The 279,361-nt window shown below is 41.1% G+C and overlaps 7 protein-coding genes, 2 long non-coding RNA genes and 1 other non-coding gene across 16 annotated transcripts; 5 read left to right on the top strand and 5 right to left on the bottom strand.

Annotated features, from left to right (window-relative positions):
* Nucleotides 1–1,455: 1,455 nt before the first annotated feature.
* NIPAL2 (NIPA like domain containing 2) lies at nucleotides 1,456–45,425 on the top strand. The gene is made up of 11 exons (XM_061373205.1): nucleotides 1,456–1,616; nucleotides 17,576–17,644; nucleotides 20,740–20,911; nucleotides 27,337–27,396; nucleotides 29,349–29,470; nucleotides 34,187–34,283; nucleotides 38,690–38,825; nucleotides 41,261–41,349; nucleotides 43,072–43,135; nucleotides 44,485–44,579; nucleotides 44,893–45,425. The coding sequence occupies exons 1-11, from the start codon at nucleotides 1,512–1,514 to the stop codon at nucleotides 44,985–44,987; spliced, it is 1,104 nt and encodes a 367-aa protein (XP_061229189.1). The 5' UTR covers nucleotides 1,456–1,511; the 3' UTR covers nucleotides 44,988–45,425.
* Nucleotides 45,426–52,194: 6,769 nt separating this feature from the next.
* Nucleotides 52,195–65,731, bottom strand: LOC133222980 (uncharacterized). Of its 4 annotated transcripts, none has more exons than XR_009728428.1 (4): nucleotides 63,979–65,731; nucleotides 62,494–62,924; nucleotides 53,748–56,325; nucleotides 52,195–52,608 (listed from the first exon to the last, which is right to left on the bottom strand). It is a non-coding gene; the product is annotated as an uncharacterized LOC133222980 (long non-coding RNA). The 4 variants fall into 4 exon arrangements; XR_009728430.1 differs by lacking the exon at nucleotides 52,195–52,608 and having other exon boundaries at nucleotides 52,835–54,342; nucleotides 55,640–56,325; XR_009728427.1 differs by lacking the exon at nucleotides 52,195–52,608 and having other exon boundaries at nucleotides 52,835–56,325.
* A 71-nt stretch (nucleotides 65,732–65,802) lies between these two features.
* On the bottom strand, nucleotides 65,803–88,356 carry POP1 (POP1 homolog, ribonuclease P/MRP subunit). The gene is made up of 16 exons (XM_061373254.1): nucleotides 88,100–88,356; nucleotides 85,482–85,664; nucleotides 84,497–84,672; nucleotides 83,282–83,530; nucleotides 82,628–82,715; nucleotides 82,149–82,324; nucleotides 80,235–80,485; nucleotides 80,009–80,102; nucleotides 79,117–79,228; nucleotides 78,005–78,124; nucleotides 76,352–76,357; nucleotides 72,176–72,285; nucleotides 70,599–70,790; nucleotides 69,582–69,736; nucleotides 68,363–68,707; nucleotides 65,803–67,534 (listed from the first exon to the last, which is right to left on the bottom strand). Exons 1-16 carry the CDS (start codon nucleotides 88,218–88,220, stop codon nucleotides 66,874–66,876), a joined length of 3,039 nt encoding a protein of 1,012 aa, XP_061229238.1. The 5' UTR covers nucleotides 88,221–88,356; the 3' UTR covers nucleotides 65,803–66,873.
* Nucleotides 88,357–88,562: 206 nt separating this feature from the next.
* On the top strand, nucleotides 88,563–98,413 carry RIDA (reactive intermediate imine deaminase A homolog). Its single transcript, XM_061373247.1, has 6 exons — nucleotides 88,563–88,669; nucleotides 92,303–92,408; nucleotides 92,964–93,018; nucleotides 93,791–93,859; nucleotides 95,012–95,067; nucleotides 95,945–98,413. The coding sequence occupies exons 1-6, from the start codon at nucleotides 88,605–88,607 to the stop codon at nucleotides 96,005–96,007; spliced, it is 414 nt and encodes a 137-aa protein (XP_061229231.1). The 5' UTR covers nucleotides 88,563–88,604; the 3' UTR covers nucleotides 96,008–98,413.
* Nucleotides 98,414–100,401: 1,988 nt separating this feature from the next.
* Nucleotides 100,402–108,286, bottom strand: ERICH5 (glutamate rich 5). Of its 3 annotated transcripts, none has more exons than XM_061373202.1 (3): nucleotides 107,636–108,286; nucleotides 104,641–104,754; nucleotides 100,402–100,857 (listed from the first exon to the last, which is right to left on the bottom strand). In XM_061373202.1, exons 1-3 carry the CDS (start codon nucleotides 107,910–107,912, stop codon nucleotides 100,823–100,825), a joined length of 426 nt encoding a protein of 141 aa, XP_061229186.1. In that variant the 5' UTR covers nucleotides 107,913–108,286; the 3' UTR covers nucleotides 100,402–100,822. The 3 variants fall into 3 exon arrangements, with proteins under 3 accessions (XP_061229186.1, XP_061229187.1, XP_061229185.1); XM_061373203.1 differs by lacking the exon at nucleotides 100,402–100,857 and adding an exon at nucleotides 102,140–102,530; XM_061373201.1 differs by lacking the exon at nucleotides 100,402–100,857 and having other exon boundaries at nucleotides 104,252–104,754.
* A 10,968-nt stretch (nucleotides 108,287–119,254) lies between these two features.
* On the top strand, nucleotides 119,255–123,209 carry RPL30 (ribosomal protein L30). The gene is made up of 5 exons (XM_061373200.1): nucleotides 119,255–119,361; nucleotides 119,450–119,500; nucleotides 120,452–120,597; nucleotides 121,697–121,827; nucleotides 123,043–123,209. Exons 2-5 carry the CDS (start codon nucleotides 119,480–119,482, stop codon nucleotides 123,090–123,092), a joined length of 348 nt encoding a protein of 115 aa, XP_061229184.1. The 5' UTR covers nucleotides 119,255–119,361; nucleotides 119,450–119,479; the 3' UTR covers nucleotides 123,093–123,209.
* On the top strand, nucleotides 122,676–122,810 carry LOC133223117 (small nucleolar RNA SNORA72). The gene has a single exon (XR_009728470.1). It is a non-coding gene; the product is annotated as a small nucleolar RNA SNORA72 (small nucleolar RNA).
* A 983-nt stretch (nucleotides 123,210–124,192) lies between the features above and the next one.
* Nucleotides 124,193–194,297, bottom strand: MATN2 (matrilin 2). 2 transcript variants are annotated; one of them, XM_061373198.1, is made up of 27 exons: nucleotides 194,180–194,297; nucleotides 185,052–185,219; nucleotides 169,701–170,270; nucleotides 165,403–165,525; nucleotides 161,254–161,376; nucleotides 156,490–156,612; nucleotides 151,041–151,163; nucleotides 147,031–147,153; nucleotides 144,826–144,948; nucleotides 142,764–142,886; nucleotides 142,467–142,589; nucleotides 142,003–142,125; nucleotides 141,787–141,909; nucleotides 141,450–141,572; nucleotides 138,956–139,078; nucleotides 138,739–138,861; nucleotides 138,511–138,633; nucleotides 138,216–138,338; nucleotides 137,902–138,024; nucleotides 137,639–137,761; nucleotides 137,353–137,475; nucleotides 134,771–135,184; nucleotides 132,407–132,559; nucleotides 128,371–128,442; nucleotides 127,708–127,818; nucleotides 127,373–127,462; nucleotides 124,193–124,963 (listed from the first exon to the last, which is right to left on the bottom strand). In XM_061373198.1, the coding sequence occupies exons 2-27, from the start codon at nucleotides 185,182–185,184 to the stop codon at nucleotides 124,911–124,913; spliced, it is 3,810 nt and encodes a 1,269-aa protein (XP_061229182.1). In that variant the 5' UTR covers nucleotides 185,185–185,219; nucleotides 194,180–194,297; the 3' UTR covers nucleotides 124,193–124,910. The 2 variants fall into 2 exon arrangements, with proteins under 2 accessions (XP_061229182.1, XP_061229183.1); XM_061373199.1 differs by lacking the exon at nucleotides 138,956–139,078.
* Nucleotides 194,298–207,626: 13,329 nt separating this feature from the next.
* LAPTM4B (lysosomal protein transmembrane 4 beta) lies at nucleotides 207,627–271,226 on the bottom strand. The gene is made up of 7 exons (XM_061373197.1): nucleotides 271,012–271,226; nucleotides 254,367–254,478; nucleotides 247,356–247,429; nucleotides 246,633–246,755; nucleotides 236,671–236,769; nucleotides 228,993–229,088; nucleotides 207,627–209,906 (listed from the first exon to the last, which is right to left on the bottom strand). The coding sequence occupies exons 1-7, from the start codon at nucleotides 271,105–271,107 to the stop codon at nucleotides 209,832–209,834; spliced, it is 675 nt and encodes a 224-aa protein (XP_061229181.1). The 5' UTR covers nucleotides 271,108–271,226; the 3' UTR covers nucleotides 207,627–209,831.
* On the top strand, nucleotides 236,778–250,311 carry LOC133222976 (uncharacterized). Its single transcript, XR_009728426.1, has 3 exons — nucleotides 236,778–238,276; nucleotides 242,664–242,726; nucleotides 249,628–250,311. It is a non-coding gene; the product is annotated as an uncharacterized LOC133222976 (long non-coding RNA).
* Nucleotides 271,227–279,361: the final 8,135 nt, after the last annotated feature.

The following is a 279,361-nucleotide window of genomic DNA, read 5'->3' as shown; positions in this document are numbered from 1 at the left end:
AATAGCATAGAAACCTTATTTATTTATTTATTTATTATTTTTAATATAAGCTTAGACTCCGGGGAATAATTAGACAATGCTGAAAAAGTAGTCTTCAGCGATTTACATAGCTGTGAAATATTGGAGCTGTTTTTATCCAGTGTACCTATGTATACATGGCTGCAGCTAGCTCCACTACTTGCAGAGGACTCATTGGATCTGTGATCACAGAAACTGGTATTTCAAGTTAGGCCACACACAGGAACAAAACATTGTTTGTTATAAGGCAAGGTTTTGTATTTCAGTGTGTTATACCATCATCTAACTGAAGCACTACCTTGTCACTTCTGACTTTCCTATATCACCTTCTGGCTGGATTAAAATAACATCTTTGTGGCTAATGCAAACATTAGGTAGTCAAGAAGAAAAGTATTAACTGAACTTCAGTTTCTTTCCTGCAACTGCGTGTTCCTTCCATTTTTGAACAGGTTAATTGCACCAAGGGGCTGTATCCTCATTCTGCTCTCTGCAGTCAACTTGGCTGCTGTTCATTTCCATTATCACACCTATTTGCCAGCTGGAAACTCAGTCCCCAGCCTGCTCTTCTGCATGCTGACTTTTTCTCACTCGGGGCACCTTGCCAGTGGCAGGACCACCAGGCCCACTGGAATTAAGCAGTTGATGCCACTTCTTGAGAGTCGGAGAAAATTCTGTAGCAGGCGATAGAGCAACTGCCTGCTGACCCTTGTCTGCTACACTAATTGTCAGGAACCTGGATATTTTCAAACCCAATACTCCCAAGGTACAGTATGAGCTCTCTAGATTGCAAACAGTTATCTTGTCCAGAGCCTGAAGATGCAGAGGCTTAATTTTTCCTTTCTATAAGCCTATTTCTGTCTCCCATGTAATTCTGCTAAGCTCCTACGCTGCTAGATCCTACTCTCCCTTTTAATGTGCTTTTTCATTTGTTGTTTTCCCCAGGAGAGCTTAAGTGATAAAATGAAAACCAACAGAATGAAAGGATAAAGCCACAGTCTGGAAACAAACCCACTGCCTGGAATCTCTGCGAAGAAACCATTCAGGAAATACAGCCAAAGAATACATGACAGAAGTAAGAATTTAGGCAAGTGACTATATGCATATAGGAACAATAACTTCCAACGCTTGCAACCCAGCAATGAGGAACTAATAACTGACCATTAGATTTAGGCACTGATTTGAAGGAGTTAAATTCCCAGGCTACATTTCCAGAGCAGGGTGGGGCATTGGGGACATAAGAGAGTGAAAATAAAATGCACCTGAATAGCCTGGCAAGGAGCAGCAAAACCTGTCAGGCTTCCTTTCATTTTCTATACTACAAATACTCCCTAGCTGAGGGTCTCCTGGTCCCCACTGGTAGCTGCAGCCTTTGATTGCAGGTGCCTGTGTGTGGAGAGACGCACTGAACAGCCTTCCACGCACCAGGAAGTGCACAGCAACTCTGGTGTGGCAGCCCATGGAATGGCCAGTGGCTGGGACCTGAGGACAGGGACATGATCACCCTCCCTGTTTTGGAGCGGACATCCTGGAATGTGTCCTTTGGAGGGCCAGACACTGGAAGTGAGTCCCTCTCTGGACCCTGGTACCATACACACAAGGTAAGTGTCAGCCATGTGGCCTCATGCTGGGGCCCAGGAACAAATGGACACAGAGAGAGCAGGGTTATCATTTCAGTCTCTCCCCACTATCCTCTGAAGAGCCCCTTTTCAGTGCTTGTTTGCTGCTGACACCTGCTCCCCCTTCACCCTGTTGTTCAGCCTGCACAGCCCTGGCTTCCTGCTCCAAGCAGTCCTTTGTGAACAGGAACTAGGCAGAGAGCTGTGTTGCTCTGTGTAGAGCATTGCTGGTTTTTGTCATCAGTGTTTCTGTTGCTGTCAGTGATGACAATGTATTTGGGCAACTGCAAAAGACAGACTGAAGCTGCCCGAGATCTAGCAACTTGAAGCATCTGTTAACAATAAAAACGAATTGGAGGTTGATTAAGCCCTTTACTTTTTCCCTGTTTTTTGTTTCACAGACTAGGAGGTATGGGAGGTTACTCAACATTCTTGTTTTTCACTGCATCAGAAGCAAACCACTTTTTTATGATGCAAAGCATGGGTATAAATTGTGCATAAAATGACTTGCAAGTAACTGCTCTTCTTACTCTCTGAGCATCCCAGTAGCAGGTAGTAGTTTAAGGAAGGTCCCAAAAACTTTCCCCTCTCTATTCTTCATTTGCTACTGTGTGGATATCCTGATGGCAGGAGACATTTCTCAGCTCCATGTTTTCAGAGGGAAGGAAACCTGTGAATTCCTGTGCTTAGGTCCCTAGAGCAGGAGGACTCCTTACTGGTAGCGGGACTTCACAGGACCAGAGCTGAGATCCCTTGTGGGAGACAAGAGTGTAGAGCCAAGGGGTTTGTGAGTTAGGGCCCCAGAGTTGCCAGGGAAAGGCAGTAACAGGGAACCCCCTTGGCATGGGAACACCCACCTGCACGTCATGGTGTCATTATCAGTTTTCTTGCAAAACATCCCAGCCCTGTTCCAGTACTCCTTTGGGGGGAGTGTGTGTGTGTGTGTGTGAGTGTGAGGACTGCTGTGTTTTAAGTCTGGGTAGTTACCTGGGAACACATGAATCATTTTTCAGAGTTGCTTGGCTGCTTGTGGGTGAAACTGATTTTTCTGTGCTTTCGTTTACTTGAGGTGAAGCTTTGGAGCAAGTAATGAGCAACTCTGGGTCATGTGTTTTCACATTCTTTTGGGCACCCCCATTTTCACGTGTTAACGTTTGGAAATATCGGAAACAGTCTATTCTCCCTCCATTCCTGGCCGAGATTCAGTGGATCAATCCGGTTTCAGGTCTTCACACAAGGACTCTTTCATTTTCCCTTTTCTTGAGGCCTTTTCATCCTCTTGGTTTGGTTTAAAGAGGAGCTCTTTGTTTCTGTCTCTTACCAGAGATGACTGCTTCACCTCCCATCTGCCTGGAAACACCTCAGGAAGGCTGTGATGAATTGCTTTTGAGGGAGTGCTTTTCAGCCCTTCAGCCCCATGAGCCATCAGCAGGTGAAAGTGAGATCTATTTTCAAGAGTTTGTAGACATGAGGGGGCTTGGCATGGCTGCCAGTCACAGCTGCCTAGTGCCACATGGGCATCAGAGACATCCACATGGGATCAGCAGATCTGATACATGTATTGGGGAAATCTGTGGCACTAGAGTGAGTAGTGATGTCTATAAACATGCAGCTCCTGGGAAGAAGTTAAAGTGCCAGTGTCCATGTGGCTGTGCAGTTTAATACCTGCCTGTCGGCATTACATTTCTTCACTATTGTTTTGTTAATTGTGGTTATTCTCCTGTCAGGTCCCTGATCAGGATAGTTGGTGCTAGTTGTCAGCATAAGAGTAGAAGGCAGAATGTATGGTCATGAAAGAAGAGTGGAGGTAGGACTTCTCTCTGGCATCAGTGTGGATGTAGCTTGGTTGGTGCTGCTTGAGGAACTACACCTTTGAAGTCAGCAACACAGAATCCTGTGCTGCCACAGCCTTCCCTGTCCCGGCACTGTGGGGTGTGTCATGGGAGTGTTTAATGACGCAGTAAAATCTGATGAAATATGTACTTAGCTACCCGAAGTATTTCCTGGCAAACTAATATTATTGTAATATTTCTGGGTCTGCTGGGGTAGTGAATATAAGAAGTCACCACCTGTGGGCCTTTTGTGCTTGATGGACAGTGTATGTAATTGCCTCAGTTTAATCCTTTATTTCCCTCAGTCCTTCTAAAAGGTCGGTTATTTCTGATATTGCTGTTTATGGAGAAAACCATTTCTCAAGACTAGTTGATACTATCTACAATATTGATCTTGGTTTGACTTCATATCAGAGAAGGAGAAAACAGATGGGTAAGAATAGTCAACGAAAGCTCAGATGTAATACTTCTGTAACTTGGTATTTCACACGGCTGTTGTTTGCTGTCACAGTGTGTAGTTGTTCAAGTGCGGAAGCTGAGCTAGAGATGGAAGTTCATTTCATTCCTGCTTCTTTTTTCCTCCTTTGCCTGTCTCTTACTAAACTCAAGAGTTATTACTGGTTGCCCAGATGCTCACCTTGAGAGCTTGTTTTATTTCATGGGCCATGGTAATAAATCATTTCGGCTCTATATTTGAGGTTTAGAATGTGGACAGCTCCTTCAGATGGATCTGTGGCCTCTTGTCCCATGACAACATATCACAGCCTGTCACAGGCCATTGACGCAGGTGGTGAATACATGCAGCCAGGAAACCTGATCCTTTGTGTGGTCTAATTGGTGGGCAGGGTGGCTGCTATAAGGTGTGATAAGACATCCCACAAATAAAACACATCATTGTGGGTTCTGCCTACACTGCCTTCTATTGTAAATATGAAATGTAGATTTCCTGTAAAGTGTTAGGGCTTTTTAGCTCATTATGTTCAAGGAGAAAGTCCTCAGTACTTCAGTTCATCCCACCTTGCTAAAGGCTTGATGTCTACTTCCACTGAGCCTCAGCAAAGTGAGGGTATGATTTGGTCCCAATTTCTTCCAGTGGCTGCACAGTCCCTGATGGTACTCTTGCTGCTGTGAGGGCACTTGCCCCCATGCTGCCCCAGTGCAGGAGGACAAGGAGCTGCCACCATGGAGAGGAAGACTATTTCTCCATTCCTCTTGGCTGAGAAAGCACCCCAAAACCAGTGAGGGCCTCTTCATCTGGCACTGTCATCACAGAAAAGAGTTGGCATGGCACATCCTGCAAATATTCACCAGGGTATTTTAAGTGCTTAATGAAATTTCCAACCATGACTTTCAATAAGGGAAAGTTCTAGAGCATGTCAAGGTGTGTGGGAGCCAAGTTTCAAGTGGGGCAGCTTTCTTCTCCCAGAAACAAACTACCAGGTATTATTGGGCTATTAAAGGTTGTCGTGGTTTATGTGAATGAAGAAGTAACTGGAAATGATGAATGAGAACTTGTCATGGAGTGAAGAAGTCTCTCCTGGGCTCCTGGTTGCCTCAGCATTGCACCAGCTACTAAGAAGGAGAAAAAAATCACTGTTACAACCAAACCTGGGACAAAGGTGAAGGCAAATCCTCCTGACTTTTTCCACTTTAAGTGTTTTGTAGGTTTTTAATGCCGTTTTCTCAGCCTCAGTAGGGTACCTCATGCTGTAGTCTACTTCCTGATGGACTGCAGATGTTAACTGTTCCAGGCTACTCAGTAAGCCAGTCCTGGAGCATGGGGAGAGTAGAGACAAACTTGCCTTCACACAGCTCTCTGCTACTCTACTCATCTGTGAAGACTGGTAAAAAGTTTTTCCACTTCCCCCCATCTCCTTATTCTGAAACTGTTCACTGAAAGGAAACAAAGGTATTGAAACTCATAGTGTTCTTTAGCTGTCAGATTTCAGAGTGCAAAACTTTGGTTTCCTTTATTTTATGGGGGAATGTGTATGGGAGAAAATGCATACTGTTTTCTTAGGTGGAAAATGTGTGTTACTTTCAGCCTTTATAAATCAAAAGCTAGGAAGAGGACTTTGTTCAGTGTTTCAGATACACCTTCTAACCCGCTATTGCCAGGCCTTGACCACCCTGCATGGGTTTCTCCTACCAAGGCTGGAAGGAGTCAGTTTTGCTCCAAAGCCCAGGCTGGTTCTGGGCAGTAGATACAGCAAACCAGCTCAGCCCCACAGTTTGAGCTTTGGGGACACAGGGCCCAAAGCAGATGTTATTGATGGAAGAGCTCATCCTCCATTTGTCTGAACACTTCATCTCTTCAATATGGCTGGCAGAGCTGCTTAAATAAGTCCTAGTTTGACAGCCAACAGAAGCTGGTGAGCAAATCCCCTTTATTTAGGCTGAAAGCTCACAGGTGGTTTTGACTGAAGCAGTCTTGGTGGTTCCTCCTGGAGACCTCAGCCAGTATATTGGAAACAATCAGTGTCACAGGGCTAAGGCTGTGTTGAGCATCAGCTGTAACTGCTGAGTGCCTGTTCCCTGATTCTCATTGGGCTGTTCTTCCTTAATCTCAGACTCTTTTCAATGTTTCCCATCCCGAGAGCTGCTACAGTAAAATGAGTTTTCAGTTTCCCTGAGGATATTAAGGAACATGTGTCTTTCTTTCTTTCTTTATTTTTATTAAGGTGACAGTGAGTTAAACAGGAGCTTTGTAATTACACTAATCTGTTTTAAGAGGTTTGAGAATGTTAATTTGGGATTTGTAGGTGATAAGGAACATGACAATTCTCTTCATTTCTCAGAAAGTGCAGTGCAGAAGACAAATGCAAGGGAACTTGAGTCATAAGTTAATACATATCCTACCTAGTGCAGAAATTTTTTGTTTTGGACTACTTCAAAATGGTATTTCACAGGACGATTGTAGTCATCGGGCAGACTAATATCAAGCTCAGCCACTCACAACAAGGCTTAAATCATAAGCACTGCTCTTCAGAACAGTGATCTGGAACAGTCGAATTGGATTTACTCTGAAGCCAGGTTCTGTGCTCCTCTTCCCTTAGCACTGATTTGGGAAGACCAAGCATGGGATGAGTCTGAACCCTACCTTGATTTGGAAAGGTCTGGCTCAGTGCAGTGCTTTGTGCTCCCTGCCCCAAACTTCTATGCTACTTTGCAAATAACAGACTAAATTAGATTGGCTGTGGCTGCTGTGTTGATTTTAGTGTTCCAGCCTTACCTGGGAGTTGCAAGGTGATGCAGAGCGAAGGGGTCTGCCAGACCTATCTGCTCCTGGGATTTCATGCGGTTGCTGTGTGGAACTAGGACATTGCTGCCACCCAAAGTGGTGCTGTTGCTCTCATCTTGAATCTGTGCTTCTGCTACTTCATTTGCTGTAGCACTCATTTGACTACTTGATGGGGCACTTTGCCTGGCTACACTGACAGGAAAACACTCATTGATATAATCGTTTATATGAGAAGGACAACTTTTATCTAATGTCACCTGTGACATTGGCCCCTTACAATTTTGTGACCCAAAGAAGACTTCATTTCCCTTTGAAGCTGAAGCATGTTCTTTCTCTTCCTACGCTCTTGAAGTCTGTTTTGGGCATCAGAGGGGAAAAGAAAGATATTGGAATCTTATCCTTGCATGTCTCCAACAGTGTGATGGATCTGATTAACTCCTGTTTGAAGGAATAAAAGGAATCCAAATGACTTAAGTAGAAATTTGACCAAACACAAAACCCAAGGCTTTAGAAAGATGAGCAAACAACAGACTGTGCACTTCAGTCATAAGGGAGGTGAAGAACTTTTGCTAACCTAGTAACCAGAGGCTGCAATTATTCCTTTTGGAGTTTTGGTGACATGTATAAATTGTTATGCTCATGTTTATAATGCCACTACAGATTGTCCCTGAAGAATGGCATTTGTCAATGTGAACAGTTGGGAGATATGCTTTCCATTCTGTGACTAATCTGGACTTTGGAACATACTGCCAGCAGCTTCAAAAGACAGTTGGTGTGTGAAACCAATACCAGGCCTGGAGTAGAGATCTTAAATGTGGCAATAATATTTGCAGGGTGCACACAAAAGTAAATAGTCAGTATCAAACTAAGCAGATGTGTACTGCTTAAATTGAGGTTATACCAGTGTAACTCCATTGTCCTTCATGATGTCCATTGTTGATTCATACCATCTAGGCTGGAAGCTTTGGCCTTGTTTAGTGATATGAACTGTTCTGCCCATGATGAGTAGATGCATAGAGGTGATGGAACTGTCATAGAAATCATGGGATAAGACATACAGAGACTCTTTGGCTGTATTCCCCTTTGTATCCTGCTATGCTCTGTAGAATCAATGCTGTGATGCAGAGGCCTATGGTGAATGCAAAGTTCAGAGGAAAACACCTCCATGTGCGGAAGCAATGACTCACAGCAAAGCAAATGCTGGTTTCTTGGACATGGCTTCATGTTGACAGAGGTGAAGTAGTAACACGGACGTACGTAGTCTCTTGCTGACATGTAATCCTCTGGAATCAAACTGGTTTCATGGGAGATAAAATCTCCACCAGTCTTAGCTAACATATCTGATCACTTAGCTGTCATTCTGCTCAGAACAAGGTCATTTTGCCAGCTGATATGATTTACACTTGAAGCCTTTTTCTTCAACAGCCAAGGATATTGCCACTGAAAAGAGGCTCCTGTGAAGAACAATCAAACTGTTTTATGTACGTAAGAGACTTGTACTCAGATAGTTAAACCCCAGTTAAAACCTAGTTTAGTTTTTTGGGGGGCTCCAGCTTGGAAGTAAATAGATTGTAACTCCACTTACTTTGCTTTATGGCTCTAACTTACTATGTTTTAATGTTTGTCTTCTGCTTGTGTTTTGGTTTTGGCAGGGTTTTTTGATGTGCTTTTGCTTGTTTGTTGTTCTGCCTGCCTTGGAATTTCCACAAGGTTCATGTTTATTGATTTCTAATGACATTAATATCTTTCAGTGACCATCTTTTTCTCCCTAAAGTGACTAAAGCACTGTGAACATTCCCATTCACTGTCTGGGTTATCATGCAGCAATGACTCAGTTATCATGTCAGGATGAGGGAAAGAAAAGCTTGTAGTGTCTGCAGAAGCTTCAGTCAAACAAATAATAGTAGCTTTCATTTGATCAAGACTCTAGCTCCATCTTTTGACTATCATACTGGTTTTGACCACAGTTAATTTTTTTCATAGTAACTTGTATGGTGCTACATTTCAGATTTGTGATGAAAAAAACGTCAATAACATGGGTATGTTTTAGTTATTGGTGAGCAGGGCTTGTACAGCATCAAGGCATTTTTTGTTTCTTGCACTGCCCTGCAGGGGGTAGGCTGGGGGTGCACAAGAAGCTGGGAGGGGCCACAGTTGGTACAACTGACCCCAAATGACCAAAGCAATATACCATACCATACAAGATTGTCAGCAGCAATAAAAGTTGGGGGAAGAAGGAGGAACTTTGGGAGTGATGGCATTTGTTTTCCCAAGCGTTATGTGTGGTAGAGGCCTGCTTGCCTAGAAATGGCTGGACGCCTGCCTGTGGGAAATAGTGAGTACTGGATTTTGCTTTGCTTGTGCACACAGCTTTTGATTTTCCTGTTAACTCAAGGGGTGAGATAGAAACAGGTTTGGGTTTGTATTTTTTTTTTTTTCCCCACTCTTAGCCCTCTGATTCTCTCCCCCATCTTGCTGTGGCAGAGTGAACAAGAGGCTGACTGGGCTGAGCTGCTGACTGGAGTTAAACCACAACTATAGATTAGAGGCTGCCAGGACAAACTGAAGTGCAATGTGTGGTTTACAAAAGCATAGAGATTATAGCACTCGCATCATGAGCCAGATGCTCAGTTCTCCTTTTCTTTTTTTTCTTTTTCTTTTATTCCTGAGAGGGAGTAGAGAGAATTTCTCTTCATGGCCCCATCTCCGTAGTAATCCCTATCCAGAAGCAGCTTTCTGACCCTTATATCCTATAGTAATGCAAAAATACCAGAGAAAAGGACAAAGTTCTGTATGTGAGAACCCCCGTGAGGTACATTTGCTGAAAGATCAGATGTACTCAAAACTGAAGGGGGAAAAAAAACCTGAATTTGCCACCTTGTTATTTCTGTAGGTGCAACAGAATGTCATGAAATGTGATAAAGGTACCTAGAAGGGATCATTTGGCTAAACTGATCTGTTTTCTGCAGCAGAAGGAAGTTATGTAGTAGATATGTTTCTTTAAAGGTTTTACTTGTTATTCCCTAATTTGTGTCTTACATTTTTGACCAGAAGTATCTGCAAATTAAAAGCATCCGGTCGTGTTTGTGTGAGTATGCACCCATATGCATGTGTACGTGTTTTAGAGTGCAAGACTTCTTGTTTTGAAATCATCACTGGTAATCTAGCAGTTGTTTATATTTCAGTGAATAACATTGCTAACGAGAAGGTTCTGCCTTCTGCAGACCAGTCTGTTTTTTATTATTATTTATTATAATTTTTTTTTTGCATTAGGAACTATCTGTAGGTGATTAACATTCTGTGAAATGGAACTAGGAGAGCCAAATGTGCAGGTGCAGGAAAGAAAGCAAGGAACTATGGTACAGCACCCCTCCTCTGCAGGAACAGCAGATTGGAAGGGCCTTTGGGCTGCCCATTCTTCTACCATAAAAATCAAGTAGTAATTTAACAGAGGGATCAAACTTTGGTTTAAATGCAATCAGATCTCTTCTTTTCCCCCCTCCTCTGTTGTTACTTCTGTTAGAAGCTGCTCTGACACGCCACTGGTTTGGAAGCATCCTCATTTCCAGCCTTGTTTTACTGCTGGCCCACATGTGACACTGGGCTTTGGCAACAAGACATGTTCACTCGGGTTGTGATGTGGAGAAGCTTTTTCTGTGCACATCAAAGGAATGGTTAGTTATAGCTAACAGAGGATTAATTGAGACAGGATGGGAGACAAGCGTGCCTGGAAAATGATGCTGGATAGGTACATGCTGAAAGAGACATGTCATTCCCCTCATGAGCTCTTCTCAGCCAGTAAAGGGAGATATAAAAGCTCTTTTAAGAATTGATAAGTCTATTGGCTACGTTTCTGTCACGGTTTTGTGTGTCTCATTTAAGTGGAATCAGAAATAGCTCATTTGTACTCCAGCATGATTGTACTACAATAGCAAGAGGGAATGAGCTAGCTATGCTTGGTTTGGAGGCATGTTTGTATGTACATGCAGAGTGAGCCATGTCTGACAGTACTCTCTGTGCCTTGTTCTGCAACCTCATGAAACACTTAAAAGCACTGTTCACTCAGTTGTTGAGATGGCTCCCCTTTGAGCTTGCCTGTCTGAGTGAAGGCAGAGCTAGCTCCGTTTCACTGGGCGTGAACTGGTACACTCCAGCTCCCCATGAGCATTGCATCCCCTCCTTGGTCTATTTATGGGTCCAGGGAGCCACTTGAAGCAGGGAGAGGAGCATCACAGCCTCTCAATGTCAGCCAAACTGTGGTTACTTGATATTAATATACCTGGGCTTTGAGTGCTCTGGATTGAACCTTACCTTGTACACCAGGAATTAGACAGGATCAAACCCTGATCCAGGGCAGCAACAGAGGAGTATCTTTGAGCCAGCTGGCCATTTTGTGGGAGTAGCTGGTCAGGCAATGATGGCTTGTCTCCTTCTTTCTCCTGAGGGACCTGTAAAATGGCAAAAGTTTATAACTCTCTTCTTGCTTTTTCTGGTATGTTATTTCTATAGTTGCCATGGAGATGTTATGTGATGGTCCTTGAGAAAATGGTGTAAGATGTTATCAACTATGATTGAAATTCTCAGAGCTTCTGTTATACAGTTACTGGAGAAGATTTTAATTGTAATCTAAGAAGTAAAAATATGAAATAGTTTTTGGTTATGCAGCAACGTGTACCAGACTGTTTACTTGAGGAACAGTGCAAAAATCCATTCTGCTGCTTCTCCATTCTCTCATTTATTTCTGATTTTGAGATTTGCTTACTGATGATTAGAAATTGAAGTTTAGGTCTTGGGAAGTTTGGTTGTAACTCTTCAAAAGAAAAAAAAATTACTCGTAACACTTTTTACCATTATAGGGGTTGGATATGTTTATATATAACCTTACTGAGCATATAGGAAGTTGCCTTAGCATATTTCACAATATTTTTCCTCAGCTTGCTATCCATTATTGACATTAATAAATCACTGACAAATACAAATAAAATATCATGAAAATTATTAAAGCATGGAGATGAATAGAAAGTTCCCATTTCTGCAGTTGTTTTATTCTCTCAAATTCCCATACCTTTTCATAACTTACCAGGCTCTCCTTCTAACCTTTACAGTTTGTCTCCTTTCTGCAAAAAGATATGTATTAAATTTGTGATGTAATGAAAGGTAAAACCTAATAAAGGAGAGGATGCTGTAATATTCATGAGATAGGAACTGTATTTACTGTGGTCTGGAAACCAGCCTTGCTATCTGTGTAAAGCATGCAAACTGTCTTGTCTTCACTCAGATTTATCCTGACTGAGCTACCAATTCTTCTCTCTCCTCTTCCTAACAAAGATGGTGCCAAATGTTTTAATTGCTGCTGCTTGTAGATTTAACAATGTCCTCTTATGTCACAATAAAAATCAAATTCTTTTCATTACATGTTCCAGTACTGGTAATTGCCCTTTTATTTCAGCTGTCCTTCAGTACTTCACATGGCCCTGAACCCACATATGAATGTATGAATTGCAATATGAAAACCATTGAAACAAGGACCTTGTTTTCTTTATGCATCTGTAAAGCACTGAGTACATCCAGAGCTCCCTGAATAATAACAGCTAAATGATAAGCCTCTCCTAATTCCACATGGTGGATCTTTGGAAAATATGTTTTTTGTTAAGGGCTCTGAATTCCCCTTGCTTCAGAGTTACTTCAGAACTGGAAGTTTAGAAGGCTTCCCCCCCCCTCCCTTCCCTTTAATGAGATCCATTCAGACCTGTCAAAATCCTAATTAACAGAAACAATGTGTAGTTTTTGAAGCAGTATGTGTCATTTTGTTTGTGGGGAGCCCACTTAGAGCACAAATGAATGCAGCAATAAAGGCAAATAGGAGGAATGGTTTAACTAGCCTTGTTGAGTGAGCTGATAATACACATTTGAAGTGGATTTTTTTTTTCTGCTCATCAGTTTATAGCATAGCAAGTTTCCATAAATAATGGCCCTATACCTTTTAATCAATGCAAATCAAGTTAACCTTTCTAAGTTTTCATGTAACAGTCCTGGCAAGTACAGTTTAATGTCCATTAGGAAAACACACATGTAATATGGATAAATTGCATTTCACTGTGTAACAAAGTCTTTAATGCGGATCTTAGTCTGCAAGGGGTAAATTTATTATAATTAGTGCCAAAGGTTTAGATTTCAGCCTGACTTTAATGTGCCGTAACCTTCCTATTTGACTTGGACAATAAAAAGACCTTGTCCATAAAATGCCCTTTTACAATAGTGCCAGAATGCTATGAAAAGCTGCTAGGGTAAACAAGTATTAGATCCTGCATGAGTGCTTGAAGTGGGACCGTGTGGAACTATGCTATACTGCTCCATATCTATACTGCTGCTCATCTATTTTGAATAGCAATATGCTGCCACTTGGCAAATGGAAGCCCACTAACCCATCCAACCCTGCCAATTTTGATCTGCCTTTAGTGTTAAACATTGGCAGGTGGCTTATAAGGTACATAATGTTAAAAGGGTATAGTCTGAGAGGATTATTTCAAACCTGGAGCAGCTCCTTTCCAGCCCCACAAATGCAAAGGAGGCAGTGAGGGAACAGGGGACCAGAGGAAGGTATTTCTCAAGCCAGCTTTGCCACCAAGGAAAACAGCAGATCCACAGCCTCAGTCCATGGTCTGTGTGCTTGGGGACTATCCATAAAGGACTGCAAAGCCAGCAAGTGACTTTGGTGGCTGGTTCCAAAATGTATTAAGGTAAGGGAAATCAAATTTCTGTGGTGTTTGTAACTGAATTCTCCCGTAAAGGTTTGTCTCAAGACTTCTGTGTGGGAAGACCCACAGTGCTGTGGATGATATCACAACTGGATGATATCTTTGTCTTCAGAGAATATGTTTATTACTTACCAAACTGGCTGTTCCACCAGCCCTCTAGCCTCTAAAGGGTGTTGAATGGCAGACACAGTAGAAATAATGAGGCCTTTTATGTTACATGACAACAGAAAGGTTGCTGTGGCCTTCAGGAAAAAACAGCAACCATTTTGGTTTGATACGGTGATCCATCTTCTGTCACAGGTCATCTTTCATCCATGCATGGCTTTACTAGCCTGGGATATGGTATCCTGTTTTTTTCTTTCCTACTTTGAGCATTGCTGTGTGTGATAACTCTTGCGTGTTAGGAATTGCCGGCTGGTTTAAGATGTGCTCTGATTTGAGAAGTTTGCAGTTTTATTTTCCTCTTTACTGCATTTTTGTTCTCTGTTTTCTTTAATATTGGCAGGTCTGAGTATGAACGTGTACATGACAGTTTAGCTGTGCTATAGCTGCATGGAGTTACTATACTTTCATCTCATGTCCCTGAGCAGATCCCTGTGATATTTGATCTCCTTAGGGCATTGTACCCTGGTTTTAATCCTCAGGGGTCTACCCAGCCCTGAGTTTGGGAGTATGGTGATATCATATTATTAATCAGAGCTCATTAGCACATGTCAATCTGAAGCAGGCAGTGCAGTATACATGCCAAGAGCAGTGCTCAGGTGAAGCATGGTCATTACAATAAAACGACTTAAGCAATGAGGGTAAGTTTTGAGCCTAGGCCACTGATACGAATTTGCCTTGAACCCAGAAGGTTGGTTATGTTAGGCACAAGGGAGTGTCACCTCAGCAGCTTTGCATGTGGTTGTTGGGGCCCTAAAGGTACCCACAGTCCTGCCCTGCCTGTAGACAGGACCCATTTTCAGCCATGTAGGCCACCAACTTGTGCTCCAGTGATGCCACGGCAGGACTGGTCTTCTGCCCACAGCTCTGCCTAGCACTGAGTCCTACTGAGCTGGGCCCACTCACTAGCCCATGTTCCATCACAACCTCAGCTGAAGGAAATGCTGATCTCAGTATTTCACTGGGCAGTACTGAGACAGCGGTCATGCATGTCTCGGTATTTCCCAGAAATTAAGAAGACTCAAGTTTTTGTTCTGTTTTCTATTCCTGGCAATTTCTGGAACCTTAAGAAGAGAACTGACTTTTGGCATTATGGTTCCTGTTCAGACAACAGCATGGTCCAACAAGGATATCTGTGCCCACCTCAGAGAGGTACCTGACAAAGCAATCACCATGACACAAAAGTTCTTGCTGTAATGGAGAGGACAACAGTGCTGCAGGACATTGGAAAACTTCCTGTTGGAGTCCCTGCCCATGCAGTGTTTAAATCCATCAAAGTGGTATTTGATTCACAGTCTCTGGAGGCAGGTACTTGGGTTATCACCAGTGCCCATATGATTTTGCACATTTTTTAGACGACAGCTGAACACAGCCTCATCCTCTGCCCACCACCTGCATGCAAATTTTACTTCCAGAGCTGTATGGATGCCACCTTTTGGGCCGATTCGAGACCAACTGTGTTTCCTCCCTAATGTGCTGGTTGCCCCCCAAATCTGGCACAGTGACTATGACCCTGGCTGAAAGCTGGGAATAAGGAGCTATAAGGGGTAACCCAAAGATGCATCTGTAATGGTAGAATTGGCTGCTGAAATGAAAAGATCTGCAGAGATACTGGTTTCTCTTTTTGGGAGTAGTGTGGATGTATTACAGTTACTGATGCGAAAGCAACAAAATGATGGGGTAAATGAGGTGGCAATTTCTGTTTTCTGTTCCCTACTGTCTCCTTATTCTTCAACTCTTCATGACGGGGCTGACAAGGTCACTTCTCCACCCCCTCACAAGGGAGCATGTTGTCATTTAAAAAGAGCAAGTCCTTAGGAGCAAGAAAATAACTTTGATTTAACTGCAGTTGTATTGAAGCTGCTGTCTGTGCAGGATGATGAGAGGAGTGCAATAATCCATCTGTGAAGTGGCCAAGCTTTGAGTAAAGTCAATGCTCAGGATTTGATGCTGCAGCATCAAAGCCTCAGGAAGGAAAACCCATCCCCTCTGCTCCTCTGGAGCTTTAGGTGGGGACCATTTCACAGCATTTCCCTAGTCTAGAAGGAGGCTTCAGGGCTGCTTGTGTCCTTGTAACTGTTAGTGCCTGGTATCAGCAGAGGTGGTTGTGCTGAGGTGTGCTAAGACATCTTGTCACATACTCCCCACTGCTCCAAGTGAAGGTTGTTCCCTCAGCCTGGAAAATGCAGTCTGTGAGAGCCCTGGATACCAGGTTGTGGGGAGGGGCTGCAAGATGAGAAGGACCTCCAGTGTCCAGGTACCACAAGGTATGTGCAAAACTCTTGAGTAATGCTTCTTATTGAATTCTTTCTGTACACAGACTGTGGCATTGGTGCTGTGATACTTAGCAAAGAGTGTGTGAGCAAAGGGAGCTCTCTGACCTCCTGCATTCTGCTCTCTGCATCTCCTTGTACAAGTCAGTCATGTCTTGTTGACATGTGGCAGTCAGCCAAGTATTTCAACCAGAGCAATTTGATGTCTACTTCTCCTTCTGAATGTAAGCCACTGCAGAAATGCATGAGCATTTCCAACAGACAGTTGGATTCAGTTCTGTCTCTTAAATAAGCATTTTTGTCATCCATTTGTAACAAGGCTGTTTTTTCTTCATGCTTTTGGGGATGTGCTTTCCTAATCTGAGAATTATCTGGCCACAGCAATAATCATCCCTTTTAGGATTATAGAATTACAGAATCATTAGGGTTGGAAAGGACCTTAAGATCATCAAGTTCCAGCCCCCTGCTATGGGCATGGACACCTTGACACCTCACACTAAACCATGTCACCCAAGGCTCTGTCCAACCTGGCCTTGAGCACTGCCAGAGATGGAGCCCTTCTCCCCACCAAGAGCTTACTGGACCCTATATTGCTCTTTATAAATAAGTCTCTGTGGCTGGTTGGCACTGACTGTTCACAGGTGCCCATGGACCTTCTTGGAGAAGAGTCATGAAAGCTGAGGCAGTGAGCACTGGGTTGGATGCTGCTTTGTAGTAGTTGGGTTATGTTCCCATGACCTTATTTATGCAAGCTTGCTGATAGTATGTTTGTCTTCTGTACAAGCTAATGGGGCTCCTCACAGAACTATACCAGTGACCTTGAATGGGCCTTGATTACACTGATGACACAATATTTGAAAGTAGACAGGAAGTTCTACCATATACCTGCTATTTGAGCTTGCTGAAAAGATTTCTTTAAATGGCTGCTTTCCAGAATAACAAATCCTGCTTGAATGTTTTCAATTTCTCAGCTTCACAGGAAGTTTGCAAAATTAGGTGGTCTGATTAGAAAAGAATTTGATGAGATAGCGCAATGCATTAGAGAAACTGTCAGGAGACCTGTGTTCCTGGCGGCTGCTCTGTCAAATTGTGGGCATGTTAACACGTAACATAAGTGTGTTCCAATATGATTGCTGTCGATTTTCCTTCTGGATCATGTAACAAAACAGCTTTGTTGTTTGGTTGGTTGGTTTTGTGTGGTGTTTTTTTTTTTGTTTGGTTTGTTTTTTGTTTTGTTTTGGTTTTGTGTTTTGGTTAGTGTGTATTTTTTTTCACTTATTTGTTTATTTGCTTTTTTTTGGGGGGGTTTGTTTTGCTTTTTGAAAAAAAACCACCACAGTTAAATGTAGTGTTCAACTGCGACCTGTCTAGCTTGTTTGTTTGTTTGTGGTTTCTTTTTCTCCATGGGATTTAAGAAGATGCTCTACTGAAAGAGAGCAAAGCCACCTCCTGCACCAGGATGTCCTTTCTATTCTCAGTTATTTACTACTTAAGCCTTAGCCAACCTTGTAGAGGTATTATTTTAGGAGTTTACTCAGTGCAGCATGGACTCAGTGACTGAAAAATGCAACAATTAGCTTTTGATTGGATTACAATGTGATACCAGAAAACCACAATTGTTCTTCTTAAACTAATGATAAGCATTTTTGTGTTTCTTTATTTTGTGATCTTGCAGACTCAGCTCCTTGGAGTTTTACTTGCTGCTGCTTCCAATTTTCTGATTAGTGTCTCTTTGAACGTACAGGTATGAAATTGTTTCTCTTTATTCAGTTGTTTGCATTTAACGAGTAACTTATGTTACAATTTGTTTTTATGGTGAAGTTCAAAATACAAATTCTGTTGCATTTTCAAAATATTCCCTCTCCTTAATGGTAGTTCAAAAGTGCCCTGCTGCAGTTGTTGGCAGTGTGATAGCTCTCAATCTGTTCTGTGCTGTGATTCCTATATTGGAACAGGATAACAAATTAGAAATCCTCTTCCTTGTAACGTGTCATAAAGAAATACCAGCTTTGACCCAGTTGTGGTCTCCTTGGTCATCACATGAACCTGTCTCAGAGTTTCTAAGTCTAAAATGAAAACGACTGCAAAGACTTAGGCACCACTTAATGAAGCAATTAATGTAATTAAATGTATAATGACATAAAGCTTTTTTTGCAATACTGGGCCCCAAAACAACTTAGACCATTTTACTTTTTGTTCTGCAATTAAGATGAAATTATATGAGTAAATATAATTTTAAATTATAAAATCAATGGAGGTACTCACTTTACAACCATGGCAGAAGGCTTTAGGGTAAGACTTCTAAAATCCTTTCTGTATCAATAATTAGAATACATACTCAGTAGAAAGTTAAATAATACATTATAATCTTTGTCTTGTAGACTTCGTGGTATTTTTAGGTCTTCTAACTTTTAAGCACAGAAGACGTTGTTATGTAAGCTGTCCAGGAAAAGTGATTTTGCTAGCTTGTATTTTGAGTTGTATATGTCCCATATAAAGCTACTTCTTGCTTTTTCTGTAAAGGATGAAACAGAAAGCTGAAGAATATGAAATCTTTTATTAATAATTACCCATTTTATTAATGCTGGAGGATTCTTCAATGGTTCCTTTCTATTTTAAGTATCTTTAGTTGGAGAGTCCCATTGAAAGAAATCTGCCAGAGAAAGCAGGCAGATCGAGATGACTGCTGCCTCTTCAATACGAGTTCCAATCTGCTGACAGTGACACTACTAGGGCAGGCTCTGTTTCAATGGCAAAACTCTTTTTGGTGAAGTGAAAATTCAGTGTAGCCCATAAAAACAAGATTGTTGAGACTTCATATATTTTGTCTGTTGCAGGCACTGAGTGCCAAAGTGATGCTTTGCCAGGAGAGGTACTGAGGCATGCAGACAGTTATTGGCTTGTAATCTTGAAAGCATTTGCTGGATTTGAATTATCTTCTAGCTTTTTAAATGCTGTTTAAGAAAACCAATAGCTCTGCATTGCCATTTGGCAGTTTAAACAGTTGGGGTTTTTATCCTTTAAAAGAGATTTTTCTCCACTTAGTAACAATATCTTATAAATATGAACAATTATTTTCCTTAGATCTCAACATTTATTTTCACACTTATTAAATGGACAAACCAAATTTTATTGTTCCCTCCTTCCTTTCCCACTGTGTAGTCAGTTATCCTCCCTGTCTTCCCTCTAGCTAGTTATCAGCTAAGGAACAGCCCACTATTTGCAATGTTTTTCAGCTGGATTATATACAGCCTCCACCTAAATACCATCCACGCACATTACTATGCAAAGCAAGCAGGCATCTGGAGAAAGCAGGCTGTAGGAGAGCGCTGGGCTCACTCTCCCATGTTCCCTGCACATCTTTTCAATCATACTGTGCCCTCAAGAGTTATTTCTACAAGAATCCTGGGGAGAAGCCAGAGCGCAGGATAAAGTTAAGAACTTGTCCTATTGGTTTTCAGCAGAAACTTAGATTCTTGATTTTTTAATATCCATTTCAATATTTTTTAATATTCATTTCAATCAGATCTTTGTTGGGCTGGTTTTGATCAATTTTTTTGTTTATAAAAATGGAACATGCAAAATCCTGGATGTTAGTGAATTGCTAGCCTGTGCCTCAAGGAAGTTTGATTTCCTTGTGCTCCTTTTCTTCTTGGAGGGCTAAACTTCTTAGGATTTCATCTCCTGAACATGTTCTACGGCATGAAGCTGCAGTAATGTGCAGTGTCCTCTCAACAATAGGAATGACAGAGGTTGTAGTGTACCACAGATGTTACTGTTTGGCCCATATTCTGTAAAGCAGAGTAGAATTGGAGTATGAAGAAAATTGCTTGTAACTTCTGGGGGACTCTGCAAGGACACTTCAAAAGTCAGATATCAAGTATTGGAGAACAAAAATTATTTTACCACCATTTATTCTATAATAACTATCATTTGGTTTACAATGTTTTTGACCCATGTGCAGAGAGGCTGGTGAAAAATCTGAGGAAGGAAACACTGTTCTGCAGAAATAATGTGGTAAACATTGCATCCTTCCCAATCACGACACCCTCCTGATGGAGATCAGTGTGATCATAGTCAAGTCATCTTGTTATATACATGTTCTTGTTGTGAAGCCAGAGAGAAACCAATTACAACACGTGTCAATGATGCCTTCTCTGTGTAACAAGAAACACTGCCAAGGTATTACCTGAGTATATATAATACCTGTTGATATAGCTATAACTGGTTTTCCTTCTGAAAATGATGCTTCACCCAAGATCTCGTTGTAAGGTCAAACAGGAGACTGTAGCCAAATCCTAAAATCTATCTAATTAATTTAGAGTTCTCCCTACAGCAGATGTGATTAAGTGCTGCCTTTTTTATTTTGAAATCGTATTTCTGGCGAGCCGGTGTAACATGGAGCCGGATCACCATGTTACATGGTTCCCTTCTCCCAGTTTGTTGCCACAGTTCTAATTCTGCCCCATCTCTTTCTGCCTTTAATTGTTACCAGATTCCCAGCAGAACTGCCAAGCTTTGCTCTGGGAGAAGAACAGAGGTGTGCAGTGATAGCTTGGAAGCACTACCTAGTTAGTATTCACTTAATAATTTTCAGGTTTATTCAGAAGTCTAATTTTTTGGCTGTTTCCACCACAGCTAAGAAAGCACACATCTGAAGCAGCTCCGAGTTAAAAAAAAGCTCTGCCACAACAAGCTGAAAGTCATAATTAAAAAGGAAACCTTGACGCACCTGGAATTTGAATTTGACAGCCCCCTTAATTATTCCACTTTTGTCAAACATGAGAACACAATGGAAGTCTTTCTTTTCATGCCTGTTCCTAATAATTAATTTTCTAGAAATGCACTCATCTCCGACTGGCTTGCCAAACAGAGCCGAAGCCCTACTACATGAGCAAGCGATGGTGGTGTGCGACCACCCTCTTGGGGCTTGGAGAGGTGGGCAATTTCACAGCCTATGGATTTGCCCCCATTGCCCTGATCGCGCCACTGGGATGTGTATCTGTCATAGGTGAGATGGTTTGCTATTCCTTCCTTGGGTACATTAATTGGATGCTTGTGTGTAACTAGAGGAATAATACTTCAGGAACTGCAGCAGAAACAGAGGGGGGAAATGTTAATGTTGTGGTTTGACTGAGCTGACAGTTTAACACAAACCCTCTATTTAGAGATTCTTTTAATATCTTTCTTTTTCTGTAGTTCTGCCTTTTGTGTCACTCTGTGCCCTCTAGCTCTTAGCAGTTGGTCACCCGTTAGTGTACCAGCCTTGCTGGATCTGCAAACCCCTGAAGTGTGGGGCTGGCATCCTGCTGACTGCATAGAGCTGTGGTCTGATCTTGAGTACTTGCAGTGTATTTTCCATGTTATGATCACACCAAGTGGTTTCTGCTGCCCATCACCATAATTCATGTTGACATGAGCAAGCTTTCTTGACTCTCTGCAACATGTGAGAAAAAGGGCCTAGAAACTCCCTGAAATGCTTAGTTTATTTATGGACATTATCAAAATTAATTTGTTCTTTCATGTGTAAATTAGTTGGATGTTAGCAGAAGTCCTGTCCTTAGGTCTCATTTGTTATGGTCTTACTCTTTATGTGTTTTTTGTAATTAACATATTGACAGGTATGAGATAAAACGTTTGATAAAGAAACATACATTTTAAAGTATGTTATGTTATGCTAATGCAAAGTGGACAAGGCAATATTGTACAAAGGCTGTGAAAAAAAGGAATACAGGGTGCAGCTATATCCCTTAATCGAGTTATTTCATATCCACAGCTGAAACACTCAGGGCTGAGATACCACAACTGCTCTGCATACACTGGAGCTCATTTCCTTGCTGTTCGTAAATGATAACATCTCATGGTCTGTCTCTAGCTACCAGTTTCATGCTTGGAAGTGACATTGCAGTGAGAGATTCTCCATAAGAAGGTAGAAAAGATGAATTACCTTCCTGGTGGACTGCCCAGCTGTAGTGGAAGAAGGCAGCCAGCCATATGTGGGTACAATTTAGCAGAGATATTTGGGGAAGGAAACTGCAGGCAATTTACTTTAACCTTTCATGTTAAACCATTGCAGAACTTAGGAGAATGAGATATAAAGCTGTGGTAGCTCACCACTGTAGGAAAGATTTCTTAAAGGAAGGAATGAGATATTATCTGAGATGAAAATGTAAATTAATATGACATATCGCAGAGATTTTGGTGGCAGTAGTTGTATCTTTAACAGCTGTAGACTTTTCCAAGTGTATCTGAACATAAACGGACATTAACCTATTTAATGTGCTGCCCAAACTGAATAAAATGCAAATATATAAAACTAGAAAGAAGTGAAAAGCAGTAGGAAAGGAAAAAATGCCATTGGTTATTAAACTGCTACAGAGTAGATGTCATATTTAGGGTTGGTTTTTATCTGTGCAGATTCCTTCTTTACCTTTGCAATGTGTGAAAAATGTTGCATCTGTTTCCTCCATTCTCCATTTCCTCCTACTTATAACAAATACCAAGAAACCATTTTCTGAACTGTTATAGCTTGTTATATATTTTTCTCTCTTTTTTTGTTTTTTGGTTTTTTTTTTTTGTTTGTTTGTTTTTTGTTATTTGTTTAACTGACCCAAAATGCTTTTCCTGGAAGACCCCAGAAAGCACTTTAATATCTTATATTCCATTCCCATGTATCAGCTGACAGTATTCATTTCATAGCCCAAACAATAGAGCTATCTGAAATTTTATTTAGTCTAGCAAACATTCCCTTAAGGAAGAGAAAGTAAAAATGATGTAGACAGCCAACTACAGCAATAACTTCCCAGTAACACTTCCCACCACTAGATACTTCCTTGTCTTCTGAAATTAAAGCCAAAGAGAAGCAGAGCATCCTTTTAATTTTGGAAGAGTTCATTATTTAGGACAATGACAAACTGACCCAAGACACATGCGCATCATCTACTAAAAGCAGGCAAAGGATAATCCAGTCATCAGGTCTTCCAATTTAAAAGATCAAGTAGTATTTTTCTCCTTAAGCTATGACTTCTTTTAGGTGGTGGAGGGTGGACTTGGCACAGACTAGTTGACAGTTGTTCTGTGGTGCTGTTAAATGTGTGTCTTTCATAAGTTATTTTTTTAAATGAAGAAATTAAGCAGCTGATAACAAACTCCAAGTGTGTATCTGAACCCTGAGTCCACCCTTCTGATAAGCCTTTTTTCCAGATTTGGTGTCAGAGCATCCCAGATGGTAACAGCTGACTCTCACTGACACTGGGTACTCAGAACCTACTGTTTACTGAGGGACATGTGTTTTGCAGTATGCCTGATCATCTAGGGGATTCTTTGCAGATCTCTGTCACTCTTGGTCTGTGTGACAATTTTCCTTTGCTTGGAAACTAAGGTTTTGGTGGAGGATAAGGCAGACAGGAGTCTGTCCAGAACGGATTTGGGCTATACCCATCATATATCCCCAACCCTCTGAGACAGGAAGCATCCTGGGGCTTAAAATAGATGGAGCCACCATCAATTATGCTCTGCTACCACATTTGACTGCATCCAATTGGATTTAGCATTTAACCCGGTATCAATTAAATAGTGAAAAGTTTGTGCCTCATTCTACTGAGCTGGGTGTGCTAATGGCTGGTTTTAGAAAGAATCCAGCACCACAGACCATGGATTGGCATGACACCAGTAGATTTTAATTTGGGTTTTTTAGAATTAAGCTACAAAGACTATATTTTTCTTCTTACACAGTGGAAGTATTTCTGTGTGTGGTTGCAGTGATGCAAGCTCTACATCTGTTCAGGGTTTTAAATAGTTTGAGAAGACAGCAGTTGTTTTCTTCAAGAAGAGAAATTGGTAAATTTTTAATTTAAAAGCGGAGGAGTAATACATGTTTGATGTGATCATTAAAAAGCTTTTTATACTTAAAAATTAAAACTCATATTTTGCATGTAGCTCGGGTAATTTTAGGCTGTTGTGGGTTTTAGCTCATTGTCTTGGTTTTGATTGCAGAAATAACTTGGGAGTGGGGGGGAGGCGTTAGAGGTCAGTGGTATCAGAGATCATTTCTCCTGCAGTTTTCATCATTCTGTAGAACATTATTTTACACATAACTTGTTTAGACCTATATTGTTGAGATCCCTTTGCATTTTTATATGCTCCTTCTAAATAGCTGTAGGGCAAGAAATTGCTTTAGGTCTGAAAACTGATATCCCTGAGGGTGCTTTAGGAAAAGGTTTTTCAGATATTCTCACAGAAATGTGAATATTTCTGCCACTCACTGTAATGTAACATCTTTGTGGCCCAAGAATCTGGGATTTTGAGAACTGTTACTATTGAGAAGTGGGTTCACCAAACTATTCTTTAAAATACTTTATTTGTACTTGTCTAGAAGATGCAACGAAAGGATTTTCAGGGTTCTTCCTTCTCTGTGGTGTGTTTATAATGCAGTTTCCAGAATTAAGCTCACCTTAATGGTTTCTCTTTTGAGCAATTTCTCTGATATTTGGCTTGCCTTTTTTTTTTATAAGAATATTGGCATTAAGGCTAGGGAAAATGTTTCATGTTTTGCCCACCACTTGTGCAGTACTAATATTTAATCATGTTAGAAATGCTAGTGCAGGATAGCTGTCAAGGGCTTATGGACCAAGGGACTGAATTCTGTAATATCTTCCTCTGTATTCAGTGCACCAGTAGTACCTATCACATAAACTAGCTGCGATGAATTTGTTCCCAGATGTCTTGGGCAGAGCTAGCTCTCTCAGAGCTATCTCTGTTAAAGAATATCTGTATGGCTATGCATACAGGTATTCTGTAAGTTTCTTCAAATTTCTGTTAATCCTCTCTTACACAGAGCTCTGGCCCTGGAGGAGACCCAGGTCCTACCAGGTCTAAATGCATCCATCCTCTCACATCCAGATCCTCTCTCTTGTCTACCCTAAAATGACCCACAGAAGGTCAGCAGACTGGTTTTCCTGACCTCCTTCTGCCCTCCCCTTGGACAAGAGTATATCTGACAAGGCATGACAAGATGAAGGAGGTTGTAAGCTGATAGTGTCAGGACAGGGAGATGAATTGTCTATATGCGGACTCCACCATGGAGATGGTCATACAGGCACTCAAAATCAGCTGCGATTTATCCGCCAACACCCACAGAGTGCATGTGGACTTGCCTGTCCTTGTGCTTTGTGCACGGGCATTAGGAGCCATCTGTGTTTCCTGTCCTGTGCATGGGAGAGAGATGCTTTATTCTGCCCCAAGGCTGTGAACAGAGCTCCTTTCTCCAAAACAGCTAATTTCCTTCTGAATGTCCTTAATAAAAATGCTTGGGTACCATTTTTTAATATTCTTTTCATACTGTCCCTCAGCTAAACCACATTCCTCTCATGACTGGCATTCAGACTTTTTTTCTTGTCCCCCTCTTACTATGCAGCCTCTGGATCCCTTGTGGAAATAAGGCTGCTGCCCATTCTTCATCCTCTTAACATCCTGCTCATTTGAGCTGCAGTGATCAAATGTACTACCTTGCCTCATCATCTTCACAGATCTTGCTGACTGTGTGACAGACTACAAGATCTTGAGCTGGTGATGGATTAAAGTATCTCCAAGTGTTTCTGTACTGGGATGGTCCTGAATCTCATCTTGGAAGGTGGACTGAGGGTCTGTCTGTATAAAGCATGCTTTCAAGTCACATCTTAAAATGTGACTGGCAGCAACTGCATCCCCCATAGCTTCATCACTGCTCAACAGACTTCGTGCAGAAGCTGCATCATTAGGTGGAGGTAGACCCTTAAGTTGCATAAAACAGTGTAAATGCTTGGTCCCAGAGCAAAATGTTTTTCTTGTTGCACAGCCTGAGAGACGTGTAAACATTAGTCTGAATCATGGCTACTACTTCTCTTTTCTTATTTCAACCAGTGAAATAAGTACAAAAATATTCTTCAAAATGGGTGGGTAAACCTAGGTAGCTCTGCTAATACCGGTGTTGCCTGGATACCAGTGTCTTTTCTCCAGCAAAGTTGTCACTGAAACATCAAATAAAGAAAATTGTGTCAGGCGGCTTACTTTCAGTGAGACATTTTCTGGTGAAAATTCTTTTATTGCACTTAATCATTTGCATAGATCTCCATCACTCTTGATGCAGTTTAAATTTATGACTTCTGCTGTATCTGGTTTTCTACTGACTGGGTAACAAAGACATGTTGAATTCTAGTTCTCTGTTTACCTCTTGGTATGAGCCCCTCTAGATTTATCTAGAGTATATCTACTAGCTAACCACAAATTCAATTTTCCATCTGAACAATAGAGTTAATGAGCAAAGAACTGTTATTTCAAGAATAAACCTAGAATTTCATGGTGTAGACAGGAACAGAGCTCTTGTAACAGCATCCCGTGGTTTAGGTTCAATGTGTTCAATGTGTTTAGGTTCAATGGGCTTAAGTTCACTGTCCCTCCTGGGCAGAGTCTTTCTCTGAGGTTTCTAAATGAATCTAACATTACCGATGCATCTCTCCCAAAGGCCTTTCTTCATCTCTCTTTTATACAGGAGCTATTCAGCCTCTTTTGCTTCTCCTTAGAGGTAGATGCTCTAATGTTGTATGCTGGAATAGAGCCATCTCTCCCCAGTGGCCAACAGTCTCATCCATCTTAAGTCCAAATCCCTTCTTCCCTCTCTAGCACATGTCCACATTGAGCTGCTTACCAGAAACCCTGGCCTGACCACTACTGCTGCTCACCTACCCTCTTGCTGCTCATCCTAAAGAGGCCGGCCTAGGAGCTGGCAGAGAAGAGCTGAAAAAGAGAAAGTGTGGCCCAAGGAACAGGAAGTTATATTCAGGGTTCAGTTCCATTTTTCTCCTTCCTTGTTACAAGTTCCTCTAGACCACAGGCAGTGCTCCTATATGGTACATAGGTTGGTTCTTACACCTGCTTGTTTGCAGGCATCATGATCACTCTCTTGGTTCATAGTTCAGTATGGTTTTGCAGAGGTTTCTTCCTCTTGATTGTACTGCTGCTTCTTTACTTTAAAGCTTTTAATACAGTAAAGTCTAAAGAAGGAGAATGCTGTATCTGTATGAGGCAGTTTGTCTTGAGCAAGCCTATACACTGAGTTGGTAGCAAAATGGGGAGTGAAACAGTAAGGCTGATAGGGTGCCCAGCTTTCTTTGACGCTTCCACATATGACTGAATCAGAGCAGTTTAAGCAGTGTCTGCGTGGGAGATGGGAAGGCTATTGCATCTCTTCAACCACATAAAAGCCTGCTAGATACATTTAAAATCTTACAAAAACTGAGGATTCATTGGTTGTCAGAATGGACTCCTGGCTGGCTGTATCCTGGTATGGTGCAACCACAACAGCCGTGAGATATATATAAACTTGGCCTAGGGCAGCTTTTTGCTATAGCACTTGATATTCTAACAAATATAAAAACTAGTTTTATACTTGTGTTTTAGGTAGTGCATTTATTTCTGTCTTATTCCTAAAGAAGACCATGAGGACTGCTGATATATTGGGTAAGTAAGCGTTTGCTATTATGGACATGTGTGTCACCATATGGTTAGCAAGCTGTAACTCACGCAACCCCCACCTTCACACTCCCACTTTCCCAAGCAAGTGTTTCGAGGCAGATACTTTCAAAATTGGGAAGAAGTGACAAAAAGGGAGAGAATCTTCAATGCATATGGAAAAGACTGCATTCCCAAGTCCTCTGCTCTTAAACTCGTAACTCATTCCTTATGTGTTCTTTTTGCTCAAATTAATTTTCATTGTCTATTTTTGCCTCTGAGGTTGTATTTAGTATTATTTTTATGAGCTTAACACGATTTTAATAAAAACAATGAAGCTATTTACTTGTTCACTCAAATACAAGTTCTTTTTTTTTTCTTACTGCATAGACACTGCACAAAAATTCGAGCTCAATTAAAAGTGACAACTTCCCTTTTGGTATTAATTTTATCACTTCAAAGAACAAATAATCAAGTTGTCAAGTATTTTGTTGAGAAACATAGTCTTCACTGTAAACGCATGTCAAATTTGTCTGTGTACAAGGTTTTTTTGCATAACAGAACTGCCCAGTTTCAACACAGTAATAGTTAGAGACAAGCATATTTCAGGGTTTGGTCTTTACACCAAGCCATCTCAGCTGGGACAGTGCACCTGATGTTGCTACAGGGCACCTGATACTTCTGTGGTTTTCCTAGCATCTAAGGAGGACATCCCATTTGGAGAGATCTGTCCAGTATTGTTCCAGGAATACTATAAAACATTTATTTAAGTTTGGAATCCAAGTTTGCCAGCTCAGCTGCTACGTTCAAAATCCCCCCCCCTCTCTTGACTGATCATGTTTCCCTTATGGCCTTACACATTGTGTGTTGCTTTAACTAGTGTTCAGCACTGATTTATTTTATTTCTCTGTGTTTGACTTCGCAAGAAGGATTTAACAATGTTACTGCATTCCATAGGAATGAGCTGTATGATGGGAAATATGGTGATGTTTTTGCAAGCACATAAATATAGAACAGTTCTGCTTTTCCAAAGGAACTGTGTGTGATAGCAGTGCCAACAAAGCCCTCCGGATGTGCTTTGTTTTGTATTCTGGAGCCTTGTATTCCACACCGATTTATAGGTTTGCCAAGAATTTTAAAGATTACTTGAAAAAAAAATTGATTAGCTAACATCTTCCTTAATCCAATACAGTTTATGAGCTCAGGATCGGCTCACTTCAATCTTGATACCTCAATGAACATCTGTGTTTGTCAGCTGGCTGTCCACAAGGCAGAACTTCCAGATTTTTATTAAAAGCACAATAATGCAAGTTCGACCTTGAAAAGGGGCCCTGGCAACCTAACAGCTAAACAGTCTTCTGCAAATCAACCTTTTATAAAACAGTTCATAGGTCTGTAAATACAACAGGGAGCATCCAAAATGTTGGCTTTGTGACAACTTCACATAAGCACTGGACTGGAACATGTGTTGTGCCTAATGTTTCCAGGGCAGGTCCTTAGCTGCTGCAGATCTCAGTGGCTACACCGGCTTTGGAAGAGTTATGTTTATTTACACTGATTAATGATCTAGCTGTCTGCCTTAGTAAGCAATTTGTCCTTTCAGTTTAGGATAATTTTATGTGATCAGCTTTGTGCCTGTGAGAAACACAAAGAATGGATTCTCCTTTGTCATGGACTTGGTATTAGAATTGGGAAAATTTGAAAATGCATTATTGAGTAGGAATCCTAGTTCATGAGGCTTTATTGACAGTTTTTCATATTTCCAAATTCCTTTGAGTCTTTAGTAAAAATTACACTAGATAAGACCACAAATACAAGCCAACCCAATTACCTAAGCCCAGATCTGATTAGATGGACTTAAAATTTTCTTCTAGAAAATGTTTTGAAATCAGCTGGAGAGCAAGGATGACCATGATTACCAAATATTATATTACTGAAATAACATGTCCTTTTCTCTAAAGGAGGAACACTGTCAGTAACAGGTACATACTTGTTGGTGGCATTTGCTCCAAATGTACCCCAAGAAATCACAGCAAGACAAGTACAGAACTACTTCGTAAGTTGGCCTTTCTTGGTATATTCGGTGAGTATCTGGTTCATACCACCTCCGAAATCAGAAAAATTTGGTTTATTGGGTATTTTGCAGCATTACAAATTAGTGGCAGAAAAACTGCTCCTGAAGGTAAGTTGTGTGATTTTCATTGAAGAAATAGAGAGAGAGAATCTGGGTCACCACCCCAGTCCCCAGAATATGCTGATGTGCAGATGTCTTTTGAAGTACATGCCAGGGGAAAGTCACAGATATGCAGGATTGGCGAAAGATTTGGGGGTTTGGTAGACTTGAGGGAAAACCTAAATATGGTACTACTTATATTTCCTGTGTATGTGTTCATGCCACACTGTCTGTGTGTACATATAAGTTACAGGGATTTTCTGGAATGTGATGGACTTGTACTTTTACAAATCAGGCTATATATGTTCTTGGTCCTGCTATTTTCTTTCATATCACTCTGGTTTATCCCCATATTGTTATGCCTGGCTGAAAGGAGCCTTTTTTTATGGAGCTGAGATGTGGAGAGGAAGCCTGCTTCATTGTCACTCAGGTTAATCTGAACCTGAGTTTGAATTTTGAATACAGATATACAATTCTGATTAAAGCATCTGTATACAAACTTCAAATACCATACATCATCTTTGATGTTTTTAATTAGCATCAGGAACAAGACCAGAGTGAGTAGGAGGATTTTTTCTCTCTCTTTTCCTCTGGAATGCTAAAAATTTGTTCCTCTAGCTGAATGTAAAAATGCAATATAGGAAATTCAGAAGCAGTTACTTTTTCCCAGTAAAGTGACTCACTTGGGTTACGTTATTAGTGCCCAGGCTTTTCTTAGTAGGAAGCTCAGATAGAAAGCCACTGAATAGACAGTTTAAGCACCTTTCTTCCAGCCTGCAGACTTCACCTATATCTATCCATAGGACTGCTGATTAAGCAGAAAGTACATGATACCACAGCAAATGTTGATTCTCTTGATCAATTTTTTTGTGCATTTTAAGAGCTCCTGAAAGATGGTGACACAACTCAGTGGAAGAAATTAATAATCATACTGCATAAATCACAGCATAAACTTTCAGTCAGGCAGTAGAGAGGGCTTTGAAGGCAATGCCTTAGAGTTTTGGGGTATTCAGTGGGGTACTCAGTAGGGTACTCAGCCTCAGAAAGTGCTTCAGCAGATCCATGTAATCAGCAGAGGGAGAAGAACTTCTTTAAGTTCAGGAAAGGTGTGTCTGTGCCCAGTGGAAAGCCCTCTCTCTTTCCTATTGAGTATTCCCTTCTATCATGCAGTTCCACCCACAGGTGCTAAAACAGCCTGATACTTTAGGCACTGATTTTAAATTGCTGACTCAACCACTTGTGTAGGGGTGGTGGAGGGAGAAAACTCCACATCCACAGCCAGTGACAGCAGAAATTTCTGTGCCATATCCTGTTCATATTTTCTTAAAACCAACAGGATCAACAGCAAAAGGGCTTTTTCCCATCTGAGGCCTTTTTTGACTTTATTTCAGGAAAAGTTGGTAAGAACACAGTTGACTGCCTAGGAAGACTGTGCTGTGTTCTTCTTAGGAGACATTATGAGGAGGTGGTAGGTAAACCTTGGATTTCTTTTCCCTCTTCTCTCTTCTTGCCTCAGCCAGCATCCAATTCTACATGTACAACATGGGTTGTAGAAGGAGCAAGTACACAGCAAATCTTGTTGACTCTACAACATATTGAGCTGTATTTGTTAATTCTGTTTCCTGGATTCATCTGCTTTGAGCCTCTTCTGTCCAAAAAAGAGAGAGGAATGGCTCTACGAGAGACTCTGAGATACCAGCCTGGGTATCCTGGTACGCTGCTAGAGGTTCAAGCAAACCCTCCTGTAAACATTCTCTTTGGGCAAGGAATTAGCTCTTCATAGCTGTTTGTAAAATGCCTAGCACAGGTTGACTGCTGAGATATAAAAAAGCAAGGCAGAAGTTACAGAGCTTACAGTATAAATATAGAGCAAGGAGACTACAGCAGAATAATGCAGCCCAACAGTCTTTCTAAAAGTACCCCCAAAGTGTGGTTTGCTGAGAAATACAAAGCCCCAGTGGTACAAAATGTTCTGTGTGGGTGATAAACCATCCCCATGTGGCACTCTACTGGCATCAGAGGAGTTCTGCAGAAATAGCCTCTAGTTCCCACATAAGACAACTTTGAGTCACCTCCTGAGACTCTGCAGTAGCATAATGATGTCTGAGCAAGAATGACTATTCTAGCTTGTTTTTTTCTTTTGCTTACATGTACTTTGAGTCACTACAGAAGACATCAATTATATAGCTTCCTTAAACAGAAGCTTAGTGAGTATTGGGGCATTGATATTTAATCTCTGTAAAATCAGGTTCAAAGCGTTTCTGCTTTTCCTTCGAAGTGCGTAGAAGACCCTCCTCATTTGTTGGTCCTTATGGTGCTGTATAACCCAGAAAAAAACAATTGAGGCAGACAATGTGATATGTTGTTCTGGTGCCTTTTGGTAATGATTGGAAACATGGAAAACATCATGATTATAAAAAAAATGTTGATAAGATGTGGGCTTGTGGAGACTTCGGTAGAGATTGGATGTAATAGCAAAAATGATTCTAAGCAGGTCAAGTGCCTTCAGTTCTTTTAAACAGAATTATGTGAAGCTGATAAAATCTACATATTTCCCATTCCTGGACTTCGTATTTAACACTACCACAGCTATCAGCTATGAGGGTGAGCACTATTTTGGGTAGTTCTTAGGAGACAGCTGAGGCACTCCAGGAGGGTCCCTGTCTGTGTGAGGTCCTGTTAGAAGTCATGCACTTTGCTTGCAGTTTGACTCAATGTGATGGCCTCTCCTTTGTCTTGCGATTAAAGGTGACCAGTTAGTGGGTCACTGAGTGGCACAGAACCATGGAAGAACAGGTTGGGTGCTGGGCAGCACGAAGTAAGAACTAAACCAAGCCTGGTGCAGAGGGATGTCACTCTAGAGGAAGAGGAGACTAGCTCTTCATATGAGATTGCAAAGATTGTTAAACAAGGATTACTCCAGGAATGTTGTGGGGTTTTTTTAAACAACAGCAAAATATTATATTCATCACATTTTGCAAAAACAAAACACACCAAAATGTCGTGGGTTTTTGTTGTTGTTGATTTGTGTGTTTTTTTCTTATGATAAATATTTGATATTTTTTAAAGAAAGGTAATATAAAACCCAAATTTGTTGTTTTAATGTTCTGAAATTCAATTGTTTCTCAGTTGTCTTTGTGAACAAGGGATCAGGATGAAGGTAAACAAAAAATGAATTAAACATTACTATGTTCTGTTCATGTTTTTGAACATTACAAAACTGGGGGAGGTGTAAAGTGGTAGAGGATTTTAGTAACTGCATGTAGCTGATGACTGCTTCCCTGCTGTAGTCACTCCCCAAAATGAGAATTTGCTGTTATATTATTTGAGTAATCTGGTGTAGTGGAAGGTGTCCCTGCCCATGGCAAAGGGGTTGGAACTGGATGAACTTTAAGGCCCCTTCCAACCTAAGCCATTTTGCTATTCTATGATATAACTGCTTCTTTGAAAATTTTATCAGCACAAACCCCAGGTATTTTCGAGTCTAGTGTTGCCTTGTAGCAGCTGTTGATTAAAGAATAGAGTGATGTTATAAAATGTGAAATACTATGTTGGTGACAAACCCAAGGAGATAGACATGAGGTTTTTCTATGACATGTTACATTGGCAAAAAGATATAATAAGCAGATTCAGTAATGATGACAAATTCATTCTCTGTCTTCTTTCCCCCATTTGATTACTTTCCAACATGCACAAAAGAACTTCTCTTTCTCCACCATCTGTGTTTTCATAAGTCCTCTGAGCTTCCTGGAAGCTTTTTTGACTCTTGCACTTGGTGTTTTCTTTAGGCGTAGAGCAGTATTTGGGCAAGTTGGGTAAGAGGGAGAATACCCATGCGTTTGAGATGGCAAATGGCAACAATTAGTAAGGGAATCTGCAAAAAGATACCTTAACAGCAAGTCAGTAAATTTAATTGTCTACCGTTTACCTGCCAGTTACTGAAGGACCAAATTTGGAACATGTAGGCAAAACTGCTTTAGCAGCTACAGATATCCCATAGTGTGGTCTACTAGTGTGTCATTGAGCTTTCCAAGGTAACCTCTCGACAGGCACCTGTGATTTGAGAACCACCACGTGAAATAAACGTTTTCCTTCTTATGATGTATGGCAGAAAACAAGAAATACAGTGTTTGGGGGGATTTGTTTTTTTTAGTAGGACTGGAGAGAAGGGCTAAGTTGATAGCAAAAGTAAGCTTGCATGTCACAAACAGTGACACTAGGAATACCATAACTTAGAAGGAGAGACTGCTGTTCCCCAGGCAAGTGCTTCACTCTACAGGAGTTATAAACAGAGTTTCTGTAAGAATTATTACAAATAGATATGGGTATCTTTGCTGTCACATTAAAAAAGTCTTCTCAATGCTACCAGTGACAAGATATATCTAGAAGTGCAAAAAGAAAACTAAAGGAGTAAGAAATACTCAAAGTTTAACTTCTGCTATTATAGAAAAGATAAATGACAACAATTGTTGTCAACTGGCAATAAGGTTAGCTCTGAGAAGAAGATGCATTATAAAGTAATTCTTTGAACTGTTAGAGCAACAAAAGTGATTGTGACATCTCAAAGACTTTGAAGCATTTGTTACATAGGTTCAAAGCTCTAACTTTCTTCCTTTTCATTTTCAGATCTTGGAAATTATAATATTCTGCATTCTCCTCTATTTTTACAAAAGAAAAGCTGTGAAACACATCATGGTTTTGTTAATGATGGTAGCACTACTGGGTAAGAACATATTCATTTCAGTGTTGCTGTCTGCTACTTGATAATTGATTGTCACTCAGTCTCTCAAGCTAGTTTAGAGTAAGGCCACTTCAAAGCCGTGTGCTGAAGGAGAATCATTGAAATATTTCACATGATTCCTGCTGTGGTCTGTTTTTGAAGAAAAAAGCTGGTTTATGAAACAGTTTCTGTGCTTATGGCTGGGACTGTTTCTTTTTACAGATTTTTTGAAATTAATATGCTGTGTACAATAGTATTCTAAAGCTTTTTTTAAATAATACTTCAGCATTAGATCTTGGGAACGCAGACTGCTTTAAACTTTGTTTTGGAGAGCAGACTAGCTGTGAAAAACAGTTCATTAAAACAATACAGCTCAGGACCTTGTAAGCAGTCTGTAAACAAATGCAGTACAGGAACTTTTTGTTGAATTATCTATGCCTGTTTGCATACAGAATCATAGAACATCGGATTGGAAGGGACCTAAGGATCATCTGGTTCAACCTTTCTTGCCAAAAGCACCGTCTAGACAAGATGGCCCAGCACCAGTGCTGAACTTCAGGGAATCCACTAATTTCCTGGGGAAATTATTCCAGTGGCTGATTGCTCTCACTGTGAAAAATTTTCCTCTTGTGTCCAATCAGAATCCCCCCAGCAGTAACTTGTACCCATCACCCCTCCTGTTTTCCACGTGACTCCTCGTAAAAAGGGAGTTTCTATCTTCTTTGTAGCTGCCCTTTAAATACTGGAACATGGTGATAAGGTCTCCCCTGAGCTTTCTTTTTTCTAGGCTGAACAAACACCGTTCCCTCAGCCTTTCCTCATAGAACAGCCTTCCCAGTCCTTTGACCACCTTTGTGGCCCTTCTCTGGACCCTCTCCAGCCTGTTCACATTGTTTTTGTATAGTGGGGACCAAAACTGAACACAGTATTCCAGAGGTAGCCCAGCGAGTACTGAAAAGAGTGAGGCGATGACTTCTTTATCTCTGCCAGTGATGCCCTTGTTAATGCAATCCAGCATCCTGCTGGCTTTCTTTGCCACAGCAACATACTATTTGTTCATACTGAACTTGTCCACTGGGAACCCCAGGTCCCATCGCTGCTTCCCAGTTGGGCATATCCCAGCCTGTGCTGCACTCTGGGATTATAATGGCACTCTAAGGTGCAACACTTTACATCTGTCATTGTTGAACTTACCTAGATGAAAAGCTTAGACTTTCAGATCAAGTTTTGGGACAGTCTTCCCATTTAAGTTTCCCAGTGCTAGGGAGATTAGGATTTATAGTTCTGGAGAAGTCTTGAAGGCTTTCCATGATCCTTGCATGAGTCAGAGATGGAGGAACCTCGCACGTTGAGCTGTTTGACCACTCTTCATTTGAAGGAGTGAAGTGTGAGTACAGCCATCCCCCCACTTCTACTACAGAACCTAGGAGCTTTGGCAGAGCTCAACTTTCAAACCTGCCATGAGGAGTGCAAAGCACTGTGTGCTTCTGAGCTAAGTGCAGGTCCAGCCTCTTTGTCCCATAGCTGGAAGCCTGAAGATCCCCAGATAGGATTCTGCACTTGACTGCTGCAGTTCTGGGCAGACCCACCATAATAGCTGCCCTAAACAAAGTCAGCACATGGCTCTGGGAGACCTGGGCCATTGGACTGTATAGCCCTGTGTGCTTATTTTGCCGTGGAGCCTGCCAGCCCTGATGCCACCAGTGCCAAAGGGGCACATGGAACTGCCAAACAGCAGCAGACACTAACTGCAGCTTGGTGCTCAGGCCGTAATCAACCAAAAATACAGTTTCAGCTGGTGGCTGCTGAGGTTTTGGTGAGCATATGCAGCTTGAGAAAAAATGTGTCATTATTTCAGCTCTATTACAAAAGATACAAACAAACAAATCCTGATTCATGGGAACTTTTGAAATACTGACATTTCCCTTGAGCAGGAAACCCAGAACTGTGGCTGGCTGTGATTCTTGCAGCTGTCCTGGTGCCTGCCAGTCCCCACAAAACTACACTTAGAGCCTTCTGCTGGGTCTCTGACCTTTCAGCTGAGCAGAGTGATTGGGGTGCTGAGGGAGGGCCCAGCAGCTTTGCTCCAAGCTGTCTGATTTCATGCACTGCCCTTAGAGGGCCCTGGCTGCAGGAGGAGTACATGAGGCTTGGAGTCTTGGTGGCAGCTTATTGAAGGGGATTTCTGCCTTTTCTCATATCTGCACAGATACATTTCTGGTGAAGAGTTCATACAGGTGTATATTAAACATAGGAAGATTTCTTTAAAGAGAGGGCAGCCTTTGTGTTTTACTGGGTATGGGCGATGCTTTCATTATTAAGAAAATACAGGGGTGATTGTAAAATCTGCAAACGTTTTACTTAGTGCAACTCTGCAAGTTCATTTGGTGGGAATTATCTTACCTCATGTATATACGGAGACTTATCATAAGTTTGGGGGAAGAATTTTCAGATTAAAGCGGGATTTCTGAGTTTCCTGCCCTAACAGCTGGAAAGTGACATCATTTGTCACACTAGCCTTAGGGGGGGGGTCATTCTATCAGAGATAGGAAAACCATTTCCTAGGTTTTGAAACTTACTCCAGGGATACTTTAACTAAAGAGATCATTCCACTTTTCAAAAAACCCCACCCAACCAACCAAAAACCAAAACAAAATGGCAAAAAAAATAGAAATGCTTTCTCTTCTGGTTTGTTAAAATTCTAAGGGGTGGAAAATGCCCTTTCATCAGAAATATTTTTTTTTAGCAGTCTTTACCCTTAGTTGAACAATTGAAACTACTATTTTTTGCCTCTAAATGTTCTTTTAAAGTAGTAACTCCACCCTGTTAGAATACAGATTTCATTTTTTATGTAGGCTGCTTGTTGGGGCTTGAGTGTATTTTTTGGGTTTTTACCATACCATTAGCACCATTGCAGACCAGCATTTGACCTTCTCTGCTCAGTTTTACTGCTTTGTTTGCTAAACCCCTCCACCTATTTCCATTACCGAGCAAGAAGTGAAGTACTTGGTAGAAAGGTTGTCAGGAAAACAGTGAATTTCATGATGGTGAGCAGGACCATCACAAGATATATGCAACTCTTAAACTCCCCCTGAACTTTTGGACTTGCTGTAAGAAAAATGCTTGCAGTCAAAACCACAGACCTGAATTCATTCTTCTTCCCCCACCTTTTCTCCCAACCCTTGGCCTGAACTTTTTGCACAGTGCAGCTATCCTTGCCAATCTGCATTTTGCTGTTTTGGGAGGATGAATCAGACCACTGAAATCCAAAACTCCTCAGCTCTGGAAGAGGGTGGAACTGGATCCCAGCTGAGGGACAGTGCTCCTGACGATTAATTACCTTTCTTCAAAAGTCATCTCCGCACCCTGACTCTTCTTATCGTTTTTAGTCTCTTCTGAATTTGTTACATTTTATTTGCAGTAATCACAGCCTACTTGGGTCAGCTTCAGCAAGCCAAGAGCACAGCCCGAAAGGAAATCTAAAGTAACTCTTAGCTGGTTTGTCAGACCCTTTTCTAAAAGATGTGGATTGCAAGACTTCTCTGAACTGGTGACGTGTATTAAAGCCATTGCCTGCTGTCTGAAATTTGTCTGTGGTAATGCAATGACAGTGATTAAATGGATTGAAAACACACCACTGAAATACTGTATTCTATGGCTAGATCCAGTAAATGGTCATAAGAGCCTGGACAGTGAAGAAAATTCAGGCCCCTGTGTTGGTTGTCTGCTCTCCATCCACAACCTGTGGGGAGAACTACGTGCTTTGGGATGTGATCCCAGAAGTCAGCTTTGGGCAGCTTTGGCTAACTCCTGTCTCAGTAGAGAAATCCTGAGGGGGAGGAGTTATTTTAGGCTGCTATTAGGAGGTGTCCCAGCTACTTTGAACAGATGAGTCCTCTCAGACCTCTCCTGAATAATACAACATGGACTCCAAGTTAGCTCAGTAAAGTATGCCTGAAAGATGTGGAAGCTGTTACACCACCTCTAACTGGTATTCCAGTGTTTAGGGCATATGCCCAGCTCAAGGAAATGGGTCAATTTCTTTCCTCATGCTGAACTCAGTCTCACACACAGACACGCAAGTCTCACCTTGAAAGATTTGTCTGACTCCAACCTCAGCTACCCTGATGAAAATGGTGAAACTGAGTAAATGCAGGATTGCAGACACAGCACTACAGGAACTTAGAAGCAAAACACAAAGCATGCATGGAGCTAAGGCCACTGAGTTGAGGCAGTATTTTAGCGAGCATTTATAAAATCACATACTTAGGTTTAGGTGCCCAGACCCTATCTCAGTCATTTTAGGTTATCAATCTGTGGGCCTGACCTGGCACTTTCTCCTCCTGCACTGATGCTCCAAGGTCACTTCTGTGAATCCTGCCCTGCTAACCTTTCCTTTTCCCTTTCAGCATCACTGACTGTCATTGCTGTAAAGGCTGTGGCCAGCATGATAACACTCTCTGTGAAGGGGGAAATGCAGCTAACTTACCCTGTTTTCTATATCATGATTGTTTTGATGGCAACCTCTTGTGCTTTCCAAGTCAAGTAAGTGAGAGTCTACTTACCTCCAAACCTTCATACACATTATATCTGTAGGTTTTATCAGTTTTGGTTCTGATACTGGCTCCAGATACAAGTTGCACTTAAAGGCAACAAAATCCTGGCAGAGCCTTGCCAGACACATGGATTGCCTATGGCTGATTGTATTGTTTATTTAGGCTTTATTTTTCAGTTTATAATTGATTTATAGATGCCACCTTCTCTCATTATCACTTTATACATGGTCTTTCCAAATTTAGTTTTGGGACACTGAACTTGAATTCATTAAATGAAATATATGTTTATGTAAACTGGGGGGGGAGAGGTGTGACTTTTAGAGACCTTCGTTGCTGAATAAGCAAATGGCCATGTTTACCCTCATTATACATCTCTTTTCTCCAGCTGATGTCCCTAGTCAGACTGCAGAAGAGAGTTTATCCCAGCTGTCTCCTGCCTCTGTTAAATCTGCATGCTGTGTTTTGCTACCCTGTATGCCTGTACTTTTTTAGGAAATAGTTAACTTTTGGTGTGCAGGGGACATCCAAGTTTTCCCCACTGGCCTCTGGCCTCTGAAGTGATTGCTTTATGCTGCCTTTGCAGATTGCTGGGGGTGGCAGCATGGTAAAATATGGCTTGCAGCTGAACGGAGTCCATTCTCTTTATGCCGGTCCCTTTGCTTCAGGTGCTGATAGCATCATTCAGTAATCTCATCTAGATTGCTCCAGTGTGAGTCTGAGTGTTTACTTGCATGATTATTTTCCGGTAGAAGAGCCAACCCAGCTTTCTCGTGGCAGAACATACCATTCCCATGTGGAAGCAGAAAGTCCATGCATTATTATTCAGTGACTCTCTCTGGCTGACTCAGGAACTCCCCTGTAACAGATTATAGTGTGATTTGCATCCAGCTTGTCTTTGCTGGGAGAAGAGCTCAGGGCATTTAAAATAGGAAATAAAAGCCTGATAAATAGGAAGCTGCTGAATTAACCTCTTTCTCTTGCCAGTTTTTTTTGGGGGGTTGGGGTTTTGGGGGGTTTGGTTTTGGTTTTTTCTTTTGCTCAGCCAGAATTAAAGCAGAAATTAAATGTGCCCGTTTCATTCCCTGGGATCAGTGTTTCTTTCTCTCTTCTCTCTTGGACACATTTTCTCACAGAGACAGTGCTGTCAGTCTACATTTTTCATTTTATTTGTTTCCTCTCTTGTTTTATTTGACTGCTGTGTGTTAGCTCAGAACAGCCTGTGCTGCAACATCCTCCTGGATTCAATGCTAGGCTTTGGTATCACTGTTTTAGTCCCAATGACCGAGTTTGTTGCAAATGGGAGAAAATAATGAGGTGTTTTCAATGACTTCAAAATCCTGACTATCCTGTGGATATGCAGGATTTCTTTATTTTTAAAGCACCATGGAGACTGTTCAACAGTTGCTAAAATAACTATGCAATTACTTTAATGGCTAAAACAGATCCAAGCTTGGATTTTTACTGTGGACATATATTGTATCAGTGAAACATTTAAGTGCGGTTCTTTTTATAGGTTTTGAATACACTCTGCAGCCTCCTGATTTTTCTCTTTTGGTCTGAAATGCACCATTCACATAACAGTGTATCTGCCAGTGCACCCAAGAGCTCACAGTCATGATTCATCACCCTATGGGTAAATGTTGATAGCTGTGGTCTCCACACAAGTGAGTTAATTGCTTTGGCTTTTTCATCTGCCGAAGCTGACTGTGCAGGCTGCTCAATGGCCAGTGTATGCATGTATGCAGTGTAAGCCCCTGTGGTCCTGCACACTGTTACTTGGGATTGTGGTGGGTGTTTGTGTTGCCTTTCTGAGAAACACAGGAGAGTTTCCAACCCAAAGAACAAGGAGCCACCCTTCTGGACTTTCCCATCAGGACAGAGTGTCTGGGGGTATGATTGCATGGATACACGCACAAATAGGCATTTTAGTCAAGTTGGATTAAGCAGTAGAAGCAATGTGGACATCAGCAAAGTGAAAGAGTTCCTACAACAACTTATGTGCTCATGTCCATGCTGGAAATATATCCTTACACATCCTGCTTAAATTAGAGCAACTTGTCCCTGGCTGCTCACAGGCAGCACTGCTTCCAAGAACCGGTGCAGACCATAAGCAATAATACCCCAGCATTCCTCCCTTATCTGTGGCAGACAAAATTTTTCCAACAGTGCTTCAAAGGACTGTCCAATGATAGCTTATGCCAGAAGAATCCACGCCAGCCTTCTTGCTTTTTTCTATTTGTTTGTACTCTGCAGAGTCAAAACCAGAAGGTAAATTCAACATACATATGCATCTGTCTGGGGCTACTTGCTATTGTGGTAAGAAATGGTCACACTTTTTGTTAAACTGACATAAAGTGGCTTAACCTGACTTGAAGTGCAATGAACCTCCTGTAGGCATGAGGTACAGTAACACTTGTCTTCCAGGTTCTTGAATCAAGCAATGCATCTGTATGAAGCGACAGCAGTTATGCCCATTAATTTTGTGTTTTTCACCACCAGTGCCATCATTTCAGGTTTGTTTCTGGTCTTTTGCCTCTCCATGATTTTCTAAACATCAGGTTTTTAAGAGTTACTGCTTGTGAAGAGGAGCACTAACCAGTCATGTCTGACTTCACAAAAAGAAGTTTTTCATATTTGACAGGTGTTTAAGTTCTGAAAAATTAATTAAGTTTACAACTTTCAAAACAAAATAAAAACAGTCAAATTCTAGCATTTCCAGAATTGCTATGTATGGTTTACTATGCCTTGCTGGTTTAGTATAAGTACCTGCATTTACCCTAGTCTCATCTTGATATCCAGTAAATGCATTCACCATGTGCACACCAGCCTCTCTGCATCCGAGCTGGTAGAGTAATTTTGACAGCCTGGCAAACTACTCAAATGACAACCAGCTGTGTTTTGTAGTAGTTAGTGTATATTCCATTTCAGAAGGTGGAATTCTAGGTTAAGTGAAGGAAATAAAATTACCCCAAAGACTTTTTGAGCATTTAATATTTTATTCTGGGTGAGAACTTTGAACTCAGCGCTGTTAAAGAGGGACTGCAAATCTTTGAAATGGTGCGCAGCATAAGAACATGAGCAAGGAGGACGACCAAGATGCTGTATCAGCAGTGAGCCAAAATGATCATGTTGTTAGAACATTTATGACTCATTTTAACACACACTTGGGGCTTTCCTGTCATTGCTGTGCAGGAGTTTCTCATGCAGAGCTGCCATTAATGAGAAAGGGAGTTAGCTTCACGCACAGATTGCCTCAGCACCTGTGTTAGAAGAGACCTACACTTTGTGACTGAGACATGTGCCAAAAAGGGGTTGCGTTCTTGTGACCATATGGGGAATTTGGCCTTGTGCCTCCTTAAAAGATCAAGTACCTATTCAGGAATGGCTTAATAGCTTTGAGACTGGATACACATGCATTTGCACCAGGTTAGTTAAACCGGTGTAGGGCTTAGAAGAACAACCTTTGCTGAATCTTACTGGGGTGATTGTAGAAGGTACCTCTCTAGTGACACCCCATCCCCAGTTACAGCCTTTGAAGATACAGTCACACTTCAGCTGTGCTGGTCAACACTTTGGTGTTTCTAAGTAGAAATACGCTCATCAGTGTTTTAAAGCTAATATACTTGGCTGTGAATTGAGGCAGCTGAGATCCAGATACACATCTGGTTCTGTCACCTCCACTGCAGAGGTGCTAATTCCTGGAAGAGAGGTGACCAGAAAGACCTAGTGTTCTTTTCAGCCAGAAGGACTTGGCAAACTTGGCTGCTGGAGCCCTTAACTTGGTGTAAACTTCAGGGACACAGCTAGTTACCGAAAACCTGTTCCCAGTTGGAGTTCAGATGTCCACATGGTATGTTGGAGTGGCTTAACTAAATCCACAAAGAACCTGTTAGCTATATTGGTATGACTCTGCTTGTGAATAAGACCTTGAGTTTGACCTGCATAAAAACTGTTGCTGACAATGCAAAAAAATACCTGCATCTGTGCAGTTACTAACACAGCAGATGCCTCAACCTGATAGATTTAATTTTCTTCAGTCCCATGCAGTATCTTGACAAAGCCTACTTAATGGAATACGGGCACAAAAAGTGAGCCCGTCACAATGTGCATTAATACCTTATTTGGATTTTTTTTGCTCCATTTGAGCATGACAGTGTTCCTGACCCTCCCAGCTGTAATTCGTATCACTTGGAAGTCAGTCAAAATCTGCAATTCTTGTTTCTGTCACATTCCAGGGGTCATATTTTATCGGGAATTCCAAAGTGCAGCTTTGCTGAGCCTGTTCATGTTTCTGTTCGGGTAAGTGTATTGGCCTGAAATCTGTGCTTATGTTTGTACTGAAACAGTATTGCCTAGTGGAATCCCTTCTTTCTCAGTAAGAAGAAACCTGTCTTGTTATTAAAGTATTATGGAATAGCCATTATAGTAGGATAGGAAAACATTAAAGGAAAGATTGATGTCTGTGCTTTGGGAGTTTGGAGGCCTGGTTTTGAGTCCAAATATGTAAAAATGTGAGACACTTATGAACTACTAATCTCATGATAGAATGAAAAACCAGCAGCATGTGCTCCTCCAGCAGGAAGGAGAAGTCACTGTTCTCCACCAAAGATCATGTTATAGGGGGTGCTTTTACAACTGAGAGAAATCTCCTCATGTGTTACCTTCCATTTGTGTGCCCAGCTGGTCTTTGCTGCCACTAGGCATGGGCAATTATATGAGCTGCTTGTCTATGAGGCTGTACAATAAACTCTCTCCCCCCACCTTCCTGTGCAGAGAAAGACACAGAATGCCTGCAGAAAAGTTCAAAGCATACTAAAAATCTGTTAACAATAAATGTTTGAAGAAGGAGCTAGGTATTGTGAGAGCAGAAACCTTCTGCTGGCTACCAGCACCACAACAATTGTCCCTGGTGGGACAGGTGACACTTAAGTGACTGACAATGTGGTGAGATGGTTAAAAGTATCTCCCAGAACTGATGGAGGTGTCTTCTTGCCACAGTGATGTCAAATAAATGGGGCCGACAGCTACAGACATCTTTGTCCTCTGCAACTGGACTGGAGTAGGCGCACACAACTGATATCTTGTCTGACTGCAGGAAAAATGACCAAAAGCCAGAGATGGGCAAATTCAACCCATGTATTTGGCAGGCAGGAATTAGTGGTTGCATGTCCAGCACAGAGCGGATAGAAGATTTATCCAAGCATAGCAGTTTTTCACTGCTTCTGGCTTATAGCTTGCCCCTGAGACACACAGTTAAGTGAGAAAAACAACAGAGATGTTGATTGCCTGTAGCTAGACTGAGTTGTTAATGAAATTGCAAATGCTAGGATACTAGATTAGATGCTCTGTGAAGATTTGCTCAGGGATTCAAATATTGTGGTCTCACACAGGCATTTGGTTAGGTATATATTGCTGAAAGTGTGATTTTGCTTGTGAAACCTTTGGAACTGATAATAAAGCTTCAGGAGACAAAAACTAGACTGAGAGGGAGCCCAAGATGAGTATATAGAGCTGCCAGGAATAAAAGTCTCTGTATAAACTGAGCAGCTTGGGTTTGGGAAGTCCTTGAAAAAGAAACATGGAAAGAAACTGTCATCTCAGATGCAGCGAACTGTTTCTAATGATACCGTGCCACTATTATTTTGCAGGTGTCTCCTGTCTTTCCTTGGTGTATTTGTAATTGCAAGAAATAAAAGAGAGGAGCATTTACAAGTTCCTTTTATTGACTGTGGACATATTCCTGGTAAGTAGGTGGGTTTTTTCCTGTCTCTGTTAAAAGTGAGATATCAGATAATGGATGACTTAGGAGAGTTGAGTCACAAATGTGCTCTAGTCATATTCAATAAATATACTGTTCCCTTAATTTCTATTCCTGTTCCCAACAGATTTTTCAAAGAATTTTTCAGAGTTTTTCCAAGCTATTGTTACAACCGGTCAAATAAAAACAGTGATTGCTGGAGCAAAGAATGTTTAAATGATGGATTGGTGGGGGATTTGTTTGCTTGAAATTCTTCACAGGGTTGTTGTTTTTCCCTTCCCTCCCCCTATTTCCTTAGGACAAAATTTGACAGGCAAAATACAACCAGATTCTCACAGTTCATACTATGGCACTTTGAATAATGAAGACGACTTGGTGAAAAGTCAAGGCTGAAAGAAGAAAGCACACTTAACAGGAGGAATGCCACTGGAACAAGGATCCGCAGCACCTTTTTGTTGGACATGTTCAAGTGCGTGTTGAACTCCTATATGTCAGTGAGTCATAGTGTTATTGAATCACACTGAATGTATCCTGTGGTTGTCCCAAATGTGTTCTGAAGATAAAGGAAGCCTTAAAAACTAAATAACCATTAATGAAACAGAACATTCTTCTAGTATCAATGCCTCTCAAGGATATTTTTAGAGTCTTAATTGCCTTGAAATGCAAAGAGGCACAGAACAGGATTATGAAAGTTCTCTTTGAAACTTCACAGGTCTTTGTAGATGCTTAAAGACAAAGGTGGGAAATGAGAAGAAATTTCATAAGTGACCTCAAAGTATTCTGCTATATGTTTAATACCTTTAAAAATCTGATTCTTCCTGTTCAGGAGTGGACAATCACATCCACATCCACAAAGATGTGGATGGACGTATATATGGTGGACACAAATATGTACATGCAGAGTATTTTATTTCACGTGTAGAGGAAAAATCCTGATTTTCTTCTGCCATCAGATTGATTCTCTTATCTTCCAAGGAAATAGACACTTGTGTGAGGTGGGGGGAAGAAGAGAGCATTTGCCATAAACATAAGCATATGCACACATTTGGGGTGCTCAGTCAAGGCAGAGTTAGGGAACCATGCTTGACATTTTACATCCTCCCAGAAGAGTCCTGTGCTGGGCTGGGCTATACTATCTGCTGGTAGCTTAGCCTGAGCTTTAGCTTCTGTTTTCAGGAAAACAAGGTTTTAGTGAAGAAAGTGCCAAGTTTTCCAGTGGGAATGGGATAGCCAGGTTCCTTCCTTTGATGTGTCCTGGGAAAATAATCCTAAAAAAGAAAAGTAGGGCAACTCCTAAACCACTGGTAATGCTGGTAATACAAAAGGCTGTAAAAACCAGGATCACAAAGAGTCACAGTAACAGTACAGTTTTCCTCATTAAATGGTAATGTCTCTGAACAGTGATCTGAAGAGCCAGCAGTGATGGGAACCACATCAATATTGTTCTGTGTTTGGGTTTGCAGTCTCTCCATGTGCCTCATTCCCAGCCTTCTGGCAAGAAAGCTGCTTCTGGGCATTCATCATGAGTCCACTTACCCCTGCCTGGTAGCACTGCTCTACCATAGCTGGCACAGCGTGGGTCTGACACCCCCTCTGCAGAAACAAGTGAAAGAGCTCTTGAAAAACATTCGCATCTTGGATGAGGTACTTAGTTTAGGTTTGAGTTAATCAGCAGTAACGGATAGGGGCCATAGGCTGTATTTTGTTTCAGTGGGATATGAGGCAATGAGGTCTCCTTTTTTTCCCCAAACAATTATTTCAGTTAAAAAACACATACAGCTGAAGATCCATACGACAGTTTCACTTCAAACCCTACAAAGCACACGCAGAGCTGCAGTTTTTCCTATACAGCAATGTCCCCGGAGCCAGGGAACAGGGGGCCTTGTGAAGCTGTTTTCCAACATGGATCTTTTCCAGCTGGCACTGGACAAGACTCTTGTGTCTGCACCTTACTGTACCAGCTGCCTGGCTGTGGCCTTCCTTTCCCCGCTTACAGCTTAAGTTTCTAAAGCTTAAAGTAAAAAAAACACATTCTTTTCATATGCTCTCTCCATGGAGCAGGGGCATGCCTCTATCTTTCTTTTGCAAGTCAAATTTAAACCGCTTTCTAAGTCTCAAGTGAGAGTGTGTGCTAAAGATGGAAATAGGAGGCCTACAGCTTTTCATTCTATGACCTGGGAAACAAATGGGTGAAAGGATTTGGTTTTGTTTCTTTTTTTAAATTACTGGCCTTGGGCGTCTTGCTGAAATCTGTTTCCATGACTCAGGAGGTTTGGAGGAGGTAATAAGGGTTACCAGGTGTGGGATTTTCTCTTTAAAGCAAGAAATCAAATGTAAAAACCTGTGGCAAAAGTTATTACTTATTTTAAACTACTGTTTTTCTCTGGAACAAAAGGGATTTTTTTCTTCCTATGGGATTGCACAAAAATTATAAGTGTTAGAATGTTTTCTTTAAATTTGAATGTAATTAAAATGAATTTATGGTGCAAAACACTTGTAGGAATTATGTGCAATTGAAAGTTGTGATTTGACATGATTTTTGAGATGTGAGCATGTTTCAGCTAATTAATGTATTCCAAGATCAGAAAAACTCATTGATGAGAATTCATTACTGTCTGCCAAGAAAAGAACATGATTTGTTTCAAGAATCAGTTTCTAATCAATGTGATTTTCAGATTCATGTGATATTTAAATTGCAAACACCACAGACAAATGCCTGCTAAAAGAAAAGCCTTTTCACTGGAATACAAAAGAGTCTCTGGAGCCCTTCTCTTTAATAACGAGTTATTTTCTTGCGATGTTTTTCCTGACATCAAAAATGTGGGCCAGATATAAACTGCAAAACTTGCACCTGCAGGCTGGACTTGAACAGATCCTCCACGGGATGTGAGGAAATCAAACCACGGAAGGCGTGGTGGGCAGGCAGTGGCTCATGTGGTCCCCCAGGCTCCAGCTTGGGATTCTGACAGACCAGAACCAGCAGGACTCATTTAGTGCTTGTTCCACTGCTGGTCACGCTGCAGTAAGAGATGAAGTATTAACTGGCTATGGGCCTGGAAATGGGAGCTCTGGAGTAGAGAGAGACCATTTAATTTTTGGCATAAAATATCAGGATGCTGAAACCAAATGGTTTCAGCTGGCAAAAAAATAAATGCATTTGGACTTGTATTTCTGCCCATATTAGAGGCCTGGCATTCACTTGACAGGCTTATTGCCTGCTCCTCACCACAGCCCAGCTTTTGGTGACTTCATGTTTTGTCTGTAAGAGCACTGGTCACCTGGAAGCAAAGGAGAGAGGTTGGACATTGAGCTTCTGTGCTTTGAAGCTGTAGTCTCATGAACCTGGTAAGTTGCTTGAATGGCTGAGTGCTGATAAAAGTCTCATCCTCTTTGTCCCATTCATGAGGTCCTGCATGGTCTGTGGCTCTCTGTTACTCACTTCACCTGCCTCTGATAGCACTAGGGCACAGATAATTAAACTGAACTTTCTTCCAGTTTGCTCCTTTGTTACTGTTCTGTGAGGCTTGGCCTTTTTCTCTTTTAAATTTGATTTTCATTCCTTCTGGAGAAATCAGCTGGACTATGCTAGCAGCTACCCAAAGCAGACAGACAAATTACTGTGACTATTACTGGAGGGCCAAGCTGGAAGATTTACAACCTGAGGCCACTGCAAGCAAAAGGCAGAAATGTTTAGTGCTTTGGATTCTCAGGACTTCAAGAAACCCTTTGTAATGTTTATGGATTCTGGGTTAGAATTAGGGACATCAGTGAATAAATAGAATCATAGAATGGTTTGAGTTGGAAGTGGTCTTAAAGATCATCTGGTTCCAACCACCCTGCCATGGGTGTCACTACACCTCCCACTAGCCCAGGTTTCTCATATATTCCCATATATTTTTGTGTGTGGTTTTAGTTTGTCAGGGAATTTTGTTGTTTTGTTGTTTTTTTTCTTACTGATTTGCAAGTGAAGGATGACTATTCTCTTCCTAGGGAAGAAGAGAGGAAACAAGCCATGCCTTTGGCAGATGGGAGATGTTTCAACCTTTTGAAGTTGGGAGATGTGTAGAAGCACCTTCCAAGCACTCTGGCTGAAGTAACCATTGAGTTATACAAGGAGGCAGCACTGGCATATTCATCACTACATATAAACTGTGAAAAGTCATTTCCCTTTAGAAAGGATCCTTGTGCTTTTGTCATGTGTTAAATCTCTTCAGCGCACAAGTAGCTGATCTGGCCCCTTAGGCTGCACATAAACTTATTTTTGAAACATACTACACAGGACACCTTGAGCATCCTGTCAGTGCCTCCATGGCATCAGGGCTCTTGTCACATCCTCTCTGTGAGGAAATCAGACTGTGTGGTGGGTACACACCACAGGCTTACCTTTATAAGAAGGTACAGTGCTGCCAGGACATTCCCATGATATGGAAAGTGTTTATAGAGTATTGCCTTACAAGGAAGTTGTGCAAACCTACAGTCTTAGATTACGTTCCCTTCACTTTGGGGTTCCCACCAGGGCAAGGAGGGGCAGTTTTAGATATCCACCGATGTAGAATTATTGGCACCTTAGGAACTTCCAGGCACAGCAAATCAGGTCCTAAATAGTTGGGTGGCTGCCGAGTAAGTTTCTTATTTAATCTAAATCCCAGTTTCACAGTTAGGTCCCTAAATTTTTTCCAAGCCTTTGAGGGAGAAAGTGTATAGTATAAATAATATAACTCTGCAGTAGCACTTCGATTGCTCATTGAGTCAGGCATTGGTGCCAGGGGAATTTATGCCAGTTCACAAGGTAACGGTGAGGGGAATGGTGTTTGGCAGCAGAATACAAAGATATTGTGGTGGCAGGCGAGTTCTGCATGAACACAGAGCAATGACTCCAGGGGACCACTACCATACAGTGGTCTCCTGGACTCCTTGTTCACAGTGTCAACAGGGCATTTGTTGACAGTTTTCAAAGTAGAGCTACTGTAGAGGAATGATTAAACAGGTGATTCCAACACTGACTGTTTTACATGAAGTCAATGTATCACTGTAGCCCATGGCACTAATAACTTAAGCATGAAAAGTGGCCTGTGGCCATCGATGAAGGAGCCAATTTCTGTACTTTGCTAGATCACATTGGGAAAAATAGAAATGATTGATTTAAGCCTCCAGCACAAAAACACACTTGCCAGCTCTCCAGTTAGAGATTTCCACTCTTGGAATAGGCATTGCCTTGCCTAGATGAAATCTCTGGAGTCTACTGCCAGGTCGTTTGCCAGAATCATTAAACTGGTTGAAAGAACAGCTGTCATTTGTCTTCTGTTTGATAGCTGGTGGGCATCAATCCAGAGCAGCATGAACACAAGATGAGGACTTTTCTCTCCATTTGAAAAAAAAGAATGTTAAATGTTTTTCTCAAGTTTCAATAACGCGTGCATGAGGCCAGAGCTTTATGCTGTCGAATGCTCTATAATGCCCTCAGCCAAGGGTAAGAGCAAAAGCTTGAATGGCACAGGGGCTTCTAAATAGGCAGCTCTTACCTGTCACTGAAAGTTACTGCTGGTAACACATCATTTGTCAGTAGAATATAACAACAAAGTACTGGAGATTCTATTCAGTTTTCCAAGAACAGCTGTTCTGTGTTTTACAAGGGAAAGGAGCTGAGGAATATGATTTACCATTACTAAGCATCACAGTTACCCATGTGTTTGTTTTTTTCCAGGCAGTATTTAACAGTTAACTAACAGGCACATCCTGACAATACTGACTAGGTGCTGGGTGCGTGGATGTGCTGCAGGATTTGATGCAGCAGTGCGGATAATGGCAGGTTGCTGAGATGAGAAGGCAGCTCTACATCATCTGGCCTAGCCTCCTGCACAGCTCCAGTCAGGCAATCTCCTCCAAACACTTCTGTGTGAACCCTTTGGCCCATCTACAGAAGAGGGGACCCCGTCCTCTCCTTCTAGTCAAAGTAGAGGATCCACCAATGCCATTAGTAATTTGTACTAGCAATGAGTCATTGTTTGCTTTTGAACTGCCTTATGTCTATTTTAACTTGTTTGGATTTAACTTGCAGCTATTCGTCTTTTGCCAGTGATTTAAAGTACTTGGTAAGTCCCTCTAGTAAAATACAGTAAGATGACTTGGGCTTTTCCTTAAGCCAGACGGACCTTTTCAGTCCCTCACCATCAAACACTTCTATCAGCCCTTATGTTATTTTCTGTGGTTGTGTTCTGCTCTCTCTTGATTTTTATGTTGTCTGCAACTGGTCAAACACAAAGTAAAACTCAGATCCTTGCAGCACTGAAGAAGTAGCACAGAACCAGAACAGACCCAACACGCTGTGACTGGATGCCCGGCTTCCCCTTCCCCATAGCTGCAGCCCTGACACCTCTCGCGGGAGGTGCCTACGCTTTCTGTTCTGACACTGTAATTTAACAGTGGCTGTTTTGCATGCTCAGAGATGCAACAACCTGAATTATTTTCAGTGATTTGACTTCTGACTCATTGCTGAGTGCAGTGGCAGTCCAAAAAGTAGGACCTCTACTTAGGATAGCCCAGAAAGTAGGACCTCTATCCTGCTCAGAGGTCCCTGGGAGGCCCAGCACAGCAGGAGACCCCAAATCCCTCTCTCCCAGGGGCTGGCACAGACATGGTGGCACCTGGTAGTGGTATTAACCAAAAGCTGCCCTTTCTTTGGTGCCTGAGAGATTTGAGAGCTCAGCCTGGATTTGAGAGAAGTGTGATTCATTCAGTGACAGTTTAAGGTGCAATAAATAAATGGGTACTGGGAGGTGTGTCGGGATGTGGGGAGGCCCTGCCCATGTCAGTTGGTCTCCACAAGGATGGTGATGGTGCACCAGAAAGAAAACATGGTGATATTTGTCATATAAAACAGAAAGGCTTCTGTGCCCTCTACCCCTGGCTGCTCCCAGCCTCGTGGCAAGGATGTGCTTTGAAAGCAGCATTTTGGGCATCTCCCCTCCAAGAGGATGCAAGCATCTGGTAATGCTAAATGGGGCATCCAAACCCCAAAGAGCAGTAGATGTGTGTGCAGCTCTGGCCTCTTTGGCTAGCTCAGGTGATCAGCCTGGGCTGTGGATGTCCCCACTCTGAGATGCTCAAGGTTCCCCTAGGGTCCTGCCTCTTCTCCCTGCATAGAGAATGAGTCTCCCCCACTCCTTTTGGGGATCTGAGTTTTAAAATGCATTTGTGCTGGAAAGAACATTGTGGTGCTTTTACAGTCCAAGGTCCAGTGTTACACCACAAAGCAGGTACAGCTATTTTGCCGGTACCCTTGTACTGTGAATCGTTTAAATTCAGTGTTTTGAGGTGTTTGGGGTGGTTTTTCTTCATAATTTCAAATGAACAGATCAGTAATGTCACCTCGATTAGCCTGAGGCAATTGGTGGAGGAACTCTTCTTTAAAAAGAAGTAAAAAGCTGCTTTTCCTGGTGAAGTCTTTGCATATAAAAGGTTGTGCTGGAGCTGGAGCACTTTGAATGTGATTGCAGTGACTCACATTTTTAATGGCTTTTTTTTTTTAATCTCAGAAATGGCTCTTTTCCAAGCAAAGTCCTACAAGGCCTCATATAATAAACAAGGGTTACTGCTCTTTTCCACACATAACATGAAAAATATCCTTGAGCATAGCGAACTGCGGCCCATCTGCTGTAGCTTGGCCTGGTGCGCGGCGCAGCTCCCTGGCCATTACGCATGGCCCTTGGTAAAGCAAACCACCTGCTTCCTGCACGAGGTCCCGCCTCGAGCCTCCCCAGCGCTTCTCTGAGGAGGAAACCCATCCAACCCCCTGACGGAGGATGACAACCTTGGCATTCCCTTTTGCTGCATTTGTTCTGATGCCATTTGTTGTTCACTCAAGTGCTCCGTGGACTTTCGTCTTCTTTTCCATCCAGACTAGAAAAAGGCAGGCTGTGCCAGAGATAAATAGACTTGTACTTTCTTGTTTATTGCACTCCCTTGTTCTTCAGCTGCGGTCAGCAAACTCTTCATTTGGGATGCCTCTTTCCTCCTACATTAAAGAGAAAAGAAAATCAGTGCTGTTGTTTTGCTAAGAAAGAAACAGTTTTTACTGCCTTTTTCTCTGAAGAAGTCACACTATATTGTTAAACCAACTGATCACAAATAACCACCAGTGGCACTCTGAGGTAAACCACTCGTATGAAAAAATTCAGGTCAGATGGCAGAAATCTGGAAGAATTTCAGGATCAGCCTAAAATCAGTTCTCACCGGAGAATGAAGCAGTGCTGACAGCTGTGCCTGAGACCAGGATATCTGTCTTCTTGAAACAGTGTTATGTGGAGGAAGAAGTGTTTGTGGATATGTCTGGTTAACAGTGTACTTTTGTGGCATAGATTAGAATCTCACTGGTATCAACTCTATCATGTGTATGTTAATGTGCAATGTGCTGTGCCACTCAGTACTCAGACTGTGCCTTTTTTTGTTCCTTTCTTAGAGACTGAAGTTGTGCAACATGCAGTAAATAGCATTAGAACTGGAAAAAATACTTATTTAGTATGCATAAATAAATCTTCTAGTGTCAAAAAAAATCACAGCTTTAATCATGTTCTTAATCATTGGCCAAAACAAAATCATAGATTAAAAAGTTATCATGTCTGGCTGGCCAAAATGCAAGCCTATGTTAACTTGTTTTGTTATGCTAAATGGTGGCTTTAGACATACCAAGCCGTGGGCAGAGCTAGGCTTCAGCTGGGGCTGCATGAAACAGGGTAAAATGTGCGACAGACATTGCAGCAAAGCGTTGGTTAAGATGATCTCAACATCAACCTACAAGAATACAGTTGTGCTAAAACCTCATAGGAACAGTCCTAACTCTATTTCAGCAAATGTTGGTGCTCCTAGATCGCAGAAGCCACAGCAGATACCACAGTCCCTGTGCTTTCCTTTGCTTCCTTAATAACTAACAACCAAACTGCTGGGGTTACCGGCAGGCGTTCAGACCCCTGTCTTGGGCCCACACTTACAACAGACCATGCTCCAGCGCAGGCAAGAGGCAATCCTGAATTCCTGTGTGCTCGGGAGTGTGGCAGTGGTTTGGTTCCTTTTTGTAAAGAATTCAGGTGAATGAGGTATAGCAATAAACCTGGCCTCCTCCTCTCTGGAGCAGCCATGCCTGTGATTCCTCATTACCTCAACCTGCCTTTCACAGCAGTACTCTAAGGCATTTCTGTGTTCCCTGTGGTGGAAGAGGCACCAGGGCTCTCAGCAGTCAGGATGCCAGTTTGACTCCTCTGCACACGTCTGTGTTTGGCATCTTCTGCTCCATCTTGTCCCGAATCCTTTTGGGTCAGCTCCATACGCAGCGTTTGTCAGGTGCTCGGCAGCATCTGGGTAGGGGCCAGTACAGATGTGATGGCAGTGCAGATGATTCACTAAGATAAAAGGCAGCATGAACACATGAATAAATAGATTTACATGTACCATAAAAAAGTTTCTGAATTACAAAGTTTCCAGCAAGCTCTGGTAGAAGCAAGCTCTGGAGCAAGGCTCCAACAAGCTTGTAGAAACAGTGGGAGCAAGAAACCCAACCACTCTTAAGATGGAGCATGCAAAATGTATGATTTCTTTGCAATAGCAGAGGAGCCTCTGATGTGGAGGTTTCTCCTTGTCTTACACTCCACAATCTGATGTAGCTGCTGCATTTAGTCTTGGCTTCCTGCAGATATAGAGCTGCAATGTAAGCTTCTGTGTATAGCAGAAAGAATGTCCTTCCTGTGTAGAGGAGCTGTGAGGAAGGGCAAAGGTTTGCATTTGAGATGAGGGTATGCAGTAGCGGGGATATTCCAGGAGCAATATTTATATTGGAAAAGCCAACCCAGACTACTGTAACAGTGGTAGTAAGGGTAGTAAGGGCCACTGCAGCATCTGAGGTGGTGTCCAGGAGATGAAAGGAGTGGAGTAAAATAACATAAAACTGATGGGTTTTATTACTAGCACTGTTGCACCTAATATGCTGGTCCTGGTGGATGATGGAAGCCTGATGCAGCATTCTGTCATTGACTCTAAAAAGTATAGACAACGCAAGAGGCAGATACTTTGTGTCTTCCCAAATAAATAACATAATGGACATACTTCTCCAAAGAAGTGTTTGACCATGTTTTTTAATCCAGTGATCCCTGAGGTTGTGGAGGACTAGGATGCAGGCTGCTTGAGCACTCTTCGTGCAGTTCTTCATGAATAAGCAAGTAAAAATTAGGCCTCCCCTTGAAAGTTGTGACGTGTGTGTGGGTTTGGGCAGTTTTGGGATAGGGGAGATAGTGGGGAGAGTTGCTTTGTTTTAGAGTGATCTCACAAACCATTCCCTGAAGTCTTTCAGACCACGAGTGGTCCCCAGAGCACAGGTTGAGAAATACTCTCCCACAGACACAATAACATTTGAGAGCAGAACTGCATTGTTCTCTAACGGTTCTGAGTTCATGAAATTGCTTGGAGAGCAGGGGGTGGTTAGATCTCTCCACTGTTATTTACAGCTCTAACTTACAGCAAAATAGAAAATAGCACTGTAATTGTTGTCACAGCAAACAAAATGTTTAAACCCCAGTGCAAATATAACCCATGCTGTTCTGCAAGCATGTGTGGAAAGCCTGAGATGTAAGATCTCCTGGTATTCCCATGAGCTAAAGTTAGGGCTGATATATTCAACACCTTGTATGCTCTAGCTGATGTCAGTGATGATCAAAACATGCGAGAACCAAGAGCTAGTACAGGTTTTAAGGCATGTTGTGTCAGCAGTCACAAGTGTAAGAGCATCCCAAGGAAGAAGGGTGGGTGGGCTCCAGAAGATACAGACAGTAAACATACAGACCCCTCAAGAGAGCCAGGTCTTCTAATGGGTTTCTTTCATTTTCTGGGTTGAGAAGCAGCCTTTAAGAGTCTCAAAACATTTTCTCAGTGAATGAGAGGTGCCTCAGATATGAGACATAAAAGGACAGTCTGACTAGAATCAGTATCCCTCCCCCATCAAATTTCCTTTTGAATGGTAATGAGATGCAAATAATGAGGAGTCTCCTTTTGGTACTTACAATGGTCTTGCTTTTCTATTCTTTTCAAGGAGCACTTAAGAAAGATACCTCATTTCCCTTTCTCAGTAGGAAAGCAATAAAATTACAGTCATCTGAAAAATACTGGCATTAGCTCTGACCAGGGATAATGCAGAAGTATGTAAAAAACCCAAAGAAAATAATTATTTTATCATAGCCTGTTTAAGATAACTGGATTCCTCTAAGTAAGAAGCACATTTATCATTATGAATGTCACAATTTCCAAAGGTAACCTTCATTAAGTCTCTTAAAAAGTCAACCATCAACACCCACGTGGCTCAGAGTCTGCACAGCAAAACCAATAATAAAACCAGTTGGTGTAATAATCACTGCTGTTCTCTCCCTCCATAGCTTTCTTTCTTTATATAAGAGTACGTGCATGTGTGTGTGTAAAATAGACATAAACCTAGCAAAGGGCAGGACTCACTTGTCTCTGCACTTATCATGCATGGATGACTCAGAAATATATCATTCTGAAAACTAAAGAAGTCTTCCTTTTCCTGCATCATCCCTCTACAGGAAAAACTTTCTTTCCCCTGCCCAAATCATCACTTAATATATTTTAGGACTAAATCATGACTAAACCTAAGCATTTTCATTTGGAGCAAGCACTTTCCAGCAGGTTTGGGTGGTCAGCAGCGGAGATCATTTGGCTTCTATAAAGTTAACTGCAATGAAAAAAAAGGGTCTTGTTAGAAGTGATTTAATTTTTTCTCAAAGATTACTTTCTTGATAATGTTATACAATAAATCCCTAATAGCTGGTTTATAGGCCAGCTCTACAAGACAAACAGACCAACTACACAAGAGAAACAGTGAACAAATTGGCCTGGCCAAGTAAAGCTTTCTTAAGATAATTGAAAACAACTCGTGCCTGCACTCTGAGAAAGAAGACAGCTTTCAAAATGTTTATCTTTGAGCTAAAATACAAGTCCCAAGCCTGAGTTTGAAAAGCAGATGAAAAATAGCTGGCCCCAGTAAAGAGCTGATGCACAGCCTGGGGTAATTGGACTGTGAGCATCACAGAGGAGGGACCGGGATCAGCAGGTCAGCTGGGATGGTCCTGGGAGGATATGGGCAGGGACCTCCTTCCTCTCATTTCTCTTCAGCTTCACATCTCAGAAAGGCACGTTCCCCTGGTCTCCGAGGCACAGCCTCCGCCAGCTACCTCACAGTCTCTCCTCACATGAGGCTTCCCATTAACCCGCCCCACTACCTTTAGCCTCTCAGTTTGTTTCTCCCGTTTGGTCCCTCAACCCTTTGGCACCTATGGATGACCATCCAACACTACTGCACAGCTCCTCTGTCTCTCCTGTATTTTCTGAGGGCTACCCCACCAATGGGATACTCAAAACACTTCCTTTTCTCCAACACATCCTTCTCCAGTTGGTTTTCTTCACTTTGGCTTCATGTAAATTATTTAGGCAATGGTTTATATGAAAACCTAGAGTGAGAACAGAGGTCAACATAGTAAAAAGGTTTGGTTGTAACCTCACTTTCATTCCCTAATTTTAGGAAACTGCCGCCTCCTGGTTCCAGGTTTCTCAGCACTGTGTGTGCTTGCAACTCAGTGCTTTTGTTTATTTTGGAACATTTCCTTCGCAAGAAGAAAGGAAGCAAAGTTCAGCCATTACCACATGAGCAGGAAGTGAAGAAAAAACCCCTCTCCTCATTATAAAAATATACACAGACCTTTTCCCTGCCTTCCCCACCCCTCCAAGCAAGACTTCAAAGCAAAACGCAGTACTCAGGCAGTGACATTTGCTATGGAAATACATTCATAGAGTGCAGCTCTAGGGGCTGGATCCTGGAGGAAATTTTTATTGTTGACTTGATAGTTACAAGGATTTGGAGATCACGTAACAAGCATATGGGGTAGGGTGCTACAGTGTCACTGGGCTGTTAAACCTGCACTTGGTGCATTTCTGTGCAGGACTGCTGCCTCCAGAAATCAGTGTCCTGAGGAAGCCGAAGGTCTGGAGAGGACAGCTCCTATGCCTGGGGTGAGCTCTTGCAGATCACAAAGTAAGTCTCAGCCTGGCATGCCAGGCTGTCCATCAGCTGCAGATGAGAGCTTCACCAAAGCTTATGGGCCAGCTCCTGCTCACCTTGTAAGTTCTTCTGCTAGAGCTGACTGCAGATGCTGCTGGGCTACAAAAAATGCAGTGTGCTCCAAAAACGCAAACACGCTGGACATCTAACTAGGGCATATGGTCACAGTGGAATTATGGTTTTCAAGACTCATTTCTCTGAGAACTAGGAATAATACAGCCCAGTAAGCAACACAAGGATGCAGTAAATGCCAGCCATATCTTCAGAGAAACCTGCACAGATGAGTGACATCTTTGGACAGGGATCATCTATTTGTGTCTCTTACTTTCTAAGAGTGACATCTCAGTAAATGATCTGTTCTCGCTGCACTTCATGCTATTAAATGAATTATTGAGCCAGGAGGTGGCACAAAAGCAGATTAGCCCTAATCTCTTGCAGGCTGCTGAGACATTCCATCAGCTGTATCAGGAATACCACATAGCATGCAAGGGGAAAAGATTAAAACACCATACTTGTGAAAAAAATTAAGAAAAGGTTTCAGACACAGAGGGAGAGTTTCTGAGGCTGTGAACCATGTGTTGGATATCCTCCAACACCTAATGACTATGGGACTCACAAAAGATCACATCAACATCAGATAACAGCAGTGATGCATCCAGATCACTATCCCATCTCTGGGATAATAAGAATAATTAGGAGGTGCCAGAGCAAAGGGCAAGACACCTGTATCTGATAATTGCACATGAGGTTAAAGTGTTGATGGTCTCCTTACCAAGAGCCAATGCTTCTAAGAACACTTTCTTCTAGGACAAATGCAACATAGCCCCAGTGAAACAAAGGGGGAAGGATGCACCTCCAACTTGTAAGGGTAAATACCACGGCAATATCTCCCCGTGCTTATTGCTGACATATTAATATCGCATTAAAGCCAGATTTAAGCACTGACCAACCTGGACATGAGTAACCTCACACACATCTGAAGTTGAGAGGCTACCTTGTTTGTTGCATGATGAGCTTCTAGGGCTTAGGCAGGTTTGTTACGGCTACAGCAGTTCTGCAGCACTTACACACACAGAGGAAAAAACAAATGTGGAGCTGACGATAACTTCAGCTATGTGTTAGAGCTCTGTATCAATACAGAAGCGGGCCAAAATGGATGGTGGCAAATAGTGGGGGAAAGGTCATAAGAAAAAAAATGAGGGAAGTAAATTGTCTTAGCAGAAAACAGGGCATGACCCCACCATCTGGCAAAGTTACAGAAATGTTAACCTTTGGAAATGCTATTAGTTCATTGCTGTTGGAAAGTTGGCGAGAAAGGCAATGCTCAGGACTGAGTCAGTTCTAGGGTTTCTGCTGCGCTAAGCACAGTAACACGTGAACACACCTCCCCTCTCAGAGGCATGCTCGTAAGGAACAGTTCCTAAATACAGTGTTATTTCTAATATTTTGCTCCCCTAGGCAACCAACCACTGACTCTGCTCGGCATGACACAGCCTGGAAGAACTAGATCGTCTAGAATCAATTTGCTACTCCAGTTGAGTTTGATTTTATGATCTTAACACTTGTCATTTTGGGAAGAAACAAAACATTCACTGTTCCCAGGGTATGTAATGCTACTGGGAAGCCATAAATTTTAATTCACTGCTTTATTTCCCTTGCGAAGAGATGTTGTTCATATGTGCTGTCACAGTTGGGGGTTCCTCTTTTTTTCCTCCTTTTGGTTGCTTGTCCCTTCATTAAGTTGGAACGCACCCAGAAGCACAACAGCTTTTGTTTCTATCAATGATGGATGTTACAGTGAGAGTTTTGGTCTGGCTTCCTTGGACCAGGAATTGTTGCACTTGAGTTTTTCTGCTGGATGAGCTGGCACTCCTGTCTCCCTCTCCAAGCTCTGCCAATCACTGTTTTTCTTCCTTCAGCATCCGGCTTGAATTTGAAGTAGCAGGAAATAGAGACTGATGGTTTTATTCATCACAGGAAAGGAATCAATTCAGAGTGTATGCTGCTGCCCAAAAGAGACTTTGGGAAAAGAAGTGCCCTGCAAGTTCATCTAAGAGTAGTTCAGAACTTGAAAGGGAAAACAGAATAATTATGAAATAAACTTTTATTTGTTATGTAAATTAATATTTTAATTTATTGGAAAACCATACTCCTATAAATCCAACCTCAGAGTTTTCTGTACAATATATTGCTTTCTATCTGGGGAAACAATACCCAGAGAAAATTGCTTTTCATTCTTACCGTTTGTATTTTCCACTTGAAAAAACTTCACCATGACAAAAAATGAAAGTACATAGAGAAAAATGTCCAGTTAAGTGCAGGGTACCTGCTGCAGTCCATGAAAGAAGATAGGTGGTATCTTAAAGAATTTTAATGTTGGCAATTAAAGTTTAAAGGGTTTTCTGTAATTTCATGTTATGGGATTAAAACTATATCCTATCTGTGAGGTCAGAATCCCTGTTTAGCTCCTGTTTGAGAAGGAGACTCAAACTTCAGACAGGAGGTTGGCTGAAGCTTTTCATATTTTTCAATACTCAGCGGTCTTAACATTTTGAGGACTGAAAAGGAGGAAACAGATACTGCAACTTGCACATTTTTCTCCAAGTCCAGGTCCCCATAGACTAATTTATATTCTTGAAAGTATGCAAATCTATTTTACAAACAGATCTGGATAAGAATCAATTTTTAATGGTCATCAATTTAATGACCTTGCAGATAGAAGAGGTCACCTCTTTTACTCCTTAATAAACTCTGAAATCTAGCTGACATGTGGAGTCCACTGTTTCCAGTGGTGAAAGGGAAGTTATTATTTTTGGTGAGGTTTTTTGTTCCCATCCCTGAAGACCACATGAAACCTGGCTACCGTCCTGGGACTTCAAGTTATTGTCTTTGGAGTCCCTGGAGTTAACCTAATAGCCTGGGATCTTGTCTGTAGAAAACATTTGGACAAAAACGAATTTATGTTGTATTTCCTGCCTATTTTTGATAGCTGCTTGGCCAGACTAACAGCATCCCTTCTTGTACTGTGGGACAGCAGTCTTTCAGCTTTTGATGGCCTTCTACAGAAGGAAATCTGAATAAAAAATACACAGTATTTCAAAATGAAGGCCAAGATTTACTCAGAGTAGAACCAACATGGAATTTAAAACACAGGCACTGCATCAGCATGGTTGTATCTACTACACTTGAACAGAAAAGTTTAAAACAAGTAAACTGTTCCACACCAAATGGTGAGGTCACTGAGTACAAACTCATGGGGGGAACTCAGCAGAGGCCCTCGCAGAAAGGTCCTTGATGAGAACCAGAGCTCAGGGGCTGCATACCCAAACTCCCCACATGGTTTGAAATACTTAGCTGTTAAAATCCAAGCATTTTAACTACTGAGAGAGATCTACTACTTGAGACACATACTAATGCTGTGGACTTATATCTAATTCTTCATTAGATGTGTTTTAATGTATACATTAAAGCATATATGCTATAGTGTATATGCTATAGAAAATAATCCCAAGGCTACAACATTACCAACATCAAAGGACTCCAGAGCTTCACCATGAGCACAGGAATGATGGGCTTTCACAGCTTTTGACAGAGGGTGCTGGCATCTTGCTCCAGAAGCAATTTCTAGAGAAGCTGTTTCCTCACACCCCAGTGCTGTCTCAGTGGATGGCGCCTGGACATGTGCACCTAGGTTGGACACTGCGCCCTGGAAACCTCCTCAGTCCCAGCACCAGGTCTGGGGACACGTTAGGGGCTTACAGAACCCTGGAGTTCTGGGGTTACCATGTTAGAAGCTGTGCTATGCACAGGCATGAAAGTTCTTAAAGACAGTAATGGAAACTACAGATAAGTTGTTAAAAAATAATTTAATGCTTGCAAAACATTAATGCCTCAAAACACAGTAGCTCAGTGAAAGTCTTGAAAGGACTAATGGAAACTACAATTCATTCTCTTTTAAGACTTTCCCCGGACTACTATTTTATTGATGTGCTGATATTTATTCTTCATCTGCTTCTCTTTGAAAAAAAAAAAATCTGGTTACAGTTGGTAGCCAATTTCAGATGGTTTGTGACTTCATTTGGAACCCCCTTGATATAGTTGCCAACTAATTTACAAGAATTATTGCATTGTAAAAATATTCAGAAAAGCTGGATGCAATTGATTCCTGTAAGACATTTTGTCTTACAGCAAAATAAATTATCTATCGTTAACCCTTTAATCCCTGCCAGCCTCTACCAAAACCATTTCCACATGCTTCTGAAACATCAGAAATTAAAACTCACTGCGCTCAGCAGCTGCCAATCTGGAGAGTGTATTTTTAATTACAGATTTACGAGTTGTTCCTCTGTGCACGTACTGTGGATTTTCTGGAGTGCTAAGGAAAAATAACAGGCTGTGACGAGCGCAGTCCCTCTTTCTCACTCAACACAACACGTTCCAAGTGACTGGCTTCATCTCGGGGTGAGGCTGCTCTGGGTGACAGCTGGTACAACCTGGGTAAGGTTTTTCAGAAGAACATGTGTGGTATTTGTAATTAATTACAACTGTAGACATATGAAATTCATCACTAGAGCCACAGTTGAAACAACTGGGGTGCCTCAAGTGAGAAGGAGGAGGTGGCTTACTTCTGAGGTAGCATTTAAACTTGGTTTTTGAGTTACAAAGCCCTAAATATCTCTGGTTTTGCCTATCCAAGTTAGGCTGATACTACCTGATGTGAAAAAAGAAGATAACCAGAAAGTAAGGGATGCGTGACAGTGAGCCCTGATGCGTGCACAGGTTTACACATGCATGAGCTCTGCCATCCATCACAACCACTGTATTCTTTTTAAAATAAAACATTTTCTGGGATGAGAAACAGGATGCTGAGAGAAGAACTGAGCTGAAATGAACAGCCTTCCTCATCCCAGCGATTTATTTGATCTTCTTGAGATGAAATCAAATATTGAATTGCACCCTCCTTTCTAGAAACTGCAGCAAATCCTCACATATTTGGATCATGAAATTTGAGCCTCTATCTTCCTTCAGACTGCTTTTCCATTCTCTGCTTTGCTCTTGCTGTGTCCTGGATGTCTTTTGATTTCTGTTTCTTAAGAATTGGGTTAGCTGTGCAAGGCTATTAGATCAGCAGCACTGCTGTAAGCCCATGATGAAAAGACAGCTGAAATGTGTCAACCAAGCTGATGCTGGTACATGTTATGCACATCTTGGAGTGTCTAAAATATAAAAGGAAAAAAAAAAAAGCATTCTGTGTAGGCATTTTTCCTGCTACAGCAGAAAATGTATTTCTTTAAGAGACCTAATGCAGTAAATGAAAGCTGTGTTTGTCTATTCTGCTCTTTTGTCACCCCACTTACTTTGCAAACTACCTTGAACTCATTATTTTGTCCAGGGTCAAGCAGGCTCTGACTTTCAAAGCTGCCACAAAATGGTTTCAGCCCATCTCCTCTGTCCTTGCCCAGAGTTCTCATTGTTAGTACAAGTTTACTTGCTCTTGCAAGGATTTGATGAGACCTGTGCTCACAAAGAATTTTAGTACAGCTGAGTTGAATTTGCAAGAGGTAAACTGTGGGTGCTATTTAGATTGTCAGCCTCTGGGAAAAGCATTTGGAATCCTTTGACTTTGGGTCTTTGGGTGGGGGTTTTCTGCATGTTGTATTTTTGGAAGATAAAACAATGCTATTGCTTTTCCCAGTCAGTGCTTCAGAAACCTGCTTTTGGTAGCCTACTCTCAGCTCTGTTCCTACTACCTACCTCACATGGACACGTGAATAGATCAGGTTTGACATATTTGGCTCTTCCAGGTTTAGATTATTGAAAGAAAACTGTCATGCTGCATTTGACAATTCTCTGTCTATATGTGCCATGATCCCCCAAGGCTTCCACCTCCATCAAGCAGTCTGACACCCTGCCAATTCTTTTCCCAGATTTGCTTCAACAACCCCAGCTGCCTTTCTGCCAGGTAACTTCTTCCATTACTTACAGCCTGCTAAACAAGCTGATTGCCCTGAATGCCTTTAACAAACAGACAACAATTTGGCTGCGGTCCCGCCTCACCTCATTCCACAGGGTAATCACCATCCTCTTCTGCAACCTCATTTTCTGTATTTGCAATAGTAAAGAATGCCTACCTTGGAGCCATGAGCCCCTCAGCTTGCTAGGTCCATTAGTCACTGCGCCTGTCTTAATGTAGCAGGCAAAGACCATGTAAGTAATGGTTGAAGATGGGAAAAGATTCTTCACCAGGTGAGTCTCAAGCACAGCACTTACCCAGCTGCCTTGAGGGAGCCGCAGGAAGAGCTGCAGGAGCAGTGCATTATTATCTGAGAACCTCACAGTGCTACAGATAGCGCCAGAATTGCCTTCTGTGCTTCATTTCAGGATCCAAAAGCTCTTGCCAAGCAAGGAACGAGAGCTATGGGTTCATGCTGGCATCCATTTTGAGAGCTATCTGGAGAACAGCATGTGAGCCAGAGAGCTTGTGAGAGCTTCTTTCACTGGGCAGGAGTTTCCTGCGTTCCCGAAACGCTCATGTGTCAGCCTACAGGAATGGACCCCGATGCTCTGGGGCAGTTAACCAACATAGTAACTGCAGTAAGATACAGGCCAAGAACAGACGTGTGCTACAGACTACACCTGATTCAACATAATGAACAGAGACATTCTGTCCAGTGGATGCAGAGATAACAGGTTTAATTACCCACAGTTTGATTATCTGGTGTTGACACAGATTTTATGACTAAGTCACCCTTGAGATGCTCAGAATCTGGAAATCGTAACCACAGATAAAAATTCCCTTGCGGCTACATAAAGTCACAGTATTTTTCTGACAAACTTTGGCTGAGAGCTTTGAGCATTTTTAGCTTATCAGGCGTGCAATGCATTTTACAAGGAGAGTGAAGTCTTAAGGCATAAATCATTGACTTAAAGGAAAACAACTGTGTAACAATATTACAAGATATACAGAACAGGATGCACTTGGATTCCAGTTTCTGTTCATTGGCTCACCAGAGACAAGGATCATAAATCAGAAATAGAGAATGGAAATCAAAGAAAAGTAACAGGAAGTGTCAAAATGAAAACCTGGCAGAAATTACCAACAGGAGGAAAAGAAAAAAGGCTCCAGATGGTTTTTAAAAAAATTAAAAACCTGGGAAAGAGTCAGTGAACAAAAGATCTACAAGCAGAAAAGAAAAAACTGATAGCTTGGGTGGGGGGCTTCTCCTCTTTCTTTCCCACATACAAGCCAGGTCTAGTGAGGCAAGAAAATATGCTTCTACCAAAAAGATGAGGGAGGCAAAGGGGCAGAAAGCCATATAAACATCACCTCCCCTTCTTTCTTCCCATGAAACACAGCTATGGAAACTCTGATCCGAGAAATATTTCAATTGGGCTCACAATTCAAAAGGTTCATTAAACCCAGGATTATTACCATGAGAGAACTTGATCAGAGAGCAGCCAGGCTGTAATGTTTAAGGGGTTCCTTATTCTCACATACCTACAGGCTGCAGCAGTCATACGGCGCTGAGCATGCGAATCCCAGCCCTGTGCAGCACCAAGCATTTTCCTCTGGGGCCATCTGCCGGCATTCATGCAGATACCTCTCAGGACCTTTCTGGGATGATGATTGCTTTATCAGGTGCATCGAAGGTGAACGATGCTGGAGCCATTCAGCACAATTTCTCATGGAGCTGGAGTCCAAGCTGTGCTGGAGGCTTCATCTTTCCATCCCACCAGTGCACATTCTTAAATCGGTCTTCTGGAGACTAAAAAAATAAATCCATCCCCACTTCAATACTTCCCTTGTGATCAGAGAGATTCGCCCTCCTTCCCCATGTGTGTACCATATTTAACCCAACAATGGCCCTAAATTTTAATAATTATGGGCAAGGAACTCTAAATCCTTCCTTCCACCAAATAACTCCAGCCAACATGAGTCTACTCACCTAGGCCTTTTTCAAAGAAAACCGTGAATGAGGGATTTGTAGGCTGATACTTAGAAAGACAAAGCTGCCAACTGATTCATACTTAATTTCTTAAAAAAAAAAAATCAAAAAAAAAAAAAAATCAAGCCTAGTCAAGTAGAGTCCTCAATCAAGAATAATTACATTTTTATTGGTACATGATCATTTCAGGGTAATTCTACCAACTGGCATATATTTGTATCATGCTGCTACTAAACTACGGGGTATTACTGTAAACTTGTGCTCAAGCTGCACAACTCAAGAATGGCTGGAAGCTTAAGGCTATCATTAAAAAATCCCAACAAAACACCAAACCAAATCAAACCAACCCACACCATCCCAGTCAAATCAAACATCTTCCTTCCCTCACCCCTCCAGCATGCAAGTTTTCTGACTGTTTAAACAACATTCATAAACCATTCCATAACATAAAGAAGCCTTCAATCCGAGCACATTCCATACAAAAATAATACAGTTTTTTAAAGAACCAAAATATCTCCCTTTTATTAAGAGAAAATGTATGCTGACCCATCACCAGCAATTTGCATCTGAAAAGCTCATTAACTTTCAAGAACAGTTTTTTTCTCTCAGACTAGAGAGACTGATACACTTTCCTATTTAAAAGTGCCAGTTGCTATAATTCAGGATTATATAGCTGGGCTATATTTAATTTGCATTTTATTTAAGCATAGAGCTTTTCCACCACAGTAAGTACCCTTCTGCTTTCTGTGCTATGTACCTCTGTTCCACTGCAGCCACACGTATTCAGACACAAGGAATTGGGAAAAGCCACTGGCTATACACCCTGGTCCAGATTGCATGCAGTTACATGTGAAAGTGCACTAGAAAGTTCCTATCCACCCAAACAGATTTCTAAAGGGAGAAGAATGATTTTCTGCGTATTGTTATATTATCTGCTGCTCTGAGATGGAAAATGGACAATACACTTTAGAGATAAAGAAGACCATGATAATGGATCTGTTACTGTTAAAAATCCTTAGCAATGCAGACATCAAAGTAATACTAAGCCTGTTTATGCATTAGTTGTTTTCATTAATGTTACAAAGATTTTAATTATTTCATAATCCTCAAGACATTGTTGGGGCTCAGAATCACAAATCTGAGACGCCGCAGAAAGGCTACATAGGAAAAAACAGACATTCTTTGGTATTTTTGGCATTCTACTGCACTGCAATGATAATTAAACCTCAATAGTAAGTCTTGCAAATCTGTACTGTAAAGATCCTGGAGTTCTTAACAAAACGAGCCCTTTTTTATCTGCTGGCTGGTTGTGCAACATATAAACTAACCCTGTCAAGCTAACAAAACCCAGGGCTTCTCCACAGCCTGCAGCCAATGAAAAATCCCCTCGAGTAACATATCCCAAGAGAGTTCTGGAGCAGTGGGAAGTAACATCTGGAAGAGCATCTGACCAAAGACCAAGAATGAGGTCTTCATGCTCCTCAGTTGTTTCTTCTTCTGGAACACTTGGAGGGTCACCTTCTAGAGCCTTTACGTTATCCTTCTTTTTCCTCTTCTTCTCCTCTTTTAATTTCTGTACCTTGTGCTTGAATATATCATGATGTTTGGGTTCTTGAGGACCACAGAAGAGTCTGTCTTTGCTTAGATGCAACAAGTCATCTTCTGTTGGGATGCAAATCATGGCATGTAATTCAGGGTTCCCTTTTCTCAAGAGAGACAAGTTGACCCACAGGAGAGCCCTTGGATAGCTCATCAAGATTGGCAAAAAGACATCTTCAGTCATTTCCTTCTGTCCCAGTCGAGACACAAGGCGGATTCGCCGATCTTTTCCAGCAGTGGGATAACACCAGGCTGATAACTGCATTAGTAGTTTTTCGCTCCTATTACAGATTTTTAAGAACATCAAGGATAGTTATTAACAAGTAATACAACAGAAACACAGTGCCCCACATATTTGCAAGAGCATGATTAGAAAAAGCCATGGGGCTTCCTGTAACTTTCCAAGGTAGTATATGTATCCCTCTTAGCACATAAAAACACAGGTGAGTGGAAATCCTGTGTGAAGGCATTTCTTCAGAAGGACACATTACTTGTGAAAACCCTCAAAACTTGTTAAATCACAAATGCTCTAAAACCTTTAGTGGCATTAATGCAGTCCAGAACTACCAATGTTTTCTTCCCCTGATAACTAAACGAAAAGGAAAGACTTGCATTCAGGCACTTTCCAAACACTGTTGCTGCCCTCATGCGTTGCATTGGAATGCATGAGATTCTGTTTTCTTTATAAACCTTTTGAAGTAGTGCAAAACCCACCTGTGATAATGTATTAAAAAAGCAAATGCAAGCTGATTTACACTTGCTGATTTAGCAAAGTTTTAAAACACAAGCATGAGCTTCTAAAAGCTCCATCCCCCACAAAAAAAGACAGAATATGCCAACTCCAAGAACACATTAAAATCAAGTGTTAAATTTAAGATAATTTAAGAAATTTACTTCATCAAGTTACCAAGTTTGCTGGGGAAAAGCCAGAAAAGGACTTCTACTCAACTGCAAATTCTGATTCACAATGAAACTATATAATCTCCTTGCTGTGTTTGGATCAAATAATTCTCTCATCTTAATAATCAAGGCTGAGTTCATCTTTTCCCCAGTTCAGTAATTCCCCATAAAATAATACCACCTCACACGTGTGCATCATTTTGACATACCTGAGAACAATAAAATCACTTCTTGCCATAGTTTCACCTCTCTCACTGATGTCTTGGGTGCCTGTAACATCCTCTGTCTTCAAGGCACCTTCAGAGCTTGTTATTTCCATGGTCCCCTCTACTTCACCAGTCTCAGGGGAAGCTTCTTTTACCTTTTCTGCTTTGGGGTCACAAAAACTATGCCCTTTAATTTCACAGTGTTCAGGGTGTGGGGAAGAAGAACGTACAAATTCTCCTGATGCTTTCATTCTTTCTTCCCAGTTCTTTGTCAGCTGCCCCCAAGGAATGATGAAAGGAGACAGAGTACCCAGCTTGATATAATTTGGCCTTTTTGCAGGTGGACGTCTAAATGATAAATTAAGTATGTAAGAATATTTATTTCCTGGGCTCTTATTCAGTCCCTAGCACTTCAAAAGGCTGTCTACTTTATCCTGTTGGTCTAATGATGTTTTGTGTTTTCAAAACCAAGTATTTAGAACAGAAAGTTAATTGTGCTTTCCTCTGTAATCTCATTCAACAAGAATTTTAGTTATACTTCTAGACAGCAGCGCTGTATTTCTGACCACCATATCCTTTCAGACATGCTGGATATTTCTACCTACTGGGACTGACACCATCACCTTTCCCTCTAAACTTCTACTTCAGCTCCTAGGTGGAAGGAGAACCAACACCAGCTGGTGCAGAGGACACTTCCAGCCATCCCATACTTGTGATTAAGAGTTCTGTATTTATTGCAGTGAAAATCATAGAATCATAGAATAAGTTAGGAGTGGAAAGGAAAATGAAAGCAAACTTCAGAATACCTGGTATTTAAGAAACGAACACTGAAATATACCTCTTCATTCACTTCATTGTTTAGCACTTTGTAAATACTTTGATATTCTGCCTTTGCCTTCTCATATCTCCTCTCTCATTTGCTGCTAAGGGAGACTGAAATAGCTTTATTTTACTGCTACACAGCCTTGTTATACCCTTATAATTGAGCAGATCTCTGGGAAGAGGTTTTAGTTAATTTATATGCCCTGTTTAGCAGAGCTTTTGTGTTAAATACATCTAGGTTTCTTTTCTTTGTTTATACTACTAGGATTTAAAATGCTAGTGAAAAACCTCAATGAAGTCTTAATGAACACAACAACATTGAGTTAAGGATCATTTTAAGTAGTATGCTTTTTTGTTACTATTATTTCATTCTTGCAATCAATTTTTAAGTCAGTATTACCGTTTGTATTTTTCAAGAAGACTGGTTTCCAGTTCTTTGGCAAACTGCATTCCTGCCTGGCAGTCTGGGAAATCATTTGGAGTGTGAGGCGTTCTTTGATACTCAGAATGCTTTAAAGCCTCTTGCAAGCCACCGACTCGTACACCTCTGTATATCTGTTATGAAAACCAAAACCAAAAAAAGCAATGTTTGCACTGACTCCAGGTTCCTAATTGAAACAAAACATTAATGCTCCAGAGCTACTGCCTTAGAAAATGGAAAGTCTGTCACTTTAGCTTAAAAAAAAAATAAACTTAACTATAGTTTTCACAGTTCTAGATGCCAATTTCAAAAATGTTAGTCATAATCTTTAAATTTAATTCTGAAAAACTATCAACAAAACCAAACAGAATTTCACAGGTTCTGATCTTGTATGTTGCCAGGAATGTCGTATTACTTTGACATAATCACTGCCCAATTTCTTTTAACTGTACAACAGGTATCACTGCTATTGATCCTCTGCATATTTAAAAGCATAAATTTAACTGCAGAAAGACATTAAAACTTCCATCCAAACATTCAAAGCAGAATGCTCCAAACAGCATCAGAGGAGCACGTTCACGCTTAACTCAAACTTGGTGTTTTACGCTCTCTCACAAATCAAGTTGTTGACAGATTGGTGGAGATAGCCAAGCTGGAAATAGATTAGCAGCAGGCACCAAACAATTTCTCTTTAGAGGCATATGCCTGTAGAAACACAAAACCAAACAGCTATAGCATCAGCCTTCTCTCTTTAGTCCCCACTCTGATTTCCTGCTTTAGACCGCCATGTGGGCACAGTTATACCAAACAGAATATATGGAAAGCTATTGTTTATTTTACCAAGCTTCTGTCATCAAACAGTTCAGACACCCTTTCTTAAAGTGGGATTTTGATTTGTTAATTGGTTATACAATGCAAAGTATACTCTTTAAAATCAATTATTTTGAAGCAAACTATGTAATTTCTCATATTTACTTGCAAGTTGCAGTCACTTACAAAAGGAATCCAGAAAGCCATGCCCCAGCCCTTTGGGAGATAGATATCCCAGCCACTTCCCCATCCTGGCCGATCTTCTCCAGCCATTTTCCCTGGCTGCTGCACCAACAGTATGGGAATCTTAGATTCACAAGGACCCAAATCAAGGTGCGATCCAGGTACCAGTAACTGAGCTCTCATATGGTTTAAATCCTGAGAAGGAGGAGACATTTCCTGTAAGTTAGTAACCATTTTCCCCTCTTCCATACACCCTTCCAAGACACAGAAGGTAAGCTTGTAAATAGGAAAAACACACTAGTAATATGCTACATACTCAAACTGACCTTCATCAAGACAAAAAAATTGTTTTCAGAAAAAAACCTTAAGCACTCTTTTTCTCCCCTTATTTCCATAGACCTTGATGAAGAGCAGTACTGAAACTCAAGAGCAAAAATGCACAGCACAGACGAAGGAAGACAAACAAGTATTTCAACTTGGTATTTACAGATTTGTGCACAAGACTAAACTGAACAGGTGCTTTCAGACAGTCTGTCAGTATGTGGAGCAAATCTGAACTACATCCAGGGAGATGGAAAGAACATTTGGTCACGAAACAGCTTCACACAAAGCATGCTGGCACCAAGGCACTGCCAATCACCAGTTGTTATATTTCATTGTATCCCATTAAGAAGGCATTTATTAAAAAAAAAAAAAAAGAAGACCATCAGACTGCTGCTTTAAATGTCCCTTCTGCATCAGCTGTTTCATAAGGTAAATACTTCATTTCACGACAGCACGAAGAACACTGCCATATACAAAAAGACTGTGGTAGTAACTGTTATGCACTAGTGCAGTATTTTGTAAGCACTCTGCTTTTTTTACACTACATCAGCCAGTTTGAAAGAGCACAAGACTTATTTTTATAAAGAGATTTAGGGAGATGCTTCTGTCATACAAATATTGGTTATTTTGATTACAGTGGTGCCAAAAATTTATCACCTCTTGTGATTAAATCACCTTTTTACCCATACATTTTATGGGTTACTCCTCCATTGTCAAAAGAAATGCCAAGATAGGAGATTTCAAACCTGTAACAGCATATTTAAAGCTCTCTGCAAATCACAGGTTATTGCTCAGAACGCCCACAGCATAGTGTGGTGCAGTTCAGAACCAGAGGGATTTACTTCCTTCCAAATTCCGTGATTCATTTGTCAGGAGAATCATCCTGGCTACGACTGAGGAGTCAATGGCCAGAGACTCTCTGTGCCACTTCATCCCTTTTATCTGATGCACATGAGTCCAGGTGATGTAGGAAAATCCAATTCCAAACCCTTCTGATAAATAAATACACAACTACTTAGTCCTGTAGACAACCAAATAAAGCTTTCTTTTAACTGAATCAGAAACAGTAGTTGTGCAAGAACACTACACAAAGACCACAGAACTTCCAAGAACTTCAAAGTCTTCAAGCCAGCAGCTGGATACTATGACATTAGCGAACTGCTGCTCTCGGATATACACAAGTTTCAAGAGTCTCACTCAACGGACTCACTGGACCGTTAGCCATTTTCTCCATGGCAATCCACCTTCTTAGTTACCTGCTCTGAGATTTTATTTTCAGTGACGTTCTTACAGATGTCCTGGTCCCAGATAAAGCTGTGAGCACACTCTACAGGTACACCCTCCAGGTACAGCTGCCTAACTTTATCTACAAAAGAAGAGAACCTTCAAACAAAATTCAAACCATTTTCATGGCTTAAGTATCAAAATAACAAAACCACCTCACTATCATAAGTACAATGAGCAGACAACTAAAGAAACAGACTAAATGCTGAACAAGCATTACTGCTTGAGGACTATTTTATTATCACGTTTGTCCAAATACAAAATATGAAATAAACAGTTGTTAGAAGCACTAACCTAGCATTCTCTTACAGACATTTCTTATTACAAATGATATCACCTTTGGCAATGTAAGTTAAACCTTTATCATGCCACCTTTAATATTCTGGAATTTGACCTTCCAGGCAGTGTGAAGCTTAACAGGTTTGCTGAAAATCAGAAACGGCAACATTGCAAAGCCTGAAATATGTCCACCTAAGTAAACTTAAAAGAGAAGCAAGGATTACCTTTAAGAAACGTACATACAGGAAATATTTTTAGGAGCATGACTAGTATGCAACTATTTATTTAGCACTAGCTTCCCACTCTGGATCTCTTCAGGATCTGCATGTCGAGGAAGGGATTATTCTTTGCTTATGTCAATGCAGACCAACAGCTGTGCGCATTACTGAAGATAGGTAACATTCTTAGCTTTAAAACTGACAGGTTATTTAATACTTAAAACAATCTCTTCTTCAGCTTCACAATCAAACCAAAGCAGAGAGAATGTATATTGGCATTCAGTGACCTACGGATCAAAAGCATTCAGTATACAGTATGCAATGCATGCTAATCCATATTTTAAGTAATTCTTACCAATAAACAATACAACAAGCCTAGTCATAGTTCTGTGATTGAAACTTACAGGGACTGCTGCTTATTTTGTCATCTACAAGGTCTTACATATTAAAAGAACATAACGCGTTGGGGTTTGTTTTGGTTTCTAACATCACTTTAAGCAATCTTTCAAAAGACAATTCAACTGATCTTTCCAGTTAATGCTGATAAAGACTTTGAGGGCTCTCAATACAATAGGTACTGCCAAACAACTGCAATGCTTATTTAAAATCTATAATCTTTAAGATGTCCCCATTACTAGGAGCTGCAAAATCCTCCAAAAGAAATAGTAATATGGCAGCAATACTGATAGTTTGATGGTATTATTAAGCTAGTACTTGCTATGCATTCTTGCTGACGAGTTACATTTACATGAGGAAGAAATACTAAAGAAATTACCAGATTGGGGTGGCACTCCTTCAAATTAAGAACAATACAACTGAAAAGAAAATCCTTGCCAATTCCCTGCCAATGAGCAGAGAATAAGGATTCGTTCTCAGACCAAGAATTAAGGACAGGAACCTGAGCAAGAATCTACAACAGCTCAACACTCCTAGAGGCAAGGCACATTCTGTCTGAAGATACAGCAAATATCAATGCGTCAAAGGAAGGAAAAGAAGACAGAAACAAAATGGTGTGTAGTGGTGCTGTGGAATTCCTTCCAGGCTCTTAACAGATAACCAATGGGGAAAATTACAGACATATAGCTAACATAAGGTTACTTTTTCATTTTCTGTGCAGAAAGCCTTTGTGAACCCCAGAATCTCTTTATGTTAAATTATTTAAACACATTCTAGTCTCTTCAGCTGTAAATTATTCACTGTAACTTTCTCTGCTATTTTTTTTTTCCTTTAACTACTTCTTTCTATTACAACAGTTCAGTTAGTCAATCCTTGTCATATTCTTGGAGTTCTTCACAATTCCTATACTCTATAATGGCACAAATTTTTTCCCAGTTCAGAAAGCTCTTTTAAGTCAGCCTCCTTCCATCACCACAGTCCACCTAATATCCTCCTCACTATCTTAAAAATACCCTTCTCTTACTATGGTTTTTCTCCTCAATCCCCTTTGAAATTTAGTCTCTCTCTACCAAGCATACTGTAATTCAAATCATAATTCCAAATCCTCACATCAGTTCTCTTATTTCTTACCTCTCTCCTGTTTTCTTCAGTCCACATTTTAAGGTTGCTGTAGGGAAACAGTAGTAGGGAAATAACCCTACTGATGAGTAAGTGTGGGAAATAGGCAGTTGCATTACTAAGTACACAAAGCTCAGTGACAATCAGCATGTTATGTACTTCTGCTGGTATCACTGGTTGTTGCTTAGACAGGCAGAGAGATGAAGGCTTTGTTCTATTTCAAGCTGTTGCTCTGATTTCTGTAGCTGGTTATCTCAACAGTCTTAGAAGACAGGCCTAAGAGTAAGATTTCTTCTGTTTGCATTTTTTCCTTCCCTCTATAAGAAATAGCAGGAAAAGCAAAAACATAAGCACTGCTAGGGAGCAGTTTCAGAGCCATATATAGGGTGCATAGTACCAGGACAACTGATGCCACATACTCTGCAAAAGGTGTATGTGCAAGCAAGGACTCTGTGTCTGCAGAAAGAACTTTACCTCACTCATCTTTCATGATGCATTCTCCTTCTATGCATCTCGTTCACTGACTGTTTAAAAGCTCTGCCATACTCCATGTTGAGCAGTATTTAAGGCAGTAGAATTTGCATTCTCCAACAGAAGACAATAAAAGCATATAAATATGTTGGAAGTGCTCTCTAAAATGGAGAAAAGAACAGCACTAATTTGCAGTCATGTAAGCGCTGACTGTTTACCAGGAATCTTGACTTCCAGAAGGCAAAACCTGCTGAGAAGGCAGTGAAAAGTGATTTATTCACAAACTTTCTTTCCCCTAGCCTGAAGAAATGAGGACAGTTCCTTGATTAAATCCCGTCAACACGTATCTGTAACACACAGCTTGCACACATACATATGCATTCAGGAGTCTGAGTAACTGAAAAGGCAGGGGGAGATAGGGGAAGATGACAGATGTGTATCAGCTCATAGACTGCATGTATGACAATCCACAAGCAAAGAAGATGGCTAAACTACTCACTTATTTGATAAATAATGCATCTTTAAATTAGTAAAGATTTCCTAAGAAAATCAGTTAGCTCTTATACAACATAAAAGAAGAAGAGAGGCTAAAGGTCATACAGAATCTGCTAATATATGCAGTTTTAATCTTCCTAATACTAACCATAATAGCATTTGAATGTCCAGGAAGCAAAAAGGAAAAAAAAGTGTGGAATACAGCAACAGATCCTTTTTTTTAGTCAATCAACATGACACATCACTAAGGCAAATAAATGATTACTAAAATTTCTAAAATAAGGATCAGCTCACAATATTACCACATCTAAGCAAGCTCACATCAAAGCCAAGGCTCAGAAAGTTTACGTAGTTCTAAGGCTTGTAAAAAGATTTATTCCGACAGAAGGGCCAAATCAATACCATCCAAATGAATTACAGATCTTACAGAAGTCTGCTTTTTTTTTAGGGTGGGGTTACTGTGGAAGTGTGGGTAACACTATTGCTGTAGTGATATATGCTATGTGCTATGATTAAATTCCTTCCTTTTTTGGTTAAACAAATTGCAATACAATAATTTGAAGAGGAGGACGGTGTCTGCTCCTGGGTTACTCTTGGCAAAGGAACTAGTAGAATGAGGGGACACAACTGATTGGAAAAATGCTGGCAAAAATGCTAAATCAAACCAGAATAACCTTTGGGAGTAAGTTGCTTTTGATGAAATTCTTGCTGGACATTTCAATAATCTCACTCCAAGAGTGGCTAGTAACAGGGCCCTTGGGAAGTATTAAAAAAATCACTTCTCTGCTTTTACTTGAACAAGGAGGCCCATTAAGGCAGAGATAATAGCTGTCATACTCAACTACGAAATCAGGTTAGGATCAACAGTCTTTGGAGAGTAACAATAGCCTCTTTCCAACTAACACCTATGAATACTTTATGAGGAAGACAGGAGAGTGGAAGTTAGACTTCAGCCTTGAGTTTCTCACACAGGAGAGATGAACTGCCATGCCATAGGATTTCCACACTGCACGTGTAATAGGTATGCAGGAGATCGCGAATGCTCCTGTAACATTTCCAACACATTAGGAAGTCGCTCAGCGCCATTTTCCTCGCTGAACCATCAGTTCCTCCTATTCTCTCCTGAACTGCTTCTTGTAAGAAGCCTGCCCCCTCTCCTTTTCTACTCACTATGATCTCCTTTTGATTTTCTACTAGAAGATAGCTGTATTGCCTGTCTTCTTTCATCCCTTCTGCCTACTTAACTTACATAGTAGTGTGTAACAACAACTTCTTTAGCAGAACCTAAATGACAAGGTATCATGTGGTTTATCTTTCCTTGCTAGCTGAACAAGAACGTTCTTCCTTCTCCCGAATACAAATTGGAGAGGACAGAGGCAGTTTTAAGTTCAGGATGAAACAAACAAACAAACAAATAAAAAAACACTCAGAAAGAAACCAGAAAGCAACACCAGCTTTTCTGAATGTTTGTGATTTAGAAGATTTTTTTCAACCAAAGGATAACCCCAAGCAGAAAGATCTTGAAGGTGGCTGTCTTACATCACTACCTCTTTATCACAGCCCTGCTTTCTGAGGGACAACCAGCTCTGATAGTGGGAGAGAATTACTATGAGACATTTCCAATGCCTAGAAGCCTTCTGCCAATCTTGCCTTCTTGAACACATCTTCACAGACATGACAAGCAGAATGAAAGGAGATGAATTGCTTTTTGTAGTTGCCAACTCCTCTACCAACTCAAATCAGTATCTGTAAACAAGTGCTATATATCTCACCTTACTTCTCAGCAGGAAGGAAGCAAGGCAGAGGTCGTGTATGCTGCATCATTTCCAACAGAACATTAATGATGAGAAAGTTAGCTGAGCAAAACTTATTAACAGGATAAAGGCTGCTCTAAATACAGAGGGTAGAATAGGAGGATAAAAGAAATTCCAAATGACAGAGCTGTCCAGATAGCTAAAAGACAGAAACTGAAACAGGTGTTCAACTTGATTTAAGTGAAAGGAAAAGCCAGGTAATTATTGTGTCCTGCAAACACACCACCAAGGAAATTAGTATTTTCAAGTCTCTTAAACCTTCAGCTTATCCTATTTCCTACTGCTTGTTAACTGGTTACCATGTTTCTCCTTTTACATGATGCAGTCTGTGTCCAGTCCATCTAATTGGAAATGCTTATGCAGCACTGTACACAAGCTCCACTGTGTATGTTCTTCCACATTTTTCAAGGACATTCACATCCAACTGAATTTGAATTTTGCACTGAAATACTCTGTAAGTACTGAAATTAAAATTCCAGAAGTCATAATTGCATCTTCCATTTTTTAAACATAACCAGCATCGTGGTCATTTATAATGCTAACCTTGCAATGGCTTTTTTTTGTTTTCCCCAGTAGAACTGCAACTTTTATTGTAGGACTATAAACCAGAAACAGTAGATACACTCTTGGAGAGAGAAACAGCATCAAGAAGACTAAACACCAAACAGAAACTTACTAAGTAGCTTTTAGCACCTGGTTGGCCTTGCCAGGATTCGAACCTGGATCATCTGTATGGTCAGACAGAGGCTTCCACTGAGCACAAGACCAGCTTTGGTGCATATCCCTCCCTCACAGTTGCTGTTCTAAAACCTATACAACTTTCAAACTGTTTCTGTTCAGCCAGGGGCTTTGGAAAGGGGAAGAAACATTCTGAAATCCAATGTTAGAGGAAAGCAGCAAGAGATAATCAGCAGAAGATGACAGTCAATGAAAATGAAGTATATAGAAAAACTGCACCTCTCGCCTTTGGCAGTTCCACCAGAATCATAATATAACCAATGTATTTTACCTTGATATTTTTCAAAGTCTGGCATAGCTTTTGTCTTCTTTTTTGGCATATTGACTCGAGGATCTCCAACAGTGAGGCCCAGTATTGCACCTGGTGGCAGTTGTGACGGTGAACTTATCCCTTTAAAAATACACAGATGAACATTGCCATGAAACCACCAATTAAGTTCTGATCTTTTTCTGCACTATTATTTTGTGCATTTTCATCTGCAGGGATGTGACATCACTGTAAGAGAAGCAATCCAGAGTACTCACTCAACTTGACATGCTTTCTGAACTCACCAATGCTTGTTAAATGTCCAATAACAAGACAACAATAGCAGCGTAAGACTTACTTTGCAATTATTTATGCTTAACATAGAAATCAGATCACTCTCGCACAACTTACAGACTCAATTTATCTTTTGCATTTGGCACATATCTTAAAGAACAACCAACGTTTGTTTTACATTTATCTTCCAGCTGAAGGAAATTCAAAACTGTTTTTTTTAAGTTTTACCTCATCTCTGCTTAACTACATTGGATAGCTCAAGTATATAGTATGAGATGCACCAAGCCAGTTCCTTACCTTCTTCAGTGCTAGAAAGTGAGGAGGTGTTAACTTTATGATACTTTACAACTTAGTCAAATACACAACTGTTCATTAGAAAAGAAACATATAAAGCAAGGTATAATACTTTCTCTTTGGGTATTAGCCTACCACTTTATCTGGTGGAGGTGTTACAGCTTAGTGCCTTAATTTGGTGTGTATGGGGAGACTGAGAGTATATGTCAGGCTATACCCCATCAGCAATCTCAAATCTAAATTCACAAACAAACAAGATTCTATTACCTATTCATCTATTAAATTTTATCTAATTTTATCCATTAAGTTTACCTATTAAAAGTTTGGATTACACAGCAGATTAAAATTCCCTTACAAAAACTTAGTGTAGCGTTTCTCAAATCTTTGACGCCCCACAGTAATTACCTGTGTACATGCCCAATGGCATCACTCTCTTGATCAAGAAAAAAATAAGCATTTCAAAACTGATGTCCAGTTGACATGACTGTTTTGACCATCAGAGTTTAAGAGTCTCCCCATCCTCCCATAGCACCCAAATGCCCAAATACCTTCTAATAGCTCAAAGATAGCACTTTGACACTGATGAAGAGATACTTTTTCAGAGTCCTTGCAGTTTTCTACCCACCAGTTATTCAGTTCTGTTTCTGAATCTGCCATTTCCTGGAAAACAACACATCTAATTGAAGTCAAGTGGTTATTCAGTATTTTCTATCAGTATGAATTCACTCTCAGTCTGCCTTAATCGCTATTGTTGTTTTCTTCCTCTGCAAGTTTCAAACCAAAATCTTTTTTTTTTTATGTAGCTGATTCCTATACTCCACTTTACAGTAATCCTCAATAAGATGCTCAGTTTAATCTGTGTTCCAAAAAATAAACAAAGCAATCCACAATGCTTCCTAATTGTTTTTGAATTATTTCTTACAAAAAGCCAGAGATTTCATAGCCTCATCATGTTTGCTGCAAGAATCAAAAAGTCCCATTAAAACCACAGTGATGCTATGTGACAAGAAGTGAACAAAATACTAAATCCTGGTGAAATTGCATATTTGGTTGAAAACACAAATGTTTTCTATACCTTACATCTTTTGCTTTTTAGCTCTAGGTGCTCATTCTTGAGAAACATGACCTGTCATAGAGAATATGAATTACTCTGGACCTCTCAGCAGAATACATCACTACAGCAGAAACTACATGATCTACTCAACAGAACCATTGCTTCTATTTTTTTCCTACCCCCACTTAAAATCCAGATAGAAGTTCCTGCTGAGATCAGTGTTAGTCAAAAGGCTCAATATAGAGAAGTTAAGAGTAGAAACAAATAGGTTAACCTTTATAATAAAGTAAGGCTAGAGTTTATGATTCTTTCTAGCAAAACCAAGCTTGCACATTCTAGAAACCTTATAAAAATTACAGTAACATCCAGACGGCTAATTTTCTTACTGTTTGTAGAGAAGCAGCTTTCAAGGTCTCTGTGAGGACAGAGTGTGACAACGGGCCAATCAGTCTGTATCTGAGAATCTCCATGCTTCTATCACTGAAACAGAGGAAAATTTCAAATTAATGTACAATTGTACAACACGTTTTTTTCTCCCAGTACTGCTAAGCCAGAATTCAGCTACATTAAAAAGTTATGGGTCACAATTTCTAACTTCTACTATGAACAAACCTGATCACAACACCAGTAGTCTGCGAAACCCAAGTGTAGGACTGGAATGGGTCTCTAGTGCCGTCACCAATTATTTTTTTCACTGGCACAACTTTTTCTCCTTCCTTATCCTCCTTCTTTCTTTTCTTGCCAACACTCAGAACAACAGCCATTTGTTTTTCCTCTTCACCCGGTGTTGTAGCAGGCTCAGGAATACAGGTTTCTTCAGACTCTGAACACTGAAAAATTGCTTTTAACTCTCCCAGTATGTCCTTAAGAAAAATGAAAACTTTGGGTTAGGATGATAAGCAGTGCATTGCAAAGCTTAAGCACAGTTTTTACAATTACACTCTATAATTTTCCTTTATGGATTTAACGGAATAAACTTCATTCTGCTGAAGGCTAGGCTTTGCTACCAAAGGCTGAAAGCAATACTGAACGTTCCTCAGAATTTATTTTCACCCACTATAAGAAAACTTGCCACTGCACAAAATTTCACGTTTTTTATTTTTATCTTTTTAAAGTTCATAACTTAACTAACAGATTATGATTTTCTGTGATGAGACTACACTTAGCCTGTTGGGGGTGCCAGTGGGAAGGATATGAATCAAGCAACATCATACTGTAAATGTATCCCAAGACAAGTGGCACTAGAAAACTTTTAACAAGCTGAAACATTTAAAAAAAAAAAAAAACCTCTAATGCTTCTGTACAAACTTCATAAAAACAAGCTACAGAACACAAATATGATTATAACAGAAACAATCTTCCAACTTTTAATTCATAAAGCAGTGTGTTATGTAGAATCACAGAATCATAGAATAGTTAGAGTTGGAAAGGACCTTAAAATAATCTCGTTCCAACCCACTGCCATGGGCAGGGACACCTCACACTAAACCATCTCACCCAAGGCTCTGTCCAGCCTGGCCTTGAACACTGCCAGGGATGGAGCATTCACAACTTCCCTGGGCAACCCATTCCAGTTACTCACCACCCTTACAGTAAAGACTTCTTCCTTATATCCAATCTAAACTTTCCCTGTTTAAGTTTTAACCCATTACCCCTTGTCCTCTCACTACAGTTCCTAATGAAGAGTCCCTCCCCAGCATCCTTGTAGGCCCCCTTCAGATACTGGAAGGCTGCTATGAGGTCTCCACACAGCCTTCTCTTCTCCAGGCTGAACAGCCCCAACTTCAAAACAAAGATGTTGAACAAGACTGGTCCCAACACTGATCCCTGAGGGACACCACTCGTTACTGGTCTCCAGCCGGGCATTGAGCCATTGACCACAACTCTTTGCGTGCGGCCATCCAGCCAGTTCTTTATCCACCGAGTGGTCCATCCATCAAATTGATGTCTCTCCAATTTAGAGACAAGGATGTCATATGGGACAGTGTCAAACGCTTTGAGCAAGTCCAGGTAGATGACATCAACTCCTCTACCCCTGTCCATCAGTTCCGTAGCCCCATCATAGAAGGCCATCAAATTGGTCAGGCAGGATTTCACCTTAGTGAAGCCATGCTGGCTTTCACCAATCACCTTGTTGTTTTTCATGTGCCTTAGTATGCATTCCCGAAGAATCTGCTCCAAAATTTTGCCAGGCACAGAGGTGAGACTGACTGGTCTGTAGTTCCCTGGGTCATCCATTTTCCCCTTCTTGAAAATGGGGGTTATATTTCCCTTTTTCCAGTCGTTGGGAACTTCACCTGGCTGCATGATTTTTCAAATATGATGGCCAGTGGCTTAGCGACTTCATTTGCCAGCTCCTTCAGGACCTGCAGATGGATTTCATCAGGTCCCATGGACTTGTGCACGTTCAGGTTCTTAAGATGGTCTCGAACCAGATCTTCTGCACTTTTCAGAAGGTATCCTCAGCATTAAAAATGTACAATACACAAAGACTTCAGAGTTCAACTATATAGAAACAAAAAATACCTGTTTAAGAGCTGGATGCATCCAGATCCACAACTGTCTGTTTTCAGACCCATCCCTGGGTTTCCAAATAAATGTAACAGGACCAAGCATATCCTCAGGATAGTGACCTGCTCGGTAAAGATTCACGGAACCCTCAAATCTTCCAGACAGACAACCTGCCTCTCCAAATGTTAACCCTAAAGAAGAAAATCCTTACTTTCAAACAAAATAATTTCACTTAAAAAAATAAAAAACTTGAAATTTAATCTGTGTGTGGGCTAATCCTGCACCACAATTAGTTAAGCAACAAGCAACTGAAAGTAAGAACGTATAGTCGTAGTCTGAGACATTTTAATTATATTTTTAACCAAAAAAATCACAACTCTGTATCAACTCTATTACTATGATTGAGATTAGTGAGCTATTAAAAAAGTAGAAGGATGGCTTGTCCCTTAGTCTATTAAGAATCTGAACTTTCTTTTGCACTATGTAAGTTTTACCTGTGTCAATGCTACATATTTGAGCAAGTGGCTCCAGAAGCTCATTCTCTTTACCAGTCAACTCCACGCAACAATAATATGACAAATCCTGAAACAAAAGGATAGTGGTAAAGTAAGAATAACTCTTGAAAGTGAGCCTGGCAATGAAGTACCAGACGCAGCTTCACAATTTACACTGAAGTAGTAATCATTCATTCACTAAAATTTGTGTCAGAGAGATTGGTTTTCTTTAATTTTTTTTTTTTTATTTACTTCAAATTGTTAGTTATAGGAGATCTGTCAAACATTTCTCGTTTGAGGGCCAACCTGCCTCTCAAACCAACAGACCAAAAAGGACACGGAACAAAGCGCCTGTCTTCAATAGCATACTGATCAGGAAGATGATGCAGGGATTCACTTAATCTCTTAGCCCTTGAGAAGACTGAAGATGTAGTATTTCAGCTGTAGTCACTTTAAGACTCTTCCAAAGGTTCATGGTACTCCCTCTGGTATTTCGGCCCTTCATTATTATGATGAAATCACTCATTTCATACTTAGCACTTATAAACAGCTGACACAACAGTACTTCAAAGAGACAGAAATATTCATTACAACTGAACAGTCGATTACTTCACCTTCGTAAAATAACAAGGAGAACAGATGTAAGGGTGGTACCTGAAGAAGGCAGTGTTTTGTCATGGCTCGGTAACAAGCCCTGTAGCACTTCTCCGTAGGGCTATTTCCTAAACAGTAGCCCCATTTCTTTACCATGTGAAATCTCTTTGCATGCCAAATGTGCGTTTCCAGCCAAATATTCTTTCTTTGCCTGAGATTAAACTCTGCTACCAAATTTATGTGGCGCCTTCTAGCTTTGCGGCATTTAGTCTTTGACTGTTCTTTTTTCTGATGCACAGCTTTCTCTGCCTGTTTTTAAAAGAGACAATATTGAAGTAAATCTCAAGAGGACAAACTTCTGCAGAAGAAAAAGGCTGACATATATAAAGATACCGGAAGCACCAGTATTAGGTTAGACTTTATTCTGATGATAGTTCTCCACAATTCTTAAGGCAAAGACTTTGAAAATTCATGCACAATCCCCACCCACACAAGTGTATCAAGGTACCCATAGATAACTAAAATCCAGTTCCTGAATCATGAACAATTATCTCCAGGAACTTAAGGTGGAGTGGGTAAGGCCTCCAAAAAACTGATAAAAAAGTCAATGAAAGGAAAAAAGAATTCAAGTCAACCTTTATACATAGAAAACTTACCAAGCAAACTGACTTGATCACTTTAAGAAGCACACAGAGATAACAGTGATCAATGTCAAACATCAGACAGACTTTCACAATAAAATCCTACTGAATCAACTTTTTTATGCCTTTTTTTAAAAGCACACAGGATGGCCATAGTGGTTAAGGAGCAAATAACTCCACAGCAGCCTTGTGACACTGCCACAAAATGAGTTTCATGAGCAACCAGGAACAGACAGTAAGTCTTAAGCTGCACACAGCCTGCCAACAACTCCAGTGTATCTCCCACGTTTGAGCTATAACACATGAACCATCATGCTGGTCATGAACAGGCCATCCTGGCTTGAGGCCATCAGGGTCACAGGCTACAGCTGTGGTGGGGTGCAAAGCAGACAGGTGTTTGCCTTGGGACCAAGGTACTGTCTGAACAATCCCTCCCACAGTGGGCCTTTCTGTCATCACTACTCTAATAACTTTTCAAGATGTCCAATAATCACAAAGCCAAGGGGTTACTGAGACTTGAGACCACCATCTAAAATGGAGGCATTCCTGCACTTTGAAGCCAAATATCAAAGCCTGAGAACCTGTGTACTCACTCACTCTATAGTTTATCAATTACAGTAAAGCACACTTGTACCTCTTTCTTGGCAATTTCTTGGAGGCGCCTGGGTAGGCGTTTAATATTGTGACTCATTGCTCGCCTTCGCATGTGCCTCGGGAGAGTCTGGAAAACCATAGAGTTTGAAGACTTCTGTGAAACTGCTTTCAACATGGCACTGATCTCAGCAGCACGAGCTTGAGCAAAAGTAGACACTGGAATGAAAAGAATGCATCAGAGCATGACAAATGGCAAAAATCAAAGAAGGGGACACTGTACATACATCACTGAATTCCAGTAGAGTATTCCCAGTACATCAGTCTTCTTGAGATAGAAGTAAATACTGTATACAACTACTGAAGAAATTTTGATTCTTTAGATACTCTGAAACTTACAGATAGGATTAAGCAAATTCTTACACATGAATGAATCTGAAAGCTGTGGTATAACTAATATGTCCTATCTGCATTAAGTACTTCTTTATTAAATTATTGTTTTTTTCAGATAGAATTCAAAGGTATGAAAAAAAAATGGAAAAAGGAAAGCAGCAATCACATTACAGACTGGTTTAAAATGATCAAATAAGAATCCAAATGTTGGTCTTGTTTCATGCTTATGTAACTGTATCTATTATTAGAGCATCTCCACATTCTGAAAAGCTAGTATCTCCAAATAAACATTTTGTTAGGTGGAAAGTTGTCTTTAACTCACATCATGGGCAAAATCAGTTTCACTGGCTACATTAAAAGCAAGTGACTGTTAGTACTCATTTTGCTGGCAAAGAGAAACCAAAATACATATCCTTCAATGCAAGTGCAACTTCTCAGCTCAGAAATCTGAAAGGAGTCATTAAACAGCAGCTGGTCATTCCTTCCAGTACACAACTACTTGAGAAAATTAGAAAAACAGAAGAATGTATCATCAGTTTTAAGTTTTGTTTTTGCACAAAAATAAAGACAGCAAAATTAATCACCAGCAAGTTGTCCTGGACATACAAATTATGACTTTTTTATTATATACAAACCTGTTATGTATCTTGGCATTTCCTCAGAAACGCTCTGGCGTCCTCCTTGCCATCCTCCTCTTCCTCTGCCTCTCTCTCCTCTATTTTGCCCTTTTGGAAAATACTGGTCTTTCCTGTAAGAAGGCCCAGATGATGGATTCAAAAATTTCTGCTGCTGATACCGGTGCTCAGAAAGAGCATCTCCTGGAGGGTTTAAGAGATGAAGAGAGGTAACAGGAATGCAAAGCAGTTTAAGTAACTAGCAACCCTTTCCTCATAAGACTGCACTGCACATTCCTCCTACTACATATATATATGTACCAAAAATAGCCATCAGAAATCATATTTTTTTTATAGGAAGAAATAAAAATTTTGCACTGACCTGCAGCAAGCCTGCAGTAGATTAAGTAACTTTTCCACAGTCTGAAAATGGTACCCAAACCAGACTTTGCCTTTACCAGATCCAACAGGAAAGACGTGACTAAAAATCGGTCTACATAATGTCAGTAGCAATTTTTGTTATTGTCTAGTCAGGGTTTTAGTACCAAACCAGTAAAGTTAATATTTTGTCTCTTGCCCCTTGATTTCCAACCCCCAACCCAATACATTGTCTCAAATATACTTCTGTTACAGCAATAAATAATGTAAGCATGATAGATGTATGCTGGTACAATAAGCTACTTTTCTGATAGAGGCATTTTAATCAATATTGAAATGAGATAACTAAAAGCCTACAGTAAGTTTCTAAAAGTACACACATACCTTTCAAGAATGACAAGTACCTAACATTACTTCAAGTTTAAGAGGGCCTCGAAACCTGTATTTAGAGATTAATTTATATTCAACCTATTCAGTTAAATCTTGGTTAGGATCTCTAGTATGACTTGAGGTACGGTTCTCAAGCAGTTTGTGCTGGACAACTGGACTAAAAGGGGCCCAGACAGCCACTCCCACCACCCCACCCACTGCATCAAGACGAGGGAACATGGGGCCATACTGTTCAGGGAACGTCTCTAGTGAAAAACCAACCTGTGTATAAGAAGAAATGGGGTAAGAGATTAAAAAAATCATTTTTCAGGTTGATCAGCTTCTTAAACAAGCCTATACCATTGTCCTGTTGGCATGAGGAACAGCCAAGAGCAGATTCACCTCCAGCAGCATCAATTGCTGGAAGTAAATGAACTTAAAATGGAAAAAAAACTCATTTTTCCATTTCAAATAAGCATGAAGCTGAAGTTTTATATTCAGCAGCAATGCTGTTGCAGCCCTGATACAATCACACATCATGCAGAACTGCAGTAATTCAGATAAAAAAAATAAAATTGGGGTGAAAACAGAAGTTAGTTTTTATGTGGAGTAACTCCCTGATCTGGGTTTAGCACATGGCTGAGAGCAGCACTGTCCAGGCAACTAAGCTGAGAGATTGCTGAAGCCAGCAAATCTGTGTAGAACTACAGCCTAAATCAATCATGGGAGGGTGACTTGCAGCAAATAACTCATATCACAAACACACCATTCATTATCCAATTTGCCCAAGAATGAAGGAACTAAATATTTTAATCAGAAGATGGAAGAGTATTTCAAAGACAGTGACTGAATATAGAGAAAAATTAAATTAGTCCAGGTACTATGTAGATCCATAGTTTCATAACCCCCACTTAGATTTTTTTTCTCCTGTTTCTACAAAATAGGCCCATAAAACCAAAATACACTACAGAAAAATATTATACTGAAGAACATGCATGCTATTTGACAGGACAGAAAACACATAACCATGTTATCTTACAAGTTACCTGCTACATATAATGTTAGAAAAATGAGTTTAATCTGCCTGCACTCCTGCAATGATATCATAAAATCTTCCATAATTTGCTGTGTCATTCTGTCCGCTTAGAAACTCTTCAGTCACCTAAATATACCGTGATACATTTTTTTGCTCAACCACAAAGATGCAATTTGTCAGCTTCTGAAGGCCTCACAGTATCAGGCCCTGCTCTTACGTGTGTCTGCTTTCACAGAAACATAGGTAAGAAAATAAAAACACGAAGAGGAAGGGATGTGGAAATCAGAAGTTCAACTGAAGCATAAAGGATGCAGGTGAAAACAAAGATGATGTGGCATACAGGTTGACAGGATCTTCAGATGCAGAGGTTACCTGTGTACCAAATGCTCCAGAAATGACCTAGCAACACTGCTATTTTAGGGGAATGCCTTGCTACCTCAAGACAATACTATTCCACAGATACAGCAGCCACAAGCACCAAAAGGAGAATTGGATGGGCACGCTGATCTGATGGAAAAGCAGTGCATTTATCGCAGGGCCAGCAGGCTAAACCGGCTCGTCCCGCGCCTCCCAGGTCTTACAGAAAGAGGAGGGAAGTCACTTTATGGGGTGTAGCACTGAATTAATTTTAAAGCTAGAAACTGCAGTAGGCGGTAAGAGATTTGTCATGTAACCAAAGGGATGATACCGAGAAGCGCATATTAATTACATTTGTGGCAAAATCAGGGTTAAAAGAGTCAACGGCAGGGGACGAAACCCTGATGGGCCCCCACACCGAGCACGCCTCGCCGGCCGCAGGGGACGGGGACACCAGATCCCGACAGGCGGCTGAGGAACAGCCCCTCCGCGACCTTACCTGGGGTCGGGCAGGCCCTGCTCCCGCCGCCGGGGAAGGGCCCCGGCTCTGCAGGAAGGGTGACGCTGGCCGGCTGGTTCCTCATCTTCTTGGCCCGCTTTTTCTCCTTCGCCCCAGACATCTGGTGCAGGGCCCGGGGGGCGCTGGGAGAGGAGGGTCACACCAACACACTCCACAGGCGGCCCTGAAGGCGCCCGGCGAAGGCTGCCGAGCCTGTCCTTGGCGGCGGAGAGGCGGGGAAGGTTAGACAGGAGGTGCAGCCGCAAGCGGAGTAACCACCGGTACCAACCCGCTACTCACTCACGGCGCGGCCTCCACGAGCCGCACGCTGCCGCCACAACCACCGCTCCGCGCATGCGCGCAGGGCACCCCACCGCTCCAAGGACTACATTTCCCAGAGTCCTCTGCGGGGCGGGAGTGGGACAGCGCGAGACAGGCAGTAGCTGTGGGGTGTTGCGGGGAGGATAGGTAAGTGGCGAGAGTAGTAGTGGCGGTAGTGACAGGTATGGCTTCGATCGTGAAGAAGATAATCAGCACCGCTAAGGCTCCCGCTGCCCTGGGTCCCTACAGGTATGCCTTATCAAGAGAGAGCTCTTGGTACAAGCAGGAGTGAGCGGGAGCAGGTTTTGCAGATGGGTTTTGAGCAGGTCCATGGAGGGGGATCTGTCAGGCAGCCCTGGGTGAGTCGCCCCCCCTACAGCAGCCACCGGTCCCCTCCGTGGTAACCCCCAGGGACACTGGTGGTCCGACAGCACGGATCGGTCCGCAGTGCTAGCGGCGGGGCTGCAGCCTGGCTGCGGCAGGATGGCCCTATTCGTGTTAGGTGAGGCTTTAAAATGTCTCTCAGAAAGTCAGTTTGGGAAAATAATTATGAAATTAGTGAAAAGCAGTAAATTAGGAAAAAAAATCAGAAAGAATGATTCCTCCTAATGAAATTTGTTTGCCTAGAAAAAAACGTGTCACAGGGGAGTTAGCAGTGAATGCTGATTTAGGAGGTGGTGGAAAGCAAAGGCTGAACCAAATCCAGAATGTGCTTCGCAGTTAAGAGAGTTCACTGCCTGGGAATTGCAAATCTTTTCGTATTTTTGTTATGACTGCTAGCAAGTTATAAATGCTTTTCAGTCTAAAACTAGCAGCTGTAAAAATAGGTAAGATGTTGCTCGATGTTTTCACAAGTAAGTTGTTGCAATGGTTACAAATGTAAGAAAAAAAAACCCAGTTTTAATTGGAGAAAGGTTTTTCTTTGCTATTTGGATATGAAAAAAAAAAAATCAGTAGCTACAGTAGACTCTTACAGTTTAAAGTATCAAGCGGTCTTTACCAGAGCATTTTCTAAGAATTTTTAATGATGCTTTCAGGCTTTGTTTTCCCAGTATAAATACAGACTCTTTTGGTTTAAACTTTTTCACGTGTAATATCTTACTGCCTTTCAGGTCATTTCATCCCCATTACTTTGAAACTGAGTTTTCTGAGCTTCAAACTGTGTGTACTCTATAGGAATTATGAATTTGGAGAAACACAGAATGTGGAAGCCGAGAGGCATGAAATGAAGGTTAACTTCTGTTAACAATAAATTGTTAATGGATTGCAGCCAGGGGCCTGGCACCACTCATATCACCTGTAAAACATGGGAAGGCAAGTTCTTTGGCTGTATTGGCCTAGCCTTCAACATAGCTCTCCACTTCTGTGTGAATTAACTGCACTCCAACATTTTGTGCTTATTGAGGGTTCTGGATGAAATACTGCATGTTATGCAGCCTGTCAATTGTATGATGGGTCTAATGTCAATCAGTTTATCACTAACTTAGCTTACCAGTTTTCAGTAAACTTGTCAAAGTCCATGGAGCAAAAGTTGCGCAATAACTAACTGCTATGTCTCTGCTGTGGAGTCTGAACATGCTAATAAAGGAATAGGGGCTTAATAAAGAATGAAGAGCTGAGACATATGAGTGGCATTACTACTTCTGCTGCAGCAGATCCTTTTTGGTGACCTGTTTTTACTGTACTTTTGTATTTCCTTTACTGCATCCAGTTTTCAGTATCTTGAGATCAATGGGTAGATAGATATATAAAGAGACACATGTGTATATATGTGTATCATTAATGTTATTAAACTTTTAAAAGACACAGCAGAGATACTGTTCTTGTATTAATCAACAATCAGTCTTGTAAAGATCTGGTTAACTTTGCAGTCCTTGGCTTTAAAGAGCATGATTCTTAACACCATCTCTCATGGGTGATGTTCTAATGTAGTGATGTCCGTACAGTTATACACTTAGGCACACTGGAACCTGAAGCACTTTAGAGACACTCTTAGATCTCTGCTGAATTGGAGGTTAATGAGTAGCTACAATTGATTCTAGTTGTAGGGTACCTCTGAAGTTAAAGTGTGACTGGAATTTGTGTAAATGAAGTTTCTCTGAGCTTTGCGCATGCATTTGACTGCAGTAAAAGTTTACCCTTTAGTTGGTGAATTATTATTAGTCTTAGTGAATGGAGGTTTCCACTGGTAGATATATCAAGAGAAGGAAATTGAGGAGCAGAGAAGGGGCCCCAACACAAGTGCTGCAGATGGTGCTCTGACAGTGGTATCAGAACGCTTCAGCTTTTTTCCTCCCAGCTATTTATGATTCCTTTGTCAGTATTTATTTATTTGAGAGCTCATACCTTCTTGTTGCATGGTTCTCTGTGCTTCAAACGGAAGTTTGTGGCCTCTGGGCCTGTGCCTCAAACAAAGCAGGACATGGTGGGAAAGAAAATAAAGAAGCATGTGTTTGGTTCTTACACACATTTTCTATCAACAAGATTTTCTATCAGCTAGAAAATGATTTGCTACTTTATCTTCTTTAAATGGCATAGTTTTGTGATTTACTCCAGGTTTGTTGGTCAATGATAGAGAAAATAATCGTCACGTAAGGTATTTACCATATCAGATAATTTACTGGCTATTTTTTTCTCCTTAGGAAATTACAGAAGAATGTAAGACAGGAGTAAAAGGAAAGATGCGAGTGATGGCACTGTTTGGATTGCCTAACTGCAATCATTTTAGTGATTCCTGAAATTAGGTTGGTCCCATGAAGTCAAAGAGTTGGAACAACCCAGCTCGTTCAACGTCAGTTAAGAGGCGTAGTAAAAATGTTCTGTGGAAGAGTCCCCTTCTTTTCCCATTGACATTAAAGGGAAGCTAACTTCCTAATGTAGATACTGCAGAGAGGTGCCTAACTCAAGTTTGAGTAACTTGAGAGGCTTGTTAATGCATTTTCTTGTGGAATAGGAAGCGATAAGAAAAAATGGTGCTGACACACCACAGACACCTTCAAAAGAATCTTTTTGTAACTTCTTTGTAAAATATTTTTAATTGCCAGCTGAAGAGAAGTAAATTATGTTGCTTGCATAATATTTGCTAGGTAGCTTAAATCTTTGCTTTGATCTTTTAATCTCTTTGTGGTAATTAGAGACATTAATAATTGCTAACTCTACTTCAGCAAAAACACACCTGACATTTATATCCGTGTGTTTTGCAAATAGCTTGAATTCTGCATTCTTCTGAATTAACCCAGCCAATGGGTCACTTTGGTTATTTAGTGAGAGGGGAGTGACTGTTCTGGGAATGGAATGATCAAGGTGTTGTGCTGCCCGGCCAAATTCATGACTTTGGAGGAATACTTCAGGACTTCACCTCACAGCTGTAGGTCACTATCATGGTGCCTGTTTGAGAAGTAAAACATTAAATTTTTTAATCAGCCCTCCTTTGTTTTTCTTTCTTTTTCTCTTTTTTTTTTTTTCATTGTCCTGCAGCTGAGATATGAATTAAAGGTATTGTTTACTTCTCAAATTAGGATGGAATATTTAACTAGGAGGTGCAAAACCTGTGTTTATTTACTTTGCATTCCCTCTGCGCTATCTGCAGTGTGGAAGCTGTGCAGCTGAATTTAGTGTTGTGTTGTTGCACTTGTACCTTGTGCTTTTGCGAGAAACGGGGTTTATTTCCTCACAAACAGAGCTATGCACTTCCATGGATCCCAGCTTTCCCAAAGGCATAAACAGATTGAAAGTATGAATCTGTGTGCAGACGTGTGTGTGCATAACCTCTGTCTTTCTGAGATTATTATGAACTACTGAAGATGATGTGTAATGTGCTTTCAGGTAGTTAAATGTTTTGATGGGGAAACATTAAACCTAAGATGTCACTTGTGTTTTCAGCCAAGCAGTGCTGGTAGACCGGACGATGTACATTGCAGGACAGATAGGTATAGAACCTTCCACTGGGCAGCTTGTCTCTGGAGGGGCAAAGGAAGAAGCTAAGCAGGTAAGATGTCTTCTAGCAAGGAACTTGTAATGGAGTTGACATGTGCTTAATTAAACATGGACTTATGAGAAATTGAAGAGACCTGGAGAGCATATTTCGCACCCTCCAGGATGAGGGAAAAGCAGGAGGAAGTAATTCCATCCTAACTCTTTATCATTTTCTACCCAAACCACTTGGAAGTCAGGGGATGAATCTGTATTTCATGTAGGAAAAGAGGAAAGAATGATGTTCATGTTCAGACCTCAGTAAAAACCCTGGCTTGACTCAAGGAAACATCTGTTCCTGCAGCAGCAAAGAGGTGGTGTGAGGTAAACGGATGAGATGGTTGTAAGCTTATGATGCGGCTCCAGTGAATAGATGTTTTAATATTTGTGTATTATTGGAAGCTTGCTTTTATTAATTTCTGATTTTGCTTACCCATGGAGGGCTGTTGAAGATTTGCTTGGTGAACTTATACTATAACATAGATGTAGCCAAGTTACAACTCAGATTTACATATATACCTGAATAGAACCTAGCTGATAGTTGAAAGATTTTTGTCTTATTTTCCACTAGGCTCTAAAAAACATGGGAGAAATCCTGAAAGCTGCAGGCTGTGACTACAGCAATGGTAAGTGCTGCTATGATGGTGACAAACAAGTGGTTTTATCTGGATTAAAAAAAAATAAATTAAGTGACCTTAAAAAGAAAAAAAAAAAAGAAGAAAAAAGCTGTTTGCTAAACATTCAGTTGTTCTCATGAGTTTGGGTTAAAAAATAAAAGAAATAAATCAACATGAAAGTCTTTGTGATGGGTATCAATGGAAAGTTGCCTTTCACCAAAAGGTTTTGCCCATGGTACTAATATTTTAACTCTAACTGGGGAAGCTCAGGTATAGACAGGAGTGCAACTGACTACAGAATCTGTGGTGTTAATACTCTAGGTGCTTTCAGTACTTTTTTGGGGGAGGACACTAATAATGGAGCCAAACCAGGATTAATGGTGGCTTGGGGAGTCATGGATAAAAAAAAATCTATATTTTCAGGCCTTTTATGGACTTCTTTTGGCAACAGATATATGATGTAATCTATTGCCAACAATGGCTTACAACAGCTTTTTTAAATTGATCTGCTTACCAGTTCTGTGACTCTTAGAAGAAATTTAGACTCTTAGAAGGAAATTTAAACCAGATATTTTCAGAGCTGGTCAGGAAGGTCTAGTTCCCTAAAGTTTTGTTGTATGCTACTTAGGTGGTTCTCTAGGTGGTAGCTCTAAAGGTCAGTACCTGTTTGCAAAAATATTCAAACTGTTTAGAATATGTGAAAGAAATTTATAACAATGAGATTTTCAACTTCTGTAGACAAGTCAGAGGAGTAAAATAACTGGGATTATTTAATTTCTAGTTGTGAAGACTACAGTTTTGATGGCAGATATGAAGGACTTCAATGATATTAATGATATTTACAAGCAGTGTAAGTAACTCTTTTGTTTCTTTTTTACCAGTATGGCTTGTGGAACAAATTATACTAACATTAAGCAAAGTGTTTTAATGACTGACATCATATAGTTCCAGATTCTTTGAGATTCCAGTAGAAATGTAACATTAAAAATAAATAACTAATAGCTTGCAAACACCAGATCAAGCACAGCCTCACTTCCTGTGGATTGGTGTCCTACCATCCCACTAATTCTGTGTCATGTGAAGATCAACTCCAGCTATCTATACAGGTTGATCTTCCATACCTCTTGCCTCTGCTGCATTGTCCCCAGTATGGTTAGTATTCAGGGATCCAAGGTTAGGACTGATGCAGCCTGACAAAGAAGAAGCCAGGCAAAAATGCCAGGAGGCCTGTGTGAATGAACAAGGAGCTCCAGGACAGAATGAAAGACAAAAAGAAAGCCTACAGGGGGGGAATGCAAAGAAATTGTCCAAGCAGCCAAAGGTAGGGTAAGAAAAACTAAAGCTGTGAGAGAATTAAATTAAACATAGTCAGGGACATCAAAGGCAACCATAAAAAAGTTCTGTAGCTACATGGATAGTAAAAGGAAGAGCAGGGAAAATGGGGGCCCTATCTGGAAGGAAATGAAGACTTGGTTATGGTCCATGAGTAAGGTTGGGCCCTGTTTGGGGGCCTTTGCTCATTGGGGATCTTTGCTCATGACTTTTTGGGGGGTTTGTTGTTGTTTGGGGGTTTGTTGGGGATCTTTGCTCATGACTTTGTTGGCAGGGACCTATTACTCTCTCTTGCTCTTTCTGTGAGAGGGCCCTCACCCACTCCCTGGTGTTTGTAATTGGATGATCACTATTCTGATTTAGTCTTCCTTTTTCAGCCAAGTTGGTGTTAAGGCCATGCAGTGACAGCAGTGCAGGTTAGCACTAGCCACTTGATCACAACTGTAGCTGGCTTCTGCTGAGTGGTGGTAGCTTGCTGAGATGTTAGTGCAGTCAGTGACCAGAAAAAAAATAAAAACCAAGGGGAACCAGTAGCTGCCACAGAATATTATTTGTCTTGTAGCCTTGACCCTGAAACTGTTCTAATGTCTGTATTTTATACAGATAACTTTGAACTGTGTTTCATCAGGTAAAGTTAAGTGATTGATGCATGTTTCTATTTAAATTACAGTTTTCAAGACAAACTTCCCAGCCAGAGCAGCCTATCAGGTTGCTGCTTTGCCCAAAGTAAGTGCCTTTTCTGCCTACAAAAAAAAAAAAAAAGATTTTTCTGAAATGCCCTACCTCTGAAACATTCTGACAGCTGTTCTTATTCTGGAACAGCTTCAATTGTCATTATTTTAATGAAGACTCTTTAAGTCTTTAGGGTTTTTTTCTAAGTATACCAGGCTTATTCCTACACATCATATGAGATCTGAGTATGAGAGATAAATTTCTTTATGAAAATGGATACAATACTAGAAGTCCAGAGGAGGGCCACGAGGATGATCAGGGGACTGGAGCACCTCCCGTATGAAGACAGGCTCAGAAAGTTGGGGCTGTTCAGCCTGGAGAAGAGAAGGCTGCATGGAGACCTCATAGCAGCCTCCTAGTATCTGAAGGGGGCCTACAGGGATGCTGGGGGGGACTCTTCATTAGAGACTGTAGTGATAGGGGAAGGGGTAACAGGTTAAAACTGAAAGAGGGGAAGTTTAGATTGGATATAAGGAGGAAGTTCTTTACTGGGAGGGTGGTGAGACACTGGAATGGGTTGCCCAAAGAAGCTGTGAATGCTCCATCCCTGGTGGTGTTCAAGGCCAGGCTGGACAGAGCCTTGGGTGAGATGGTTTAGTGTGAGGTGTCCCTGCCCATGGCGGTGAGGTGGGTACTAGATGATCTTAAGGTCCTTTCCAACTCTTAACTATTCTATAATTCTGTGATACTTAAGTAAGAGTAAAGTGTGTTTTCAAAATTACCTAACATTGCTAAATTAGTAAAACCACTGTCAGCAGTATAACCTCCCTTAAATATCATCCTGTTGGTACAAGGTTGTGTTACACATCCAGTTGCTTCATAAAATAGATACATTAAATTCTTAATATGTTTCTTCATTGTTTTCTCACAGGGTGCCCGAGTTGAGATTGAAGCTGTTGCCGTTCAGGGACCTCTCCAAGATGCTTCAGCCTGACTATAATAGAGACTGATTATTCTACAAAGGCAGTATTAGATTTAATACTTTTCCCTTCCATCATATCTCTACACTTGACTATCAGTGGTTACACAATTGAAATCAGTAAACTTCATAGAATCAGCTAGGTTGGAAAAGACCTTTAAGATCATTCAGTCCAACCATTATCCCAGGACTGCCAAGTTCACTACGAAACCATGTTACTGAAGGCCTCATCTAAGCATTTTTTGAATACTTCCAGCGACAGTGATTCCACTGCTTCCCTGGGCAGCCTGTTCCAATGCCCAATCACCCTCCCTGTGAAGAAATTTTTCCAAATATCCAGTCTAAACCTCTCCTGGTGCGGCTTGAGGCTATTACCTCTTGTCCTGTTGTGTCTTACTTGGGAAAAGAGACCAGGCACCTCTTCTCCATCCTTCTTTCAGGTAGCTGTAGAGAGCGATAAGGTCCCCTCTGAGCCTTCCCCAGACTAAACAAGCCCACTTCCCTTAGCCTTTCCTCATAAGACTTAGTCTCCAGACCCTTCACCAGCATTGTTGCCCTTCTTTGGAACTGCTCAAGCATCTCAATGTCTGTCTTTTAGTGAGGGGCCCAGAACTGAACACAGGAATTGATATGCGACCTCAGCAGTGCCAAGTACAGGGTGACAATCACTTTCCTGGTCCTGTTGGCCACGCTATTGCTGATACAGGCCAGGATGCCTTTGGCCTTCTTGGCTGCCTGGGCAGAATGGTGGCTCATGTTCAGCAGCCATCAGTCAGCACCCCCCAGGTCCTTTTCCGCTGCGTTTTCCAGCCACTCTTCCCCAAGCCTGCAGCGTTGCATGGGGTTGTTGTGGCCCAAGTGCAGGACCCGGCACTTTGCCTTGTTGAACCTCATACAATAGCCCATTGGTGCAGCCTATCCAGAACTTACCAAGGAAGGGTGCTTTCCTCTGGACTGTGGCCTTCAATCCTGTAAAATATGAGCTTGCAGTGAGTTGTCTGCCAGCAAACCCTGAGATCTCCAGGAGTCCTGCTAAAATGAGCTGAGCTTGATTGCAGCACAGGGCCCGTAGTTTATGATGGTCACTGGATATTCAGGTATTAAAATGCACATCTGGGTGAATGTATGACAGTTATAGTATGACTGATCTGAACATGGGAAACTGTAATGACTTGTAATAGGTTTTCAGTAACAATTTTAAATAGGAAAGAAAATTACAGAAATGGGAAAACAACACTTGAATTGCTTAGTGTGCATCTTAACTTTCGGGGAATTCTTCTGTATTTCTCAACTGTCTTAAACTCTTTACAGAGTAGATTACTATTGAGACTCATATTTTCTTCATATGGAAGCAATTGGTTAAATTGATTAAAGTTAATAACAGCTTCAGGAAAGAACGCAGTTACGCTTTTCTGAAGTGCTAACTTTATAAATCAGTTTTAATTATCTGCCTGTAACCTTTTTCATAGCAGTTCAACTTTGAGTATCTTTTGATTTAAAACAAAACACTAAAAAACCTGTTGTTTAATGAGAATAAAGTATAATCGCATCTCAGAACTGTGTTGGTCTATTCTGGGAACAAACTTTTCCTGATTATGCTTTGATACATACTAAAAAAAAAAATCCTTATCTATCTTGCTTATCCAATAAATAATTCATACCAAAAGAATAGGCTATTATCTATCTCCTAATGTTTAAGGATTAAAATAATCCTTCAAGACAGGAAGTTTTCAGCTACCTTGGATAAATTGGAAGAATCCCAATTACGGTTCCTTACCTTCCTGCTTGTCTGCTATGCTTTCTAGCTCCTTTTACTTCAGCTGCACTGTTACAGTAACTATATTTTTTATTTCTCATGCATTCCTGTTACTGCTTTAGCATACACCAGAAGACCACTTGAAAAGTTGTGAGAAGAGTCAGCCCTATTTATCCCTTATAGATGTGACGTGCGTGACCATTTCTCCTGCTTTTTATTGAGCTTGTATATGGTATCTATATAGAAAAAGATTAACAATGAGGTTGTCACAGCAAGTATATAGAAATGTATGAATTTTTTTATAGCAATATCTTGCTTTCTCTTGACAAAATGGCAGATGCTTTTATTAGAAGCAGCATAAAATGCTTTTGGTATTTCAAGCAGTGAACTTAAAAGCAACAGCTTTTGAAAGGTACCTGACTTTTCTGCATATAAACCTCCTGCACATAAACTTTATTAGCCTTGGCTTCTCCTCCGTTCTCTCTCCTTGGCTATACTATTAGTGTTGTTCAGGTTCTACAACTCTGACTCAAAAAGTAAGAAAAACCGTGATTAGTACTAACATGAATATAACTTTCTAGAAAACACAAAGCAAATGTTGCTTCATTTTGTCAGCTAAAAATAATTAGGAATAATGAAATTAAATTGGGTTACATTTAAACAGATTCCTGATTTGTATTTGCGTTTCCCTGTTACATCTTTGCTCACATGCTTTGTGGAATGTATTTCACTTATATAGCGGATTAAGTTCACCTTAAATTCAACAGTGTTGAACACGAGCCAAATTTGGCCTTGCATGATCTCTATGGCTATCCCATCATCTCTCTCACATTATTCTCCACTGCCTTACTTGTGCTATGGAGCCTCTCTGCAAACCTTGAAACTGACACTAGGTGGCAGTTTTGTATTTTTTATTTGTGTGCTCTCTTGTTCATTTGCTGGTAGAAGTCCTGTCTAGAATTCCCTTGTGTGACTTCACTGGTACAAAGTGATGTAAATACACTACTGCCTTCTACAGTAAGGGGCAGTCTGAAACTGAAATGTAAATGAAACACCTGAAAAACAATGCATGCTAATAAGATGCAACACATTTCCATTGAAAATGTTTGTATCATTAAGTAGGTGCCGTTCTGCAAGAAATCAGGAACTAAAATCCACTTTTGGCTCTGATTTTTTTAGCTTTTAGGTGGAGACCAGTTGCACAGTTTCTTAGATGGCTTGGATCTGAATATGTATTCTTCAGTTACAGGAATTCTAGAATAACTGAAATAAACTCTCTTATTTACAGCTATAGCATAGAAGTTCTCAACATAAACCATAAGCCTTCCATAGAGATGTTTAAAATTTTTCTTATTTTTTTAAGCAGAGTGATATGATTTGATTCTATTCTTTAAAACAACAAGGTTAAGCCTCATCATTCTGCCCTATAAAAAGCAAGTATCGCAGCTATCACTTAGGTCTTAGTTCACCAAAGTACACAAACACTTAATAAATGCTGTTTTAACCAGAGGTAAGTTACACTTTGTTCTTTTTGTTTGCTAGACTGAACAGCTAAGTGTGCAAAATATGAAGTTGTAATTCAGCATGGGACATCCTAATTTCGCCACTTAAAATTTGTTTCAATCACCTTGCTTAAAAAAAACCCAACAAAACAGGTCCTCTATTTGTGTGAAAGTAAACCAATACTTCAGCATGCTGCTAGGTTTCTTTTAGTAGTTTTTATTTCTTTAATTTACTGTATTCTCAACAGATTAAACAATGCAAAAATTAATTTCAGTACCTACTTTTTATAAAAGTTTGTTCTCTGCTAAAGCATATAATCAAACTGCCCCAATCTTCTGCTACAAGCACCTTGCTCTTGTTGCAGTTTGTACCTGGAAATAGTTCCTCATTGAATGAAAGAGCCTATCCCAGCCAGCCAAATTGCCAGGTATCTTCTGGGATCCTGCAAGAGTGTGCCTGCATACAGCTGACAGCATGCAAATGTAACCTCTTCTAGGGCTGTCTTTATTGTAACTGAAACAAAATTCCTACCAGAACTTCCCTGTTAGCTTGGAAATTAAGTTTGTTCTTTCTAAATGTCTTGCCCAACTCCCCCTGTGACATGGAAAGATTACTTCTATCTTGGATGAAGTGAAGGGCTGAAGATTGTCTATGTTTTGATAAACATTTCTGAAGATTATTTTGTATTTTGATTACGTTTAAAACCAAACCAACAACTAAGGTATACTGCCATATCTCTGGAAGTATATCTTGTAAACACAGACATTGGAGCATATCCTCTTCTCAGCCTTTAACATGAGAAAGCTGTTTGATCCACAGACCAATTTCTGCCCTTGGCAACCTCTCTGATTTCCCAAGTTTGCAGAGGCAGATAACTGCATGTATTTTGGCCCTTTATGCTTTTGGGAGCACACAAACCATGATCACTAGACCCAAATGTATTTCTCAAGGCAGGGATGTTCAGCATACATCTGTCAGCTGCATTTGATCTTGTAGCAATTTAGGGGATTTAACATCTTCCATTCAAGACAGCATCAAACATATTTCATATATGAGAAAGGAAAAGGAAAAATAGCTTTCATCTGTTGTAATTGTAGAATATGTAAGGACTGAAGATGACCTGTTGAATCCTTGAGTGAATCATTATGCCTTCCAGGCTTAGTGACCTGAAAATGTTGAACAGTGAGGTAAGAATGTGTATTGTCACTTGTCTTCCTTGTAACAACAGTGGTAGAAAGAGTGACTTTGAGGTGAGCAAGTTTTCTTGACTCCCTTGTATATTCATAGTCTATTTCCAAGTGCAGCCTCCTGTGTTGCTATTACTGCTGCTGTTCTCTACCACTGAACTCCTCTTGATTTATGCTTTAAAATTGTTCAATATAACTGCTGCAGTTCATGATCTAACACACAGGCAGGCAGCATGGCTCCCATGCCGATTTCATCTCTTGTGTTTGGGAGCAGGGCTGTGCTGGCATAGGTGCTGGTGGAATTCTCAGCTTGCAGGAGGAAACCAACCGTGAGATGCAGCTGAAGGTTCCTGGGGCATCCTGGGTCCTGGGTTCCTCCACTCCTCAGATCTTCAGGGTGCATGGTACATCTCTCGGTGCTTTTTGTCATGGAATGATTTGCATATATGGACAAAAAGTTTGACTACCTCTGAATTTTTAATTCCTACTTTAATACCAATAGATTTTATTAGAAGAAGCTGCTTGTTTTAATGTCTCTATTATAGGAAGCTAGTAAAAATAAAAAAATAAAACCGCAACATCCACCAGCAAAAGAACCCTAAAAAAATAAAAGTATTCGTTTTGGTTCTAAAGTTTATGGTGTTGCCTACAGGAAGGTGACATTAAATGAAACTGACAAGTTCAGGAGGGTGCAGATCAGAAAATCTTGGATTTAGTGATAAAGCCAAGAAATGTCAGTGTACACAAAAGGCTGATAAGCCAAGGACATGAATCTGATTATTTGAAACAACCCTAAGTCAGCTGGAGTCAGATGTGCACAGGCAGTACAAAATATAGGTCTTTAAGGGGATTTATAGAATTTTCTGGGGAGAATAAAGATTCCTGTGAGGTTCTTTTGTACAGTAAAGCTAATAAACAGCAACATGTGCATGCCCTTGTTAGATAACTGACCTTTTCTCCTTGTTCTACTTCCTTATGCCAGAGAATCCTGTAAACAGTCCCCAATAACATATAATAGATAGTCCCTTTGCAATATTTACCATCAGAACACATTTCTATTCTCAGTCTGATCCATAGCACCAATTATATTGGGGGCCTGTTTTCATAGGAAATTTGAAAGCTTTGCCAGTCAGCTTTTGCTCCAAAATGATTATTTAGCATTTTGGAAAATACCCCAGGCAGTCCCTGGAAGCATATTGCTCCTGAGCACTGCAGTGCAGGGAAATACAATAGATGATCTCTCCTTTGGGAACAGGCTTATATGTGTCTCTGTTTAGAAATTTGTTCTAGAAACCAAAAATGTGCATTAGGAGCTGTACAGCTAAAGATAGGTTATTAATCACCAGCAGTGCTGTGAGGTTGTATTTTACATGTGCTGGGATTTGTAAAACTAAAACATCCCTCTCGGATAAAAGGCCTTTTCTCCCTGTTTCTGCAGAAGTCATCACACATATTGTACTACTGGCCTTTCAATTCACCTATTTTTAAAACTGGGAGAGTGAGCAGCAGACACCCCCTTGGGTCCTGGACACTGCACCTTGTGGATCTTCCATTTGCTGGAAAACTAACCTCTGCATTTAGTTACAGCCTGGTTAAATGGGCACTTTCATCTTCCAGTCCTTTTTGTGCTATGCACTTCAGCAGCTCTATATGCTGTCAGTCCAGGGATGAAGAGAAATTGCATACTACTATGGACTTTATGCTACAGAATGCTGGTTGGAGGTTTCAAAGGTTTGAAGTTAGTTATCTGAACCTGGAAAAAAACCCTTACTGAAAGCTGAACGGTTGTTCTGCTGTTGGAAAATCATCCCACTGTGCTGGCTGTGTGCAGAAGGCACTCTGTGGCAGGGAGGTGACAGCTCAGGTATTCCAAATGCTTGAAGTCTTGGCATCTTGACTTCAAAAAATGTATATCACGTAAAGCTTTTTCTGATGCCTCTTACTGATGTCTGTGGCTTATGGCTCAATCCATAAAAGCTTTTTTGTTTTCCCAGCCCAATAACATTAGAAAGTGTTCATGCTGACAGAAGAGCAAGCCCAAGAAGAGCATGTTCATAGAGACGTAGCTTCTATTCCTTGTTACTAGCTGTCTCTGAAACACATGGAAAAATTAATTTAAGAATTAATGGAGGGTACAACTTGATATCCACTAAATCTTACAGGAATTCAAAATGAACGTTTCCTGGAAGCATCAAAGGATGGACGGGGTATCTGCTCTTCTTACAGATCTGTATGGATGTTCTGAAACAGCCACAAGCAGCCACTGGCTCTGCTCCCTTTTCCGCCATCCCACTCATACACGATCTCCCTCTTACAGTCATTAATGTCACCTGTGTGAAATCCAGTTAAACCTCCAGTCTTACGCTCCTCCCCACCCTGCTGCCTTTTCCCTTATCAACTTTTGAAATCACTTGATAATTTGTCATGTTTGACACAAAAGCAGACATTAAATCTTAAGTAAGGACAAGAGATAAAGGGATAAATTCAAGTACAGGGTATTACATTTAAATGTAAGAAACCTTTTTTTTTAAGTGTAAGAGCAACTGACTGATTGGAACAGGCTGCCCAGAGTTGTGGAGTCTCTATCCTTGGAGATGTTCACAACCCAACAGGACAACCTGCTCCCGCTGACCCTGCTTTGAGCAGGACTAGCAAAAACTCCACTCCATGATAAAGGATGGTTAAAGAACCTCTACCAACCCCTGAAACTACAGATGTTGATCACCAGCAGCTGAGAAATGACAAGTCTTGGTGACTTCCTCAATAGCTAAAAGATGGTGCCTGAGGGGATGACTTGCAGAAATCATAGTGTCAGACCATCCCAGCTCTAAGTACTTGTTTTCCAACAAGAAGATCTTTCAAGAATAGGTTGGGAACATGAGACTTCCTTATAGTGAATGGTAGTCCACAAGGCTGAATAGGGAACACAGAGAAGATGGCAATTTTTCATGAAGACGCAGGTGAGAGACATCCAACTGCAGTGATTCTCCGTGACAGAGCCTGACAGTAAATTTGCATGAACACTGCTAATACAGTGTGAAAAAAATAAATCTCTCTAGTGGTTTTGAATTCACTGCTCTTAGTGTGTCATTGAGCATTCCCCTGTTCAGAGACAGACCTCAGCTACCTTCAGAGCAGTATTTATTTTGCACTAGGATCAGCTCACATCCTCTTAGTCATACCCTCTCAGGGGGAAGGCTCTGAGTGGTTTTGATCTCTCTCAAAGTAAGATTTTTTCCTTTCCCCTCAGCAATCTTGCTTCCCTGCCCAGAATGTTGTTTCAGTTGTTCAATATCCTTTCAAGATGGAAGAATGTCTCCCTTACACAACAGTATCCAGATTTAAACAGCCACTGTTCCATTTCAGTCACTGCAGTAACATTCACTGGGGGAAGGAAAGAGGTGTCTGCATTGCCTGCTCATCCTTTTCCACATTCCAGCACTGCCATGGGCTAAGCTCTGCCTTCTGTGGAAGCAAATGTGATGGGTTCAGAAAAAATAAGTGCGAAAATGAGAAAAAAATGATTGTTCACCTTCTCACACTCTCAGTGAATGCGGGGGAAGAAAAAAAACAACTTTTGCAGAAAGACTGATGACAGAATTGTGAACATAATTTCCAAGACTGCCAGACAGACAATCCTATCCCCTCAAATCCTTCTCTTCATTGGTGTGATGATTTTCCAAAGGCACTTTATTTGGCCTGTGATTTCTCCTTCCCACCATGTGACTGCATTTGAGTCGAGCTGTACTTTCGTCCCAGTACTACACTGCAGATTTCAGCCGATAAGGAGAACAAGGGGATCTAAAACAACTGTCTGTCATAAAATGGAATTCACAAAGCACCATTAAGGCATTAGCTCATAAAAACAAGTCTGCAAATAATAATGATCAGAGTCATGATTTTAATGTGGGTTTTAATTTTCCAAAACTGTATATTTCAGCCTGGCATTTTCCCAACAAAGGAATAATTTATCAACAGTAAGATTCCTGGTGACAACCCATGTAAAAAGCATGACTTCCAATTGAGTGCTTCCAATATCTCTTAATGCAAATAAAAGTACTGATGACTTCTTCTTTTGTGTTGAAATGCAGAGAGCAGCTGTACACTGGCAGGGGTATGACAAGATGTGCTCATTAAGAACCGCGTCTTTTTTGTCTCCTAAACAATAACCCACACGGTCCTTCCCTCCTCTGTCAACATACCTATCTCTGTTGCTGAAGCACTCTCCACAGCTTCTCCTGTTTCTTCTTTTGTTTCAGACCCCCTGCTTACCGTCCCACTGAGCAGCTCAGTTTCCACCTGCTCTCCGGTATCACCTGGGAACAGTAACCACAGAGATAAAATTAAGAACACTAAGAAAAGCACCAAGTGCCCACCTCATTTCTGTAAACCTGGTTTTGCTTTGTCAGCTCTGCAATGCCCCTTGCCAAGGTACCCCCTGAATGAAGCCATAGAACAGTTCCAGTTTCAACCCCCTGCCATGGACAGGGCCACCTTCCACTAGACCAGGTTGTTCCAAGCCCCATCCAACCTGACCTTCAACACTGCCAGGGATGGGGCAGCCACAGCTTCTCTGGGCAACCTGTGCCAGCGCCTCACCACCCTCACAGGAAAGAATGTATTCCTAAACTCTAGACTAAATATATTTCTCAACATAAAAAGGACATGGAACTGTTGGAATAAGTCCAGAGGAGGGCCACGAGGATAATCAGGGGACTGGAGCACCTCCCGTATGAAGACAGGCTCAGAAAGTTGGGGCTGTTCAGCCTGGAGAAGAGAAGGCTGCATGGAGACCTCATAGCAGCCTTCTAGTATCTGAAGGGGGCCTATAGGGATGTTGGGGGGAACTCTTCATTAGGGACTGTAGTGATAGGACAAGGGGTAATGGGGTCAAACTGAAACAGGGGGAGTTTAGATTGGATATAAGGAGGAAGTTCTTTACTGGGAGGGTGGTGAGGCACTGGAATGGGTTGCCCAAAGAAGTTGTGAATGCTCCATCCCTGGCAGTGTTCAGCCAGGTTAGACAGAGCCTTGGGTGACACGGTTTAGTGTGAGGAGTCCCTACCCATGGCAGGGGGTAGGGACTAGATGATCTTAAGGTCTTTTCTAACACTAACTATTCTATGATTCTATAAATGTCCCCTCCCTTAGGTTAAAGCTGATCCTTAAAGCTTAAAGGATACTCCTAGTCACTTTCCATCATCCAGCTACATGCATGCCTCATGCCTGTAAAGTTCTGATGCTTTCACAAAATCCCCTTGATACTCTATTCAATACATATAATGAATGTTGTATCTGCTCAAATTATTTTTCCTGGATTTTATTTTACATGTGTGCAGGTTTATTTGCAATTGGACCAAAACAGAAATAGCAAACAGTGTAATGTGCCAGTCTGGCTGAAGCTGGGAAGCTCCTATCCAATTAATTTACTTGCACAGCTGCTGAAGAACAAAGGAAAGCAAAGCAAACGCTAAGTATCATATGCATCACAACATAAAACTGGAAGGTCCCTTCTTCCTCATGTGTCTCATGGAAAGATAATGCACAAAAGATGTTACTTCTAGCTTGGAACAAATCAGAGCAAAACTCTTTTTCCCAAAAAGCCTTGGTTCATTTGCCCTGCAAGCAGCATGAATCATTTGGTGGTCAAAGCCCCATAACTGGTCTTCAGGCGAACAGTCTATTGTAAATGTGTTTCTGTGGACATGAGGTCATACCACAACACTCAGGGCATGCTGCCCTGCCTCCAGCACTATGCCCTGCAGTTCAGGAATGGTGATAAATGAAACTGGAGTTTTCAGCTGGGCAAGACTTTGTGTTTTACAGGTGAGCACCCAGTCACTGCTTACATAAATGAGACTTTATTCCAAAGGATAGATGCCCGTTTTATGTAGAGGAAATCTCAAAATTCGTTTGTGACGACACATGGGAGGACAAGCCAACCACCATGCTCAGCTCCTGGGATACAAAGAGTCAGATATATATAGCCAGTTCAGAGACATGCACAGCAAAGCCACATGGTTAGTGGTAGTGCATGTACTTGAGCTTCACAGAGATCAGTCCTTCTCCCACATCTTGACTCCTTCAAGGCAAGTGTGGAGTGAGGAAGGCTGCAGATACCACATTCTCCCTGCACAGAAATACTTCTGATGTGCCTCACCTGCTTATTCCCTGAGGAAATGCTCCCCCAGGGAGTATCTGATTCCACACCAAGCTGCTTGGTACCATTTAGAAGAAATCTGATTCCTCCTGAAGTGTTCACCTTCTGAATGTGCAGTCCATGGAAGACGTCTTCTGGGCACTAACCCAAAGATGCGCACACCTCCTGCTAAAGGTCCCTCTCACAGCACATGGAAACAGCTGAGTCTCAGACACCACTGCTTCCTCATGCAGCCTCTCCCCAGCTAGTCATCTCCAAACCCTATGTCACAGAATGGTTTGGGTTGGAAGAGACCTTAAACATCAACTAGCTCCAATCCCCTGCCATGGGCAGGGACACCTTACACTAGACCAGGTTGATCAAAGCCCCATCCAACCTGGCCCTGAACACTGCCAGGGATGGGGCAGATGTAGCTTCCTTGGGCAGCCCATTCCAGTGCCTCACCACCCTCATAGTGAAGAACTTCTTAATGCTGAATCTAAATCTCCCCTCTTTCAGCTTAAAGCCATTACCCCTGGTTCTGTCACTACTACTATCTGCTTGTGGAGTAGACGAGCTTCTAGGACAGACTGGGTATGCCAAGGGTGCATCAAAGAGATGCTTTTTCTTCCACATCCAGGCATGCAACCTTCAGCCTCATGTGCACAGGGACGGTTGCTTTATAATTAATACGTGTGACTAAGTAATAGAGCCTTTAGTACCTGCAAATACTAAAGAATGCTTCTGAGCTACACAAAACCACAACATTTTAAATGAGAGGTATGGTGGGGCATTTTACCTGCAAAGAACCAAAAGGACATGGAATGAAACAGCAGAAATAGTGACTGGAAATGCTGATTAAATTTATTACAGCTTGGACTTGTGAGTCTGAGGCTTCCCCAGCCACATCCTTCTACACCCTGCCTTGTACAGATTCCCCAGACCAAATTCTGACTCCAGAAGCTCATGCAAGGTTCTCCGTAAAGTCAAATCCACCCTCACACAAGTCCCTGGAGGCAGAATTTGGTCTCCTGGATTTATGGAAACACAAATATTACCCTCAATGAGGTGGTCCTCTTCAGTAATATATACTTTCTTGATGATTTCCACTACAGAGCTGTCACTGTCCTCCACCAGTCCACTGTCCTCTGCTGGTCCTGGGGATGGTGCTCCTGCATCCTCTCCATGTGCTGGAGGTGAAGGTCCATTGCTCTCCTCTTGCCACACAGTTGGCAGCTCAGAGCTCTCCTCCTCTTGTGCAGGCAGGGGCTCGGTGCCCTCTGGTTCCTCCCTTTTACTGACTGAATCTGTCTTCCCCTCTATGGCCAGAATCATGGCTGCAGGCTCCTCTCCTGGCAGACGCTCACCCAGGTTTGTCTCCTCAGAGGCAAGACTCACACACTCCACTGGGTCCAGCTGTGTCTGATCAGCTATGGTTTCGTGATCATCTGCAGTCGGGGTGTTTTCACCAGATGAAGCTTTCAGTTACAGCAGGGCAAGGAGAGAAAAAAGAGAATTACAGATGACTGTTGAGGTGGCACGTAAACTACGTGAGAACTAGACGCACAGTCCACAAGCACTAGCTGCCAAAGAGCTCCCACATGGCTATGGACAATACTTCTCCACAGGTCTGCTGTTCTTACACATGTTAAGTAGAGGATGGTGCTGCTCTTACATAGAAAAAGAAACCCAAACATTTTGGCTTGATGCACATCATACATTTTTGCATGAAGAGAGCTGACCTGTTTACAGGTCAATGTCCTATTACATTTTGCCTTATACATCTGCAGTGTGCAGAAGGTTTCCTGGTGGTGGGACGCATGCAAAGAAGCACCTTTTCCTGCCCCAAACCAAGCATAGAATCAATGCCCTGAGCAGGAGGGAGCTGCTGCCACGGGCCGTACATGAGAAACTTCTGGTGGTGTCTCCAGGGGGGCTGAACAAAAAAACACCAAGAAGAACTTTCTTGTCCCAGAGGGTGAGCAGTGCCTACTTGTTAAAACAAAAACCAGTTTGTCTGTCTTTTTAAATACTAGGCTACCATTTATAGTACACTTTGTCTAATAAAACAAGAAGCTTAAACAGATTAAACCTTCTGATCCTTTCACCAACTTACTTGCTAAGTAAAGCAATGGGCTGTTTTGGCAGGCAAAACTTATGGACAAAGAAATGGCAAAATTACTCTGACAGGTACTTAAGGATAGAAATTACTGACTCAAGATAAGCTCTGCCTACCTATCTGACTGAATTAATAACTTTCTGACTAAATTCGGTTTGAGAAGAGCATGTACTTAACCTTCTCTAAGGGAATGTCAGGGTGAAAACCCGGGGAATTCATGTATGAAATCTGCGTAATAATTACAAAACTGAACAAATGGTACTTTCTGAGAAAATGATGACGGTAGTGTCAAAGCCAGTGAGCAGAACTGTATGGTACTTTATACACACATAGATGAACTGTGAAAAAATGTAGTAAGACCTGCTCTTAAAAGAGAGGCTTCAATACTGCTGCTCTTCAGGTAACTCTGCAGTTCTTTTGAGGCATTCAAGAAAACACTTCCCCCATAAGGGTCACCTTGTTAGTGTGTGCCTACTGGGGAAGGACGGCTATGACAGGAGAAGAGCAAGAACAGGGAATCTGGACTGTCAAGACAGACGGAAAGCAACTTCTGACTATGGGATATGTAAAATCTCATTTTTCCCAGAAAGTGTAAAACCAAATTCAAACCAACCCCTTCACAAGGCATACCTATTTATAATGGCTATTACTTCCTCAATAATAGTTATTGACTCCTGAAAAAAAGAAGGTAAGCTCAGCTACAGACCCACCCAGGGCAGCACCCTGCCCCTGATGGCTGCCCAGGGGCAGTGGAAAAAGCAGAGGGTCCCAGCCTGTGGAGCTGGGTTTCAGTCTGTCAGGGGACATTCCTCCATGAACCTGCCAAAGCCCCTTTTCAGTCTATTCACACTTTCAGCCTCCGCCATGACCATGGCAATGTGGTCTACTGCCCACTTAAAACCCCTGTAAAACACATTCTGACTGTTTTTAAGCCTGCTGCTAGTTATTTCTTCAAGAGACATAGCTCTTGTGTTACAAGAAACAGCAAATCTATTTCACTGTTTACCTTCTGTAGATCTCTTATCACACCTTGTCTTCCAGGTACTCTTTTTCCTAACATGAATCTCAACATGAAACAGATACCAATCAGAGTAACGGCTTAAATTTAAGCTATCCTAAGCAGGGACTGAAAAAAGCAGTGTATGCTCAGAGACCAGAGACTTGTTCTTTTCACATTTTTAACCCTCTGGATACTTCTCATGCCTTCACCTTGCCTGGTACCAGGTGGACAGGGAGCATTTGTAACCTACAGACAGAAATAAATGAGCCATGAAAAACAGCATTTATACACAGTTTTCAGTTGGTGTAACCAGTAAAAGAAACAATTCAAACCTACTACTACCAGGTATCTCCTGCAGCTCCTACAAACATCAACCCTGTAGATTCCAGCTAGCCCTCTCTTCACCAAGATGTTTCATATAAATTGGATTATAAAATGCTGCCATGCACCCCGAGCCCTGCACTGCTGTAAAACCCTGGAAGCATTCCTCTGCTCTCATCTGAAATGCAAAGAATTCTCTAATATGGAAAGAGTAAATCCTCCCAGTAATCTGTTCAATACCTTTATCCCCAAGAGGAATGAGCATCATGTGGCAGTCAACATTCCTCAGATGCCTTCTGGTTTTGTTTTATTTTTTAAATCCATCATTTTTATTTTCCCCGCTGTAGACAATTTCAGCTGGAGAAGCAATGAAAAGCACAGTGAATGTACGTGGGCCACAGGTACGGTATTTTCCCCTTTGCTTTCTTTCTTTCCTTTCGGAAAAGCCTCTCTTGTCTGTGAGTTACACACCGATGCAAGGAAATTAAATACCTTTTTTTTCCCCTATTAATACTTTTTAGAAAAATTTCTTTTAAATTATTGTCTCTTATTAAACTAAGTTAGAAAATAACTAACATGTCTGCCTGGGAACTGCCCAGTTAACGGAGATCATTCATTTGTAATTACAAGCTGCACTTGATCATTGCCATGACATCAGTTGATGTACTGAGTACATTTCCTAACCTATCCTAACTGAACATTCTGGCCTTTAGACAGAATTCCTGAAAATACTCAGAAATTACTTCAGTTGTTTCCCTGAGCCCTTCAGCATTCCGTGCAAATACCTTTCAGCAGAAGACAGAAAGCCAGAGCAATCTGGTACGTTGACCAGGTGAACAAGGCAGCAGGTACAGTGTGAAGAGATTCCTGCTGACATTTCCAGTGGGGCTCCTCGGTTTGCAGATGTATGCTGGCTCTGTTGTGGCACAGACAACACTCACCCTGTACAACCTGCCACCATCTCTGCAGTCACAAACCACACCACCACAAGGCAACAAATGGGAAAATAAACCCCTACAGAAAACACGAATGCTGCAGCCAGAGTATTATCATCAGATGATGTTTAGAGCTCAAGTACACAGGAAAGAAATGCAGTAAAATGAAATGCAAACAACTTTTATGTATCCATCTTCAGGATGAAGATTTTCTGGAGAGGACAATACCTGTAACTGCAGCATTCAGGTTCTTCTAAAAAGTGTTTCCAAACCTCCCTTGGAACAAAGAGCAAAATATGATTAACATGGAAACATGGTTTAACTTCCAGTGAATAGCAAAGATATCCTTCTAGACCACCCTACAAACACACCTTGCACTCAGAGTAATCCTTTGTGACCTGAGCCAAATCATAGTCACAAGAATGTTCCTGGTGCTGTAAACTGTCTTGGGGTGGATGTACAGATTTGATAAGAAAACGGAAGGACTGGAGGGCCAGGTATTGCTAGGTCACTATTATTTTTAATGGGAGAATAGAAGCATTGAATTTAGGTGTTACACAAAAGGGCAACAGCAGAACCTGTCTCTAAAGTAAAAAAATAATAAATAAAAGGCTGCAGAGAGGAGCAGAACCCAGTAACTGATTCATTTTAAAGAAGCAGTTTATGAAACACCTGAAAAAAAAAAGTGAGAGTAGATTTAGATTAGTTATTAGGACGAAATTCTTCACTATGAGGGTAGCAAGGCACAAGAACAGGTTGCCCAGAGAAGCTGTGGCTGCGCCATCCCTGGCAGTGCTCAAGGCCAGCTTGGACCAGCTTGAGCATCTTTGTGCAGTGTGAGGTGTCCCCCTCCCCACGGCAGGGGGGTTGGAATTAGTTGATGATTCAGGTCCCTTCCAACCCAAACCAGCAGCTCCCTCAGCACTAAAGCCAGGACCAACCCGAGGGACTCCTGCCCCTCGCGGCGCCTCTCCACGGACAAGACCTCCCGCACCAAGGCCCCCCCGCGGCTCTCGACAACGCGGCTTCCCCCGTGCGCCAGCCCCTCGGGCAGTCCCCACCCCACCCCGGCCCGGCCCAGCTCACCCCGAGGCGGCGGCGGCGGCTCCCGGGGGCTGAGGGCGCTGCTGGAGCAGCCCATTGCGCGGCGGCAGCGCTACAGGCTCTGCCCGGCTGCCCGGCCGGGGCGGGGTAAAGAGGGGCCGGGGATGTCGCCGAGCAGCGCCGACCGGCGGAGACGGGAGGGCAGAGGGGGTGGCTCTGGCCACGGTGCCTGAAAACACCCCCCGCGCAGCCCGGCAGACCCCTCCCGTCCGTTCCTGACCTTCGGGCGATTTCCTGTGCGGGTGTCACAAAGCCCAAGTGGCAGCAGCCGGGAAAGGGACTGCAGGTCTGTGGGACAGCAGCTGGAGACCCATGAATCTAACCCCGGGTGTGTGCACGCGTAGGTGGAATTGGCTAGCAAACTGCAAGCCAGGTTAGCACCTGCACACAGGTAAGAGGGTCCAAATGGACTTGGAGGCCATGGTGATGTTTGAGAATCCATGAGTGTGGGTTGTGCTTGTGAAATTAAGACTGAGGTGAGGGGATTCTGCATGGAACCCCAGTCCTGAGAAGCTGGAGAGGAGCAGCAGCACTGCACTTAACACTGTATGTGGTACATGCAGGTGCTGCTAAATACAGTGCTCTGCCTTAGCATACCGGGTGTGTGTGCTTGTACACACACAGGGGGCTTGCCCTTGCTACTGACCCTCCCCACAAACAGGAACATCCCATAGGACTGGGATGGGAACACCTCTAGGGTCTCAGCAGTTGGGAGGCAAAAAGGAATCCCCACGCTGCAGGGTCCTCTGGATTCAGAAGCCACCTCCTTACTATCAGCCTTTAAAAGTAAAGAAAATATATTAGGATTTTTATATCTACATGTAGGCAAATCAGCAAACGTCCAGGGAAGTCCAGGTGACTCGGAAACTTTCCAAAGAGTAAGAATGAAGAATACTTGCCATATATTTGCTTGCACAAGCAGGTCCAGTGTCATTTATTTATTACACTCAAGACATGTTTCATTATGTCCTTCAAATTTAATCACCTAAGTAAACATTGTTCTAAGTAAACATTTTTCATCCATCAGGAAACTTGTCCAGACAAATCATATTGTCTTTGCACATTTGTCCAGGGTTTGTTGATGTCCCACAGCCAAGGTGGAACAATAGCACTAACTTCAGCCAGGCTGCAGGACATACGGAAATCCTGGACATGGGGTATACTATATGGTATGTGTACTGTCACTGCAGCACAAGTGGAAAGCTCTGGCACCCCTGGGGGGGACTGACACATGTAAGGTATGTATTGTATGGATATGAGGTGTACTCTGGAGCTGTTGGACTTACTGCAGGTGCAATGTACATGAAGCACACCCATGTTACTCTGGGAAATCACCTGGCAAATGTACGAGGAGCAACACAGGAGGGAATACACCATGTAAGTCTAAGCACGTTAACTTCTGTCCTTCAGCTTGAGTTCATTTTTAGGACACTTTTTAAAAATAACAGAAAAAAACATAGGCTGTACAGATTTCCCTGTGGCTATGTATAAGATTTCTACCAGACACTAGGAATGCTGGTAACTTTAGCATTAGCAAAGCATAAAGCTGCTGTGTAAGCACAAAAGCAGAAGTACAATAAAGGGTTTAGCAACTTAAAAGTTAATTCCAGTAATATCTAACATTCATGCTTTGTCAGAGGTGGACACGCGTGTGAAGACAGCTGGGAACCCACCTACTGCCTGCCAACTGGGACAGCTCTGCTCCCACTGATAAGAAAGCAGAAGTGCCTGTGCTTGTGAAGAAGCTTGTCTTGCCTGCAGACAGCACATACACAAGGAAGGGACATCAAACATACCTGGTATCCTACCTTTTTTCTGTGATGTTCTTTCAGAGAACAAAGCAAGGAGGCCAGGCCACCAGGACAGATTCATTGAGCACTGGGCACTGAGAAAAAGAGAAAGTTATATTCAGTTCTTTTTCTTGCCTGCAGAGCTTTGTATCTACTCCCCTCTGTGTCCTAACCAAATGGTAGATTGTGCAGAGTGCGCCTACCATCCATCTTACTCAACAGTGGAGAAAGGAATTCAAGATTTACAAGGCCAGAGAGCGGGAACAAGTGTGTGCATGTAGCAGCAGCCAAGGGCCCTCATCTGGGGGAACAGGGCTGTTCTGTGCTCCATGTTCTTTAAACAGCCGTTGGACACCGTACAGAAATAGGTATTAGAACCCAAGGGCTGTCAGGTCACTCCCAGAAGCACTAAATAATTGTCTTCCCTTCTCCCAGGAGCAAAGAAGTTGCATTTTTTCAGCACAAAGACTGGATACAACAGAGGCTGTGCTTGAGCTGGACATAGGAAGTACCATGATAGGACAAGGCTGCACCTCAGTGTATGGGCTGTATTGCCACGTTCTGGGTCAGGCCAAGGAAAACTATTTTATTCAGGAATGTAAGTTGGGAAAGTAAAATAAAATGTAAACAGGGAGTGTTCAGGGATAGCTGTAGGTAAAGCAAAACAAATAACCTGTGTCCTCTTATACAACAAGGAGAAATGCACTTCCAAAAGCAAACATCATAAAGATTTCTGTGAGGTCCTAGCTACTACCATGTGACCAAACTTGTTTCACTCATTCCAGAGCTCACTTGCTGTTCATAATTTTTAATATTTTAGATATGATTCCTACTGCAGCTATTAAATTTATGCCTTCTTTCTGACAGACCCAAATCCTGGGGCTTTCCAAATCACAGTAGACTTTTCAAAGAATTATATTAATCATGAAGTTTCCTTTGAAAATTGTGCCTCCTTTTCTCAGCTCTGTTTTGTGCAGAAAGACCAGTACTGACCAGGAAATAAAATATTCTGTGTTGTTTATTGTGACAGATAATTCAGGCCAAACATTCTACTGATGCAAATTTACAGACTGAAGGAACATCAAATTTGCAAAATTTGATGGAATTTGCAAACTGAAGGATGCTCTGTGATGTTGATCTATGAACTGCAGCATCTCTAACTGCCTTCTGCAACTGCCAGGCTTGTTTTGCCTGGAATAACAATGACCTTGACACTTAGCTCCTCAGACATAGCTTGTAATTTCTGGAAAAGAAGGAATCTGCAGATCTTCTTATGAGACTAATTACTATCTTTAGAAATCTACACCTGTGGATTTCTGCACAATTTGGCCCTTAGAAACTACAGTATCTTGTACTAGCACGCTATTTAAGCTAGCTACACATATAGGTATACAAATGTATGTGTTTATATACATATACACATACTCCTTAGCATCCTTTTACTGGCTGAAAATATATCCACTGTTTGCAGATATCGAGGTATTCACAGTACAGTATTTAACCTGAAGATTCTCCCTCTTCCCTAATGAGATAACCTTTCTGCATTTGGCCAATTTTCCTCTACAGTTCTTTTCCTTCCTTCCTATAAGAAAGCTACTGGAAGGAAAGGTATCTGGAGAGGTTTGCATCCAGACCCACTGGACCTGTGCATTACTGGGATTCCAACTTCCCAGAGATCTGAAACAAAGAGCTGCATTCGTCTGCCTGACAATACAGGGGACAGCTCAGTGCATGACCCTGTGAAAATCAGATGAACATGTCTGCATTTGATGTAAATGTGATCATTATCAGAGAACAGTCTGTCGCTTCTAATAGCTCTGACAAGTGCAAAAGGAGAAAATAATGGCTGCAGGTGTTCACACAACCTTATTGTGTAATTGTGAAGAGATTCTGGTGGGACTAAAAATGTAAGAAAGAACAGGACTATATTTTTGCAGGGTTTTAGCCTATCAAAACAGTATGCCTTGGGCATACTGGTAAAATAAAGAGGCAGGACCAGCTTTTCAAAAGGTCAGTTGTCTTTTTTGAATTGAATCTTGTCTACCGTGGCTTGCACTGTTGTTTTCTGACTGATACATTGGTGTTGGTGCTGCCATGGAAGCTCCCTGCCTTACCCTTTCATATCCTCCTCTCTAGCTGCATGTTTCCACCTCTGGCAGAACATCAAAGGAAGCACTGACCTGACTTAAAAACAACTGTGAGGAAAAAACAAAGCAAAACAAAAGCTCAGTTTGGGAATTCCTTCAGCTGTTATCTCTACTGAGGTCGATATATCACGAAGTTATGGTGCCAGCTGAAGGGTGGCCATTAAACTGTTACTGTTACTCCAGTCATGATTTAGGAATCTGTGATCGCATGTCCAGACTCAAAGAAAATAAGGCTGTGTTATGATCTTAGATATTTCCCATCTTCTAGGTCAGTTAGAATGTCTCAGACACAATGGGTTGGTTTCGTTTTTCTCCAAGCCCAAAATGATGAAGTTGCTGTCGAGTTTTTGGGATAGGTCAACGCTCCACCAATAACATTACTCGCAGTGCTCTCACTTTCTTAAACTGCAGCTTTCTTACACAGTCTCTTCACCATTTTTTTTGGGGGGGGGGGGAGGAAGGGGAGAGGGTGGTGAGAGACCTCCTTCAAGACCACCACTCCCCAGGTTGGAATGAAATGATCTGCCTCTCTGTTGGAAACCCTACCCCTGCCCTCTTACTAGGCAAGCGCAGAGAGGCCACGGTGGGAAAAGCAGTAAGGGAGAAGGAGCAGCCCTACTTTCCCCACGTACTCTCGATCCCCTGCATGTGTATCCTCCCTGCCAAACCAGCACCAGCCTGCAGAGCCCCTGAGCCAGAGTAATACCCGACTCAGCTTGTGAAGGAGTTCATCTCTCTGGCTGAGCACTGCTGGCAGGGCAGGCAGGAAAGCTGGATGTGGCCACGGTATCTGCTGTTAGTGCTGGGAGAAGTAACACTGCTTTCCCTGAGATTGCCAGCTGCTCCCTGGATCTCTCCATCTTGAGACTTGCTTGTTGAAGATGAGACACTGTCTGCTTCTTCCCTCCCTTTCTTTTATTTCTGCTGTATCACTGCCTCATCACAGAGGGGAGCTCAGTATCACTTGTGGAGGGTGCAAAACTGGCTGGTGTCTGCTGGGCCTTCCCCCATGCTTCAATTCCCAAACACCTGCATTGTAAACACCCAGCCACTCCCAGCTGCTGATTTTTAACGAACAGTGGCTGTATAATATTGTTTAAGAAAATTTTGTGGGGCCAAAGCCTTTTCTTCTGTTTAGTGTTACTGTCATCTGCCTTGGACTGACCTAAAGGACATTTTATGGACCACAGACCCCCAGGAGAGGCCTTCATGGCCACAGAAAGGTGATCTGAGGGTAAGAGTCAGCAGTGCTCGTTTCTGCAATTTGGGGTTCAATAACGAAAGTATCTGTCAAAAAGTTCTTTAGGAAATAGAGGGTTTTGTTTTTTAAATCCACATCACTGGGAAGAATTAGTTTCATAAACTCTTACGAGCAGTATTGCATTCTCTCTAACTTGAGCAGAGGCTGCAAAGGTGCTCTTGACAACAGCTCCCTCTGCCGGAGTCGGGCACAGCTCCCACATACTGCAAGACTACATAAAACGGTAGAGTTGAAAGGAACCGTGCTGAAGACTTCACGAGGTTCACTGAGCTTTATGCTCTCTTCCCAGTAATTTCGACAAGCAACAAGAAAGGATGAATGTTTCACCTGACCACAACCAACCAGGTAGAAATTCAAAGAATTAAAAGTAAAGTCACAATCTGATGGTAGGAATATCAGCAATGCACCTCAGTGCTGGGGCAAAGAGGAATAAGAAAAAGAGATGTGAAATGGCATTTAATTTTCAGCTGCCAAAGAAAATAAAAGTTTGAAGTACACTTCAAAATTAAGTATACTCTGTAAAGGGCTGAAAATTATTTTGTTTCAGTAAATGAAACTGGACTACAGAGACACACCGAAATGTAATGTTTTTATGCTATTATTTATATAGTACATGTATTATTTCTGTATGGTTAATCTAAAAATTATTCCCAGTGGACCATTAGCGATGGACCAATGCTTGAGTTTCATCTGGGATATTTAAGCTCCACTTAAGTTTGGTGATATTTTTTCTAACATAGAGCAGAAGAAATTGAGTGTGGAGGTAGCCATACCATTAGAAAGGCATGACAGTATACTGCTATAGATTATTCCCTTATTTGAAGTAAGCTTTATTAATGTAAACATACTAGAATAAGAGAATACAACGTGTTTTGGCTTGGCTTTTTAGTTTGTTGCTACATATCCCATACAGGCAAAAGCATCAAAATTCCTAAAGGCAACAAGTACATCAAGCACAACACACTCCCCCATGCTTTGTTAACCCAGGCAAGTCCAGAAAAGCTGTAATTTAATAAGAAAGGTATACACTGGGGTGCCCTTCTGGTGCAGTGTGTCCTAAGAGCAGCGTGGTATCAGCAGAATACTTGCTGTCCTGTGGGTGGACCCCCAGGCCTCCTCCTGGGGGTGTGTGTGTGTCACAGGGAGTCCCCAGAAACTCTTAAACACTGACATTGCTGATCACAAGCAGGTGCCAGCTGAACGGGTGCTGTGCTGCTGCTCACTGCACCAACATGGGTGTCTGTCCTAGGCTGGACACCACCATGGGATTGACCACAACTCTTCTTAGGCTGAAACTGAGAACCTTATGTCATAGCCATGTTTATAGCAAGCTCCAGAGCCCAAGGGGGGCAGGAAGAGGTTTCCCTGCACCATGACTCCAGCACAGCAGACGACTGAGCTGCTCTGGCATGGGCCAAGGCCACCGCACAGCCTTGGGCCCTGAGCCGTTTCCAAGCTCAGTGTCATACTTCACGTTTGAAATCCAGCCTGTATCTCATCGGGACAGTTTATTTATGACCGCAGTGCAGAATTTGGGGCAGGCAGACAATACTGGGCCTGGTGAAACTAAGGCACTGCTGATTTACAGAAAGCCAGCGTACTCAACACTCACGTAAGGGAAACACGGAGCCAGACCGGCATGTGTGTCTGTCGCTCCAGTGGCTTGTGATGCCAGAGAAAATTTGTTTTCCCTAAACCGTCATTTCCCACATCAACCCTGTGGCAGAAGTGACAGCCCCACAGTGAACGGGAAGCTCCGGGCACTTGGGACAATCCCTGCAAGTGGCTTCCTTAGCTCCTGAAGTCTCCCTTACGGCCGTGACGGGGAAAAGGGAGTTCAGACTCGCTCTGTGAAACACGGGAGCCTGGGGAAAGCGGGAGCTCACGGAGGCCACCCGGCAGCTACCATAACGCTACCTCCTCCTGTCACAACACAACTCCCTAACCCCGCCCGCGCTGGCCTCTCAGCGCAGGCGCCTTGGCAGCCGGAGGGAGATGCGTGTCAGCTGTGCGCGGCTCTCGCGAGAGCTGCCGTGCGGGGAAGCGTGGTGCGCCGCGGTAGCTCGCTCCTTTTCGTCTGCCCGGCCATCTTGGCGGCGCGTCTCTGGTGAGTGCGGCTCGGCCGAGGTGGTGCGGGCGGGGGCGGTGGGCCGCTCCTGGGTGGTAATTCCTGCTCCGTACCCCTTGTGTTCTAGGTACCACCCGACCCGACGCGAGGCAGCAACATGGTGGCCGCGAAGAAGACGGTGAGTGTGAGCGGGCCGGGCTGGGCCGGGCCGGGCTCGGCTCACGTGGGGGCAGCGGGCCGGTCTGTGGCGGCGGATGGCGTTGAGCGGGCCGGGCCGGCGGTTCTGGGCGCTGTGAGGCGGAGTGCATTGGGCATAGGTTGGGGCGGGGGCATGGACATAGCTGGAGGCGCTGATCGCGGCCCTCGCAGCTCGGGCCCTGGCCTCGCACAGGCCCCAGCCGCGCCCTGCGGCCGTCTCCCACCGGTGACTTTGTCCCCGGTTCCCTCCTCTGCAGTATCCCGGGTTATTCACGGGACCTCGGTGCTGGCTGGAGGGAGGGGGAGCTGGTGCTGAGTTCCTACTGTGGATGGAGAGCAGCTTTTGCATTTCCTGCCATGCTCTTGTCTTTCTTTCAGAGCGACTCTGACAAGCATGGTGTTCTAGTTAGGTAGTGGTTGTTAGATGTTCATCTTTGCAAATGCACTTATTTGTTGTCATGAGCACCATGCTCTCTGGGAGCATCAGCTCTTACTGCCTGCCATTGCTTGTTTCTGCTAACCAGTATTGCACTATTAGCGTGTGCCCAAGGAAGAATAGTTCAAACCTTAGATTTGGAAGCCAGAAGGTGTATTTACTTGGACTTGACTAGTTGAGCTTTGATAAAGGCCTGTCAAATACACGTGGTTAAGATAAATATCAGCAACAGTGCTTTAACATGAATTTACGTATTGTAAGATACGTCAGTAGGAGATAATTTTATGGAACTGGGAGTAAAGCATCAGCGACCTCCTTACGCACAAACTTTCTCATACTTTTATGGTAGGCTGGATTTTACTATGCGTTGCAAGTTACAGGGAAATCATTAAGAGTCGTAGAATCAGATTGCTTGTATTTGGAATGTTTTAATTTTCTTATGTATGTTTACTTTATAAAGTAACATACAATAATGCTTTTCTATATCTCTTTCAGAAAAAGTCCCTAGAGTCCATAAACTCTAGGCTTCAGCTGGTTATGAAAAGTGGTAAATATGTACTAGGATACAAACAGACTCTGAAAATGATTCGTCAGGGCAAAGCCAAGTTGGTCATCCTAGCCAACAACTGCCCTGCTTTGAGGTAAGCACGTGTATGAAAAAACTCTTTAAGACGGGTTCTTGGCGCAAATACAGAGTATACTTCATGCTAATTGCTCCTGTGAGTTCTGATGCAGAGTACTTTGCTAGCATATTCCAGACTGCTATGAAGTAAAAGTGATGGGTTGTTTAGGTGTATGGCAGTTTCAGGTCTGGACGTGTTGAAATGCTTCCTAACACTTTTTTAGCTTTCCAGTTCAGAGTTCAGACTAGTAAGAATACTGGAAGCTTTTCACACTGGTAGTAGTCATTGAAAGTATAATGGGGCTGAATTCCTGTGAGTTTTTTTCATAGGAATGTGATGGGAAATAATGTTGCAGGTAGGAAAACTGGTGATTTACACTGATTTAAAGTATCTGAAGGCCACAAAATTTGCTGTCAAAGTTACAAATGTAGGTTCCTGGCCAGTGAAATTGCTTTTTTGAGAATCATATCTTTACTGACTTCGTGACATCTCTCGTAGAATTTATGGGCCCTTGTTGCCATCAAGGTTTAATCCAACAGATTTAAGAAACTGTAAATGCAGAAAGCCAGTATCAGATGCTTGCCAAATGGCAGGACTGTTGCAGTAGGCAGTCTTTTAGTGGGGATCCCAAAAGTGCTTGAGGAATAGTATTGACCACTAGAGTCTCCTGCTGGAAGTCAGGAGAGAAGGGAATATAAGTTGAATTTTTTTTTTTTTTAATTATTAAGAAAAAATACTGTTTTTCCTAGCTAACTGCAGCCAGACCTCTGTTTGGCATGTGGCCACTGGGTATATGGTAATAATGGTCGTAGTTTGTGCACTTTGGCTTAGCTCTTTTGGAAGTCTGGAACTTCTGAATCTTTTTCTTTCCTGTAGAAATGAGCATATGTAGGAAGAGCCTCAAGGATTTGCACTCCAGAAGTGGGTTTGTGGTTTCATACCTTCAGCATACTTCTGGATAAGGGTTCTTGAGCCAGAGGATGTCTGGCAAGGAACAAATGTTTTTATGGGTGGGAAGGAAAACTGTGTAAGGTTTAAGCGGTGGGAGTTAAAGCTGCTCTCACTGTATTTTAGGGTGAGTAGTGTCAGTACTGTAACACTAGTGTTTGAATTTCAGAAAATCAGAGATTGAGTACTACGCTATGCTTGCAAAGACTGGCGTCCACCACTATAGCGGCAACAACATTGAACTGGGCACAGCATGTGGGAAATACTACAGAGTGTGCACACTGGCTATCATTGACCCAGGTATGTCTCTCCTACAGTACAGTGACCAAATGATTATGTATTGATGGTTCCTCTGTTCACCCATGAATAGCAGCACTGAGCAGCTGACATGTAGGTGTGATGACACACTTTGCTGAACTGTCTGTCAGGTTTAACTCATAATTTCCTCTTAACCAAGATACTGTTCGTGAGTCCTAGGTTCTTAGAATCTGGAATTTCTGCTGCTTATGTTTGCACTACGCTCCTTTTAATGCTTAAAACATGTGAGCCTCAGTTTTGTTTACCTTTTGGTCTGTAATGAGGGTTCAGTGGCTGGGAAGCAACTTTATGGTGTTTCTGAGCCCATCAGCTAGAATATGAGCTGGTGCAACATGCTGCTTATATCAGCCTGTTGACTGTTCTCAATGTAAGGTAAAGGAATGTGAATTTTCCTGCTTCCCAGAATGATTATATAAAAATAACCTATATGTAGGTGGTACTGATCCAGATGTGATGGATTACTGAAACTGGAAGTCTGTAGTTACTCTGGTTTGGTAGCAGATTTTGTCCCAGAGAGGTGTTCACGTTCCTCATATAGACTGCTAATGAGGTGACTTCTCATCCTCTTTCCAGAATCCTTGAAGAGAAGAATCAATCTCTTCTTGTTTGTTGATCAGAATGTATGCATACGTATTTAATGATTTCTGTAATCACTTACACCAAATGCTCCCCAAGTGAAATTGTTTTGAATTTGCTGTTTCTTCAGAAAACTTCATTTAGCTTGCTTGTATGCAAGTACTAGCTGTAAATTTTGCTTTCAAAATGTTACTTCCAGGTTTGATTTTTGAGTGGGTGGGAACTGCAAGTAAATATTATTGCTATGTAATGTAATGCGAATATTCTCGCTGTCCTGATACTGTCGTGATCAGGGCAGGCTGGACATTCGCTATATTAAAACTATGCACTGTGTCCTCCAGGACTAGATTGCTGTTCTAGTACTGGCTTTATAAATGCTAGTGACATACATAATTATTGTAAAAGTATTGCATATGGATTAGCAAAATACAGTTACAAGTATTTCTTACCAAGCCATCAGATTATTTTTTTTCCCCCTGAACAAACTGTTTTTGTATTGCTTTTAACTTGTTTTCTGTTTGTAGAATCAGTGTGTTCAGGTATTTGTGGTTGGTTTTGGCTTACTTCTGAAAACAGATCTTGCTGTGGGTCCTCTTGTAACAATGTATTTCTGTCTTACAGGTGACTCTGACATCATCAGAAGCATGCCAGAACAAACCAGCGAGAAGTAAATGCTGTAAAGAGTTATTTCTACAATAAAACTGGTTACAGATCCATTTTAAGAAAAATTTGTATTACAACATTGTTGGTTTTAGGGCACAAACTATATAAATGAAGACTCATTACCACTGCTGTTTCCTGTTCTGTTAGAAATAACCTTCACAGGACAAAACTTGCCTGTTTCTTTCTCTAGAAGTTGTGGGTCTCAAGAGGTAAGTGGAGGAGGATGTAATCATGGGAAGTATGGTGCCAAATACCAGCAAGCTAGGACTTACTTGGTTTTGGGGTTTGGAGTGTTAATGCAAAACCAAGGCATAATGTGAGGTACAAGCAGATGTGAGATGTTGGTGGGGGATCTCATACAGTTTACTTAACAATTTGAAAAATTCCCACTCCCAAGTCAGTCAGAAAGTACTAATGCAAGTTACCCTTTTTCCTTTCTTTCCAAGAGAATATGTCAATTAACTTCTCAAAGCTGATTTTAAATTGGTCACCTTTTTAACATTTTGAATACAAACTTGTCTGTCTCTAAGAACATCTTCAAGTCACTGTTGCTGAGGACTCTGCTGTCTTACAGATTTGTGCCCATTTTGTGTGAGATCATGACTGCAGGACCTTGTTACTGATCACTGAGGTGCCAGTGTTTTGCTGACATGCAGTAGAAGAAACACCTAGTGAAAACCAGTATGTACCGCTATCCTTGCAGAACTTGCGTTTGTTGGCCAAAGTATGGCAAAGCACAAGGTACCTTTTAAAACTTGTTGCTTTGTATCCATGCATGCTCATGAGCCTATCTGAGATCACTTAGTCTAGTTTTGCTGCAACTACTTCAGGTACAGAATGGATGAAGCTGTGTATTTCCATTTGGAGATAACAGACAAACCAGTGTGTGTCAGAGCAAAGGTGGAAGCGCTGGTGTCTTTACCTGTTAAACTACAGATTTGGATCAGTTCAAGATAGCTTAGATACTGCTATGTGAAATCTAGATGTGGCTGTTAGTGTGATGGTAAAGTGGAAGCATGCCTTGGCTGCAGAGGGGAAGGAGTGAAACTTCAGGCACTTCAGTTGGCCAGTATGGCTGGAAGCAGTTTACTGTTTTCATTTTTCTTAAGCACAAACAGGCCTGCAGCTAGTTGTATTGCTCAGAAAAGGTCTTCATTAGTAAAATACTAGTTGCATTTAGGAAAGTTAATGCTGAGCAAGGAACAGCAGAGAGAAGTTACATGGTCTGGATGTGGTAAAAGTACTTGAAACCTCATATGATACCTTGATAATCCAGCAGACTTCCCACTTTCAGCACAGTTTCAACATGAATTTGTATTTTTACTTAACAGCTGGTTTCAGTAGTCGACTGATGTTTGAAGACTGTGAAACCTAATTGCTGAGAATGCTGTCCCACTTCTCTGTTTATATATATAAAACTGTATATATCCATACAAACAGGGATGCTTAAAATACTAGTAGAGTGAGTGGAGGAGAGAAATAGAGAAAAGTAAGCCAAATAAATCATACCCTAAAAGTACTTCGAAACATAGAGGTTTCACTTCAAAAAATAACAGCATTTTATTGTTTTGCATAGCTTACTTCAGTTTAGTTCTGCTTAGTTAGAATTTTTGCTGGTTACTAAATCATTTATATATATAAAATTTTCAATTTTTTTTAATCTGCAATCAATGCAAGACAGAACACATATATAGATGCAGGGATCCAAAATATTTTCAACTTCAGACATAAGGATTTGTTATTTTTCTTAGGACCAGTTTAAGAAAATAGCTCTTGATGAGTTTGCATGTATAAATATACAGGGTAGTACAGCCTCCAAATGTTGGTCAGTATTTTAGCCTGTTTTCCAAGTTTTCCATTCTCTTTGTCATTTCTTCCAGTAGACAGAAGTTAAGGAAAAACTACTGACAGGATGCATTAATAGAAAAGTGGTGTCAGCTCCCTTATTGCTGTGGGCTGTAAACTTGCAGTTCTTTCTCCTCTTTGTTGCCTTCTTTGACTCCCGGTAGTTTTCGATAGAATATACTCCCTGTATTTTATTGTTCTGCTTTGATCAGCTGAGAAAGCTGTGTGAAGCCCTGTTCATTAACAAGCATACCTTAACATGGCGTTCAGGCTGCAGCTTATCAAAAAGGCAGGTATTTCAAAAAGCTGGCCATTTCCCTCTGTTTTAAAGGGAACCCTAAATGCTTACCCTAGTCAGTGGTGTTTAGAAAGTGTTTTCGTCACATAGAAAACTATATATAAGCTAACAGTAGATTTTTAAAACTGTACAGAGCTCCCTGGCTGCAGAAAGAATGACTGCTGATGATCTTATATTCCAGCCCTAAGGAGGTCTAGGGTAGGGCCAGTGGTTTCTAGATAGATGTGGAGTAGAGCAAAAGTTCCACAGGATCTAGGGCTGGCCCCGCCATATGCATGCTAGCATCATTTGAGTTGCTTTCTATGTCGGTGTTTACAGACACAAAGTTCAGGCAGTAGAAACTGCATTCATCTGACTGATAGAAAAAGTTAAATGTAGTTGGATGCAAATCATTAACAGTTTGGATTGGTCCCCTTAAGTTTATATTCTGTAACAAGCTAGTTTTGTAGCCAGGTCTTCTCCTCCCTCCCCACCCAGATCCCTGGGATGAGGACTAGCCAGCAGTCTCCTGCAGTTATCAACAACTACTATGTTACTCAGTATGTAAGCTGCTCTTCCGATAAGGCAGAGAAATGAGGTTTGTAATGGAGCGGCAACTGCATAGTTCTTCCTGTGTTCAAAGCACTGGTTGTCTAGTACTGCAGAAGTGCTTGGAACTGTTCCTTCCTATAAATATGCCTAGGTCTCTGGTTCGGCATCAGAAGTTTCTCCATCACCCTGAGTTCTTTCCAGACTCTAAAAATCACAGGATTGCCTGTTCAAATTGTAAAGCAAAAAAGCCCACGTAGCTAAGGTCTGTTTTCTTTGATCCTAAGTAAGCTCAGAGTTCCTCATAGCCCAACTGCAGGAGATGACAGTAAGGAGGCTAAGGCTTCTCCTTAAGGGGGAAAGAGTGGTGGTCTCCTTTCTTTTCATTCAGCATTTAGGTTGGAGCTGTGGATAATGACCTAGAGGTTTTTTTCTGAAGTCGTTTGGAGACTTTGGAGAAGACCTGTCAGGGAAGTATAAATGTTAATGAGCATTTGAAGCACCTAACAATAAACTTATGTGATGGTTTTCTTTCCCTTTATGAAGCAATTCTACTCTAGCTTGCAATAATTCAAATTAGTCACATGATCAGAACATGATTCCTTAAGCTGAAGGATTCACTTGGGAAGGTGAGACAGAGTAAGGCTGCCTGCTGCAGCTACACAAAACAACTGGAGGTGAAGTCTGAACTGGTAGGCAGAATTTAGCATCTTGCCAACTGTCACAACCACTGAGGGCTCTGTTGGTCTGACTGGACAGCCTGTTAGCTCTGCAGGTTTGTTAGTTCTTAAGCTGTTCTTTCTAGGAATCACACAGTTACAAGCTGTTGTCATTGCTGCATTCTTCTATGCAGAAAATAAATGCTTATTGGCTTTGCACGTGGTTAGAAAACTAAATAGCAAATGAGATGTCGTCTTGCTGTGTATTTGTAAGTTGCTTTCATGAAGAAAATACAGGAATTTGCTGCATGATGTAAAACGACAGAAAGTTGTCTTGCTAATCTGCTGCTGTTGTGTCCTGAGGCATCTGGTGGGTGTTTAGAGGTAGTGTAAAGGCTGCAGTACTGACAGCTCCCTTGAAAAGACAAACTTAGAGGGAGGGAAGCTGTTGATCTACACTTAGTGAATTTTTATTTGCACATTTGTTTATGTGAAATTAATCAGACCTCAGTCCTCTGAATTTCTCTTTGAGTATTGTTTTAAATGACTCACTGCATTTGGTGGTTCACCAAGCACTTCAGAAGAGAAACATACCCTGTATTCTGACTCTTGTAGGCAGTAAATGCTGTTTCAATACCATCTGAAGAAATAACCGAAAGCAAAAAGTGTTAGCCTTGAATTTGACCAGTCATTTCATTTGCTGTCCCTGAAGGTCTTTACTGCAAGGGTTTAAAGTTTAAGATCCTTACTAATACTTCATTTCTTCTATGGTGGAGATGCACATTTCAAGTTTTGAAAGCCTTGCTTCTTGGAGATTAACATTATTCAGTACTTTAGCTTTTCATTACAGTAGATGGATTTGAGCTATGGAGACAGCTTAGACTTAATGTGTTACAGTTATAATTTCTTTTAACCTGACCCCCTTGTCTTATATGTAGGAATTATTCTGAAAGGATATATCGCTGGGTGAGTTTTCTTACTTCATTGGTTGCATAGTTCTGGAATGTCACAAGGTTTTCACATTTGCACTGGTCTTTTGAAGCTTTTGCTGAAAAAACAGAAACTGTCAAGCATAGGCTAAATGCTGAATAAATCAAATGGGATGGGGGAGGAAATGACAAGGATTTATAAATGCAGAGCAGGTTTAATACAGCTCCCCATTCTCAAAACGTGTCAACATCCAAAGGAATGCTCTGGGGCAGATCTTGTAAATACTGGGAAATAGTACCAGCACTTGGGCCTACCTATTTAAAGAGCAGTCTGGATTACACTAAACAAAAGTAACTTGATTACCTGTTGTTCTCGTTGAGTGAGTGTGACTGTCTTCAAAAAGATACTTGTGGTGTATTGCAAGATCAGGACAGGCAATGACATCTGTGATGGCTATTGTGGTTGATTCCGGTCCTGCAGACCCCCCCCCTCCCCCCCCCAAAAAAAAAGTCTAAAAATCAAACCCACTTAATTAAACAGTATTTTTCTTCTACTCAAATGCACCAGCTTCTTAATTAGTGAGTAATCTCACTGATTGCAGTGAGTCTCATTCATTTAGAGGTGAAGGGATATAAAGAAGTGAAGAAACTGAGCTGTTAGGCTGTATTTACTGTGTACATGATTTAAGTTGTGAAGGTTCCTGTAAGAAACAGAAGTGATTTAAAAGCTGAGCATGCTTTAAAATACCAAGCAGTGTGTTGAAATACAAGTTTCTCCATGAAATAATACATTTGGATTGTGTAAAAAGCATGCAGCCATGCATTTGTTACAGTGAATCTCCCAGTATTTTTCAGAAAGCAGATTTGAGTTGCAGAAAGGAAGGTGCCTTGGAGGGGGGTAGGAAGGGAAATGGCATGAACAGTTCTCTCACAGGTGAATTGTTAGGGTTCTGTACAGAAGGCAGTGTGAAGAGGGAACTTAGCAATGACTGGGGAGACAGCAGGATACTGGGGTAAAGCAGCCAACCTGAACGCTGTGGACCAGTCTTATGAAGCCTCCCAGATGATGGATCCTGCTGGTGAGCTGACTCTTTCAAGGCTGGTAGACAAGAAATTGCCAAAGGAAAGGAGATCACAAAAGGAGCAATGAAAATACATTCCTTAGAAATGATGTTTCCTACCAATAACTTGCTGTTTTGTCTCTCATAACATACGGAGAATGCCTCATATCTCTGCAGTTCAGAAGAGGCCCAGTGTTCATGGAGACTCCAGGATTCACCCTTCAACTCAGGCTATCAGAAGAACTCTTCCAAACCAGAAGTGCTTAAGATAATAGTAGTAAAGCAATCTGAAATGACAGCAACCTACTTTGTGTCCTTTAGTGAAAATTTTTGTATCTTAATAATTGTCACCCCTGAGTTCCTTGGAGTGAACTGAACAAGAATTAAAAACTGCTTGGAGAAAGAAGTTTCTTACTCTCCTTCAGTTTTCTCCTTTATAATGGGAAACATTGATCAGGGTGTTGGGAGTGCTTAGGTGAGAAGGATGGAGTAGAGTTTATTTGATATACTATATTATAAAAAAGCTTCTAATTCATGAAGCATAGCCTTTAAAATGTAGGGATTTATTTCAGACTCTACGTAGCAATCTTATTTGAAAGGTGTGTAGAGAGAAATGGAAACCTGTTTTATATGTAGGAGTAACCACCTTGAGTTTGTCTGAGCACTACTCCCTTGTCAGAAGAGGATAATGTAGAGGCAGCTTTGGTTCCTTCAGAATGAGCTCATGCTTCACCTTTAGTTAACTGCGGAGTGCTTAATGGTTCAGGTGAGCTGATGAGCATACAGTTAACAACTGCAAGTCTTGATCAGCTATGCCAGGGGAATGAATGGAGCATCTGGGACTCCTTCCTTGTGAATATACCCAAAGCTGCTACACTAAAAGTGAATGTGTGTGGGTAAAAGGTGATGGTGCAAGCTCTTCTGGCCCACTATGAAGACACACTAGGGAGGTGGAAGATGCTCCTAGGCCTCACAGGTTCGTTACAGCTATTGGAATCTCTGTTGGTCTAATGAATTTTGACGGATGCGCAACAATACACAGCTGTCCTAAGCTGCACTGGGAAGATGAGACCCTCTTGGGGTGGAGCTCAAATGACAGTCATTTGAGAGAGTGAATAGAGTTGTTAAGAAAATTAAAAGAGTACAGTGGGCAGAACTACAACACATCAAAAAGTCTGCAGGGTAACCAGCTGATAGAAGCAATACAGATTTTTGAGAAAGTTCCGGGCAGAGGGGTGTAGGGTGAGATCACAGGGTGAGGAATGAGATACATTGGGTGAGGAGTCCAGCAGAATAATCAGCTAGGAACAAGGATGGTGAGGCTTCCAGTGTAGGAGGGAAGAAATGGGTAAGGAACCATGAGTATGTGACCCTGGGTAATGACTTGCGCTAGAGCTCATTTAAGAGCTGTAGGTGGATGAGGAAGCTGTCTAGGAAGGACAGAGGAACACACCTGAAAAGCTTAAGCTTTGGGTATTGGGCTGGTACAGACAAGTAATTAGGATTCATATGTAATGCCAGTGTATCTACCAGTTTGCTTTCCTGTCAAGTATGAAAGTATAGCAGAAGGTCTTCAGTTTGGGAACCAGGCATTTCAGAAACAACTCTTCAGGCTTGGGGCCCTAAGATGTCTGATCTTGTCACCTCTGTAAAGTCAGAGAAGTAGTGACAGAGGCTGCTAACCCTAACCAAGTCCCTTGGTGAAGTCAGGGCAGTGAACATAAATAGTCAAATTTGTTGGGGAACAACGCTAAAGTTGGGTGTTTGGTTTTAGTGTTTGGTTTTGTAACAAAACCTGAGTATTTTGTTAAAAAAGCCTCTGAGAAAGTGCCTTCAAAAAAGCATGTCTTCAAAAGCAGTGGCTATTTGCAGCACTGATAACGATCTCAGTTTGGAAGGAGAACAGAATGTTAACCAGCAGGCTGCTGAGTACTGTCATCTGAGCAGTGCTGGGGTCTTTTGACAAAAATAGTATGTGACCATGTAATTAAAGGCTTCCGTAACGCACATGCTCAGAACAGGGGTGAAGAGGCAATCATGATGCGTGTATTATGTATGACATTGCTGTAGCCTTGTTAGTGCTTCCACACAGATGAGAAATTAACATTAAGCGAGGCAATGAATGGGAACTTTCCAGCTGAATTCCTCTTAAGAGGCAAAAGAGAAAACCACTTTTTTGTTTTTATTACAAGTCATCAAGAATAACTAATAGTAATCAGCAGCCATCTACAAGGCTGATGCTTTCTTGCAGAAGAAAAAGCCTTACCCCAAAAGAGAGTTGGAGAGCTTCTGCTTTACATGGAAACATGCAGCCCATCCACAGCTGGGACTGGGGATGAGAGGCTTTGTCATTGGAGGCCATGATGTTCAGAGGCTCACGGGCTGGAGCCTCAGATGTCCTCAGCTAAGGACCAAGGCTGCACTGAAAATTAAATTACTGCTGTTGCAAAGGAGTGAAAACTAAACCAGAACAGAGAGGGAAAAAGAACTTTCAACTTGTGTAACAGCCTTGGGAGGCAGAATTTCAGCTGGAGCGAGTTGTGAGCAGTGATAGCTAGTTCTGGAGTGTCCAGAAAAACAAGGCTGGGTCAGTCCTCAGTTCACAGGTGTGAGGGATTGCCTGGTGGTGAAAGACGCGGACAGAAACAGGCTCCAGCTCTGCCCAGTTCTTAGCGGTGTAGTCTAGAAACTGCCACAGAGGGGCAGGATTTACTTATTTTTCATACGGCAAGTAATGTAGCTGAAAAAAGAAAGCCTGGCTGCTGAAAACCACTGTGGGTACCTGGAGGATGCATTTCCATCACCGAGCTCTGGGGGTTGCTAATGAGGGAGAATTATTGTCTGGCAACCAGTATAGCTTTGGTGTCTCCACAGGCTTTATGACAAGCTGTCATCAGCAGATTACCTGCCTAATAAGAAAGTTAATAGAACAGGCTTGGTTTCATGTTGCCACAGTATTTCATATTGCAGCAAATTGAACTAGGATGTCTTAGGGTTGAAACAAGGTATACACAAGCTAAGAAACATTTTTGGATTATTTTTTTTTTCTTCCAGAATTTTCCTTGACATCTGTACGAAGAAGTGCACTGCTGCTTGCCAGGCAGTTTTACAACAGCAGCATTAAAGAAGAAAATAAAACCTGTTTGCATTTAATTCCAAGAAAAACAACCAAATATGAGCTAGTGCAAATGAAATCATTTAGCACAATTCTGATGCTAGGACTACTATTATTCACAGTGACACTTCTGAATTTTTGCTTCAGGTACCAGTTTGAATGTACAAGTGCTGGGAATGTGTGAGTGGGAGACACATGCTGTCCTCTCTCTGGCTGAACAGCTTTCATTCCAGCTGACATTCCCCCTTCCCCTTGCAAAACTTCAGCTGCATATGTTTATATAGAGGCTGTTCGTGCCAGAGTGAGGAAGGGTGCTTTCTGGAACAAACCTTCCATGTTTATGGAGCAAAACTTGAAGTTTATGCAGCACAGATCCATTCTTTGTGCCTGTGAATGCATGTTCAATGAGCTATTTTTAGTCTTGTATAAATATGAACAACAGCTCCTGATTGTTTTGCTGTGGTTTAGGTTTTTGCCACTGGTCTTAAGAGTAATTTTTTCATTCTCATTAAGACATTACGAATTCCTGATTATTCTCCCACATTCCTAATGGAGTAGATAATGTTTCTTTGGCAGGGTGGGGTTCAGTGCATGGCTGACTTAACTGTAGAAAAAGAAAGGGGAAGGAGCAATTGATTTTTCTGGGTACAGAAGTGTGCATTTTATGTAAACTTTATGAAAATAAAGACAATTATTATATACCTTTACCTGGTGATAGATTATTCCTCACATATTAAAGGGCAGAAAAGTTACCGTGACTTAGTCCTTGCAATGCTGACACCGATGATTTATGACCTGTACTATGATACTTGTTGTCCTTTTAGGCCACCAAAAGCTCTATAAGCATCCCTTCCTCTTCTATCTCAACTAAAGTGGAATACTGTTACCTTCACAGATTTGGGCTCTTAGCTCTTCGCTGATGTCCTCCATAGCTGTGAAATCCTCAGCATAGAAGAGATGTTTGTATGGTGGCTCAGAAGCAATTTCCAGCAATTCTTCCTCAACTGCTTGTCCTATTCCAACGGCATAGATAATTATACCTAGATTCAAAAGAAATAGCACAAAATTGTTACATCAGCAGTTCTAAACCTTTGTTTCTCCATGAAAGGAAAGGAAAATACAGGCATTAGTTGTTTTAGAGAAAAAGGGAGAGTGTAAGTGAATATACTGTGTAACTTACTTCAACATTGGTTTTGAACATGTTTAATATGCTTTAGTTATTGAGGTGTATAGAAACTCAGTGCTCTGATGGAATTTTAACAGTTTTTAAGTAAAAGACATGACTGTTGCTTGGCCACTACTGATAGTAAATGAACCCGGGAGGATGCAAAACATCCAAAAGTTGGACGTTCTTAACTGTACGGGTGATGAGGCACTGGAATGGGTTGCCCAAGGAGAGTGTGAATGTTCCACCCCTGGCGGTGTTCAAGGCCATGCTGGATGGAGCCTTGGGTGATACGGTTTAGCGTGAGGTGTCCCTGCACATGGCAGAGGGGTTGGAACTTGATGATCTTAAGGTCCCTTCCAACCCTAACTATTCTGTGATTCTAATCACACAAATTGCTCTCACAGTTGCACTGCAAGTTCTTGGTTTGTGTGTGTCTGTGTAGGGTGTGTGCAATAAAGCTAATTACTGGATTGATGGGAAAACCTGCTCTATGTTAGCAAATGGGGCAGAATCCTGCAAGATTGCAGTAAATTTTTATTTTAGAAAAATGCAAATACTTAGTCTTCACTGAAATCCCCAGAACACATTGAAACAATATTCTTGGACTCTAAAAGTCACTAGGGGGCTGGGAGGCAGTTGAAACGCACCCAGACCTACAAGAGGAGGAACAGGGTAAAAGAAATGGTTTGGGGAGTTAGGAGAGAAAAAGCCTCACAATGGGGATGCCTGGGACAAGCAGAGGTGCTAGGGAGAAAGAAAACGTGGATTTGTAGTTTTCCTCATTTTGAAAGCAGGGAAGGAACGAAGCGGTTCACAGCCTTCTCACTGGACAGATTTTAAAGAAGCAGTGAATACAAAACGTGATCTTTAGTAACACTTTTTTCAGCAGTTATTTTTTTATTCTCATGAACATGTGATCTGATACAACATTTTTTGTATCAGTTCTGGCTTAGAAAGTGTCCCCAGCTAGTAGTGATTCTGCTACTCATAATACAACTGTTAGCTTCAGTGTATTTCCCAATTGTTTAACATTTAACATAAGCATCTTACTTTTTGTCATGAATCTGCCTACCCTTCACTTTAGCCAGGAAAGTAAAACATTTGCCAGAAGCTGATTCAGTTTAATGAATGGGCCAGTCATGCTGAGGTTTGTTGCTTTTTAAAGTCTTGGAGATACCAGTGATAAAGCATTCAAGGCCAATTTCATATTCAGCATTACTACATTGCCTACACTGCAATTACACAGGGGACACATTTGGCTTGTACCAAATATTACAAATATGAGTGTAAGCTGTCTGGAGCTGATGTTTCATTCAGGGCTTGCATAAGCAAAGTTGGCCTGTGTTTCTTTTTTTCAGTCCTGTAAATCCTCAATGTACTTTCCCCAGCTGTCACAAGTTAGTGTAGAAATCCTTGGGTTTGGTTTTAATATTTAAAAAAACACTTTGTATTTCATTGTAATGACACCGTTGTTAGTACCTGCTCCTCTCATATCCTTCAACATTTTTCCCTTTTCTCCTTACAGAGACGTATTAGTCCTTACCAATGCTATATTAATCGTATCAAGTTAAGATGGATACATAAAGTCAATAAAACAAGAACAGAAAAAAAGATGTGCAGCGTCTTCTAAAGTCTGGCTATTCTCTGTGTGCTGTGGGCCATCAGCCCGTGTTCTTAAAGAAGTTTCTCATAAAATAGAAAATGGTTTGCAAAGGAAAAAGGGATTCTTTTTTTTTCTTGAAAAGTTCTGAACATTTTGAGTTGACTCCACCATATATGGATATGTTCGGAACACTGCATGGCATACCAGGTGGGTAGTAGCACCAACTGTGTATGGCATGTAACTTCAGTGATGAGACACTCATCACGGGTCCCACACTAGGGATGACATATGTGCCTTGTAGCAAAGGCTCTTGTGAACACTAAAGATCCAGTGTTCTGCTACAGTGGTCACCGTATTAGCCAGCCTGCTACGGCAAACACTCTCTGTATTAGCACATGCTGGACCACATCCATAATATTACTACATCTTATTTCTAACATTGTTTGTCTTTTAGAATGAATCAAAACCATCTGCCCTTACCATTTTGTTTTGCTCTAGCAGCCCACTCAGAGACTTCATCTTGGGCTCGTCCATCCGTAAACACAATGGAGATTCGAGGGACATGTGCTGAAAATGGTCTTGCTCCTTCCGTTTCTGTGAAGCTTCTCTCAAACATGTGCTTCAGAGCCAGTCCTGTCATGGAACCTCGACCCATATATTTCATTTGTGACACAGCTTTCTTCATGTCTTTGGCTGAGCTGAACTGCCTTAATGTAAACTCTGTGCGAACTTCACTGGAATACTGAAGCAAACCAACTCGAGCAGCTTTGGGTGAAATCTCAAGTGTATCCAGGACTCCCAAGACAAATTGTTTTACTATTTCAAAATTATCCTCTCCGAGACTTTTTGATCCATCAATCACAAACATCAGGTCCAATGGGCCTTCAGTGCATCCTGTGAAATAAGCAGCAGAGTGTTCAGATGATGACATATCTCCACAAAGCTGAAAAAGGGATCCAGATACATAAACTCAGAGATCATCTAGAGTATCTTGTTCCTGGCTCATCCATCTTTGCCAGTGTGTCTAGAGATGTTGTGTATAGTCTTTATTGAAAACTAAGAGTGCACCCATGACCAACAGTTTAACAAAAATACCATGACAATGAATACTTACCGAGACATACTGCTTTGCAGAATACTACAACTAGACACAGCAATAATCAGCAAATTAAAAATGACTTACGTGGAGAGAACTGTATAACTGAAGTATATAGCTAGGATATAGAGACAGAGTTGCCATCATTTTCTTCCAGATACAGGCCTGGAATTATGTATACTGTAAAGTACTGTATGCAGTTTAGTGTGTATATATATATATACTATATGTATACTGTATACCGTAAAGTACTCTAACTTTACATTTGTGTAGATGACCAGCACTGAAAGACACGGAAGAGAATTACTGAGCTGCATTTGTGTTGCAGAAGTAGCACAAAGGTAAAGATGGTACAAGCAAATGAGCCAGTGAAGCCACACTTGTATATAAGGTGAAAATCTAGGCATCATATTTAGAATAGCAGGGAACAGTGAGGCAAAAGCCAAAGAGCTTGGGGAAAACTGAGCAAGAAGAGAAGGGTTAGGCAGCTGCCCTAGAGCTTAGGATGAGGTTCAAGTCTTGGGACAAAAGGCAGACAATGCACATGTTTTTGTAGCACAAACTTAAACCTCTAGTGTCAGAAAAACAACTAAAAAACCAGGTGAGAGTAAATTCTAGAAATGTGCCTAGCTGCCAAACATGGATCAGAATTGTTTATATAAGCTTTTTGCTTGTAACTCTCTAACAGTCTTGTTACTAGAAGGCTTATGTGTTGCTGAAATGAACCCTTTCTGGTTTACCCATTAAAGCTGGGAGTTTGTCAGGAGACTGACAAAGCTGGAGTTCTCATACTTTTTGGCAAGTGCACACACAAAAATCAAAGCAGTTTGTAGGCAGTGTGCATCTGTGACAAAGTTAGGGAATTTAGGGAATGGAAAATGTCTTTAAAGCTGCAGACTCGTTCTGTCAGGTGTTCTGCATTTTGGAAAGTGATTGCCTCCAGCAGGCATAGACTAGTAGGCTTGTGCTACAGAGATGCTGAGCTCCTGTTTTGACCAATGTAACTTCCAGGGAGAATTTGCCACACTAAGGAATGCAACATTTGCATCTTAGTCTGGACCAAAGAAACTTTGACCTCCACTCATCTCTGATGTTTGTATAGTAAGAATACTGTAAGCACTGTACAAGAGAGAATTGTGCAGTAAAAATTACTTTGACTGCAGAAATTACTGAAGACGTCTGTTAGCAAGTCAGTGTAGGAATAAGGAATTTTCAGCTTTAAAGCTTGTCCTTTTCATCTTGGACAATGGCTCTCTTTTAAAACTGTTGTCCAAGAATTCCTTTCTGCAGTCATCTAAGGAAAAGATGTGTCACGCTTAGTAAAGTGATAGAAGTGCAATGAATATGAGTGTCAGAGCCACCTCGGTATCATTGCAGAAGATAGGGCAGCAGTTCGTGGTGAATAGTTTTACTTAGGACTGAGATCAGCCATGAACATGTTACCATTCTTTTGGTAGTAAGTGTCCCCAGCTAAGGCATCCATTTTTGAGTATAAATGTTTTTATTGTGTTCCAGTAGAAGAATTTTTCCTCCAAGTATTAAGAGGCATTGAGATAAATGTATGTCACACTCTAAGCATGTCATGTCGGAAAATAAGTAAACAGAAGTAATAATTAATATATTATAGATAATTTATTATAGATAATTTAAGATAGAGTATATAAAGGTGTATGAATCTGATTAAAGTGAACATTCCTTGAATAATAAGATTTCACTTCGGCTTTTTTTCTTCATGTTTGAAAACTATTATTATCATACTTGATGTTTTACCAAAACGACTGTTCCAATTTGATAGTTTTTTGATTACGAGAGCATCAATTTAATTATTCAAGACATTTTCCATCACACTCACATATGTTTTGGGCTTTGAAATATCATGGCATGTTTGAAGTAAGGCATTTTTGAAGTAAGTTTGAGTAGTTTAGAAATCAAAGAAACAAATGCTTTCTAAATAAGATGTACTTACTTCTACATGTTTTCTGATCCTCTTTTAATATATATCCCTCCTGGCATTTGCAGATGTATGAATCATCATTATTAACACAAATATGTTCACAACCATGGGCAACTGATTTGCAGACATCTTTATCTGTAAATTGAAATATTTATATGTGTTTTATTTAACATATTTATAAATTCAAAGACTCCAAACATGATACTGCAATAATGTATGACAAAGTAGTACAGCATCTTTGTTTGTTTATGTAGTGATGCCAGAGAAGGGTGGCTGACAAACACATTGAGTTACTTACTTCGACATGTTTTCCCATCTTGTCGCAGGACAAAACCTTCATGGCACTGACAGCTGTATGAATTGTTATTATTAACGCACACATGTTCACAGCCATGGTCAATGGATTTACACAGGTCTTTATCTGAGAATTGTTAAGAGAATTTCCTTATTAAACCATTTCTGAAATGCAAACTGGCATGAAAAAGCTTTGAGTGCAACTAAGTCTGTTAATTTCTTTTATGACTGAAAAACATTATTTCCATAAAGGTTTCAGCTACTCACTCCTGCATGTTTTCCTGTCTTGCCTCAATATAAAGCCCTTGTGACACTGACACGTGTATGAATCGCCAGTTGGAACACAGACATGTTCACAACCATGGTTGACTGCTTTGCAGATATTTTTACCTTGGAATAATGAAAATAATATTTAGCACTGTTGTCTATGTCAATAACTTTCACAGAATGTAAGCATTATTGCAATAATCTTCTATGAAGGAGCTCCCTTCAAAGAAGTTGATTCTATGTTAAAGATACAAATTGCACAGTGTGTTTCATTAGCAGATTAGGAAGTACAAAACAAAGATTAAACAACTTACTCCTACAAGTTTTCCCATCTTCCCTCAGTATGAAGTCCTCATGGCACTTGCAGATATAGGAATCATTAGTATTAACACAAATATGTTCACAGCCATGGTCAACTGAGTTGCAAACATCTTGATCTGAGGAGAGTGGATGGAGTTTGTGAGGTGAAGCTTGTTAGGGAAAGGTAGTATCTCTTACTAGCCTGCTCAAACAGTTGGAATTCACCAACATACATGTGTGCAAACACTGACAGCCACAAGACTTAAAAGCCTCAAATAAAAATACACTTTTATAGCTCAGGCTACTCACATCTACATGTCTTTCCATCTTCCCTCAGTATGAATTTTTCATGACATTTGCAGATGTAGGAATCTTCGGTATTCACACAAAGTTGTTCACAGCCATGGCTGACTGAATTGCAAACATCCTTGTCTGCAAATGGAAGAGCTGGTAGTCAGCATGCATCAGCAGAGGCCTCGATTCTATGTGCTCATCACATTCATGAAATTCATCAAATTAAGTTCTCATGCTACTTACCTCTGCAGGTTTTCCCATCTTCTCTCAGTAGGAACCCATCATGGCATTTGCAGATATATGACTCATCAGTATTAACACAAAGATGTTCGCAGCCATGGTTGACCGATCTGCAAACATCTTTATCTGAAAACAGATGATAGCTCTTGCTGGTTAATGCATTTCTACACAAACATGAGCTGCAGATACAAAGTATGCTGATAAATATCACACTACTTACTTTTGCATGTTTTTCCATCTTCTCTTAGCAGGAATCCCTCCTGACACTTACAAACAAATGATTCACCAGCATTAGCACAAATATGTTCACAGCCATGGTTGACTGATTTGCAAATATCCTTGCCTGGTAATAATTAGATAATATTTAATGTGGTTTGCTAGTTAAACTTTTTTTATAAATACAAGACTGTGGGGGTAATCCCATGAGAAAAGAAAGATGGAAGTTTGCAAACTGAAAGCAAATCTTGAGCTAGTCAAATGATAGACAGCTTAGCTTACACGGAGCATGAGTTCTTTACCATCTGAGCAGAAAGAATTGCACGGTTTGGATAGCCTCCCACTGTCGATAAGTCATTTTAGGATCAATCTGACTACACTAAGGAGGAAGACTACATTAAGAGCAGTGAGAGTGAAAGGAAGGAATAATTTAGCATAGTCATTCAGCACAAATTCATGCTTGTAAAAATAAAATTAAGCAAAACAGCACAGACACAAAGCAAAATAATTATTTAACATCCTTACATCAGTGCCAAGAGTCTGCATAAACAAACTGCAGAAGAATAGGAACTACTCATTTAAGAGGATAAATAGCCCAACTGGTGTTGCTGAAAATTGATGCGAGGATTTGTTTGACTGCAATGCTAAAACCAGTTGGTTAAAACCTCTTCAAGGACAGATAGATAGGGAGAAAGTAGAGAAGGAAACAGAGCCATCTATCAGCACTCATTATTTCTTTTTCACTGCAACACTAAAAGAAATACCCTCAATTGCTTATGGAGAACTACCTTTACATATGAAGTAGAACAGTACAGACAGCCAAGTTCAGACTGAACCTTCTGCAAAATACTTAATGTGTAGGGAAGAAAAATTAGTATTATTACAAGAACTTCAATCTGAGCAAAGTTACCTGGAGGTCTCATGATGCCAGTACAAAAATTCCGAAGACCACTAAAGAGGGCAATCTTCTAACTCAACAAGCATTACATTTAAGACATGGGAATCGAAACTGGATCCCATTATAGCACACAGAAAAGAAATTATTATGTAAATAAAAATTAGCATCTGCTTATACACAGCTGTGAGCAACTCAGACCCACTTGTTGTTTATAAACAGTATCAAATATAAACCAGCACCAGACATGGCTATACTTCAAAAGGATGAATTTTACATAACCGAAGGCAAGTTTGAGCCTCAGTATTTTGGCATGTGGGGAATAATAATAAAAAAAATAAATAAAAGAAGTGAATGATTGCACTAATTAAGGTTATTTTACTAGATACCCTTCAAAAATTTAATCCTATAATCTAAAAAGAATGCCAAAGTAGTTAGAAAAGCAACCTCATTTGGAAACTGAAATCAGCTGTAAGATTTGAATAATGATTGAAAGAAAGGCACGCTCAAAGCATTTACTGAACATGACAATATCAGGAATTGGAAAATACTGAAATAATAAGATAGTGGTCAAGGGTGTGCATGGCCAACTAAATAAGGATAGTATAAGTAAGATATTTAAAGATAATTAGGAACAAAAAGCATTTTAATAATGTTTTGTTATTTTATAGAAATGGTAGAATTGCCATTCTTTACAGATCCTAAAAATATACAGTGCATTCAGTTCTGAATTTATGTTTAATAAGCCACTGATGATATTGTTGGAGTGAAGGGTTTCCTTAGCTGAGAAGTAGGTCACAGAGCACCTACTGAACACGCACATTTCTAAACCAGATAACTTGCAGTGAAGAGTTGTAGAAGAGCTGGCTGAAAAACACCTTGGATGCTTAGCGTTATTTTTCAGTAGCTCCTAGAACTCCAAGGAAGCAGAATATTTTAGTCAGTCACAAACCTACTGCTATCTTTAGCAGTAGAATAGATAAAAAAAAAAAAAAGATAAAATAAAGGATTAATTAAAAAAGATAGATTAAAAAACCCATAAAAGATAAAAAAAGATTCAAATAACAATTAGGTGGGTTATAATTCCTCTACCTTGGACCCTGCTGTGTCTCCTTCTAGAAAACTGTACCACTCTGGTGTCCCTTCAAGGATGCTGATAAATAGCAGACATTTTAGGGGAGCCAGAAGAGACTTATAAAAATATTAGAAAACATGTAAAGAGCCTGAAGGAGTTTCATCTGCTTATTCTTTACAAAAGAATATGTTAAGAGGTTAAGGAACAGGTTAAGTGATGATCTGCTGGAACACAGAGCAACACAGTGGGAATTACAACTTCAACCCATCAATGTAAAATGCAGCAAGAACCTATGCTCAAGATTGAAACTCAATATACTCAATCTAGAAATAGAGTTAATATTTTAAAAGCTACATTCAAGCATTAAAATTTGATAATTTTCTGAAATATGTCTTTAGTTCAGTTGTTAATTCACAGAAGTCTTATGATCTACAGAAAACAATATTCCATTCTGACTATTATGAATCAGTGAATAATGTCCTAATAACAGGAAAACAAAATTTCTTTTTTTATTCATAAGATACTTACTTCGGCATGTTTTCCCATCTTGCCTCAGTACAAATCCATCATGGCACTGGCAAGTGTATGAATCTTCATTATTCACACAAAGGTGTTCACAGCCATGACTGACTGATTTGCAGATGTCCTTATCTAGGAATAATTTAGATTTTATTTACTACAGTTTGATGAATGAGAAAATTTCCAATACTTTAAAGATTAAAAGTAATAAGCTCCTAGTAAATAAAGACATTACCCTCCTTTTTTTGTCAGGCAAAATCCCCTATAAGAAGACCTACCTCTAACACAATATGTTTCTTGAGTAGACCTTTGAGTGCAAAAAATAGAGTATCATAAAATATCTTACGTCTACATGTTTTCTTATCTTCTCTCAGTATAAAACCTTCATAGCACTGGCAAATGTATGAACTATCAGTATTCACACAAACATGCTCACAGCCATGGTCAACGGAATTGCAAACATCTCTATCTGGAAAAAAATACAAGGTTACCAGCATTTATAACATGTCTATGAATACAAAGATGAAAAAGGAAATATTCTATTAAAGATAAGGATACTTACTTCTACATGTTTTTCCATCTTCCCTTAGTGCAAATCCCTCATAACACTGGCAGATGTATGACTCATCAGCATTAACACAAACATGTTCACAGCCATGGTCAACTGAACTGCAAATGTCTTTATCTGAGAACAGTTGATGATACTTGGTTAAAGCACATCTACAGCCAATGTATCATGCAGGGAGAAGTAATAGCTTTTATTAGGTCTACTGATACCACTGGAAGAAATGGGCAAAATTTTAGGCAGCAAACACTACTCTTGGTATTTGAGTCTTTTTTGTCCCCTCATCATTTTGGCTATTAAAATATACTATTTTTGTCCACAGAGTCTCTCACAAGCTCCTGGGAGGTATACCAATACTACTCCTATATTGTAACAGCCAACTGCTGTTGCATTTGTTAGAACACTTCCACAAATCTCCATACTGTAGATAAAACTCTATGAATAATTATCAGAGTACTTACTTCTGCATGTTTTCCCATCTTCTCTCAGCAGAAAACCCTCATGACACTTGCAAATATACGAGTCATCTTCATTAACACAAATATGCTCACAGCCATGGCTGACTGATTTGCAGATGTCTCGTCCTGGGAATAATTGACATAAACACATGTCTTGAATGAAAACATGTTAAAAAAGATGCAGAAATCAAAAGAAAGTGGTGTTCTTACTTTCCCAGTAAAAAGTGGAAAAGGAACTCCCACAGTTCTTTACTTGCCAGATGCACATGCAAAAATGTTCAGTAAATACTGGTCACTCACTCCTGCACGTTCTGCCGTCTTCTCTCAATACGAATCCCTCACGACACTTGCAGATGTAGGAATTGTCAGTACTGACACAAATATGCTCACAGCCATGGTTGACTGATCTGCAGACATTTTTACCTGGGCATAATTTAAAATATTAAAAATCGTGTTAGTTAAGGGCAAGATGGTCTAAATCCTACAGTTCCCAGCTACTGAATGTTCTTGTCTTTGCTAATATACTGGACTCGATCCTGCAAATAATTTATAGCACCTGATGTCTTTTTTTGTTGTTGTAACAAGAAGGTACATCTTTGTCCTCTAATTTTACAACCTTACCATTAAGGAAAAGTGCACTGTTCCAGTTCTAGAGTTTGTAGAATTTCACATGTCCCCAACATGACCCACAGGGATTTCCAAAGGCACCTAAATCCCACATCAACATTTCAAATTTCTGGTGAGAAACAGATCTTTCTATCACCATCTTTTTATCTTCAGTAATGAACCTGCTCAAACCTGAAATAGTTACGCTTGTTTTCTCTGTGCTTAAGTTCAGAAGGTGTTTACCATTTTTCTGTAAAGCAGGATTACAAAATTTCAGTGTATGTAGTATTCAAGGGTAGTGAGAAAGTCAAATTATATGATCCTATCTATTGTAAAATTCTGGGAAGTTGTCAGCTACGATTGGGCAAGCAGATGTTCAGTTCTGATACAGAATTCAGATACAATTCATATTTCAAAATAAAATAACATAACATCTATTAATTAACATTAGGTAAACTAAAATCTTGCTTTCACTTTCTTCCCCACACCCTTTATTTTCCTGCAAGGACAGAATAAAACAGAACAGTTTAGTTACACTTGGAAGGGATGTAAAATGATCCTCAGTCCAAGTGCCTGACTCATTCAGTGTTGACCAAAAGTTAAAGCATGTCACTAAGGGCATTGCCCAAATGCCTCTTAACCTCTGACAGGATTGAGGCATCAATCACCTCTCTAGAAAGCCTGTTCCCATTCATCCCATTAACCATAACACACTGCTTCTGTCTATCTAGATCCCTTTGGATTTCTGCATGGACAGAACATTTCACTTGCTTTTAGAGTGTCAGTACTTTCTGAGTCAAGCAGAATTAGTCTCTGCAGTATGGTGTTGTTATTATACACAAACTGTGACTAAGGAGCTTTTCATTTATCATGATGATATCTGGATGACCTTTTTTTTTCCCTGTAGATGTTTTTAACAGCAGATGTTGATAAGATCTGTGGATATTATTGGGATTACAGTTACAAAATACTTGACATCTGTGTGGTTTTCAGAGATTTATCCATGATTCTTCTTTGATAACTTAGTGATCAAAGCTATAGAAATTGAGGGAAATTTGCAATGAATTTTTTCTTGATATCTGCCACTCATCATAACTGCATAATGTAGTCAAATATGTGATATAATTATGACATCTCTTTTGCAATCATCCTTATACCATGCTGGATAAAATGAACTTTCTATTAATAATGCTGCAAGCTTCATGCTGTGTAAGACTTTAGAAACATCATAGATTTTTGCCTTGTCCTGAGAAGAAAATTACAGCTGTCTAATATCAGGATGTAAGTATGAATAGAATAGTTTTGGGCTACATTTTAAATGGTATGGACATTTAGGGTATGAGTCAAGTCCCTAAAAGTATCTATCCAGTACCACTTTAGACACCTTAGCATATTCCAGATACTGACATACTACTGGCAAAACTTTATTTCTGGGTGGTGAGGCACTGGAATAGGTTGCCCAGGGAGGTTGTGAATGCTCCATCCCTGACAGTGTTCAAGGCCAGGCTGGACGAGGCCTTGGGTGATATGGTTTAGTGTGAGGTGTCCCTGCCCATGGCAGGGGGGTTGGAACTTGATGATCTTAAGGTCCTTTCCAACCCAAACTATTCCATGATTCTAAATATGACACCAAGGGAGAAACTATGAACTTTTAGAATTCTTGAGCATGGACAGCAACATTTAGGCAATTAAATCTTACCTTGAAGATTTCTTCTATATGTGTAATAAAAATCTAACTCTGAGAATAATAACTTACGTTTACATGTTTTTCCATCGTTACGAAGCCTGTATCCTTCAAAACACTGACAAGTGTAAGATCTGTCGCCATTTACACACAAATGTTCACAGCCATGATCATTCAGAGCACAATAGTCAACTCCTGTAGGAGCAAATCAAGTTACTAAATAAATCTAACAAATAATGAATCAATTATTATTTCATCTCTAGTATTTGAATGACATATAAGCAAGTAAATACAAACATATTGAACTGCTTAGCTAACAATCCAGTTCCTTATTTGATAACATACATACAGCTTCAAGAAAATGCAGGAGGGTCTTGTGGTGTACTTCCCATTGGCTACTTTAATCACAGTTAAGAAATCATATTTTCCTATGTGTAACATGGCTCAACAGAATCCACATCTCAGTACTTAAAAATGGAATTAAAAAAAAAAGGACAAAGCAGAACACTTTAGCAATGATTTTCTATAGGACAGTGACAAATAATCTTGTGAACATTCTTCTTTAAAGACAATCTCTAAGTGTCCAACTGTGAAGATGGCAGTCCCCAGAACTCACTTATGCACATGACCCAGCTGCTGTGGCAGCAAGCAGAAAACCTCAGGGACCTCAGTGAGCTTTGGCTTAGACTAGTCAAGCTATTGCAAAGAATTGCAAGTGACAAGTACTGTCAAATACAGTCTATTTTTCATCTCAAATTTCTTCTCTGTAATACAAAGACACAGGACCCCTGGGATCCTGCAGGCAGCATTTGCTACTGTCCATTGGCAACACACAGAGTCTCACTCTTTTTTGTAATTAGCTGTCAGAGTAGAAATCCATTTACCATCCAGGTGTTCCCACTTGTGCCTGTGTATGACACTAGAACAGTAATTCCCAGATGTTTTCTTATTAGGAGTGGGATATGTTAAATGCTAATCCCTTCCATTCAACTGTTCATTTAGGAAATCCCCATGTGCCCAAACTCTCTTAAAGATAGCCTAAAAATGGCCATGAGGTTTCAACAGCTCATCTGGAGCTCAGGAATAGGACAAATCTCTTTCTCAAATATTCATGAGGAGAGGGGTGTGCTGGCAAGAGAGGAGCTATTCAAAATGGCTGTTTCGTTGTACAGAAGGATTCCAGAAGCCACAGCACTGTTCTAGTGCTGCTGATAGGTCTCCAACTACTGCCTGGAGGAAAATAAGAGTGAAAAACCCATCTCTTTTTAACATACAGGCAATGGGATTTTCCATTTGCAAGTTGATAAAACTCTGTAGTTCGTCTATTTCTAAATTTCCAGTGGTTCTTTCAGTTAAACATCTAGATAAATTGCTTCTAGTAGGCCCTGTTGTTACAGATACAGTAGTTTTCCTTTTGCATTACCATCTGTCCCTCTCTCTGGAACTGCAGTGGCAGGCAGAAGTAAAGTCTGCCAAGGTATTGGATAGGCTAAAAAGGCTAGTATGGAGGCAAAGACAAGGTTAAAGACAAAGAAACTGCCTTTGCTGATTTGCCTCACTTCTCAATAGATCATTTTTGTGACTGAGCACTTGCAGTCTGGCTTCTATTAAAACTGTGTTGCTTGAGTGTAAGAAAAAGAGCAAACTCTGGAGCTGCTCCAGCACTCAATAAGCTTGAAAAATACCATACCTCTAAAATCTGTAGAAAAAATGGCCAAACCATCTCATCAAAGAGGTCCAGGAAAAGTCATCAGACAAAATGTATTCCCATTCCTGTTTTCTTGGCACTTTCTATATATTATTTTTCCAATGAAGGAGGCAATTCAGCTATTTGTGAAACTGCAATGATTCACAATGATCATTAGATTTTTAAAGGGTGGAGAGCTGTCAGGACAACTTCTGGTCACTCATTAAAGGTTCCAGGCTCAGTGTGGGACTCAGGCTTCTTCTCCTGCCCCAGGTAAGCTGATGCAGTGCTTGGGGATGCTGCTGTCAAGATGACCTGTCAGTCAGACACATTTGCCATGTGACTGAAAAACTTTCCTCGACGCGTGGGGATAAACAGATCTTCCAAAACTTTTCTATGTAAGGATTTACAGTTATCTTGACAAGTACCCTCTCCTAAGTCCATTTTGTCTGTTTCTACTTTCAAACAATTATTGAAATATCTCAAAACACGGACTGTAAGAACAAATTGAAGGTGCGTTCTCTTCCGTGTACAAAACCAGAAACCTTTACCAGGTGAGCTGAAATCAAGGAAGTTCTCACAACACTTACGTGTGCAGGTTTTTAGGTCCTCATTGATGACAAATCCTTCAGAGCACTGACAGACATAGGAGCTATCAGTATTCAGGCACAGTTGCTCGCAGCCATGACTGCTTTCAGCACAGTGGTCCACTCCTATTGATTTGTATTAATAATTGAAGAAATCACACTGGAGCCTTAGATACAAGCACTATGACACTAGTTAGTACACAGTGCCTTTGCAGACCAAAGGAGAAATATCAGTACAGCTTTTTATTTATGCAGTATGCCCACCTATTTGAGTAACCTGAGTTAATTACAGCACCTAAGTGAAATGAACACAACCAGCCCACTTGGCAGATAATGAACCTGATGAAGTGCAGATCTCCCTTTCCAAAAGTCACAAAAGGAATTTAATGGGAAGTGAAGGGAGAACCTTGAAGTTGTGCCTGTTCTTATCCGCAGAATCATGCTTGCTTGCTTTACAAAGCAAGACTCTCTTTTGTTGACCATAACATTTTCTCAGAGGGAAAGTATGAATATTAGTAACTCTTGAAATAGGAATTATGGCTTTTAGATTATTTCATAAACAGTAAATTCTTCTTTAACAGGATGAGAAATCATCAATTTAAAGCTTTAATCTGACAACAGGTTCAAGCAGTTAAAGCTTAGTGGGGGACAGATACAAATGATTAGTGTGAGAGTGTCTCAATATGTTCCTTTTCTTTGATTTTCCTATTCCTATTCCAAGATAAAATGGGACTTCTTTTTTTTTTTTTTTTCTTATATGCAACTGGTTGTGTGATAGGGTAAGGGAAGACAGAGAGAGAGGTGAACTGGAATTAAGAACTATGTTGTCTCACAGAAGGGACAGCAAAGCAGTAGTGTGAGATACGTGCACTTGCAGATGTACTGTGTAATCTGCTGACTCTGTAAGTACAGAAAAAGCATATATTAGGAAAAAGACTTTATACTGAACTTCCTCATAATATTTTATTGCTGACTTGTTAATGGCTATTTTTAGTTATACAGTCCAAAATCACTTTAGCTGAACTTGATCAAAAGTAGTGGAGGTCCCTCAGACACAAACGCAGCCTCATATGTCTCTATTTGCAAATCATTTACAGATGTGAACAGGCACGTCTGAAGCTTTTGCTTACATAAAAAAAAAAATATAAATCTGTACTTAATGTAATATGACTTAGTTCTAAATATTGCTGTTTATTAGTTTATCTAACTAAGCAATAAGTTTGCAGTAATGGGTCCAGATTTACTATTTAATATAGAAAAAGATAATGTTGGCTTGAACAAGTGAAGCCATGGTGTCAGTTTTTACTAGGTAAAGCAAGCTCCAGCTGGAACATTCTCCTTTTTCCAAGAGTTTACATCATCATGAAGAGGCTTGTGTAACTTCTTACTGCACATAAAAATGTGGAGAAAAACCCAGATTTACTTCCCCCCCAGTATTTTCTGTGAAAAATTGCATCTGTTTGGCATTGTCTTTTACAATACAAACACCCAGACTAATGTGACTTTCAACATCTGAATACTTTAGGTTCTCATGGAGAATCTTTTAACACACTCTTTCAAGGAGCAGTGTAATCACAAAGGTGCTAAATATCAGGCTTTAGAAATTAGTATACTGTAAATTTGGTCATTTTGTGTGTTCCATTACATGTGTTAAAAAAAAATGTAAGAAGGGAAAGAGACAAGGGAAAGCCCAGTATTTTAAAAAACAATGAGTGTCTTGGGACATATTAATTTTTAGATATTCAACTTGTGATAGCCTAAAATCATAACAGTTAAAAAGTTCTGAGCTCTTGCAACACATCCAAGTTTCTTTAAATTTGGCTTTATCACAAATATTTTATTTAGAAATAATTACTCCCTGGCCTATCAACTTTTTTTTTTTAATTTCAGTAATGAGTGTTCCTTTGGAAAAACATAAGTATCAGGGGAAACAGCTGCTGGTATTTTAGATGATGTGCAGAATGGTTCTCTGCAATAAAAGTACCTTCAATAAACTGGGTGATGTCAAGTGGGCAATTGTGTTTGTTTCTTTCTGGTGCAACACTGACCATTTATTTAGTAACATTCTTACTAAAAAAGGACATTTCATCAAACAGATCATTGAAAGAATATACATATAGAAGGCAGAAGTCTCTACATCTTTCCACATACTGGCATAGGCCTGCGTCAGGTGTGCTGCAGTTTACATAGCCCATAGCAATGATGCAGATGTTCAACATTGTCTTTGTGTTAGACACCTTGGCTGAACACATATTCATAGTCATTTGGATTGGAAAACATGATGCTTTAGTTCTCTATTGGATCAGGGATCTCACTATAGCATTACTTCACTAGGCCTGGCTCGTGGTAGACTTTACAATAACATAGGTTTGCATAGCTCAGAAAGATCTCAGAAGGGACCCACGAGCATTTTCTCATTCTGTTCTCACATCCCCCAACTGCAGTAACTTGTCACTGCAGCTCATGAGACACACTCATTTCTGCACGTATTGCCATCATGTCATAGGGCATATCCAGGATGACACTTGCATACAAATGACTCTTCCATGTCAACCCATTCATGTTCACAATAATGCTGACCTAAAGCACAGAAGTTTACTTCTGTGGAGAGAAAAACAGTGAGGAATTCATGCCAGCCATGAGGGTTTCTGAAGTAAAATGGCTTAGAAAAACTCACTTTTCTTAAACAGTACTGGATCCTGTTCTTTGGACACCTGTTAGAGCTGACAGTGAGTTGAGGATCTGAGAGTGGATTGAAAATATTTGGCTATACAAGACTTCACTTTGGCTCCCGCAGACCTGCTCCTGTAGTCATCAGAAGCCATGCATCATGGTGAAGGAGGAATGCTTGGTTCTACTTACCAGTGACACATTCTCCCTGATTTATAAAGAGGGCATATTTGCAGATGTTCTGCTTTATTTTACTAACTTATCTAACATGAGCCTTCTTGTAACAAGATTTGGAATAGGAGCGTAATCCTGGAAATGTCACTAAGGTTAAGAATTCTGAAAAGGGAATTATAATTTGCCTTTAGTTTGCAACTACATCCTTGGCAATAAATACTTTACACAACACTGTTCTTTTTTCCTCTACTTACCAAGGCACATCCAATCTGTAAGAACCTGAATGTATTAAAATATCATATAGACAATAAAAACCAGAATAGCATGGATTGCTGTAAAAACAGCACTGTGTAGACAAAGATGCTTCATGAGAACGAGTCCTTAAAACTGAGAGAAAATACAACTCCAAAACCAGATAAATTTTATGAGCGTCTAAAATATAATTATGTTGCTCCAGGCAAGCTTCTTATTCATAAAATATCAGCAACACATTTTTCCCCTCCAGGCACTGAGTCACCAGATTAGGCTAGTTCATTTTACCAAACATATCCTCCTTAAACTTTAACAGCATTACATTGAAAATCTACTGTGATTCCAGGCCCCTACTCAAGAAGAGCTGTAACACAACAGACTTTTTAAAGTAAATAGTATGTGTGATTGGTTTAGAACCCTTATATTGCTGAGGCTGTTTTTACAATTGTTTTAGGAAACTGTGGGTTTCTTGTGTGACATTAAGTTGATTTTAATAGCTACATTACCTACCCAGCACTTTCCCAAGTTAATGAAATACATCTGTTCCTGGGGAAGCCAATGGGGCAAAGCAAGGTAAATTATTATTATTTTCTTTTCCCAGCTGTTTATGTCACTACCAGACAAGGTCAGAAAATTTCAAATAAGTAATGAACTTACTGGCTTTGAGCCACTCCTGTGTTACTCCTCAGGTTTCCATAAATCTCTTCAGAAAACATCTAATATACAACCTAGTCTACAAAACAGCAACAGTATATTTGCCAGCATGACTGGCTCAATTAAAATTCAGGTTTATAAAGAAACAATTGTTTGAACTTTAATTATAGAGAAAAATTTCATCCCTTCAGAAGGGAAACCATTTACAGCAGGTTTGAGAAATAAAAGCAGATGAACTTTATGATGTCCAAAGAATTACTCACTTTTGCATGTTTTTTCATCTGGATTAAGTCTAAACCCTTCTTGGCATCGACAAAAATAGGAATTGTCTGTATTAACACATTCTTGCTCACAGCCATGGTCCTGAAGAGCACAATAGTCTGGTCCTAAATGAGGAAAAAACTGTCAGCGAGGAGTACTATTCCTCAGAAATAATTTAGGTAAAAAATCCAGTTACTATGTTTTATTCTCTTTAGTCTTTTCTTTTTTTCTTTTTCTTTCCTAGTCACCATTCTGACTTTTTGCCATTTTGTTTCAAACCATGAAAATAAAATCTTTTTTCCAAATATTTGCTATACTTGGGTATACCTGATATGTGTACTTCAATGAAGTCTCCAAGAACACACGTACTACACTCAGTAGAGGAATTAGAATCATAAATATTCCTTAACATTTTGCAGCTAAGTCCTATACATTGCCTTATCAAAATTGCTTCTTTATTTTACCCAGAGCAAGTTAGATACTATAGGTACTAATGCACAAACATGCTTTTGAATGTTGCTTATAAGACCAAAACAGGATGATTAGGTCATCGGGAGCATTGGTGTTTTAACAGCTCTGGGTGCTGCTACACAATTCTTCCATTTAAAATGCTCATGAAAGAGAAGATAGCAAAGTCTAGAAACAGCTACAACTTGCATATAAAGTACATTAAAAAGGAAAGTAATTGTGCAATAAGCACTGTGGCATTTACCACATAGTGTTTACTACCATTGATGAAGTCAAAGAACCTGACATTCATTTAGATGCAGTGTCTGGCCATCACTTAGTTTTATATCACTGGAGTTAAATAATTTATACCAGTAAAAGAATGGTCTTAACCCCCCAGTACTGAAAAAAATAGATAAATAAGTAACAAATCAAGCAAGTCCCATTTTTAAAGACATCTAGGCACTTTTAAACACCTCATTACACAATCTGAAAACTGACATTCAGAGGCTAATTATTATTCCCACAGGTAACTGACATTCTGAGGCAGGAACTATTCTTTCTTTGTATATGTCGCGGGATAATGCAATTGAGCCTTTGTATATGATGAAAGCCCTTAGCAATAATAAACTACCTGTATTTTCAGGGCAAAGTGGAATGTGACTTCCTAAGAGAGCATGAGAGGAGTATTTTACCATTTATGAACTCTATGTGTTATATTTATAGAACATTTCCTTTACCAAACCTTTTTATGGCAGCATATGTACATAGACATGGACATAACAGGGATCTTATCTGTTTAATAAAAACCCAATAAATTAGAAAATTTGGCTTGTTCAAGAGTGCACTGGAGAGACAGAAACCATAAAGCCATGTGGAATATAGCTGTATGCCTTCTGGACCTTCTCAGTGCTGTGTTGCAGTTAACTGCTCAAATTCCTGCTAACTCAAGTGTGCAGAACATACTTTTCCTGGGTAACTGATTCTGAAGACAACCACAAGGAGCTGAAAAACATGTATTATTATCTTTGTTGGAAATTGAGGCTATTATGCTGGGAACACTAAAAACACATTTCACAGGGCTTCATTAAGACAGTCCATTAAGTATGCTAACAGAAGGCCTCTCCACAAGCTACAGGTGATGTGAACCTGCTCACAACTCAAACAGGGGCCTTCCCTAAAGAAGAACAGTTGAGGCTCAGCACCCATAAGTACAAGCAGAAGCTTACATCTGTCCTCCTGAGAGGAGCAGCAAGAGTGGCTAAAGACCTCTTAATAGTTAATGTAGCAGCTAGGAATGATCTCTTCCTGACTCACTGATAATCTGAATTTGCTGCTCTCTTCCAGCTACACACAGAGTACTGTGATGGTGTTTGGAGGGTTGCTCTCATGAACCTTGTTCCTTGTACTTTATTGTAAGAAGTTTGGAGTAATTCCCAGGGAAAACATCTGTCAGATATGCATGACCATACCGATAACACTGACATTTTCCAGATTTTCTTTGCAGCCATAAGCATGAAAGCTTACTTTCTATTTAAGAAAAGAAAGCCAGGATGCTGAGATTATCTTGAGCTGGCACTCCAGACCCAGGACTGCTTGTTGATGCAGAGATGTGATCTGGCATGGGCAAGAGCCTTGGCTAATCGGCAGTCATCCCTGAGATTCAGTATGTAAGCCAAACATAAGAAATTTATGTTAAAGGTTTTAAATTTACAAACATTTTAAATCCAGTGGTCTGAAGTCTGTTTCTACATGTTGTTTATGCTGAGTCAGAGGCAGTGTGATTCATAACATATGGGAGCTAGAGGATACTTTTGCTCTGAAGAGCTCTCATGCTGTCTTGACTTTCACAGAATTAAGGTCTACACAGTTCCTTCATTCATCCTTTATTTTATTAGCAAGGCATAGATTATGCAAAGTGCAAGGAAAACTGGCTTACTAAATTTTATTTACGCTTGGATTCAGGACATACATCTTGAAAGAGAATGATCTGACATTTCTCCCTGACTACTCCTTCAAATCAATCTCTATGCCCCCCATGTCCAGTCACTTTGATTTTTCCCCAATTGCAACCTGATGAAATTTTAATTTTTTTTAAAACTTTAAACTAATTTAAAGCATTTACAAAAAAACCCAAAAAAAAAAAAAAAAAACAAAACAAAACCAGAATTCAGTTAACACAGCAGAGATGCACAGAGCTGTGAAAAGCCTGTCTGTGGCCTCTGCCCGTTGGCTTGGGAGCTGCATTTAATGTTAGTCTCTCACCCCTGGTGCTTGCCTGAGCTATGTTATAGGTATACCTGTGCCTAGCCTTCCATTTTGCTGATCATGATATGCTGACTGGCTAACTTGACTTTTTGAATTGACCTGAGACCTCTCTGGATACTATGGACTTGTTTGGTGATCACCGGACTGTTGGCTGAGCCTGTTTATCATCACAAGCCCTGTTTTGTTCCTCTTCTTTGGACACCGTGGTATCAAAGGCCTTGTCAGAGAGATTACTGGCCCTGCTTGTCGTGTAGCCATCCTTAGCTCCCAGACTGCATTCCCTTTTGCAGAGCAGTGTACTTTTGTGTTTTATATTAAAGATCTCTGTTCCACAGAGATCCAATATGAAACCACAGAAGTGCAAGCTGAGAGTTTTTGGTCAAGATCAGGCTGGAAATGGCAATGGGAATGCGGTGGTGAAGTCTGTTACCTCACCTGACCAAAAGGTGGGTACAAACAGATAGCAGAAGGCTCCAACTTGTAGGCTTTTGTCTTTTTGCCCAGTGACTGCTGGGCAGGTTCACAGTGGCAAGGAAGGCCATGGTCAAGCTGAGGTTAGTCTGCAGGTCAGGTTCTGGATCAACAAGGAGTATTGCCAGGCCAGCTGGAGACTGCATTTGACATACCTAGTCCAGTTCTGGAATAATCCTTTCCCTTCCTCCCCCAGTTAAAGGGAATAAATTGAAGAGGGCTCAACAGAGACCTGCTGCTGGGACACAGTGCATCTGACTTGTGCAGAGAACTTGAGGAATCTGGTCTTAATAAGCTTGGTGAAAAGGAAGATATCTAATTGCAGCCTACAATTACTTCTTGTAGGTCGTTTCAAAGGTGTTGGAACTAAAACCATCTTGCTAGTGCCAAATAATGTAACAGGGAACAGTGGTCACCACTTGTGGCTTGGGTGATTACCACTGGACATGAGGAAAATGTTTTCCATGAGAGGGATAGTACAGCAGTGGAGCAGGTTGCTCACAGACATTTTGGACTCTCCACTGGAGATTTGTAAGACTCAACTAGACAAAACCATAGCTGACTTGATCTGCAGTTTGTGGTGGTTTCACTTTGAAGAGGAAGCTGGAATAAATGACTTCCAGAGATCCTGTCCATATTTCCAACATAAAGACAGCAGCACATGGTCAGATTGAGTTTATATAGCCCAATGTGCTATCTCAAGCAATAGATACCTAAGAGCATGAAGACAGGACAAGCACAAAATAATACTTCCCTGCTACTCTCTCGGCTTCCATCATTCTGTGGATCACCAATTTAAAAAGTTTAAAGTAATTCATACAGCTAGACCACAAGTTAAAAACCACTCAAGACATATAAAACGTTTATGTAGTTTTAAGGTATTTGCTCTGTTAAAACTTGGGGAGAAAACACTGCGTAAGATCCACATACTTAGTTTTAACGAGTTAACAAAATTTGTGCTTGGGGAGTGGAAAGCACTTATATTATAATAAGATTTCAAGAACACATGGATGTGGAAGTATATGTGGAAGTATAAGAGAATTTCCAGCCCTTAGCTGGTGGGTACTAGACAAATGAGCAACTTCATACAATCTCTAAGCACCTTGAACCAGTACAAGCTGGCCTTGGGGAAGTGTGTCTCTTTCCTGTGACTGTAAGGTCAGATCTACAACCTGGATTAAATGCTTTCTTTTTAAATACTAAAACTAAATGAAATAGATACCAAGCATAAGAAACAGAACAGGTTTTGGTTTAAGATAGTCTCTCATGATAAACATTGAAATGCTCACAAGGTTGTTAATGACACAGAAATGCAGTTCTATATTGATGTATTTTTTTGAGAAATAATGTGTGAACATATTTTTCAATGATACGGATTAAATTCACCACTGGCATCGGCAGTTCCAGTCACCTAAACTAATGGAGTTTATCTGCTTACAGACACAATAGTAACATTTCTTTAACAAGCCCCATATTTATAAAGAAAGGTAACTAGGAAGGCGTATTATGGGTTTTGCTTCACATTCCTGAAAGTCAGTTATGACATTAAACATTGTAGAGCTTTTAGTTTGTGTTGCCAATTACAGGAAGCTTTGGCAAGAGTACTTTCAGGTCTGTCAGTCCCCTCCACTTTATATCCACTCCTAACTCTGGTAATTTTTGAGCATGTTAGCCTGCTATCAATCAAATTTGACAATCAACAAGCAAGCAAAGTCATGAAGTTATTATAACCTGATGGAAACATGGAAGCTTGGTAGAAGATACTAAGGTTGCCAGAACTTTAGCTCACTATCAAAAAACTCACTCTTGAGAAAAATCCGTGGGAAAATAGGCTGCAATGTTTGTGTTCTCTGATTGTGGAATTGCTCTATTTAATTTTAGCTTGTATTACAAACCAAGCCGATTATAAATTCTCTTGTACAGGCTTGTTTACCCTGCTAGGGAGATGACATACTAACTGAAAAGTCTGGATAATCAAAAAGACTATGTAGGACAAACTTTTGGGTTTTCATTGTTGTAAAGGAGCCCATTTTCATTTTAAAAGCTTCCTCCTCATAGAAGGGACCCCTATCCTTAGCCTCCCCCCAAAAAAAACCTACCCCCCAAAATAACTTGCAATGCTTTCAAGACCTTTGGCTTACAGGGCATGCCATTTTCTATACCTGATGCATTATCCACTTTTCAAAGGATCAATAGGAGTGTTATAGCTGAGAAGATGACAGAAGTAGTATGAACTGTTCATAATTAAACTTTATCACAACTTACTTCTGCAAGTTCTTTTGTCTGGATTTAAAATGTACCCTGGATGGCATCTACAGTAATAGGAGTCCTCAGTGTTAACACATTCATGCTGGCAACCTTGATTATCCAAAGCACAGAAATCTACAACTGAAAAAGAACAAGACCAACAGGTACAATTAGAAAAACATAATTAGAACTATTATGCATAGATATTGTGGTATATGTTACACACAGTATCTATTAAAAAAAAAAAAAGGAAAATCTGGTATAATTTCTGTCTTGAAGAGCCTTTCTGAAAAAAAATTAGTGCACTTTCAGTACCAATTGGTAAATCAGATTTGATACGAGTCCTGGATCATTTCTCCTATCCATTGAACATCTATCAACTCTCAGATTATCAGGAGCCTTCTCAACATGTTTTCTCAGATCTGGAAACTCAGAAACTTTTAAAGCCAGTAACTTTGTCCAGGTGTTCACACTGTACACCAGGGCATAGCAAAGTTTAATTTATTTAGTTTTGCATTCTGTCTCTCCAGTCCCAGTCCTGGAATTACTCTACTTTTCCTCAGTTCCCTCTGTATTACTTCTCAAGAGCTGTTCCCATACCCTAAGTATATAGCAGGCCCATGGCAATACCTTCTACAATGAGGCCTGTCATGGTACACTTATTCCCCCTAATATGCTCTAGATTTGTCCTATACAAAGCAGCTGTGAAGCCTGAGAGCTTCTGGCTGGTATTCAACACTGATATTTTGCTTATATAATGCTTTTTGTATTAGAGAAGTAAAATATCATAGGTAGTCTGGTCCCTTATTTCATAAACCTGGTCATTTATTGCACAAACCTGTATTTACAAGATAGATTGCCAAAGGGTAGTAAGGTAATGCTTTTGAGTTTACTCAGAAAAGCCCATTAAAAAGTGCTAGAAAAAAAACCCACCCAGAACATTTAACTTCTCTTTGCAGGTTAAGCTGTTTCATCACAAAGAAAATCTGAGAAGAAATTAGATTAGTCACAAAGCAGGTGTTCAGTCCCCATAGAGCTGCCAGTCCCACATTAGGTAAGTTTACCTGATTCTCTGCAGAAAACAGTAATGTGGTCAGCTTCACACAGACATTTAATGAGGCAGGCTCCCTTCCCTGCCAACTGAGTAATTTTTTCATTACTTTATACTGCTGAGCCTCCTGAATTAAGAGGCAGTAATTTGTTTTAATGAAATCAGTTCCTTCTTCAGTAGCCCTGCCTTTGCAAGCCATGAGTGTACTCAGGTGTGCTAAGATATTTGGTCAAGGTCATCTATTCAGGAAAGCAGATAATCCACTTAGCTACTTTAAAAGAGCTTCTTTTAACCCTTCAAAATTGTGCTGAATCAAGTCAAATTAGACCTGTTATGGGCTACTGTGTGAGACCATTTTCCTGGCAAGCGCCTTCCTGTTTCCAGACTGAATAGCTTAATATAAAAACATATTTATTGAATATATATTTCAAGGATATAATGTGTCATACAATTACTCAGTTTTCCTCTTAAATTAATTCTGACCACATGCACATTTACAAGTTTTTTAAAAGACACATTAAGAAATAAGTAGGCCAAAGAATATATAATTTTTTCTATCTTGCATCATAGCTGGGAAGCAGCCCATATGGATTGCTACATAAAGTCACCTCCTCCTCTGCATTTAAACTCAAACAAAATGCATTTCTACCACAATACCTGCAACTGCCTGACAATGATTATAAAGTTTAGTCTAGACTGTAACAGACTGAAATGGAATGGAATGGGATGGTATAGGGTAAGATAGGATAGAACAGCTGGAACATGCAGTAGAATGATTGTTTAGTAAAACTGCCTGACAATTTAGGGCTGACCAAGTGTTAAAGGATGTCATTAAAGGCATTGTTCAAATGCCTCTTAAATACTGACAGTTTTGGGGTATCAACCATCTCTCTAGGAAGCCTATTCCTGTATTTGACCACATTCTTTGTAAAGAAATGCTTCCTAATATGCAATCTAAACCTCCCCTGGCTCAGCTTTCACAGAATCACAGAATCCCAAGGGTTGGAAGGGACCTCAGAAGATCATCTAGTCCAACCCCGCTGCCATTCCCATGTGTTCTATCCCTGGACAGCACAGAGAAGAGCTCAGCACCTCCCTTTTCACTTCCCTTCCTCAGGAAGCTGTGGACAGCAATGAGGTCACCCCTCAGCCTCCATTTCCCCGAAACTACATAAGCCGAAAGTTGACATCTGCTCTGTCAAGCCTTTTCACCACCTTTGTTGTTTGAGATAGGCCTTAGAATGCTTTATTATCAACATATGAGCAACTGTGAACCTAAGCACTCTCAGATTACAATCTCTGGAGAGAGGAACTGTGCCTTCTTATGGCTATATAGCTGCTAATGTGCTGTGGACAGAAAGGGAAAAAAAAAACCAAGCCCAACATCAAAATAGGTAACTAATTTTTCCAGGCTTTCTTTTCCTATTTATTTATAACCTTTAGAGAGTCATAAAAGTAGATCTGTTGGACTGTAAGAATAATGAGCATATCAATTTAAATAATGCCTTTCCAGTAACACAATTAAGAAGTGAGAACATTAGCTTGACAGTTGCTTTTTGAGCTAAGTATTCCCTCTTGCAGTAATTTTTGTATACAAATTGCCCTACTTTCAGGCAGGGTTAGCCTTGCAGACTGGCACTATTAATTGGCCTACAAATTCATTTCCCTTTTATATTTAATTTCCATGGTACTTGCTTAGAAGGGAAATTGTCAACAGCATTCCAGTCAGCAAGCAGGTAAGTTGTCCATGGAGTTAAATCTTCCTGAAAAGACTGAGAAAAATTATAAATATATATTTTTTATATTAAAGTACTGTAATCCTTTAGTTGGTATGCACAAAATATACACAGTTTGTATAAGAGCAAAGCAGAATAATAATTTACTAATTTATTATTTTTGTATTTCTGTACTGAGTCATGAGACATACAGTAGAATATGAACATGTAGAGATCTCACTGTTTTTAATGGTCCATGCCTATTTCAATAAGAAATTTTTCTAAAGGATGAATTACTGACCTTTTTCATAAACAAGCATTTAATTCAGTTGTCATAGAATAGAATCATAGAATAGTTAGGGTTGGAAAGGACCTTAAGATCACCTAGTTCCAACCCCCCTGCCATGGCCAGGAACACCTCACACTAAACCATCTCACTGAGAGACCAATCTTGCCTTGAACTCTGCCAGGGATGGAGCATTCACAACCTCCCTGGACAACCTATTCCAGTGCCTCACCACCCTAACAGGAAAGAATTTCTTCCTTTTATCCAATCTAAACTTCCCCTGTGTAAGTTTTAACCAGGGAAATTTAGATTGGATATATCTCCCCATGTTTCTTCCACCCTATTTTTCTTAAATGATGAGAGCCATCTTTTACTTCCAGTTACCAGTTCTGCATTCTGGGTGCTTACATTGCCCTCTCTGAACTCTGGACAGCATGGGTCACCTTTCTCTTACATTGCTGTTTTACTCCTGTGATATTTATATAGGTTATTCAGGCTTAGGAGAACAAAGAAAGCTAAGGAGAAGGGTAGAAGAAAAGGGTAGAAAGAAAAGGTGACAGAATAAGTAAAGGCATAAGGAGGATGAAAAGAGATGTGGAGGAAGAGTAGAGCAGTTATGGAGGACTTTTAAGAACCGAGAAAGCAGCCAAAAAAAAATCTAGTGGTGCCAGGACTGCAGAGAGGTGCCAGCAACCTGTCAGGAGAAGAGATCCAAAGCCCAACAGCTGCAGTAATATGGAGACAGTCTAGCACCAGTGCCAGGAAAAAGAGGTCAGCATGTCCAGCAACACCAAGAAGGTGGTGAGACAGTGTGCAGCAGCATGATGGAGAAAGAATGGCTTATTAGCACCAAACCTTAACTGGCAGGATTTTGTTCACACGGAAGGAGGGCAGTTAAAATGAAGAGCTGTTTAAAAAGGCAAACAGCTCTGCCAGCCATGCTTATCACTGAGCAGACAGTTTCAAACATTGTTTAGCTTACAAATATTTTCCCAAAATCTAGCATGGGATGAAAAGCTTATGAGGAGGCTAATGGACTTGCCAAGAAGATTATACCAAAAGTATTTACTGTGTTTAAATGGGGAAGAAGTGTGAGATACTTATATAGTAATAAAGAAGAAAGTAAGTTTTGTGTTAAACAATTATTATAATGTATTTCCACACTCACTATTTTGAGTTGTATTTCTTAGAGCTGATGTTTGCTTCTTTACTGCCCATAGCAAAAATGAAAGGCCCATAGTGGATGGGTTTTTAAGGGGGGGCTAAACTTTGCTTAAAGTGATCTTCCCAAAAAGAGTTTGAAATCTCTCCTGGCATGACCACAAAACCAAATAGGAATTGGCAAGAAACTGTCTACTTCCAAGTTTTTTCATATGTAAGTTCTGTCTGAAAAGGAGTTGCTGAGTTTGTGTTTTTTAATGGCCACATACATCATGCCAGTACATTGCTGGCCACCTACATGGATCTAGAATAAAACATCTGGTGTGTTATTTCAAAACACCAATGTTACTTTCTGTGTGAAATTAGTTGGAACCATTTCCCCAAGCCACCACTCATTATCAGTATAGGCCTACAAACATGCCAATATACATTCATCCTTATCTACCACTCACAGAGAAGAGGCTTCCCATCAACATCTATGTCTGTGGCTAAACTGGGTATTGATTTTTATTGAATTTCCCTTTGGTTTGTGTCAAGAAATAAATGTGAATTGCTAAACTTATACTCACCAATACAATTCTTTCCATCTGCATCAAGCTCATAGCCTTCATAACACTGACAGACGTAAGACCCAGGTGTGTTCACACAAATCTGCTCACAGGCATGTTTCTCCACAGCACAAAGGTCCTGAGCTACAAAACATAATTGCATGAGTATGAAATTCTTTGACTTTTTATAACATACATGCAGACTATAAATCAAAGCTAAATTTCAGGAAGCTATGAACAGCTCTTTAGATATGAGCTCATTTTAACACAGAACATGCCAATGTTCTGTCACACAGTGAAAGTCTTCTGCCAGCAGGAACAATCACTCCAAGCCAAGGAGCTCATTCCTTCAGCTGAAGGCACAACTATTGATGGACCAGTGGTGCTTAGCAGAGTTGCTTGACTGTATGTCTCTCTAAAAGTCTGAAGGGCATTCTTCAGGGCTTTTAGGGGAAAAAATAATAGTGTTTAATTGTATTTTTTTTTTAATTCTGTTTTTGCATAACCCTCCTAGAGAAATGATGACAAGGTTGCAAAGGAAAGGAAAAAACAACACCAAAAAACCCAGGGGTATTTAATTTCTTTTATAATTCTTCAATTTTCTGTAAAATACCATAGCAAGTTACCCCTCCCAAGCAGAAGATCTCGTTAGAAAAATTACCATGACAAATGAGGTCAGTTCAGCATCTGGCCAAATGAAGCACATTGGGCTTTCTTTTCAGTAGACTAAAGCTTTCTGGGAACTCTAAGTTTCCCCAGTGAAATCTTTGGAAAGCAGAGTACTTTGTGCTACTCAGGATCAGGACTGCTCAACACATAGTGGTCTTTTACAGTTACAAAAAGGCTTTTGGAACATGTTTAGGAAACTAGCCAAGCAAACGTGAATTTTCTTTTATAGCTGTCTGCTTCGTATCAAGCAGCATGATGAACAGCATAAACAGTCGTTTAACTCTCTTGTTCCAGTATAAACACCTACAAATAGATAATTTTTCAGCTTGTTTCAGCTCCATTTCCTTTTTAGTACCGTTTTGTGTATTAATGTAAGATTTGAACATCTCTAGAGAAGAATGGAAGAGATTAAGTTAAACAAATGCGGTGTAATGAATAAAGAATAGCTATTATCTGACATAACCACTCTTCTCTAGAAGTTACACCAGAGTATGTGAAAGAACCATCCTTTGCATGGATGCAAAACATCTTCATGACATAAATGTAAGAATGTTCCAACAAATCACAGGTATGGCAGATTTTCTTTCTTCAATGCATGGAAAAACTTTTTTAGAAATAATGATATAATGAAATGTACCAAGGAACTGAACTACCATCTGTTCAAAGACAAAGGTACCTTTTTCCTACCTAAAACTAAGTTGTCAGTTCTTTGGTGATTGAAGCCATTTGGTTAAGGGTTTTTAAGAACTGAATACTAATATGGTGTACCCTCACAATGTTAAAAAAAAAAAAGTGAATAGAAGACTGAAAACAGAGTATAGGTACTTTCCTGTCATCTTTTCTGCACTGTTTAATTTAGAAAGTGTTAAAATATATACATAAAGAAAATATTTGATCATAAAAGAGGTACAAAGACATCCAAGCCTTAGATAAATATACCCTGTTTAATCAGCAGCCAGTGAGGGTAACTAAAATGGCCACAGACTGTGGAGATTTTGCTCACCATGCTTCTCCTTACCTCCAGAAATAAGCTGATCAGTTTGTCCAGGCTTGGTCCCCTTTCCTCATGAATTCCATTACTTCTCAGGGAAGTTTTTAGACACAAATCCTCTTTCACCAAAGATTTGTACCATCCTAACACATTTAAGGCCAGTTTGATGGCTCTCAATATTAGATTTCCAGTGCTAATTGTTAAAATTGTTGCATAGTTTGGTAATGTAGAAAGAAGTCCATTAGAAGGAGGCTACAAACACACTGAATGACTCGTTTCCTTTTCATATTCAGCAAACTGCAATCTAGTATCATCTGATTGGAGATCAAAGCAAGTACACAGTCAAGCAAACCATGTGTGACAGGTAAGTGGGGAAAAATAATATTAGATGGAGTCATAGCTAAAAAAAAAAAAAAAAAAGTAAAGCAATGCAGCAATGTGCTTTGAAAAGTGGTGGAAAGGGACCAGACTGAGGGCTACTGTGCGCTTGTGCTACTGTGTCACCAGGAGGAAAACTACACACAAGTCCAGAACTCTCTTTGTAATTAACCTGTAATTTGAAGCAGGTCAGTACTCAAAAGCTGAACTACTGGCTGATAAAAAGTATGGAAATGTAACACAACAAGAAAGGTGACACAATAAAGAAGGAACTTTTCATACTTGTAATTAAATTTTTTTCTAATTGACTCACAAAAAAAAATTCAACAGTCAAAATTGATGTTAGGCATAAGGATGGGGACAACGTGTGAGAGGAAATTAAAAAGAAATTCTGGATTTCAAATAATTTCTAGAAAGGCAAAAGCAAAAGAATCCCTTCTAAGAAATTCTTTAATAAACGCCATAGCATGAGTAGGGTTTAAAAGAAAGATTCAAAGAATACGAAATTTTTAAATTAGAAGCATTTTAAGAAGGACACAATGAAAAGAACAAGTTAGAGAACATTACTGAAATGTGATTACATAGTCGGAGCAATCGTTTGGGATTCTGACCACCCTCTTTCTGAAAAGCTATAGAAAATATGCGGAAGCAGAGAAAACAGGCTGTGTGAAAAATTGTTCTTGTCACTATTCTTGTCTTGGCAGAGCTGCTAAACTACATAATAGTTAGGAAATATTCCGGATTGGATTGAAATGTCCTTTTGAAGGGAAAATTTTTTGTGTCTTTTTGAGGGGGAAAAAACCCCAAAACCAAACCACAAAGAAAATGTTTAATTTGTTCCATCTATCCGAAACATTCCCTTGTAATTTACGTACATGCATACAACAAATGTCTACATTTGGTGAAGGATGCTGCTGAGAAGGACTAGAAAGTAAAGATTCCTAAAAGTAATGCAACCGGTAGCTTGACATCACAGGAAGTCTCCCACTGCACATGTAAGGACTTTAATCCCCAAGTTGCAGAGTCACCTCAGATACTGACATACTCACTGTTTCAGTGGTCATTAAGCATCTGATATAGAATACAACACTAAGCAAAAGTGAGTAAGAACCTGCTAATCCCAAAATAATCTGATTGTTTTACAGCACTCTCCTGAGATGTGGAATATGAGAGTTCAGACACAGGGACAGGATTTGAGCCTTCATCCTTCACCTTAACTCTAAATTATCAGTTGTGAAGGGTATGTCCTATGCTCTCACCATGACTGTCTCCTCCAGTGTTTTGAAAGATGTCTTCCAAAATTTTTCTTCTGGCTAAAATCAGTTTGTCAAATTTCACTTGAATCCATGCACTGTCATGGGATAAGAAACTGCATTTGTAGCAAGTACATCTTCCACAAGTAATTAAAAATAGTATTACATGATTTCTTCAAAATAACGGTGGATACAGAAATAAATGAGGAATACCCATCTAATGTAATCTGCTGTTAATTACTAGGAAGCAAGTCAAACTGAAAAAAAGAAATACTGCTACAAAGAGTGAAAAAAGTTTATTATTATAAACTATAAAGCTAAATATTTAAAACTGAAAAAAATCAACCCTTTTAAAGAAGGAAATGAAAGCATAAACAAGGCTTTTTAAACTATTCTTTGAATTGTTGCAAATCCTTATGCTCCAAACAGCAGTTAGAAAGAGCTTTTCAGAATGGCAATTTTTTTCACAGATCTCTAATATGGGGTTTATTGCACCTTTCTGTACTATTTAGCACTGGCTGCTACCTAGACAAGTTACTAAAGTAGTTAGATTCACCTCATGCAAGATGATAAAAACAGTTCTGTCTTCGATTATTGCTTCACTGTTGAACCTACTACATCAATAGAATTCAAACGTAATTTTATGCAGTTTCAGTGTACCTCTGAAGAGCTGTTTATAAAAATTAGCTAGATGCATTTCAGAAAGGTTTGTAAGAAATTCAATGATCCAAGACAAGAAAAAGAATTAAAATTTCACCCTTTTAGACTCTTTCTTATGATTACCATTAATTATATACTGAGCTCAGTCCCTAAAGGATAGGTGATATTAAAAGCACTTTTTCAGAGCATGAAAGAGAAAAGTTAAGAAAGATAACATACTGCTGCAAGTCTTCTGGTCAGCATTCAGAATGTATCCTTGTTTACATCTGCAGAGGTAGGAGCCTGGGGTGTTTATGCAGAAGTGATCACACTGATGTTCAACTATACTGCACATATGGGGCACTGAAAGAAAAAAAAGTAAAATGTTATTAACTGCTGGTCTTACTTGTGGTCACAACCAAAATAAATAAAAAGTATAGAAGATTTTACTGAAGCAATTCGTAAGTTTCAAACTAAGAGTTGACAGTAAAAACAAAAATGGAAGCTTAACCCTATAAGATTACAAAAAAAATCCTTAACAAACAATACTATATATTAATTTCTAAAAAAACCCCACTATGAAGTTAGATATTTTCTGTCTGGCTGACATTGGTGACATGCTTTTGGGCATCAAATTTCATGTAAAATGGGGATATAAACAAAATAAAAATATACAGTAGAGTATCTGGAAAGAATAATTACTTGCTGGTCCCAAGAAAACAATGAAACAAACCTACCACATTCAAATGTAGAAAATAAGTAGAATTTAAGTACAAACTGTTCTAGTGGACATTCAGTATCTTGAATGAAGAAAATCACCACACAGCACAATACCAAAGAAGAATAACTAGAAAACAACATGATGACAAATCATCAAACAACTTGCTTAATTATTAATGCTGAGAAACATACAAGCAATATATGGCGACACTGAAGTCATGCACCTCCAAGCTCCAGTAAATGGGAGCTGAGCTGAGCTACACTCTAGAGTCTAATTTTAATGTTTGCATTTTTTGTCTCAAACAGCATGTAATAAAAAGCAACAGATCGAGATGGCAAAAAAGAAAAAGAATTCTGACAAATTCATTGCTGAACTATTTTCTTTTCAGTAGTTGGGAACTAAGAAATCTTCTGGATTTTATTCTTCTCACAGGAGCATTGCTGTAATATAGGTGAATGACTTCACAGGGAACACGATTACGGATTGATGTGCTCCTTATTCTGCTAGGTCAACAAAGCTCAAAATTTATGGAATAGACATTAACAGAAATCTTCCAGGAGCCACAACAGAAGCCTGATAACATGTGGTATGTGTGATACTTGTGGGGGTGAAAAAAAAAAAAAGTGGTTTTAAGATACATACCAAGTATGTGGTCTTTGGGATGGTTAACAGAGCTATGTGTACAAATACACAAACCACCATTTCTTAATCAGCTTTTTGGATCTCATGATTTTCTGCCATAATAAAGTACTTCTATTTATGTGAATACAGACCTGCTTGGACTTCTCTTTTCATCTTTCTGCCATTCTGAAAATGAAGTTTATTAGAGGATACTCCCTAAGCAGACGTTTCTTCCTGGCTATATGTCACCAGCTTTCAACATCAGGTATGGCTTTTTATGACCAAAGAAGCACTTTCAAATATGACAAATGAAAAATATATTCATTTCAGTAGTTTAAGCATCTCACCGTGTGCTAAAGCTATAGAGTGTAAATTATAGAACATTACTGCAAAGTCAGTCCTCCCATAACAAAAGAACATAAGGTTGCAAAACAGAGTACTAGGAAATGAAAAGGGAAAATAGAAGCATTCAATAATAGGCATCCTAATCACTCAGTCCCTTCTGAGAATTCAGTTACCATCTGTTACCAGTTTTCTGATATATTACCATAGATTTTTTCCAAAGTGTCTCTGTTGCACCCATTTCGAAGAATCAGTGATACTCTGGTCATCAGTTTGTGTCATTTGTGCAACCTCATTTGTTGCAGGAGGACTCAGCAGTAGACAGCAGTATTAGAAAGGGTGATCTCATAGCTGAAGAATTTGAATGCGAGCCTTGTGAATCAGATTTTAGCCCTGCCTATGTCACAGGATCCTTATTTGATTTTGAGCAAGACAATAATATTAACATCTTCAAGCAAGCATCAACCTTCATAGATTCAGTGTGAGATTCATGTGTTCACATAGGTACACCTGTATCTGAATTTGCAAGAAAGCAGGGCTCTCTCAGCTGCAATGGTGTTCCTCCAATGTAAAATGGGGATGACACCATTTTACAGGAGAATATTTGAGACTTCATATGCTCCTGACTGATCCATCCCCATTTCAGTTTATCTTCTTTTGAGTTTTCCACTCTCATCTCACTCCTCATGCTTCTGATTTCCCAGGATACTGTTTGCTTCTCTTTTTTACTTTGTTGACTGCTAATTAAAATAGGCTGCTGGTTTCCCAACTTTTGAAGAAAAACTCCCAAGTTTTTCTTCAACTGTTGTTTCTGACACCCCTACATCTTTAGCAGCCAGACGCAGCAACTGTAGGGAAAGTCTGACTTAGCAGAGGATGGGGCACAGACAATTTATTTGTATTCTTCTGAGAATATAGCTGATAGGCACTGGGTGATCTCTGCCATGCATCGGTAAGCAGTAGTTAACTTGGTCTGCTTTTTATTTTTCCCATAGAGCTTCATCAGTTGGCCAGAAACCTGGAATCTTCACAGGAACCACGAAGACACATTCCATGGGCATAAGGGCAATCCAGACATAAGGAAAGCTCAAGTGCCACGGTCTTTTCCCCCAGCATGAAGTGCAGCAGACTGCATGCCAGAAGACTTGACAAGAGTGTTGTATTCAATAGCTCTAGCAAAGAAACAAGGTGTCCAGATGTTTGACTACAATGATATTGCCTCTGGGTCCACACTGGGGAGGACTTAATAAAACTAACCACATTTCCCAGGAGGAATGTAGGTGCTCTAGGAAGCAGAGGCTATGGATTTTTAGATTGCTCTTTTGAAATTCAGCAAGCTGAAGGCTGCTTCACAGCCCAGACTCAATAAAATATTAAGGATCCTATCTGCAATTTAGTCCCTTAACCTGAAATCCATAAAAATCTAAGAACTTAAATTCTCTGTTGCGTCTGGGCCTGGGTCAAGCGCGGTTTTGAATCTCACTTTCAACTCCTGACACAGCAAATGTAGCGGAGGCACTACCTGCCAGTAGGAGGCAGCAGCAAACTTTGTCACCTCCATACTCCTTCATCTGTAGGGGGGTACTTTTATTGAGGATCACATGTGTTTGGATTGAAAGTGAGTTATAAAACTCTAATACATTTACTGGGCACTGCCTAATCTGAAAAGAAAAAATGAGTAAGTTGTATTTGCGCTGGATTTATTTCTAAAATACAATTTAAAAATTCAGTAAGATGAAGTTCTGAAGCATCTGCTGTTCATTCCATTTCAACTCTCAATCCGTGTTTAGTTTACTCTTTCTTGGTTCTTAAATGTATCTTACTATGCCAGCTAATTATACAGCAAAGAACAAACAGGAAAAAAATCTATTATCTGATGAATGTCTGTGATGGAGTTTTGTGCTGATGCAGTTCAGCTGGAGCCCTGTTAGCCTGAAACAATTTTGGAAAAGTCCAAGTAAGGAAAATTCTCCAGACTATCCTGACAATAAGTCTCAGTTCTTTTCTGGCAAAACCATCCCCAGAGATGAGTGAGCATTCAGTCCCACCAGGCATTCTTTTCCTGGACTCTGCTGAAAATGCCTCAACTTAATGCCAAATCTGTATGAAGATCTTTCAAATTTGCCTCAGAAATAAACAAAAAGCTATATTAAGTGCTCAGATTGGAATAAAATTAATTACATATTCCATGGTATTTGTGAAAGATAATTTCTTATCAGGAGATTACAGATGGAAGTGATTTCTGTGTTGTAAATTAGTACCTATTAAAATATTTACTTTATTGTGTGAATAAATGGTATCACTGTAATGCCTTTTCCTTATTTTCCATATTTAAAATGGATAGAATAGAACCACTACCATGTCTCTGTGTCTCACTTCCAGTCACTAGGCACGTGCAGAGGTAATTGTTTGCATAGAATTAATATGTAAGCTCTGGAAGAGGAATCCATGCACTCCAGAGATGTATTTAAATAACCAAAAGACCATCCATCAATTTGAAGTTTTAGTACTAAGAAAGGTCACATTTAAAATCAATAGATGAAACAACTTACCTAATATTCAAATAGCAGAGGGTTGTAAATTTATTGCTACCATGCAATGAACAGGAAAACCATGATACGTGGGTTTGCCCCACTACTTATGGCCACTAGGAATTAGATCACATTTTATGGCACACAGCGGTCGGATTAGTTTTTTTCCCCATATATATAACTGCTGTCCTAAATGTTGCCTAGACAGTAAATTCTAACAGAAAAGACTTCATGTAAAAAAAAAAAAAGCTTAGTTATAATGCATATTTTTTTCCATATTTTACTTTCATTTCTGTATTCAAAACTATAGATAAAATCCTTACCACAAAGTTTAGTCTGGAATGCAGATGTCAGTGTTTCAATCTGACTGAAATTAGCAACCAGAAACACATGCTCTTCATGTGGTTCACTGCCAATAGACTTCAGCGTGTTCATATCTACTCTTCCCACTCCAATGGCAAAAATCAAGATTCCTGAGTTGCGTGCTTTAGCAGCAATCTCTGCCACTGGATCCTGTGGTCTCCCATCCGTCACAATCATGATAATTCGGGGCACATTCTGCTTCAGAGGTCGAGCTCCTTCTGACTCTGAAAACGCAATGTTCACTGCATACTGAATGGCCAGTCCAGTCATGGTGCCAGTTGCCAGGTGCATCATTCTCCTCACTGCTCTTTCAATATCCTGTTTCCTCCTGAATGTCTTCAGTGAAAACTCCTGTTTGACTGTGCTGCCGTACTGAATCAGGCCTACACGGGTGGCATCAGGGCTGATGTCCAGAAACTGCAAGATGGTTAAAATGAACTCCTTCACTTTTTCAAAGTCATAGTGATGTACACTGCGAGAGCTGTCAATGATGAAGACCAGGTCCAGGCGTTTGTTGTTGCAAGTATTTTCTGGAAGGCAAAATGCAAACAAAAATACTTTACAAGAATTTCAAACTGCAAGTCAGTTTAGGCTGACCTGATACTTCAAGCATGCTGTCTCAATAACCACAAGTGCTGGGAAAATACAGGAAAAACAGGAGATGCCAGTACTAAAGCTACGTAGGAATATAATTTTCTCCTCTACTAAACAGCAAAAGCTGCCTGTTATATGATCAGTATATGTTAGATATTTTTTTTGGTGAGATCAGTCCCCAGAATAGCCAATGGCAGTGGAATGGGTAGGTATTTGTGCTGTACCTTGTTATGTCATTTTGCTTGAGATACACCACGCAGAATGGAAACCCTCTCCGAATTACACAGTTACAACTTGAGTGGGATGCACTGTGATGCTTTTTGTGGTAGTGCCTGAGGACTTAGAATCTAACACTCTGGCGAATCAGGGAGGTACCAGTCCTCTGTAACAAACAGGGAAAACAGAACACACAGGAATTCAGGTCAAAAGCATCTGTAGATTGCAGTGACCGATGCAAGACGTGAAGGGTCTGATTTTTCAGGGAACTTGGCATTAATCAGTACTTTGCATGTTCAAAGTACAGCTCTCAATGACATCAACTGCAGCTGTGAGTGATCAGCACTTCTGTAAATCAAACCGTATGATTTCAAACACATAATTAATAGCCATCTGGGAAAAGTCTCATATATTGGACTAATTCAGCATCTCACACGGAAATTCTGTGGCTGCATCAGAGAGAAAATCCTGTTGTCTGCAGCAGCATTCAACTTGGCCAAAACACCACGCATACACTTCCTGAAATCTTCTGTTTCAGCCATCAGCAGTCTTTTTGTTCCCAAGAGCCACTGAAGCAGAAATACTACAGGGTATGTCTATATCTGACTATTGCATAGGCAGAGAGTCCAAGCTACCATGAATAACAGCAGAAGTGAAGGCTGGCTGCTTTCTGGGCATATTACCAGCTTTCTGGGACCCATGTTGCATCCTCTGGTGTCTGCTTAGCATCCTTCTTTTTTGAAAGAATGTAAGACTTATGCATGAGTTGCACAATGAGAATGGACTACGGTCTCATTGTCTGGACCATTCACAGAAAGCCAGCACATGGCAGGCTTGAAGCAAGCAAGGGGAAGTGAGCTATGAGTTGTGCCACAGAAGGCAGCATGTGGCAAAAAATTAAATGGACTTTAAAGGGCTCAACAGGATACTGGTGATGAAAAATCAACTGAGGTTTAGCACATCAAAGACCCCTCCAGATTAGGAAATCCCTGAGCCACAAAAGCATGGCAGCTGGGAGAGTACCTGCAGGTAGTATTGTCTTGCTCTTAAAGTTGCTCATATGCAACCACTTTTGACTGCTGTCAGAGACAGGACACTGGCTTAGGCAGACCAATCAGTGCCTCTGCTCATGCTCTCAAATTTCTATGGCTGCAAACAAACCTGTGAGGTAGCTAGTTGTCTCTCTGGCTTGAAAGATAAAAGGTGGCAAGATTGCTCATCAAACTGCAGTGGTGTCCTCGTTTTACTAATCTGAGATAGCCCTAATCACTAATCTCCCTTTATTGCCCAACCTAATTCAATTCTCAGCTCACTCTCATCAATTTTATGCAATGAATGAGGCAAATGCCTGGTGGAAAAGTAGTATTTGTGTAATTAAAGGTCATGTCATATGGCACAAGTACAAGTGGGCCAATCAAAGACTTAACAAGCCTTTACATGGGTTCACTGGTGACTGCTGCTGAACACTGGTCATGTACTTCTGCCAAGGAAAAGGGTGAGAAAGATGCCTATTTTCATTTGCTAACTCAGAAGCCTCTTTCATAGATTACCAAGAACATTTGTGGGCATAGAATAAAAATGTCCTTTGATGACAATACAAATGAATGCCTGGATTTAGTCATGTGCAGTCTACAGTATGGCTTTATTCATAAGCGTAGGAATATACTTGGGTTGCTCATTCTTTCAAAAGCAGAGGATACTGAATGCAAGCCAAATCGAGCAGAAACAAAATTCCAGTTCTAATGGGATACAGATATCCTGACATAACTATCTTCTATCTCAATAACTTAGTGGTGTATTTAATTATTAATTATTTTTACTAATATAACATGCAATATTCCAGCACAATTTTAATACAAACACTAAGATATGATTTGTGGGAGCAGAGCAAGGGGAAAGAAAGATAATTACAGAAAAAAGTCTAAGAATATGAGTGTGTGTGTGTATGAGGGGAAAGAAAGAGAAAGGTAAAATGACTGTTATTGTATTTCCCCTAAAACAAGTTGAAACTAGACCCATGGTGTTGAATCTTTTTAATATGAGTATAAAGATTTGGATCCCAGGCTGAAGAGACTCAGTTACATATTTTGAAATCAGGCATGAATCTTGGTGGGAAAAAGCCTGGACAGCATTAGTGGATAGTAGTCTCAGAAACACACCCCATTGTGCTAAATTACTTAAGAAAAATCAGTCTGAATATAATACAGTATATTTCAAAACTGCTTTCACCAGCAACATTCTATCTATCGAAATACCACACATTTCCTAAATTTATTTAAAAACTTTTCCTTTTGATTTGGTGGCAATTTTAATAACCTTGTAATTATCAAAGCTGATATAGCTGAGATGGGCTCCATGAAAAATAAAAAATCTTTTTAAGCAAAACTCCAGCTGGAATTTTTGAGGAATGGCAATCAGTAATGACTAACAGATCTGAACACCCATCCTAGCAGATAAACTTTCAGTGACACATTTTAACCAGTTGAATGCTTCTGCACTTGCCCTTGAAACTATAACCTCTTCCTATCACCAACCCTCATTTTAAACAGGAAACTTTATCACAGCTTTGGTAAACACAGTAGAGGATCTGGTTCGAGACCATTTAAGAACCTGAATGTGCACAAGTCCATGGGACCTGATGAAATCCATCAACGGGTCCTGAAGGAGCTGGCAAATGAAGTTGCTAAGCCACTGGCCATCATATTTAAAAATCATGGCAGTCAGGCAAAGCTCCCAATGACTGGAAAAAGGGAAATATAACCCCCATTTTCAAGAAGGGGAAAACGGATGACCCAGGCAACAACAGACCAGTCAGTCTCACCTCTCTGCCTGGCAAAATCTTGGAGCAGATTCTCCTGGAAGGCATGCTAAGGCACATGAAAAACAACAAGGTGCTTGGTGACAGCCAGCATGGGTTCACTAAGGGGAAATCCTGCCTGACCAATTTGGTGGCCTTCTATGATGGGGCTACAGAACTGATGGACAGGGGTAGAGCAGTTGATGTCATCTACCTGGATTTGTGCAAAGCGTTTGACACTGTCCCACACGACATCCTTGTATCTAAATTGGAGAGACATCGATTTGATGAATGGACCACTTGGTGGATAAAGAACTGGCTGGATGGCCGCACGCAAAGGGTTGTGGTCAATGGCTCAATGTCCGGCTGGAGACCTGTAATGAGTGGTGTCCCTCAGGGATCTGTGTTGGGGCTGGTCTTGTTTAACATCTTCGTTGCTGACATGGACAGTGGGATTGAGTGCGCCCTCAGCAAGTTTGCCGATGACCCCAAGCTGTGTGGTTCGGTTGATACGCTGGAGGGAAGGAATGCCATCCAGAGGGACCTTGACATGCTTGTGAGGTGGGCTGATGCCAACCTCATGAAGTTTAACCATGCCAAATGCAAGGTCCTACACCTGGGTCGGAGCAATCCCAGGCACAGTTCCAGGCTGAGCAGAGAAGAGATTCAGAGCAGCCCTGCAGAGAAGGACTTGGGGGTGTTGGTCGATGAGAAACTTCACATGAGCCGGCTTCAGTGTGCGCTCGCAGCCCAGAAAGCCAACCATATCCTGGGCTGCACCAAAAGCAGCATGACCAGCAGGGCGAAGGAGGTGATCCTGCCCCTCTACTCTGCTCTCGTGAGACCTCACCTGGAGTATTGTGTGCAGTTCTGGTGTTCTCAACATAAAAAGGACATGCATCTGTTGGAACAAGTCCAGAGGAGGGCCATAAGGATGATGAGGGGACTGGAGCACCTCCTGTATGAAGACAGGCTGAGAAAGTTGGGACTGTTCAGCCTGGAGAAGAGAAGGCTGTGTGGAGACCTCATAGCAGCCTTCCAGTATCTGAAGGGGGCCTATAAGGATGCGGGGGAGGGACTCTTCATTAGGGACTGTAGTGATAGGACAAGGGGTAATGGGTTAAAACTGAAACAGAGGAAGTTTAGATTGGATATAAGGAGGAAGTTCTTTACTGTAAGGGTGGTGAGACACTGGAAAGGGCTGCCCAAGGAAGTTGCCCTGGCAGTGTTCAAGGCCAGGCTGGACAGAGCCTTGGGTGAGATGGTTTAGTGTGAGGTGTCCATGCCCATGGCAGGGGGTTGGAATTAGATGATCACAAGGTCCTTTCCACCCTAACTATTCTGTGATTCTATAAACATCCTCATACCCAAAAGTAATGCAGTTCCACTCTATTTATGAAAAGTGACATACTCATCGAAAGAGCTACTCATCCATAAACCTGATTCTAAGTCAGCCGAGGTTTTGTATTGTCAACGCAAAGGTTAAAGAAAACCCTCAGTGTGAGTTGTATTATCCAAAGGAAAGACCAGGAGAGGCAAGACAAGGACAGAAGAGGCAAGGCAAGGCAAGGTCAAATCAATAGTAAATAAATTCTCCTCCCCACTGAACATCCTGTTTGTAAATGACAGTTACAGTGATGCCACCTTTGCAAAATAAACAATGCAAGATAATTTCAGTTCTACTTGGAAGAATCTTGCTTGGATCCAATTACAGACAGATACGTAAAACTTGATAGTTCACATTAGACATCTTAATTTCCCCTAAAGCTGAAAATTCTATTATTTTCCCTGATCCCTGCTGGTTTCCTTTGACTCCTTTCTCAAAGCAAATGACGTGCAATCCTGGACACCTACTTTGGCTTTGACAAAGCTCTCACTGCTCTGACTTTGCTCATCCACCAAGGTTCTTTTTCTGAGAGTGTGTTTGTACCCTCTCAGCTTATTTCTAACTAATGATACATTGCCTTAATATAACTAAAGCAGCATCAGGGAGTTTTCCTGGGCATTGGAATTGACTCTTCTAGGCCGTAAAATCATTAGAACAGTTCCTAGTATTGTTTGTCCTAGGACAATTAACATTTTCTCAAACAATCCCCAGGCATGATATGGGCACAAGCCAGGGACCCATTCTAATAAGCAACGTGGATATAAGCACTTTGTAAGGTCAGGGTATTTAATAGTACCAAAGCAGACCATTTCAAACCACTGGTGTAGTGCCAGAGAGCAGTCTAAGGTACAATCTATGCTCAGAGGCCAGCTGGCCTGCATTCACAATATTAAACTCACCTTTCCTCTAAAATTGAGTGGTTATATGCAAGCTGTCTACTGGGAATAATCCCCATCCCCCTGTAGCCTCTGAACCACGGGAAGGAATTGCTTGGGGAGTGCTAATCACTGGGAGCCAGAGACAGCTCCAGCAATTAAACAGCAACAATTAACAGTGGAATCCCAATGCCCAAGAATGTTCCCTAGCTCCGCTTAACTTCCTGAAACATTTCCATTTGGGATATTTAAACTGAACATACTCAAAGGACCCAGATATATCAGATGGTGATTTTTCAAAAGTTTTTGCAAGCCAGCTCCCTTGAAAAGATCATTGCTTAAAACTGAGTTATTTTCTGTTGTTGTCCTACATCTTTATGACTCCTTAATACTTTTTTAAGTCTGGTTATTACTTATTTGGCTATGTATGTCTTTATCCTAATACATGTGAATAGATAGATGCTAAAGGCAGCTAAATAATACAAGAAAGTTAAGATATTGAAAAAGTAATTCATAACAAGTAAATATTAGTTCCATGAAGATTCTTGCTATAGAGTAAGACAATTTAAGCAAAAAGGAAGAATGAGATCAGTTAAGAAATAATGAGGTTATAGAAGAACTATTGCCTGAGCAGGCAATGCATTAATGGCAATTTTAAGGCTTAATATATTGTGTTTCTTAGCTCACTTCACGGTAACGTACATACAAAAATATTACATGTCCTGTAATACTGCCAGCAATAACACCAGGTTTACTTTTAGACTTTATCTTCAAGTAACAGAACAAAAGTCTTCACTCAGAATTAAATAAGAATACTATTCTTCCAGCTAACATATTATAAAACTTCTTAAACTTCTCTCCTTTCTTTGCCATTTTTTCCCCCCTAGCCCTCAACCTTACTTGCCTCTCTTTTCTTTAGAACTTCTTTCGTTATAAATCTCAGTATAACTGCTACCAAATTTGTTTCAAAATGTATGAACCTGATAGGTGTCAAATATTTGTTCTTAAATTCCAGAACTATGCTTTTCCATAGCTAAATATCCAGACAGAAATATTGGGTTTGACAGGTTCTCTGATATTTCCAGATAATTTCTTAGTTCATCGAGAAGGTTTAATCTTACCCTACAATCATACAAGCAAAGAATACTCAAACTTGCAATTAATTCATAAATATACCAAAAAGTAAAACACTAAGATGAGAAGAAAGACATATCTGTATCTACCTACATACACCTTCTAGGAAACTGCAGTAGCTTCTTTTGCAAAGATCAAGCATGAAGTACACAGCAGTTAATATAATGTTGCTCCTGTTTGGAAAACACATTTTGTGGTTGTTGCCTAGAGTAAATGAAGAATGGCAGTAATTCCAAGCATTTCTTGGCTCTAGTGAGACATTTTGTGCAAGTTAGCTATCACTCTTTTTCTTTTTTCTCATTTTAATTCAAAGAAAAAGGATGGTATGGTGCTTTTCAGGTATTGTTTTTGGGTGTTGAAGCAAACATTAGAAACTGTTTAGTACCCCCTTCTTGGTGCATATACATGCTGCACTTGGTTCTGCAGGTGACTCCACCTCTTGACAGGTCTGGACAGACCCTGAGCCCAAGACGTGCCCCCATACTCCCTGGCCCCACCCTTGCTCTGAGCCTTTCCCCACACTCACAGGCCTCTGGCCATAACACAAAGATTCATTATGAGTTTGGCAGCTCACCCATTCCTCCTTACAAATTTCTTCATCTGGGAACAATCTCTAAATGCAACAGAGCCTCCAGACATTTCATTACTGCCTCTGACAAAATCTTTCCTGAACTTCCAAAACTTCTGGAAGAACTGTATAGCAGGAGACTCTTGCCTACAGATTCCCATTTCCTTCTACATGCAAATGCTTCTTTATCAGCCACTGCAGGAGGGTCCATTTTCTTGTTCTCATTTCACCTCACTATTTCTATTCCTTCCCTGTCATCCTTTCCAAACTAACAAAGTCATTATTAACATGAAGTCTCTCTAATTCCATAGTCCCAAAACTGACTCCTAGTATTTACTCATTTATTTACTGAGACTGGTGTCATCTCTGGCATAAATCAAACTATGGTGTAGGGATACTCTCTAGTTTCTTAGTTCTTTTTACATATTTCAGCTGTTCTGAGATGGAAACTGTTGGGTTTCCTGACAGGGGTAAAACCTGCTTTCATGGTCAGGAGGACCAGGGAGTGGCTTGCTTTCCCCTGTAGGCAAGGGAACACCTGGACAGAAGGATGAAGCATCCTGATTCCACCATGCCAGTGCTAGCAGCAACAACATCTACACTACAGCTACTTGGGGTACTGTTGGAAGGACACAAAAATTATTACAGAAGGAACAAACAGACGAAGTAAATAACTGTTGGAAGCAGTGTAGAAAATTCAGTGGAAAATATGTGCCCTCAATGAGTTTGTGCTGTTCTGCTTTCAAGGCATTAGCTTAACATTTTAAAAACTCCTATCCATACTTTTTCTGAAGTCACCATGACTTTGTTTACAGGGAAAGCTGTTAGCAACCTCAACATTACTCATTGATCAGCTGACCTGACACCTTATATTTCTATCCATTGGTAATGGTCTAAGGATTAGATTATTTTCCAGAAGAGTTTCAGAAACAGCACCATAGGATAGTGAAATATGCCATTCCCTCCTCACCTCAAAGTATGTGGTCCATCGTGCCCACTGGCAAACCATTTGTTCTACCACTTCAGCAGTACTTAAGTAAGTAGACGGTGTCTTCTAGCTTCCAAATCAATCTAAAGGCATGTTGTCTTAATTCACAATAGTGTCCTATTACCCACCCATGCCTATAAAATAAGATGTTCCTCAAGTTATGCAAATGCTTTTTCCAGGATTTTCAAGTTAATTTTGCACATATGTGCTTTTTTAATTATTAAGCTGAAGTACTCACAATGAAGCCAAAACCACCTTACTTTTGAGCATTCAGTATTCTTTCTTTTGGCCTTACCTTCCTTCATAACAAAATACACAGTGGAGGCTTTGAGCTCTTTGAGAATATATACATAAAACCAGTGTGTAATTTTACTCAGTGAATTACTGTCAAAGTAAACTTTTTCAAACAAAAATGGTGTTTCACAGTAATATGTGGGGGGTGTAGCAAACAATTTCAGAAATACAAAGAGCATTATCAATTTAGTATGACTCTTTCTGTAGCAGCAGCTATTCTTTACTTCTTGTGGAGAACTTCCAAATGAATTTAAAAAAAAAAGGGGGCAGGGGGAAATATAAAAGATAAGAAAACAAAGCAAAGAGAAGACAGAAGAAAGGAAGGATGGAAAAAGGCTCTGTTAGAGGAAACACAAAATAAAGACAAGAAATAAAATAAATACAAGAATTTTTTTTGTGCTGCTAGAAAGTTATATCCCATATAAAATTAATTACTGAATAGCTCATTAAGATGCTTAAAAGTGAATGCTATTTTGAGAGATTACAATGAAAGCTTAAGTTTCAAGATAGGGCGTAAAATCCATGGGAGACCTCTCAGCTGTTGGGATAATCACTACTGGGAAGCAAAGCGCTCAATTGCTAATATTGCCTTGAGGCACAATGACTGTAAGATGTACCTACACACCTCAGAAGGAAGAAAGATGATTTCACGGACTAAAATGCTTTGTTCTCTTTCCAAATATAACACATCTCTATTAATATTAAATTTCACACTTGATTAGAGAGAGTCTAAATGGGTACATATTTGATTACCTTTTATCTTTATAAAAGTTTGGTTATATTTTAACTAAATAAGTGGTTATTCAAAAGATGTAATTTACAACCTCTTTCTACCCCTAACTACTGCCTGAAATAGTTTTGATGTCATCAAATCACAGAATAGTTTGGGTTGCACAGGGCCTTCAAACGTCTTCTAGTCCAACCGCCCTGCAATGAGCAGGGACATCTCCAACTAGATCAGGCTGCTCAGAACCAGATCCAGGCTAGCCTTGAATGTCTCCAGAGACAGTGCATCCACCACCTCTCTGGGCAACCTGTGCCAGTGTTTTACCACTCTCACGGTAAAAGCTTCTTCCTCACATCCAGCCTGAATCTCCCCTCTTTTAGTTTAAACTAATCAATCACCCCTCATCCTATCGCAACAGGCCCTGCTAAAAAGTCTCTCCCCGTCTGTCTTATAGGCCCCTTGTAAGAACTGAAAGGCTGCAATAAGATCTCCCTAGACTCTTTTCTCCAGGATGAACAACCCCAACTCTCTCAGCCTTTCCTTGTAGGAGAGATGCTCCATCCCTCTGATAATTTTTGTGGCCCTAAAATACTATACCAACATAGTATGTCAAACACACAATGCAGTTACCAAGATACAATTCTGACTTCAATCACAATGCAGACTTCAGTTACTATGAGTCTACTTAACATGTTTGAGGACAAAATACTTGCCGGGGTTGCATTTATGTGAGGAAACAACACATACACACATATGCTGAAGATATGAATGAGTTTCTTGAAGCAGTTATCACATGTTGGTTCAACAGTCCACATTAGCTGGATTTAGAGATCTGTAGGCAGCTCTTAGTGTACAAACGTACAATGACTGCAACCAAAACTAAACAGAAATCTTATCCGCACTCCACACAAGCATCACCAACCAGACTCACTTTTGTCACATACTTACCTTCATAACACATTAATCCCAGAATGGTTACCCTGATACTGTTCTTGAGTCCTGAAGTTACACACACACAAGCTTAAGAACTGGGTTGCTTAACCTGACTCCAGGGATACCTCAGAGCAGCCTTCCAATGCCTTAAAGGGGGCTTACAAGAAATCTGGAGAGGGACTTTTTACAAGGGCATGTGATTGGACACGAGGGAATGGCTTTAAGCTGAAAAAGGGGAGATTTAGATTAGATATTAGGAATACTTTAATGTCAGAGCAGTGAGGCGCTGCCACAGGGTGCCCAGAGAAGTTGTGGCTGCCCCATCTGTGGCAGCATTCAAGGCTATATTGGGTGGGGTTTTGAGCAACCTGGTCTAGTGGCAGGCGTCCCTGCCTGTGGCAGGGGACTGGGACTCAACTATGTATAAGGTCCCTTCCAACCCAAACCATTCTGTGATTCTATGATAGAAGAATGTTTGGAATAATTTTAACTGACTGTAGTGAGTGATTCATAAATTTAGTGAGCACTCAGTGTACTTCATATTGCTTCCCTTCATGTTATTAGTGGAATCATATATGTACAACCATGAGATAAATCATTACATATTTTGTCGCAAAATATAATTAAACACACGCAGGAACATTTGCATTCAGCAGCAGTTTCTGCTAAACAGGAGCCAAGTACATTTCCTTCTTGGCCTCCTTTCCCCTCTCTGTTTCAATTTTGTGCAACATCAGTTAATCTCTTGTAGTTTCTTCTTTCTGGTATCATGTATCATCTAAAAGAACATCCCCTAAATTAGCTTTTCTTCTCACATAAATAGTTGTTTTCAAAACCAGGTATTCTTTCCTAAGGAACAGAAGGAATGTTATTAGAATATTATTCTACAACTTATTCAATTATTCCCATGCATCCACATCAGAGCTCTTCAAAAAAATATGCCCATGTGACATGAAATACATGCCCAGTTTACAAGAATAGAGTTCGCCGAGAGGAAAAAAAAAACACCAAAATCACAAAAACTTGTTATTCCATTATTTTTTCCACAGTGCTGAAACCTTGGTTTGCTTTGATTAAGATGCAGTAACGCAAAAGTTCTAAATCTGCTCCACCAAAATCCCTGCCAACATCAAACACCAAAAAAAAGTCACATCTTGCAAGGACTGGGCACACACTGCTTCTGAACATGGAACCTGCCGAAAGATGCTGTGGACCTCTGACCATGGCCTTGAAATCATGGTATGTAAATCACCACTCTGGGTAACTGACACAGATCTTCATCAGTCTGCTCAGGTGCAGAAGTCTATTTCAGTTATATCTGAATGGAATTAGTTAATGTAACAGACATAATTTTATCTTTATAACCATGTAGCAAGTGTATTTCCATTACTGCTTTTCTTTAGTATCCAAAAATGAATGCTAAGCTGACAAAATGTGCTTTCAGTGATCTGTGTATGATCTAACAAATCAGCTGTGCCCAGCAGGAGCAATGGTTTTGTCAGAGAGTTAAGTAAAAATTCTTCAGAATGCTGATAAAAGTCTTTAAAAGAGAATATTCTAAAACAAAAGGTGAATTTCCTTTACAGAATCACTGTAAGGCCAAAAATCCAGTACTCAGGATTAAATTACTGATGAGGGGAAAGAGAAGGCAAAATTTAGTTCATATATCACGGAAGGGGAGAGGTAACCACCCTCTGCCACAAGAAAGACAAATGCACAATCCTATTTCTTTCTGTTATTTCACAAGGTCTTGCAAAACTATGGAAATGATCCTTTAGAACATAAGTACACCAACATTATATCAAAATTTTCCAGCAATCTAATACAAACCCTGTTATTTTGGGAAATACAGATATACTTTCTATCCCTAAAGCAACTGCACATGTTCTACAACTGAAATGCTGTGAGAAAGATTTAGGAAAATAATGACAAATTTAATTAAATTAGTATGATTGACAAGCTTTAAATACTTCGAATTTAATTCCGTGTTTAAAGAAAGAAAAACCTGCAAAGCAATTTAGCTTTCAAGGGCCACATACAAAGAGTTACAAAACCTGTATGTCCAATCAATCCTTGCACAAAGGGTTTCAGATGTTTTTAATAGAAATCATTAGATATAGCAATAATAATTTTAAACAGTAAACTCTGCAAAGATCTGCTAAATTAAAACAACACATACTCAGGCTTAACAGAAAGACTGGGGATAAAGAAAAAACAGAGAACCTCATTCCTTCTGAAACCTTCATTAAAATGCCTAAACTATTAGTCCTAATGAGGCAATTAACAAATCTATGAAGTATTAGGTCATGGCTGCTGAAAAAGCAAGTCCACCTAAAGCTGCATCTCAAAGTACTTTTTTGTCTGTGTGGACAATTCCATGGGATTTCTCATCCATTCCATTTTGCTTATGTATGTTGTCAGTTTCCTGGAGCACTTTTACATGGACACTATTAACATTTTACCAGTAAACAGTTATCACAGCAGTATGCTTTTGTTTTAAAAATTGGTAAAATGAAGAAAAAATGAATAAAAATATTTGAATGCTAACTAATATCTGCACAGCATTCTCCTGCATTTTAGTCCTAAAAACAGAGACCTCCATGCAAAGCTAAAAAAAACCCCAACTTGAACTTTTATTACTTTTCCAGGTATCTTTTGGTTCTTTGCAGCTCTATTGCTCCCTTATGCCTGCCAACCACATCTTTCCATGACAGCAGCAATTGTCATCATCACTGTTTATAAGATACATATTATGTAGAAGGGGACAGCTTCTAATGCCTGTTAAATTACTGCAATTCTGTAGTGATTTTATTAAGTTAATAGACTCTATACCACTGAAATCATGGTTTGGCCCAGTTCTATCTCATGTAATTTAAGGAACACTACAGCTTTCCAGCGGAGTGGCATGCATTTTACACATTCTGTTCTTTACAGAGAGGCACGTTTTCACCATGCCACTGTTCATATCCACTGCTGAATCTGAAGCAGGTGACCTAATTTATTGTAAAAGAACACAAGGCCTAAGAGTCTGACTCCAAACTGCCACATACTTTTATGGGCTGGACCAGAGAATGTCCCAAGTTTCTTGCATCATTTAATGTCTTGAAAAGGTTCTTCCAGTCAGAGCTGCCAGAACTATTTGCATCCTGTACATGGCAAACTGAACGGCTATCCAGAATTTTCCAGATGCAGGGACCACAAATAGCTTGTCTTTTGAAAGAAGAAAGAAATAATTGTATCTATACATTTTGATTTATATCATGTGCTAATTCTTTTCATATATTTTCCACTATTTACAATATGAAAAAGAGGCTACAAACACAATTTAAAAAAAATATATATAGAAAAGGCAAGCAAGGAAATGTGGCACCTTTTAGTTTCTCCACATAACACCTTGCAATTGCCTTCATTTTCTAGTGAGATGGGTAATTGTTTTCTTAAAGTAGTAGGCTTACATAGGCTATTTGCTGGGGACCCTAAAATATTCAGGAGGGGATGCTGCTTAATTACATTTTAGAATTCAGGATTTTAGAAAGTTTGAGAGCCATGCTGAGTAAGGCACGAATGTAGGTATTTCTCTTTGCTGTTCCACATCCATGGTTTTCAACGGACTAGATCTCCAGGGCTGTGGCTTTCAGTCTTCAGCTGAAAAACCCCAAGTTTCTCAAGACCACATCTATTAGTTTTGAGAAAAGTGAATAAGAAACAGAAATGTGTTATCATTTGGCTTAAATTTGTTCTATAGGAACTGAAAACCAGGGTTTTCAAGTTAACGAAGGACGTTATGAATGGTACTTTACGGAATTTTACATATTTAAAGGATGATGTTTTGTTTGGAGAAGAGTTTCATTGATAAAACTTGGTGCTCCTCTCTCTGTCAAGCAATCTCTCATGTTGCTTCTTCTTTTTTCCCAATATATCCGCAGGAAATTTCAAATTCCTCATGTTCAGCTAGGTTAGGTGACCTTTATAGGGAGTTAGGCCACTTAACATCTTCCAGTGGCTGGAGAGAGATATCAGATTAGATCTGCTATTGATGTGTATCACGAAGCTCTAATGATGGTCTGCGTCCAAACCCTATCCATGCTGTTTTCATAATCTGACAATTAATTAAAACAATGAGCAAAAGAAAATGATTCTAAGTCACCAACTATTAGCAGATGAAAAAGTTGACCCGCAAACTGCCTGATGACAAACAGGCAATGATCGATGAGAGAGATGAACCTCATGTTTTAAAATACGACAGCTGCAGGCTAAAACTGCTAGATTCTATCCCCAGATTTTTGACAAAAGAGAAAAAATGAGGAAAAATGAGCTACTCATTACAAATAAAATTAACCTGGCATCAAGTCATGTAATGACAAGCCTTAATTCAATAGCCACTGAGTTCCATTCAATTATTTTTATGCAAAGAACATACATACAGACAGCTAAAACTTGTTGGCATGGTAAAAGGCAGCTTTGACAGAGCCTCCATGGACCAATATGTAATTTCTCTAAACAGTGAAAAGGAGGTATTTTTCCCAAGACAACAGTCCTGCATGTATTTATTTCATGTCACTTACATAAAGTAGATCTAGTACCCCAAAAGTAAACACCTTTTTTCAGCAGCTGCTAACTGGTCAACAAACTTCTTCATATTCCATTCATTGCAAAAGGCAATCTTCTTTTTATTATTACCTAACTCAGCCAAGTTTGGCCAGCTGCTCATGCCTTTTATAATTTTATTTGAGACGGCTTTTGGTGGTGATGTTTGGCTTGGTTGTGGGTTGGTTTGGGGGGTATTTTTGTAACTTACCTAGTAAAGATTGTGAGTTAACATCCCTTCTTTGGGTGAATTGTCGTCCAGGGAGATCTTTTGCCATGACAAAGATAGTGGAAAGCAGAGTGTGTCCAAACAGCAGAAGGAAGCAGACAATCATTTTCTTCATCTTCAAGAAATAGAAGGACAGTCAAGGATGTGAAACTGTAACAAGGGAGAGGAGATGAGCTCTTTGATTACACATGTAACCATGTCAGCCACTCAGCTGCACTGCTTCCCTCCCATCATATGCAAACATGCAGATATACTGGCTTGGATAATACCTACACTGTCAAGAAAGATCTACATAATAAAGTAGCACTTAGCAGATCTTGCATAGCGTTTGTATTACTAGTTGAAGTTCAAAGTGACTATTTAAAATGTATCTTTTTTTTTAAAGAATTCATAATAATTATTTTCAAAGCAGAAACCTCGTTTCAGCCAACCTGTCAGCATAAACAGGCTTGAGGAGGACACAAATATATTTTCATTATTCTACTCAGCCCTCTTTTGTATTTTTTCAGAAGTTTAATGGCTCTTGTAGGCTGAGGGATACCTGCTTCAGAGAATCTTGGAGAACTGAAACAAGAGAAGGGAATATATTCCAGAAACGGCAACTATAAATACAAACTGGTGACAGCTCATGTTTCCTTTTCAGGAGACTGTCCCTAGATGCAATCATGAAGATAACAGTGCAGAATGAATCTTGTTTACTCAAGGAAACTTCTGAGGACTGGCAATGAGCTTGCCATAGACTGTGGAGAAATTTTGTCATAGAGAGGAACAAGGTGACAGGCAAAATTCCTAGACTAAGAGATGATTCCTGATCAGGAGTTGGTTAACACACCATCAAAAGCCATAGCTGACCCTGCCCACAAATAGAAAGCTAACACTAACATTCGAAAGGCTCATCTTCTGGCCATGTCCCCTGTTGGTGGGCTTCCTCAGATGGCGATTCCTTCTACCTTCCCCCCAAACTTATTGTTCCTATCTAACAGGAGCTAACAGGAGAGATGAATAAAACTACCTGCTCTCACAACAAAGAACTGTTCTACCTGAAACTGAGTGGAAATTTTAGAAGCAGTAGAAATTTTAACAGTAATTCTTGGTTAAATAACTACCACATTGAAAACAATTTCAGTAGGGTCCAACAGTGGATAAGCAGACAGAATTACAGATCTGTAACAGAAGACAACTAAATGGAGATGTTCAGAGGATTTTTTCCCCACCATGAGGTACCCAGTGAAGAAAGAGAATTCTGAGTAAATATTTTCTGTCTAATAAAAAGATTTTATACATTATTCTCCAGTCTGTCCCACACAACCATTACAGATTGATCTATGTTTTGGTCTATCGATCTATTTTTTTCCTTTTGTGTACCCTATTCAACATCCCCAAATGTGAGCACACAGTTCAGTATATACACCTAGAGAACAAAATGCACTGAGTTTTTTCACTCAAAATGCCCAACTTTGCTTAAACATTCAATATTATCCAATAACAGGCAATATATAATTTAAGGACATTCAAACCAGTAAAGAGATGTAAATAGCTGGTGTTTATAACAGTGGCCACAAAAAATTAAATTTCTGGAGCCCGAGGAGCATGGACACCTGGATGGTATTACTGGTAGAGTATTTCCAAGTGCTCTAGTCAGAAACAAACAGACACTGCAAACAGCACGCACCACTGAAAATGGAACAACATTCTGCTGGAGGCAACAGTTCTTACTGCTGGAGATTATCAATGAAAACTTCCTCCAGGTTGTCTCCTCATTTCCCAGAATATCATCAACAACCACAGCACTGTGCAAGGCAGCCTTCTCTCTGCCTGGCCTGCTCCTTCAACACACAAGGCAAAGGGACCTCAAGGACACATGCCAGTTTTAGCACCAATGTTTCAGAAACATAGAAGCCATGCTCAGAGAACTAAGGAGCATAGAGAAGTATGTTTACCAAGGCTGTCATGGTGTTTGGGTGACATGGTTTAGTGTGAGGTGTCCCTGCCCATGGCAGGGGGGTTGGAATAGATGATCTGAAGGTCCTTTCCAACCCAAACTATTCTAGGGTTCTATGATTCTGTCACAGGAGCCAGGAATGAGAGTTTGGTCAAGAGGGCTACTTGGCTGTTACATAGTTACCAGTTCCCTAACTCATCCCTCCTTCCCAAAGCCAAAGGCTGTGTGTGTGATAAGAGCTGACACTGGTCCAAGGCTGTTGTACCCTTTCATCCACACTGAACGTTTCTGTGCTGCCTTCCTGAGGTGATTATAGTTTGGACTTGTACTTTGCTCTATTCCATGTACATATTTGTGTCCACTGCTGCTCACGTTTTTACATGACCAGTAATATTGTGGTTGCACAGCTTCTCCACATACAGTCCTCCCTCCCATAGTTCTCTATATTCTGGGTCTTCTGCACGGTCCTGTCTTCACTCTTAGAAGTTGGATGGTGTTTATTGCACCACATTTGGTATTTAACACCTCATTTTCTCAGCAGGCTAAGCCAGGCTGCTGGCACAGCCTTCACATGCTAGCTAACCCTTGCTCTACCAGCCAAGAACACATTCCCAAAGTACCAGGCTTACAAACACATACTTTCGTGGCTACCTTCAAGCACTTCAATTCCAGCTGCCGTAAGAGGATCATTCAGTATTACACCACTGGGAGTTAACTGCCTCCCATACACCTCAAAAGCAAAGGACACCAAGAAGAGGTGTGACAGTCCATAGGGCTCAACCAGGTTAAACACCAGATGCAGTGGCTTCCACTAGCTTCCACCCATGGAGAGGGGAAGATAAGGGTTCTATGGAGGGCTTTCACAGCAACCTTGGAGTAGCCAGTGCAGCAAACAGTTTTACTGGCTATGTAAAAAAGCTGCTAATAGAGAACAAGTAACTGCTGCTCACAGTACAGTCTGGTGAGGGCTGCTTTGCAGTATCTGCAGCTACCTAGAAGATATAAAGGAGGAGATTCTCCTAGAAGATGGGAAGTAAATATACAGACTCTCCTGCTCTTTTCAGGCTTCTCTTGCTCCCTAACTGACTGCTAGATGTTTCCATGGTGTTTTCTTATCAATTTTACCCCTGCTTCGCTTAGCTATACACCCATGAAACAGAATACTTTTTACGGATTTTCAATTTTCATGAAGTACAGTGTAAGAATACTGAAAAATGAAATCAGAACTTCATCTTTAAAATACTTATCTTCTTTGATGGATAGCACTCAAAAACAGAAGCCTTTTTCTACCCTTTCAAATATCTGTCCATGGCAGTCTTCTCATAATGGACTGATAGTTGTTTTGGACAGAGACACTACTAAATATTGAGTGTAAATGGTGATAAATTACTTTCTCCACTGCACTGTGCATTTTATTAAGGTTGTCCTCTTCACTATGATAATTCTAAAATAATGTGAAGAGCGAAGAAGTGCTCTGCAGCTTATGCTGAAGTCAGTGTCCTTCCATCTCTTACTTCAGGAAAAGTTCTTTCATGCAGAATCCAGAAACCCTCCCATTAGTCTGGAAGGCCACCTTTTTTTTTCATTCAGGTACCTTAAAAATGTACTTATTTTTGCTGGGCAGGTCATGCTAAAGAAATTGTAAAAACAGAGTAGTAGTATGTTTCAGCTCATGTCTCCCACTCTTCTGGGTGGCTAAATCAGAAACATGAACTCCACAAACCCCTACATCTCCACCTTCTTCATCTGCCAAAAAAAAAACTGGCACAATGCACAGAAGGGCAAATTCTCAGCAGTTACCTGGAACATCAACACCTTTAATAACTGCAGATAATAACCCCTCTCTTGAACCATATGTAATTTCTCATTATAGATGGGAAGGAAAGGGAAGACAAGAAAAAACAGCAGAGGCAGCAGTTATTGCCACTGCAGAAGCTGCCATCAGTTTTCCCTGTTTGATGGTTAGAAGAAACAGCCATTTATTTTCATTAAGCTGTCAGCAGATCCAACTTCAGTGGTTTTAAGTTATAAAAAATGTAAGTGCATAAAAGGGGAAAATACTATGAAGTTCTTTCAGCATTCCCTATATGTACCCATTTTTAAGAAACTGTGATCAAATCAAAAGGCTTTTACTCAAGTTAAAGGAACAGCAAGTGATCTGTACAAGCCAACAAAATCAGTCTGTGTCCCCAAGTTAACAAGCACAGTGAGTTACTTGGAAATAGAATGAGCTCTTATTACATGAAAGCCACAAAATATCTCATTCTCAATCCCATCACCTCAGAAATGATACAAACCCAAGGGCATCAGGCATGGTAAAGCCCTGTTAACTATCACTTACAACTTGTTCCAAGATACTTTACTATCCACAAGCCAGCACATGCATTACTAGTCCGTTACTCATAAAATCACTCTGTGTGGTATGGGTGTCAGGACATACAGTATTAATAATTTCCTTCATCTTTCTGGACCAGTTGCTGAGAGAGGCATTTTCCATTTCTGAAAAATAGCTACAGAGCCCCACAGAGTCCAGTATCATATCTGTCCCTAGCCATGCAGGTATGGCATTGGGGCAGGGGGCCATAATCAGGAGGATATTTAGCACAACTGCAGGAAGCACCATCTTGCCTTCAGCCTTACAAAGGAGTGCTCTGCTCTCATCCTGTTCTACCAAATGACACACTGGATTTTCTGCAATTCCTTGCTGCACAAGGAGGCCTTCACCAGGCTCAGCAACACAGGACAGGTAGAACTCCCCTAAATCATGGCTGTCAATTGCATCTCACCAATAATCATTGGTGAGATAACCAAATAACCTAAAACCATGAAGAAGAAAACAGGTTGCAGGTGCTCCAAGTTTGTAAATTCCTTATTTGCTCCTCAACCCTGATGGCCGGCAGTATGTGCACATGAGCATATAACCCACTACCACACCAAATCCTGCAAAGCAGACTGGTATGTCCTTGTTAACACATTCTTTAGCTCCTTTTAAGAGTCTAACTTATTCGTGCTGTCAGTAGTATCAAATGAACCTGAGAAACTCATTATCTCAAAGTCAGTTGTTAATGCAGGTGTGCTCTGAGGCAGACAACCCAAATGCAAGCAGCTTTCATAGTAGCAGAGCAAGCCACCACAATAATATAACTGCTGACTTGGCAACACCAGTCTTTTACCAATCTAAAATAATGAGTGTCCAGACACTAAGAGTAATCCAGATAGATCTACAGTGGGTTAAGGAGCAGAAGGTGTGTACTCCAACACAAGATGACTGGGTCAAATTCTTTGAATGGGTCCATGAAGGTCTTCTTCCTGACAGGAAGTTTTATGGCCACATTTTGTTTTGTGTCTGCAAAAGGGCATGATCTTAGCATGTGATGGCAATTTGCCTGTTCTAGACATGTCTGCATAATGATGGAGGAGGATGACAACCACAGATTCACAGCCTTCCACCTTTGGTTCCTGCTCTTTCATATGGTCCTTCTCATCCAGCACATATTCCTACCTCAGCAGCTAAAAGGCTATTCCAGTGCTCTGTATAATGCAGAGAGGTGCCTCTGCATTGTACTAGTTGATCTGCAACTGAAAGAAACTCCATCAGTACCTAATTATTCTGACTACTGCTACAAATGCTCTCAGCTGAGTTGTATCCTGAAGTAATATAATCAAATGTGACAATGGAAATTAACTTAGATTTTGAAACAGTAAAGGGAAGATCCAAAATGCATTATAGAGCAGTTCATAGAAGGGAGATGAATGACAACATTTGGTAGTCAGCCGAACATTTCTACAAAGCCAACACTGTACATGAGTACCCATATGCAGAGTGTAGCATGAAGGTGTTACAGGATACAAGAGGGCAACCACATTCTGGAAGTCATTAGAAGAGCACTGGGGATGGTGGAAGAACAGTTTGCCTATCCAAGTACAGAAGTCAGGTAAGCACACACAAATCTTTATGAATTTGCACACTGAAACATAGAATGTATCAGAAAGAGCAAAGATGAGCACTGAATTTTGTTGTGAGATGTAAATATCACAGTAGGACTTTTACACAATGGACTCAGTTATCTAAAGGGCTTAGTGTATATGTACTACTATGATTTAATTTTCTGGAACTGTAATGCAGTAAAGAGCATTAACGGATCCATTACTTATTTTTAAGTAAGTCACTCATTTAAATCATAGACTTCCTGCTGCCACTGTCATAGAACTAGAAACTACTAAATTATAGAAGCTTAGAACAGACCTCTGTAGCTCATCAGGTCCAAGCCCTGCTCAAAGCTGAAGCTGACGATCATTTCAGTCACTTCAGACACATCATATACAAGTTAACAGTGACGCTGTAGAACAGTGCACCCATAGTATGGTTTACTCTGCATAGTTTCCAGTGGTCAGACAGCAAGCTTTAGCAGCGGGAATTCTTATTTTATGACAGCATCAATCTCCATGTCAGGATTTTCTTCAGTTGCCACTTGGACAATAGGCCTTTTCATTATCTTTGGGGAAGACTCATTTGCACTTTCTGGTTCCAAATCTGATCTAGACATCAGAGTTTCCACAATGTTCCCAGAAGAGTAGCATGGGAAAACTGAGAAACTTCAGTTCTACCATGTAGAGTAGGTATTTATATGAAAGCGTATATTATATGACATATAATACATATGTGGGCTGCTTAGTTTTGTGTCTGTGAAGTACAGTCACAAACCATAACAGACTGGTAATTGCAAATGGAAAGGCTTTTTTTTTCTTAACAAAACCCAATACATCAGTTCTAAAACTTATCTGTAAACCCACACTGACCCCAGTACCAGCACCAGTGTAAAATAATAATTCAGGGATTAAAACCACTCCATTCCAAATACTCCTTGCTCATAATGAAAACACAGTCCAGCAATGAGTATAAAATATGAAAGGAGCTTGTTAATGATGCCCAGATTATAATTAAATAGCAGTGCTTAGTGTTTTACCCTCCCTTGGAGATAGTTTCTAAGTCAAGGGGGAGTATTTAGATCTGATTAGCCTTTCCCTAGTTTGCCCGGATGATTCAAACATCTTTTACTATTATACAGCTGGGTCCCAGGGTCCCAGCTCATAAGCACTAGAGTGTGTGTTAGTTTGCCATAAGAAATCCCAGTGAAGTCAGTGGAAAGACTCATGTAAAGTAATTAGATGTGAATAAGAGTGCAAGGTTGAGGATCTTAGCTGCAGCTTTGTGTAATTGAGTGCTACATTTTCTTATTAAATAAATCAAACTTAATTTGGTGAATTATAATCATAGTGATATACACTACAGAGGAAAAGTTTTTAAAAATCTGGTGCTTAAAGCTGACACATCTCTGTGAGGAGTCTATCACTCAGGAAAGATTTTGTAGGATTTTATGGAAAAGCCAGATGTGTACGATACTAAGCTCTTGATTTACAGAGAATTTATTATGGAATTCAGTACAATAATTTCATCTGAAGTAGTCAGCTGCCTGACAGTAGCACAGCTGTGACACGTAACACAGCATGTCACCTTTTCAGGTCTCAGTTAGAATCATTCACCCCTTGAGTAACGGCCTCAAAAGAAAACCCAAGCATTTAGGAAGTATTATATAAATCTGGATGTTGCATTCATCTCTCTCGGTCAACACTAACCCATGGTTGAACAGTGACAGTAGCCAGTCTGACATGAAAGAACTCTTCTGAAACAGGAGCATGTGATCATTAAATATGCCACAGCAAGTTTTATGAGTTTAAAGAGCACCATCTCAGTTGGGTTTCAAGGGTAAGTATATCAGATGCAGCAAACCAACCCCACTCCTCCCATCTCCAGCAAACGCACTGCTCTCAGGAAGCCCAGGCAGCTCCCACCTGCATGGTAGAGGTGACTACTCTAGTGGGCAGCTACCTGCAGGTGATACAAACTGCATCCCGTCCTGCTGGATGCTGGTAAAGATACACCTGCAGGCCGCTCAGTAACAAAAAAATAAAGTTTGGTAAAGTCTAGGTAAAGTTTGGCTCTGATTCTGCACTGATTTTAAAATACAGCGCACTCTTCCCTTACAGCACGTACACTGTTAAATGAGCTCCTGAAGCATGCACAGGGAGGAGAGTGCTCAGACCATGCAGTCCCAAGGAAAACGAAACATTTCCCCCGCTGCTGAAACACGAGCAGCAAACCCCTCCAGCGGGACCCAGCGAGCATCTAACCCAGCCCCAGAACGCTCGGCGGCCCCTCGCCTCGGCCCCCCGCTCTCCGCCAGGCCCCTGACGCCCGCGCTGCAGCCGCCACTCCCCGTGGAGCCCTCCCCGACCGTCCCCGCGACCGGGGTGCGGCCGCCGCGGGGCAGGAACCCCGGGGCAGGGGTTGCTGCAGGCCCGGAGGTGTCAGCGATGCGAGCCCCGCCGAGCGGCAAGTGAGGCAGCGGGGTTGCCTGTGCCCCGGGCGTGGCGCTCTGGGCCGGCCTGGCGGCGGTAGAGGCGGGGCGCGGCAGAGCAAGCTGCAGAGCCGGGCTTACCTGAGGGGCTGGCGGGGCCGTTCCGCTCGACGGCCAGAAGCGAGTGCGGGAGCGCCTCCTTCCCGCTCGGCGCGGCTCCGGACAGCGCTCCCCCTCCTACCCCCCCCCGGGAGCGCTGCGGGTTGAGGGGAGCTGCCGCCTCCCGCCAACCCCGTCCCCGAGCAGCAGGAGCCCAGTTCAGCTACACTGAGGGGAAAGGAAGGGGCGGCCCGCTAGGAAGACACTGGCTGCCCTGCCTAGACCCCCAAAGCCGGCCCCCCTGCACGGCCCCGGGGCGCAGCCGCCCGTATCTCCTCAGCCACCGTCAGGGACGCGGTCTCGCTCCTTTCCGTCTGCCCGTGAGAGACACGGGCTCTTGCCCTGCTCCGTCCCGCTCGTCCCGTGTAAGGGACGCGGTCCCGCTCCGTCCCTCTCTCCCCGAGTAACGGACGCGGTCCCGCTTCTGCCCGCCTGTCCCGTGTGAGGGACACGGTCTGCCTTTTAGCTCACTCCCGCCTGCCGTCAGGGAAGAAACTGGATCGACGGCCCTCATGGGATCCGCGCCCTCCCGTCTGTCCCCGAGGGACGGGGGACACTCTCCCTCCCGACAGCCCCGCTCCTCCTGCCCTCCCCAGGTTCCCGGTTGCAGTAGTGCCGTCTTGGCCCTCCGCTCCGCGCCCGCTGCGCACCTCGGCCGCGCCGCCGGTTCCTCCCCGTCAGACCTTTCCCTGTTCTGCAAAGGCAGCTCCTGTAGCTGCGGGGGAGTGTCTGCCCCGGCCGCGGGGACCCGCTAGAGGAGAGCGGTGTGGGTTTGGTGTGGCGGCTCAGGGCAGGGCCGTCCGCATCCATCCCCGGCCAGTGCCGTGCTCCCCGGGCCGGGCCCGCGCTCCCTTCCAGGGAAGCTGACCAAGGGAAACGCTGGGGAATGGAAATCCCATTCCCCGCGCAAGGACCTCCGGGCCAAGGCAAACAGTCCCCGGTGAATCATGCGGGAGTCTGCCACCGCGGCGAGCCTCCGGAGCCTCTGTCGGGGAACTCGCAGAGGGAGGCGTGAAATAAATGGGCCAGGTAGAAAGGACTGTCGCTTCCCTGCTGTCACAACAGCGGTGCACTCAGTAGTGCAGGTGGAAAAAGCTGTGGGGTTTGTATCAGTATTTAAGTTTTCACTGTGCATGAACAAGTAAAATTCCTGCTTTGTTCCTGCGATTTCTGTTTCCTGGAAAAAAACGTCAGTTAAAGGCATTCCAAATGACAGAGGTGAGCCAGGCTTACTGTCACGTCCAACAGGATAGGGATAGAATTGCCAAACCAGTGCATTAGGTGCCATCATGGTCTGAGAAAGGAGATTTGTATCCCCCGGAGTTGCTGGGATGGTGAACAAACTGCAGAAATCAGCAGAGCTAATTTGGGTAAGTTTTCCAAGGCACAATTAATTGTCTGTGAGGCAGGTGTACAAAATCTAATCTTTAAGAAGAGGGGTGTAAATGATGAGCAAATCTCAGACTGAAAGGGGCTGGATTAACTCCACCTTTCATTCTGAGCCCTGGCTCCTGAACCTGTTCTGTATCTAGAGGAAAAGGAAAAACTAAAAAGGCAGGTGAACACTGACAGACATAGCAAACCCAGCAAAGCTAGTGCAGGATAGTTCACCTGTTCTGTTTCATCCTTTGTAACGTAGCATAGGCCACAATCCATAATGCTCTGTCAGCTCAAATACAGAATCTGTACCCTTGGAGATTTCACTGTGCTGTGGCTTGAGGCACCAGCTGAGTTGCCAGAGGAACTCAAAAGACAGGAGAGAAAGTGCTGTGGTGAGAAAATGATATGAATTTGCAGGGGCTTGGCTTGGTGGCTTCAGTTCCAACTTATCCATAAGAAAACACTAGCTCTTCCCAGAGCCCGTGCAGCCTGCTGCTGTTGGCAGGTTGAACACATGGCAGGTGTCCCAGCTGGAGATTGCAAGAAAGGGTATGATGGCAGTGAGAAAGCTTGATAAAACATCTATTTGCCTCATAAAAACCAGCTTAGAGGGTGGGGGGATTTTTATTTCACTTTATTAATCAACTTTGCTTTTTAATTAATACCATACCAGAAGTTCAGTGTATTCCACACATTACAGACTCTCACTGTCTCTTTGCCTCTTGTCCTTCTTCAAGTGATGAGCTTCTGTCTTCCACTCCCACAGTGTGACTTCTTTTTTGCTTTGGGAGAGGCATCGTTCAGTCTGTCAACATTTGGGAGGATGTGTAGAGGAAAGTTGGAAGGTACTAAGTTAGACAAAGCTGGAGGCTTCTAGCAGGCAGTGCTTTGATCTGCAGTCAGTTATTAAGTTTCTTGAAGATTGCTGACTGAATATCAGAAGCTTTCTAAGTCTTCTCTTTCCTTTCCTGGCTTCCCTCAGTGCTTGGCAGGACAGTTTTCAGTCTGGAAGAAATGCACAGTGATGTAGGCTGCTTTTGAATTGTCACAGGCAACCACATAATGTAAAAAACATAGTTCAGAAAATACATTCTATCTTAAAAGCAGGTGCTTTAGTAAAACAGCAGTGAATTGGTTTTCCTCCTGCTGTTAGATGTCTGTTTCAGACCTTCCTACTACCGTTAGACACTTCCTACTGATTTCCAGCCTAAATGTATTTATGGCTATTTTATACTTGTTTTCTAGTACTAACATTGGCTTTCAACCTCAACATCTTTTTCATCTTCAAGGCTTGCTTAGTGTACTTAGTGACAGCAATAATTTTCTCTTTCAGCCTTCACTCTTGTTTCACTCTACAAGCAAGTTCTTGCTGTGTATGTGTTGAGCCAGTTCCTGTGGGTGCATGTGGCAGAACTGAACATGATATGCCATCCGAGCTCTCACCAGATCATTTCTATTTACTGAAAATACTTTTCCTGATGTGGTCTAGGATTTCATTATCATTTTCAGTGGCCTCATTACTGTTAATGGCTGATGGTCATCTTTGTGTTCAGTTTATGTGTGCAGCTGCACCTGTTTACCAGTGGATAAATCCTACCTGATACATGATCTTTCATTTTATACTGTGGTATTTCATGTTGATAGCGGAATAGACTCCACAACTTCATTAAAGTTGTAAAGTAGGTATGCTTTATTCAGCTGAAGACGCAGGGGGGATTGGTCCTCCAAAAGGCATTCGTACCTCAGTGCCGTTTTTCCTTTTACATTTATCCTGTAAAGTCATACATATGTATTAGGTTGCACAATACACCTATACATATTCATATTCTATCTCCGCTTCGTATTATAATGAGCTAAAAGGCTCTCCACGCATGCGCAGTGCCTCCTGGTGGTCTTAGGCAGGGGTCTTCAGATGAAGTAAATAGTCTTCCTCTTGTGGGTAGGGGTCTTCAAGATGAAGTAAACTAGTCTTCCTCAGGCTTGAACTTTTTACCTCTGGTCCTCACGCATGCTCTTTAGGAGCTGGATGGGTCTGGTCTATGTCCAACTGGTTTAATGAGCTATTCTCTTCATTAGGAGGTTCTATCTTGGTACTGCCTGATAAGGCATCTGCTGAGCTTGTCAAACAAGCTATAACTGAAGCAGTATCCCCTTGTACAACCCCCCCTGTTCTCCTCATTAGGAGGTTCTATCCTGGTAGTGTCTGATAAGGCATCTGCTAAGCTTGTCAAGCCAGCTATAACTTAAGCAGTACCCCCTTGTACAACCCCCCTGTACACAATAGGCCACATCATCTTCAATTGTCTCCTGAAGTTCTTTCATTCTTAAGATCATTTGGTTCTTTCCAAATGAGCTCCTCCTTCTTGTGTGCAATGCCTGTTGAATCTCATATGTTTTATAAAAAAATAAAATAAAATCCACTTTTGCTGGCCAATTTCATTAACTAAAAAGTTAAATAAGATTCTCTTTCAGTAATTGTAAGTAACTTTCTCTAACTTTCCCCTTTGATGCTCCCTCACCCATTTTCCTATTGCCAAGATCTAGATCCATGAGTTAGGTCCATACTTAGCTCTCCTAGTTCCAATTTCAATTAGTAATTTCCGCTGTGGCAATGCTTTCCTGAAGTGCAGACACATTAGGTCTACTGTATTTCCTTTGCCTAAAAAAAGCAGGTTAAATAAGCACAATCTCATGTTGGGAAACTAATCCCGCATTTATCACTTATTTCACAACATCTTTAATTATTCTTTGCTTCAAAATTTGTTTTGAAGTTCTTATTACTACATGGATAAGAATAAAAGCTGAGATGGCATTTGAGCAAATCAAGTTGTTCCAGTCGCTTTTAATTGGGCACCATCTGACTCAATCCTATTGTTAAAAAAATTTGGTGTGATGCCTGTGCTGTCATTTGGGATGGAAACTGTCTGCTCCCCTTGACATGAGCATGCTTTAAAGTTTACGTCTCTTGCTTGTAGTTGCTGCTGCTTTTGCTTATTATCCTGCCTTCGTCTGTGTTGACTATAATAAAATACTTCAAAATAGCAAAGTTTTTTGTACTGGGTAGACAAGAAGAAAAACATGTTTATCAAAGGCCTAGATAAGAGTTCTGTTAGCTTGTACTGCAAACAAGAAAATACTTAGAACTTTGTAAAAAAAGTTGAAAGAAATACATAATAATAGTTGTTAGTTCAATAAAAAAATCTGTGGCTTTTGCCAGTGGAGGAATTTAGCTTTTTATTTATTGACATGCAAAGTTTGAAATGCTTACAAATCAGATCATAAAGCTGTTACACAATTAAGTGTCTTTATTACTCTTTATTGTTGTCTTTATTACTGACCAGAGAAATCAAACCATATTTTTTAAATCACTTCAAAAGTTTGTATCCCACAGCCTTCTGATTGGAAATGTTATAATGTACTTGTAATATTAACTCACAAGGCTTATAAGCCACAGTGCAGTGCAATTAATCAAGTAGAGTTTCCAGTGCACATACAAATTGGAGTCTATCAATGGAAGCACCATCCTTAACTATATAATTAGGGGATATGCCCTTTCCTGGATTGAAATTGAAATTAAGCTGTCTCCACTGATCAGCAGGTACTTGGTGTCTTAAAATCCATGCAATGCAAGTTCTTTCTAGTTAAAACTGGATATTCAAATTTCTACAGTAGCTTGAAAGTAAAGCTGTATAAATCTTTTCTTTCTCTACCTATCTTTCTAAAAAGGATTTCTGTTTTTTGGCTTATATGGCTGTTGTGGTTATGACAACATGTGAAGTAGTGTCATGTAAAGCAGGTATGTTACAGTTGGTTAGTAACTGTCAATTACTTCATGATTCTCCATTGACATCACTCAAAATAACTTAAATAAAAGAGAAGGATATAAAGTTCAAGTCTGTATCTGATCTGTTTCCTTGAAGAAAAAGATTTATTTATTTAATAAATTTTATTTATTTATTTAATAGCTAGATAATATGTTATATCTCATCATCTCCCCCCAAAAACATTATCCTTTTGCTATTTCCCCCTTTCTACTTCAGGCATGCACATAAATTTCTTTACTGTTTTGAGCGTTTCTTCCATAACTAGCCACCTCCTTGACACTTAAAATAATTCTAATTCATACATGGTACATTATATGGCCTCTAAAAAGAAATAGATTTTTTTAAAACCTGTACTATTTTCTTGGATGCACCCTTTCTGTTCAGCTGTCACTTTCTGTATTTCAGGAACATGCTGCTTTTTTAAAACAAATTCAGTAAAGATTTAAACACAGGTGAATGGCGAAGTTTATTTGTCGCTTGTGGTAAAAAGGACTCACCTGAGTGTAAGTGATGGACTGATGATACATGAATTGCACAGCAATGTTCATGGTTCATGGTTTGTGTACTTCCTTATATAAACATAAAACCAGTGGAACTGAAACAGATTAAAGAGTTTGATGGACTATGAATTTGTGAAGAGCCTGCTCATACTCTTCTCCCACAGTTCTGTGTTGATTTTGCTGTGTTTTAGTTCCAGATGTTTGAGGATTAGGATCTTGGCTGGCTTTCTACTTAATTCTAAGATTGACTTATTATACTTAAGGCATCTGAAAAAAGCAAATAACTCACTGGTGTGCATGGCCAAACATCATACTGCCTTAGTTCAGCCCTTTCTGCTTTGCTGTTGCTGTCCCACTGCAGAGTTCCACCTTACTGTGCCATGGATAGCGGCTAAAGTTACTTGCAGTGGCTTAGAGAAATGGGCAGAAGGAAAAGGCTTTGCTTATTGAAGCCCAGATATTGCAATTAACAAAGATTTCCTACAGAAATTCTCTTAGAAACTCCATTTGGCTCTTCAGTATATTTTGGAAGAAGAGAATAAGAACTCTTGCAGCTGGTACCCGAAAAGCAAACATTTGCCTCTTATACAGGTTACATCCTTCCTTTTCCTCAGAGAATTGTGTGGTAGGTTATGATTACTGTCCATTCTGGGCAATGTTTACTGGGGAAAAAAACTGTGATCTATGATATCATCTGAGGTGGGACTAAATGAAGTTATATACTGTTGATAAAATGCATACTGAACTCACCTGTGGACAGCAGTCACCTATTTTAACTAGGTGAAAAATTGCCCCAGGATTGCTACTCTGCTAAGTATATTCACAGGCTTTACTGTTGCTGTAACTTTCAATATGTGGACAGTAAAACTGCATTTTCAGCATTTCCCTTAGTAATTTAAGATGTGCCATGCTTAAATTCAACTCTCCTTGAGAATCCAAGACAGTATTTTTTTACTCAGTTCCTGGGACAAAATTGAGATCACATATACAAGGAACTGAACTTAAATGTTACAACGGGATCCAGAAAGCATGCAAGTGCTAGCTCTGAATCAGTCCTTGCACAATGAAGAATATGCTAAGCATAGTAAGGTGTCTGAATTTTCACCTGTGTCTGGATCTTAAGCAAAATAACAAGGTTCTTCATGAGTCTTAGGTAATGTCTGTGTTGTGCTCAAAATAGGCACCCAAATTTCATCTGAACTATAACTTTGGCAGAATTTAGGCAGTTTGGCTCTTGACCTAACAGTGCTCATACAAAACTATGTAAATCAAAGCTTAAAAAGTGAAAACGACAACAACATTTAAATTGTGATGGTTCAGATGCCAAGCAAACAAATGGTAGGCTATCCAGCCTGATTCCTGGGTGCTTTTTTGTATCATTTGCAGCAAAAACAACTGTTGACTGATCAGTCCTGACTTGAGATTTACCCTGATTTCATCTTTAATAAAATAAGTTGATGATATTACTACTTTATAAAGGAAGCAGACTGTCTCACAGCAAGTGTCAACAAAAACACAGTTCTTACACACATGCTGATCTGAATTTAAGAAAAGTTAATATAGAAAATATGATTAGTGAAACTTACCTGGCTCTGAATGACCCAGCTGAAATATATTCTGTTAAAAGGCTATCACGGTAATGTGTGTCAATTAATACAGAGAACTGTGGCTATTATGAACTAGTTTGGTGGTGATTAAATGTTGCATACTGGAAGCATCTCTTCTGTTGGCTATGGTACAGCTATGATGGTGACTCCCAGTTAAATCTGGATTGTGAATGAACCATTTTGAGAATAGGAGACATCAAAGCTTGCACTGAACTTAGATTTAAAGATAACTTACGGTCTTCAAGTTAAATATGTGTTCAGAAGTTTTGGTGGTTTCTTAAAATAATCATCTCCTCAAAAGATATTTGACTTCTGCAAATTTGGTCCTGCAGCACCTGGGTTTGTGGCAGTGGAAAACAGTGTGTCATGAAAGTGCATAAGGAAATGTAGATGTTAATTCCCTTTGTTACCAACCCTGTTCCAACACCCTAAGACAAGAAGTCTGGTCCTTGCTTCCAGGGCTGTGGGGAGGACCTTGGGAGCTGAGGAAGGGCAGCAGATCTGCTCAGCTCTCCGTGAATCCTTGTGCTGGTCACCCTGTGCTCCTTTTATTGACGTTTTGTGCTTACTTATATGATGTCCTTAAGTCACCTCCTAAATCTGAGTTATTAAAGGCATTGCATTTCCTGAGTTTTTTGCTCGATGGCATATTTTCCAGCTCTCTAATGGTTCTTTCAGCCCTTTGCTAACCCATTCCAAGGTTTTTTAAACTTTCTGCTTGAATTATTCACAGCTTTAAGGTATAGGCAAAATAGAATCCTTTCTTTTTTTTCCTTCACTGTTGATTTACGCTTTCTTTAAAGTCATGGATGAAGAATTTTAGGCACCATGGAGTCAAAACCTGATCCTTGCAGAGTTTCTCTTGAAAAGCACTCACTCACTGAGTGTTCTTTGCTCATATACAGCAGAGGCTGATCAGCTGTTTTGCAATCTATTTCATATGTGCAGTGCTGTTATATCATTCTAGTTCCCTAGTCAAAATACTGTGTTGTATCAGGTAAAGTGCCTAAGGAATATCAATGTCTGCAATGTTTACTCTTGATCCCATGTTGCTCCATTTCATAGCTGCTTTAAACAGGATAGTTTGACAAAGTCTGTTTCCTCAAGCTGTCCTGTGTTCTGTTATCAGTTTTCTGAGTAATGCACTGAATAACAGAATTATGGGAAAATGTGGGTAGGAAGACATAGACCTAAAAAAGTCCCCAAGGGTGGTGTTTAGCTTCCCTAAGTTATAGGTTTTTATGATGAATCTTCTGTTACACCTGAAGTCTAAACATTTTAATTCAGGAGCTCTCCAAAACATGTTTTCTGAGTACCACCACTGGTGGTGGTAGCATTTGCCAATGTTTTGGCTCTGCACCAGTTCAGTGTGCTTTTAAAGACCAAAGAGGAAGAAAACTTTGAAAAAGAAGTTGTATTGAAAGGACAAAGGATGAAGGGCTTTTTGAAAATACTGTTAGATATAGTAGCAGAAAATGTAGATACAGAATATCTTAAATAATTTAAGGTTTTCCTAGTAATGTTAAAAAAAACCCTCAACCCTTGCTGCCCTGATATCTGGAAAATCCATCCAAATGTAAGATGGTATTTCACAGAAAAAGTCATCAGAACAAAACTGCAGCAAAAGTATGAGGAGCTAAAGAACATCTTGACAAGTAGTAACCTGGGTACAGTTTGTTGAACCTGGACAGGTAGTAAAAGGATACTGCTAATACTGCCACTGAATTCAACTCCAAGGGAAAAGTTACACTCGCAGAAAGATTAATAAACTTCTTTTAGCTTCAAAAGCAAGGAAGAATCAACTATCTACTTTGTTATCTGTGATAAGTGCAATGCAGGAATGCTAGTTAGAAACTAAAAAATGTCCAGAGAAGACACCATAGATTGGGAGTGTGTAGACATCACAAACATGATTAAGGATCACATCTGGAAACGTTCCCAGCTTCTGACTCTATCTGCTCTCATAATTCCTAAGGCAAAGCCATATTTCCTCAAACATTCACCTCCCTCCTTTTCTCACACACCCCTTTTTGTAGCTCATCTGCAGGCTGCTTGTGTAAAATGAACTGGTCCCAGCAAGACTGGAACTGTACTGCCCATGCAGCCTTTTGTACAAGGACATAAGGCAGCTCTAGCTGGTAAATGTAGCTCACATTTAAATGCTGCTGCTGCACAGCAGCAGTTATGGAAACATATGTTTGTTATGTTGCTCAGTGCTAATAGAAACAGAACACTTACAGAGAAGTTTTTCTGAGCTTCACTTTTTCACAGGGGGTCTGATTTTCTAGACCCCTGGAGTGTTTAGAATCATAGAATCAAGTTAGTTGGGAAAGACCTTTAAGATCACCAACAACCTTTACTGAAGGACTTCCAAGTCTACCACTAAACCATGTCACTGAGGGACTCATCTACACGGTTTTTAAACACTTCCAGGGATGCCGATTCCACCACTGCCCTGTGCATCCTGTTCCAATGCCTGAGCACCCTCTCCATGCAGAAATTCTTCCTAATATCCAATCTAAACCTCCCCTGGTGCAGCTTGAGGCTGTTGCTTCTCGTTTTATCGTTTGTTACTTGGGAGAAGAAACTGAAAGCCGCTTCACTACAGCCTCCTGTCAGGCAGTTGTAGAGGGCAGTAATGTCCCCCCCTGAGCCTTCTCTTCTCCAGGTTAAACAACCCAAGTTCCCTCAGCTGTTCCTCATAAGACTTGTGCTCCAGACCCTTCAGCAACTCCATTGACGTTCTTTGCACCTGCTGCAGCAAAGTTTACAGTGTCTGTTCAGCATAATGATACTTTGCCTTTACTGTATTTTATTTGTTCAAACTACTGTGTTGGAACTTTTTATCCAGGCTGAAAAATTGCATTGCAAGGAGAAGAAAAAGCAACCAAAAGATAATGATGTATTATGTTGTGCTTTGGGCTTTTTTAAATGCAAATTCACAAGATTAAAAAGCACAAAGAAAATATACCTTTGGAACAGAAACCAGCCAGTTCCTATGATGAAAATACGGCCACAGATATGACAGATACCTAAATATCTATTTTTAAAAGGAAAACATTTTCATTAAAAAAAGAAGCAAATATCAATACTTTGGAGAAAAACAAAAAAGAGAACAAACAACTAGTCTGGTTCATTAAAAGCATTTTGAACTTCTTTAGTTGCTTTTACTTTATGAGAAGGATGAAGCAGGATCACACAATTACAGGGAATTTAAGCTGGCCTATGCAATTGATAAAGCTAATTTCATCCTTGGCTCTAATGCAGTGAAGGAAGTGAAACCTATTCCAATTTTCTAACAATCTGATGGGGAGAAGCCTTTTCGAACTCACAAAAGATGATTGTAACTAATTGGGAACTCTTGCCTTTGTTCCTTTACTTTCATTGCCCTTGCTGCCCTCAAATGAGTGCATCTGATACTGCCAAGAATGACAGCATTCAAGTAGATAGTACCAGTCTCTCAGAGTGTCCCAACAATTTATTGTTTATCTGGCAGTCTTACACTGGTATACTGGTGATGCACAAAATACAACTATAAAAGTAATTGTCTATTCAGTCACCTTTTCTCCATAGGAGACAGGACGCCTGTTTGTGCTTGCCGCTGGCCCAGAGAGGAGCCTGAAAGATCTACAATCCTTAGATTGTCTTATTAGGATGTCATCTGTATTTTTATGAACACTTTGCCCATCCTGACACTGAAGGTCCTCAAAAGATTTGATGCTGAAAGTCTACCAGTGCTGGACCTCTGTCTCTAATTGCATCCTTGCCTCTGCTGCAATGAAGAGACCTGAAATTGAACACTTTGGAGGGGGAAACAGCTTCAGAATTACAGAAGATCAACAGGAGTTTCTGATGAGGAAGTAGAAGGAATCTCAAAAAAATCTCTCAACCCCTCCAAAACCCAGAAGCATTTGGATACTTGGGCAAACTTTATATGAAAACAGAAATCTGTTTGATAGTGTTATTAGCGGGATGCGTGTAAGTACTGTAATGTAGTGTAGATTCCAAGCTAAAAGCTCATCCCTGCTATTGCTGGTCATGTTGACCTCAAAGGGCAAACAGAAGTCCTCTGATAGGGCTGCAGGGACTCTGCCATGACTTCCTCTCTCAGAGCAGCTTCACAGCTCTTCTGTCTTTGCTGGCTCCCTAGCTTTTCCTGTAAGCCAAGCAGCCAGCCCTGCTCCATGCCTGATTCATCTCCTTGCTGTTTATTCAGCCTTCCAAGTGACCCTGTGTCCTCTGCTCCCACTGATTAAAGTCCAGTCCTGGCTACACAAGATGAACTTTTCACGACTTTCTGAAAACCCTCCCATTAGAAAGATTTGAATAATATGAAAGAAAAAAAGTTCTTCCTTAAAATAAACTACTGTTGTAGCTTGCTGTCTAGGATAGAGTTGTAGAACTGCCTTTTTGCTTTGAAATAACTTTGTATCTGCTGGCTGGGTGATCATGAGGTTTTCACTCCTGTTGCCTCAGTATTCCGTTCTGCTGGAGGTAGACTAAGTCAGACTCAGTAGATGCAGTCAGAAGGTCACACATGTGGCTTCCACACCCTGCTGAACAATTTAGCTGAAAAACTGGCCACATTGCAGAACTGTTTTGGGTCAAGTCCATGGGTGTGGAGACATCAGTTACAAATAGCAGAGTCCTTCTCTGAAAGAACTCTAATCCTGATTTATCAGAGCCAGGCCTCCCTTCAGATAACCATGGCTGCTGTTTTGGATTTCTCAGAGCTGTGAACTGAGATAGTGCTGGAACACCTCCCTATCATAGACACTGAGAATTTGCAAGAAATGCTTTTTGATGGTACCTGACTGCAACTTCTGCAGCGAATAGAGACATGTAAATGGGAAGGACATAACTTGGCTCCAGAGAAGCAGCCTCTAAGGAAAGCAGCCTCTAAGGAGAGTAGCCTCTAAGGAGAAAACCTCTAAAGAGAGCAGCCTCTAAGGATATAGCAGCTCCAGAGAAGCAGCTTGGAGTCACCTGTCAGACTAGACAGCGTGGCAGGAATTTAACCAATATTCCTTCAGGTTTAAAATAATACATCTGTAGATGTCTTTGCTTTACAAGTGAGACCACGGTATCACCCACTACAGCGATAGAAATCTGAAACAGAACTGGTGTAGCAGCTAATGTAACAGGTTTACAGGAGCAATTCTACTTCCTCCTGACCCAGCGGGGGTTGTAGCAGTGATCCCTGTCAATGCAATGACATCTGGCTATCTGTGCTCTTTAGAAGACATACATGAATGTTGCCCTGCCATGCTCTGTTGCCACTCTTCTCTCCATTCTGCTCTTACCAATAGCCAAGTCTTCCATCTTGCATATTCCCAAGCATCAGTGTGCAGAATTGTTAATATTACCAAAAAGTTGTTAGCACTGTCTGTGATGTCCCTCTAGTTGCTATACTTTGGCCAACAGGCCCCATAGGAATGCCTGATTTTGCAAGCACAGAGTTTGGGATTTGTTTCAAACTAGTTATTGTTCTTTCTGCTTCCTTGCCAAGCTTTTCTGTGGCCATAAATCCATCTGACATGGCCTTTGGTAACATATCAAGTCTGAGTTGTTTTTACGAACTGGAGGTTTTCTCAAAGTAGTACAGACAGGCTGACACCTAAAGTAATGTTTTAGAAAATGGAATATACTTAGAAGCACGAGCCATACAGTGCTGGGTTGCCACTACTAATTCCCCTTTGCTTTCTCTAATGTGATGCATGGAAGTGTGTACAGCAAAGGGAAGTTGCATTGTTGCATCCGGAATAAGAGTGTCAGGCACAGATTTGTGCCTTAGTATGTGTAAGATTTGTGAAGCCTTCAGTGCCTTGTAACAGATACTTCAAAAATTTAGAATATTTCAGTGAAGATCTACTGACATTTCTGGCACTATTAAGGTTTAGACTCCCACTTGCTGTTTTTTCCCCCATATTTATGATGTTCCATGCCAACAGACCTTGAAAATATATTTTTTCCAATCTTAAGTAAGTTACCAGGAATTATAAATGAAATAAATTATTTCTGTATCAGAGTTGAAGAGAAGGAAGGCAGGAGAGAATTTGATAAGCATGTGTTTCTAGTATCTGGGAGACAGGAAAAAATGCAAGGAATATTGAAAAAAGCACTCTTAGGAGCAAGCAGTTCCCAAAGCAAGGAAACTTAAGAAGCCAAGTTTTTAATGGGCTTCTGTGCCACCGGTGACTGACTATTAAAAATGAATTACAGAAAAAGCTGTGGTGTGGATTTCCGAGCATTAGACATGGAAAATTAGTTCAACAACCGAGGATAAAAACCCTTCAACTGGATTTTGTGTCTCTTCATGCAACACAGGGAACCTAGTTTTTCTTTGGAAGAGGGGGAGCTCATCTCCCACATGGGTCATCTGTACAGCTGAATTTACATTACTTTATCAGCTCCCTCCTACCTGTCACCAGCTGCCTCAGCTGTCTATCTACAGTACATGCAGGAAGGTCATGGTTTGGTACCATAACCTTCCTGCCCTCTTTAACTCAAAATGGACAAAATCCAAAAGGTATTAGGAGTACTGGCAGGACACATACAGTTGTACTTATGCACATATGATATGTATGAAGAAGTCTTGACTCTTTATAAGACAAGATAAAGCCTACATAAATTTCATGTGAATTAGCACAACATTATCCCTATAATGATGTGGAGAAAAAGAAGCCCCAGCTTTCTGTGCAGTTCAGTATAGCCCTGTTCTGCATTACACACTTCATCAGACCTGGAAAACTGCCTGCAGTTCTGGACAGGGAGCTAAAAGCTTGAATTATCTCTTGGTTTTATTGTACAATAAATTATAGAACTTAATAGTCTATTCTCCATTTATACAGAATGGAGGGAAAGCTGGTGAATGGACTGGTGAGTAGACAGAAAAACTGTCATTTAGGTCATTTACAAAGAAAATCTGGCCATGTTAGATTGACCGGGCAAGAATTTGCATATGTTTGTGCTTGGAAGACCAGTAAAGTGATTTCCATAGTTTTGAGGAAACACCCTTTTATTGTAGAGAATTTTGTGTACACAGATGCAATGTATTTACAACTGGCTTTTCTCAAGCAGATGACTGTTTAAAATCCTTCACAAATCTGTCAAGAATGAAAGAAAATGAAGCTCAGAAGCCCAGCCAGCCAGCCCAACCCCCAAATTCAGATTCATTCCTGAAGATAACTGTAATGGGATAATAATACATGGAGTAATTCTGAAGGAAGCAATAGGACTGTGACAGAGATCAATGGATGGACTTCAAGACTGGTTCAGTCAAAAGCATTGTTTAGTTTGTTCTCAAAGTAGATGAACCCCAAAGTAAAATTCCAACAAGCAGATGGGGATCTGCCTTTCCCAGGGGTGTGGAAGAGGCAGGCAGACAGTCTGGCCCTTCCTTCCCCGGCCTCTGCAAGGACAGGTCACAGTTGCAATCTCCGTGTAGAGACGTTGTTGTTCCTGTGTTCCCCTGGAAAGCTCTTTTTCCAGAAAAAGGCAGGAAAAGTTGCACTCTTGTTCAGTCTTCATGATCGAGTCAGTGCACTGAGGGCGAGAGCGCGTGTCCTCCTTAGGGAGGGTGTGAACTCACATGCCAGCCCAGCCACGGGAGAGACAGCAGCGAGGTTTCTTCTGGTGCCCCTCCACACTGTGGCTCAGCTCTGCACTGCCTTTTATCTGGGGTGGTGTGCAGTGGCATCAGTCTAGCTTCAATCTGTTCAATCACCCCAAACGCAGAGGAGACAACACAGAGGGAAACCAAGAGAGGTAGAGACATACATTATATTCCCTTTCTTGTTCCTTTTCAATTAAAAGTAGAACCTTCATCAGCAACAAAAAGTTACATGTGCAGGAGGCACTTCTCTGGGGAATAAATAAATACCTCAAGCAAGCATTCATGGATGGATGAGTCCCATGGGAAAGATTCCCAGCACAACCAGTTCAGTCATAAAAGGAATCTAAAATCTCCACACTGATGTATATGAGAAACATGCAAAACATTTCTGTTGATACTTGAGGAAGTTACATGCATAAATTTCCCATAGGTTGAGAATATACATCTTAGAATCTGCATAATTTAGTTCACACTCAGCAAAACATTGTGATATTTACAGGCACATTCCAATGGAAAAATATTTGCATATTGAGTGTGAAAGTTGCAGCTTTGTCACCTAACCATGGGACTTTAAAAGTAGGGATTTTGTGACCTCAAAATACTATTTGTGAGGTTTGTGGGAAGGAAAAAGGTGTACAGGCGGGAAAAGAAAATTACAAAATTTGGTAAGAACTCTTTTTTTTTTTTTAAGTGTTAAAATGGTTGTAGGCTGGGACCAGGTGAGTCCATGCAGACCACAAGTTCTGGCTTGTTACACATCACGGAGTGCTTTTTCTACTCTTATTTCCCATACTTATTCTTCCCAATTAAATTTGTTTCCCATTAGCCAGGTTGATAAGTGTATGGATAGTGCATAAGAATCATTCTTCTTCTTGCAATCATCATCCTTTATAGCGTAACAACTTAATAAATCCCTGCAGAACAGGAATGAAGTGGAATGTCACTGTTTTGGACTTGGTCTGTATTCTGAAGGTGAAAGTGGGCACCTGAGAAACACATTTGTAATGCTTTGGAAGGTTCACAAATTTAAAAATAAAAAAGTAAGCTACACTCTCAACGTGATTGGGAATGCAAAGTTCTGTGTTCTCTATCAATCACTGCGTGTCAGACATGGTGGAAAAAGCTATTCAGTGACTACGCTAACCATAGCACTACCAAGAATTGTTCTGAAAGTAGTTCACTAGTTTCTGAAACACTACTGCAGCGAATTATTAAAACTATCTACAGAATTTTAATGATACAGTTTAGGTTTCAATGTCAGCCAAACAGCAATGTATAACCCATACAGGTTGTATCCTGGAAGTGGAATTGTCAAACTATTGCTCCAATGTCTGAAAAGTAAAGCTATCCTCCCTAGGTACACAGCACTCTCTCATTTATGCTGACACATAAGGCGGTGGTGGATCTTTAGCGGCTCCATTCACAGGATCATCATAAGGTGGCAACAGGACCTGCAGGAAAGGGAAAAAAAGGTTGTATTTTTTAAAAAGAAGCTATCTAATAAAATTTACTAAAAAGAAAACCCTTATTGCCTTGGCCTAAAAACAACAGTAAAAAAACAGAAAATTAGTAAGCAGGAGCTGACAGTTAGAAAATGAAACACTGTTAGTTTGAAGTTCCTCCTTTTCAATTTGTGTGACTGTTTTCATTATGAAGGAAAATGTGATTTCTCCTCATTTCTTACTGACTCTAGTGACAGCTTGATTTCAGCCAAAGATCATTCATTGATGGTACCTGAATTTGTTCAGCCTGGTAGTGACAGTAGCTGCTTATTCTGCAGCTCTCCTCTGTCAAGAGTGCTTAATTATGTCTTCTGGAGGAGTGCTTGAACTGCTAAGCCAGAGTGAGAAAAGTCCCGAAAACCTCTCTTCCTGAGCTCTCCCTGGAATAGCTAACAATTTTTGGGGGGAAGGGATAAAAAAATAAAATGGAGGACAAATTACACAATGTCTAAATAAATCTCCAGTTTTGTGCTTCTGGGGCACTCAGCCATAAGAAGGAAGACCTGCATTCCCAAAAGCACTTCAGTGAATACTTAAACATCTGATAGAAATTAGGGCAGCTTTAATCATGTATCATCGCCATTCATAGGAGTCCAGGCAGCTTCCTAGGACATGGGAGATGCAAGTTCAGGCCACACTGCACAGAGAAAAGATTGGAACCAAGATTTCTACTTCTTTAGGCAAGAAAGCTAGCTATTATGCAATTTTGATGGCACCAGCACTAACATTAATTAGCTTGCATGTGAAAAGGCAAAGGAGCACTTGGTCTGTGAATCCCAGCAGGGACTGAGGATAAAATAGATGCCTGAAAGAAGAATGAGTGTGTATGTTCCCTAAAATATCTCAATATTGTGTAAGAATATCAGTTGTAATGCATTGGCAGAGATATTTTATGTAGCTGAAGATCAATTATTCATGATGGAATTTCCAGATTTATCATTATTGCTTCTTGGTCATTGAAAAGTACATGAAGCTGATTGTTTAAACATGCATAGGGAAAATCCTGACCTCAATAAAGTCAATGGAAGCTTCACCATGAGGTGATGTCACCCATTCCTAAAGAAGTTGATAAACCTGCCTGCAAAGAAACATCTGTAATCAACCATTTTGGACCTCATCCACAACATAACAAAATCAGTGGGAATCTCTATAGATTTAAATATACTTTGGATCATGGTTTTGTAGGATAGTTCCATGGTTTTGTAGGATAGTTCACAATTACGCTTATGTGAGTTTACAGACATGTTGATGAGCATGTGTTCAAGTACATCTGTGCATGTTTGTTAGATTACAGAACGGCTACCTTGGCATCTTCAGCTCTTAATCAAACGTTTCATTATTTAGAAAAGGAAATTGTCAGGCCATCACTATTTATTAATACCATATGTTTGAGCTTGTAAGTACAATACACTATGCACACACTATAATAAAAAAACCCTTGTATGGAACAGCATTTAATAGATTATGTCAACTTTAAAGGGTGAAAACAGTTCACAGCAGACTAATCTAGTGAAATTAGGACAACACAGGGAATTCCAAATAAACATTGTGGTAAAAATAATAAACATATTTTGCAATGTAACTTTGGTGAATCAAACCGCTAGAGCATGTAAACTGAAAAACACTACAGCTGAGAGCCTCTTCCTAGTACTGGTTGTTAGTTTAATAATAGGGTTTCTAGTAAAATCCTTGTGTTACTAAAAAAGCACTAGTTTCTCAAATGTACTGAAACATATTCATTACTTGATTATGAAGCAATATAATTTGTAATTAAATCTGTTCTACAGATGACTGAAAATGAATCGAGTTCACTTTGTGAAGATGTAGCTGTCTTACTGAACGCTTGTAATCCTAAGCCCCAAACTGTGGTCCACTTCTTTCAGGTTCAGAGTCCATCAGGTGTGATAAGAAATGACAACAGATGAAACCCAAAAAGTTGTCCATCTTCCAGGTCTATGAGCTGATTAATAAAGGACAATACCTCTTCCTGTGCTCTGATCATCTTTTAGGTCAATGTGTGCTAAGACTCCTGTAGTTACATCAGTGTTATTACTTCAGCATTGGGGTTGCTGTCATTCATAGTAGGTCTACTAGAGGATTTACTGAGATGTTTCTTCGTTCCCTTCACTCCAGTATGAAACATCTGTTTAGTAGTAGAACAGCCTTCTGGCGAGTCTTTTACCTCCTTGAAGTTGGGCACTCTGATTTGCTGCATGGACCCAAAGCTCTTACATGGGTCCATGTCCCCAGAAACCCTGGACAATGCCTTATCACAAGAAAATATCTGCAGTGGAAATACTTGCAAATGTCTGTAAGGTTTAGGATCACTGTATTGCTGGCAAAGGTTATTTGTCTGAACAGTTCTATCAGTGACGACTTTACAGGTTTACTCCCCACACATTTTTGTGTTTAAATACTTCAGCCTCCTGATCTTGCATTCCCTGGCATGAACACAACAGTGATAAAAAAATAAGTGTAGAATGAGCAGAATTCAAAATTACTACCTTTGCCTAACAGTGTCTGACAAAGAAACTATCACCAGGATATTAAACAAAGGGTAAGGTGAATGAAGATGTTGGACAAAACATGGAAGAAAACACTCAGTTTGTGGAATACATGGCTGGGATCTCAAGTATCTCATGTCATTAGTATAGTAAAAGTCTTTAATCTAACTGTACAAGCTTTCAGCCAGTGTAGTTTTATTATTGTTACCTAATCGTTTGTCAACTGTAAGTCTAAATAATCATCCTTCAGCTTTCACAACAGCTTGAATAACTCTGCAACCACTCTAGAACTACAAATATTGCAAGTCTGCCTTTGTAAGGCTACCTTTTACCTATTTTTTACATTACTTTCCCTCAACAATTTTTCCATCTTTTCTCAATTAAATCAGGTCCTCAATTAAATTAGGTCCTACACCTGTTTCGGAGCAATCCCAGGCACAGCTACAGGCTGGGCAAAGAAGAGATTCAGAGCAGCACTGCAGAGAAGGACTTGGGGGTGCTGGTCAATGAGAAAATGAACATGAGCCAGCTGCAGTGTGCACCTGCAGCTCAGAAAGCCAACTGTATCCTGGGCTGCATCAAAAGGAGTGTGACCAGCAGGTCGAAGGAGGTGATCCTGCCCCTCTACTCTGCTCTCGTGAGACCTCACTTGGAGTATTGTGTGCAGTTCTGGTGTCCTCAACATAAAAAGGACATAGAACTGTTGGAACAAGTCCAGAGGAGGGCCATGAGAATGATGAAGGGACTGGAGCACCTCCCATATGAAGATAGGCTGAGAAAGTTGGGCTATTCAGCCTGGAAAAGAGAAGGCTGCGTGGAGACCTCATAGCAGCCTTCCAGTATCTGAAGGGGGCCTATAGGGATGCTGGGGATGGACTCTTCATTAGAGACTGTAGTGACAGGAGAAGGGGTAACGGGTTAAAACTTAAACAAGGGAAGTTTAGCTTGGATATAAGGAGGAAATTCTTTCCTGTTAGGGTGCTAAGGCACTGGAATGGGTTGCCCAGGGAGGTTGTGAATGCTCCATCCCTGGCAGTGTTCAAGACCAGGTTGGACAAGGACTTGGGTGATATGGTTTAGAGTGAGGTGTCCCTGCCCATGGCAGGGGGGTTGGAACTTGATGATCTTAAGGTCCTTTCCAACCCTAACTATTCTATGATTCTATGATTCTATAACTTTTCTAAGTTAATTTTGGCAAAAGGGAAAAATATAATAAACCCTGAATTATCTCAGCTTTTAACTTTTCACTGTTGAAAAGGTTAATAGTTTACAGAAAATCTTAAGGAAAAGAGAATTTCATTAGAATTTTAATCATTGAATTTATACTAAAGTGTCTGATATGAAAATCGAGATCAGAGTGGTTTTCCTTTCTCTTGTGTTAATTTTAAATCTCAGCATGTTTTAATGGAAGCAGGTAAATGTCTAGGATATGAACCAGCATAGTTATTCAGGCAGTATGTTATGCTCTCCAGACACATAAAATGGAAGCCAGTCACTGAGCCAAAGGGTGAATTCAGAAACTGGAAAAATAAACAGAAACTTACTACTCAGTCTTATATAAGAACCTAATTAGAATGGATGCAGTCAAAAATAATTCATGAAGAACAAAAATATGCATATTTTAGGTCCATGGTATCCCCAGGGTACAACATCCATTAGAGCAACTGATGCATTTTGCTTCCTAGGCGCTACGTTTGCTTGTTTGTTGTGAATTGGGAAAAACATATGTTAGTTCCCCTGGATGCTCTGGGACTAATGTTTACAGTGTGTTTGAGATTGTCACTGGCAAGTTACTACAAAACGTAGGTATGAAGGACCCCCATTTTTGGAAGTCAGTGATCCCTGTGAAAAGACATTCTGGCTTTTTATCAGTAGACCAACAAGCAAGTTTGGAAGATTAGATGGTTGCAGGGGTCAGTACTACAAGATGCCTAAAATCCAAAGGACAGAAGCTCCTTGCTTCTTTCAAAACCCCTATAATTGTATTTAAGAACCATGTAGCATTTTAACATAATTCTTTAATATGCAGCCAATGGAGGAGCTGGCATGACTAGTTGTCTGGTGATAAAAGCATTGCACAGAGACTCTTGAGATCGGAGCTGTGGGGGCTCCCAAACCAAGAGGGTTTAACCCACAGCTCTTGCCATATGAATGCTCCAGACACAAGGTTTTCAGTCAGGTTGGAAGAACCATTTTCCACCTTCCCATTGTCACAGTGGAGCCAAATGTGCGAGAATCCATGTGGAAAGAAAGAAAATCGGAGAAAGTGTGACTATGTAGCCCCATGGACGGGTTAGGTGCTTAAGTGGGACAGGGAGCCCTGGGTGCTGGGCTTTGCTCCCAGCACTATTTAAGCATTTTGTGATGAGCAGTCTTGTTGTATAATACACAGAAATAATCCAGAACTGACCCATGAGGAATCCTGGTCCTGACTTAGCTGTTGTCATCCAAGTGGTTTGAATAATTGAGTTACATAAACATCTCTCTATTATAAACCACATGATACATGACGACTTTTTCTGGAAGAAATAATTACCATACAGGTCTGCCAAAAGCTATAACATATTCAGTTAATATAAGCATTTGTCATTTATTTTCTACATCCTGGTTAATCTAGTTTTGGAGAACAAGTTTTTAAAAACATTGATTAGAAATATGCCTAAGAAGAAAAAGAGGCAAATACTTGTATGTTCAAACAGTCTGAAATTAATCTTGGCCCAAAGGTGTTTTTTTCTGGAGTGGAATTGACTTTTAATAGTCATTCTGTACCTTTGCAGCTGATTCCACATTTACCTGAACTTCCAGTAGAACATTTTCTTTCTTCAGCTTATGTACAAGTTTCCTTATATTGCTGCCATTACTGCTGTTTGAACTCAAACTCTTAGATGTGTTTGGTATCTAGGACATTTGTAAAGAAAATGTGCTTAGTCCTGTATGAGTAAATTTCAATATTTGATTAATTGATTATTTCTACATTCTTGATAGTCTCATCCAAAACTCACTGAACTCAATAGAAAACTTCCTGTGTCTCCAGAGAGCTTTGTATCGCTTCTTTCCACAGCCATTCATATTCTTCACTGTGTAGAACAGTACAGTTGTCACACAGCAGCTTTGAGTTTTGTCTGGCAGCTGTATGTCTCCGTGGCAAAACACCTTGCTGATGTCTTGTTAGAAACAAATGCTGCTAGGGACAGCTTTAACATACTTTCCTCTAACACCTTCTAGAACAGAAAAGCATTTGATAATACCAAAAAAGCTACAGATTCAAAATGCCTATGGGAGGTGCAGATGGTTGTAGCGAGTGTTTGGGATGCTTTCTCAAACTTTAGCTTTTAAATAAAACTCTACTCCTTTACACTGACAGACTTCATGCTGCATCAATACACAGTATATAGACAGGCACAGGTAACCATGAGTAGTTGAGAGGAATTACGGTCATCACCACTGCAATTTAATCCTGGTCCTGTCGCTGACCTTTTGAGTTTTGCTTGACTTTGTGTTTAGAAAGATCTCCCATTTGTGAATCGGGCATATTATTTGAGACATCTTAAAAGGCGTTGGGAAAACTTAAGACAGATTTAAAGCTCTCTTGGATGAAACTTCCATATGACTGTATGAGACAGTTGTGGAAATACGTATGAACTAAATATATATTTGCAGAAGTTTCAGCCTATGCCTGGAAATATTTACCCCAACCTCTTCACCACAGCTATGCATGCATTATACATCAGTCCTCTGCAGAAGTGATCTTTACATTTCAGACACCCAAACCCCTACCAGGAATCTTTATGGGACGCCCATGCAAATACATGGGGAGGAAAGGGAGAGAGGGCAAAAGGAGCCTTTTCTTTCACACAGCTCACATACAAAGTGTCAGTGGGTTCAGGCCTTACACTCTGTTTACTTAAAAAGGGAGAGAGAGTAACCACAGAGTGAATAGTGGTAAGCAGATGGTGACAGCATACTAAAGCCAGTGCTGGACTGTTTCACAGGTAAAAGTGCTGAACCACAGCTATATCCTCATCCAGGAGCCTCTGTCCCACATGCAGCCCCTGGCCTGGTGATGGGATAAATGCTGACACAGCTGCAGGCTGAAGTAGTCACCACATACCTTTCGTCTCCTAATTCAGGAAGAATTTTCTCATTGGTGCAGCACAGCGCTGATGCACCAGGTTCAGAGACAATACAATTGAAAGATGAGGTTTTAAACAGCACATGCCTAGTTGCACCAGTCCTCTACTCTGGGTTCATTTCACCTCAATGATTCCATGAGACCAACCAGCTTGTACCAATCCAATACCATTTTGGAGAGCATTTATTTAATGGTGTACATCCACGTTTACTAATTTCATGTTTATTTCCTCACTCTCATGTCACTCACACAGCCAAGAGGAGTCGAATTTCCTTCCACAGCTGCAGTGCTTTGAGGAGCCATTAACTGCAATTTAACCCAGCTCAGCTGCAGTGAAGCTAGCAGTGAGTCTACAGACAGCTCTGCAGGGAAGGCTGCTGATGGGACCACCTGTCCAGTTTAAAACAGTCCCAACAACCCTCATGTTCTGTTGGATTCTTGACTACACAAATATTATGGAGATCACCTGGGGAAAACAGAAGATTTCTGTGTGCATAAACAGCTATTGCTGGCTGATTGCTTCACTCTGTATGCAGAAAAGGCTGAGAGTAATCCTGTATTTACAACATTCCCCTGTCAAGTTTGACAATGTGGTTTTCTTGTGAGAACTCTGAGATTACAGAGAAAAATGTAAAGTTAAGGTGTGTTTTTTGATCAAAATATTCAGAAACACAGATCTCAGCACAGCTCTGTGCTGGAGACCCAAGGCACCAGGTGGCAGCTATTTCCTTCCGTACTATGTATAATAAAGAGCACTGGACTCACTGACTACATAATTAATTTTGTATTTTATATGAAAAGAAATAAGCTTATTAATGTCTTCCATGTTTTACTTCCTGTACCAAGTTTTCTGGAAGTTCCTATATATACTGGTTTTCTTGAGGTACATTCTTCTAAAGTCTCTAACATTTCTGTATGTAGGGTGGGAAAAAATCATGTTTATTGAGAGTTTCTGGAGAAACGTGCTTTTTCTATAATGCATGCCCAAGAGTTTTTCAGCCCAAAGGCTTTTCAGATGACTCAGAGGTGACTCACCCAAGGTCTTCCACTACCTTTAATATCTAATACTTTAAAAATTCAGTTCATAAAATGGAGGTGCGAACTGCACCTTTGCGTCTGATCTGGTCATCTCTGAGATAACTTCAGAAAAGTAGGTAATATTTGGCCCTGAAGAACAGTAGATCATGTACACTCAGTGGGAGAGACTGACTGAAACAGTCAGGAAGTATTCAAACTAAATCCATTAGAATTCAGTTTTCTCTTTAACCCCTTAACAGGAAGACACACTTTAAACTGACTGTATGAGAAGACTTACAGGCCTCAGGAGAAGAAAGAGCTTTTCCTAGTACTGAAGAAACTATTATTATTAGTAGTAGTATTGTTATTACTACTACTACTACTAGTATTATTATTCTGTGGTGAGAAGCACTCAGATGTTGCATACAAGATAAGCACTGAAGAAAGAAGTAGGGATTAGCTTTCATCACACTGCAGCTAAACCACTTGCATGCAGGGACAGCTCTACTGGATCAGGTGAAAGGTCCATCCAGATCACAGCAATTAGTGAAGGATGACGAAAAAGAGAAGTATAAGCCAGAACAATGAAAGAAATTAAGGAGGAGCAGTACAAACATATATAGTCATGACATGCCCAGAATATTCTTCAAACTGGTAGCAATTTGAATGTCAGGGACTTGCTGAATCAGTGGTCGTGTCTTACAGGAATTTTTCTTCCACTGATTTTCCTAGCCTGCATTTGAATCCATGTTGAATTTGAGCACCTGCAATGTCCTGTGGTAAGCAGTTTCACAGCTAATCTAGGTGTTACATAAAGAAATGCCTTCTTTGGTTTGCTATGAAACTTGCCACAAGCTATTTCATTGAATCTACCCTGGTTCTTTTGCTAGGATGGTGCGCAGTTGTTCCTCCTTTACTTCCTCTGCCACTCATTACTTTAAAGACCTCTATCATGCTCTCTTTTATTCTGTTCCTCTTTCATCCCGCTAAAGATCCTTGCTCCCCTGTAGTGTAGTTTACAGTTAATTTTGTCATACAAAGAAACAGTTTTGGGTCCAGGCTGAAGAGAGAGCTCCAAGACCAGGCATGCGAAGAAGTACCACAGTCAGGAGGGTGCTGGGAAGAGAGATGACCTCCATTTGGATGAAGCTTCCTTCATTGCTCAAGAGGGCAGCAAGATTAGATGTTCTTCCAGATGAGATCAAGTGCCCTTTAGAAGCAATTCTTATAAATAAGTGCTTATAAATATATGCTTCAGGGCTGGCTGTTTACAATGTAAATGGCTGCTCTGGTCAAATGAGTTCAGTCAGAGCAACTGTTTCTGAGAAAATCAGAGAGAAATGTTTACAAAATACCTTTCCCATCTTTCTTTTTCTCCTTTCCCTGTCCCCAGATGCAAAAGCCCTGGGTATAGGGCCAAAACTTCATATCTGAGCCAAATCATCTTTCATATGAAATGAGAAATGTTTTACTTTGCTTTAAGCACATATGCTTTTACTTGAAAAGTTTGTCCAAAATGTCCTACTTAGTTACAATTTAAGGGTTTCATGATATGTTGTCTGTCAAATAAATCCCAAGAAACCTTCTCCTCAATGTGGACAGGAAGTATTTTCATGTTTATATGCATGCATTTCCTTTTGAAACCACACTAGAATGATTACAGATGGAGCAACTGGAAGCAGAATAACTCCGAGATAATTTATCACCCTATTCAGCGAAGTAGGCCGCAATGCTGCAAAACCATCTGTGCAAAGTTAGAGTTGGTATGTTTTATTTTCCTTTGACCAAGCTGCCAAGCTTCCAAGCCACCAGATCTCCAAAAGACTATTTAAGAAACTTTACAAGAGTTTATGGATTTCTGTAACAAAGCAGCACAATGTTTTCAGCACTCCAGATACAGGAATAAATGCATATATTAGTAGGACACAGCAATATTTAGGGACAGATTGTGATTACTCTTGCGTGGGAAGAAAATTGGATTCGGGAAGCTATTGTATTTTTCCATCATGTGCAACCTCATAAAAGTCATCCAGAATAATGGTGTAATTACTTTCTCCCTTCAAAGGCATGGAGGGATAGTCCACCTCAGGCCGCAGAAGTCTTTCCTATGTCTTGGCCAGCCCTCTACTGCTGCATCTCTAGTTGCACATTGTAATTTTGTATGGACAGAACATACTTATTGTTCAATTTTTCCTTACTTTTTTTCAAAATGAGAGTTTTCTGGATAAGCACATGCAGTGGGTATTTGCCTGCAGGTCATTTGTACTGAAAACCTGAAGTATCCTTTGTGTAACAAACAGGTGATGTGTTATCCTGAGTGCAGAGACTGTGTCAGAGCACTAATCTTCCAACAGACTTTTTAATTACTAACCTGCATCTTTTTCTAACCTTATCTCCTCTTACGATTACATTGTGTATCCCACACAAGAATAAACATTACAAGCTCCTAGGAACAGCTCACATAGAGCAGCGAAATGGTTTCATACCCTAAAGTGTGGTTATCACAGCCATGTTTGCATTACAGATATTACTGAAAAGCCTTCTGTCTTATCTTCATATCACCAAAAGCATTGTTTTTCCCTATCTACATGCCTAAGAACATTGGGTGACCCAATGTCAGTCTTTGGGCACCACACCAGAGAGATGGGCCAGTTGTAAAGTTTGATGATAGATTTTGAAGTCTCATTATAACATTTGGGAGCAGTAAGATCTGGGATTTTAAGACGATCAATCTCTACTTCTATTAAAAAGTAAGGCATAATACTGCCATATAAAATGGCACAGGTTTTTTTGCACAATGTATTTAGGCATTTCATAGTGAACGCTGAATGCCTTTGTTTATAACCAAGGTTTTAGTGTGTTAAAACTATAAAGGACAAGTGTAATAAAAAGTGATGAACTGACAGCTTGAAGGAAAAGTTTTATATTTATATAAAAATCCGTTAATGTTAGCAAAACACATCTGTAAAGCACTTGTCAACCAGAAACTCCCACTTCTGCAGATCTTCTAAATTGGGTACATCAACACCCACTCAGTCTTGTTCTTTCTGAAGCTGAGTGTTAGGGTTCATTCAACTCAGACCTTACTTTGCTCACTGCTCTTAAGACAGAGGACCAAAACCACAAGCGCTCTGCAGTATCGGGCAGACCGCAGCCAACAGTCCATAAAAAGCCCTGAGGGATCCTTGGGAAGAGCACAGTTGCTCTATGGGAGCCATTAAAGTGAACTGAAATTAGACTGAAAGAATGGTTCAGAAATCCCCAGAAACCACTAATAACCACAGGAAGCCAGATCTCCCCATTACTGTCACATCCTTAGCAAAACAACAGCAGCAGGGTGCTCCTCCCTGGAGCTGAGCATTGCTTTCATGCCATATCCAAGAGGACAATGCCACCTACTGAACCACCAGCTGCAACAGCTCCCTCCATCCAGCTGATGACTGACATTTTTTCTGCATCTGCCTAGTTTGTGGTGTTGGGTAAGTTTCAGCAGTGATGCTCATGGCTGGAGGGACTGGGATGTCTGAGGAGTTCCTTCTCCGCTTGGCAAAGGCCAGGCTTGCACTGTGCGAGGGGATTTTATGCAAAGACACCAGATGAGCTTATGCTGGAGCTGAAGGCAGGACCGCCTCTGGGAAGAGCAGCTCTGCAGAAGGGCAGGGCTTCTAGTGTGGGCCAACTATATGGTAGAAAGCCACAACATGGCTAACTCTGCAGAGACTTTGGCTCTTGCACCCTGCTGTGTTTCCCTGTTTGAGCAATACCTGCCTGAGTGAATTCAGGCTTCCCTCATCCTTCATTGCACAGTGTAACTACAATTTGAGCCTGACCTGAAAAATTCACACATGGCTCAGCTTAACACCCATACATCCTTGGCAACAGGGATTTAAGTTGTCATCGGCTTTTGCAGCACTGATACATATCCTTTGAATTATACTGAAGGCTTTGACTCGTTTTCTGAAGCCCACAAAACAGCAGCTGTCAGATGGCAATGAATCAACCCTGCTAGAAAAAAAGGGTCTGTAAAGAAACACTGCAAATTTATAAACATTCTGTTTCTTCCCACGTTGCAACACTCCCAATTAGTGAATCCAAAGAGATATGGAAGATTTAAATTACACATCCCCATTTCATGTCTTCCTTTTAATCTAATAATGAATACTGAGAACAGATTTGTCTATTCCTATTGCAAATCTCTTAGGAATTTTATGTATTAGAATAATCCCAGTATTTGAGCTGCAAACATAAATACAGTGTCTGTCTTCAAGATAAAAATCTCCTGGAAAAATAGATCAAAATGTATATTTTGATCTTTTAATTCAACTTGTGAGTAAATTTAATGACTGTAGTAACAAAAATGTTTCAGAAATCTTATTTTTAAATTTAAGAGGGCATTTGCTCCAAATTGAAACTGTTAATATCCTGTTCCAAACAGCACAGCTGGCTTCTGACAGCAGCTACCTTGTAATAGGTTAAGACATAACAAGATAGCAAATAGCACTAAGCAAGAGAGCAAACAGGCAGTATGAAGTAATTCAGACCACAGGAAATGCTTGATTTTAGGACAAAATCGTTTCACAAACCAGGAAGGAGTGGAAGAAAGAGCAGAGTATAGATGATAAGGTGGTAAAGTTAAAAAAAGGGAAGGGAAGGGAAGGGAAGGGAAAGGAAGGGAAAAGAGAAAGGAGAAAAGAAGAAAGAAAAAAGAGAAAAGTTAGAAAAGAGAAAAAAGAGAAAAGAGAAAAAAGAGAAAAAAGAAAAGAGAAAAGAGAAAAGAGAAAAAAAGAGAAAAGAGTAAAGAAAAGGAAAAGAAAAAAAAGAAAAAAGAGGAAAGGAATTAAAAGGAAAGAAAAAAAGAAAAGAGGAAAGGAATGAAAAGGAAAGAAAAAAGGAAAGGAAAGGGAAAGGGAAAGGGAAAGGGAAAGGGAAAGGGAAAGGGAAAAGAAGAGAAGAGGAGAGGAAAAGAGAAAAGAAAAGACAAAAGACAAGACAAGACAAGAGGAAAGGGAAGAAAAGAGAAGAAAAGAGAAGAAAAGAGAAGAAAAGAAGAAAAGACATTCTCTTTGCTAAGACTGAAGAACAACTGACACATGATGGGACTTAATAGAGGTAGAACATGAAATGCTGGAGAAGCTGAATAGCTCTTTGTTGGCAGATGCAGACTGTCATGATACTTTCATGCAACACAAAGGAAACAGAAGAGGAGAAAGTGCACACACATACAAGCAAGACATGAAAACTGGCATCCACAAGAAGCCTGAGTCCTCTGAAGGTTCTTGGGTTAAAGACATTGCTATGGGAATGTTATAAGCACAATTCTGCAGAAAAACAGCATTTAAACCACACTCCCAGGTCTCATGTAGACTATTGCATGTGGTTACTAACTAACCACCTCCTTCACCTCCAGCTCTGGGTAGTTCTGCTGCTGCTGCTTCTTCCTCTTCTCTGCCTGCTGTTTTACCTGCTTTCCCTCTTGCAGGTCTATCCAGACAGTTTCCACTAAGGAAGGTCAGACCTCTGCCTGGACTCAACTGGAGGCCCTGAGAAGGGCTCAGAGAGTGAGTCACACCAGGGGTATTAATTTGTGGTGTTTGCTCACTTTAAAGTATGCTCATGGTTACTACTCACTGGAGAACGATGTCTCTGATCTAGTGGCTCAGGAATAACGCTGTGCATACAAACTGTCGCACACAACCAGCTACCTGGTGAATACTGCCAAGTCTGTAGGATTTTTATGCCACATTATGGAAGTTATCTTTAAAGCAGTATCCTTCTCCAAATTGTCTTCTCTTAAAATGTACCACCCCAAAACTGTCTGGAAATCATAGTTCCCAAAGGGTCTATCATTCTGTGCACAGTTTGTCTGTCTCTGGGCGCCATCTCCTGCTTCAGTCTGTTTAATTGGCATGACTCTAAGGGCTCTTCTCCAGTAGCCAAACTAATTGTCTTCCACACATAATAACCCAAAGAATGTTTTTTCCAACCTTATCAAAGAATATTGTTCCTCTGCTCAGAGGAATCATCCAGTAGGAATGGAAGACCTAACCCTGCACTTCTCAAATAGGTTTCCTATTGCTTTGAGAAAGGGAGAGCAAACAAAAGTGTTGACAGATTAATTACAGGCTACTTAGCTGATCTCATGTCCACAGAAGGAATACATCTGCATTGAAAAAAACAAGTAACTTATTAACTGTTGCGGCTAAATCGATGTCAGATAGAATCCACTGAAGTGATTTGATAAAGTACGTAAGGATCTAATCCCACTTTGAAGAGAGATTTACGGCTTTACGTTTTATCCCTACTGGCAGCATGACTGGAGATAAAACTTCCATTGATTGGCTTCAGTGAGAGTTAAAAATAAACAGAATGAAATCCCCTGGCTGTCCAGGAACACAAAGGAGCTGTTCCTGCTCCAGAGAACAAAGTGGCTGACTTTGGGTTATCTTCTGAGCTCAGAAGCTGTCATTTTTTACCAAATTAGATGAACATTTCCATGGTACTGCTGTCACAGTTTAAATTAGTGCAGAAAACTAATCTTCATCCATGGTGTGCTTGAGCAGTTGGCAGGAAAAAGCAATCCCAGACTGGGGAAAGTGGAAAAAAATAATCTTCAGGTTACTACGGTTCACTTCAGGGGTGTTACCTTTCTGCCATGCCAAAATCTCCTACAGATACCTCCAGAAAATGAGGGGAGAGTAATACTGGAAGAACACTTAGAGGGGGTAGATGTTACCATATCTCTAAGAGGCTCTGTTGTGACTAAGGTACACAGCTAGATACCAGGTCCTAGCATTATCAGTCCCAGGAGCACTAGGGGGTCATGTCTTCCCACCAGCTGGGGTGCATTCCCCTGCCCAGTACCCCCCCTCCACAAACACAGTCTTTTTTTTGAGCAAAGACAGGTACATTCATGTGAAGTTGAATTCTGATCAAGGACCACAGGAGGAGGACCTCTCACCTAACAGGGGCAGCAGGAATATCCCATTCAGAGCCTGCAGTGGGGAGGATGCCTTTTTCTTCCAGATGGCACACTTACAAAAGGGATGGCTTAAACCACTTAGTCTGAGTGAAAAAAAATCAGATTACCTGGTAGCTGATAACTATATCTATCAGGTTAGTTACAGTTCAGATCCATGAGAATTATTTATAAGAACCAGTTTGACTGTGGGGAACTAACTGCAAATTTCAGTGCTGGGAATTTCCTCTCCAGTTCAGTCCACGCTTGAGTTGTTCCCATGGCTTTTAGTGGTATGACAATTGGATAGTCAGTAGGAAGGCAGAGACAGCTGAATATTGTTCAAGTATTACTGAACTGGGGTCTGGTAACAGAGAGGGTTCTATACAGAGCATCTCACAAGGAGCATGAGAGAAGGTACGACAGATGCAGCAGAGTGCCAACGACCAGTGCTGGCAGAGAGCAGTGCTTTATGAGGACAGAAAACACAAAAGCTCAGCTCTTGGAAGGACATATCAGTAGATTTCCACCACACCACCAGCCAAGAAGATGACAGATGAATACTGCTGTTGAGACGGTCCCAACATGAATTTACACAGTCACGATGGATTTGCTTTAGATAGAAATGGGGGAAACTAATTGTGAGATCAACCGAAGACTTCCTGAATGCAGAGAGCCAAGGAACAAAAAAGCAGGCCTGCACAGCTGTGCTTAAGGACTTGTCCATTCTCCTAATCAAATCACATCCAATGTGATGTGTAAATGTACTTACCCACCTTCCCAGTGGTAAATTAAGAAATACAGTAAAACAAAAGATAATCCAGTTACTATTTTCAGAACAGCTTCCTGGACTGGAGAACCAATTATATACAATCACAACTTCTAACTCTCTTGAGCCAAATCCTAGTGCTCTACATTAAATTTCTTACTTTCCTAAGAAAGAGACCTGTAATCTAAACATCTCAGAAGGGTTCACAGCTCCTGCATCCAGCAAGTAACTGTGGATTCTTCCTGCCTTTCATGCCACAGCATCCAAGCTAGTAAGGATTTGACTGTTCTTCTTGAGAAAAGCTCAGTCATTAATGTCCTATTTCCATTTAAACTGAAGATATACTTGTCAAGGGTTCTGAGCAGGTAAAACAGGCAATTTCTAGTTCAAAAGTTAGAAGAGGGAAAATAATAATCCTTATGAAGGTATAAGTAAACTTGTATTTATCTGGCAATGGAAGATCCAGGAATCTGATTTTGCCAAGATGTTAAAAGACCACAGATAAAAATAGCTATTGCAGGTAACGTGTCTTCTCTTACAACAGACATAAGTCTCCCTTCAAAAAATGGCACACAACAACCATCAAATAGCCATAACATGAATGTAATAGTTTATGGCTATTAAATCATGTGTAATTAGACTTAGCAGAGGAGAGAGGCTTACCCATTCCTTTTCCATTTTCAGTACAAATCTCCCAGGTATATAGAATTTTGAATTCAAGGATGAATTAGTTGATGATGTGTTATTGAAGGTAGATATTTCTTTTTTTCCTCTGTATGCAAATTATAATAGAACTAAGGTATACATTTTAGTTTTAAGGTATTTTTCAAAGATAGCTCTCCCACAAAAAATTAGAAGACACAATAATAAAGCATTTGAGTAATAAATTTCTTAGCTCCATTGAAAATATTAATGTAACTGGAGAAAGATTCTGAATTTATAATCATGCAAATATATAAACTAGATCTTTTAAGCTTGGCAGTAAACTAACCCATACTGTAGCCTATATCTAAACTTTAGTCTAAATGCTTTTTTCTTTGTAATACAGTGTCTAGCATTTGCAAACCTAATAACTTAAAAAAATAGTGTGTAAAGTGTAGATGTGATACATCAATTACTATGCAATACAAGGGATATTAGGTGGGATCTGATCTCTAGATTTTGGAAGTGTTGGGGCATATTTAAAACTTGTTAGTCTAATTGTAGTTATGCCCAGTCCCATAATTAAACTTAGATTTTCACCTCCATTTGTACAGACTGGTATTCTTTCAGCAATGATGATAAGTATATATCAAAAAAACATCCCTGAAGATGAGAATATGCCCTGCAGAAATGAGCTGCAGCTCTGTTGGAATTCATGTAGCAGATTTGAGTCTAAAAATGAGACATTTCTTTCAAAACAGAGAGTAGAGACTGACCCACATGTTTTAAGAACCCAGCAGTCGACAGTTCAGAGGCATGTCAGTGTGAAGGAGCCATACCAAAAGAAGTTTCCCAGCATAAATAAAAATAAGAAAACATTGTTTTAATACAAAAGTACACTTGAGTGTTGGAGGAATATTATACAATTCAACAGACAGCAGCGACCTAGCACAGCAGTTCAAAATTTCACAAGGTTTCTTCAAGAATCCTAAACTCTCAAAGATCCTCAGCACTCAACTTTCAAGGCCCTATTCTTCCACACTTCATTTTTGAAACCATTTTTATCCATTGTGTTGAGCTTACTTTTTTACAGTCATCTGAAGAGGGGTTCTTGCTGATGTCTCTCAATGTAGACATAGAAAAAAAGTATCTTTTTGAATCTAATTTGAGGGGGCAAAGGAAGGGAACAACAATCTTTGGATCCACAGTGGAGAATGATAAAGATTTAACCTAATCTCATCTCATTTAACTGACGTAGAAAGAATGAAGCACAGATGCATCATACCTGAACGCAAGACCATATTCAAATTAAGGGCATGTGAATATTAAGGAAAGAAGAGCCAAATGGTCAGGGCACTAGCTAGGAACTCACAGCATTTCTCAAAACCTGCCCCTTCTGTAGCTGTCTTGTAAGATCAAGATAAGCAAAATAAATTTAAACTATCACTGCAAGAATATGTCATCTGTAAATGAGATAAAATGGCTTCCATTCACACAGAAACACAAGTGCTTTAAAGATGAGGAGGCAGCTGAGAGCACTTTGGTGATTACTAACTACAAAAGTGCCAAGAGAGGTTTTGTTAACCAGGCATCTCTGAAAACCAAAGTATTTTCCTTTGCCAAGGCAGCAAGTGGTTTTAATGTAGCTTTTAAAAAGCCTTAGTAAATTTAGTCTGCAAAATAATCCAGCTGACACTGTCCCACCACCGAGCCTGCCAGTTCTGTAGGTTGTAGAGTTAGTAGAAGACGAGTTACAGCTACCCACAAGCTGAACAAAAGAGCTATCAAAATCATTTCACATAAACCTCCTGGTTTTACCCAAAGTAAATCCCAGTAAAGAAAGTAGTAAATACTTCTTAGCTTTCAATAAACCTGTATTTTTATACTTAAATGTCTTAGTTGCCAACTCTAATAATATTCTGTAAAACTTGTTATGCTTTTCTTAAAGCTCCAGGTATTGAAGACAAGTAACTGTGCAAGAGTTATAGCTTTCATGCAAAAGTAGTAATAGTTTTCTAAGTGGCTTTTTTTTTGCAGCTGCAAAGGAATACTCATTCCAGTGGTTTAAAGTTGAGGTTTAATACCTCAGTGTGTGGAGACCACCCATGATTAGGAAAACCCGAGGAAGGCAATCCTCAGATTTTACCCAGATGATCCAAAGGACCGAGTTCATGCTGCTCTCATTCTGTTATGTAAAAGATGTAAAGACCCTCATTACATAAGCCAATGGAGTCACCCCAGGGACCGATTTGGCACAGCTCTAGTGTGTAGCTTGGGTGGAACCGAGCAGCTCCACGGAGATACTGCTGCAAACAGAACCAGCTCTCTCCAGGGACTTTCTTCTTGTGCTCTTCAGTGCCTTCTGCAGCAAGCAAGACCTTGCTTAGCAGTCAAGCTCTGCATGTACCCATGTCATAACTAACTTTCTATAAAATGAACCTTCCATTTTTTGAGGTTAAAACCTGCTCATTCATTCCTTTCATGTTGATCTCATTTCTTATTCTGCCTCCTTACTATACAAAGCCTATCATGTTCCGGGAGATGAATCCCTGAACTTTTGTTGCCTTTTAGCTCCTCTCTGCGAGTGTGTAAAGCAGTACATCAGATGTTGAGTGTCCTAAATGACAGTTTCTACAGTGAAATCCACATTTCACAGCACATGTATACTATGGCATCCATGGGTCCTAATCAGTCGCCACCCCCCCCCCCAGTGTTCAGACCATCACAAAGCTGAAGAGCTCAGAACTGGGGGCCATTCCTGTGGCCACAAGGTAAACTGTAGTTTATGCTTAACACTGATTCTTTAACAGATTATATGCATAAAATAAAAGCAGTATTATAGCAGTAGATGTGATTTGTAACCACAGTACACCAGTCTGTTGAATCTCAAGTCTAAACATAACCAACAGATGAGGACTCAAAAGAATTAATATGGTTAACTAAGGAGTCAGAATTTAATGTAAAATAAAGCTATTAAACATATATTAGACAAATGTTTGTGATCTAACATCCTTACCGCAGTGTCATTGGTGGTAATGTACACCAGCACATCTGAGTTATTTCTGCCATTAATGTATCGGTAACAGTTCCACACGCAGCTTATCAAGTAACCCTGAAAAGGAAAGGGATTTATTATTCTGTGCAGAAAAATAAACTATGCAGTTTTCTGTTAGAGCAATTCTGTTCTTATATAAATAAGCATATGAGCCTGCTCGAAACAAGGGACAGTCACTTTGCTGGTTGCATTGACTGTAAGTATGTGTAGGGGCTCTGTGAGTAATCCAACACCTTTACTCATAACTATAGTTGGGGTTGTTCAGCCTTGAGAAGAGAAGGCTCCAGGGACACCTTACTTGGGCCTTTCAATATATAAAAGGAGCTTCTAAGAAAGATGAAGAGAGACATTTTACCAAGGCCTGTAGCAACAGGACAAGGGGCAATGCTTTTAAACTGAAAAGGTTTAGACTGGACAAAAGGAATAAACTTTTTACAGTGAGGGTGGTGAGACACTGGCACAGGTTGCCCAGAGAACTTGTGGATGCCCCATCCCTGGAATTGTTCACAGCCAGGCTGGATGGGGCTTTGAGCAACCTGATCTAGCAGAAGGTGTCCCTGCCCACAGCAGAGGGGTGCACTAGATGACCCAAGCCATTCTGTGATTATATGGTTCTGTGATTATTGATACTCATGTTGCACTACAAGCTGCTCCATCTATGCAGAGATACAGCAGCCTAGACCTACCTGAATGAAATTTACTATTCCAGATATTTGATATTACAGGTAGTAGTAATATTCTTCAGGTAGACTAATTGATTTGAAAAGAAGAGGTTTCTTTGGGCCTGAATATAGCCAAAGTAACATCATTTTGTGTATATAACCCCCATTTTCCTTAAATGAGCAGGACACATATGCTGTCTTTCTTTCTTACACCTCTCTAGAAACACAGAGATGAGTTCAGTCAGGCACTGCATTACTGTGCATGGGACACTGCATACTGTCAGGGGTGAGTTTTACTACATAAAATGAAGGCACAAGTTAGACTGTGGCAAAAGAGGTGGTACTGCAGAGGCAGAATCTTCATGGACAACAGAAAAAAGTGAACAGAAATCAGTTTTGAATTCCTCCAGGGGAAGGATGTTTAAATATCATCAACTGGGGGTTAACAGTATTAGAAATTGGAAGCAAACCCCACTAAAAAGAGAACAAGCATGCTGGGGACCGAAGAATCACCCATCAAATTACAGGAAACCCTCCTTGTCTTCTGGCCTGGCCTCACCTGGCCAACGACTTTGTGATGATCCTATATATCAGCTGATTGTTCTAATACTCTGTTTCACTTAACCTGACATTAAATCGATGTATTCTATATGATTGGAATGGTCAGAGGTCTTCCTATTCTTGCCTGTCTTGAGGAACATGCCCATGTTAAAATTTTAACTGAAATCTGATGTTATTTCTAACCTTTTAACCACTATTACAAATTATTCTCCCTTTTTTCAGTATAAAGCAAAACAAACTGCTATTGTAGCAATACTCCTACCACAGAATCATAAACTTCACTGGTTTTGTTCTTGGAGCTCGCTTGGCTCTGGGTGTGGCTGCTCCCTGGCAAACAACTAGTTGTCTCCACTTATTTTGGAACTGGTTGGGCAAAGTGCTCATGTCCATCATCTCCTTCTCCAGCAGGAGAGATTCCAGTTTGGCCAGCAGAGGTGTGCAAAGTGACTGGAAGAAAGACAGGAGGCAGTAACACATGTGGGGGAGCAGGAATCAGATTTTCAGCATGTGAGGGACAAGGCTGGTGGGACTAAGCAGATCCCTCTGGAGCTCTCTTGCTTCCCATGTAGCCACACATGACAGTGGTGAGGAGAACGTGTTTTGATAGTGCCCAACTTACATTTTTACTTAGTAGGTTCTGCATAGCACACATAGCGTGTGCAAATTAAACTGCCAGTGCTGATTGGATTTGCATCTGTGCCTCACTGAGTGAGTCATACTTCTATGACTCACTTGCACTGATGACCTTCCAAAAGCCTCTTATCCTTTTGAGCTGCCCTGTGCTTCCTCCCTCTCCAGAGCTGTCACACATGAGCTGTGTTTTTCAGGATGCCACATGACTCACTGATGGCTTGCTTGCAGATCAGGAAGGTTTTTCAGCCAGGGCTGAGCTGGCTGAAATCCAGTAAATTTGCTTCCTCTTCTCTATGGCATCTTACAGAGCTTGGGTGGCCTGGAGGTGTTGCATACTTCCCAGTACTTCTGACCATCAAATGGAGAAAGCAAAAGGCTTCTGGAGCAGCAGAGTCCCAAAGAGAAGGTGAGACTGACTCTACAGCGTAAACTACTAAAACCTGCCCCAGGCTGCTGAAACAAGTGGAGCAAAGGCATCTTTTTCAGAATTAAATAAAATGCCATTGTTAATTATAAATAGTAGTAAGTAGTTCAGTAGCTTTCAATGCTCAGATACTATGTGCTAAGAAAGGCATGAGAACTAATACAGAACAGAGACTGAATACAGTACTCTTCTGTGGGGATATAGCCTGACTTTGTAAGACACCCTTTACATTAAGCCTACCCTGTTTGCAGACCAATTTCTATACTCCTGTCAAAATCCAAACTGAGGGAAGCCCCATTTCAGATAATACAGTCTTACCTGAGAGACGCTAGCAGATTTATTTTTAAATGCTCCAATTCCATTACATGTGATGAATAAAACACATTTAACCCCACAGTGAACTCCTACAGCTCTTCCAGCTCTGAGCCCTAGCTCTAATCAGCCCTACTCCTGCATGCACGGGTTGTTTCTCAGTGGGTGAAGTCCACTCCAGCCTTTGAATTAAAGAGGTCATTAGCCAGCACACACCAAGTTAATTGGCTCCGAGACAGTGACCCACATACAGCTGAGAGCAACACCAGCTTTTGGAGCATGTACTTGTCCAACTGCTTTGGCCTGCAAATCATGAGTCATGGAAACTCATTTTCCTCAACCTGTAACTTCTTCTTTAAACTTGTTCCTAATCATTGTTTTCTAATGATGCTGCTGCACCGTTATATGGGATTGCTGACTCAGTTACCATTTTTTGTCTGAAACACTTGTCTGAGCTTTCAAATACTGCTTTAAAATGTGTGGCTGGATATGCAGTATGTAAATATATCAATTTTTCTCTCAGGAGACCAATATTCACATTTGGAATAGATCCTGTGTAAAGGCATTAAATCACTGCAGCCTAATCCACACTTGGTGTTCCCGCATACCACGGCACAGGCTGCTGACAGCCACCTTTTGGGGGCAGCCTCAAGCAGTCACCACGTGAAAGGAAGGGTGCACAAGAAGGATTAAATGTGGAAACACGCACTGTGCCTGCTTCTACTACATTTCAGTCTTCCCCTTTGAATGGTGAGAAATGACTTGAGCCCCTGAGAAAATGAAACCCACAAAAAGTTCTAACGCTGCCTCTTGCTGTTGTTACTGCATATGCAGTTGTTAAGCGGCATAACGATGTAATGTACTGCACAACTTCTGCTCATCAGACATGTGTCCGACCAGATGACTGACCAGCATCTCTGTGGAAATTAGAGGCTGCTGTATCCTGCTGTTCCTTGTAACACAGCAAGAAATCTGCCTATCTGGGTCAAAGCAGCCCTCTGGGCTGCTCCCTCGCTGGCAGCAAGCACAGGGTGAACGCCACAGACCCGGCAGAGCTCCCTTGGGTTTGGAGCTGTCTGCACCAAGTCCCATTTTATTCTTCCATCTGCTGTCAGTTTTCTATTTACAGAGCTGGGCTGGTCTGCAGTAACTGGTGAAAATGAGATAAAGATTTCTACACAAAACAAAATCTGTATGAAGATTTCAGACGGATGCTAATGGCAGACCCGTCAGCCATGTGTATTTCACATGTTGGTGCTGCAGGAAAAACAACGGGTTGCTGTGCTGATGAAATCTGCAATTAAATCTTAACTTGTCACTATCCTGTGAGTATAAAAAGGCTGCAATTCTTGCATTTCTTTGCAGTTGTAAAGAAATGCAAGAATTAATGATGTCAAACCACTGGCATGCAACAGTTATGGGCCAGGACATCATCTATTGGCTCACAAGTCACACATACACATATGTGATTTAAAGCAAATGACCCTTGCTTTAGAGATGCTTCTCCTACAAGAACCCTGCCACCAGCAAGCCCTGTACCAGGACCTGTCCCAGGCTTTCTTAGAACAGGTGGCAATCTCATGGCTCTGTGTTGGCCATTCCTGGGAGCAGGGATCAGAGCTTGGCTGATAGGGCTGTGTTTGTGTCCCGACGGCTGCTCCATCATTGGTGCAGGAAGGTAGCACACACTGGGGTGATGTGCTGCAGGTCAGGGTTCTCCCTGCCAGGAGCCATCCCCCTTGGGCATGAAAAGTCTCAGGATGAGCACAGAACTTCATTCTACATTACCCTTTCCCATTTGCTGATGACACCAGAACATGCACAGTGGTCTCATCTCCAGGCCCACCACCTTGTGCATGCATGTTATAGGCATATTACGGAGATCAGGGTTAATATTGCATTTGGTGAAGACCAGCCTGTCTCACTGAACTGGAATACCTTTTAGCTGTCCCACTGGCAACTAGTTCCTCTTATCTCCTTTCCAGCAAAAGAAGGGCCAGAAGAGTCCAATACTCTGCAGCTGCAGAGTACTCAGGGAAACCTGTTCTGGTTGTGTTTGTGCTCACCAGAGCTTAGCTCATTTGGGCCTGGTATCTTTGGCCAGGGTGAGGAGGGAGACGTTGAAGCCTCAACCATTCTGTCTCAGCAGCTGGGACTGGCCAGAGGAAACGAAGCCCCTGTTCTCCAAACCAGCTGCAGAGGAAGGCATGATTCAAAAACCACCATGTTGGCCATATGCTGTTTGAAATCCTGTGTACATATATATAAATACATTTGTGCTGCTGGATGTCCTTCCTCAGCCAGGTAGGAAACACATATGTTTCATGGTATGTAACTCTGGTTCAGTTCCTAAACAAACACAGTAAATGGCATAACGCATTTTGGTCTATCCTGAAAAAGATTCTGCATGAAAGCACCTGGAATATCCATTATCTGCTTCAGATCCAAGTAAATCCTAAGGACTAAAAAGACAAGTGCTTATATGTAGCTAGCTGGCTCCCTTTTTTGCTACCCTGTCTTGTCCCCCTTCCCTTTTTGTAATCCCACTACTGCAAAGCACAAACCCACCATATAATACTGCTATAACTTGATTTCTGCTCAACAGTGCCTTCCTTTACATGTAGCTTCACTCAAAACAAAAGCATAATGATTCCAAATGTTTCTAAGGAGTTACGTGATTCTGTTTCGTATTTCCCACCAGCTCAATGCAGCTTTTACTACTGTAGCTTTTCCTAGGCTACAATGTTTTGGTTTCTCTCCTTATTCCTAGCTGAACTCCAGAGGGAGAGGGAGCTCAAGCATATTTTTGTGCACAGTACCTTTTCAGTTTCAAAGCATAAATGTGGTACCATCTGTTAAGTCTATCAGTGATAAAGTGTGATGCATCTCATAGTGTCCAGCTTTCTTTTCATGGAGCAGACTACATAAATCTGCATAGCAGCTCTTCTGGGAACACAAGAAATTCAAATGAAAATACTAAGTATAATTTAGCATGTGTTTCTGCATGAGTCATGATTTTTGTCATTCATTTGCATGATAATATGTTGCTAGAATGAGCATTATATGAACCACATATACTCTTGGAAAAAACATAAAACGTGTTTGCCACTTTAAAACAAAACTAGTCTTTTTTTGCTATTAATTTCTTAGGTTTCTTTCTTCTGAAGTAAGTATTTTTGCCATTCCAGTTTTAGTTCCACTTTATAAGCTTAGGACTTCCCTGCCATACTTAGGTCAACAAAATACCAGCCCAGCCTGGGGTAAAAATGAGCTAATGCTTGCATCTGAGAAATTTAAGAGCACATCCCTTGTGGCACCTGACACACCTACGTGTTTATCACATTCATTCATATTTCCTAAAGGTGCAAAAAAATCAGCTGTATGGATGTGAACACATAAAGCCAGAAGGCTAAATTATATTTCTAAATGACAAAAAAAATTGAAGACCACTTCCAACAGTACCTTAAAATACCCTGTTTGCTGGTTTTAGGTTCTTTTCCTTCAATTTTGAAGCATCTTCAATAATCTAATCTACCTCTTTTGTCACAGTAACTTTCCCTGTTCATGTTGTCAAATGTGTTGTCTGGAAGCAACATCCCTGGTGTCGCTGTGGCTCTTCAGGACTTCTCTAGTCTAATGTGTAATTGCTCTGCAGAGAAAGAGCAAGAACTATTCTGAAATAAAACCCAACACAAGAAATACAAGAGCGGCAGCACTGCACTGTGAGAAACTTGCAGGAGGGTGCAAGAAGAGGGCAAACATACCAGCGTACTTTGCAGGAGGTCCAAGGCTCAGGGACTTGTTCAGCCACAGATGGTTGTTTTTCATATGTTGATTTGTGTGATCTTATTCTGAGCTCCTTGTGGACTTCTGCCCTGCACAGCAGGAGGGGATGGGCCTTGCTGGACCAGAAACCTGGGTGCAGTGGTTTCACGTGAGCCCTTTCCGGCTGTGCTGGGGGATGCTACATCTCCCCTTTATCTGGTATCTACCACAGCTAGAGCCTCACCCGTGAGGTTTACCTAACAGCAACTAAATCATCACTCCCTGTGTCCTTTTGCTGTCTGGTGTGACAGTCCTTTACATTGTCCCGCCCAGGAGGGATTGTTTTGATCTATTTACCTGCTCTACTATTTGTAGATCTATTTACCTGCTCTACTATCTGATCTATTTACTTGCTCCTTTTTGAGATAAGGCACCAGAAGTAAATGCATACTTCCAGAGGTGATAGGCATCAAAACTGGCAAAGAAATCTTTAGATTTCTGGTTTTTCTACTCCTTTCTTTATATTCTTAGCATTTTTTTTACTTGGTTGATCAGAACTGAGCAGTAAGCTAATATTTTCACAGGTCTAGCTATTACAGCTATGCGATCCCTTTTCCAGGTGGTCATGCTGAGTTCAGAGCCTACTGCAGTGTCTGCAAAACAAGATTGTGCTTCCTCTGTGTCCACCACTTGGAATTTGTCACCACTGAGCTTCTCTGCCATTTCACTGCCCAGTCACTCAGTGCCATGAGCTCTTTCTGCAAAGCTTTCCTGGCTGTTTTCTCTGTTTTGAATGACATTGCAAAAAGTGTGGCTGTAGATTTCCTTCCCCTTCCCAGATCTTTCATGAGCATGAGTCTTGCTATTGTAAAAAGCAGTGATTTATCCTTATTCTCTATTTCCTAGCTGTGGTCTGTGAGATGACTTTTTCTCTTGTCCCTACACATCTGAGGGTGGCCTTTAAAGCCTTTGATGACAGACTCTGCCACAGACCTTTTGAAAAAACAGGAAGTCTGTATCAACAGGCTCTCCCTTGCCCACTGAACAACCTGCTCCTTCAAAGGATTTATGAGTTGCCCCTACAGCATCACGTTTCCCCACTGAGGCCTATATGTTCATGTGTTTGTCTATGAGATTTTCTGCCTTTTTTCCATAATGCTTTGTACACCTGTCAGGCTGCCTGGTCTGCAGTTCCACAGATCTCTTCTAAAGCCAGGCCCCCCAAGCAAGGGACATTCCATCCAGGACCAGGAGTAGACATTATACACAGTAATGTACTTACCTTAAAAGCCAAAATGATACTTATGAAAAGGAGGATAATCACAACCAGACACGTAGGGTTCACAGACATAATCTCTTCCTTGTAGGGAAAATTGGTGGGCTGCATAAGCGAAAAGAAGCAAACCACTGTAAGTTAATCTCACAAGTCATTCAGGAGCCATTCAATTAGTGCACTCTATAATTAACAGCTTACAAAACTTTCTATGATCTACTAAATAAGGAGCTCGTCACACCAAAAACCAGTTTCAGTGAGTTTGGCTGGGACACATTGGGAAGGCTCAGCTGCCAAACGTTTCCTGGAGGGCTGAGGATCTACTTTTTGCTTTGTATGTGGCATGGGCTGTCTTCTCCTTTCTGCACACTGGGTTTGTATCTGACACAAACCAGCAAAGGACATCTCTTGTTGAGCTTTGCAGCAGAAAACCTGCCATCATGGGCAATGGCAGGCAAGTTCTGTACTTATTAAGTAATCATTATACTGGCACTGGTTGCCAACGTGGTAGTTCCTTCCAGAAAATCAAAGCAGGAAAAATTGAACACTGCAATCCTTTCACCTAAATATTTGATCAAAAGGCATTTGGTCTATTCTGCTCCATCTTGTTTTGGCTAAATTTGGACTACTTCTCCAGGACACTTGTTAGTGCTGCTGTCTGAGTGCGTGCCCCAAGGAGGCATGGGTCCTACAGTGGAGCAACGACATGATTTCAAACTGAAATGTGCCCCAGGTCCTTCTCTTATCTCATACATGAAATGGAGGTAACAAAACTAATCTTCGCACCTAGCGTAGGCTCTAGTGATTTACAATTGTGAAACGCTTTAAGATCACTGGCTGAAAAACAGCCTCTGAAGATGTCTTACTGTCTTGTAGTTCTTGTTATTACTTCAAGAAAACACAACCTCTAAAACAAATGTTCCAAATCACTTTGAAATATCACAAGGCACAAGTTCCTGTTTCGGTTAGAATAAACTATTGTTCACAAAAGATAGCTTTGCTGCAACAGTAGCTCATTATAACTGAATGCATTAGCTCCTTCCACACACAACTCCCTTTTCCCTTACAGGTCTAATTACTTAACCAGGCCAGCTCTGCATCCTTGTCAGGACAATTAACTAGACCAAGCTATAGCTGTATTCTTGGCAATGATGATGTAAATACAGAGTAACCCCTTAATACCCCTTATACCAGCAGTCAGCCCACTGAATCGGGAAATCATCTTTCTGTGGACAGCTGTTAGTGAGAATGGCTCTTTATTTAGCGTGTCCATGACCTGTTCAGAGTGGTTAACATCAACAGCAGCTGTAACCATTTGCAGATAATGTTACATAAGCACATTTTCCGCTTCTTGACAGCAATGTTTCTGTTCCTGTACCAAATTTCATGGCTGGAGTTTTTATCATGTTATCTTCTTTGTTGAGCTACAGCTTTTGTAAGACATTAGCTTGGTATAATTCAGTAAGTTGCTCTTCTTTTTTTAATTATTTTTTTTCTTTGACAGAGGGTTATAGCTAAATATAGTGGATGCGGTCACCCAGAGACGAAGAAAGCAAGAGTATATGCCAAGAAAAGACTAACTGAAAAATAAACACAAACCTTATATGCAGAAAATGTAAGTATTAACACCACAGCTTGCCCTCCTGCTTGCAGGAGGGAGGCCATGCACGTGGTTAGAAAGTTTAATCAGTTAAGGACAGTTACAATGAAACTGCTCCAAAATGATTTTTTTATACTGACTGACCATTAAAACAATAGTCAAACTAGTTTGTGAATGTAATAAAAACTCCTAGTGAGGCTTTGGTCCTCCTACACACTGGTTTCTGGGAACCAGTCATCAGTCAAACACTGGGTGACTGCATGCTGGGGTCTTGGCCATAACCTAAAGGCCTGTTTCCAGATGTCAGCTCAACTGGGATTTGCATGGGGCCGAGAGGAGGGCAGGAAAATGACCAAGAAAGTTCCTGCTACCTTAAAGAGAAGGAACATATGCTGGAGCCATGAGCTATAAGGCAGGAGCAGCATGTGCTGTAGAGCAGCGCCTGCCCCTTCCTTACAGCAGCAGTGTTCAGGTAAAAGCACAAAAATTTAGCACCAGAATCACAAGCCAGGAGAGCACATGAGGAACAGATGCTGTGGTTTGTCCCCTTCAGGCTCTGCTCTCTGCACCTCTGTTCTGAAGTGATGCAAGGTTTAAGCAAGCCCCAGCAAGGCAGCGGGTGCTGCAGCCATGCAGCGGTCACCTCCACCACAGTGCCCGGGAGTTCTAGGTGCAGGCTGCAAAACTGAAGCAGTCCCTCCTGGAGCTTCCCGGGTTGCTGTGTGGGAGACCGAGCTTTCACAGCATCAGTGAATAGCCCAAGGGCATCAGGTCAACATGGAAGAAAGTCCCTTTGTTTGCTAACCCGGCTGGTGGCATCTGCCCGCGGGAAGATGCCTAACACTGGCTTGCCCAGGCTGGCCTATGAGCAGTCTGATCTTGACTCACAACTACAAATCCCTTCAGTGCAGTAGGAAAAGTAATTTATAAATCCTATGGCTTTTGCAAAGCAGGAAAGATGGTGGGAAGCATCTTGGCTAGCTCCAGGCACCACAATGGAGATGTTACCTTCAGGAGGCCCTTGGGACCCTCCCACAGCAGCATCGGCTCTGAAAATAACATTCACTCTCATGGAAAATGGGTACCAACAGTGGTTCAGATGAAACAGAGACCCATTGAATTCTGCTTACTCCAGTGATAAGCTTAAACACCAATGTAGGTGTATGAGATAGGAAGAGAAATTCTGCCTGTGTGCTCAGGGTTTGCTCTTCTGTGAGGAGACCAGTAGTTGAAATCCTGCTGCTTGGAAGGCCCTAGACACTGGCTCAGTGCTGCAACATCAGGGAAAAGCTCAGTGTCAGATCTTGTGCAAGGTCTGATGGAGCTAAGACTGAAATACGGCTGGGAGGGAAAAATCAAGCCCTTCACTGGAAACATAGGAGTGATTTTGCAGCAGAACATGATGAAATTTCCCATACAAACAAGATGTTGTTGTAGTAGTGTGGCACTGGCATGCTAATTTCATAATTAAAGCGTCATTTATAACCTTGTCATGGACATGAAGAGGCCAGCATGCGTAATATACCTGGTAAACTTTCCATTAAAAAAAAATTATACATAGCAAAGCTCTATTAGGGACCTAAAAAGAATCTAAAACTTGCATGGAATTCATATTTCTACTGCATCAATATTGTAGAAATGCACAAGAAGAAAAGTTCAAGGCTGAAGCACTTTGTCATTCCCTCAGCCTGCTTGCATAATGCTTTTCTTCCCTCGGACCACAAAAATCCATTTAAAAAGATGGTACAGATTCTCATTCAGCAGTTACAATCCTCTGAGTATTCGCATCTTACAAACCCGAAAGAAAATGGTAATGTGTCTGTAGAACTTTTAAAGCTCTGCTAGAAGTTAGCAGGACTTCTTTGGAATTATAAAATGGTTTTAAGAATGTCAGAAAGGATATTCCTTATTTAAGCTTTAGTTTATAGGAAACTTTTCTTTAGGTTTAATGTCTTTTACATTCTCTAGATATTTCCCCTGGGATTTAAAAGCATGACTGAAACCACCGGAATTGTTAAACAGTAACACTGGAGGTAGTCCCATAGAAAAGCTATTTAATAGACTCTAAAATTTTATTTAGATGAACTGTCATAGGCCTCTGCTTTAATAAAAACCAAGTTCACATTACTCAGTTGCAGTCACCTGTTCTGCACCTCTGCTTCAATTCATTTCAAATACTGTTATCAGTTGACAGAACGTGAAATGTTTAGAGACTTTAGAAATCCCATATACCAAAGATTTAGTGTGGCTAAAGAAATGTGTTTTAGGTCAAACTGCTTTAGATCATTACTGCTGCAGGAACCAAAATCATTTTTGATTTACACATCCTGGATTTACCATGTGTGAAGGTTTTTGTTTTTCTAGTGACAGTGATAATGACCAAGATGTCCAACATAACCCTCAGAAAGTTTCACCACATCATTGCCACACATTTCAAATGTGAGGTTTATGAGTTTATAACATCTCTTCATGCTGAGATGCTTTTGCAATTTATGGGAATTAGGTGGCACACCTGTGTTCAATTGGGTATCAAAAGGCAACAAAAAGTTTCCAAAGACAGATGTGCCTCTGAAATCAGCAGCCAGTGTAGGCTGACATTACCAAATACCCTGTGAACATGATGTTCTGTATTTTACAATTGCAACATTTGAAGCTGGGGCTCTGCCTCACCTACTGATAGGTACTTATTTATCATCTTGCTAAAAGTATATGGAGGGTTTGACAGCAGCTTGTAACTCATCACTGATTAGACTGAAATCTAGGAGATGTGGGCCAAAGTGAATAGATAACATAATCCCAAACACTAACATAGGGAAGTAGAAACTGTTAAAGACATGGGGTTTTCACCTTTGAGCAAGAAAGAAATGTTCTTCTAAGACTGCCAAATATATTCCATCACATAATGCACACCTTCTTCCAGATATTCAATAATGGATTTGAAGAACTGTCAGGATTTTTCATTTCCCTTATGGAGCTGTGCTCCCTAAAACATCATGCACCAAATTCAAAGCAGTTTTAGAGGAACAAAAACTATCTGAATGCCATGAAAAAATACAACCCTTGTTTTCTGCCTACCTTGGCAGACTTCTGCAAAGCGGGTGAGGCCAAGATGACTCTAGGGCTTATTTATAAATTATCAGGAGGGATCACACCCAACTGGCATGACTCAGGTCTCACCTATGGGTACAAAGGTATTGACTGCAATCTTGTTCTAAACATGGTGTTTCAGATGCCAAACTTATCTACCATAAGCATTATTAAAAGGTAGGGAAACAAGTCATAGAATCACAGAATAGTTAGGGCTGGAAAAGACCTTAAGATCATCAAGTTCCAACCCCCCTGCCATGGGCAGGGACATCTCACACTAAACCATATCAACCTCATCCAACCTGGCCTTGAACACTGCTAGGGATGGAGCATTCACAACCTACCTGGGCAACGCATTCCAGTGCCTCACCACCCTAACAGGAAAGAATTTCCTCCTTATATCCAATCTAAACTTCCCCTGTTTAAGTTTTAACCCATTACCCCTTGTCCTGTCTCTACAGTCCCTAATGAAGAGTCCCTCCCCAGCATCCCTATAGGTCTCCATGCAGCCTTCTCTTCTCCAGGCTTAACAGCCCCAACTTTCTCAGCCTATTTTCACATGGGAGGTGCTCCAGTCCCCTGATCATCCTCGTGGCCCTCCCCTGGACTTGTTCCAACAGTTCCATGTCCTTTTTATGTTGAGGACACCAGAACGGCACACAATACTCCAAGTGAGGTCTTACAAGAGCAGAGTAGAGGGGCAGGATCACCCTCTTTGACCTGCTGGTCACACTCCTTTTGATGCAGCCCAGGATACAGTTGGCTTTCTGGGCTGTGAGCACACACGGAAGCTGGCTCATGTTCATTTTCTCATTGACCAACACCCCCAGGTCCTTCTCCGCAGGGCTGCTCTGAATCTCTTCTTTGCCCAGCCTGTAGCTGTGTCTGGGATTGCTCCGACCCAGGGGTAGGACCTTGCACTTGGCATGGTTAAACTTCCTGAGGTTGGCATCAGCCCACCTCACAAGCGTGTTGAGGTCTTTCTGGATGGCATTCCTTCCCTCCAGTGTATCAACCGAACCACACAGCTTGGTGTCATCGGCAAACTTGCTGAAGGTGCACTCAATCCCACTGTCCATGTCAGCGACGAAGATGTTAAACAAGACCGATCCCAACACCGATCCCTGAGGGACACCGCTCGTTACTGGAGTCCATGGGTACAAGCCTGTTCATTTAACAATGTTTGAGTGCTAGGACTACAATGACAGCATTACTGCTAAAAGTTTGAAAAGCTTGGTTTTAGCTTCATCTCACTGTGTGTGTGAGTATCTGATACCAGTGGATGTGATCTCTCCCTTTTGCTTTTCCCCCTCAGACACAGTGTATTTGCTCTGAACCAAACACAACAACCTTCTGCCAGCTGATGTGGCCCTTCCAGGTAAGGATATGAGGGGTTCCTGCTGAGCTGCTTGTGCTTGGGACCACGCTAAGACACAGGAGGCATAAACAGCTCCAACGCAGATGCAGAACAGCTTCAAAACTTTGTTAACAGGTGACATTAGCTGTACAAAATTCATTACAGCTCTTGTTAGTTTTTGCCAATCACTAATCTCCACTGTGAATGGTAAAATAGAAACAACTTCTTGTTTCGAAATTAACTTAATTTGGACTAGGTTTAGCTACTCACTGTGCCTCACATCTAATTTAAACAGCCTTTTAATGCTTTTCATTCTGCATATGAAAACTCTAATGGCACCACCTCTTGGTCACCTTTCTCAGTAAAGGAAGCAGGAAAAGCTGACTGTCTCCCATCATACTTCAATGTAGCCAGATTTTATAAAGTTTTTGGAGGAACTTTTCTTAATGTTCTCTAACTTTTAATTACTGCTTTGCAAACAGACACCACAAACATACAGATGAAACCTATGTCACCAAGTGAGAAAGGAAGTCTCCTCTCTATTACTATTAATTGCTGGTTTTCATCTGTCCACAAATCCTATGAACAGTTTCTGCAAACAGCAAAAAAAAGCCAACCCTGGGTACTCTTCTTTCGACACCTAGTTCCCTAGACTACTTACAGTGTCACTGCATCCCAGGTACAGTTGCCATAGCATGCTTGTCTGTATTCCTCATGTTTTCACATTTCTTTGCTTTTAGCAGCGTAGCACCCATTAGTGACTGAACTCAGGCTCTCAGTCACTCTAACTCACTGGTTAATGGCTCTGTCCTTACTCTTATTTACTTTGTCATTAATCTCTGTGTCAGCCATGGGTTATACTAGAAGTGATTTTGCTGGGAAAAGTCACACGTACAGCCTCTGTGAAATGCCAATGTGCTCACTTTGGGCAATGCAGAGTCTTTCAGAGGATGACGCAGAACAGTTAGATTAGGCTCCTGCTTGCAATCTCCAGCTAGAGAATTTGATTGCTGTAGACAGTGAGCCTGGGGAAGCTCTCCCAAGGCTGACGTTAGCCTCTGTGAACTGCCTGTTTGGTATCAACTTCATTAATGGAAGTCAGGAAGAGCATGAAATCTACTGCCGATTCCTGGAGACCTTCCTCTACCCAAAATAGAACCTCTTTGGCAGATAGTTGGCATGACCATAACCCATTGCAGTTTGCCAGCTAAACTCTCCTAATCCACCTGATACGTCCTTTATCGATCTAGTGTTTTATTGTTGCTTTGAACATCATGCTGCAATGTCAAATGTCTTATGGAAGTCTATTATGCCCCTGCCCATCTTTATTGACAAAGACAGTAATTCTGTCAGTGAAAGAAAATGAGTTTGCCTGCAAGACTGATCTTCCATGAAACCATGTTGGCAACCGTTCCTCATATTCCTCATGTCTAATCCTCTACCAATTGACTTTCCTCAGCCCTCCTGTTACTATTCTGCTTGGTAGCAATGTCAAGCTAATCAGCCTATAATTATCCTGGAAATCCCCCTTGCCCTTTTGAGCACTGACAGTTGAGCACTCCTGAAGTCTTGCAGCATTTCATTACCAGTCCAGAAAATGATTTACAACAGCAAGACAGAGATCTATGCAACCGGAGATTTTAATGCTCCAGAGCAGCAATGTGGCTCACACCATGCTCTGCTGAACTGTTCCAAATACCTTCCAAGCCTGCTACAGAAGTGCCTATTATTTCTTCTATCTGCAGGAACGACAGTGATGTTTAGCAGACATTTCAGGAGAATCAGCTGCTTTTTGCCCTTCTAGTGAGCCAGCTCTAAATGTGGCACTAGGTTTCCAGCAGAAGAGCAGGGGCTTTTTGGTGCGTAGCTCCCAGCCTGCTCCTGCACCCCTCATGTTCTCCCAGTGACCAAGACTGAGTAAAACCTGGTTACAATTCCTGCTCTGAAGAGGGGAGAATTCCTGCAGCCAAATAGATGCTTGTGCTGCCACAGAAGCAGGGCTGGCACTGATGCAGGAGAAAGGAACTGCAGGCAAAGGATGGACAGAAGGCCTCCAGCCAGTGGCAGTGCCAGCTTCAAGCACTTGACAAGATGACATAATTTGCTCTTTTCCACTCATATCTCTGAGAACCTTTTGAATTATTCCTCTGCTGCTCTTCCAGTGTACCAGCAGCTGTGAATGCAGGTGAGTGCTGGTGAAGGATAACAGGCCTCTGACACATCCTAGCTCCCTCTGGCTTGACACATTGCCTCTTCTAGCAGATCTGTGTGGCTACTTACCTGGTTCCTGTTTCTTATTATCTGTTATTCATAGAATCACAGAATTACGTCTTTTAAATACCTCCAGGGATGGTGACTCCACCACTTCCTTGTGCAGCCTGTTCTAGTGTTTGACAACCCTTCCGGTGAAGAAATTTTTCCCAGTACCAAACCTAAACCTCCCATGGCACAACTTGATGCCATTTCCTCTTGTCCTGTCACTTGCTACTTGGGAAAAGAGACCAACACTTACCTCACTACAACCTCCTTTCAGGCAGTTGTAGAGAGCAATAAGGTCCCTCCTGAGCCTTCTTTTCTCAGGCTAAACAACCCCAGTTCCCTCAGTCATTCCTCGTAACACCTGTGCCCTTGACCCACCACCAGCTTTTGTTGCCCTTCTCTGGACCTGCTCCAGCACCTCAATGTCTCTTGTAGTGAGGAGCCCAGATGCAGCCTCACCAGTGCCAAGTACAGGGTGATAATCACTTCCCTGGCCCTGATGCCACACTATTGCTGATACAGGCCAGGATGCCATTGGCCTTCTTGGCCACCTGGGCATGCTGATGGCTCATGTTCAGCTCCGTCAATCAGCACCCCCAGGTATTTTTCCAATGGGCAGCTTTCCAGCCACTCTTCCGCAAACATGTAGCGTTGCATGGGGTTGTTGTGGCCCAAGTGCAGGATCCAGCACTTTGCCTTGTTGAACCTCATACAACTGGCCACAGCCCATTCATCCAGCCTGTCCAGACACCTCTGCAGAGCATTCCTACCCTCAAGCCCACTCCAGCCCAGCTTCGTGTCAGCTGCAAACTTACTGAGCGTGCAACCGATCTCCTTGTCCAGATCATTGATAAAGATATTAATAGAACTGGCCCCAGTACTGAGCCCTGAGGACACCTGTGGAACACCTTTTATACTGCCCTAACTAGTTTTTCATCCACATAACAAAGTTCACAGCCAAGATAATCTATATTCAGGTTTTCAAGGCAGATGTTCAGAGACAGCTGCAGTGTTGGCTTCTCTTAAGATCTCCTGCTCCACCTGAAGCCTGCTGGACATGGCATGTGATCCTGTGATGAGACAGAGGGTCACGGGCTCTTGCCTTTACTTTAGGTGATTATAATCATACCCTGTAAGTCTACACAATGGCTATGGATCTTTGGCCAAAGCAGACCACAGCAATAAGGGAGCCTCTGGTTGTCCCTAAGACAGGATCCAAACATATTTTTTAGCAAAACCAAACCTACATTGAACTCCTGCCTAACGAAATCTGCATTAAAGCCACAAAATGAATTAAAAGGAGCAATAAAACATCCTTGAAATAGTACCAAAAATAAGCCATGTATAGGAACACAATAACTCTGAATCCAAAAGCAATTATTTATTATCTATGTCTCGCAATATGAGCCTCATTCTAAATGAAGTGGTGTTGAGAGCTTCCACGATATTGCAGAACTCCAGAGCTCTGCACAAATACTGTAATAAGCTAGTAATGTAACCTTGCAAGGGATCTTGAACACACGCTAGCAAGGACTGAGAGGACTTTCAAGGACTGCATAGTAAGTCAACAGCAAATCGTGGGCTAGAATTAGAGGACAAACAGTGCATCTTGCACATTTCCCCTGCCTCCCCCCCACCTTAAAGGCTTGTGAACATTGAGTGATTTACCAGCTGGCGGAGGTAGTCCTGAATTGTGCTGGGATAGACGAGTACGCTGATGGCAACCAATGTGTTGAGAGCAAAGTCAAAGATCTGGTAGCAGAAGAAAGGGATGATCCAAGCTGCATGTTGCTAAAGGAAATAAAACAAAACCAACCACAAGTTAAAGTAGAAGGATATATGTATTTCTGCACTAAACTGTAAGGAATATTTGATAAAATGCAGTGTTAGATCAGCTAAAAGAAATTGGGTATTCAGCCAAAAAGGTTGGCCAAGCCAGTTTGGCTCCTGAACTGCAGTAATATGTGTGTTGTAAGCCCACAACTCGTTATAATAGGATATTTAGAAACCACATGATTCTTTTCTCCTCTAATCAATAGGAATAATACTGAGACAAAGCACAGGCTTGGCAGGTGAATGGGGAAAATAATCCCTTAACTTTGGTGGGTACAAGATTTAGTTCTCTGAATTCCCAGTTTGCCCAGAGCTTACTGATATTTGAAACTGCAGACACTCAACACAACTGGGCACTCTTCCTGCCTGCAGCACAGGGCCCTGGGATACCATCAATCTAATCAATCAGTTCTGCTGCCTCTTTGACTTTTTTTTTCCCTCTCAGTTTTGAGCTAAACAACTAAGCCAGACATCATTAGAAAGCAATTTTCTTAATTTTGTTTCTACCGGGTTTTACATTTCACTTGATTCATGTCTTCATCAAATATAATGAATTACCTTATATGCACCATATGTAGCCATTGCACAGATCAGAATCATAAGAAGAGAAATTGCTGTGGCAATGCACATATCTGGAAGAGAAACACATCAAAATGATTGCAGATAAATTCAGAGCTTGGTTCAATTATTCTGCCCTCTACCTGATGCAGAGCATCCCAAAGAGCAGGGTGGAAAGCGGGTGGAGATGGGAGTCAGGTGCATATTCAGCCATTGCTGGAGGAAATCTGTGGCTCTTATGAGAAGTACAGACAGCGATTACACTGTGCAAGACTCTGCAGCCCCTCTGAGGTTGTGGAGATGCCATGAATGGTTTGTTTTTTTCTGAGGATTTAAAAAAAAATCAGCAGCAGTCTTGACAAGAAAACTATTTTGCTGGTGGTGAGAACATCTGTAGTCAGAAAGTGTCTGCTTTCCTACGCTACAGATTGATTTTGCACTAGTAGCTGCTGTGTATCTTTGCTTGGATATCTCTAAGAACTCTGGAAAAGGAGAAATGAATTTTTAAAAGCAAAACTGGCAGGTAGAGGCATCTTAGAGCAGAAATAACACCTTGGAAATTTCTATTCCAACCAAGAATACTACAGAGATGTACAGTTTATGAATGAAGATGTGTAACTGTCAGGAAAGGTGAAGTAGTAGAGGAAGGAAAATATTCTTTAAGGTTTTGGCTGGAGTAATTACAGGACTCTATTTTTTTTCTATTGCTGCTCAGCTTTCACTGAACTTTTCATTAGATATAGGAAATTCCTAAGCCACAAACTGCTGGAAGGAGATGGGGGGGGGAAATTATGTATGTTTTATCTTTTCATATATCATTGATATCATTATTACAGGCCAGAGCCAGGATACCAAAAGCATATTTCTGAGTCCAACCTTATAGTGAGCTTGGGAACACAACTGAACATTGCAACTACTTTTCTGAGGCTAAACCAGTGCACAAAGAGGAGAGAGGATTTGAGGTGTAGAGGGCATCACTTTGGAGATCCCACCTCTCCTGGTACCTCTGAGGAACCTGCTGTTCACACTGCTGTCACCAGGTGCATTTAAACTATCTGCCTTGTGAGACCTGTGGTGGACTTGAGACACACAGATACATAACAATGTTCAGGCTCTTCACTACCCATCACTGTCTGACTTTGGAGGCATTCAAAGTGTGAAGATGCCTCCATTTGATCACAGAGTTGACACAACATCCAACTCCAGCACATGATGAGGAGCATCCCACAGCATGGGACAGTCCTTCCACCTCCCTGGATACATCAAAATGAGGTTCTGAGCAGGTGTCCTGAAGCCTTTATCAAAGTCCCATTGAATGTCCAGATCTGGTGGCTGTGGACCTACCACTACCAGGCAGCAGCACAGGTTCACCAGCTTATGGCTGAAGAGGAGGGTAAGGCCCTAAGTCCTGTCTGTCATTTTTTCCAGTCTACGAGTACAATCATGCATGTAGAAAATTAAAGGAGCTGGACTTTGATCCCCCTCTGCCTTGCTCTATCTTACAGCTTCTACCAGCACTAAACCAGATTTCTGCTGGCCCTTGATGCAGAGAAGATCCTGAGACTTGTGAAGCCGGCAGAAAAATGAGCAAGAGGAGGCTGTTGTTGGCTGGCAAGGGCATCATCCAGCATAACATGCTTACGTATGTTAGGCTACAGGCTCCTTGTGAACCATGCCTACCAATAGCAGGATCAGGGAACTAGGAACCTAGGTCTCCTCTTTTCCAAGACACTTCCTGTGTCTGGGTTTCAGGCCTCTTGCTCTCTCTCTCTTGCCCCCAGATTTTGCCCTTGCACAGGGACTCAAATGCAACAGAAGAAGCCCTATTGTGTGCTACTTCCTAATTTAATGGATGGGGCCCCTTTCTTGGGCTCTTGGAGGAGCACATTTAAACCACTGTAGTCTGATGAGGGCCTGAAGTCCAGATGACCTTACTTGCTTCAATGTTTGTCTTATGGTCAAAAGTAGCAGGTCTCACCCAGGAGAGGCATCAGCACTCAGTGCTGAGGTTAGCTACACCCCTGCTCCCAGTTTCCTACCTGGTGGCTTTATGCAGCTTGGCTTGTGGGTGCTTGGAAATGCCATTAAGAGGTAGCTGGGATCCCTGCTCCTAATTCAGGAGGGGATGACATCTCAGTGTATCCCAAAATGCTCTTCATCCCAAATTGCTCTTCACTGGCACCTCCTTCTCCTCTTTGACTGGGTAGAGAATCTAGACAATCCAGCACAAGCATCTGAGCTGCACTGCCATAATCAGTCTCCATCTTTTTAGGAGCTATAAGGATGTGCTGTGGTTGTTAGGGGTGATCTAAATTCTGCTCTCAAGAGGAAGAAGTACCCACAAAAGAAACCTGTATCAATAAAAAGTACTGAAACCTCTTCACATAACTGTGTGGTCTTTTACTCTGGTTACCCACATACATCCTGTGAAATCAAAATGATTTTGAATAGACCAAGTACAATTGCAGTAATGAAAGAAAAGGAGAGAAGTGGAAATAGCTGCTTGTAGCCACCAACCTCAACTGAACAGCCTGTAAAAGAGGCTCTTTGGATCGATATTTTCATTCTAACCACCAGTTTGAAGGCGCTGCTCATGTATTTATTCTGTCCCTTCTTAATCCCAGCCACCTACTCACTGTACCCAAGCTGCTGTCATTGTCATTTGCAGCAGATGCAGCAGTCACAGGCCTCACCCTGCTCGTGACCGCAGCAGTACTGCTTCAGAGCCAGCACCTAGCCAACTGCAATAAACTTGACATTGAGGCTCTGGCCTGACATATTCATGTTCTCCATCCCCACTGTCCCTCTAGCTGTGCTCCGCTGTGCCAAGTCCTAGTTAGCTTAAGCTGGTTCTTTCTCATTTAAGGCTTCATTGGATTTTTGAGTTGTGTCAGCTTCAATTAATCAGAACAAAAATAGATATGTAGCACATTAAATGAGAAGCTAACAGAGGTGTGTGATTTCTTTTCTAGCCATGCTGTACTGTCTGTTGCATTTATGGCTAATAGAAGGGCTGTACTTGGACCAATGCTATGATTATACAGCCTCTTGTCCTAGAGTTTTTGAGTTTTCTGCTTGGATTTAAAGGAAACATTTGGGTGTTTTTTTTCTCCTTTATTCCTTGCAGTTAGATCCTTCCTACCACACTGGGGCTGGGCAGAGCTGCTGTCATGGGGTGCTTGTGTGCACAGCAAGGTCTGCAACTGGAGCTCCCTCAAACCCAATTTACAAGCATTTCCTTGCCTTACCCTTTCCTTGGCTAGAGAAGGCTGGTGGTGGGTGCTGCGGGGACAGAGAGGAGCAGCCAGCGAGACCAGTCCCTGAGCCAGGACCTGTGTGGAGTGATGGAGACCTCAAATCCTCCAGCTCATCAGCTGCCCCAGCCCTGGAGTTAATCACTGGCTCACAGCTCCAAAAGCAGGGGCCAGAAAGCTGCTGATCAGCAGCCTACAATCCTCAAGCAGTCTTGCCCACTCTCCTAGCCTTATTTATCCACCAGCTTGGCCTCCTTACTGCCAGCAAAGGATTACTGCCTCATTCTCCTCCAGACTGCTTGTGCAAGCTCAGTCCTGCTGCTGCCAGCCACCCTGCATCCTCCTGGGTCACAAGCCATGTGGCGGTGGCATTTTCTCTCCAGCAAAGGAGGAGGCCAACAAGAAGGAAAGGGTTTGCTGCACCTTTGAACCCAGCTTGTTTACTCCAGGGGATACAGCTAGAGAGAAAGATGCAGCCCTGAATATGTTATACTGGAGCATGGAACTAGTTTTTTCCCCCTCCCTGTGTGTGACAGGGCTCATGCTACCTGGGTGGTGGTGATGGATTGGGGCAGGAAAAGTACTTCCTATACCGCTTCCATTTAACCCCCAACACAAGTCCAAGCCTCCTGTCTGTAGGTTTCCTTATTAAATTTATCTGCTTTGATTAATCTTTTTAAGTCCTGGATGCATGTCATGTTCAACAGAGAGACCATCACATTACCTTGCCCTGAAACCTCTGCTTGTCTCGTCTGCCTGTCCCATGGCAGGGACACAGGTGGATTCTGGCCTGAGCTGCTGACATCAGTGTCAAAGTTCTCCTCAGTTCCTATAGGGCACACATAGGATAGGGCACGCATTGGATTTCAGTCCTTTTCATATGGCTCATGAAGTATCACACACATCTGTGAAACTGTGACAGCAGTAAGTATAACTAAGCAACATTCACTGCTTGTTTGGGCTGTTGGCATGTCAGAATCCAGAGAAGCTGAGCGGGAGGTTCAGGTGAAACCCTCTGAGGAGCTGAAACAATTTATAGGGCTCTTCCATCTCCTGACCAGAGATTACTAGTCTTTTAACAGCAGCAGTATTACATTGGGCAGCTCAGACATTTCTATTTCTCCCTAGTCCAGCTTCTAGTTCATAAACTCCCTCAGGCCCTAAGGAAATAATAAAAAGAAAGATGAGACTAAATGGGCTTAGTTGAATATGCAGCACAGGAGGAAACCCAGTGTTTTCCCTGGCTCCTACATGTACATCTCAGAGAGCCAGCCAAACCACACACACTGGTGTCTTCCAGTACCTCCATCTGCCGCATGGCAGGTCTTGGCAGACTTCTCCCTCCCACCTTGTTTCCTTTTCTAAAGTAGAGGGGAAAAGCTATAACCTACAACCTTTTTTAAGTGCTCAGGTAAATTCCTTCTCTCCTTATTTAAACTGGCATTTTGGAGCATCTGGCAACATACTGGGAACCATGCTAAATCCTGAAACTTAGGCTGAGCAGCCACTAGCAGAACTGATGCTGCGCTGGCATTTTCAAGCAGTTTGCACTACACTGGCTCTGGCTCTATGCATGGTAGGAGTTTTTCCCACTGCTGAAACAGAAAATTGACTGTTCTCCATAAACCATGCCTGAGCACAGCCAGAAATAAATATGAATACAAATACTGGGGGAATCCTGGTTTCTTGGAAGTCAAGAGAAATGTCATAAACTTCAAGTTAGCTGTAATTCCACTACTGTGACTCAGCTGATAAGTTTATTTCCAGATCATATTTTCAGCTCTGTTATGAAGGAGCCTGCTTGAGGAGGAAGGGAAAGGGAGTGACAATTTCACAGGCAATTGTAATTATTTTTTTGCTTGCTATTGATAGGAGCATCAAAGTTAGTAATAATGGTTAGTAATATTTCCATCATTATTTTTTGTCAACACAAGTACCTATAGATAACAACTTCGGGACCTTCATTATCATAAAAATAGATATCTCTTCCTGTATTTCATACACATGGTTTCATACCTAAGAATTTCAGCACACGCAGCTAACCTGGGAAACTCTTGAAAAAAAGACAAAAGCAGGACAGTGGAAGTTTGTCCGTTTTTTATCAGAAAGCATTTCTGCAGATTCGAACAAATATAGTTATACTTGAAAAAGAACAAAATTATCTCCTGCCAGCTATTTCCAGTAACTATAAAAGCCAGTCGCTTGATTCAGCTGCTTTTACTCAGTAAGGCATTAAACCAGGGGGAGGCAAAAAATAAAAGGAGACATTAATTCAAATGTTCATTCGTAATTTAACCGCCTGTGAAATGTTCTCTTTACCAAATAGAAATGAGGCCACTTGGCCCACAAGCCATCCTTTCACAGTCTTGCAGGGTTCACTTCAGAAGCCTCCATAAAAAATAATATAGAAAATACAATTTTCAAGTGTAGCTGGAAATCCCCAATGTACTTGATCTGACAGCTATTGCATTACAAAACAGAATTACAATTTTAAAGCCTTGGGCACTGGCAGGCTTCTGATGTCGGCTATATAAAACCACACTGACAGACAGTCATTACCAAGGTTAATCTCTGAGAATTAGGACAAGGCAGTCAGTTTTAATATGTCAGAATCAGCTAGGAGCCCATCTGTATCTGCTATGGTCCTTACTTTCTTAAATCCAGTTATATAAGAAGATTTTTAGTTGGAAATGGTAGGTGGTTTTTCAATGAAGACACAATAAAGTAGCAATTGCCCTCTAATAAATTGAATTGGGCATATCTGCACTAAAGACCTTGTGGAAATAAGCATCCCTTAACTAATACCCAGCAGCTCTGACCCACTATGGGTGCAATTATTTTTCTCATGTGTGGGGCCATTCCTTTTCTTACTGATATTCTTACTGAAGGACTTACAGCCTTTTGCTGTGGATGGGTGTGATTCTGAGCAGGAAGACACCAGTGTAATTAGCAGGAGGAGACCTTGTTTCAGATTACTGTGAGAAACGTTGAATGTAACAATCTTGTGAGCGGACATGAAAATATCAAAATCACATTGAGGGAGGACTTTTCTGGGTACAAATTGAATGGTTAAAGAAAACCAACAGACCAAACATCAGCAAATAATCTGAAACAGTCATGGAAGAAAGAAACATTTGCAATGGATAGGAAGTTTTTTCAGGAGACATAAATGGCCTAGCTCAACCCTGCCCTGAAACTATAATCAAGATTTTCTATTATGGCCTTTGATGAGAGAAGGAAGTTGTCTTGTGTTATTGCTAATATGCTTATGACCATACAGTTAATATTTGTACTTCCGTCTATTACAACAGGCTTGTGCAAGTCTGCCATGTGTACATGGGAGGTGTGTAAGTATGTACATAAATGAACACATTTAGCCAGTTACATAAGAAGCACTATGGGTTCTTATGCCTGTGCAGGAACTACAGGACACTGTTCTGGGATATGCAGAGACTCCGTATCATGCTGTGTCTAGCAAAATCCCCCTGGGGCTTTTTGCATCATGCTCAGGGATAACATCTCCATGTCAAGGGTTGGCCTCTGCCAAGCCAGGAGCACATGGATTACTAATAGGTAGCAGGTAAGGTTACTAGTAGGTAATGAGTTTTAACTCTGCCATGAATGCACCTTTGACAATGAAAATATCTTTAAGATAACAAGGTGAAGCAATAATTAAAGGACAGTAATTACTGAAATGATAGGACAGTTGCATAAAACTGAAGCAATGAGTGCTAGTATTCAGGCAATTTGTACTTACTGGCATCATCCATAAATTCAAATTCACCTCCTAATTCAGCACTGGTTAGATGGTACTGGTCAGGATCAGTCAGGGCACTCAGCAGAATCAGCAATACCACTGAATTGATAATCTACAGAGAGGAAAAAGGGAAAAGGGTCAGGTTGTGCAAGTTATAAATGAAAAACCTCTGGGCAACGTATACCCACCAGAGCCCATGCCAACCACAGTAAATGCCATTTTCAAACTGTACAACTGTGGTATCTAACTAACGCTGCAATTACTTTTTCTCAGTTTGTGTAAACAGGACCTATTCATTTCCCAAGCCACGGCAGGAAAATGAAACAAAATGTGGACTATCCTTTTTTGTTCCTATTTTCCTCACAGCATCAGAAAAGATACAGATGCTCTTTCGGATGATAAACATGTTAACACATCCACTTCAGTTTGTTCTGTTGCAAAAACTAAAATAAATCAAAACAGATCATTTTGAGATTATTACAAGTAAGTGCTGCAGTCCAGGATTATTAGCATGACAGAGCTGTAATTGTGGAAAGCCTTGTGAAATTGCAGGAAGATCAAAGACCCGACTTGATGCAAGAGGATGTATTTTAAGAAGCCATGAGTGATGACCTGATTCACATGAGCTGCTAAGTGAGGAGGCCTTGTGGGGACAGGAGTAGGTGGCAGTGTGAGCCCTATGTCTGATGCACATGCTCCTGTGTCATATGGCAAAGACAGGCAATCACATATGTTGAGACCTTGGCTATGAAATGAAATAAGTGAATTAAACACAAGAATATAGTATCAAGTGATTCAGTAGAAGCGGATTGTCAAGTATCAGCTGTGAGAGGAACACAGACGTAGCCAAGAGCTATATTTTAAAATGAATCTGAACAAAATGCTCATATCGCTTTAAGCAAAGAGGGCTAATTGCAGAAAAGAAGATTGCTCAGTGTGAAATAACACAGGCTGGCTAAAAGATTATTCTACAAAACTAGGAAGATAACTGATGAACAGAAAAACAGATAGAAGAAAGCTGATAATAGAATCATAGAACAATAGAATAGTTAGGATTGGAAAAGGCTTTGAGATCATCTAGTTCCAACCCCACTGCCATGGGCAGGGACACCTCACACTAAACCATGTCACACAAGGCTCTGTCCAACTTGGCTCTGAATGCTGCCAGGGATGGAGCATTCACAACTTCCCTGGGCAACCTATTCCAGTGCCTCACCACCCTCACAGCAAAGAGCTTCTTCCCTATACCTAACCTGAACTTTCCCTGCTTCAGTTTGAACCCATTACCCCTTGTCCTATCACTACAGTCCCTGATGAAGAGTCTCTCTCTGGCATAGTAGAGTATGGTGGGAAAGATGGATTTTCATTGCTTTGGTTCTCACTTTGAAGTCCTCCCAATCTGATCACAGATTACTAACAGCAACAGAAAGGTGTAGGAACACAGGCTATTATAAGACATAACAGGGTAGAGAATTTCATAAAGATAAATGATTTTTGATAGATAAATTCCATCAAGTTTAGCTGGCCCCAGATCTGTTAATAACTGTCATTGAAAAACTGTTGAAAATAGACTGAGTTCACAAGATGGGGAATCAGCAAGCACAGTTGATTATGTTTCAATGCAGGAAGGCCATGTCAAAGAATTTCTAGCTAGATTAGGACAATTAAGGATAAAATAAGACCAAGAACAGACAATCAAGTAGTATCCCCATTTTAGTACTTCAAATTTGTATGGTCATAACCAACAGTCACCATGGGCTTGTCCCGGACAAGCTGTAATTAAATTCATTTTATTTTCCATCTCTGACAGGCTCAGAGGCCTTGCGGATAGGGAAAAAGCAGTAGTGATCATCTCTTTGCATCTTAGCAAGCCTTTTGACATTATGAGATTCTCATAAATGGGCTATGAAAACCTGGTTTGGTTGAAAGTGCAGGAAGGTGAGTGCACAGCCAGCTGGATAGTTGCAACAAAAGCATAGTTGTCAAGGCTTCAGTCAGCATGGAAGATGTATCTATTAGGGTTTTCCAGTACCACTGAAAAACTTGGTATTTCAATTCACATGTGATTTGTACCTTTCTTTAATTTGCAGACAATGCCAAACTGTAAGCACTTTAGGAGGTAAAACTGAACAGATTTTGACCAGGTATGGCAGAATTCAGACAGTAGAGCACAATTCAGTACCAACAAGCACAGAACATCACATTTGTGACAGCTGCAGAAGAGAAGAAATAACTGAATAGGTAACAATTCCTCAGTTACTCCCCAGAAAAGAGTCTGGGTATGACAATAAATAAACTGAATGTGACTTAGTGCCATCCCATGAGCTCATCTTTGCAGCTACATGGCAGTGGGCAGTACTGCAGAAACAAAGGTATTTTGACACACAACTCATCCTCCCATTCGCCCTCCACAAGGCCTCTGCAGACAGGGTCAAGTTCAAAGTCCTTCTAAAATGTTCCAAGAAAAACCCTAGGGAAGATCCTGCACAGAACACAGGGTGATGAGACACCTGGAAAGTGTGACTGACAGGGAAAAAACTAGGCTCGATTAGCAAGAAGGCGGCTTAGGGAGATGCTTTCAGTCTTTTTGTTCAGAAAGGCAAGGAAAAGGAGGCAATAGACTTTCCTCCAGATCTGCTGGGAAATCAGTGAAGTAACAGATTTAAGTTACAGCAAAAGGAAATCTAGGTTAGGCAGTTTGCTGAATAATAAGAACAATCAGATAGCAGAACAGTTTGTCTGGGGGGGCTTAGAGGTCTTCATTAATGCATTTTTCCACAGAACAGTTAAATGGCTTTGTGTTGGGAAGACCGCAGCCATAGTTGCTCACCTTGTCTTTGAAGACAGATCAGATGATTGTCAATATTCAAAGTTATGTTCTACAAATCCTACTAATTTTTAACATTATGTATGCATAAAATAACAAATAACATTATTTAACACTACGCATAACTTTATATTGCGATCTGGTTCTTCCTTTACGGAAAGCTAGAGGACGTATGGCAGTAATAAATATGTTACTTGAGTACTGAAAATAACCCTTCAATCAGAAACTATAAACATATATAGTGTTGCTATTTTAAAGGCATCTTTTGTACAGACATAGCCAGGAAGATTCATAAAATACTGACCTAGGCATTCTACTTTCTCTGGCTATGTCCAGACTCAGATTACGTGTTTGTCAGCATTGCCTCTAAGTCTCTGTTTAAGACACGGATTTGTGTTTGCCTGATCTGAAGTCTGCTGCAGTCAGTAGGAATCTCTCTAATGCTCTTTAGTGCACTGCTTTTCTGTTTTATCAGGTTGTTTTCTTGAGACCCTCATAATGATCTTTAAGCACTTTTCAACTGTGCTGTCAGCAGTGCAAGTGAAATAAACCATGTGTACTCCTCATCCTCTTTCTCCAGAAAAAAATGTGTGTACCGTTGTGTATATTCTATTTATTAGGGTTTTCCTTTTGCTTTGAAACTGATGCCACCATTGAATTTTAAAAAATGTTTTAATGCATAAAACTGATATGTCTAAAAACGTACAGAGAGAGCATCTTCCAAGGACACATAATCAAGGACAAGAGCATAAAGAGATTCCCTGAAGATATATGCAGCTGTATGAGTTGAAATTTCTGTTCTAGGAAAAGGAAAGGGATATTTCTGCTCTCTCAATAGGGCCAAGATCTCCTTCAAGATGCTTTACATTCCATCAGCAACAAATACTGTAATAACTAATTAACAGTGCTTAGAAAGCATTTTTATTGTGCAAAGTTCCAGTAAGCAGCTAAGCCCTATACCTTCCCAATGAGACCTGCCATCCTCATTCTTATGGATGGAGAAACAGAATCATGATCACAAACATGTAGCAGGGTGCTGTTCAGCGGTAAGAATAAAATGCAAGATTTTGCACAATCAAGTCAGAATTGTAACCATTGGGTCCTGCTGCTGGTTAGGGCCATAGTGCTACCCAGAGTGATAGGAGAGGAGCCTGGGGGCACTAACAGGCCTTACTGATCCTACACTGTCCTACCATGGACCTCCCTACACTCCTGTCCACGGCCCAGGACCCTATTTCAGCTCAGTCTGGGGTCACCAGTCACTGTCCCAGTGGCAGCACTAGAGTGCCAGTCTCCAGCCAAGCTTTATGGATGGACCTCTTGTATTCATGCTGTAGCTTGTCTACAGCTGTGCCCCTGGTCTCATCCCCTTTTGCACCAGCTGGGCCTCCTGGATGGCCCCTGGCCCTGGCTCACCACCTGCCATGTTGGGGGCTTTTGGTGGACCCCATTATCAGCTCTCAGATCTGCACCTGGGCTCAGCCCCTGAAGAATGGTGCTCAGAGTGCCCCAACAAAAGACTGGACAAAGATCCCACACAAAGGCCTAGAAATGCCCGACTGCCCTCTTATCCTGATAACAGAAGTATAACAATAATTTTTAAAATCCCCAAATCTTGCTTGTCTGGCAACTAGCTGGAAAACATCCACCTTCTCATCAATATAGAAGAGAAAAATAACTCTGCTTTGTAGAGACCCTAGAATGTATAATGAAAAGGGGGAAACAGGAAATACTATGGAGGAGGTGGGTAGTGCAAATACTGGAGCATTACTTGGATTTCCTGCTCTGGGCTTACAAACACCATTTCACATTTGAGTAGAAGATATTTTAAACAGCAACAACTGCGTGAGAGAAGGTGCATGCAGGAAGCAGGTGCTGAGCCTTTGACTGGCACCCCCAGCCACTGCTGCTGCTACCATCTCTACCACAATAAAGAACCAGCAGCTTATGTACGATATGAGGCAGCTCTGCTAGAGGGAATGTGTAGTGTTTAGGATGCAAGGAAGCAACCTCATGCCTTCCACAGACAGCATCCAGCATTTAGAAACGGTATCGTGCACTAAAATTAACACCTCTGCTACTGGCAAGTGAGTTGTCTTTTCCATATCGTTTATTCCAGAGATCACAAGTGAACTGTGGTCATCCGTGGAGATGAAGTGCAGGGGAAGGAAGTTGTCAGGAACCACTGCATCAACAAGTGGTGAGAAACTGAGTACCACTGTAATTTCAGACCCTTCACAGGAACGTAGCTGCATGCTCTTTATCCCAGTTTATCTAAAACAAAATTAGTTCCACTAGCTCGAAGAGCATGCAATTGACACAGAACTTTAGGCAATTCCTAATTCAAGCAGCAAAATGCTCAAGCCAGCAACTATATCTGCAAATACTGAAAGACTGTCAGGAGTTATAATGGCTTAATTTTCCCCAACCTTCCTCCAGCTTACAGTCAGGAGCTGAAATAAAATTGCTCTGATAAAGAAGTTTTGGAAGAGGAGATACTAAGCTTACTTTAACTTGACACACTGTATTAAAAATACATCAATGTTTCTATTGAATGTCCCTTCTACAAATGTTCTACTATGGTTCTCCCAAGACTTCCCGATGTAGTGAAGCGAGATCCTTATATTTGTAGGAAAAAGTAAGGAAAACCCCCTAGCTTTATTCATATTGAAGATTCAACTTCTAACTGAAGCCATGCATTCAACAGTCTGGATGCTGTCTCTGTTGTGAAAAATTTACACACACTTTCAATTCTGAGTCTATTTTCAGCCTCACTGACCTCAAGATAAATCCATTTAAGCACACTCCTTAAATCTCTTCACTGGTAGAGAACTAACACACTGCCTTTGCTCCTTGTTGAAGAGCTGGAGAGCTGGTTTAATGACAGCAAACCCCAATACTTTTAGATAAGGGGAGAAAAATAGAAAACTGCAAAGATAAGCTTTGATTTAATGATATAGAAAGTAATAATCAAAAAAACATTAATGCAAACACAATTATTCTGGGCTAACCCCCCAACTTTCTGTAATCTGTATTAGTAAATTATAATACTGTGATTGATATGGACAGTGGGTTACCAAAAACATCAATGGAGTTTCCTCTGTAGTCCATATCGAGCTACCAGATGAAAAATGACATAATGTTTCTGAACAAAACCAGTTGTGACTTAGAATCAAATAACAACAGATTTCTCTATGGACTTTGAACAGTGACCCATCCCAGGGTGCTGCTGACCAAGGTTCCTACACCTTGGCCAGGTTTTGAGCTGGCACACACAATATTAATGTATTTTTAATGTTCCACAAAACTGGCAGTGTTTAGTTTGTTGTCCTCTATAGAGTCATTATTGAAGCAAATCACCAAGGGCATTAATTTTACTAGTAAGAAATCCTAAATGTGTTCAATAAAACTGAATAAAGTCTCAAGCAAAATCCCCATACCATCTACCTCCCTTCAAAAAACTCAGGGTAAGTTTATGACTGTAGCTGTGCATTCTCTACAGAAACTGTAGAAACAAAAGCCCAGTCTTAAACTATTTTTGCTCCTTGAAACTAAATTAACAGCAGAAGAATATTTTATAGTACTTGGACATTTGAAGTTAGTATTACTGTTAGAGAAAGTAAAACATACAGAAAACATATAGTTAAGCTATCTCAGCATCCTGAATTCTCCCCTTGCACCTTTGCCTTCCCACTTGGCACGCTCTTTGCATTTTTCTTGCTTTTTTCTTTTAGCATAGGAGATGCTAATCGAAACAAGAGCACTTGTTCATCAGAAAGACACAAGAACCCTGCAAAAGGGAAAAAAATATCAAGTTGAGCGTTCAACCCAAGAATTCAGGGCAGATTTGCACTATCTGGGGTGCCTTTCCTAAACTTCTCTGTTAGCACTGATGATGAGTTAAGCTTTATGAACTATTACCCTGTATAGGCAGATTTTTTTATCTGTTCTCTCTCTCTGTAAGGAAAAGTCTGTTGGGTTGATGGATTTATTTTTTTTTTTTTCCCTGAATTCTGATTAAAGAGGAAACAAGGAGGCAATTTTAGCAAAGAAGGTTTCCCAGCTGTCTGACTGCTGTGGAGAGCAGCCAAACAATGTGAGAAGGAATGAGGTGTCCCCTCTGTGTGCCCAACTTTCTTTACAGATCTCATGGCAATGACTCAGCCACCTTCCTCCTCAGGACGCTAGGATCCCAAGCTACCTCTGAGCACACCTCGGCCAGTGGCCTTAACTTTTGGAAAGCAGGAGCAAGAGAAGCCTGGCTGTCAAGAGTAGATACTCCCCTCTTCTCTGCTGTGTAAGCCTTCTGTGTCATACCATTGAAAATGTTTCACCTCTCCAGTGCTGAGGAACAAGCAGCAGATGTGTTAGTGATGCACAAATGAATGAATGGTCCAAAGAAGAAAACCCAGCCACACTTGGTTACCTTTCCCCAAATGAAACATAAAGAGTCTGGAGACTAAACAGAAAGATGGCCACATAAAGTTGGATTAAAAGAGAATCTGTCATCCATTTCACCAGTGAAATTCATTATCAGACATTATTACTGAAGCCAAAAGGTTGGAGGAATACAGAAAAGGATGAGTTGTTTATTGAGGAAATGCAAGTGTTTAACTGTATTACAAAGCATCTTAAGAACAAAACATAAGCCTTCCTGTTGCACGTTATTGCCCAGCCTTAAAATAACAGAGAATAAAACAAAATGTCCCTGCACAAGTTGTTCTTTCTTACTTCCCTGTGTGACTTCTCAAGGCACATGTTTCTGGCTGCTACCTGAAATACTGCACTGGAATAGTGACTGCATTAGGCAGATCAGAAGCAGCAATTAAGTTTCTATGTTTTTTAATCTGGAGAAGACAGGCTAGAGTCCACAATTCTTGTTGCTTATTTTTCTTTACTCATGAGAAGTCAAAGAATGATCCAGGCAGGCTCAGACTAGCATATTACAGAGTGCATATAATAGAAAGCTGCATAAGATATTTTCATCATACTTATACATAATTTCAACTTTGATTATAATAATGACACTGGGCATTGAACTTTAAAGACTATGCTGATTAAATTGATATAGGAAGTCCAGCATAATTTATCAGCACTCCCCTATACAAATGACTCAACTACTGGCTACTGCCAGCCTTTTAACAACCCTAAAACCCAAACCACAAGAGGTCTGTTATTAATGAAATACTGTAATGACTTCATTTATATGACAAAGAATAGATGGACTGACTGTGCAGGATGCCCACTACAGTTTTCTGCCTCCCTAGAGATAGAGTTTAATGTGTTATATACTTAATTTTTGCCCTTAAATAGTTTAAGGAAATATGATATTTTATGCAAATTAATCAGTGGATACTTTGTTATTTTTACATTGTGTTTAAAGAAAGTTGAAACTGTATCTGAGCTAAGTCCTGAAAACAATTGTTGAGGTCTTCTGCCTAGCCCTGGGGAAATACAGTCATATACCCATGATGAAGTTATAACATTGCCAGATCAGCTCACAATTCCTACCAAAGCACATCTGGGTTCAGGATTCTGTGGAGAGCCAGCAAAGAAGCGGTATGCATTAAAACCTCATTGGAAAAAGGGTTGCTCAGATTGGTCAGCTGGGATTTGTTTGGTTTCTGTGTTTGCCCTTGACTTCCAAAAAGGATTTTTGAGTCTTGCAGGTGACTGTGAAAGGTTAAGGGCAGACGCTGATGGGAGTTGTGGCAGTTTCCGTGGCTCTCAACCTTAGTGGGGACATGTGACAGAGGAAGGGCCAGTCAATGCAGCTGTGAGTATGCAGATGGCCCTGACCAGCAGGTCTTCTCCGCACCAGTCCACAATGCTGTATGGGCTCAAACTCACCTCTAGCCACTTTGGACATTGTTAGTGGCAGGAGAGGAGTGTGCCTCACCTTTGGACCGCAAGCCACATATGCACACTGAATTAAAAATAAAACAGCAAACCAACCACCAAAACACACCAAACCTTTGCTCAATTATTCTTACGTAGTCACCACAGCCAAGATCCACAGAAGCCATGTAAGGAACTAGAGCTGTGTCCTGGTTTCAGCTGGGATGAAGTTTATTTTCTTTCTAGTAGCTGGTGCAGTGCTGTGTTTTGAATTTATTTTGGAAATAATGCTGATAACACACCAACGATTTATCTAAGTGGTGCTTACCCTGATCAAGGACTTTTCAGTCTCTCATGCTCTGCCAGTGAGGAGGGGCATGAGAAGCCAGGAGGGAGCAGAGACAGGACACCTGACCCAAAATAGCCAAGAGGGTATTCCATACCACATCATGTCATGCCCAGTATATAAACTGGGGGCAGTTATGTGGAAGGGCAGATCACTGCTCAGGTCAGGCTGCTGGTGGTGAGTAACTGAACTGTGCATCACTTGGGCTTATTGTTTGTTTTGCCTTTCCTCTTTTAGTTTCATATTCCCTGCCCTTGTTATTTCACTTATCATTATTATTAGTATAATTATATTGTACCTTAGTTATTGGACTGTTCTTATCTCAACCCGTGGGTTTTACATTCTTTTGATTCTTCTCCCCATCCTGCCCAGGGTTGTAGGGAGAGTGAGCAGCTGCCTGGTACTGAATTATCAGCTGGGTTTAAACCACAACAGGCTGTCAGTAATAAACTGCATCCTTCCATCACTTTGTAACCCAAGGCAGGGATTTAGTTATGCAAGGAAGAAGTGGGCACACGCAAAGGATGTTACAGTACAGATAATTACTGAAATAGTAAACAACATGATCACATGGATCCAATTTTTCTGGGCACAGCTGTTTCACAGTTGGGAAATGCACCTCTGCAAGGTGAAAACATTCCACAAACCTTTGTTTCTGACAAAGCATTTGTCCTGTCTGTTTTAAGTAGCTTAATATATCTCCTGACAGAACAAGGCCTTGCTCAGCACAAGCCAGCAATGAAATGAGAAAGAGCCACAGCACTTTAAAAAACCTCTTCTAAGGCAGATGGCTAGGGTGAGGGTAGTTAGAGCTGGCTGCAGACATCCAAAAGAGAGAGACCAACAGAAGGTCCAGGAAGTGTGCAAGGCTCAAGCCCGGATTGCTTCTTCAGTGATGCCTTCTTGGCAGATTCACTACCTCAGATCAATAAGGAGCATTCTCTTGCACCTTCAGCAACGAGCATGGTTTTTCGCTTCCTCTTCTGCTGTTTGGAGAACTGGGGCTTTAAACCTTTAAGCCCAGCTGCAGAACAGCACAGTAGCTCTTGTACACGTTTTCAAGTCTTGGGTACTTCAAACTTGCATAGTTCTACAGTCAAGGTGTAAGCCTCACAATAAAACCAGCGAAAAAGAAAGCAATCAAGGAAATTAATTCCTGGCTATTTTGAAACATCTGTTACATATGTCCAGGAATATATAAGACTAATTGCATTTTCACTGACGTCAGTCTAATCAGTGATCAGTTTACGAAGCTTAATGTGTTCTCCTTTGGCTCACTAGGAGATACATATTAAACCTTCAACAGAACTTGTAAACACATTTTACTTGATTAATGCAATACATCCTCTCCTTTCCATAAAGACATTCATGATCTTTGTATAAACCCCAAATTTAATTATAGCATACTGGACTCTTCATGGTTTTCTTTCCTCTAACAAGCATTTATGTAAACTTTGCTCCTCTTACAACCAACCATCTGTTTTCTCACTGGAGGGAGACAACTGTTCCCTGTAATCCCAGTGAATTTATTATCCAATCGAAGGCCTTACTAAGAAAAAAAGGATATTTAACAAACGTTTGCATTTTCTGAACTGATAACTGTGTCATTAGGCTGCACAACTGATGCAGATTATTAGCTATCACTGTAAAAAGTCATATACTCTGTGAAAAATCCCAGTGCGGTATGTGAGGATATAAGAAAACTGACTATGTGAGGGGGTTAGAGCTTAAAGATGTTTACAGGAATCCTTGTGTTGTGCTGCAGACTAATAAACATTTTAGTAAATATATAGAGCATCCAGAAGATTCTTACAAGAAGTTTCTTGCCTCCAACAACTTAAAAAGTTTTTAAAACAAAAACATTTGTAAACACACTGCTGCATGACAGAGTCTTTGGAGACTGACAGAGTGCTGTTTCTGCTCCTCTCTGCAACACAGAAGACACAAACTTGGCTGGTTTCATTCAGAACAGAAAGCAAAACATAACTTGGGATATGTACCAATGAATCCACCTTTTTTTCCCCCAGATAATCTTTATGAGCTGTTCATGGATCGATTCTGTCATGCAGAGGTATTTACAGACTTTGCAAGCTCTCTTATTGATTGTGCGATTTACATTCCTCCCATGTATTTTGTAATTTCACTGAAGAGGGCCTGAAGCATGAATTTGAGAAAGGAGGCGGGAGAAGATCCTGCATTGCAGAAACCAACCTGGGCATGGGCATGGTGGGGAGGAGTTCTTTAAGTTCTCCAGAAGCCATTCTTGAAGCAATTAACTGTAATGTTATTTAATTCTGTCCCTCTAGATAAGGTACAATCAGAATGTACTTACTGAGAAGGTCCTTCAGACAAGATACATTGTGCTCATGGTAATGATCAGTGCAGGTCTTTATTCTTTGCTCTACCACACCTAAAATATTTTCAGTTTCTTAAGGAAATACCATGCAGGCCCTGAGCAGATATTCGTGCAGGATCATTTATTTCCTGCTGGTCTTGAAGAAGATAATGAAATGGATGCGATCCACTGCAAGAGCAAGTGCTCTGAACTTCCTCTGATTTCAGTCTCAGCTGGATTTCAACATGTACATCAATTATACAGGGAAGCCTTTGAAAGTCGGATTCATATTTTTCTTTATTCATAATGAATTCCAAGTTTTCTTTCCATTGTCCTTAAAAGCAAGCATGTGCACAGGAAGTCTCCAATGACTTACTTCAGAATGCTACTGTTTTTTTCAAGATCTCAGCTTTCATTTTATGAAAGGAAGTACAGACAGTAGAAAAACTACTGATAATTTTATAGACATGGCACTGGGACATAAATATTCAGTCACTGCAGAGCCTTCAGTGAGCTGGCTGATATACTATGATCATTCATACGGAGATAAAGTTGGAGATCCTTTATTCTTAGCCCATTTCATTCTATATAAAAGTAAAGAAAACTGATTTTTTAAGTAGAACACAAGGTCTCGTACTTGTGTTCATGCAAATTCCCACAACCTGGCTCTCAGATAACAAAGTTTCCAATTCCCTCTAACATTAGTCTTTCTTATGCTGCAATTTCTCCCTTTTCACAACTTAAGGTCTTTTTTAATTTTTCAAAATCTCCCAAGTCTCACATTTGAAAGTAAGTAGTAACTTCACCTTTTCTTAGAGTTTCTTTGTTTTCCCTAAAAGGGCCTTTCCCCCCTGTTCATGGGTCCTCCACTTACAGCTCCTTCCTAATGTGAGCTGTCTCAGACAGTGTGAAGGTTGCAGAAAGAGGGACAGAGAAGCTTGGAAGGACCCCAGTGTAAGTGTATTTTCCTTACATGAGCTGATCTCTGCTCCCTGCCAAGTAAGCCAATATTTCAGCAACCTTCTAACTGGTATTTAAGCACATTGCCATAATGCTGCTTTGCGCGGGGCTTGAAATAGGTAAGTTGCAAAAGATACACTTTGAGTCTTTTTCTGACATCGGGTCAAGTGTACTCTACTGATCTCAGCAAGGTGTTCAACCTGCGAATCAATGAGGCCACAGCAAATAGTGCTTTTCCTTCACTTTACGTTATAGACAGCACATTTTTTCATCCATTAGGATTCAATTCTCCTATTAAAAACTGCCTGGGGTGCAGATAGAGATTATGTGTGCTTTCAATTGTATGTTCAGAGAAACCCAGAACATCATTGATGATGAGCTGCCCACAAATAGCTCAAACGCTGAAGCTGCCCTGGCTAAGAGCTGTGGCTCACTCCACTTCCCTTCTTACCGCACGTCCTTCTGAGGGAGCTGCACAATGCAGTAACGTGTGGTTATAAAAGGCTCTCGGCCTTCCATTAGGGTTTTATTTTTAGCCCCTGAGTGCAGGGGCCCTGGGGAAGGCAGCAGGGATGCACAGGTCCTGTGGCTCCTGCCATGCTCCTGGGGCACCAGAGTAGGCGCAGCCCTTGCCCAGGGCACTGCTGCAGCAAGCAGCAGTGGGCACATAGAGCTCAAATTGAAAGCTCCTTCTTGTAACATCTGGGTTTTTTTTCTGAGCTGATGCCTTAAAGTTTCATCTTCTTCCATCCAAGTTAATGGGCGTATAATTCTCATTAGCCGAGGTGGTGCTGGTGGGGTCTTGGGGTGCGCATAACCCCCCACTGCCATGTGTCAGGAGAGTGGGAAATCCTTCCATAACACTGCCAGCATGTCTGGCATTGTTCCTTCTTTGCATTTGAGATAAAGAGAGTGGAGCCCATTTCCTCAGGAAGAAGACATGCTGTGTTTATAAATGCCGTTACAGACGGGGATGTAGTTCTGACTCACCAGTACTGACTGGGTCACTTGGAACTAACAAAAATGCCGGCTTTCTCCTGTACTGTGGCACCCAGGGGAGATCAGAATTGAAGCTGGCTCATTTCAGTGGTGTCCCTGCCTGGAACAGCACGCTGATACGACTGTCTGGAACAAAACCTAAACTGCTGGAAGTGACTTTCTAATTTTCCAGTTTTGGGGTTTTTTTTTGTTGGTTTTTGTTTGTTTGTTTGTTTAACAATATGACATTTGTAAGACTTTTGTGCCTTCTCTGTTATTACTTGAGACCTTTGATTTCATGTTATAATACATTACAGTCTATGCCAATGGGATACAGACCAAAGTAAAATAACCAGCCAAACCAAATTGGTCCTCAGGGTTTGAAATAAATATTACCCCCAGTCAGCCTTATTACTGCTATTTTAACCTTCAGCATAACATTTGCATTCAGCATTGCGGCACCCCCTTCTAAGCTTTCCTCCCCCAAGGCAGCACACAAGTTCCTGAAGTGCAGGCTGTCCTGCAACCCGATGAGATATTCTTTTCAGGAAATTCCCCCTGGCTTCCCCACCCTTTGCAAGTTACTTTTGACACTGAAGTACCTCAGTGCTCTGTGAGAACATGTATGTTGTATTCTGCGTACTGTGTTGCAATATCATCCAATGCTGTATTGTATTATAATATTCTAGATGGAGTAGCTATGGCTCTACCAGGAAGAAACTACTGAAACACAATAGCTATACAAATGTTAGCATTCTGAGGTCCATTATGTTCTAAAATAGAGCAAAGTTAAATATTTATTTCCCAGCTATTGATACTTTACGAGACTATTGTAAGTGTCCATAGCTGCTGGGTCTGTGCTGGGAGTGCACACAGTGTTCCTTCCCCTTACCTGTGAGGGAAAGTGCTCTCATCATGCAGCCCTGATGATGCCAACTGCACTCAGCTCCCCACTCTCTCCACTCTTCGTAGGATCCCAAACATCCAATTAAAATGTTAAAACTAAAGAGCTAAAATACCATCCTGGAGAAATACACTATTTTTTTTCCACATTTACTCAGACATGAAATTCTGCCTCCTGAAATTATACTAAAACGGTCAACATGTGAAAATGTTATTTTAAAAGGCTGCCAAAACTATTCATCTTCTTAGAAGGATGTTTTTTCCTCAAGTAATTTCCTCTAAAGCATAATGTCAAACAGTATAAAGAATACATGTATGCATGGTGAAAAATCAAAGGGGCTTTTGTCTGAACTTTATTTGAGGCAATGTTCATAGCTCACATGTGGTTTGGGGTAACAGAACCACCCAAATACATGCAAAAAATTGCATCTGTTTCTACGTAAACCCTTGATGGAACATGGCACCAAAACATAATTTCTCTTCTGAGATAAAGCAATAGTTTTGTATGTGACTTTGTAAACCAGTCATTTCAGCCAGTGGAGCTATTTACTCAAGTAGCTATTCCTTCCTTACTGCTTATCCCTTATCCCTTCCTTACTGCTTCCTAACTCTGTAAGCTGGCAAAAAGACTCTCACCCTCTGTTATCAATATGCATCTAAGTCTCTATTCTTAATAGTTAACTTTGAAAATCTAAACATTTGCAATTGTAGAGAAAGGGCAGAAAGAAACATGCACCTTTGACATGTTATGAATTATTGCCAGTTTGAAGTCATTGAGAAATCCACCCTGAAGAAGTTATGAAAGCAAAAGCAGCAAAGTAGGAAGAGGTGTAAATCAGGAAATACCTGCTTGCTAGAGAATTTAAAAGCAGATTTTGCAGAAAAATACTGTGTGAAGTTGGGCACTGGTATTTAAATGTTAATAATGCAATAGGTAACAAAGTCTAAAAAGCTGTCAGTCTCTTCTTTTTATCTAAGGCCAGCTGATGCACTTCCCTCTTCTCAAGTATCTTTAGGTCCACTGAACAGCTGAATTATCTGTATCCCTGCCTTTGTGGAGCCAGTGTGAAAGGGCTTCATTCAGCTGAAGGCAGAAAGGAATAACAAGCATCCTAGAATAAATGTTCAAAACCTTCCAGGTCGTATTAAAACTTATGAAACTTCACTGCAGCCAGGCAAAGAGCGGTGTCTTTCTTGATACTGCCAGTATTCCAGATACCACAGGCTGTGGATATTGCATTTAACTCTACTTTATTAAACCAGGAGCAAGAAATGGTTCGACTAATGCACCATTTTCTCAGTGGTGAAAGATGTATTTTATAGGACATGGAAGATTTTATATGATGTCTAGGACATAAATGTCAACCTAGCCTTTTTATTAAACTGATTGAATTTATTTAATGAGCTGTCCTACAATGGAGGGCAGCCCTGTGTTTTTCACTTGCTTCTGAAGGGGATTTCAGTAGTTAGCAAATAAACCTAGGTCTAATCTGCTTCCGTCTGCAGTTGTTTGAAAAACGATGCTTGGCAAACAGCTCTGCATGGCCTTTGCTGTCAGACGGAGACTGATTTCTCATACCAAGAGACTGAGCAGGCTGAGAAGTGCATCTACATAACCCACAGCCATGAACCCACTCTTTTTATTGTCGTGACACACTTGCAAATCCTGCGACTATGGCAGGGCCGGCTCTGGGAAAGCTGCTTTTCCTGCATTGCCACCCAAGGGATTGAGGACTGATTGTCAAAGACAGGAGAGGAATCAAGGGCTTAATGCGCCTTCTCTGCACGGAGTCTTTGCCCTGGCTGAATAACAGGGTGTCGAACAACCCCTGAGCTCAATGGTAACGCATTAAAACTGTGCCTCAAGGGTCTATTCCTCACTCATGTCCTATAGCCCTGCCAGAGGAAAGAAGTCTTTCTAGTACCCAATAGCAGCTGCCGGGAAGGTTTGAGAGCTCCTTGCCAGACAGACCAAGATACTACTGACAAGCAGTTAGCTGACAACCAAGGGACAGCAATGACGAGAACACCCAACTTCAAGAAGCAGCGGCCAGAAATGATAAACCAACAAGCGTGGTCAGGGTCCGGCAGCCTTGCTGGGGCTCACGCAGCAGCGGGGTCTCAGCGCTGCGGTCGACAAACAGCGCTCCGAAGTTTGGGGGGAAACCCCTCTCTCCGGAGATCTCCATTCCTTACATTTTCACCCCCTAAAGAGCAATTTGCATTGACACCCTGGTGAGCCTGGCCGCGCTCTGTCCCCTGCCCCCCTCCCCTGGCCATTAACCACACGCACCGTCCGTTTCCCAGTTCGGGCAGAGGCTGAACACCTCGCCGGGGAAACCCGTGTGGAAGCGCGGGCGTTCCCCCGCGTAGCTCCTCCGCGGAGCAGCACCGGAGGCGGCCGCCGGTGCCGAGAGGGGACCCCCGTGGGACGGGCACAGCCGAAGGGGTCGCTTACCAGGTACCATACTCCGAGGATGATGGTGCCGGTGCGGACATGGCAGCAGAGGCAGCAGCTGTTGGAGTAGAAGCGCGCCCAGGCCGAGCTCTGCATCTCCGCGGCTCCTCAGGTCTCCGCGCCGTTCCGCGCCTCTCACCGCGCTGCTCCGCGGAGGCGGGACCGGGGCAGGGCCGGGGCCAGGCCGGGCTGGGGCCGCCCCTCCCAGCGGGCGGGACCGACAGCGGAGGGACCCGGCCAGGGCTGTGGTGGCGGGCGGGGGCTTCCTGGGCGGGGGGTTCCCAGGGCGGAGCGTGGTGCTGCCTCCAAACCCGCTGTGCCCGCAGAGGCACCGGCCCTAGAGCACTGGAGCGGTCACGGCGAAGCACGGAAGGGATTTAACACACAGAGTTGAGGGAATTGAGGGAGCGGACAGCCTGGCCTGCCTGTGCCTGGCATGGCGCGGTAGAGGCATAGTTCTCCCGGTGTCCTACCGCACTTCCCAGGCACCGCTGGGCCTGGAGTTACTGTGGTGAGAGGGGGCCCAGAGTGCTTCCTTCTAGCTCGTCTGACAGCTCGACTGGCAAATCAACAGAAATAACATTCAATTTCACTAGAAAGAAAGGTAATATTGAAGGAGATCATGGAATGCTTTGGATTTGCCCCATAGTCTGAAGTCATGAGCATTGGGCACCTTTAGATTCACCTACACAGGGTGCTGAGTCTAGGTCGTGCTTTGCCTAGAAAGGTTGGACCATCTTGAGATCTCTTCCAAGCTGGCATTTTATGATTCTATGATTTATCGTCTTTCATAGTGCCTTCCCAATCCATTCCCAAAGTTTCAGCTCTTAAGGAGGCTGGAGTTCCCTCGTGTAACTGATACACAAGTTAACATTCATCTGATTGTTACTACATGCAGTTAGTGCTCTGATGGTGGTGGGGAAACAGCACTGGGTGAAGGACTCTCGAGTGTATTCCAGCACTGATGTGTGTGGGTAGAAGCTGAACTTCCTACCAAGCAGCTGACTTTTTTCATACTTTATTTACCTGAGGCTTGCAGCATTCTCTAGAGGAAATAACAAAGAAAATTCTCCCAGGAAATCTGTATGCCCAGCCTGAGCCTAAGAATAATTTATTTACTGCCATCTATCTTGGCTTCCTACCAAATCCCAGAGTTTATCATCAAAGTATAACATTGAAATTACTCAAATGTCTCCCTATATGGTTGCTCTGGGGCTCTTCTTTTTTCATATATACATCTGCACAGAACAGGAACTCCAAGATAAAAGCTAATTTGGCACGAAGGAACATTTTTAACTATGCCTTATCCCTACACATAAAGCCACTATAGTAAATTAAATTAAAAATACTTTCAATAGGAACTTTACATAACCTTTCTTCTTAGCTTGTCCTTATAAAACTTTCAGGGTTATTTGGGGTTTTTTTGCACATAAAAAGAAAAGCCACTTAGCACTGAATTTACCATTTTGACTAGATTGTATGCATAAGCCAAATATTGTATTTTTAAGATTCATATTCAAAAATGACAATAAAATTCTAGTAAAATGAAACATCCACATTGGCAAAGCAAATATTCAAGAGACCAAAGGAAAATCCCAAACAATGTGGTCTGGATTATCTCACTGGTAACCTTGAGAGACCTTGTCCTGTAACACCATAAAGTAAACAAGCCAGAGACTAAATCCTTGTATATTCACCTTGTAAGTGTGCACAGAAGGTAAGAGAATGTGCTTCATGAAGGTTATCTGACCAAGGAGCTGACCTTTTCAAAACAAAGGGGATAGTAGGCAAATCTGTTGGACAGGTGACAATTGAGACACTGCCAAAGACCAAAAGTCTCTGGTTACTGATTGATGGGCCATTGAAGAGCTCCGGGCGCAGCTTTGGAGAGTGTCACCTGGAATTTGTGACCGATAAGAACAGCCAAACAAGAGGAACATGAGGATTGGAGATACTTGAGGGATACGTTGCAAAACTTACGGAGGAATGATTAGAGGAAGAGAACGGGGAAGGAGCAAGGGAGGGAATCAGACAGAAGGAGGTATAAAAGAGGTCAATTGCATGTAAAGTGCACTTGTTTGATGGAGCCCTGTGTCTGATCACCCTCTCTTCTTATAAAACCTTTCTTAACTGTCCCTCTGCACAGTCTCACTGTCCACGGGGGGGGGGCCCCCCCCCAAGGACAACGACTGCAAGGAGCAAGGGCCAGCTACTCAGGCATTGGTGTGAGGCAAGCAACGGGTTCAGTGCCAGTGTCTGGAGTGGGACTACAGGTCACACATAGCCTGTGTGCCTGGGGCTGGCTGCTGGGGAGTGTGAGTCTGTACCTGCCCCAGACTGGTGGGGTGTGTGTGGTACTCACTTGCCAAGGTGAAGCTGGACTGGCTGGTGTGTACTTGTCTTCTACAAGTCCAGCTGAAGGCAGCACTATGCCTGTGGTCATCTGTGTAGCCATCCCCATTGGTGTCCTATGCGTGCCAACAGGAAAACAGTGGCCACATTTATTAGCCTGGAATAGGCACAAAAAGCTTTGCTCCAGCAGCCAGGCTGGAGGAACCTTGGGCCCTGGAGCTGCTGGAGGCAGTAGCTGCATGTAACGTCCCCCAGCACAGCTCTCATCTCTGTAAGGAGAAATTAACTGCATGTTTTCTTTTGCTTACTATTTCCCATAAATAGCTTTAACTTGGATATCCTTAGAAGAAAAAGGAAGGAAGAACAAGAAGGTGAACACTAATTATTCCAGAGCAGCTTCCTGTATAATTATTAATTTCCATTCAAAAAGCCTGATGGGAAAGATCATGAAACATCAGGCTTCATGTAACACTCCTGATTTATAACCAACTGTATTGGGCCTGTGTGGCAAGGTTTTGGTACTGGGGGGCCACAGGTTGGCATCTGTGAGAAGCTGCTAGAAGCTTCCACGGTGCCCACGATAGTCAATGCCATCTGGCCCCAAGAGAGACCTGCTGCTGCTCAAGGCTGAGTCCCTCAGCAATGGTGGTAGCACCTCTGGAATAACACGTTTAACGAGAGGGAAAAGTTAATGCACAGGAGCAACCTCAGCTGGAGAGAGGAGTGGGAATATGTGACAGCAACAGCTCTGCAGACTCCTGGTGAAAAGAGAGGGAGGTGGTAGTCCAGGCACCAGAGCCCTTGCTCAGCCGCAGGTCACTGTGTAGGCTGCATCCAGAATAGAAATGCAGACTCATGGCTCATGCCCCTCCTTACCAGAGCAGAGCTGTAAATTGACAAGCTTATTTCATACAGCTGCAGCACATGCCCAGAGCTGTGCTAACCAGCTGGGGAAGGACCCAGCACAACTTTGGTCTGTTGATAATTCTCTGTGCTGTAAGCTGTTAAGAAAATCAGTTATATTCTGTGTCCCACTGCTGCTCTGTACTCTGTGCTGCTCATGTATCCTCCATGGCGATCTCACTCCAGGGTACAACTTCTGTGCCAAAGGATGCTCTGATCTGTTTGGCTTTTTCCTGTGCTTTCTTTAAAATTGGTTATTGGTACTCCTCTTTCCAACCTTTTTGATACCTATCTAAGCAAGACTGCTTGAGGAGGTGTCCTGGGTTCAGCAGTAGCAGTCATTTTTCTCCTTAGTAGCTGGTGCAGTGCTGTGGTTTTGACTTTCAGCCTGGGAACAGCGCTGATAACACCGATGTTTTAAGTTGTTGCTCAGTAATGTTTACTCTGACCAAGGACTTTCTGAGTCTCATGCTCTGCCAGGGAGGAGGGGAAGCCAGGAGGAAACAGAGAACCTGACCCAAACTAGCCAAAGGGGTATTCCATACTACAGCACGTCATGCCCAGTATATAAACTGGGGGCAGTTACCTCAAGGGCTGGATCACTGCTGAGGTCGGGCTGGGTATTGTTCGGCAGGTGCTGAGTGGTTGTATTCTCTTCCCTTGTTATTTCCCTTATCATTATTATTACTGGTGGTAGCAGCAGTGGTTTGTGTTATACCTTAGTTACTGGACTGCTCTTACCTAAACCTGTGGGAGTTGCATTCTTTCGATTCTCCTCCCCATCCCTCCGGTAGCACGGGAGGAAGAAAAGGGGGGAGTGAAGGAGCGGCTGTGTGATTCTGAGTTATTGGCTGGGCTGAAACCAAGGCAGGAGGACTGGTGGCTTGGAAGCTGCCTATCATTCCCACCTTCTGTCTGTACTTACAGTCCGCAGAGGTGGTGGAGTATAGTTCATTTGGCCTTGAGTAATTCAATTACACTGTTTCCCAGCATTACCTACAGCACATACACTAACGGGCAGCTCAAGGGAACAATATCTGCTTGTAGAATTAGCCACATGCTCCAGAGTGAGCAAAGAAGTTGTTAATTGCTTTGTATTTGGCCAGGTTAAGACAAGATAAGAAAAGGGTTAAACATTGTCCAGAAACCAGGGTCTGGGTATTGTCCTTGGGTACAGGGTGGTGACAACACTGGGAAACTGTGATTGTAGGGAAGAGGCATTTTAAGAGTCGAAGTTATTGTTTGGCTTGCTTCAGAGCCTGTGTTTCAGGATGGCTGCAAATGCTTCACATATTCAGGGCTACAGAAACATTTAATGCAACAGAGTTTAAAAAACATCCTGCTTTCTCAAAATAGTAACCCTTCAGTAAACGTCTGACACTATCTCTCTGCCACAAAGACTGGCCAACAAGCAACAGAATAGGACTACTGCCACAAGTAAAAATGGGTTCAAGAGGTCATTCATTCTTCTGGGCTGTGTAAAGAAGATCAGGATGAGAATAGTGTTTTTCTCCAGCATGTCAGAACACACTTTAGAAGCCTGAGAAGCCTGTAAGAGAGCCATTGTGAAGACTCGCCTTGGTGTGCAACTGCTGACACAGAGCTAGTCAAATTCTCATGTTTCAGTACCGAACAGTGGATGAGAAACTGGGATGGGGGGGGGGAGGAGGAGGAGGCAGTGATGGTGGTGGTGGTGGTAGAGGTGGGTGGTAGTGGTAATGGTGTTTGGGGTCTTTTTTGTTGTGTGGATTTTGGTTTTTTTATTTAGTCATTTTTTCCCCCTATCCCCCCCCCCCCCCCCCCCCCCTCTAAATTCTCTTTTGATCTTTAAGAAGTTGAGAGAAATGCCTGGACTTTTTAACTCATTTCAGGGATATTTTGTCATGATTTGCCTTATAGAAGATAGCAATTCTAATCTCTTAGACAACTGGTATACTTACCCATTTTAGTTTTCGTTGTAGTAAACCGCAATGTAACTCTAGCTTCCTTGGTCCACAGCTTCCTAATTCTGTTCTAAAGTTGCTGATTTTGAAACAACATATCAGTTAAATATTTGGATAAGCTGCCTGTGTTAACTGGAAAAGCCAAGAGCTCAAATGTTCTCCAAGAAAAAGCTCATCTTATTGCCTCCTTCATTTTTCCCTTTGCTGACTTGAAAGCCTTTCTGTTTTGCTGTGAAGAGAGAGGGCTCACAAGAAGGCTGATGAACTCTGAAGTACACGGCTCTTTTTCCTTCTGGCCCTCCCATTCATGATAGCTTTGAAGATTAGTGTTAACATTTTGGATAGTAAGAAGCCATCTGTGCTGCATTCACTAGAAACCTCAAAAATAGGTGAGGTGATAATCTCACTAATTGCCTGGCAGCAGATTTGCAATTTGGTAACATGTACTGGAAACCTTCCTTCGGTATCAGACACAATATGCTACCCATGGGCTGCAGTTTCCTTAGAGGTGTACCTGCTCCAGTATGGAGCACCTCCTTTCAAAAGTACATCACATCGCCAACAGTGCCTCCTTCCATTTCTCCTCAGGTGACTTTTTCGTGTCCCTTCCCTTTTCATCTCCCTTGCCCCTGGTCTTTTCTTAAGCACATTTTCTTCCATCAGGCTAATAAGCTCTTTAGCAACTTGTATCCTAGTAGCTTCTGCTCTACAACAAAGTCTTCTCCAAGTCTTTTGGGTAAACTGATGAATTAATGTTCTACTCATCAGACACAGCTTCCAGTCCTTTAAGTATGTTTACTGCTTCTCTTACTACTGTGGGGATCTAGACAGTTTTGTAAAAGCTTTTAAAATGGCAGGCATCAGGCATAACAGTATTTATTTAATCAATGGACACAGTACTGAGATTGTACCCCCCATTCCTCTTCACTGCTCAGATTCAAACATCCCAGGATTTACACTTGACATTTTACTACAGAGACCCAGTGGAAGGTCACGCTTGGAGGTTTTTTTGGCCTGAATTCTTATGCTGGACACAGGATTAAACTGACTGGGACATTTTATCCATAGTCTGTAGCCAATTATAGAACATGAAATACAGCATATGAAGAGGAGATGGAGCTGCTGGATAAATAAGCTACTGTGTTGCCAGCAGTCTCACTGCTTGCCAGATTGCTTGAGCAGAGGGAATCTCAGTGACAGATTTTAATACTGTGTTGAGTTTGTGGTCAGAGAGGTCACAGGTCTTTGATTGATAGAAGAGGCAGACCTTCTAAGAAAAGCTAATATACATCAAATAGCATTTACTTCCTTTTAGTTCCATTAGTTAGATTAGTTAATGTTTAATTTATGGATTCATTTGAGTATGGCTCAACTCTGGGAATGTTGCCAGACTTTATTTCCTTTTTCATTATGCAATTACGAGTTTTACCCCTTCTTTTAAAAGCTCACTTTTAAAAAAGGTAGGTAATCCCCCCCCTCCCCCCCATTTTGCTCATGGAACATGATCTGTTTACATATTTAGATTATTTTTTTACTTGTATCTATGAAAAGTCATAATCATTTTGTCTTTTATTATCAATCTCAGTCTAGTGAGAAATCATTTTCTTCCAACCTCTTGAGAACCAACACTGATTTTTAAGTACAGTCAAGAGGAATTAAACCAGCACATCTTCCATAACTGTGATTTATGGGTTATTACTGCCAGTAACTTACACAGCAAACACTTCCCAGTTTTGTATTTTTAGATGCTAGTCAGATTTCAAGAGGTAACTCACCATTTCACTCAGGAGCCTGCTCAGACTTTCTCCCAGGTGCACTTTATTCTTCAGCACATTAAGGCATATGAGCCAAAAACCTGAGGTTTGAGCTATCACCAACTTTGAAGAAACTGAATAGCATCACCATCTATTGCTAGATATTAATCTGGATATCTATGGGGCTATTTTTTCCTGCTTTCTTTCAAGTTTGCTGGACTTCTGAGCAAACTCCTGGCCACTTCTCACCAGTGTTCACCACAGGCAGAGGTCTGAAGCGGAGCTTTACAGAAACTTTAAGTCCCACCCATATTATATTTTTACTGTGATAAGGAAAACACTACTTTCTCACAGGTGCCACATCCTCTACCAATTCACCCATCTACTGCTTAATATGGGGTCACCAGTGGTGTTCACTGCCTTGCCAGCCAAGCCTGCAGAACATGCCACAGCAGGTGGTGGCTTTAAATGCAAAAATGTCATCTGCGTTTGCACCCTTCAGCATCCTATCCTGAATCCCCTTGATGGTTGCTTTGCTGAGCACATGATAGCAATTCAGACACAGCCAATACTTGCCTTTTCCCACAGGCCCTGCAGAGGCAAACTGCAAGTACTGTACATGCAATGTTTTGTATATTTATATGCAGACCTTCTATATACACTGTTTGCAGTTACAGGCCTGTGGTATGTCCTTCATGAGGTGCAGAGATGCAGCAGACTTCAAGAGCAAGGAAAACACTTTATGGTGCTGATGGTGCAGAAAATTTAATCGGATGAAGTTTGTTCCAATTTATAATTCTTTTATATGTACTGGGAAATGCAGCTAGGAAATCCAGATTAAAAACTGCATAAGATGAATCCACCGGTAGCATGGTTTGTGTGCGTGGGGTGAGCCTGAAGCTCTCTAGTATTTTATATTTTATATTGTCTCTTCTAAAGACACTCGGATCAAGGCTGCTGATGCTCTTTTAATTATAGAAACCAAAGCCACTCTTGGCTTCTCTTCATCATAGGTTCCTCCAAATGTCCACAATGTCCTTCTAGGATTCCTCATGACAGATGTAACATTGATAGTTTAAATCATATGCCTAATTTTTCATCCTCCACTTTGTATAGCAACCGGCTTTGTAAATACCAATATAATCCTACTGAAATAGCACTACTCGGCAACTGATCCCCAAAGGCTGTGTAAAAATCACTTCAAAAACACATCTCACAACAACACTGCTTTCTGCTGTGTGTCCCAATACAGGTTATTAATGTAAAGTCTATTACTGTATTGGGACTGTAAATCATATTACAGGCATACACATCTGAACACGTTGGATTATAGTCTGAAGCAACTTCGGGAAATCCTGAATGAGCCAACATTGCAGTGATCTCCCAACTCACATTGGT

The sequence above is a fragment of the Neopsephotus bourkii genome, unplaced genomic scaffold (genome assembly GCF_033783945.1).
Source record: "Neopsephotus bourkii isolate Nb327-2 ecotype Australia unplaced genomic scaffold, CSIRO-AGI_Nbou_v1 NB_1630, whole genome shotgun sequence".
Classification (NCBI taxonomy): domain Eukaryota; kingdom Metazoa; phylum Chordata; class Aves; order Psittaciformes; family Psittacidae; genus Neopsephotus; species Neopsephotus bourkii.
The sequence above is the reverse complement of the archived record's forward strand: the minus strand, read 5'-3'. Positions and strand labels throughout refer to the sequence as shown.

Excerpts from the sequence above, each read along its gene's own strand:
- NIPAL2 (XM_061373205.1), top strand. The coding sequence starts at position 1,512 with ATGATCACCCTCCCTGTTTTGGAGCGGACATCCTGGAATGTGTCCTTT. Across the intron at positions 29,471-34,186 it reads GGCCTTTCTTGGTATATTCG|ATCTTGGAAATTATAATATT; the intron begins GTGAGTATCTGG and ends TTTCATTTTCAG. Across the intron at positions 44,580-44,892 it reads TGACTGTGGACATATTCCTG|GACAAAATTTGACAGGCAAA; the intron begins GTAAGTAGGTGG and ends CTATTTCCTTAG.
- POP1 (XM_061373254.1), bottom strand. The coding sequence starts at position 88,220 with ATGTCTGGGGCGAAGGAGAAAAAGCGGGCCAAGAAGATGAGGAACCAG. Across the intron at positions 82,325-82,627 it reads AATATGTAGCATTGACACAG|GGTTAACATTTGGAGAGGCA; the intron begins GTAAAACTTACA and ends TTTCTTCTTTAG. Across the intron at positions 67,535-68,362 it reads AGTGATTTTATTGTTCTCAG|GAGCGAAAAACTACTAATGC; the intron begins GTATGTCAAAAT and ends AATCTGTAATAG.
- RIDA (XM_061373247.1), top strand. The coding sequence starts at position 88,605 with ATGGCTTCGATCGTGAAGAAGATAATCAGCACCGCTAAGGCTCCCGCT. Across the intron at positions 88,670-92,302 it reads GCTGCCCTGGGTCCCTACAG|CCAAGCAGTGCTGGTAGACC; the intron begins GTATGCCTTATC and ends TTGTGTTTTCAG. Across the intron at positions 93,860-95,011 it reads TAATGATATTTACAAGCAGT|TTTTCAAGACAAACTTCCCA; the intron begins GTAAGTAACTCT and ends TTTAAATTACAG.
- ERICH5 (XM_061373201.1), bottom strand. The coding sequence starts at position 107,912 with ATGATTCTGGCCATAGAGGGGAAGACAGATTCAGTCAGTAAAAGGGAG. Across the intron at positions 104,755-107,635 it reads AGAGGACCACCTCATTGAGG|GTGATACCGGAGAGCAGGTG; the intron begins GTAATATTTGTG and ends TACTGTTCCCAG.
- RPL30 (XM_061373200.1), top strand. The coding sequence starts at position 119,480 with ATGGTGGCCGCGAAGAAGACG. Across the intron at positions 119,501-120,451 it reads TGGTGGCCGCGAAGAAGACG|AAAAAGTCCCTAGAGTCCAT; the intron begins GTGAGTGTGAGC and ends TATCTCTTTCAG. Across the intron at positions 121,828-123,042 it reads ACTGGCTATCATTGACCCAG|GTGACTCTGACATCATCAGA; the intron begins GTATGTCTCTCC and ends TCTGTCTTACAG.
- MATN2 (XM_061373198.1), bottom strand. The coding sequence starts at position 185,184 with ATGAAGAAAATGATTGTCTGCTTCCTTCTGCTGTTTGGACACACTCTG. Across the intron at positions 151,164-156,489 it reads AGACAAAAGAACTTGCAGAA|GACCAGACTATTGTGCTCTT; the intron begins GTAAGTTGTGAT and ends TTCCTCATTTAG. Across the intron at positions 132,560-134,770 it reads TGCTAGAGCAAAACAAAATG|GTATAATTATCTATGCCGTT; the intron begins GTAAGGGCAGAT and ends TTTTGAATCTAG.
- LAPTM4B (XM_061373197.1), bottom strand. The coding sequence starts at position 271,107 with ATGCAGAGCTCGGCCTGGGCGCGCTTCTACTCCAACAGCTGCTGCCTC. Across the intron at positions 246,756-247,355 it reads CTACATATGGTGCATATAAG|CAACATGCAGCTTGGATCAT; the intron begins GTAATTCATTAT and ends TATTTCCTTTAG. Across the intron at positions 209,907-228,992 it reads TTACCACCAATGACACTGCG|GTCCTGTTGCCACCTTATGA; the intron begins GTAAGGATGTTA and ends CCTTTCCTGCAG.